The sequence below is a fragment of the Trichomonas vaginalis genome, chromosome V (assembly GCF_026262505.1).
Source record: "Trichomonas vaginalis G3 chromosome V, whole genome shotgun sequence".
NCBI classification, from domain to species: Eukaryota; Parabasalia; order Trichomonadida; family Trichomonadidae; genus Trichomonas; species Trichomonas vaginalis.
Window position 1 is genome coordinate 10,153,007 of NC_067207.1, and position 271,343 is coordinate 10,424,349.

A 271,343-nucleotide genomic window follows, 5' to 3' on the forward strand; every position below is an offset into this window, starting at 1 on the left:
ATAGATCGTTTTCCTAGAAAGGACCTCATATCTCTGGCTAAAAAGAGTGTCAGATCCTAAATAGATTATTGATCTAGTGTACAAATCCAATAAAAAGCCTATTTTTTTGGCTTTTTTGGTGCTCATTTTTTCGAAGATCTACATGAATATGGGGAAACCATCGGATTTTTTTGGTTAACCCACATCTTCATGTAGTCTGGACTATCTTTCCTCGAAGGACCTCTTTACGGGTGTAAAAACTCATAAAGTTCTCAAAAGATTCATTCTCGATCTCCATGCTGAAAGAATTTACAATAAAAAAGAGATCTACGCATCAAACTACAGCCATAAATGAACTGAACCCCTAAAGCTCAGCTCTTAGTTTATCAAAAACGTCGAAATCCTTCTCATTGCAATCAAATTTTCTCAATAACTCATAAGAAAAATCGAATTTTGATTAAGCCGATGTTATAGGTATCACAAATACTACAAACTTGAGCAATATCGAAATTGCCAGCAAAAGTTTGAAATTGCATTGCTCATATTTGTTTTGTAAACTAAAAATCTGCTTATATTATTCATTAATTTTTATATATTATTCATATACTTTAATAAAAACAATACTATTTCACCTTAAAAATGAATTTCATAAGTCAATATTATTTTTTTGAAAATGTATCAATTTTCGATTAAAACAACATGAGAATAAAATTTACGCAAAATTATTTTAAAAAATGGTTTTAAAAATTTACAATTGATGAAGAATAAGATTGCAAGAAGTTTTGAAGTTTAATTTTAAGAAAAAAAATTCGGATATTATTCATGGATCTAAGTAATATATTTGAGTATCGGCACTATGCATAAAACATATATTTATAGTTTTTTGGATTTTTATGATTTTAAATATATTCAAATTTGGCAATCCAATAGATTTTTAAAAAATAGGTAAATAAAAATAGATTACATATGCAGCAGATTTAGAACATGAAACAAATCTTATAGTGACCCAAAAAAAATTCATGATCTAAAAAAGAAAAAAAATTGGCTAAATGGGAATCAAATCTTGACATAATAAATCATTATGTCGGATGTTTCCACTACACTACACCGGCAGTTCGAAAAATAACCTTGGTGGTTCTATTTAATAGCTACCCCCAACGATAGGCGGTGTCCCCAGCTTTAGAGAGGTGGTAAAAGTAAGGAAAATCTGGGTAAATGAAGAAGTAATTTAAAACGATTTTATTTATGATCAAATTTTATATATTTTTTTGGATCAAATCCATTTTAATAGAATTTATATACTATTCATCTATTAGTAAACACTACCGTATATTATTTTTAAGCTATCTTATTTTTGAAATTTTATTCAAATCTTTGGTCGCAAGAAGAATTGCATGATAAATAAAAACATTTAATCAAAGTCAATTTTATTTTCATATTCAAATGGACTGAGTGTTAACATTTAACATTTTTTGCTAATTGTCGTCAAAAATTAGGCGTAAAGCAAAAATTAATATTTCATATGGTTTTATGATAGATAAGCATTATATTCCCACTCATTATATTAAATTTTGAGGTTTATCCTTCGCTTTTAAGATCATTGAATTTGATTTTTATATAAAATAGTTATATATTAGAAAATAATATGAGTTTATGTGATATTATTTTTCAGAAGATTTTGTGTTCTTCTTCAAAATTTTATTTTTTTATTAAAACGAATCTTTACAAAATATACATTTACTTTTATTAATATTTAAAAACGTGCTCTATCAAAAGTTCCAAAAATTCAATATTTTAGCTTTTCTGAGTTGTCACCTTTGATGAATTTCTGTTTACAACATTAAATCTTTAAATATTAACGGCAAATGTATTTTAAGAATATAAAATATAATTATCAAAAAATTATTTTTTCTCAAAAATCTCACTTATCAAAAACATCATTATCAAAATCGACTTATTCATCCTTTTTAATAGAATAAAAAGATAGAAATTTTAATCGATTTTTAAGTTATTGAATTGTCTGAATTTTCAAAAATGATCTTTGTTTTCTTCCTTATTTGGAAACTCAAAGCAGAGGATTTACCAAAAGATTGCAAATCAGATAGTGCATCAGGACTAGGAAAATTTGTTTATAAAGCTTACCAAGGCATTGCTCCATCAGCTAACAAAGTTTTCAAATTGAACCAAATGATTACTAGGAAAGAACCAATTTACGAATTTGATCCAGACAAACATATGGAATACCTAGCATCTTTAACTGGATTCATAGCCGTTATTTTAATAATTTTGGTAATTGTTATTCTTTTCTTTCTTATCTCTCAATGCGGTGCTTGCTGCTGCTTCAAACCAACTAAAGGTAAGAAATTTACTTGGTCAGGAGCTATTGTTCATTTAGTATTTATTGCAGTGATGGTTGTTTCCCTTGTTTTGTTCTATTTTGCAAGTGGAAGCATTGTAAGTGGTGTTAACAATGCTGCAGTTTTAAACAAAAATATTCATAGTTTTGTCGAGGGAGCATTTGATGCGGTTCTTTCCACTGTTGGAGCTGCTATTAATCTCATTAATGATCTTGTAAAAAAAGCAGAAGAAACATTCAGGAAATTCATACATACTGTTAATTCAACTTTGAACGATGTCCAATCAAATGTAACTCAAGCCGTAACTAAGTCTGAGGAAGCAAAGAACTATTCCGAAGGTGAATTAAAGACAGCTGCTGACGAAGTTAACAATGAGTTCAAATCATGTTGTAACGGTTGTGATAAAAAATTAATTAATAATGATAGCATTGTTTCAAAATTGTCAGATATTTATTCAAAAATGAAGGAATTCCAAAACAACATCCAAAAAATTAATGAAACTCAAGAGAAAATACAGAAATCCATTGATGAAATTAATAACAGTGTTAAAGGTAAGATCGAGGATTTCAGTGGTAAAATTAATGAATCAATAAACAAGGTTGATTATAAACAAATTTACAAATACACTGACGAAGGAGACGCTTATATTCAAAAAGCCAAGAAATTAATTGGTCCCGTAGTGATCATAGCTGTTGTAATAATATCCATTATCATTGCTGTTTATGCTATTATTTTCTTCTTCAATAAGGGATGCTGCAGATGTCTTGCATGCAGTTTTCCAGCATTTGGTTTTCTATTTGCACTTTTGTTGGGATTGCCATGCCTTGTTTTTGCAATTCTTGTTCCGACATTCTATTCTGCATGTCCAAAGGCTGAAACATTAATTACAAAATATGCATCAAGTGTAATTCCTAGTGATACAGACATAAATTCAGTTCTTTATTGCAATGGAACAGATAAATCACTTTACAGATTGTTGAAATTTGGAGAAAAGTTTAAGATCAATGAAAAACTCGATGAATTCAAAAAGAAATTGGAAGGAACATTAACTGCTGTCAATGCAACTGAAACATTAAAGGCATTGAATGATGTCGTTAACATTAATCAGAGTTCATTAAACCTCGAAGGCCTCACAGAAGCAATTGGAAAGAAAGATGAATTAAAGAAGATGACTGAGAAATGTTCAAACAAAACAACGGAAATAAATGGAAAGATTGATGAATATTTCAATAAACTAAACAGTAGTTTGAAGCACAAGTTGGATGAAATGACCAAGTATGTATTGAATTCCATTAATAGGTCAAGTCAAATTAGTCCTCAAATGGCGAATGCAACAAACACAACTCAAAATCTTTTGAATGAGTTCTTTGTTGAATTTAATGTTGTAGTTGTTGATGGATTATCTGAAAAATTACAATGTGATAAAGTCTGCTCTATATACGTTCCAGTTAGAAATGCCCTCTGCGTTAATTTAGTTAATGGTGGCTCATTCTGGCTCATATCATGTCTTATTATGGTTATAGGATGCATTGCAGTCATGTTTACAGTATGCTGCCGCAGGAAGACAATGAGAAACCTTGATGCATCCAGTGATTCAAGTTCATTCTTTGTTTATTCTGAAGATTCTTATAAATATTCCGATTAAATCATCATTCGTTCCTAAATATATATAAAAAAATAATTTACCTATTTAAGCTATTTATTAAAATTTAATTTTTATTGAAAGATATTTTGTTTTTTTATTATGCAAAAGTAATACATTATGTCTCAGCGTTAAGTTCTACATCGTTAAGTCTCCTTCTCTTTTCCTTCAACTTATCAATTATGCATTTAATACCTAAGAATACCATAACGACACAGCATAATGTAAGACCGACAATGATAATTATGAAATGAACTGGCATGCCTCTATATACAGAAGCAGATAAATTGCAGCACCAATTGGCCAATCGAGTTTAAGGCCAGCCCACCTTGTAGAGTTAACTCTGCGTAATGTCTTGATTTCGCCATTTGTACTGCGCTGTAAGAAACTGACTGTCAAGCACTGTTGGAAGTAAACTTTTGAAGTGTAGCCGTAGGTTGGGTTCAAAGCCTTAGCCTGCTCGTAAGTTTTGTTTCCATATGCGTATGAATCGGCGAGATATTGGTCGATTGAGACTTCGGTAGAGTAATTCATGTATTCAAGGTTATAAGACATCATACCATAGACAACAGCGTATGAAAGACCTCCTGGGTATGGGACACATACATCCTCGTTGTCATCGTTTTTGTCCATAAACAAACACGGGTCGGAATCGCATTTATTATCTGATGATTTTTGATGGACTGTAGAAATTAATTCGATGCATTTATCAAAGTTCGGTTTGTCTGTGAATTCTGTGTTCAAACCAAAGCCTTTTCCGATATCAGGAGTACCAATAAGATGGCACGGGCTTTCTGTTTTATTTTGATCCTTTAAATGCTGAAGAATTGATTTTTCGACATCAACATCTCCATAGTTTTCCATGAGTTCCTAAAAACTTTGTATTTCTTCTTATTTACTGAGATTGACTCGACATACTTCTTTGCATCAGAGGATGGTTTAGATACACCAAAGGCAATCTGTGCGTGTGTGCCTCCAATTTCGGCTACGCCCATGATATTATTTGAATCAAAGCCACCAAGAAAATGATTAGCTGCAATCCATGCGAACTCAGCTTCTTCCTTGCCAGTAACAATTTGGAAGTAGTTGTCTTTCACAAGATAACGATACTTTTGATTTACGTATTGGAATGCGTCATTCATTACGGTTTTTCTAGCCTTTTCGCTCTCAATATAATTTAACCCACCAGAGGCAAACAAATAAAGCGGAGTTGTTGATCTCATCGTCTTTTCGATGTAATTATGGGATCCTTTATCGAGCAAAACATCGAAGTATTCGACGAGTTTAGATTCATTATTTAATGTGTCGGATAATGGTATTGAAGACTTAATAGAAACTGGTTTCCCGTCTGAATCGCGAATTTGATCGTAGGATGACAGATTGTAGATGTCATCGTATGTATAAATATACAATCTACTTCCTGTACTTCCCGCATCAATGATTATAATGTTTTTTGCAAGAGCTAATGAAGAGAGAAAAAGTAACATTTTTTATAGAATAAAGTTTGATTCAAAATTTTTATTTTTTCAATGGAAGAAAATTATATTCTGTAATCAGTATAGCAATTAATATTCAATAATAATTAATTTTTTAATTGATTTTTTTTGTTGTATTTTCTCGTAAATTTATCATAAGAAATCAGAGTGCTTCAATAATGAAATAATATAAAATCATTCGATATTGAATGATCATCAACTGGCCGATCATTTTTGTCTCAAATGATTTGTTCGTTTCAATTTTTGCGATCGATTTATAAATGGTTATTCCCAATAAGGGTTTCGTTTTGCGAAAAAAACGTACAATACGCAATTTCGCTAAAAAAACATTTAGCTAGCAATTTCGACCTTTGACTCCACTCAAGACGTCACTTTTTTAATTTTGCGGTATCATATTTTTGGAAAATCTTTATGAATATTATATAAAAAGTCTCTTTAATATCTATATTTCATATTTTTATCGATTTTTAAAGTTTTTGCGAAAAGTATTCAATTATTTTTGCTATTTGGTCGGGTAAATGTCGGATTTGCGACATTTTCTGATATGATATTCAGATTCGACGTTGATAATAATGCTTATAGAACCCTCTTGCTATTGTGTCAAAATTGCTAAACCGATAGCAAAAATATCTCGCAATATCAAAATTGAGATATTGAGTGAATTATGCATTATAGAGATTAAAAATCTGATTTGTGAAAACATCTCATCAGTTTCTAGCTAATTCAAAAATCTTTACTATCTTATTCGATTAAAATGAAAAGGGAATAGTTTCATTATGCTTTAAATGACAGCCTTATAATATAATCATAGTTTTCGCTCAATATGCAGCATTTTTTTTTCGAAATCTATGGTCAATATCCTAAATACTGATTGCTTTGCATTCATATCTCTTACATTTTCTATACCCACATCACTATTCATTGCTATTCCTATCTTTTTCATTTTTGTTTGTTTCTCATAATTTCTCAAAAAAACATGATAACTTGATATTTTAAATATCATACTTTATAACGTAAATAAAACTTGACCTATTAAGAAAAAGCAGTAATGAAAAGAAAATCTGAAATTCATAAAAATTACAAGTTTCTGATGACAATTAGCTTAATTAAACCAGGTACAAGATTATATAATTGTATTTTCTATCCAATTATCCATATAATATCTTATCCAGAAAAAAAAACTTGATCAATACCAAATGATTTTTTAACTAGTAAATAAAGTATTTTCTTTACACACACATTGTATATCATAGTTTTTTTTTTGGTTTCGCAAAACATCCAAAAACAAATATGCTATAAAAGTGACAATTTTAGCAAAACGAAACCCTTATTCCCAAAAATCAATTTCCTATAATGCAATCGAATATGCCGTAGTTTCAACCTAAAAACATTACTCAATTTTTTCACAGCTCTTCTTCAGCAGAATTAGGCGCTGACTATTTATATTTAGAATAACTATAATTAATAACATAGTTTCCTAGACCTAAATGTATTCAAAATCAGATATAAAAATAGACAGCCTTCATATTCAAAATATTTATCAAATGATGTATCATCCTATTATCAAGATCGAGTTTCCTTCTTGATTCAATGAACTTACTACAATTAATTGTGAAAATTTCCACAAAAATGATATTAAACCATAACCAAGGTAATATTACATTGAAATTGAAAGAAATTTAACTCGAGAAACTAATGTTGGGTGGTAAGTCATTCTTTATCGTATAAAGATTTTCAATGAATACTAATTTATTGAAATGCTCTATTATATTAATGATTTCCTCAGGTTTCAAAGGGACAAAAAAGATTTGACTTATCATAGGCTCGAGTTACAGCTGAATTCACTTCAGATAATGAACTTCAAAATATTATAAAAAGTGACATTTTAGATGGAAAACGGAGAAATAGCAGAGATTGAAAACAACGAGAAAAAAGTAGCTGAATTGGAAGCAAGAATAACATATGTCGAAGCTTTAATTAGAAAGTATCATTCATTTAAAGCTCTTGATTATGTTTTACTATTTTCTCCTTTGATGGTTGCCACTCTTATATGCTTTAAGAATAAATAAATCCTTGTTTGTTTATTATACCAAATTTACTTGCCTTATTTAGCTAACGTTTTTCAAATTATTTTCGATAATCGGCAAACTTCATCATTTCCGAAACATTTGTAATGCACATTCAAAGCGATCATCTTTTTATAGTGTTCCTCTTATTTCTTTGGATACTAAACTGTTTATTTATATTTTTGAACCCCATTATTTGTCACTTTTTTATTTTAAAATGAAATCGTTTTCATTTCAATCAGCATTAGCTAGCAATAAATAATTACTGAAATGTAATTTTTTTGTGAGATAGAATTTTGTAAGAGGTAAAAAATTATGAGTGATCCTGAAATTCCGATATCTAATCAACAAGTGACATATGATGCTATACTACCTAAGGTCTATACCCATATGTCAGAGTATTTGTATCCTTATTTCACACCTTATTCTCATTATACGTATAAATTAGGTAATATTAATAATTACTCAATAGGTAGCATACTCGGATCAGGCAAGTTCTCAACAGTTTTTAAAGGTACAGACGGAAAGCATGTTTATGCAATGAAAGTTTATAAAGATGTACGTCCAAATTATATTCGTCGAGAGATTTTTATGCATAAAGCACTACGAAAATGCGAGCACATTGTTCAATTACATGATGTTGTACGCGATCCTGTATCAAAGTCGACTACATTACTTTTGGAATACCATAAATCTGGAAATTGGAAAAATTTCTTTCCCAAAATGAAAATTAGCGATATAAAAAACTTTATGTACAAATTACTACTTGCGCTAGATGAGTGCCACTCGCACGGTATAATGCACAGAGATGTGAAACAACAGAACATTCTTTACAATCCAAAAACAGGAGACTTACATCTTGGCGATCTCGGATTAGCTGAAGTATACTTCCCATACCACCAATATGAAGTAGGTATTGGTACAATAAGGTTTATGGCCCCAGAAATACTAATGTCGTACAGATTTTATAATTATGCAATTGATATTTGGTCTGCTGGAGTTATCCTCGCAGAAATGATACACGAAGAACCGTTATTCAAGGGTGATTATCAATTAGATATATTACGCTCGATTAGTCGAGTTTTCACAGCATCTCCTTTATTAGAATTCGCAGATAAGATTGGCTTCGAAGTTTCAACGAATTTATTGAATGCTCTTTCATCAATATCTATTGGGCAGTTCGATGCCATTCTAAGCCGTGTTCGCGACGAATATAAAGATGATGATCTCTTTGATCTTCTTAGATTGATGCTAGTGATAGATCCAACATACAGAATTACAGCACGAGATGCTCTTAATCATAAGTTTTTTGATGATGTTAGGAAAAACAAATCTAATTCTAAATAAAATGTTTGAATATTATTGTTTGATTGATAATTTACTCATTTTTCTTTCAGTTATACCTAATCCAATCAGAGGCTCATTAAGAATCCCAATTTTTGAAAAAACTGTTATTTTCTAATTTCAAGATCCAGCAATTTTTAATATAAAACATCAAATAGTTAAGGTGAATGCCAGGTAAATCTTACCAGTTTTATATCAAATTTTTGGATGTCAACGAGACCATCTGATTTCGGGCGAGTTAACCTCTCTGAATCAGAAACGGCATCGTTCAATCATTCTTTAGAGCATTTGATTACTAGTGTGAAAACATTAGATACATCAACTAAACGAAATGCGGGGAATGGCAGATTACCAGAAGTAGTAAACAGATTAATTGATAAAGATTCTAAATTTTACAAACGCAGAAGAACTATATCTTCTGGTGTTGCTTCTCCTGTAAAAAGAAAAATTCCACAAGTTAGAGAAGTTAAAAAATCAATCTCAGTCCTCGATAACGAACCAGGAGCTGCACATTATTCGCCCAAATTCTCATCAATTCTACCAAAATCTCCATCAGTTTCGATGAAAGATAAAAATAGTACTTCTAAGTTGGATAGATCAAATGTTGATGAGTGTTCCATGAGTGAAATGATTGTAGCATGGTCAGATCATCTTCGAAACGTCGATTTTACAAAAGCAGAAAAATCATCAAATTCGTTAGATTACGCTCCATTACCTCCGAGCACAGTTGAAGGCGCAAACACATACAAGTTTTCACAAGATTCACGTTTTGCGAATCGTGATTCATACATTGTTGGAGAAGAAACTCCAGGACCTTCTGCTTACGCAATCAAGCATCCAAAGCATAACAATGCAACATCATTCCATTTACAAGTCTCAAGAATTGACGACAGCGACAAATTGGAGAAGCCAATTCGTGATACTCGCTCTGCATTAGATGCAATCAGGAAACGCGAGCCACAACAGATTTCTTTTGACAAGCAGGCATCAAGAGAAAAGAGAGTCAAAGAAGAAGATCCACTTTGGCAGGAAATCGAAAACGAACAAAGAGAAATTCTCAAGAATTTGTTGAAACAAAAGAAAACTCGCGAAATTCCAAAGAAGAAAAAGACAGGTGACTTTGCAAAACAAACACGCGATAACCGCAGCCCATTTGCACACCTCATGAGGAAAGAAACAGACGTTGTTTATGATGTTGACACAGGCTACAAATACTTGCAAAGACCATCAACAAGTTTCGACATTTCTCAACGAGCTTATAAATACAATCGCGAAATTCTCAACAAGACAGAAGCTCCTGATATCATTTACTGCAACTCAAATGATCAATGGAAGAAGACACAGCCTCGTGACCAAGTTTCTGACTTCAACAAATTGCATTACAGAAAAGATCCTTATTATTACATGCCAAAGCCCTGTGGCGAGGAAGATAAGAGATCTAAGGAAGAGATCATGATGGATGAAGAGGAAGCTAGGACAAGAGAAGCTTCTACTACAAGAAGATCAATTCCAAAGGAGAAACCCGAGAGATTAAAGAGAATTATTGATACTCCTCTCTCTTTACAAAGGAACAAAAGCGCTTTCGAACACAGATACGAAGAAGCCTTCAAATAATTGTTATTTATTATTTGTTATTTTAATTTTTGTTTGATAAATTTTATGTTATTAGTTTTTTATGAGCAATATTTAAGTTATTACCAGTGATTCATAAAGTATGAGAGCAGTGGTAAAATGTTTGTAGCTGGATTTTTATATTAACTGACTTTGTTTTCGATCCAATTTACAAATTCAATTTTTAATTCTCAATCTCAAAGCGAAAAGATTTCAAACAAACCAAAAATATTCATTATAACAAATATTGCAATTTTTATTATCAAACAATTAAAAATTAAGTTATAATATTAAATAAAATTGACAAATCATATTCTAAAGTAGGTCGCTAGTATATATATTAATGACATTAAGAGTAACCGTTGAGATTACGGTGGTGGAGGTGGATTTTGTTCTTGATTTGGAGCGCAGTCGATTAATTCCGTAACAATTGCTCTGCAAACAGGACAATGTATTGTCATCGTTGCAAATCTCTCAGCACATTCGCTGCACATGCAGCAATGTCTGCATGGAAAAGCAATAACTGTAGATTCTGCACTGCAACAAATAAGGCACATGCCATCGTTGAATCCACCATCGGATCCTTCATCTTCTTCACGGAAAACTTTGTTAATTGTGGAAATTTTTCCATTAATAACGATTTTATCATCTGCAACAATTGGACTTGATGGTGTTTTAGCGTTGAGTTTAATAATTCTGCATGAAACTTCTTCTCCATCTTCGAAATCAAATTTGATAGTCCATTGTTCGTCTGTTGGTCTGTTGAATGTAAGAGTTTGATTTAGAGCATTTGCGAATTCAAGTGCTTCAGATGATTCGTTGGCACTTAATGTCATTGTGCCTGCAGCTTTCGTTGAAAAAGAAATTGTTACTGTAGTATCGGTTAAATTTGCGACAATTGGCTTGTTTAATGCACCAGGAACCTTGATGTGAGGAGCTGTAACTTTTCTAATTGGAACACGGGTCATTGCATTATCAAAATTCAGATTATCTGCAATGGCCGCGTTGATTGCATTTGCCGCTTCGACACGCCTGATCGGCCCATAGTATTCGTACCATAAAGGCTGCTGAAGAGGTAAACAAGACGCACAACCCATTACTCTTTTCTTTCGAAAATTGAAAATTGTAATGGTTTGAATGATTTACAAAATCCAAAATTTTGAGTTCGGATATCGAGTTTCAATAGGAATTATACGAACGACACGATATGACATGCCCAAATATAGCAGGTTCCTATTATATATCATCTATAATTGAAGAAGGTCATGACCAAGGAGACAATTGACTATTCTCACTAACATGTGACCGATCAGGATCATCTCTATCAAGTTGAAAATCCTTTATTAATGCATTGAGGTGATTACTACCACTATGATTTTTCAAAATCTTCAAGATCTTCATGAGAGTGCAAAACATGAACAGTAAATCAAAATCCATAATATCACATATGAATGCATTGAAAATATGAAGTATCAATTTTATATGTGCAAATAATTTGAAAAAATATTTAAACTTTTAGTTGAGAAAGGAAAATTATTTCATTATACAAAGAATAGAATCATTGCCCTTTGAATCAGAGTACTTAGGTGGCATCATTTTGAGAATGTTTGGTACAATGATCTTTCTCTTTCTAATTGGGGAAGCTTTGGATTTCTGCTGAAGAACTGCAGGTGATGATTTGCAAACTTCATTGCTGAATAACTTCGGCATTGGAATTTCTTTGTTGTTCATGAAGTTATCCATTTCATTTAGAATATCTTTGGCTTTTGCTCTTTTGCATGGGTCAATTTCTAATGACATGGAAACGACTCTTCTAATTATTGCCGGCCATGTCTTCGGAATTGAAATCTTGGTTCTTCTGATTTGATCAAGTGCACCGAACTCTGAGTCAACCCAAGGGAAGAAACCATTATAAAGAACATATAGGCACATTCCAGCTGCCCAAACATCAGCTGCAAATGGATCATAGAAAACATGCTTTTCAAATAATTCGGGGGCCATGTATTCATATGTGCCACAGAATGTAGTTTTGAGTATTTTGCCTGATCGTTCTTGGAGAGGTTCATTATTTGGATTTTCATTATTGATATATTCTTTGGAAAGTCCCAAATCAATAAGTTTTGGTTTACCTTCAGCTGTAATCACAATATTTTCCAGCTTGATGTCCCTGTGAGCGATGTTTCTTGCATGAAGGTATGCAATTGCGTCAAAGATATCTCGCATAATGCTGAGAGTAGTATTGAGATCGATTACACCCTTCTCATTGAGATACTTAACAAGATCTCCATTTTCACCATATTCAATAACTAATGTAACTTCATCCTGATCATAAATTACATCTAGGAGTTTGATAATACTTGGATGATCAATTTTCTGCATAATTCTGATCTCTCCTTCTAAGTTACTGATAGCCTTTGGATTTCTGTGGGTTCTCTGAACTATTTTCATTATGTAAGTTTTAAATGAGGAGTCATTGACCTTAGTAGCAAGAAACACTTGGCTGTTCGCTGTAGTTGCTACATGTGAATATGGAATGTAGTCCTTGTACATTGTTCCATTCAGCATTTTGGATTATGACGAATTCTGAAGTTTTGAATTTTGCTTTCAAATTTGATGTGTTTTTTAAAGAATAGCGGAAAAATGACGTTAAGATTCTAATGATCACAAAAAGGCTTCTGGGACTTAATATCATGGTATTTTTAAAGAGCATAATTTCATAAATTTTACATTCTTCACAGTCACATTCGAATTAAGTTGACCTTTATGTAATTGTCATTAAACAATTGAAACTGTCTAAAGACGTTACTAACGGAATTAGATTTTTCTAAATTTATATTATTATCAAATTGACAGCTCAGTAATTAATTTTTCATATATATTATATATGAGCATTTAGATTTCACATACTTCAGTCAATTATTTATTGATCAATTTTCGAATTCTGCGTTAGGGAATAAATCGATGAGTATTGTTTGAGGAGAGTAATTTCTCAGAAAAAACAAACTCTATGAGAGCATATTGCATATGAATTATTGCCGGTATGTGAAAATTGATTTAGAACTAACCACATTCAAGTACAAGTTATTGTGGATAATATACTGCAAACAAAATTATAATTTCTAATATGATAGTTATAACTAATATGATTCCATTCAATTTTCAGTAAAAAAAAATGGATGAGCAATCAGAAACCGATGCACCATCAATTAAAATTGTCCTGCTCGGAGATTCTGGAGTCGGAAAAACCACATGCTTAACAAGATGGATGACAGGAAAATTTTATCAAAATCTCAAACAAACTGTTGGAACAAATCATCAAAGAAAAATTGTTGAACTAAGAGAAGGAAAAGTTGATTTATTCATATGGGATACTGCCGGACAAGAGCAATTTAGATCTCTTATGCCAATGTACGCAAGAAATTCATGCGCTGTTATTGTTGTTGCAGCAATTGATGATCCAGCTTCGTTTACCCATATAAAAGACTGGATCAATACAGCTTTAGCATCAATCGAGTCAGAAACACCGTTCATTTTGGCGGTTAATAAAATTGATAAATGCGATGAAAATCCATACCAAACTGATGAGATAGAACGCGAGTTTAGTTCACAATTCAAAGCCATTTTTTACATTTCTGCTTCAACAGGCGAAAATGTTGATTCAATGTTTTTACAAGCAGCCAACGTTGGCTATGACTTCTTTAAGACGAAGCAGGAAGGAGATGATGGTGGTGTCAAAACCATCGAAAGTACTCCAAACGAAGAAAAGAAGAAATGCTGTTAAGGTTCTATTGTTTTATGTTATATTAAACCGCTGTTTTAATCCAACACATTCTGTATTATATGAATCTTTTATAAATAAACTTATGTTTGATAAATGAAAGTGAAGTTCCTTTTGTCACTTTTCAATATTTATATTTTTTTTTGATGGAAGAACATAAACCTCGCAATGTTCTGATATGTGGTAAGCCAAAGAGTGGCAAAACAACACGTGCTTTTCAGATTGCAAGTGAAATTTTACTTAATAATCCAAATTCATTTTGCCTTGTTTTAACAAATTGTGCCAAATTTATAAGGAAAACACCAAATATACCAAATAAAAGCGAACTAGCCGATAGATTTCTTTTCAAATGTATTTCAAATAAATCAGAATTAGTTCATGCAGCGAGTGAGCGACATTTATTCACAGATAAACAACTATCATGCATAATAGTAGATGATATGTATAATTTCATCATAGATCAAATCAATCCTACTTCTACAATTTCAGCAATCGCTTTACTTTGGAATTCAGCACTTATTTATGAGAACTGTTCACTTATTATTACGACAATAATGAAGAATAATGATTATATCAAAAGTTTCAGGATTATTATGGATGAATACGAATCAATGCAGGATGGAAAGCCAGAAATCCATAAATTCCACAAGAGTCTTAAAAAGATGAATGCTGATTTCTTTGAAGGAACTTAATTCAAAGATGATACTTCAATTAAAAGGACTTGTGGCTTAACACAAAGTCAAATCATAGTAATGTTGTTAGTGATTTTGCAAACTATATTTAAAACCTTGTTTTTTTTTGTTTGAATAAATTTTTAATTTTAATCAAATAGATAATATATGATATATACAGAGAACACAGATAATTATCAATTGGAAAAAAAAAGAACTTCATCAACAATATATACATCGACCAAATTTGTGCTGAACATATGAAGCATAGATATTGTGTGTGTGGGTACATCGAATGACTTCCATTTGATTTCAAGATATATTATGATCTTCTAAAGAATATGTATTTTACTTGACAATGTAGATATTTTATCATCTTATGAAAATTAAACGAAAAAGATCGCTCAAGATGAGCAAAATTCTATGTTAAGAAAAAAGAATTCCCCTTTTAATTGGAATATGATACATGGTTTCCAATTCTTTTAAAAATTCATGATTATGGATACAATAAGAATTTTGATAGAAACGAATATATATTTACACTAATATGAATACAAACAAAAAGATATTCGGATTTAAGAAAATTTTTCGACAAATTTTGCATGAAATGCATGTTATCATGTCTAAGCTATTGATTTTGGCATAAAGGGCAACAAATTTCAAATAATATGGGCCGGGGATTCCTTTTTCTACTCCGTATGCTCCAATGCTATAATGCCAATTTTGATGATTAATACAACCATTAATATATGATCTGAGCGTACCATTGTTTAAAGCTAATCCACCCCAACTATTGCCTGTAAGGTGAACGCTAATATTCTCGTATCCAAATACATAATGATCATCTGGACTACTAATATCCATTAGTATCATAACAATAATTGCCAAACAAGAAACAACTAAAGTAATTAATATGTTAATTATAACTGCAACAATTGATCTTTTGATGCCGATCCATCTGCGATAGAACAAAGCCTTGAACTGCGCACCTCTTCGCTGAGATTTATTTATTTCTTGCTCATTATCGTCAGCATTTTGCAAAATATCACTTACTTTGGTCTTAGTATGACGAGGTTTCGATTGTTGGGACTCTGAGTCATCATCAATCACAAACGGTAGACTTTCACCCATTAAAACTTTTGAATGTTTTACGACCAAAAATTTTAAAAGATATTCATAATGTACTGATTATAAATTTTAAATAAAAATTGTTGATCATAGTCACTTTGAATGGAATTGAAAAATTTTATAATCGGCAAAATTGAATAGACTTAGCCAGAAATTGAAATGGAACCGCATGAAGATAAGAAAACTCTAGTTACTGGTGGTGCATGGGACAGTAGACATCCCACGTTTTCCACAGAGGTACGATCGCTCTTTAGAAGGTCTTTTTTAAGCAAAATTAGGGATAAAGGTGTTATTGCTTCCGAAATCATTGCAACTGTTATCATTTGCATTCTTGCTGTATTCTGGAACTTCGCCGATAACCCTCATGATCCAATTACAACGACAGATTTTTAAAATTCTTCAGAATTATTCGGAAACATTGTTTTGTTGTACAACCAAATGGTCACTATGAGTAAAGGTGGCAATTACGTTGCTGGTCCCTCGAATTCTTCGATCTTAAGATCGTTAATTGGAAATACTTGGGGATATATGAAACTTCCAGTCCTAAACTACCGAAAATACGAAGAAACTAAAGACATCAATGCAAGTACAGAACGATTAGTTAACGTATCTGAAACATTTACATGGCTTGATTCATATGACGACTTTAGCAAGGACTTTGACTCAAAAGAAGCCTTTTCTGTTGGTATATAGTGGGATAATCACGATGACAAGACATTTTATTCAAATTTAACTTCTCATATTTTTGAATCACAAACAAATTTTTATACCTATCACATAAATGTTGACTTTATGGCTGTTTTAGCATTTAACTCAACTGGCCAAGCAATCAAAGGCCTGAATTACGTATTAAACCAAAACATTTCAAATTATATTGATTCAATGTCAGGTTTAGATGACCAAACTAAGGCAGCAATGAAACAATACATACAATTCAAGCCTAATGGTGATCCATCGAAAGGATTTAACCCACCAAACATCAGGACAACCAAAATGCAACGACCAAAAGTCACAAATCAGATGCCAATTGACATGGTTGTATCATTATTTGCATCTATTCCTATTGTCATTGCTTCTTTACCTGATTTATCATTGATTTTAAATGATAAAGAGTCACACATGATGACATTTATTTATATGATGGGTGCTTCAGAAACATCATATTGGATTGTTAATATTGTTTCAACATTTTTGATGTGTTTTATTCCATATTTAGTCATTGATTTATTATTTGCATTTTGGCTTTGTATGGCAGGCACAGATTTTACTTTGTTGTTTGTTTTGTCATTGATATTTATCTTGGCTTACACACAATTCCAGAATTTCTTTAGTACATTCTTTAACAAAGCTGCTGGAGCAAGAATATTAACTATTATATTTTTGATTTTGTGCATGTTCTTTTCGTATTTGAATTCAGTTTATACATTAACAAGTCCAACAGCTGTTAAACACATTTTCTCATTGATTCCTTTCGTGTCATGGCAATTGTCTATAGCTGTTATGTATGAAGAAGTGAGATTAAATAGACCTGCAATACAATGGAAAGATGTCAGTTCAGAAAAATACAAATATCCTATTTATTATTCATTTATGTGGTTATCAATTGATTTTGTATTATGGGGTTTGTTGTTTTTGTTCTTTAATGCTGTTTTGGATCGTGGATTTGGTAATCAACCAATTAAACTCAAAAATCTGTTTAGAAAGAATCGAAAAGTTTCTTCTGAAAAAACTGAATTGCAAGATTTAGAAAAAGATCAAATAATTTTAGCAGAAAATGTAGTTAAAAGATATCCTAAGAGTGATGTTAATGCTATTGATGATATTTCATTTTCTGTATCTAAAGGAGAAATCATTGTTATGATTGGTCCAAATCGTGCAGGAAAATCATCAATTTTAAATGTTTTAAGTGGCTCAATTCCTTTAACACAAGGAAAAGTTCATTTAGAAGGTAATGATAATACAAAAGTTAATAAGAATTTGGGTATTGTTTTTCAAGATAATGTTATTTATAGACATTTATCTATTAGAGAACATTTAGAAATATTTGGTCGTAGAAGAGGTTTGGATAAACAAACATTACAAGACAGTATTGATTTCTTTTGTGATAATTTGCAATTAAAAGAAATGTTGCCAAACAGAGCAGGGGATTTAAGTGGTGGCCAGAAGAGGAAACTATGTATTGCAATGTCTTTGTTAGGAAATCCACCAATTATAATGATGGATGAACCTACAGCAGGTGTTGATGTTCAAGCAAGACAATTAATTTGGAAATCTATTTCTAATTTAAAGAATTCTACTTGCATTATAACAACACATGCTTTAGAAGAAGCTGAAGCTGTTTCATCAAGAATTTTTGTTGTTTCAAGAGGAAAAGTGCCTTTCATTGGTACTTCTACTGAATTAAGAAACAAATTCAAATGTGGTTATAATATAAGCTTTGTTTGTGATCCAGAAAAAATGCCAAATATATTTGAAGAAATCAAGAAATTCGCTCCTGAAGCTGTTTTGAATGAAGAAAGAGAAGATACAGTCATGGTGCCTGTTACTAGCGATATTTCGGATTTATTAACTTATTTGGATGATAATGAAGAGAAATTGGGTATTGAAAGATATACTTTTACTGTGGAACAATTAGAAGATACATTATTAAGAATTATTGAAACAAATTAATAATTTTTATTTGTTTAGTTAAGCTTTTAATTAAAAATATTCTTTTATTTATATCTTGAAACCTTTAATTAAGGATCCTGTATGAAGAAAAATCTTCTCCATCTCAAATTGTAAACTTCAAATTGGCTAAATGTCAGCCATATTCCTAAATTTACCTCAAACTGATGTAGAGAAAGCACTTAACATTTAACTAAGAATTGACAAATTATTATAAGAATAGTTATAAATATCAACTGCTCCATTGAATTAATATCTGGATCAAAGAATCCTTGGTAATTATTGAAAGTGAATCATTATGGTAAAGATAGATAACTCAAATATGATTTATTTCCAGAATCCCAAGATGAATTTTCATACCTTGAATTATGCTGTGACCATGTTATATCAAAAAGTAATGAATGCACTCTTAATTGATGCATGATTCATTGTTTTTTGTATTTGTGGTGAATTAATTGATACATGAATCAGAATCAAAGCATCATTGAAGTAAGTATATTGTACATAATAGAGTTTTTAGTTGAATATTGACTCTACTGAAGAAAAAAACACAAAATTCCAAAACATTTTCTCTTCAAATCATCATTTTTTCATGACATCATGTAACAAAATAATTTACATTAGATTATATGATAAAACTTTATTCAAAATAAATAATAAAACCAAAATCAAGATATTCAATATCTAAAATAAGGACAGAAATGCAAAAATTATAAACAAACAATTACAAAACAACAAAAACAATCTTACACCATACCTGTAATCTTAAGTGAAGGTTTGTATTGAGGAACTTTGATTCCGAGTTCAGCAGGAACACTGTCCTGGAGCTTCTTTAAGCTCTGGTTGAACTGCGTAGTAGTCATTTCTAAATTCTTCTTTTCCATTTCGATATCCATTTCAATTTCTTCTTTTTCGCGCTGTTTTCTATCTGCAGCTTGTTTCATCTGCACTGTCTTGTAGTATTCTCTTTCTCTTTTCGCTTGTTCTTCGTTGAATTTTTCTTCGTCGAAATCATCGATTCTTGCTGGGAAAGGTCTCTTTGTTTTGAGTTTATTCTTAGCAGCGTTCTCTTTTGCGAGGTTCTGCCACTCTTTCTTTCTCTCTTCTGCTTGTTTGACCTTCCTTTGTTCCATTTCTTGACGTTCTTTTTCTCCATTTAGAGCTGCTTGGCTTTCTGCCTTCTCCTGGAAGTCATCTATCTTCTGCTTCTGCTGAGCAAGTGCTTTGGCTTGCATTTCAACGACAATAGCGCGTCTACGAGTTTTTTCTAATCTGACTTCTTCTTCGCGCTTTGCTCTGGCTTCTTCAATCTCTGCCATGCTTGCTGCTTGGCGCTGTATTTCCTTTTCTTCCTCTTTCTGGCGTTGATGACGTGTTGCTTTCATTTCTTGAAGCATTTGATTTCTTTTCAGGAATTCTTCGCGGAATGTTTGACGTACAGCTTTATCTTTCTCTTCCTTGAGAAGATCTTTGAGGCGTTCGCTCTCATTGGCCTTCTTCATGTTCTCAACTTCTTGTAATTCTTCTTGGCGAAGCTTCTCTTGCTCTGCTTTATGAGCACGGATCTGCTCCTCGTAGTTCTCACGAAGCTTTGCTTTGTCACCGAGATGACGTTCTTCTTCCTTTTGAACAGCTTCTCTTGCGATCTTTAATTGATAAGCTTCTTGTTCCTTTTCTTGTTCACGCTTCTCACGGTTGTATTCCTTGAGAAGTGTGTTGTACTCTATCTGCTTTTTAAGACCTGAGATTGTTGTCTCATAAATAAGACGCCTGCGATGGTCTTTTACCTTTGGAACTGGCTTATCAATAAAGGGCTGTGGTGGCTCTAATGGTTTTTGAGTAAGAATAGCTGTTGTGTTGATTGTCGTATTAAGTGGGAAATCTACTGAAACATAGCGATCTCTTGTTGACTGTTTTGGTGGATGAGGAGGAAATTCATATCCTTCATCAGGAAATAGATCTTCGTTGCCAAGGATATCAACCATTGTATATCCAGATGAATAAGAATTGCGTGTTCTAGTCTTACTCATATCTATTTTGTAAATTTTGCTCGTTTTTTTCCTCCCTTCTAAAAATGTAACAAAATAATTTTCGATTTTAATAACAAATTATGTAATGATACTCGTTAAAAATAACAATTCTTTTGTTTTTTATAAGAAAATAATGCAGTTTTAAATTTAACAATATATTTTTTTGCTATTTTTGACAAACTATCATATTATAATATCACAATTTCTTCATAAAAGATTGTTACATTACACTGTTAAATTTCAAAAAAAGCAAATCAGGCAATGGATCTGAATTTCGAATATATTGCTGCTCATATCGGTGATTATATTAAAAACGAAAACTTTTTCGATACATTCGAAATAGAAGATATCAAAGCAATCATGAAATATTCACATTTGACGGCTGATGAGTACGTTTCTCTTCTCAAGCAGTCCCATCCAACTATTAACGCAAGTAAATTATATACATGTACACGAAATGTCAATGTTACTATCCAAAACTTCGAAGAAGTTGTTTCGATTCTTAAATCTGTCAAAAAGTACATGAAATTCAATATATTTGGTGGAATCGTTGATTTTATTAAACAAAAAGACAAAGAATTTCGTGATTTTACAGAAGAAATCAAAAAACTTCAAGCAGAAATAAAAACTTTACAAAATCAACCACAAAAATTCTGCCAAAGAAACTACAGTTACTCGAATTAATGAAAATGACAACAATCCGCAAGATATTTTAACCAGACTTAAAAGATCCAGTGATTTTGATAGTGTTTACAAATACCTCGATGATCTTTCTTCAAAAGGAAATCACCAAATTATGTCAAAAGCTTGTGAAGAAGGACTTTGGAAAAAGACAACAGATGATGAAAGAAATGTTCTTCATTTTGCAAGTGAAAAAGGAAATCTTAGACTTATCAAATCTCTCATCGAAAGCAACTGCGATAAAGAATCAAAGGCTAATTATGGATATACACCACTCATTTTTGCATCAGAAAAAGGTCATCTTTAAGTTATTAAATATCTTATTTCTGCTGGAGCTGATAAAGAAGCAAAGGATAAATATGGATGGACTCCACTCATTTATGCTTCACATCATGATAATCTAGATATTATTAAGTATCTTATCTCTGTTGGTGCTAATAAAGAAGCAAAAGATAATGATGGATGGACTCCACTTATTCATGCAACAAAACGGAATAATCTAGATGTTATTAAATATCTTATCTCTATTGGTGCTAATAAAGAAGCAAAAGATGATGATGGATGGACTCCACTTATTCGTGCAACATATCATGATAATCTAGATATTATTAAGTATCTTATCTCTATAGGTGCTAATAAAGAAGCAAAAGATAATGATGGATGGACTCCACTTATTCATGCATCAGTTTGTGGTCATCTTGAAGTTGTTAAATATCTTATCTCTATTGGAGCTAATAAACAAGCAACGACTAATGATGGAAGCACTGCACGCTCACTTGCAAGTGTTAACGTAATAAAATATCTAAAATTTGTTAAAGCAAAGTAATCTAATCAAAAGTTCTTTCCCTCTTCATCTAATTCAAGAAAATAAAGAGATTTCTAATTTATTCCAATTAGAAAAAGCCCGAATATAATTGACCTTGTGTTATATTTGGTATATTCTATGTTAAATTGGATATAGCAAAGGGATAATTCACAATTTACGCGTAGAAGTTCCTAATTCATAGCTTACAAATTTATATTTTCATCAAAAAATATGTTGAAATGAAATTTGATTGATATATTTTAATAACATATTTAATAATGATATCATTTACTAATCTAAATTTCGATTTTAATAAATTTCCGATTTTTTTGTAAAGTTACGACTTTTCAAAAAAAGAGAATTCGGTCATGGATCTGAATTTCGAATATATTGCTGCTCATATCGGTGATTATATTAAAAACGAAAACTTTTTCGATACATTCGAAATAGAAGATATCAAAGCAATCATGAAATATTCACATTTGACGGCTGATGAGTACGTTTCTCTTCTCAAGCAGTCCCATCCAACTATTAACGCAAGTAAATTATATACATGTACACGAAATGTCAATGTTACTATCCAAAACTTCGAAGAAGTTGTTTCGATTCTTAAATCTGTCAAAAAGTACATGAAATTCAATATATTTGGTGGAATCGTTGATTTTATTAAACAAAAAGACAAAGAATTTCGTGATTTTACAGAAGAAATCAAAAAACTTCAAGCAGAAATAAAAACTTTACAAAATCAACCACAAAATTCTTCCAATGAAAATTACAACTTCCCAAGAGAATTTTTGACCAAAATCTCTGAACTTAAAAGATCCGGTGATTTTGATAGTGTTTACAAATACCTCGATGATCTTTCTTCAAAAGGAAATCACCAAATTATGTCAAAAGCTTGTGAAGAAGGACTTTGGAAAAAGACAACAGATGATGAAAGAAATGTTCTTCATTTTGCAAGTGAAAAAGGAAATCTTAGACTTATCAAATCTCTCATCGAAAGCAACTGCGATAAAGAAACAAGGAGTTTTAGTGGGGATACTCCACTCATGTATGCATCAGCTAATGGTCATCTTGAAGCTGTTAAATATCTTATCTCAGTTAAGGCAGATAAAGAAGCAAAGTCTGATTATGGATTTACTCCACTCATTTATGCCTCAAGAAACGGTCATCTTGAAGTTGTGAAATATCTTATCTCGTCAGGAGTTAATAAAGAAGCAAAGACTATTGCTGATGAAACTTCACTCTTTGAAGCATCAAGACATGGTCATCTTGAAATTGTTAAATTTTTCATTTCCATTAAAGCTAATAAAGAAGCAAAGGATAAAAATGGAAATACTCCACTCATTATAGCATCAAGGTTTAATAAACTTGATGTTGTTAAATATCTCATCGCTGTTGATGTTAATAAAGATGCAAAGAATAATAACGGAAATACTGCACTCTTAGAATCATATGGTAAGGTAAGAGATTTTCTGGCAAACCCAAATTTTAGCTAAAAGTGACAGGGGAAAAAAACGTTTAGTATTAAAAAAAAAGACCGATGAGAGCTTCGTTCGAAATATAGAGGGAACTGAGAATGCGCAACCATTCTCAGGGAATATTGGATGCTATTCCCGTTCCCTCTGTATGGAAAATTGAGGTTTTCAAAGGGAGTTAAAATAATATCAAATTTATACTAATTTACTTCAAAATACAAAAGTATTTGACAGCTAAAATTAGTTACTTTAGCAAGCCTATCAATACCCTTTTACGATTATTGTTACTTTTTCGAAATAAAAGTAAAAACAAATTTATACTAATTTACTTCAAAATACAAAAGTATTTGACAGCTAAAATTAGTTACTTTAGCAAGCCTATCAATACCCTTTTACGATTATTGTTACTTTTTCGAAATAAAAGTAAAAACAAATTTATACTAATTTACTTCAAAATACAAAAGTATTTGACAGCTAAAATTAGTTACTTTAGCAAGCCTATCAATACCCTTTTACGATTATTGCTACTTTTTCGAAATAAAATAAATTTATTATCAAAAACCTTTTTTTTCTTAGTAAAAATAAACGAAATTTTTTACCTTATGAACTTTTGATGGAAATATGCAAATTTAAAATAATAAAGAAAGCCGCGAGCGAAGCGATCGGCTTAGTTCGAAGATTTTGATTCAAATCTTTGCTGATCTGTAATTCGCGGAAGCCGCGAGCGAATCGAGCGGCTTAGGTCTAAGATTTTGATTCAAATCTTTGCTTATATTCCTTAAATTCTTTATGAAACTCGCAACAGTTCCATAAAAAATTTTAAATTCTAAACTGTCGAAATTACCGATCGGTCATCACACCCTTCACGGGTGTGTCACTTTTTACAAGTGTGTCACTTTTAGCTAAAATTACCCCTACTCGAGATTTTCTAAACTCCGTTTGGGAAAAGTAATCTAATCAAATAATTATATTTTATTAAGAACATATCATAAGAATATTGCTTTTTCTTCATTTAATTCAAGAAAATAAAGAGCCATATATATAATTTTAGCGTAGTTTTTTTATAAATGTGATCTCTCAAACAATCTGATGAGATATAATACGTGCATTATATTTTTTTTCTCTTCACATTTGTAAGGTCGCCAAAAAAAGAAACGATATGACAAGCATATCATGTGATTTATTGATCTGCAGTGTGAAGATATATATTTGATCAAATATAATTTGGGACCTCAGGTGGCTTCGCTTGCCCTTCGGGCAAGCACGCCACCTTCGGCCAAATTAAATAATTTTTTGAAAAATTGAATTATTCACTATTTGGTTGGCGCTTTGCGCCAACCAAATAATGAAGAATACTAATATATGTTTACTTAAAATATGATTAAAATTTCTGAACGAAAACTATCAAAAATAAGTCATAAAAAATATAAAAATAAGAATCTAATTTATTGCAGAATAAATATCCGCAAAGTCTTTGTAACATCCTTAATATATATACTGTCTTAATTCTATCGGCGCTTCGCGCTGATAGAATTAAATGACAAGGCTGTCATGCACCAGTGTGTTATAACAGATCGATTTTATTTGAAATTTCATAAATTTTATTTGAAATTTCATAAATTATAATAAATTTGATATTCAGAGACGGCGCTACGCGCCTTTTAGCATTCTGGGCACGTAAGTGCCCAGAATGCAAGATTGAGAAATTTGAAACTTCGTTTCAAATTTCTGCCATGCTATTATGCAAAAAGAAAGTCAGTACAAAAAAATTTTTGAAATTGAGAATAAAAATAATATCGTGATTTTTTGTGATATATGGATTTTTTAGAAGATTTTAGATATTGAAGTCTCAATTTATAAAAATTTTTTAAATTGAGAGGAATTTTAATGATATTATTTTATTTGATATTTGGATTTTTTAGATGATTTTAGAGATGTCAGTCTCAATTTAAAAAATTTACAAAAAATGATCGTAAAATAATTGTTTTTGTTCAAATCCTTTTCATTTCGGGAAATTGAAGTTAAATATCAAAGAGATGGTCTATGCATATGTTAAATCAAATCATTAAAAAGTGTTTTGATGACTTTTTCTAACCGCAAATTGTCACTTTTTGATGTTTTAAAATTATTATATATCCTATATGCATATAAGATACAAATTAATATTAAAACTCCAAAATTGATTTTTGAGAGAATCAAATTTATCACATCTCATCGTTGTTCCGAATTAATATTTTATTTGTAATGTACATATTATCACAATTACATTCATCATATTAAAATTCAAAAATAATTTTTGAGTTTCAGATCTCCCTAATTTCCCATATAAATATATGTTTATTTTATTAAAAATAGAATGTCCAATTATTGATAAAAATCGATCCGCTTTTCTACCGGTCAAGCTGTATATATATAGAACCCATCCATGTAAACCTCGATGTCACTTTTGCGGCCGAGCGGAGCGAGGCCGCAAAAGTGACATCGAGGTTTACATGATGGAAAAGCAGACTTTTTTTTTCGTACACCCTCTCAATTTTTTTCCAGTTTTCGTACTCATATGGTATTATTAGTTTATAATAATGATAGAGCTTCCGCTATACAGCAGCATTAAAATATAGCTGTATTGTGATTATCTCCTTGAATTTGAGAGGATTCTAAGTTTAATGTCAAGATAATCTCAATTGAATTTAGCATGGAAGCAACATATTTACTATCGTATGATTGTTCATGATAGATCTATGCTTGTTTTACATTAATTTACGAAATCTTATCAAAATAGCGTATCACAGGAAGTTGAATAATTATATCTTTTAAAAAATTGTGTTTTATTATGGTTACAATTGGTATTCTTTATTATTATGACTGGGATCTCTATGTTGGCTCAGAAATATGAAATATGATCAAAATTGAAGGATGAAAATAATAATATGAGTGTGAATAAGTTGATAAATGTTTTTGTTGCATATTATATCTATATGTCCCTGCAATTACGTACTCAAATCGGGAGAATCTCTCACTTTTGTTCCGCAATGTGACATTGGGAACAAAGTTTCCGATCTGAGTACATATTTGCAGGGTCTTGCAATGGCACTCTGCAAGTACGTACTCAAATCGGGAGAATCTCTCACTTTTGTTCCGCAATGTGACATTCGATATTCGATTCTCGAAATGAGTTTACAATTGCAATATACTGTCATATTATATTGCAATTATAAACCTCTTTCGATGAAAGCTTATTTTTTCATATCTCTATTTTGCTTTAGAAATTTGATTCTCGAAAGGAGGTTAAGAGTACAATGTTATACCATATAATATTGCAATCGTAAACTCCTTTCTAAAGTTTCTTCTTTATAATATATTTTTATTTTCTCATTCTTCTTTTAACTAGTAAATTTTATTCACAATTTAATCTAAATCATAAATATTCATGTTTTGTCAATATGTTTTTTAACTCAAATCGTTTTTTCTTATCAAATTTTATATTTTTATTCATTTTCACTTTTTTAATTTTTTTTGGAAATTTTTATTCAATTTCAATATAATTTAATTCTATTTCAAATGTATTATAATTTTATTCATCTTTATATTTTTAATTTTTGAATTCATACGATAATTATTCATTCAATTTTTTAAATGAATGTTTTGATGGGACGAGCTTACTGATAATAGACTCATCCCATCAAAACATTCCCTTGAAAACTCTGGCCTTCATCGAGGCCAGAGCTCACAATTGACCTCCTCAGAGCCAAGTTCCTCGACGGTCGTCCTCATTATGTTCGATCCGAGAGGAACTTGGCTCTGAATGAAATTCACAAGCTCTGGCCTCAGGAAATGCCAGAGCTTCGCAAACAATCCTCGGGGCCGGTTTCCTCAAAGACCGCCATGATTCGGGGCGGCCGGAGAGGAATCCAGTCCCGAGAAAGTGCCCATACGAAGCTCTGGCCTTATCAGTGGTCAGAGCCTGCAAATACAATCCTCCGGGCCGAATTTGAGGGAGATCGTCAACATTATTGACGATCTCTTCTCATCTCGGCCCTGAAAGAAAGAAATACACAGGTTCTGGCCTCAGAAAAGGCCAGAGCTTCGCTTACAGTCCCTAGGGCCGTCTTTCCCAAATGCCGCTCTGATCCCGGGCGACAGGCGAGGAATCTGGCCCTGGGTTACTTACCAAACGAATCTCTGGCCCCAGTAAAGGTCAGAGCCTGCAAATACAATCCTCAGGGCCGAGTTTTGACACAAATGTCCATTTGATGGACGTTCTTGTCAAAACTCGACCCTGAAAGACCTACACACATAGGCTCTGGCCTCAGCAGAGACCAGGGCCTCACTTACAGTCCTCAGGGCCGGATTTCCCAAATGCCGTCCTGATCTAGGGCGACAGGAGAGGAATCCGACCCTGATAAACAGCAAACCCGAATTTCTGGCCTCAACATGTGTCAGAGCCTGTAATGCTAATCCTCAGGGCCGAGTTTGGGGAGATCACCCACATCATTGACAATATCCTCTTATCTCGGCCCTGAAAGACATACAGATACAGGCTCTGACTCTTGTTGAAGTCAGGGCATCTCTATAAAGGGCAGTTTTTCTATGTTCTTTCATTTTCTGAAAGATCATGGTGAAAAAGCTCTCGAATTCATTATTACTTCAAAATAGCGCATGCTTGAGATTATAATTTTGCAGCAAATTTATTGATTGCATTCAAATATTTGATCTCATTATTTCAAACATGCAAATATAGGGTTTACCTGTTGCAAATAAAATATTTGCTTAAAGGAACCCTATTTATAATGAATAAACACTCTTTTTTATATAATAAAATATTTATTTCATCATCTATGATAATTGAGTAAATTTATAACAATAATTGTACTTACAATAACAATTACATATCATTATCATATATGCTTATCTTCAAAACTCTATTTTAAAAAAGATGCCTAATTGCATATGTAATAAAAATCAAGTTTTATAAATTAACACAGTGAAATTGTACTTTGCACAAAACATTATGCTTGTACTAGTAAAATCTTCTAAACAATTGTAAATAATCAAATATGATATTTGATGTGATATATGTCTAGACCAGAGATTGAAATATGAACACGAGAAAGACAAGTTCTGATCATAGGCAAACATTGGACATCACATACTATGCCCTGTAAAAAAGTACGAAAACTGGAAAAAAAATTGAGAGGAGTACGAAAAAAAATTCTGCTTTTCGTATCGACTCCCAAAAAAAAGTACGGAAATTAAAAAACGCAGTTTGAGCAATTTCTGAGAGTCTGTTCGTCAGAAGGTATACATTTGTATACTTTCTAACACTATTTTTTTGGTCCTTTCAAAGTTTTTGGCAATGTCAAAAAGTATAGATCGGGGCTCTCAATTTTCCTCTCAAACGGCGTTTTTTTTTAAAAAAAACGCACAATTTTTCATCGACCTTTATATGAATGCCAGAAATATAAAGTTATATATATAAAATCACTTTTATTTAAAATATATATATAAGAACTAAACATATTAAAAAAATAAACAGAAATAAAATTATTCAAAATCAGAAGAATCATCCAAATCCTGCCATTCACCATCATTGTCATTTCTTCGCTTCACATTTGTTGAGAACACTTTCAAAGAGATTTGTTCTGGCTTTGGTTTGGAATTCAATGCGTCATGTTTCTTCAAAATCGACATAGCCATTCTCATTTTATCTTCATCAATATCATCAACAGTTATATTATCATTTATCATTGTTACCAATCTCGCGAATGCTGCTGTAACTTTTAATCCGTATGTTTTAGAAGGACCCCATTTGCAGACAGTATCAAATATCGCATTAACAATTGCTGTGCAATCAAATGTATTATCATAGAAAATGTTATTGATACAAAAAGTAATGAAATCAATGACATTTGATGCTGAATTCGGACCCAATTTTTCCAATTTAGCAACTGCTGATGATAAAACACCTCTTGATAAAACATCCAAAGCAATAGGATCACTTCTTGCTAACAAGAAAGCAGCTAAATCAATACCTCCATCCAATATAGCTCTTTTACAAAGTCTTGCAACAGAAGAAGCTGCTGCACAGCCTGGGAATTTTGTCAATCCTCTTCTGCAAACAATCAATCCGAATTTAGTGTCTTGTGCAAGTAAGAACTCCGCAATTACGTCATTAAACATGTCTTCGTCATCTAAAAGATCCATCAAGATCGTGGCAGCGCAGATTGCTTCATTACACTTAAACTCATTCGCATTCAATGACTGAACAATGTATGAAGAAATTTGTTCAGCGTATTTCAATACTTCATGAGATTTCAGCATCAAAACACTTGACAAAGCCAATGCGCCGCATTTCTCTCTTATGACAGCATTCAATAAACCTAATGCATTATCATAAGCACCATTACATTTGCATGCAGCAATTACAAAACTAGATGTCAATGGTTTCAATAAAATAGTATTTCTACAAACAGCATCACAAACAACATGTATTAAATGGATCAACATCTCTTTCGAAATATCTTGTTTGTAGTTCTCAAGTAAAGCTGTTGAAGCAGAAACACCTGCTGAAACACGCCATGTTTCACTTGCTGTTGTTGCTTCTAATGAAAGAAAAGCAGCAAGTGTCTCTGTATCTATTAATTGAGGTGAATAAGACCTCAACCAAACACAACTCAACAAAAATCTTGAATAAAAATGTGAAAATTGTGCTCTGAATGATGATAATTGTTCCCATGGACAATTCTTGTTTGTTCTGATTCTTACGCATTCTATTAACCATTCTTTGAAGTTTCCACCAATTAATTCAAAGAATTTACCGAATTCTTTTACAAGATTCGGTCTTGTAGAACAAATTTCAACAACTTTTGATGCGATGTCCAAATATCCAAATGATTTCTTTCCAACTTTTTCAAGTCCAGAAACAACAGAATGCATAATTTCTGATCTGGAATTATTTGATTCTGATGAGAAGAGGAACTGCAAGAATGTAGTGATGAAGTTTGCAGCGACATCTAATGAACTAGGAAATGCATGTTTGCATGCAATAGAAAACTGTGATTCATACAATTCTAAAATAGGACAATTATCTGTTGTTCTTTGTGAGAAATTAGTTATTACATCGGATAATGTTTGATAAGCAATTTCGTGGAGTTCTATTTTATGTGTTTCAACTGCACGAATTGTTGATGTCATCATATCATCCAAACACTCTGTTTTTAGTTCTTTTTGTTTAGCCAAAGCAGGTAACAAAGATCTCGTGAAATCTAATGCACATGCTTTAACTTTTGTGTTCGGTTGAACAGTCGCAGAACCAAATTCAGGCATTTTATTACTTGATAACACTGTTTTTGAGAGAGAAAGCCAATCAGACATTCTACTTTCACTTGTTGATCTCGCTAAAGAAACAACGAATTGTGATGCTCTTTGATCTTTCGTTCTTTGCAACAAGATTAAAACACTTGGAATCAAATCAAAGTTTTCATCACTTAAAGGAGAAATGTGTGAAGCATCAGACATCGCTCCACAAACACTTAATTTCAGTTCTGCACTTGAATTCTTTGGAGGAAATTTCAAGGTGAATTTCGATAACAATCTTGGCGAAAAAGCCAAACTCGCTCTGAGAACCAAATGGAAGAACTCAGAAGCGAAAGGAACAGGAGTATTCCTAAAACACTGTATAACTAAAAACAATAATTCAAAAGTAGATTCGCTAGACAAGAAAGGTAATAAAATAGGAACTAATCGTTCAACACATCTTTCAATCAACATCAATGAATGCGGATCTGCTGTTGGCATCGAATACATGCATTTCAAAATGACTTGGCATTGTGCATCTCCTACCATCATCGCTGCAAGTTGCTGACTTAATGTCTCGTAGATCTCACACAAAGCGTGTAATGCGTATGTGTATAAATTTGGATCTTTTATAGCAACTTGCATAGAATACAAAAATAAAGTAATCACGGAATCACTTAATGTAACATGTTTCGAAATCGAAGCAACTAAGAAACATAAACTATATGAATTACGCCTGTCTAAATACTGCGAGACTTCTTTGAAACTGTCAAGAAACTGTTTGACATGTAAAGCTATACATTCTGACAAAATTTGACTTTCTTCGATGGTTATGTGCTTTACAAAGAGTTCTTTCAACATGTGGTTGTGGAAATCCTCTGGCATGTCGTTTGGACATGTTTTGTAAAGCTGGAGAAGGATGGCGTACATTGGATGTTTCACTTTTTCATCAATTAGTTGTTCTAATTTGATCTTTCTGTCTTCAAGTGACAAATTCTTGAATGCTTCGGGTAATGTCTCAATAATGGCTTGTCCGAACACGATTTCGTCGGGAACAAATAAAAGAGAACCGATATTTGGAGCAATTCCCTTTCTTGGAGTGAAATAATCTTTCGGAGTGTACATTGGAGACATAAGATGTAATGCATATGGTCTGGTAATACAGTTGGCATTGACAAGTTTGTAGAAAATGTCAAATGCTGACTGAATCTTGAATTTCGAACATAATTTGAGTAAAAACAATCGACCTGCTGGTGTCATTCTACTCAAATATGGTAAGCAACTACGTGTTATGGCTTCTGCTTGGTGGTGATCGTGTGTAACTAAGTAAAAAAGTGCAGTTTCGCAATATCTTGATCCGACAACGTTGGATTTGTGTTCGTTGTGGAGATCGTTCTTCAGAAGATTGTTGAAATGGTCAATAAACGCACTTCCATCGTTCGAAAACTCAAATTCGGGCATGCATCCGCAAATTATTAATAATGGAGCGGCGATTGCGGCGTTTTTGACTCTCTTCGACTGGAACTCGACATATCTCTTGATATATGGCTCGACTTTCTTAACTGCGGCTTCTCTGTCTTCAATGACAGATAAAATAATTGCGCAAAGCTCAGCCATGTTGTTGTATTGAAGAGCAAGGTTGTCTCCCTTCGATGGAGGTGCAGAAAGGAACTGCGCGCCGGCCTGGAGGTTCTCAAGGGCAATTTCAGGATATTTCTTGGCCAAAAGAACGAAGAAAGAGCAAGCGGAGTTTCTTTCCTCAATATTTGTGGATAAAAGCATCGATACGCCGATACCAGCGGTTTCTCTGGTCGAATCTTCATCAAATGAAGCCGCTTTGAGATAAGTAATGTTTGGAGCGGCGTGAGTAACGAGAGTTCTGAATAGTTCCGATCGTACGTCTTTTCCGAAGAATTCATTGACCTTTGCCATTGATTGTGGATTTACTGACAAAGCAAACTCAAAAAGAGCCTTTGCGTTGTTGTAAACGAATGCAGGTTCGAGTAAATCTAAGAAATATTTGAAGACACTGTCGAAGTTCTCTTTGAAATCTGAGAGAAAATCAAAAGTATCTTTCCACGTCTTTTGCTGTAGCTTTTTATCGTTGATTTTGTCAATGGGAGCAAGAATCCTTTGCGCTGTTGCACCGGCCGATGACGCTGCTATTTCAACAACAAAAGTAGATCGAGCAACAAACATCGCCTGCTGGAGAACTTTACGTATTTTGCGGATATTCACGACCTCGTATGTGACTACAGCTCGAATGAGTTGATTCGCAAGAAGTTGTGACGCTTCATCTATTTCATTGATATATGAGCTGGCAAATTTGAATATTTTGTCGGCATTCTTAGTAACAGATTCAGGGCTGACGTCTATGATGCATTTAAGAGCGTAGCATGCTGCTACATGGAGACTTTGACGCATCCCGAGTAATTTGTCGATAATTGCTGGTAAAGCTGACTTAGAATGGGCACCAACACGCTCAATAACCTTACCTATAGCATATATAACAGATTGAGTTGGTTTTTCATTGAGTCTTTGCAATAAATTGAAAAATTTTGGTAATTTTCTTCTTTCGTATATCTCTGAAAGATGATTTCCAATGTTAATCGCACATCTAGATGATATATCACCTCCATTTGCATTTAACAGTTTTATTAGGTATCTATCATACATATCTACTTGTTTATCTGAGAGAGTAGCCGGAAGATTTTCTTGAAATCGAATGAGAACAGTGTCTATAGTCTTACTCGGCTCGAGAAGTCTCTTGGAGTTAATAATCTCGTTGAGATTCTCGATAACACTCTCCATAGTTCAAAAATTTTTGAGAATTTATGACGATGAAATTTGAATCCCAATTATCGGTTATTTTTTGAGCCTCCGATGGAATCTGATTGATTATTTCATCATAACATTTGTACTACTATAAACATGCATTATTTGAACTTTATGTTGTAAAATTGGTTGATGTGGGTCAAGCCAGCTTCAGATGAGCACTTGACCTTTACTTGGATATGATGGGCAAATTAGGTGTATCAAAATATAATGGTTAAAGGATATATTGTCTTGAAATAGTTGATTAAAAATTTCTATTCAAAATTGATTTTGATAATAATTAAATAGAATTGCAAAAGTATAGATTTCATACCATTATACCATACAAACATAACTATAGCTTTCATATTTCAAACAAATAACTCACAAAAAACAAAATTTCTATTCATATAAAGATAATTTCAGTGTTTATTGATGCAGAACAATAGCCAAGATCTTTTCACATGCAAGTATATTCATACAATGACATACAAAATTATATTTCAACTTTACAATTTAACTTTAAATAGTTTTCCATTATCATCAACGGCTAAGAGAAACACCATCAACGTATATCATATTAGACCAAAATATAGCCTTCCCACTCGTTTTTTCAATCATTAAAAGAAATATACGAACGAATATATTTCATAATAATTAAATATATGATATATTGTTGAGGAAAGACATTTACAATATATTTGTGCAAAGTATGGAATATATAAGAGTAAGTTAATATCAATTACGCTATTTTTGATTTGAATTCTTGCTAAGAATTAATTAAAGCATAAATAAGCGAATTTCTATTACTCATAAACTGCTTTATAGTATATATGCCAATCTTCACCAAGACAAATATTCTTTGAAAAAGAAATCTGATTTATGGGGCTTATCTCTAAATGTGCATTAATTCTATAGAATGCAACAATTATATATTTTAGCTCCATAATACCTATAGTCCAAGATTAATTTTGCCAAATTTAATTTTTATCAACAGTTAACTATATTTTATAGAAAAAAACAAAATATATTCCCAAATGACTCCAAAATTTACAAAAAATAATCGTCAATTATCGTGTTATTTCGCTCAAATTTCAAAAAATGGATTAATATCTAAGTCTCATCACACTTTTCAATGCTCGATTTTTAAAAACTGTTTAAAAATGGAGCTTATATTGAAATAGTGTAGAGACTAAAAATTACCACAGACTATTTCAGAGGATTGAGTTGCCACTCAATCCTCTGAAATAGTCTGTGGTAATTTGCAAAATTTAATAATCTCTTGATAACTGCAATTCATGCCGGAATAATCTATCATCATTACAACTTGCTTCATACGATGGGCTAAAAAATTCAATGGGATATATTTTGAGAGCATTTGAGGACACCTAGTTGAACAATATTTTAATGCTCCTAATCTAAATAACAAAAATTCTTCAAAGATCAAAATTGCCGATCGAAAGCGTAGCAATTCAAATTACATCGTTAAAATTGAATCTAAAAAAGAACCAATACTATAATATAATTTCATAGAAAAAGAATCAGCTGATATCAACTTTTTTTTGAGAGTGACTTTATTTCTATTGAAGCCTTTTAAATGGGAATAAATGAAAGTGCCGAGATATCCCGCCGGCAAGGGGTAGCTGCTGCGGCTGCAAAGAAGCGACAGCGCCCACTTGTCCAGCCGACAGGGGCTTTAGATAAAATCAGAGATACTCACTTGCAATCAAAATGGTCTGTCTATCTTCCAAACTCCGTTACTCCGGACAACCGAAATGAAGTATTCTACAGTTATTTGCCAGACAAAGATATTGCTATCATGGGATACGGTCAACTTGAAAATGGTTCTTACATTAACGATTATTGGGCTCTCAATTTAAGAAACTCCATGTGGCAGCGTCTCACCTTCTCAGGCTACACGGCATCACCTCGCTGTGGTGCTCAATCAGTCGTTGTCGGCCTCAACTTGTTTGTTTTTGGCGGACAATGCGGTCAAACATACTTTTCTGACTTTCACGTCATAGATTTAAACGCTATGAGTTGCGCACAAATCAACAGTAATACAGACGGTCCATGCCCTCGCACCGGGCATGTTATGGCAACATACAAAACCAAAATTATCATTTGGGGCGGTTTCAACGGCCAATTACTCGATGATTTATGGGAGTACGACATCACGAACAACACGTGGTCTCAGCTTCAATCAGATGTCCCAGGAAGAGACCACGCAGCATTTGCAGTTTCAAATGATAAACTTTACATCACATGCGCTTCAAAGATCGATGACATGATCATCTACGACTTCAACACGCGCAAAATAGAATCGTTTACAGTTACAGGATCCCCTCCTTCGTTCGATCTGAAAGGAGCTTTCCTTATTCCTGTTGACAGATACCTCATCTTGATCGGAGGCCTCGTCAACAAGCAGAAGTTCGCTATGGTTCGTGCTTTTGATACCGTCAAACGGTGGTGGTTTGTTTTTTATATCGTCCCAGATGAGGACACAACAACCGTTGCAGACGGTGGCGTCGATTCAGCTGGCATATTCTTAGTGCCGAGAATGTCCGGTGGCATCTGCGTTTATAGAAATACGACAAGAGATATATGCGTTACTCTTGGAAGGCCATTCTATTCACCACCACCGATCTTCTCGTTCCACGTCTGCGAGGGCGTGGCTACAATGAATCAACAGCTTGATTTATTGGATATATTGAAATTTGGATATTAAATGTATACTATTGTTCCCACTTCTTTATTCCCCAATAGTCAGCCATAGCAAACAATTCTCCTTTCAATACATAGTTTTTCGGAAATTTTATACAAAAAAATACCAAAAAACAAAAGAATTCAATAGATATCATCAGAATTGACATTTTTATACATACAATAACTACTTTCATCAACAATTTTTTTCATAATTTGTTTTTTTAATTGATATATAAATTTTTTTTGAAACAATTAATTTTGATGCAGATACACATCATCACAACTCTGGATTTACTGGTAGTTTTTTAAATACAGATTAATTTTATTTATCATTATTTTTTTAAAGAATTAAACTTTTTTTATGTATTATACGTAAATTTCTGCTTTTAATATGATTTAGCGCATTATGGGATCTGAAAAATATATCTTCTTTTGATTAACAGAGATCTATCAGACTCTTCTTCAAAGTGGTAATAATCATTGTAGTTTTGGATACTAATTCCTGTATAAAAGACAAAAAATTGCTGACTGCATCTGCAAGAAAAAGACAGAGAAGGATTCAATGATATATTTTATTAATTTGACTACAGTCACCCGAAGTACATGTCGAAGGCGTGACAAAGTCATCGAAAGCACTACAAACCTGTCGAAAAAACGAAAGAATCACTATATATACCATCCTTTTCTTGTATGAAAATTCCGACACTTCCAAAAAGAATTAGCACCAAATAAGTTTATTATAAGTATCTGCTCACATCATCATCATTATCAAGATTACATGATACTTGTCTATTCGCTTTATCGATTCCATAGACTGTTTTCATTCTAATATTATATAACAATTCAAGTCTTTTTTCTTAAAATCATCTAATATGAATCTTTAGAGGTAGCTCAAATCTGCTTGAATATGCTAAATGAATCAAATATGGTAATTATTGAAGTAATTGATTAAAGGATAACTTTTTTTTCGGCTTTAAGTAGAATGATATATATACTCATATGAACACAAGGCAGAGTAGTGCTGAAAGAAATCATTAATAATAATAGGGGTTCGCCGTTGGCAAGGTCATATTCTAGAAGTACAGACAAAAATATATAAATCATTTGCAGGTCATCTGAAACTTAGCATTCTTCCACATAATCAATCTTGAAATCTCCTCAAACGTTTTCTATTCAAATATTTGAATACTTTTTGTTTCATTCAACGTTAAAGCCGTTGCACAAACTCTATAGTGGCTAATCATCCTTAAAAGTGACATAGAATTTCATAAAAATGATTTCTATGGAAAACGAAATTTCAATGACCATGAAATATCCAATTTTTGTATCAAGTAAAAGCTGAAACTAGAACAAATAAAAGAATCTTTAAAATTTTTATTAGATATTCGAGATAAATTCAAAAATTGCATCGCCTTGAATATTGAGAATATGTATCACTTTATAGAATATTCAGTTAATATAAGGTTGCGCATTCAGGTGTTTCAAATGAATAATTTTATTTAGAAATAATGAAAGAAAGGAAATGGAACTAATAAGTGAGTATATTGGTCAAATTGAATGAATTGTAACATTATTTTGATTTTCAAATTTACTGTAAATATTGTTTATTGAAACATAACATCTAATTGAATTTGAGTATTCTATTTTATGAATTTACATTATAGAAAATACAACAACTGAGGATTAACATTTTAGTTGTTCGGAGTAAGTTCTTGGTATCTTGCCAGATTTTTTTTTTCATTTCAAAAAAATTAATCCAATGAATGCAAATATGTCTTGGGCATTATTTAAAATGGAGTGATGTTATATTTTTTTTTAAAATAATTTTTTCATCTATAATAATTGAAATGATTCAAAATACTGGATGAGATCATGATTATTAGCTCCAGTTAAAATCATATTTCGCGAATTTACCATAAATATAATTCCAGGATTTCATCTCTTTTCTTTTAGTGGAGAATTGAGCAATTCTTCTGTTTTTAATTAATTTTCCAAATAACAAACAGGATTACATAATACACCCATTAAAAAACATGGAGAGAGGGTCAAAGTTGCTATTTGTCACTTTTCCACAAGAATATAATGGGGAAAAAGTTATCATATAGTTGATCTCATTCACTGAGGTGAGAGATGCATGTAGTGTAATTTGATAAACAGTGGGATTGCTGCTCTAAGTCCTAGGTTCGAGACACATTGGCTTCATTTTCTCTTTTTTATTGACGTAAACTATTCAATTTTTGTGTTCTCCATTCAAATTTCAGAATTTTTTTTGCAGATTTCACGCTACATTCGAAGTTACCTTTTGTAACAACCACCACTGCCTACGAAAGACAAAAGTGTGTCACGATTTCACCCGGAAATCCGACGGTTGTTTAAGAGTATGCACTTTTGTCACCTACTCGGAGAATTGAGCAATTCTTCTGTTTTTAATTAATTTTCCAAATAACAAACAGGATTACATAATACACCCATTAAAAAACATGTCAAGAATCAATACTTATTTTCCTCACTCTCAAATTTTAACAAAAATTGACTCGATCGTTCATGTTGAATACCGACATTGATAAAAGTATTTTTAAAATTATTTTTATCATTATATCCATCAGAAAATATCCTTTCAATCAGAATTACCGTACCTTGAATAACCGGCGAACCATTCAATTGGTCATAGACCAATTTGAGATACCCTTTTCAGAGGAATCTAAAATGTTGTTTATATGGTTATTTATATATTATTTAATCATTTTCTTAAATAAAAATCATAAGTTCTCAATTTTTCTTCATAACGATTCTTATAAATTTTAATGTTTTTACTATGAGTGCTAAATATTATTAATTACTAAATGATTTTAAAAAGAAAAAACATGTTTTTACTTTGTACGTTAACATACGTTAATATCACTTCGGCTATGGATAGAGGCCAACAGCGCCTTATTAATGAGAAAAACATTAGCCTCTTATCAATGAGATGGAAGTGTATTCGTGGATTACAATTGTGAATTCAGATACACTTCCATCTCAAAAAATGCAATCAAATTTGTATTGAATTGCATTTTTTGAATACATGCTATTGGCAGTTGGGTTTTTAGTGCATTTATATTACATTGGTACTAAGGCTTTTGGAAAATTTACAAAATAAATTTAATATTTTGTAAATGTTATCGGTTCTTACGCTTTTGGAAGGAGGGATGGTATTTTTGGAGCATTTATATTACATTGGTACTAAGGCTTTTGGAAAATTTACAAAATAAATTTAATATTTTGTAAATGTTATCGGTTCTTACGCTTTTGGAAGGAGGGATGGTATTTTTGGAGCATTTATATTACATTGGTACTAAGGCTTTTGGAAAATTTACAAAATAAATTTAATATTTTGTAAATGTTATCGGTTCTTACGCTTTTGGAAGGAGGGATGGTATTTTTGGAGCATTTATATTACATTGGTACTAAGGCTTTTGGAAAATTTACAAAATAAATTTAATATTTTGTAAATGTTATCGGTTCTTACGCTTCCTCTCTTGATCAAGATGCTTCCTCTCTTCATCAAAGTGCTTCCTCTCTTCAACAAAGTACTTCCTCTCTTGATCAAGGTGCTTCCTCTCTTCATCAAAGTGATTCCTCTCTTCTTCAAAGTACTTCCTCTCTTGATCAAGATGCTTCCTCTCTTGATCAAGATGCTTCCTCTCTTCAACAAGGTGCTTCCTCTCTTCTTCAAAGTACTTCCTCTCTTGATCAAGATGCTTCCTCTCTTCATCAAAGTGCTTCCTCTCTTGCTCAAGATGCAGCTTCCTCTCTTCAACAAAGTACTTCCTCTCTTGATCAAGGTGCTTCCTCTCTTCATCAAAGTGATTCCTCTCTTCTTCAAAGTACTTCCTCTCTTGATCAAGATGCTTCCTCTCTTGATCAAGATGCTTCCTCTCTTCAACAAGGTGCTTCCTCTCTTCTTCAAAGTACTTCCTCTCTTGATCAAGATGCTTCCTCTCTTCATCAAAGTGCTTCCTCTCTTGCTCAAGATGCAGCTTCCTCTCTTCAACAAAGTACTTCCTAGTTAGTATACCTAAGTCGTGTACTGAGGCACTGCGCGCCTCCGTACACCACTTAGCGGTTTTGACACTTTACAAAGTCGTTAACGTATATTTTACAACACAAACGACAACACAAACGACAACACAAACGACAACACTAACTTAACCTTAAATATTTACAAAGCCACCAACCACTTCACCTCACTAATGTTTTCACAAACGACTTCACTAATGTTTTCACAAACGACTTCACTAATGTAAAAATAAACGTTCTCACTTACAAAAGTATTGCAACTCCTCCCATTGCTGTGCTTCACATAACAGCTCATAATCTTCTGACTCACTTTCTTCTTCATATATGTCAAAGTCACTGTCAAAATGAATGTTAGTAAGTTTTGACAAAGCTAATGAAACACGTTTACCGTTTGTATCGTATGCTTGTATAAACTTTCCATTCTTCATTCCTTCATAAACGCTCAAACTAACTTTACCCTTTCTCCCTCGTATCTGATAGAATGTATTTTCACGAGGAACGAAGAACAAATTCTTGAACTCATGACCGTTGTAGTTTGTTATCTCAATAGTTTTCGTCATTTATATAAAAATAAAATAAAAATAAAATAAAAAATAAACTTAAAAATAAATGATATCACCACCCTCACACGTATGAAAACATCCATTTAAATTTAGGTGAAGTGGTGAGATCTCACCTCTTTTTTCACCCTGTTGAATTCATTACTTTATAACTCTCTTCCTTGGTTTCTTTTTAGTTGCTTTCTTCACGTCTGTCTCCAACTTGACTATCTTTCTTCTTCGTCCATAATGATACCAATTACTTCCACCAGTCAATGGGTCAAATGGTCTTTCGTAAGGGTTTCCATACATTCCATAGGGACCATACGGAAGAACTACTGGTGGAGAAGAAACATTTTCTTTAGTTCCATCGAATCTATTTAAATGCATTGTTTCACCTTTCATCTGGTCATTAAAGTCTTTTGCGTGTTTTGCAAACTCATCGTCCTTTCCTAAAGCATTTTCTGACTCAGTCGCAACCAAATTGGATGCTTTATTTATGAGCCCTATTTTATTTAATCTTAACTTCTTTGCAACCCAGCCTCCAATCTTCCTTTATTTGCATCTAATGTCTTCGAAACCCTTCCTCCACTCATTTTATTTACTGCGTCATAAGCTCCAAGTGCTTTTGCTCCAAATGCTAATGCTTTTGTTCCCATTGCGCCTAAAGCTGTCCAAGCTACCATTTACCCCATATTAAAATCATCTCTCTTCAATATTATCTCATAAAAGTTCTCGTTACTGGAGAAAGTCAATGAAACATAAACATTCTCACGGCTTCGCCCTCACCGCTTTGCGGTCTATCTAACTTCTTTCTTATCTCATCTATACGCAATAAAATATCTGAACAATTGCTAACATCTTCTACAACAGTTATTTCATCATGAATGACCTTCAAGAACAAGCTCATTTAATATGCTATTAAAATCATCTCAATAATGAGTCCATCCTTTCCATCTTTAGGTAGCACAACATCTTTCATTGAAGAAGGTTCGACAAGTCTTATGTTAAACTTACTGACAAAGTTTGTTATACTATAATGCTTTGGCGGCGAATACATGTAGTTTGAAAGACATAATATAGATTCTTCAGCAAATTCACTTATACTGGATTTTATAACAATGTTCTCACGAGACCAAATACGCCAATTGACAATCTTGTAAGCAATCCTGCTGAACCTTCTACTGTAAACGTCGATGGTAACATTCCACGAAGGTCATCTATTGACATCGTTGAGTCACTGTATTTAAATATTTTCTTAAAGCAATCGTCATTATCTAACCATGCAATAGCTTTGAAGTTTTCATTCGAATATACATCTGCTTCATTAAATGTAAAACCTGACTTCTTTGCAGAGACGACTTTAAAATCTATTGAGTTTGTTTCAAAATTATATGCTATGGTAACTTCTGAAGGTAATGGATGTCCTTCCGCAGTAGTTGTTCTCTCACTACCGTTTGAAGCTTTGTGTTAAAAACTTTCATGTCATCTCCTGTATCTAAGTTCACATACACAGCAACAGGAAACTATCTTGCTTCTTTGTTTCATCATTATACTCAAAACATTAAAGTTCTTCAATAATATTGTTCTTCCTGCTGGAATACTTCGAACCTGTCTGATTTCAATAGCTTTCTCACCTCCTACATACTCTACCCAGTGTCTTGGATATTCATAAGTATACTGACTTTCTTGAATTTTGGTTGGTTTCATCATAACATGTTCATAGTATATCTTTATACTCTTGTCAGTTAGACTCGGTGCTATGTTCTGAATATTTCTGACTTGCATTTTTAATGGAGATAAAATGAAGCATTTAATACATGACGTAGATGAAGACATGAATGAAACTACAGACAAACTTAACTCTTCTCTCATTCTTCCTTTCAGTAAGGACTATGAGTTCTGTTCAAATGGTGTTTATTTCTATTGTGGAAAGATGGGTTCAGGTAAGACATTTAACCTCATTCGTCATATACTCATAACAGAACGTTTAGGAAATGACTCATATTATGACCAAATCATTATATCAGCAACTTCAGACTCTATGGACTCAACAGCGAAAACATTTATGTCAAAAGTTCAAGCCTCTGTCGTTAAAGTTCCAGACAGTGAACTCATTGAATTTCTTCAACGTTACATTCGACGTAAGAGGAAATATTATGCCATCGTTGAATTTATACAGTCAGGAATGCAAAAGACTTCTGAGGAGATGGAAAGAATTATTGACAAACACCACTTACGTCAGTACTCAGGAGTTTACGATATGAAACGACTGACAAACTACATTCTATCAAAACTTTCAAAATACCCCTTCAAAAAGTATCCTTCAAACACTCTGCTCGTTTGTGACGACTTCGCCGGAAAAGGTTTAGTGTCAAAGCCTGACTCACCATTAGCTAACATCATAACTAAAGTCAGACATTACCACTTAACTGTAGCAATACTTATGCAAACATGGGGTTTTCCTTGCTTTAAACATAAAACGTCTCATAACTGACTTCGTTATCTTTCAAGGTTTCTCACGCTATGATATTGAACTCATTTGGAAACAGTCAGGTATAACATTACCTTTTGAAGAAATTTGGGAAGCATATAAGTCTCTCATCTCTCCTCGTTCATACCTTGAGATTCATATCATGACTAATACCATTAAAGTCAAAAATATTCCATGGGAACGACCAACATTGTTTAAAGTTTAACCTTCAATTGACTGATGGTAAACAAATTCCATGCATCTCTGTCGCCATTTCTGTTAATATTTTTGCTGTCATTCATATCATCCACTTCCCCATCCGTTAGCTTTTGAAGGATATGCGTTAGAATAGCTGTTCTTAAATGAAGGCTTTTCACCTTTGAGAGCATAAACTCTATAACTTTCTGCATACTTTATGTTTGAACCTCCTGAGCCATCATTGACATAAATTTTTATAGGCTTCCACCCTTTGTTCATGTTCCTGCTTCTTCCCTTAGCTCTTTTGTTCAGTAGTTCTACATCTTTATACACAGCACCTGTCTCAGTGAATTCAACAATATTTTCATTCGTTAGCTTTACATTCAAACCCTTGTCGAGTATATTGTTCATTTCATACATATAAAAGGTTTTTATTCTATATGAAATGAGAAGCAAATCCATCTTAGCTGGTGCCGTTAATGTTCCAATTGAACCAACATCAAATGTTGACTCACGAACGACAAACAATATTGTCATAAAGAACTATAGTTCAGAGTGTTTGAAAGAAAAGAACCAGAACTGAAATCCGTGAATTTAAACACAGCTTCAAACGCTAACGCTACATCAGATGTTAAGTTAGAGTATCCACCACTGGACCAAATTCTTTCAAGAGAAGCCAACGACAACCCTTACACAAATGTTCAAACAAATCCTTCAGATAACGTAGACCATTACCTTCTTCAGTTATACCAAACAATTTTACTCAAAGACGATAAGAAGCTTTTGACAAATCTTATAAGCAAGAACCAAATAATTCTAACAAAGGAGGACCTTGAAAATGTTATCTCACGAATAACAGGGAAACAATGTGTCATTGACTATCTCGACCCTGAAATCGAATGCTGTGGTCAAACGCCACCATTCATGAAAATAGGTAACATCCGCATCATTGAAACACCAGGTACTACAGGAGTTGAGTTTAAGTATAAATATTCGAACGAGTATACAAAACTTTCAACAGAATATAAACTTTGCTTGAAATATGTTTTAGTAAATTAAAGCAATTTGTAATATCTATCCAAAACTTCTTCAACAGTATCGAACTCATCTTCATAATGCAAACCTAATCTTATTGACTTGGTGCAGTTTTCACTAACACAATATTTTTCTGTTCTCTTGACTGACATAACTAACTCATTTGTTTCATCAAACAGCAACAACCAAAGTTCATGACCTAATACATAACATTCATACTTTATATTTTTAGCTCTGAGTTCTCTTGTAAGCTGTTGCATTTAATATTTTCTAAAAAGTCAACTTCAACAGTCATTCGCACTGGTGCCTTCAGTTCTACAGGCTCTCCTTGAAAGTCAACAAGTCTGAATTGCATGTCTTTCAAATTATGAGGACTAATGCGAACCCATTTACCTAAATGAGTTGCTATGACAGGAACGTTTGGAATGAACATTGAATTGACTGCATAACAGAAAGACTTATATTCTACTGAACCTTTACTATTAACTCCTGAAATACCTGTGACATTAGCTATTTTTGACTCAATGTACAAACAATTACCATAACATACGTATGGAACAGATTTCATCTCAATCGTTTTGTCAACACTTTTCAAAGGAAATGTCATATGGTATGCTCCCAGAAGAATTACTCTATGACTCATTCTTGGTATCTTAAACTCTTTCTTGCTACTGAACTTCAATGTTCCCTCAGAAGAGAGTTCGACATCTATGTTGTCAATAGTTTCTTCATTTATGAGAGTATCTATGACTCCAGCAATTTTATCTATTCTATACTCTGCTCTGTTAGGAAATGTTATAAAACTTCTTTTGTCATCTATTTCAATCTCTATGAAATCTGTTTCATCTGTTATGACAAAAGTTGCGATAGTATTGAAGTCAACAACTCTGAAAGCAAGCGCTTCATTCTGAAGACCTAAGTTTGTTTGTAGCTTTACTGTCCCGTATTCGTTTGGGTCTGTACTTTGCAAATAGAACAACATTTTATTCTCATTAAAATATGATTGCTGCATATGCGTATGAAACAAATGAAGCAAGAAGAGCACATGAACTAGTAAACGAAAACTCAACTTTAACCATTGAAGGCAATGATTTAGTCATTGACGATGGAAAAACTAAAAAAGTCATTGATTTCGATACTTTTAACACTTATGACCCATTCATTACAACAAGCAAGGTTCCTATCATAAATGATGGAACGGTGCAATATATAAATTCTACAGTAGATGCCTCATTAGTGAAAGTATTAAATGTTCTCATTGAATTGTTAAAGAGCTTTCGATTTGACGACAACATTAAATGCCTAAAGAATTTAGTCATGAATGAGAAACAAATTCTCGGCGTTGCTGGTAGCAGTAATGATGTACACCTTATGACATTAGAATATTATAACGAACATAAAGATGAACTGAAAGGAGAGAAGGGTGACACCGGACCGGACCTCAAGGACCACAAGGAATACAAGGAATACAAGGAATACAAGGAATACAAGGAATACAAGGACCTCAAGGCGAAAACGGTTTGGATGGAAAGGATGGAAAGGATGGAAAAACTGCTAAATCATGGATATGGGACCTTATAAATACTGGTTTAACAGCTGCTTCATATGGAGTTCTTCAATACCAAATCGGAAAGATATGGGCAGTACTTGGTGAAGAAGTTTTAATGACGTTAAAAATGCTTTGAACTTCATTTCAAATGGTTCGGATACTATTAAAACTTTATCTGGTTGGATGCAAGAAACAAGGAGTCAAATAGATACTGTAAGACGTATAGCAAACAATGCACGTACGGGATTGGATACTTTACGACAAGCACAAAATACACTAAAGGAAGCAAATGATATTCTTGGCTCAGTATCAGACATGCATGAAGATTGGCTTAAAGGTATTGACAAATCTTTAAAAAATCACAGTCAGTCTATTGCTGACTACAAGAAAAGTATAGATTTTTTACATAGTGCTATGGACGTACATGATGGAAGCATAAGGAACTTACTTAATGCTAACAATAACTTACCAGGAACTATTAAAGCATTTATAAAGTCCTTTGTAAAACCCGGTGCTCTAACATTTAGGTCTTTGAGAGCAAGAGCATTGAAGTCAAGAGATGCAGAAACTCCAACAGAACCTACAGAAGGAACTGAAACAACAGAAACTCCAGAAGAACCACCAAAACCAACAGCTAATGAAATATTGTTCGAATATTTTCCAAGGTACTCTGTTCTCATTGCATACATTCAAGAAATACTTAAGAAAGCAGACTTGACTTTAGGAGATGATGAAAGTTCTGTATATCTTTCGTTCCAGTTTCAAATAGCAGAACTTTTGAGACAGATATGCTTAATGTATGACAACATCTCTGATTTCACAAGATATGATGACGACCATGACCCCGAACACGGTGAAGAAGAAGTTTTACAAACATCCATTAAGACAGGAAAGGTTTTAACTCAAAGTCTCATTATTGACACCAAAGATGGCGAAGTGGACGTTCTTCAAGAGCTGAAGAAAAATACTTCTTCGGGAGGTGGTGGTAGGCATGAACTTGAAATAAATGAGATGGAAGAGAAATTAGCCGAAAAAGCAGATAAAGAACATAAACACAATATCTCCGATATAAATGAACTTCAAGCTACATTAAATAGTAAAGCGGACAAAAATGAACTTGACGCAATGAACAAAGTTTTGAAATCTCATAAACACAATATCTCCGATATAAATGAACTTCAAGCTACATTAAATAGTAAAGCGGACAAGAACCACGTTCATTATATAAGTTCAGACGAACAGATTATAACGGACTATCATGGATATTTAACACAGGGTGAAAAAGTGAAGACGAAAAATGTTAATGAAAGAAGATATAAATTCATTCGTGCTAAAGGTTATGACATACACTGTACTGTACAGTATGACACAGGTATAGCACCACAAACATTTGGTTATACCGGTGAAATTTATGCTTCATACTTCTTTGTTAACGGTGTATTAGTTGAACCAAGATTTATGTTAAGAGTTAAGGCAAAAATAACTTTTGAAGATGCTATTAAAAGTAAAGCTGACAAAAATGAACTTGACGCAACGAACAAAGTTTTGAAATCTCATAAACACAATATCTCCGATATAAATTCACTTCAAACTTCTTTAGACAGTAAAGCAGACAAAAACCATACACATGAATCCTTCACAACTGTTAGAGCAGACGACATAATATTGAGCTATACCCTTGGTTCAAGTGCACCTTTAGAGAATCCAAGTACAAGCGTAAAAGATACACTAAACTCCTTAAATAACAAATGTATGAACATTGAAGGTCATGCCAGAAACTTTGAAACACATGAACTACCAGCAATGTTAGACAAGAAAGCAGACAAAACTTATGTGGATGCAGAACTAACAAAGAAATTTTCGAAACCAGATACAATGACATTTACAACAGAAATTATAAATGGTGAACCAGCAACTCCATTTGAATTTGTTAGAGGTCTTCAACCAGATACTTTTGAATTTTTCTTGGATAATTCTATTGAACTAACATTACATTATAAAAGTGGAACAAAATGCAACATTTCATCCGGGAGATACATTCCAAATGGTATTTAATGACATAAGTTCTTTAGAATATGTTTATAGAGTTATGAGCATATATGATTTAATATATCCTATAGGAGCTGTTTATACGTCTATGAATCCAATAAATCCAAACACTTTATTTGGTGGTAGATGGTATGAAATAGTTGACAGTTTTCCATTCTACACTAATACGCAGTCAATGAAGATGGGAGGTTCAAAGAAAATAGGTATTGAAAACCTTCCTTCACATATGCATAGGTTCAGTGGAAGAACATCTGTGGAAGGAAACCATTCACATTCAATAACAAAAAGAGGTTATATAAATCTTGCAGCGGGTTCGAATAGACAGGGAATGAACAGATATGATATCTCAGATGACCCCAAAGATGTTAGCACAGGTATTTTCTGTGGAACTGCAGGAAATCATACACATGTTGTAGCTGGTATTACAGACCCAGCAGGTAATGGAAAAGATTATATGCCTCCTTATATAACAATGCACGCTTGGATACGAGTTGGTTAAAATCTTTAACTTTACATAAATGAGCTTGAAAGAAGTATTCGAACAACATCCGTGGAGGTCATTTAAGAAGTTCAATGAAGCTGCAAAGAGTTGGGGATTTACTAACAGAGCTGAAGTGAAAAGGTTCTTTGACAAAAATGTTGTACATCAAACAAAAATAAATCCTTACGACTACTTTTTACCAATTTACTCCAACACTCCTGACGCATACCAATTTGACACTCTCATTCAAAGCAGAAAAGGAGGACATAAACCATTCCTCATCTTCATTAATGTTAACACTCGTAAAGCATATGCATATCCAATGAAAAATAAAGGAACTCGTGAAGTGTTAAGAGTTTTACAAAAGTTTGTAGCAGAACATAACCCAAGTACTTTAACATCAGACCAAGACAGTGCATACCTCAGCAATGAAATCACAGAATTTCTCATTAAGCATAACATAACTCACTACACTACTGAAGACCATAACCATAACATACTCGGCATCATAAACCGCTTCATAAGAACGCTCAGAGATTTAAACCAAGAGCGAGACTTTACCGAAGAAACAATGAAACATTTTCTCGAAGTATATAATTCCTCAACACATTCTACAACAGGACATACACCAAATTCAATGACACAACAACAAGAAGAAAAGTATATACAAAAGAAACGAAACCAAACACAAAATATCAGAAATTCAACACAATTTACCCTCATTCCTGGTACAAAAGTTCGTGTAGTTCTTGACGACAAACCGTTGACAAAGAAACGTTTAAGGTTAAGTAGAAACTATTATATCGTAGACTCTACGCAAGGTAATGGATATCTTATAAAAGCTGCTGACGACTCCATAGCATTTTATCCTCGTCATAAATTAGTCGAAAGTAGTAATGGCAAACTTGCTGAAACCATTGACGAAGCAAAGCGAGGAGTGGTTATTGAAATACTTGACTATAACATAAACGATGACACTTATAAAGTAAGATATGAAGGAGGTGTTGAAGATGTTATACCATCTAAGAACTTGAGAGAGTCAAAGCCAACACATCTGGGACCATTAGAGCGGGAGTATTGGAAAGACAAAAACATGCCAGAAAGAATAAGAAAATTCTTCTAAACTTTTTCATTAGATGTTAAATCAGACATGAATGAGAACAGTCATGATATCATTAATGTACCATTTATTTTTGTCATAAATTTACACCAAAAATATAATTTAGGTGAAGAGGTGAGATCTCACCTGTTTTCTCACCTGTTTTTTCACCCTCATGAATTTTCATGAATTTCCTTAAGATAGAAAAAAAGTTAGTTTTAAAATTATTTTTATTTTTTTTTATTTTGTATGTAAAGACAATAATGTCAGTCGAAGCAAAAACATTCACGAACAAATCTAATGGTGAAACATTCACAAAAGGACTTATAACGGTATTGAAGTCTTACGTAGAGACAGAGGATGGTTACATTAATGCAACAAAGATGGCAAGAGAAGCAGGAAAGTTAAACCATTTAAACAGATTTCTCAATAGTGCTAAAATGCAGGAAATTCTTGAGTTTTGGTTGAAAGAATACGGTCGAGCCAAAAGTGGCTCAACCTCAAAACAAGCATTTTATGAGCTTACTAAGGGTGTTATAAATGAATTCAAAGGTATTTACATACATCCTGACTTCGTTCATTTTGTTGCTGAATGGTGCTCTGTAAAGTATGCATTTTATGTCAAAGATATTATGGACTCCATAGACAAGAAAGTTCATGAGAAATTAGATGAAGAAGAACTCGAAGATACAGTAGAGAATGCAAAACATTTGTTTGAAGAAGAAGTTGGAAAATGTGGAAAAACAATTAGAACATGAACGTGAGATATATTATGGTTATAGAGATCTCATACGAACTAGACCAATGGGAACAAGAAGATTTAAAGAGAGAATTTAGAGAATATGAACTCGCTAAGATAGCATTTGAAGCTGCAGAAAAGAAGTTAAAAGTTTGGGGTCGTTTTGTAAAAAAATATTGTGAGTAAATGAACCATTTATTTTTATTGAATTCACCAAAAAATATAATTTAGGTGAAGAGGTGAGATCTCACCTGTTTTTTCACCCTCGTGAATTTTCATGAATTTCCTTAAGATAGAAAAAATAAAGTTAGTTTTATTTTTATTTATTTTTTTTATTTTGTATAAAAGATATGATTTCAACAATCGGCACAACAACAATTCAAACAACTACAGCACCAAACTCGCTAGTCATGAATCCTACGTCAATGTTAGTAGAGATGAAAAGCTTTATTCCTCCTTCATATACTTTTGAAACAGAAATCCAGAAGATAAAGCAAGAACTTTTAACAAGTAATTTAGACTGTAGTGCGAAAGATGAAACAAATGAACAGTATCTTTATGAAATGGAGGACCTCATCGACCATTTGCCTAAACTACCTGAAATCCAACAACAAAAACTCACTATTCCTGAATTCGACGAAATTGAAGTCAAAGCAACTGACTCAGTAGAAATTAAGAAATTCATACGTAAAGTAAATTATGAATTCCTTGGTTTTCATTGCAACCATAAAGTTATGGACAAAGATTGCGACATGGTTTATAAAAATATTTCTGACCTTTACAAATCCGAAGAATTTAAGACCTACGATAACTTTGTTTCATTAGTTGCTGAATGTGTTTGGGAAATAAGAGATAAAGATAGAAGAGGCAAAGTATGAAATGAACAACTAAGACCCGCTATGTTTGAGATGAAGAGAGCAATTGACGCCTTAGTTGTTCTAGCAGGTCAAATTTCAATGTATAACGCAAAAATGAACCCGCAATGTTCTAAATGTAAGGCAGCAATGAGGAAATATAACTACTCCGTCAAAGAGATAGAAAGAATGCGAAACGACTATGCAGACTTAAAGAAAGAAGCAGAAAAGCCAGCAGAAGATAAAATGGACATGTTGACATTTCTTAATAAAAATTATCCAACAGCAGAAGATTTCCTTCTGTCTGACGTCAAGAAGAAATATAAAGAGACTTTCGGCATTGTTAAAACATTCGATGTACTAAAAGAAGAAATAGAAGCTACAAAACTGTTTAGGATTTCAAATATACATCGTACAATTCATGTAAAACGCTTGTGAAAAAAGAGGTGAGAAAAGAGGTGAAAAAAGAGGTGAGATCTCACCACTTCACCTAAAATATATTTTTACTGAAAAATGACCAAATTTCATGAATTTCCTTAAGATAGAAAAAATAAAGTTAGTTTTATTTTTATTTATTTTTTTATTTTGTATGTAAAGACAGTAATGTCAACATCAGAGAACACAACAACTGCTATCGTTCATGAAGCCATAAATGAAGAATACGAATACATACAGTTTAACAAACAACTCCGTCTCATTCGTTCAGTCAAAGATGATATGTACCAAATGCAAAGTATTTTGACAGCATGTTATGCTCCAGATACTAAGCTTCCTAAAGACTGGTTTAGGAACCAAAGCACTATTGAACTATTAAATGAAGCACAGCGAGACATACTTTTTTCTGAAAACAGTGAAGAACAGCGAGTAGGTAAAAAACCCCAGTCGCCAAAACTCTATGAAAATCGTGAAAAATTGCCAAACGGTTTGAGAGGATATTATGTACATAGACTTCTTGTAAATAATGTGGCACAATGGGCTTCAGCTCGTTATGCTTGGTATGTTTGTAAACTTCTTGACGAAATTCACAGACAAGAACGTGAAGAGCTGGAAAAGAAACTTCAAGCAAAAGATGAAGTCATTGAATCCAAAGACAAAAGCATTCAGAAAAGAATACCACGTTCGGTACCAAAAGGAAAGGAAAAGAGTTATAAGTATATGATTTATACTGAAGAGTTGGAGAAAGAAGAAGATAGAGATATGGTTATGTTGCATTTAGTCAGAAGAAACAACAAAAGCTTTTACGACCTTGCTAAGATATATAAATCTGACAGAAACTGGTTCTATCGTGAAAACTTACCGATTTCAATGACACCGAATGAGCAAATAAAGGAAATTGTCAAAAATACTCTTCCTCAAACACACTATGATATGAAAGGTTGTACAATACTTACCTTCAAAGAAGACTTACCGCTACTGAAGGAAAAGATAACAGAATATTTCGACAACTTCAAAGAGGAAGAATAAAAAAATCTAAGCTAATTTTATTTTTTTATAAAATTTTATCTCATATGAAAGAACATGAATTTAGAATATTCGGAACTCATGACAGAAGAAGAGAACGAACAACATGTAAAAGATTATGCAAAATTTCTGAAGACATACAAAGCATTTAAACAATATCTAAATGCTTCTAAAGATTATGCAAAATTTCTGAAGGTATATAAAGCTTATGAAAAAGCGTATGAAAAGTTTATACATTGGGGAATTGTTGTAAAATATCGATATGAAGACTAACCAAAAATATATTTTTGCTTAAATAGCTTCAGGGTCTATTTCTTCAACCATTTCACTTCCTTCGTCAATGTCAATAGAAGCTTCTTCAACCTTTGGTAAGAACTTTTGTATGACATCTTTGTTCGTTATTGTCTTCAGAGATGAAGGATAATATTTCACATTTGTTTCACCCTTCTTATATTCTTTCTGTTCGGAAAGATTTAAAGCAATACTGAAGAAGTCAACGTTAGAGTTCTTTATAACAGTATAGTGTGTATCTTTGACATTCACGAAGAAACTCTTTTGTTTCAAAACTACTGCTAACTCTTGTGAAGTATAACGTTTGCGGTCAATGACAATAGCTAATGGTCTGACATACTGACCAAACTTAGATTCTTTCACAAACTTCTTGTTAAAGATAACATTAACATTTGAAGCATTATTGAACTCATTCTTGATGGCAGTAGCGAGAGCATTGTATGAAAAGAACTTGCAATCTTGCATGTGTTTCATTAAAATAAAAATATTAAATTATTTTGAAAAATAACTTAAAAAAAATCTAATCTATTTTTTTCAAAAAATATTTTTTTTATTTCCTACTAAAGATGTATCGGAAGTTGTCTAAGTTAGAACACTCGGAAATAAAACAACTTCTTACAGAAGCTAACATAGAAGTAGCAAAACATTACGCAACAAACAAAAAGGCACTCGCTGACTTCATTAAAGACTATAATGGTGCAATAAGTTATGATAGAATTCATGAGTTCATAAAGTCGCAACGCGGCGAGGACGAAGTTCATGCAAGAGTATTTCCTTTAAATGACATTGCTATTGACTTATATCATAGACGTTCAGTACCTCATGAAGTAAGAAGAGAAATGTTTGACATAACAAATGCAAACATTGGTGAAACAAGAAGAAGAGACGACACACTGAAACAACAGAGAAGAGAGATGTTTAAGAGCGCTATAGAACAAGTTCGCAAAGCTAACGATGTCATTCGTTCCATTGACGACAAACCAAAAGAAGGTGAGAGATGGTTAAAGAAAGATGAAGAGAATAGGAAGAGAAATGTGAAGTCAGGCAATAGACTCATTGACTTTAACATCGAAGCTTTAGATGAACCAAACAGAGACTACTTACACAAACATTTCGGTAAGGTTTTCATGAGACTCTTAGAGAAAATTAAAATAAACTCCCAACAAAGATGGATGGTATGTTATAAACTTGGTGGAAAGTATGAATGTTCTACGTTAAACCTCAATAATATTGGAACATTACTACATCAGCTCTTGAAGGAGAACTTTATATCAGAGATAGAAGCAAATGCTGCAGGTATTGTTGAAATCACTATGACTTTCTTCTTGACAAACATAAAGAATCTTACTGAAATAAAGATGTATGATTTAACAGAATATGAAGGCTTAACGATGCTCAGATGTAAAGAAAGGAAAGCCACAGAAGCGACCATATAGAGATGAAAGCACACTGACAAATGACCAGAAAGCCATTTTGGAAGCTCTTAAGCAAACAGGAAACCCAGCACTTATAGAAAGCTTTTGGAAAGATAATGGTGAAAAGAAGTTTTTATAAGAAGAGAAGCGGTCAGTTCTGGAAGTATCTTTGCACATTACCTATAAATCTTGAACGCTACCAAATCTTCAATGAACTGAACAAAAGAACTGCAACACTTATGACAGAAGACAATTGTTTCGTTTATGCTTGCATTCAAGCTGGAGTAAATGAAGAAACTATTGACCACATGAGAGAAGTCATTCGTGCTAGAGACTTTCCTCAAAGTAAAGTACAAGAAATTTCTGACGCAACAGGTATAGCATTTAATGTTGTCATTGGTTATTTCAATGACTCAAGACATAATGAAATAAAGAGATATATACCAAAAGAATGTGAAACTGTTCGAACTATTGACTTACTTCTTGTTGAAGACCACTACATGCTAAACGAAAGATTACCAATGACAACATATTTCATTCGCAACTATATAGAAATTCTCAAAGCTTGTGGTGGAATGAACATTGAGAAACAAATGAAGATTTATACAAAGAGAGAAGATAAATATGTAGTTCGTTATGATAGAACAACACCGCTATGGGATGTTATGAAAACATTGTGGGAGTGCAAATATTTCGAACCTATTTCTTATGGAGAACTTTTCACATATACTACTGACTTATATAAACAGAACCTTGCACCATTTAAAGATTTGACATATGCTCCAAAGTATTGTGTACAACTGAAGAAGAAAGCCGAGTCAAAAGAAGTAAATAAAAATAAGTGCAAGTTCATTCCTGAGCACGTTTTCTTTGCTGACTTTGAGTGTAGTACGGATGGCTTTCATAAAGCTTTTAACATCTGTTATGACAGTGAAGATGGTTCAGTGAGTGAAAGCATTTGGGGTCAGAACTGTGCAACAGAATTTTTGGAACGACTTCCTGACAAGAGTTTAATATATTTCCATAACCTCAGTTATGATATAAACTTCATCTTAAGACACATGACAGAAGTGAAAGGAACTCCCATCATTAAAGGTTCACGAACAATGCAAATAACTGGTTTATATAAAGGAAGGGCAATTATTATAAAAGACTCTTACAGTGTTATAAATAAGAAGCTTAAACTATTTCCTGCTATGTTTAACTTACAAACAGGACCGAAAGAAGTATTTCCATATAACTACTACAGCAGTACTTTATTAGCAAATGACAACAGAACTGGTGTCATTTCTGAAGCGTGTAAGTTTATCCGGGATGCAGATACATTTATGAAAAACATAGATTCCATCAAAGGTTGCAGAATAGATGAAAACCACTTCGACTTAGAAAAATATAGCACATTTTATTGCAAACAAGATGTAAGAATTTTAAGAGAAGGTTTTGTTAAGTTCCGCAATGACATATTGAAAGAATTTGATTTAAACGTTTATGACTACGTTAGTATTTGTTCAATTGCTAACAAATTATTTGAGAACAGAGTGTACTTCCCGAATGGAAATTTATATGACCTCTCAAATAAACCAAGAGAATTTATTTCGAGATGCATTCAAGGTGGAAGATGTATGTTGTCAGATAACATGAAACAAAAGAGCGAAAAGAAACTCATTGCTGATTTCGACGCTGTTTCATTATATCCATCAGCTATCGCGAGACTTTATACTTTAGAAGGAATTCCAAAAGTATTGAAGGATGAGATGTTAAGCACAGAGTATCTCATGAGACATTTATTCGATGACGACCAAAAGGAACCCATTGGTGAAAAGTTTGTGTCTGGCTTCTTTGTTCTCATTAAGATAACAGAGATTGGAATACATAGACACTTTCCTTTAATAGTTTGTGACCCTGAACTAAATCCAGAACTTAACGTTCCCAGAAGTTCAAACACTTGCTGTCTCATGTATGTTGACCATATAACATTACAAGACCTCATAAAATATCAAGGTGTCAAATGTGAAGTGTTGCAAGGATACTATTACGATGGAAACAGAGATATTAGAATAAGAGATGAAGTAAAGAAGTTGTTTGAGTTAAGGTTAAAGTATAAGAAAGAAGGAAATCCTTTGCAAGAAAATATAAAGCTCATTCTGAACAGCATTTATGGCAAAACTATTCTATCTCCTATTGAGTCAAAAATAACCATAGTAAATGACAAAGATGCTATAAGATATGCCATCAGAAACTACAACCATATAGTGAAGTTCGAAGGTTTGGATGGTTCAGATAAAACTATTTTCAAGCTAACGAAAAGCATTTGCAGACACTTTAACTTCTGTCCACTTGGTGTTAACATTCTGTCTATGTCGAAGAGAATAATGTGTGAAGTATTCTGTACTGCAGAAGATATGGGTTTGTATATAGCCTATAGCGATACGGACAGTATGCATCTCTACAATGAAGATATCCCTCGTTTAGCTGAAGAGTTTGAGAAACGTTATGGAAGAGTTCTCATTGGTAAAAACCTTGGTCAATTTCATAGCGACTTTGCAGAAATAACACCTGGAAAACAAAGTTTAGCATACAAGTCAATATTTTGTGGAAAGAAGACCTACATAGACTTACTCACGAATGATTTAAATGAAGTTGCATTTCACTGCAGAATGAAAGGCGTGAAGCAAGATGTTATTGCTTTAACCGCTAATGAAATGTTTCCTGACTCTGTTCAGTGTTTCTATGATGAAGATAAAGGTTTAATGGTTCCGCAAGGAACATATGACAAAGACTCTGAGTTCAGTTTAATGAAACTTTACAAAGCACTTCATGATGGTCAAGAGATTGGATTTGACTTATGTAAGTCTTCTAGTCCTTGCTTTGCTGAAAAGTTTAACTTCTCAATAACGACTAAAACAAGCTTTATTCGTAAGTTGAAGTTCTGAGGTCATTTATTTTTGTCAGCAATGAGGTCATGAATGAGGTCATGAATGAGGTCATGAATAAGGTCATGAATGAGGTCATGAATGAGGTCATTTATTTTTGTCAGCAATGAGGTCATGAATGAGGTCATTCGTGATAAAAATAAAACTAGCGTAGATTTTACAATACTGCGATGGTAGAGTTTAAGAGTTGTGCTTCAATGTAGAGACAGTCCTTATGGTCTGGAGGTAGCAAAACAGGTGCTTTATGGTCATGAGTGGAGAACATGTCTATCCAAAACTCACGATTGAAGCCAGTTAATTTATAGTATTTAGGGTTAGGAAGTGGTGAAGTTCTTGTATGACCAATGAACTCATTTTCAACGCCTTTGGCTATATTAGAGAAAAGAATAGCTTGCTTTCTATCCCAAATGCCAGGTGTTACAATCTTTGAAAATTCATTTTTCCTCGGAAGCATTGCATCATAATTGAAAACATTCTTGAAATCATCACTTGGTTCAGAGATTTGAAATCTTATACGTAATGGATTTTCTTTCTCTTTAGCGACTTCATTGAATGGTGAGAATACAACAAACTGACAGTCATGTGTTCCATCTTCATTTTCATTAAATTCATAATGAAAGTCTATAAGTTGTGGCTGACTACCTTCTTCTTTCAGTTGTGCAAGAAACTCACGTAAAGGCTGTAAAGTTTGTACTTCAATGTTAAACTTTTTCTCGAACATCTCATTAAATGAAATCATACATTGCAACAATGTTGTATCGTCTTTAAAGTATTTGTATATGTGAATGTTTTGGGCGCTTAAAGACTGTTCGTCATTTTCTATCTCGACTTGAAGTATAAAGTCAACTTTCCTAAATGCACGTGTTATATACATATTTGTTATGCCAATATATTTTTCTTCATTTATGTTCACAATCCAGTCTGTTGGAAACTTAAACGTTACTCTGTTCCCCTTTATTTTGACGTCAGGGTTTTCACTACTGAACGCAACAGATAAAGGTATTTGTCTATACATTTAATTCGGATAAAAATAAACCATTTACTCTTTCTTTGCTTCAGCTTCTTTAGCTTTTGCTTCAGCTTCTTCTCTAGCTTTCTTCGCCAGTAGTCTTGGGTTCTTTTGTCTTCCAGCAGCTAATGCAGCAAGTTGTTTTTCACTAAGTTTTCTCTTTGGTCTCTCTGGCTTTTGTTCTTGTTTTTGTTCCTTCAGTTCGGATAAAATTTGCTCACGAATTTCTTTCTTCAATGCTTCAACATCTATGACCCCTTGGGTCTTGTCCGTAGGGCTTGTCTGAGTCATTTGACTGCAGATAAAAAACAAAATTAAAACTTTAACCGATGTAAAATGAGCTTGTCAAAATCAGAGCGAGAGTCTATTATATTAAATGACGCAAGAGGAATACAACATCCTTTCTATTACGTAAGTCAGAGTAAAGATGGTAAAATATACGTAAGAAAAAGAAAGGTTCCATTAGCGAATGCAGAAAGCGACAACATTAAGGTGTATGGCAAGGGTGAAGTCCACGAAGCCCATATAAAACCTTCTGTTCAAACTGAAAAGTCAATAGAACCAGAAGAAAAGAAGCCAGATGTACTTTCAATAACGAACCAAGAGCTTATTGCAAAGTTCGTGAATTTCATTGAAAAACAACCGAGTCAAAGAACCCTGACCCACCAGTGAAAGAAGTTGAGACAAAAGAGAATGTTACAGTTCATTGAAAATGTCAAGAAACAACTTCCACCACGAATGCCAAGAAGAAGAGTGAGAATAATGAAGTAAATAGATATTTTTATCCGAAGTAAATACATGCAGAACGAACAGTTAAACGAATTTACTCCAGCAGAGCATATTCATCAGATTCGCTCATATTTCGATATCATAGACAATGCAGTTCAAATTGGTGACACTAATAGAAAATATTCTGACGCAAAGATTCCATCACAAACCTGGAACTGCTAAAGATAACACATGGGTAACATTCAATCTCTCACCTCCTGGTGAAAATATGTTGGACCTTTACAATACATTCATTACGTATAAAATGGAAGGTCAATTTATTGTAGATAAAGAAATTGGTTCAGGTTCCAATAAAAAAACCCACCAGGATTTGGATTGGTTTCGATGACGCTTTCTATGCAGTTGCTGGATATCAAATCCTTGCAAATGGTCGTATCGTATATTCTCAAGACAACGCAAGAGAAGAAGCATATATAACTTCAAACTCACAAACTACCGAACAAATAAAGAAAGTAGATGTTTTCTCAAAGACTCGACATGAAGATGTATGGAGTCATTCGGGAACATACAGAACAGGACAAATTGTTAGTGGTCCAATTACAGCAGGAAAATCATTTGATTTTAAGCTTCGTTTAAGAATTCCTGTTAGAAGATTCCTTCCATTAGAAGCTATTCGATTTATTCCAGCTTTTGCAGGAAACATTCAGCTTAAAGTAAAGTTCAGTAGCGACGCCTTACAATGCACATCTATATCTGTAAATGATATCATTGCTTTCAATCCAACTCTTAAAGTTGCATTTGCTTCAGATTCAAATCCACCGACAAATAAATTTGTTCCATGGAATGAACCATTCACTATGATAACGAAGGCAGTAGAAGCTAGTGGAACAGTTACTATTACAACTGTAAACCAGCAACTATTTCGAACAAAGATGGATTTTAATGAATGTTTCATTCATCCAAAAGTCATTCTCTTTAGACCCTAACATTTATACAGAACTTGTAGAACATTATACAAACGAGGCTTTATGTTTTCCTGTTAAAGTTATGGATTGGATTCCTATGGACGGTTCATTCTCAAAGAATACAGATAGTTCAAGTGCAACATTTACAGCAGCTTATACGCCTATTAATGTTAAAAGTATTTGGGCACTATTTAGAAAGAAAGACAACTATTATGTTAATTTTGAGAACCCTAAGTTTAAATATCTTCAGCTTTCCATGGGAGCTTATGGAAATATGCCTGCAGAACCTGAAAAATCATATGGACCTGTATTTTATGAAATGGTTGCGAACGCTTGCAATACAAACAATGATATGATAGGATTTAATGAAGATGTTATGAGGTCATTGGTGGATGATGGTAGTGTGGAACATAATGGGATAGCTATGACAACACACATTTCTTATGTGGTTTTCCAACAGAAAGTGGACTTTTGCTTCCACAAGGTCAAACATCTACTGCTCCAATAACATACAAATTGTCTGTTAAAGGACCTATTGAACTAGCAACTGAAAACGTACCAAAGCCACTTATTGGATTTATGAGGGATTGTTGCTTTGCCATTCAGGTGCGTGCTAATGGAATCCCAATAATAAGACTTGACGACTATAACTTAGCAACTGACGACAGTGAGGAATAAAGGATGAACGTTTATTTTTAAAGCTTATAAATGAGTTCTTCATCAAGCTCTCGTGAACCTTCACCATCTATGAAACAAACTTTACCAAACGATTATGGAGCACCTATTGAATATTTCTTACGAGCTGCACAATGGAAAGAGCAGTCTCACCAAGGTTAGGTGTTCCACCAGCTCCTGTCAAAAATAGCATTTGGTCAAGTCCTTATATAAAATATGGTCTCCCACTAGGTTTGCTAGCTACAGCAGTAGCAGTTATGATGTTGAAAAGAAATAAAGCAAATGTTGTAAATAATACTGAAGTAGCTGAAGTTAAACAAACTCCAACACCTTCACAAGCAAAACCTTCAATGACTCCTGAACCTATGGAAGTACAAACTCCTGTTCAAAAGTCAACTCCTAAACCGACTCCAACATTTAAACCAGAACCTACTCCTCAAATAAATCGTAAAACTCCTGCGTTTCCTTACTGAAAAAATAACGTTATTTTTATTTAATATTAAAATTTTTATTTGATTGAAATGACGACTAAAGTCACTGAAGCAATGAAACAAAAGTTTTTGGTAGAATACATTAAATCAGGAACTATTCCAGAAGGTTTTTACATTCATACTATGAAGGATGGTAGAGTTCAGTTTAGAAAGATAAAGCAACCATTAGATAAAGAAGGAATTTTGAGAAAGATTAAACTTCATGAGGACAACATTGCTGAACTTAAGAAGAAGTTAGAAGAGTTGGAGAAAGGAAGAGAGTTATAAAGCAATGAATTCAACAGGGTGAAAAAAGAGGTGAGATCTCACCACTTCACCTAAATTTAAATGGATGTTTTCATACGTGTGAGGGTGGTGATATCATTTATTTTTAAGTTTATTTTTTAAAATTATTTTTTATTTTATTTTATATAAATGACGAAAACTATTGAGATAACAAACTACAACGGTCATGAGTTCAAGAATTTGTTCTTCGTTCCTCGTGAAAATACATTCTATCAGATACGAGGGAGAAAGGGTAAAGTTAGTTTGAGCGTTTATGAAGGAATGAAGAATGGAAAGTTTATACAAGCATACGATACAAACGGTAAACGTGTTTCATTAGCTTTGTCAAAACTTACTAACATTCATTTTGACAGTGACTTTGACATATATGAAGAAGAAAGTGAGTCAGAAGATTATGAGCTGTTATGTGAAGCACAGCAATGGGAGGAGTTGCAATACTTTTGTAAGTGAGAACGTTTATTTTTACATTAGTGAAGTCGTTTGTGAAAACATTAGTGAAGTCGTTTGTGAAAACATTAGTGAGGTGAAGTGGTTGGTGGCTTTGTAAATATTTAAGGTTAAGTTAGTGTTGTCGTTTGTGTTGTCGTTTGTGTTGTCGTTTGTGTTGTAAAATATACGTTAACGACTTTGTAAAGTGTCAAAACCGCTAAGTGGTGTACGGAGGCGCGCAGTGCCTCAGTACACGACTTAGGTATACTAACTTTCCTCTCTTGATCAAGATGCTTCCTCTCTTGATCAAGGTGCTTCCTCTCTTCAACAAAGTGCTTCCTCTCTTCTTCAAAGTACTTCCTCTCTTGATCAAGATGCTTCCTCTCTTCATCAAAGTGCTTCCTCTCTTGCTCAAGATGCAGCTTCCTCTCTTCAACAAAGTACTTCCTCTCTTGATCAAGGTGCTTCCTCTCTTCAACAAAGTACTTCCTCTCTTCTTCAAAGTACTTCCTCTCTTGATCAAGATGCTTCCTCTCTTCATCAAGATGCTTCCTCTCTTGATCAAGGTGCTTCCTCTCTTGATCAAGATGCTTCCTCTCTTGATCAAGATGCTTCCTCTCTTCATCAAGATGCTTCCTCTCTTCATCAAAGTACTTCCTCTCTTGATCAAGGTGCTTCCTCTCTTCAACAAAGTACTTCCTCTCTTGATCAAGATGCTTCCTCTCTTCATCAAAGTGCTTCCTCTCTTCAACAAAGTGCTTCCTCTCTTCATCAAAGTGATTCCTCTCTTGATCAAGATGCTTCCTCTCTTCATCAAGATGCTTCCTCTCTTCATCAAGATGCTTCCTCTCTTCAACAAAGTGCTTCCTCTCTTCAACAAAGTACTTCCTCTCTTCATCAAGATGCTTCCTCTCTTGATCAAGATGCTTCCTCTCTTCATCAAAGTGCTTCCTCTCTTGCTCAAGATGCAGCTTCCTCTCTTCAACAAAGTACTTCCTCTCTTGATCAAGGTGCTTCCTCTCTTGATCAAAGTGCTTCCTCTCTTCAACAAAGTGCTTCCTCTCTTCTTCAAAGTACTTCCTCTCTTGATCAAGATGCTTCCTCTCTTCATCAAAGTGCTTCCTCTCTTGCTCAAGATGCAGTTTCCTCTCTTCAACAAAGTACTTCCTCTCTTGATCAAGGTGCTTCCTCTCTTGATCAAAGTGCTTCCTCTCTTCAACAAAGTGCTTCCTCTCTTCTTCAAAGTACTTCCTCTCTTGATCAAGATGCTTCCTCTCTTCATCAAAGTGCTTCCTCTCTTGCCCAGGATGCAGCTTCCTCTCTTCAACAAAGTGCTTCCTCTCTTCATCAAGATGCTTCCTCTCTTGATCAAGGTGCTTCCTCTCTTGATCAAGATGCTTCCTCTCTTCATCAAAGTACTTCCTCTCTTGATCAAGATGCTTCCTCTCTTCATCAAAGTGCTTCCTCTCTTGCTCAAGATGCAGCTTCCTCTCTTCAACAAAGTGCTTCCTCTCTTGCTCAAGATGCAGCTTCCTCTCTTCAACAAAGTACTTCCTCTCTTTATCAAGATGCTTCCTCTCTTCTTCAAAGTACTTCCTCTCTTGATCAAGATGCTTCCTCTCTTCATCAAAGTGCTTCCTCTCTTGCTCAAGATGCAGCTTCCTCTCTTCAACAAAGTACTTCCTCTCTTGATCAAGATGCTTCCTCTCTTCATCAAGATGCTTCCTCTCTTCTTCAAAGTACTTCCTCTCTTGATCAAGATGCTTCCTCTCTTGATCAAGATGCTTCCTCTCTTGATCAAGATGCTTCCTCTCTTCATCAAGATGCTTCCTCTCTTCAACAAAGTGCTTCCTCTCTTCTTCAAAGTACTTCCTCTCTTGATCAAGATGCAGCTTCCTCTCTTCAACAAAGTGCTTACTCTCTTGCTCAGGATGCAGCTTCCTCTCTTCAACAAAGTACTTCCTCTCTTGATCAAGGTGCTTCCTCTCTTCATCAAAGTGATTCCTCTCTTCGACAAAGTACTTCCTCTCTTGATCAAAATGCTTCCTCTCTTCATCAAGATGCTTCCTCTCTTGATCAAGGTGCTTCCTCTCTTGATCAAGATGCAGCTTCCTCTCTTCAACAAAGTACTTCCTCTCTTGATCAAGATGCTTCCTCTCTTCAACAAAGTGCTTCCTCTCTTCAACAAAGTGCTTCCTCTCTTCATCAAAGTGATTCCTCTCTTCATCAAGATGCTTCCTCTCTTGATCAAGATGCTTCCTCTCTTCATCAAGATGCTTCCTCTCTTCAATAAAGTGCTTCCTCTCTTCAACAAAGTACTTCCTCTCTTCATCAAGATGCTTCCTCTCTTGATCAAGATGCTTCCTCTCTTCATCAAAGTACTTCCTCTCTTGATCAAGATGCTTCCTCTCTTCATCAAAGTGCTTCCTCTCTTGCTCAAGATGCAGCTTCCTCTCTTCAACAAAGTACTTCCTCTCTTGATCAAGGTGCTTCCTCTCTTGATCAAGGTGCTTCCTCTCTTCAACAAAGTGCTTCCTCTCTTCTTCAAAGTACTTCCTCTCTTGATCAAGATGCTTCCTCTCTTCATCAAAGTGCTTCCTCTCTTGCTCAAGATGCAGCTTCCTCTCTTCAACAAAGTACTTCCTCTCTTGATCAAGGTGCTTCCTCTCTTGATCAAAGTGCTTCCTCTCTTCAACAAAGTGCTTCCTCTCTTCTTCAAAGTACTTCCTCTCTTGATCAAGATGCTTCCTCTCTTCATCAAAGTGCTTCCTCTCTTGCTCAAGATGCAGCTTCCTCTCTTCAACAAAGTACTTCCTCTCTTGATCAAGGTGCTTCCTCTCTTCAACAAAGTACTTCCTCTCTTGATCAAGATGCTTCCTCTCTTCATCAAAGTGCTTCCTCTCTTCATCAAAGTGATTCATCTCTTCTTCAAAGTACTTCCTCTCTTGATCAAGATGCTTCCTCTCTTCATCAAGATGCTTCCTCTCTTCAACAAAGTGCTTCCTCTCTTCTTCAAAGTACTTCCTCTCTTGATCAAGATGCAGCTTCCTCTCTTCAACAAAGTGCTTCCTCTCTTCAACAAAGTGCTTCCTCTCTTCAACAAAGTGCTTCCTCTCTTCATCAAAGTGATTCCTCTCTTCATCAAGATGCTTCCTCTCTTGATCAAGATGCTTCCTCTCTTCATCAAGATGCTTCCTCTCTTCATAAAGTGCTTCCTCTCTTCAACAAGACTTCCTCTCTTCATCAAGATGCTTCCTCTCTTGATCAAGATGCTTCCTCTCTTCATCAAAGTACTTCCTCTCTTGATCAAGATGCTTCCTCTCTTCATCAAAGTGCTTCCTCTCTTCTCAAGATGCTTCCTCTCTTCAACAAAGTACTTCCTCTCTTGATCAAGTGCTTCCTCTCTTGATCAAGGTGCTTCCTCTCTTCAACAAAGTGCTTCCTCTCTTCTTCAAAGTACTTCCTCTCTTGATCAAGATGCTTCCTCTCTTCATCAAAGTGCTTCCTCTCTTGCTCAAGATGCAGCTTCCTCTCTTCAACAAAGTACTTCCTCTCTTGATCAAGGTGCTTCCTCTCTTGATCAAAGTGCTTCCTCTCTTCAACAAGGTGCTTCCTCTCTTCTTCAAAGTACTTCCTCTCTTGATCAAGATGCTTCCTCTCTTCATCAAAGTGCTTCCTCTCTTGCTCAAGATGCAGCTTCCTCTCTTCAACAAAGTACTTCCTCTCTTGATCAAGGTGCTTCCTCTCTTCAACAAAGTACTTCCTCTCTTGATCAAGATGCTTCCTCTCTTCATCAAAGTGCTTCCTCTCTTCATCAAAGTGATTCATCTCTTCTTCAAAGTACTTCCTCTCTTGATCAAGATGCTTCCTCTCTTCATCAAGATGCTTCCTCTCTTCAACAAAGTGCTTCCTCTCTTCTTCAAAGTACTTCCTCTCTTGATCAAGATGCAGCTTCCTCTCTTCAACAAAGTGCTTACTCTCTTGCTCAGGATGCAGCTTCCTCTCTTCAACAAAGTACTTCCTCTCTTGATCAAGGTGCTTCCTCTCTTCATCAAGATGCTTCCTCTCTTCTTCAAAGTACTTCCTCTCTTGATCAAGATGCTTCCTCTCTTCATCAAGATGCTTCCTCTCTTCAACAAAGTGCTCCCTCTCTTCTTCAAAGTACTTCCTCTCTTGATCAAGATGCTTCCTCTCTTCATCAAAGTGCTTCCTCTCTTGCTCAAGATGCAGCTTCCTCTCTTCAACAAAGTACTTCCTCTCTTGATCAAGGTGCTTCCTCTCTTCATCAAAGTACTTCCTCTCTTGATCAAGATGCAGCTTCCTCTCTTCATCAAAGTGCTTCCTCTCTTGCTCAAGATGCAGCTTCCTCTCTTCAACAAAGTACTTCCTCTCTTGATCAAGATGCTTCCTCTCTTCATCAAAGTGCTTCCTCTCTTGATCAAGATGCTTCCTCTCTTCAACAAAGTGCTTCCTCTCTTGCTCAAGATGCAGCTTCCTCTCTTCAACAAAGTGCTTCCTCTCTTGCTCAAGATGCAGCTTCCTCTCTTCAACAAAGTACTTCCTCTCTTTATCAAGATGCTTCCTCTCTTCAACAAAGTACTTCCTCTCTTGATCAAGATGCAGCTTCCTCTCTTCAACAAAGTGCTTACTCTCTTGCTCAGGATGCAGCTTCCTCTCTTCAACAAAGTACTTCCTCTCTTGATCAAGGTGCTTCCTCTCTTCATCAAAGTGATTCCTCTCTTCTTCAAAGTACTTCCTCTCTTGATCAAGGTGCTTCCTCTCTTCAACAAGATGCTTCCTCTCTTGATCAAGATGCTTCCTCTCTTCATCAAGATGCTTCCTCTCTTCAACAAAGTGCTTCCTCTCTTCATCAAAGTGATTCATCTCTTCTTCAAAGTACTTCCTCTCTTGATCAAGATGCTTCCTCTCTTCTTCAAAGTACTTCCTCTCTTGATCAAGGTGCTTCCTCTCTTCATCAAAGTGCTTCCTCTCTTGCTCAAGATGCAGCTTCCTCTCTTCTTCAAAGTACTTCCTCTCTTGATCAAGGTGCTTCCTCTCTTCAAGAAAGTGCTCCCTCTCTTCTTCAAAGTACTTCCTCTCTTGATCAAGATGCTTCCTCTCTTCATCAAAGTGCTTCCTCTCTTCAACAAAGTACTTCCTCTCTTGATCAAGGTGCTTCCTCTCTTCTTCAAAGTACTTCCTCTCTTGATCAAGATGCTTCCTCTCTTCATCAAAGTGCTTCCTCTCTTCTCAAGATGCTTCCTCTCTTCTTCAAAGTACTTCCTCTCTTGATCAAGTGCTTCCTCTCTTCAACAAAGTGCTTCCTCTCTTCTTCAAAGTACTTCCTCTCTTGATCAAGATGCTTCCTCTCTTCATCAAAGTGCTTCCTCTCTTCTCAAGATGGCTTCCTCTCTTCAACAAAGTACTTCCTCTCTTGATCAAGTGCTTCCTCTCTTCATCAAAGTACTTCCTCTCTTGATCAAGATGCTTCCTCTCTTCTTCAAAGTGCTTCCTCTCTTGCTCAAGATGCTTCCTCTCTTCATCAAAGTGCTTCCTCTCTTCTCAAGATGCTTCCTCTCTTCTTCAAAGTACTTCCTCTCTTGATCAAGATGCTTCCTCTCTTCATCAAAGTACTTCCTCTCTTGATCAAGATGCTTCCTCTCTTCATCAAAGTGCTTCCTCTCTTCATCAAGATGCAGCTTCCTCTCTTCAACAAAGTACTTCCTCTCTTGATCAAGGTGCTTCCTCTCTTCATCAAAGTGCTTCCTCTCTTGCTCAAGATGCAGCTTCCTCTCTTCATCAAAGTGCTTCCTCTCTTGATCAAGATGCTTCCTCTCTTCAACAAAGTACTTCCTCTCTTGATCAAGATGCTTCCTCTCTTCATCAAAGTGCTTCCTCTCTTCAAGATGCTTCCTCTCTTCAACAAAGTACTTCCTCTCTTGATCAAGATGCTTCCTCTCTTCATCAAAGTGCTTCCTCTCTTGCTCAAGATGCAGCTTCCTCTCTTCAACAAAGTACTTCCTCTCTTGATCAAGGTGCTTCCTCTCTTCTTCAAAGTACTTCCTCTCTTGATCAAGATGCTTCCTCTCTTCATCAAAGTGCTTCCTCTCTTGCTCAAGATGCTTCCTCTCTTCATCAAAGTGCTTCCTCTCTTGCTCAAGATGCAGCTTCCTCTCTTCTTCAAAGTACTTCCTCTCTTGATCAAGATGCTTCCTCTCTTCAACAAAGTACTTCCTCTCTTGATCAAGGTGCTTCCTCTCTTCATCAAAGTACTTCCTCTCTTGATCAAGATGCAGCTTCCTCTCTTCTTCAAAGTGCTTCCTCTCTTGCTCAAGATGCAGCTTCCTCTCTTCTTCAAAGTACTTCCTCTCTTCAACAAAGTACTTCCTCTCTTGATCAAGGTGCTTCCTCTCTTCAACAAAGTACTTCCTCTCTTGATCAAGGTACTTCCTCTCTTCAACAAAGTACTTCCTCTCTTGATCAAGGTGCTTCCTCTCTTCAACAAAGTACTTCCTGTCTTGATCAAGGTACTTCCTCTCTTCAACAAAGTACTTCCTCTCTTGATCAAGATGCTTCATCTCTTCATCAAGATGCTTCCTCTCTTCAACAAAGTGCTTCCTCTCTTCTTCAAAGTACTTCCTCTCTTGATCAAGATGCTTCCTCTCTTCATCAAAGTGCTCCCTCTCTTGATCAAGATGCTTCCTCTCTTCATCAAAGTGCTTCCTCTCTTGCTCAAGATGCAGCTTCCTCTCTTCAACAAAGTGCTTCCTCTCTTCTTCAAAGTGATTCCTCTCTTCTTCAAAGTACTTCCTCTCTTGATCAAGATGCTTCCTCTCTTCATCAAGATGCTTCCTCTCTTCATCAAGATGCTTCCTCTCTTCAACAAGGTGCTTCCTCTCTTCTTCAAAGTACTTCCTCTCTTGATCAAGATGCTTCCTCTCTTCATCAAAGTGCTTCCTCTCTTGCTCAAGATGCAGCTTCCTCTCTTCAACAAAGTACTTCCTCTCTTGATCAAGGTGCTTCCGCTCTTCATCAAAGTACTTCCTCTCTTGATCAAGATGCTTCCTCTCTTCAACAAAGTGCTTCCTCTCTTGCTCAAGATGCAGCTTCCTCTCTTCTTCAAAGTACTTCCTCTCTTGATCAAGATGCTTCCTCTCTTCAACAAAGTACTTCCTCTCTTGATCAAGATGCTTCCTCTCTTCATCAAAGTGCTTCCTCTCTTGCTCAAATGCAGCTTCCTCTCTTCAACAAAGTACTTCCTCTCTTGATCAAGGTGCTTCCTCTCTTCAACAAAGTACTTCCTCTCTTGATCAAGATGCTTCCTCTCTTCATCAAAGTGCTTCCTCTCTTGCTCAAGATGCAGCTTCCTCTCTTCAACAAAGTGCTTCCTCTCTTGATCAAGGTGCTTCCTCTCTTCAACAAAGTACTTCCTCTCTTGATCAAGATGCTTCCTCACTCCATTATGCAGCTGCTTCTTTTCTTCATCAATTCCTCTTCACCCTGGAGCTCCTCAGCTTTATATCATTTTAATTGGATTTTTTGAAATCCACCTGCAGTAGGATAAAGGAGATGTAACTCACGACTAAGAACCTGGCCATATGCTCCATTCCAGGCCAAAACAGATTGCATAGCCACAAACAGATTGAAATACCAATCCTGTTGCTGCATGGGGCGTCCATATTCCATTTGGAAGACTTGCATCATCACATTTAGATCTGTAAGGACTTTGTCGTTGACAAAATTGGGCCTTGCAGGAGGAACTCCATTTGCTACAATGTATCTGGAAGCAAGAGGTCATATCCAATGGATAGATTCCTGTTGCTTTAAAAGCATTTTCGATGTTTGTAGCTGTGCAAGACACACTACATGCATCAAGGAAGCTGCGAACCATGATATAGCGCAGTTCTCTGGCGTTCCATACATAATTGATCACCATATGCCCTTGCTGATCGTACCGGATAGTCGCCATATCAAACAACTTCTTGAATTGGGCCTTCAAGGGAGAAAAAATCCCAACATCAAGAGGTTGTAAGATATGAGATGTATTCTTATATACGAAAAAAAGAGATCTGACATTGTGTCAGATCTCAGTAAAAGTGACATTTACATGTCAAAAAAATAGAATGAGTTTAAGTAATTAAAATTGAGGGTGAGAGTAGTATTGTATGAAATAATATCTCTCACCCTCCAATTCATCCTATGGCGCCGAAAATTTTTTGGTGAAATGCGACCACATTTCACCAAAATTTCTCGGCGCCATATATAGAACTAGAGCCTGTGAGGTACTGATACTATCCATGTACCTCGTAGGCTCTAGTTCCAAGCCAAAATGGCTAAAAATTGCCCGCAATGTGAACAATTGCGGGCAATTTTTAGCCATTTTGGCTGGGAATTGGAGGGTGAGAGTAGTATTGTATGAAATAATATCTCTCACCCTCCAATTCATCCAAAGGCTAATATTTTCTACATTTCCATAACATTCATTTCAACGGAAACTCATTCAAAATTCTATATATTTAATTTTTCAATCTTATTCAATTTCATATTCAAAATTAATTTGAATTACATTCAAAACATTTATACCTTATTAATAACATAATATCATTTGTTATCAATATACCAATTCGGCTGTTCTAATTTTGGATTCCCATTCATAAATTGATCAATCTATATTGAAACTTATTCAAATTATTTTCTTATTGATAACATTTTATTTTTATTTGTCTTCAACTATTCATTTATTTTATCATTATTTTTCGATTTTTTTTAGTTTCAATTTTTTTATTATCTTTATTGTTTTTTATTTTTCTAATTTTTTAAAATTTCTGCTTAGAATCTTAATCTCATTTTATTTTTCAATAAAAATTCATGTTTACCAATATTCAATCACTTTTCTCGTTCCCCAAATTTTTATTTTATCTTAATCGTTACTAATTTCTAACACATTCTTTTATAAAAATTATTCTGATCGTAATTTTAATTTCGCCATTGTAGTTATTCACTAATTTTTAGTTCATTGTTGTTTTCTCATTGTCCAATTTTATTTTCTTCACTTTAAAGATTTTTTTTAAAAATTTACAATTTGAATGCAACTTTTGTGAAAAATATTTTTCAATAATATCTTTCAAAATTATTTATATTTTCTATATTTTATTCAATTGTTCACAATTTATTATTTATTCAAATTCATTCTCTTGGATATTTATACCCAAATAGACTTTCACTGGCTAGAGCAATCTCTAACCAGGTTACACCAACATCAAAAGCTATCGTTGCTATTGACTAATGTTCCACTCAGCGATGGTACATCACGTAATTGCATTAACAAGTTAACTTACTACAAAAGCCTTCTGTGCTTTCGTCTTATTATTATCGAAGAGTTTTACAAGCACTCGTCCAGAGAATTTACAAGTTTATACATATTCCATAATGGAAAATTCTACAATTGCATTGAAGTCTTACCAACAAAAGATGAGATCATGTTGAATCGATACTTGGAAGAACAAGAAATTACACAGAGTAATGGTTCTACTCCTCTTAATAGCGCACAACAACAGCTCAGACCCAGCAATGGTACATCTCCTCTTAGTAGTGCACAACAACAGCTCAGACCCAGCAATGGTACATCTTCTCTTAGTAGTGCACAACAACAGCTCAGACCCAGCAATGGTACATCTTCTCTTAGTAGTGCACAACAACAGCTCAGACCCAGCAATGGTACATCTCCTCTTAGTAGTGCACAACAACAGCTCAGACCCAGCAATGGTACATCTCCTCTTAGTAGTGCACAACAACAGCTCAGACCCAGCAATGGTACATCTCCTCTTAGTAGTGCACAACAACAGCTCAGACCCAGCAATGGTACATCTTCTCTTAGTAGTGCACAACAACAGCTCAGACCCAGCAATGGTAATCTTCTCTTAGTAGTGCACAACAACAGCTCAGACCCAGCAATGGTACATCTTCTCTTAGTAGTGCACAACAACAGCTCAGACCCAGCAATGGTACATCTTCTCTTAGTAGTGCACAACAACAGCTCAGACCCAGCAATGGTACATCTTCTCTTAGTAGTGCACAACAACAGCTCAGACCCAGCAATGGTACATCTCCTCTTAGTAGTGCACAACAACAGCTCAGACCCAGCAATGGTACATCTTCTCTTAGTAGTGCACAACAACAGCTCAGACCCAGCAATGGTACATCTCCTCTTAGTAGTGCACAACAACAGCTCAGACCCAGCAATGGTACATCTTCTCTTAGTAGTGCACAACAACAGCTCAGACCCAGCAATGGTACATCTCCTCTTAGTAGTGCACAACAACAGCTCAGACCCAGCAATGGTACATCTCCTCTTAGTAGTGCACAACAACAGCTCAGACCCAGCAATGGTACATCTTCTCTTAGTAGTGCACAACAACAGCTCAGACCCAGCAATGGTACATCTTCTCTTAGTAGTGCACAACAACAGCTCAGACCCAGCAATGGTACATCTTCTCTTAGTAGTGCACAACAACAGCTCAGACCCAGCAATGGTACATCTTCTCTTAGTAGTGCACAACAACAGCTCAGACCCAGCAATGGTACATCTTCTCTTAGTAGTGCACAACAACAGCTCAGACCCAGCAATGGTACATCTCCTCTTAGTAGTGCACAACAACAGCTCAGACCCAGCAATGGTTATACTCCTCTTAGTAGTGCACAACAGTTAAATCCTCAAGCCACTCCTTCAAACCAATCATCTGGTACATACAATCAAATTGCTCCTAATCCCATCAGTTCCGATCAATCAAGTCAACGTGCCAATCCTCCTAATCCTCAATCTCGTCCGCACGACCAGTTTGTTGATATTCCACTTTCCCGTGGTAGACCCAAACAACCAGTTCCTGATGATCTCATGCAGGCCATTCTCAATTTATTCGAACAACATGGGCGACATGGTATCATCCCCACTTACCTTAGGCTTAATAAAGATATAGCATTCGCCCATGAGCATGAACAAGATTTTGTTCGAATGAAAGATGGCCTGCTTCCAGTTATGAGCTCAACACAGGACTGGTTTCAGAATGTGCGACGTGACAAGCCTCTCAATCTTATCTCTAAAGAAATCCCCGCTGACATTAATCAAGATGATAACCCTACTCCATATGCTATAAATTTACAAAATATCAAATATCTTCCTCTCCCTCTACCTCAGGCTCCATCAAGGCATATGGTCGAAAAGGCTTTTATCATTCTTGGATTAACACGTCCACGGGGACCCAAGAGACCTAAAGGGAGGACAAGATACGAGGCTTTACTTCCAAATCAAATCTGGCACGTTGACATTCACTTTCTCAATAAACGCAGAAGTGAATTATTGTATGGAGTAATAGATGATTGTACCAGAATGGTTTTGGAGTGGCAGCATCTCTCCTCCAAACATGCAAATCAGACCGTTAAGGTAATTGAGCGGGCCATAAAACGTTTTGGTCCCCCTCATACCATATGGTCTGATAATGGAGGAGAGAATAGAGGTGAATTCCTACAAGCGATGAGATGCAAAGGAATTCGAAATGTCTATATTGTGCCACATTGCCCTTACCAAAACGGTAAGATTGAGCGATTGTGGCCCAATATAGAAAACCGCAATCTAACATGGAGTAAAATTCAGAGTTGGGTCAATTCCTATAACTCCAAGCCCCATGCCGCACTACCGACACGTCTTCTCAATGGAAGGAAAATCAATTATAGTCCAAATGAATTATGGATGAAGGGGCCCATTTGGAGACCAGGAATGCCTGCCAAATGGGTCGTTGATGGAGTTACCCAAGACTTTCTCCCAGGATCAGTACAGGCTAGAGAAATACCAGAACTCCAAGATGAGGAAGAAGAAATCGATAATAAAGATGGTAAAAAAGAGAAGGAGGGACAAAGTGAAGAATATGAAGGTGGATATGAAGAAGAATATGAAATAAATTATGAAGAAGATAATGATGAATAAAATATCACTTTTTATATTTTTGACACGTAAAGTTGTCACTTTTCTGTCAAACTGTTTTTATCGTTTTCGTATATAACAACAGAAGTATCGCTAAAATCTCAATATAAGAAGCTAATGAGACATGGTGCAAACTTATCCATTGTTCTCTTCCTCCAAGTGGATAACAAAAAGAATAAAGATACACAAAAAGAAAATAAAGTAGTTGCTGCCACTCAAGATAATTGCAATTCGATGTATGATTCGCCTCTTCCATGTGATGATCTTGAATTTATTAATTTCGAGTTTATCGATGATTTTGGAGTATTTTTATGAAAATGTTATGAAATATATTCCATTTATATGTATAACAATAAAACTTATTGATGGTATTTTGAGATAACATTTTTTTAATGTATTTTCACAAATAAGTCTATATCTTTCGAAATTATGAATGTGTTTCATTAGGTGACGAATATTTCTCACATATGAAACATTTTTATTTGACAATCATCAAAATAAAATTATCTAACATACGATTATTTTTGATTCAAATGCTGTTCGGCTTAGAATCAAAAATAATCATTTGTAAGAAATTTACACTTTTCCGACGTTTTGTCAGGGGCGCGAAGCGACTCAAAAATATCGGAAAAGTGTAATTCTCAGGCATATGATTATTTTTACTTTTAATGCCGAACGGCATTTGAATCAAAAATAATCGTATGTCTGAGAATTTCACTTTTATTGTTTAATTTCTTTAATATTTTAAAAAATTAAAACTGATAATATTTTTACAATAGGAATGAGATATCATTTATCATTTGAACCGTATATAATAAATATTTGTTTAAACAACTCAATCTGTTGGTTATCACAACTTACAACATGATAGAACATACAATTGTGAATGTGTTTTCATGGTGAGCTTGTTCACATCATACAAAATAGTTTAGAAAAGTTTTTCAATAATATTAAATGAAATGGCAGGACATAGCATTATTTTTGGTAAACACTGAGAACAATACTATTAGATTTTGAATGTCATTGAGATTTGTTAAAGTTCAATATTCCCTCAATATTTTTTTTTTAAATATTTGTTTTGAATATTAGTAAATTCGGATTATATGATTTAAGAAAATTTCAAATTAATGAATATAACACCAAATATATCAATTTTACTTGAATTTATAAAGAAAACAGTAAAAGAGGCTAAATGTGGTACAAAAGATTACCAAGATGCGCACTTATATTGATACTCTTTTTATACTAATCAATATTAAAGGATTTGAAAAGAGATAGAGTTTTATTATTTTAATAAGAGTAGGTGCCAAAAGTGCTTACTCTTAAACAACCGTCGGATTTCCGGGTGAAATCGTGACACACTTTCGTCTTTCGTAGGCAGTGGTGGTTGTTACAAAAGGTAACTTCGAATGTAGCGTGAAATCTGCAAAAAAAATTCTGAAATTTGAATGGAGAACACAAAAATTGAATAGTTTACGTCAATAAAAAAGAGAAAAATGAAGCCAATGTGTCTCGAACCTAGGACTTAGAGCAGCAATCCCACTGTTTATCAAATTACACTACATGCATCTCTCACCTCAGTGAATGAGATCAACTATATGATAACTTGTTCCCCATTATATTCTTGTGGAAAAGTGACAAATAGCAACTTTGACCCTCTCTCATTTTAATAATATTCGTTTTAGACAATAGCATATTAAACGAACAATTGGCTGGATATTTAAAAATTAAGGTCAAATTGTTGGAATTATTGAAATTATTAATATTTTGTTTCAATTCCTTTTCCTCGAAAGGAAATCACAGGAAATAATTAATGCTTATTATCTCATTTCAATAATGAATGAAAAGAGCTAAATAGCCGACTATTTAATTTGAAAGAAATTTTCCTCTCAAATTTTTTTGAAAGAATCAAATCGAAACATCATGGCCAAATTCAAGGAACTAATGATTATTACGCGAACTGTAAAAAACAGTTATGATGGTTTGATCTATCAATTTTTGTTTTAAATATAAATTCAATTTGTGATAGTATATACATTATATTTAAATAAAAATTCTGAAAATTTCTATTTTTTGAATTAACCATTAATGTCAAAAACAGTATTTTCTCCAAGAAATTTTCACACAATAATAGCTACTTTAAATAGATATATATTTCAGATAACTCGAAATATTGAGAAAAACGTATGATTGAAAAATTGATTATCAAAACAATCAAAAGCATTAAAAAAATATTAATTAAATATCAAATAAATCATTTTAATAATATTATTATAGAATATGAGTTCAAACTTTTTGTGAAATTTCATTTTTTTTTGCGATATTTTTATACGCATGCGTATTACCAACACTGTTACTACATTCTTTTCAAAAATTTTCAATGTCATTCAAATTATGTGTTAGGCTAAATTACAAAATATATATTTTTGAACTAGTTCCAATAAACATCATTTATTTTTGCAAAATTATTCAACGAGGAACAACCATTCAATTCTTTAATTTTTCAATCATCTTATCAATGCCATCTTCGAGTTCAGCTTCAGAATTGAAAACAGCTCTGAATGCACTTTCATCCGAGATGGATTTTCAAGGTGGCGGCTGGCATATGCAGAATATAACAATCATTCGCAATTCTGCAGAAAAATTTAAATTCGCTGACATGCGTGCCTTCATTGGTGAAATTGTTGGGTTCATGAGGAGACCAGATGCTTCATGTACAAATAAATTCAAGTTAGCTCAGCTTCTTAACCTATTAAAATCCTTCCAAGTCAGAGGGTTCGAAGAAGTAGTATTAGAGTTCAGAAATCAAATTTTAAATTCATATATTTTCCTTGGAGATCAACAACTCGGGGAAGCTGCTTTAGGAATGATTAATAACTTGTGGAATATGCCAAATGTAATACGCCCTGTTGTAAAAACAGCAAGCAAATTACCAAGAATTAAGATAAATACACCATCTGCTAATGTTATTAGAAAAATTTTCATGGCTTCTATACCTTACTTAGCTGATCCTATACGGCATGCTTCTCCACCTCCATATGTTGAATGAACCCTGCAATTACTTTGCATTTTACTATTTTTGTTTGAATAAATTTGTTTGTTTCTTTATTATTAATACTCGAATTTTTATTAATATCTTCAAATCAAGCTCAAACATAGTAGAAACAAACATACATTTGTTGTAGATGTTATTCATCACGGTATCTCATATTAGTTAACGGAATATAATTATTTTGATATTTTCAAGCGGCTTAAATTAATAAAAGACTCTTTAAACCACAGAGTAGTGCTTATGTAATAGTTGGTTGTACCCTAGCAAGAATTAAACTTCCACTAAATATAGAAGTTCCCTGAAAGATCAGGAAACAAACAAAATGTTTGTTAGCCCTGAAGTAAGAATCGGGGTAAAAATGAGAATGTAGGATCTGTACTAGTAAATGTAAGCCCAAAGGCCGAGTTTGAAAGATCATTATCGAATTTTTTCTTGACAAATGTTGAGCATTTAGTGATAAATCGGTTCCAAATATCGATGTGATATAGAATTGATCTTCAATAAAACCGTAGTATTCAAATCCGATATAATAAATTTTAGAGCGTCACTTTTCAACCCATTATGAAAGAATTCAATTTTCTGCTTTTTCACAAGCTCCTTCCCAAGCCGGAGCAGATCACCGATGAAGACTGTGATGTTTTTTGGAAGGAGTTTAACACTTTTTTCATTGAACTTTTAGAAAAAGAGCAGTATCAAACATTGATTAAATTATTTTCATTGTCAAAATCACCTATAAAGCTTTTTTGCAAGAAAATCGATCCATCTATTCATAAAGAAATTGTTTTACGATTATACAAGATTATTACTACGATTCCAGTTTTATCCTACGGCTTAGTTTACGAAGCAGCCGAATTTATGGCAACCTTTCTCTTTTACAAGCCCGTTAAAGATATTACAGTTGAGTGGAAACCCTTGTATAAGATGTATCGATACATTACAATTAAATCGCCTTCAAGTTTTGTCGTTGAATCCGATGACTTGACCTCGAATCTTTTTAAGATCATGGGCTCCCTTAATTCTTGCTATCCCGTAGGAACAATGGACCAATTATTCACTAAATTTTTGCCAAAAATTGCACCACACGCTGTAGATTCGACAGTATACTTAACCATGATAAGCAAAATGCTCCCACAAAACGATAACTCTTTCCAGAAATGGCTACCAAACATTCGAGATTTGTTGATAGACTACGGGAGCTTAATACAACTTATACCCCTCGTTAGCATATTCAATACTTTTATTAGTAAGAACACTGAATACGACTTCAATGATTTCTTAACGCCGATAGTCGTCAATTTATGCAGTATATTACTTACTCAACAAGGTCCAGGCCACTTGAGCTACGAGTTTTCGACTGTCCAGTTCAACCTTGAAGACGTCGAAGGATCGATACCCCGACTTCTCGCTAGATCGCTTGTTTATTTGATGGTGTCGCCACCAACGAGAGAACAAGCAATCGAGAAAATGAAATTGATTATGGAGTCTGCGCAAACAATATCAAAGGATAGCAGCAGCTCAGATGATAAATTTACGAAATTTATTTTCCAAACTTTATCATGTATAAATTCTATACAGCGAAAGAGTAAGGATGACGCTACTCAGCTATCTCTTAAATTTACTGACGAGCAATTGCATACAATATTAATGCCAATTGTAGATACTTTAATTTGCCTCCTCAAATCTCTCAATATTACTCGCGCTTCTGCAACCATTAAATCTATTCGATTAATTATGAACATGGATACATCATTTACGCCAAGATTTTACGAGTTTGCCGACCTTTGCATTTCTTACCCAGATGCGCAAGCAATTGGCTACATCGGATGGAACATTATGTCAGCAATAATGGCAGATATTACACAATACGATTTCTTGCTTGCAAATATGGGCAGAATTTTCGAAATTGCAATTTCAAATTTCTACAGATCAGATACTCAACGACCTTTAACACACGCGATATATACAATTACCTCCCTCATTCCATTCAACCACGTAAATGGCAATCCTGCCGTTGATTACGTCGATTTTACAGGTTTAACTGAGCGTTTTATTATGGCATACCTCGATATTATATCGCGATTACCGGCTTTCAAGGGTAAGCAGGCTCCGATCGACGCCTCATTTTGCGAATTAATTCGAACAATTTTCGATAGTATTTTCCAAGACGGGGAACCAACGATTTTTACGGTTTTAAAGCCAATAATATTTGATGCAATTCAAGATACATCGTATTCTCACGTACTCAAATTAATTACTTCTTTAGTTGCGAAATATTTCGAAAATGTACCCATAGAAATCTACAACGAAGGCATCGAATTATTCAAGAATTGCTTAAGGACACGCCACGATGTCGCTTCTATTTGCTACATTTTACATTTATTTGGTATCGTAAGTACAAGAGGCTCAAAATGCGCCGACGACGTCAGAAAGATAACTGCCGTAATACTACCACTCACACAGCACCAAAATAAGAAGGTAAAGAAGTGCGCTTACAAAGCTTTGGCATTTGCTATTACTCCATGGGCTTGTACGCCAATTACAACGACGATAAACGCTAAGCAAGGCGAATTCCGACCAATTAGCGAGTTTACGGTCCATGCAAAAGAAAAATTTGATGTCAATGATGTGGCATTAGAGTGTTTTAACCCATTATTCGACTATCTACTGACAGAAACAGATGCTAACAAGGTCACTTCCGCCATCAGACCAGCTCTTTATGCGTTACAGGCGTTATGTGATTTCATTTTCGACATAAGCGAAGGAGATTTGAGCATGTTACCAATCGCAACAAGGATCTCATATTTTAACGGTAAGGAATACACCAAGAAATCGATTCCTTTCAAAGATAAATTTATGAAGGTTATAATTCGTTTGATGAGAGACTTCCCAGACAATCCATTACTCATGAGGAAGCTTATCCCCACAACTTCCAACATTTTTATCCCCATGATTGCCTTGACTTTCAACGTTCCTGATTCAATGGACCAATTATCTGCCCAGTTCTGGCCATGCGAAAGAGAGAACAACCTTGCGGTCAAGTCCATCATAACCCCGATAGTTAAATGGCTCCATCACCGTAGGATGACCTCACATTTACTTCCAGCAACAGATTTGATCAAACAATTCTTCTCAGCTTTACTTCCTTTGGCAACATCAAGATACAAACCAATCAGAGCTGTTGTCAGAGAGGTTCTTGCCTGCGTAGGAGACTTCTATTCATCAGTTTATTCAGAAGAAGTTTTCAAAATCGTTGAAAAATCGTCAGAAATCCCAACAGATGAGTTCATTGATTTCATGACTATTCCTATTATCTTCTCCATCATCTCCAGCAACTCACAAATCCTTTGCCATGCGATTTACAGAGTTCTTTCCCAATTTGATATCAAAGATCAAGAATCGATCATTTCTTTCCGCCAGTTCTTGACAACAAACTGCGTAAGAGCTCCCAACTACGACAAATGTGATGTATCTGCATTCAACGAACTTCTTGATAAAATCCAAAATTTGTTATTAACAGTTCACGTGCAGAACAAGATCTTCCATCACATTATCTTGCTTGCTCTCATCATAATATTGAGGAATAACATTCAAATACCTCAATTCTTCCAAGATTATATCTTAGATTGTGCTTCTTCACCTGATTCTGACACTGCATCCAATGCATATCTATGTATAATCATCATGTTCAAAGGAATACCACTTGAACAAGTCAAAAAACCAAACAATTTCACACCAAAACTTGAAAGTTTCCCAGATATCATTGGAAGTTGTCAATTGGCGTTTAACGATAATTGTAAACTCAGTGATATTGTTGAGAACGTTTTACCTGATCCCATAGATCAAGTTGGTGATGAATGTATGATGCAGATGCCATCAATTGACGAGATCGTTATGATGTTAAGAGAACAAGGAGTTCCTGAAGAACAAATTCCCGATGCAGTTGACCAAGTAATGGAACAAATGCAGCAGATGATTATCAGTCAGCAGCAACAGCAGCATCAGTCAATGCAGATGCAAATTGACATGCAAATGCAGATGCAAGGAATAGATCCTGATAAAATGACTGATGAACAAGTTTTGGCTGTTTTAAATGGAGAACAAAGTGTTCACGACATAGCAGATAATGGTTGCGAAATGGAGATTGATGAAGGAGAACTCGGAGAACAAACAATGATTTATAATGATGGATCAATGTCATCAGCAGAAAATGATAAAAACGCAATGCTCGTGATGTCAAATGATTCAGACATCGGAGTTGATGGCGTTGTAATGCAACAGAGTCCTACAACAGTCATTGACAAAATCTATGAAGCAATAGAAAACATGGAGTTGTATTGGGATGAACCAAATATTCCTTCTTATTTCTATTCGCAATCCGCTGGATGGAATTTTTATCCAAAGAACGAAATGATCAAAAAATTCCCTCAAAACACTCCAGACGTTGCTCCTGAAGCTATTCTAAGGATAATTAATTCATTCTGCGCTGTTGATTCCGAGAAACACGTCGTGATACAGAGCTTCCCAATACTGATGAGTTATTTGGCAATGACGTTCACTGAAGAAATTGTTGATTTAATTGCTGATCATGTCAAAAAATTATTATCATATAATTTGTCTGTTTTCGCGATTCCGACATTCGCTTATTTACTACAAGGTGTTAGTTTAGCTGCTCCTAAATTAGATTTCCAGATCTACAAGAGATTTGTCCACAAAGTCGCTCTCCCAATTATTTGTGCTTGTTCTTTGAATTTGCAATTTGCTGAACAAAGTGATGGAATTTTCTTGGTCATGTTCAGTGAGCAAATCATGGATTACGCTTCTCCTTTGATCAATTTGTTGTTTGAGTATTCAACAATATCTCCTAATGATTCAACAATCATTACAAGATCGTTCTTCAACCATTTGAACACCATCTTTTGTTCAAGACCAACTTCATTTTTCGTTAATTTCGATTTGATTGTTGACAAATTCTTACATCCTTTCTTCAGTGGATTGAACAGCTTCAACAGATCAATTAACTCAGAATTTGCTTGTCTTTTTGTTATGCTTGTTGAATCTACATGCATCAGACAATCATCTGCATTATATTCTCCAATTCTTGAAGAGAAAAGGAACAAGTTAATCAATGAATTCGATGACGCATTTAGTAAAATAAATACATCGAATAAAAACGCTCAAGGAGTTATCATTGTTTTCTTGAGTTATGTCTCCATGTCATCTGTTATGGCTGTAGAAGTCCTTGCTCCTATCATTCTCAAGCACCAGAGAATCATATTGATGGCGAGTAACCAAACAGATGAAGAAACAGAAGATGCGATCTTTTCAACAATTTTGAATTTTACAATGCATCAATATTTCTTGTACAGACCTGATTTACTTGTTGATTACATAGATTTGATTATAGGAAACATGAATAGATTGAGTCTGCCTCTCCAAATGAAAATGATCTTCCATATTTTAACGATTATTACTATGGATGCATTTGCTTTTAATTCCAAACAATATGATCATTTCTATGATATAATGTTAAAGTTCATTTCTGAATGTACAAATGAGAACTTGAAGGGAGAAGCATTGGCTGTTTTGGGAAGAATCATGTTAGCAACGAAGAAGAAGACACAGCTCAATGAGTTAACAGCTGCTGCAGTTCTAAATGCTGCTTTGATATTCGATGAATGCGACCAAATAATCATCGACGCATTCGAAGTTGTCAAAGATAAGTTGGAAGGAAAAAGTGCTAATAAAACACTTTTGAAGGACTCCGTGTCGCTGTTCTGGAAACAGCACTCGTTCTCCGTTACTCCTAAGGTTGAGGCAATGCTTGAACCTTATAGAACATTGGTCCCTCCTTCTTACATCACATAATTTTAATTTATTTATTTTATTATTTTGTTTATTTCTTAAATATTCACGTTTATTTTTGTAAACAATGGTGTATTTTGTTTATAACATACAGAAAAGTTCATTCTTACACCAGTAAAAATTCAATTTTGAAAAAAATTGAATTCATTATTTACGTACAAAATATCAATCGCGTTATTGGGTTCTTTTTATTTATATCATAAAATTAGAGCTCCAAAAATTGCCCAAAATTGAGAAGAAATAAATGGTCGAACAGAGTCCTTCTTAATTTTTATCATTCATTCTTTGAGCTAAACCCTTACTTTTGTAAGAAAAAACAATGAAATATATTTTATCTGCATTCGTAAGGTGCGATCAAATTCACTGAGAGACGCACCTTCAAAAATTGATTCAAATAAAAGTGACACGAATTCAATTTGATTATGAGCAAAAAAAAGGACTCCTCTCAAGAGTCCGTTAAAATAAATAACGATCCAGAATCAGATTCAGAAGAAGAATCGGAAAATGTCGAACATTCACGCGAGATTGATGGCTCTTCGACTGTAAAAATGGTACCTATTGCAAGAATTGTCGCACGAGGAAAAAAGAAACCATCCGAATCCAGAAACAAGTCAAAGAACATGCCACGTAGATCCAAATGCTGCAGAATTTAGAAGCTTTTTGACCTTATATTTGTTGGTTACATATGGAATGTAGCCCAAATTTCATTGTTATTGTATGAATTGTTTATAAATGTTGTTATAGATTATTGTTATCAGGACAGTGTCTTTACCAAAATTACGTTACTAATTTTTTTTTTTCATGCACGTTTTTATTTTTTTTTCTCTCGCTCTTATTTGAAAAAATATTTTTATTATAAATTATGAAGTTCGATCTACAGAATACTATTATTCAAGGATCGAACAATCCTGAGAAGCGTGTTGTATTTGTTAGATGGTCACCAGACGGTGAACGTCTTGCAATTGGCACCGCTGATCACATAGTTCAATTTTTAACGATATCTTCCAACGAAATCTCTAAAATTCCGATCAAAGCACGTGAAGAAGATGCGAAGAAGGACTTTACTGTAACCGGTTTTGACTGGGCCCCAGATAGTTCACATTTTGCTGTAGGTCAATCTGATCAGACGATTGCTGTCTACGATATTGGCCCAGCTAATGCAGTTGACTATCGTAAGAAAGTTACAATGAGAGTTGCCACAAAAGGTGCGCCTCTCTGCGTTTGCTGGCCAAATTCTTCATCCGGAGAATTCGCTTATGGCTTAGCAGATGGCTCAGTATTCCTCGCATTGACAAAACTAAAGAGAGTCGAAGAACTTTACCGCCACAACGCCTCTCCAATGAGCATGGCTTCGAATTTAAGACAAAATGCAATTGTTGTTGGACATCTTGATGGCTGCGTTTTCATGGTAAATCTCGATAACAAGAGCCGTGTAGTTGCTTTACAGTCTTCTGTTCCTCCGTTAGCCCTTGCTTGGGGTACACAAGTACTTGCAGCAGGCGCTGACCTTCAGATTGCGTTTTCGGATGCAAATGGAGGCAGTAAGAGCGTCGTAGACTTCTCAAATCAACCAGATCTTCGTTCATTTACAGCTGCTACGTTCGATCCATCAGGAACAACAGCAATGGTCGCTGCTCGTAACTCATTAATGACATTTAACTACTCTACAAGTGGCCAGAAGTGGAATCAGACAAATAATATTCAATTTGACGGAATTTATCAAGTTCCTGATATTTCTTGGAGTCCTGACGGCTCAAGGATCGCTGTTGCCTCTGTAACAGGCTCGGTATTCATTATTTCAGCTTCAATGGGATCTTTCCGCTACAAAAAATTGTTTGAATGCATAAATGTTTCTGGATCTCAAATTAAAATCATAGATTTACACACAAAGAAAGAAGTCAACTTAAGATCAGAATACAGAATCCTTACAACTAATTTCCAACAAGATCGTTACGTTATTGTCAGAACTACTCAATCTTTCCTTGTTGGCGACACAAAGAGTGGCAAGACATCTGAAATGCCTGCACCTCTTTGCGATGGACAGCCTCAAATCAACGAAAGATTCGTTTTCATCGATGATATCGCAGTTTTAGTCTGGAATACAGGCGAACTTACAGTTGTTGAGCTCGGAAAGACAAATTCACTCGCTTCTATCCCTACTCAGTATGCCAGTTCTTATTTACTCTCTTTGAGGTTCAATGCGAAGATTGGCCGCGGAAATTCGAAGATCCTTGCATACCTCGTCGATTCTAAGACCACAAGGATCATCGATGTTGAAACACAAGCCCCAATTGGAACAGTTCAGATTCAATCTAAAATTGACTGGTTGGAACTCAACGTTTCAGGCACAATGTTGCTCTTTAGAGATGCCAAGCGCTCCCTTTATCTCTACAACCTCGTAACAAAGGAATTGAACGGTTTAATTAATCTTTGTTCTTATGCTCAATGGGTTCCAGAAGCCAACGTTATTGTTGCACAGAGCAAGAAATCTCTTTACGTTTACTACTCTCCAACATCACCAGATGAGGTCAAAGTCATTGATATCGAAGGTGATGTAATGGATATTGCCCGTAGTGGGACAAAAACAACAGTAACAATCCAGAATGCTGGTTCTACCTCACAATTACCACTCGATGGCGCTTTCATTGCATTTTCTGCCGCAATGGAATCTAAAAATCTCCGCCAATCCGCACAGATCCTCATGCAAATGGAAGATTCATGCACCGCGAGATCATTATGGGACGAGTTGGCCACTGCTGCTATGGATGGCCATGATTATACAGTTGCAGAAATCGCATTTTCCAAACTTGGCGACTTATCCAAGGCCAGATTCATCCACAAGATCAACAAACTCATGGAAAAGGAAGGTCCTTCTTCATGCCAAGTCCAAGCTCACATTGCAATGTTACAATCCAACTACAAACAAGCCGAATACTGCCTTATCGAGCACGACCGGATCGAAGATGCCTTTAACATGTACAAATCCATGCAGATGTGGAACGAATTGCTCGATCTTGCAGAATTAAGATGTCCATCTCGAGCTCCAGCCTTAAGAGATGAATATTTCAAGCATCTCATGAGCACAGGACAATATCAGACCACTGCCAGAATGAAAGCAGCCAAAGGACAAGTTAATGAAGCTGTTGATCTCTGTTTGCAAGGCAACAAACCACAATTGGCCGCCGAAATCCTTCTCCAACACGAAGACAAGGCCAATCCACAATTATTATCCCATGTTGCCGAAGCACTTTCCGGAAAAAGAGACGATATCGCCGGCCAAATCTACGAAAAGCTCGGAAACACGAAACAAGCATTGGAAAGTTACAGGAAAGGCCATGCTTATTTCAACGCCCTCGAGCTTGCCAAATCGGCTGAACCAGAGTTAGTTGTTCCAATACAACACGAATGGGCGGATTATTTAGTCCAAACTGGTCAAAACGAAGCAGCAATTGTTCATTACGCCGATGCAGGAGATTACGGACAGGCATTGAACTGCGCAATCAGAGCACAACAATGGAACCAAGCTGCAGACATTTTGAAGTCAGTTTCATCATCCCCTGAACACAAGAACGACTTGAGACTTATGTTCTTGAGAGTTGCCCGTCATTTCGCATCTCAAAACGATGTGAACACTGCGGAAGACTTGTTTCTTTCTGTCGATGCCCACAAAGATCTGATAGAAATGTATTTGATGAATGGAAAAGTCAAAGACGCACAGAGACACGCGAAGAGATTCATGAAATCAGACGAAGCTGACAAACTCTTCATTGCAACAGCGAAGAAACTCGACAAGAAGCCACAAACAATGAAGACAGCCGAAGAAATCTATTTGGCAATCAACCAGCCACAACTTGCAATCGAAATGTACACAGCTGCTGGAGATAATGACTCAGTATTAAGATTGTCACAGAAATACGGAGGAAACAAACAGCAATTGGAAGATTTGGCAGCGAAAGCAGAAAGAGAAGGAGACCTTGCAAGTGCGGAATCATTCTACATCAGAGCTGATAAACCAGAAAAAGCACTGTTCATGTACCAACAAGAGAAGAAATGGCAAGACGCGATGAGAGTGGCCAAAAACTATGGAAAACCAGGACAGAACCAAGAACTACAAATCGCTATACATTGGGCAAGAGATATCGGTGGAGCTGCTGGTGTTCAGAAGCTTGTTTCTCTTGGAAAAGTCGAAGAAGCTTTGTTATTCTGTTGTGAAAACACAATGATTGATTTTGGACAAACAATCATGGATAACTGCAAGACAATTTCCAAACAAGTTTTGAACGAAGCGCACTTAAAGATTGGTTTATATCTCGAGTCTAAGAACAAATTCTCTGAAGCAGAACAGCACTACATCATGGCAGATGCTCCACAAGAAGCATATGAAATGTACACACATAATAAGATGAATAATGATGCAACAAGAATTGCACAGAAATACGGTGTTGGATCTACAACAAACACAGAGAATTTCACATCGAAGAAAGACAGTTCTTCACTTACAGGATTAAAGAAAGGTCTTGCATTGGAGAACCAAAGAGATTTCGATGGTGCAATCGATGTTTACTTGAATATCTCAGTCCAAGATTGTGGAAGCGAAGGAAGATACGACCAAGTTTTAGATCGCGCAGTGAAATTAGCAGCATCATTCTCACAACAGCGATTGAAAGAAGTTGTTACACAGGTTGCACGACTTTTACTTTCACTTGGTCGATCAGCATCATTAGGCAAGATCCTTGAAGGAATCGAAGCATACACAGATGCTGTTGAGATCTACAAAGACGCGGAGATGTGGGAAGATGCTAAACGCATCTCTGGATATCTTGATCCACCAGAACAAGAACAGTTCAAGCGTGATTACCAGCAGTGGCTTGCATCTAAAGGGAACGAGAGCAAACTTATTGAAACAGGAAATGTCGACCAAGCTTTAGAGATGATTGCATCTCGCGGTGACTGGGATAAATGTCTACAAGAAGCACAGAACCAAGGTCCACAATATCTTGAAAAGTACACTATGAAATACGCTCAAGTTTTAGTTGATAACCAAGATTTCGACAAAGCTATTTCAATTTTAGCTAAATACTCACCAAGTACAAACACATCATCTATTCCTGCATACATCAGTCTTTGCCAGGCAACTGTTTATGGTGTTCATAACTACGACAACCTTCCAAAGACATTCTTTGATTTGAGAACTATGATGTTTAAGATTGTTCGTAGCTCATCTAATGCAGACAATAAGTTGATCAACATGACACGTGCCGTTCATTTACTTTGCATGCGTAACACATTGATGCAGTTAGGAATGAGTGATTTAGCATCCAAAGCAAGTGTCTCTATATTGAGATATTCCGATATTGTTCCTGCCGATTATTTGTTCTATAAAGCCGGAGAATCTATGGAGAAAGAGAATAATCTCGATGCCGCATTAGTTTTCTATAACAGATTCATCGATATTGCCGATGCTTTGTCATCTGGCCAAAACAACATTGACCAGACAGCATTCACACAAACAGACATTCCTAAGAATTTGTGCTTGAGGAAAGAATTGTCCGTTTCACAGGATATCGCAGACCGAATCAGCCAATGGGCATTGGACCAGACAGTCAATGGTAAGGTTGACGGCAAAGTTCCAATGGATACATGCCCTAAGTGTCACAGACAGATGTATGCTGCTGGTTTAGTTTGCAACAGCTGCAGATCATCATTTGATTTCTGCCACATCACCGGATATCCAGTCATCAACTCCGCACAGTGCACTGCATGTGGTGCCACAGTCAACAGATCAGATTGGGATAGATACATCTCGAAGACTGGAAGATGTCCATGCTGCAACTCTCCACAAACAGCCGGTAACTAAACATATTCTATATATATTTTAAATAATATTATTATTTTTCTATAAAGTTGCACTTCCATTATTGACAAAGCGAAATAATGAAAGATTAATTGCCATTCGTCAGATTTATTTTCAGAATTCCAGAAATAATTTTAATTGAAATACTTTCTGATGAATATTCGAACAAAAAACGACCATAAAAGGAGAATTTCACTTAATAAAACTACTGAAATACATTAAGTTAAACTTATTTTATCTCGAAAAGTATAGTATTTGGTTCTTTTAGGGCATTATTATTTTTCTCACCATAAGGTATTCAACAAAAACATACTGTGGTGTTCCATTTTTCTTATTGAGATATTATGACTAGCACCGATAGATTGAGGAAAAAAAAGTTGGATTTTTTTTATGGTGCAAATTTCGAAATTTTGCAAAGAGTTAGAGCGTGCACATGTTATTACTAAATGTGGTACATTCTGTAACAGTATTAATGATCGAATAATCAATACAAAGAAGTCATCAGCGATTTGTTTTTCAGAATTAATCAAAGAAAAGTATTTTATTGATAAATCAATCACATCATTGAATACATATTTATATATAATATGTCAAGATTCAATTGATATCCTTTCAAACTTTATTGAAACAGGTAAACTTGAATTTGAAGCAGATGAGCCTCATTATCATGATATAGTCGAAATCGGCAAACATTTTGGAAATCAACTACTCATACAAATATATGCTAAACATGTTAAATCAGACAAATCTCTCACAAATGAAAACGTTTTTAAGAAGTACGAAATTTCTGCTTACGAAAACGATTCTACGACAATAAATGAATGCATTGAGTACATATCATCACATTTCTACAGTCTGAAAGATGATGATATCATTACAAATTTTGTCAAAAATGGATTTGAATTTTGTGAAAAAATTTTGAATTCAAAAGAATTGAAAATCGAAAATGAAGACAAACTAAGTTTGTTACTTTTAGATACTTGCAGAAGAGACAGTACATTATTTGATTTATTTGGATATGTTAATTTACAATTTTGTTCTTCAGAAGTTTATGACGAGATTTATAATTTTTCAGTTGAAAACTCTTATGAATCAAGTCTTTTAACTATTTATAATGAAACATTGAAACATTATCATTCAAAATCAATAAATAAATTTGAAATTTCAAATCAAACTATTACATCTTTCGAAAAACATTTGATTCAAAATCAATTTCAAATCTCAAATCATAGTTTTAGTGTTGGTATACCAAAATTTGTAGAAAAAGTTTCAAAAGAAATTCAAATGCCAATAACTGCTTCACTATTTGTAGTGGAAATTTATCCGATATAAATTCATATTTAGATGATGCTCATTTCGTTACAGATGATAAACCTAATTCATGGGTAAAAGCTGATCTAAATAGATATAAATTAAAGCCAAAATCATATATTCTACGATCAAAATGCATTGAAAATTCTAATTTATTGAGAAGTTGGAAGCTAGAAGGTACCAAAGAAGATGGAACATCTATTGTATTAGATAATCAATACTATGAATTTCAAAAAAGAGAAATCAAGGAATTTCCACTTCAAACTAATGATTATTTTGTGGCTTTCAAAATAACACAAACAGGAAAGAGTTCAAAGAATTATGACTATTTCAATATTACTGTTTTTGACTTCAAAGGAGAATTAATAAAAATTTAACCATTTTTTTTCATGCAATAATTAAAAAGCAAATCCTATACTATTTAAAAACAACTATGACATAGTATTTTAAATCTAATTCCATTTTCAAATTCGGTAATTGTTTATGGATAAGAAAACAAAAAAGTTAATATTAGAAAAACGATCAAAATCATTAAACTCTGACTTACTAGCAAACATATTATCCATCGTTCTAACCTTCTAATAAAAAATCAGACAATGTATTAGACTGAGATATTCAATACTTGAGTAACATTATATTTCATTTGATTTTCATGAATTAATCAAACAATTTTTGTTTAAATTATTTAAAACTAATACAAATAAAAAAAGGATATATAATAATAGCATAATACATCTTTAGATTTCTTTAATAACAGTTACTTCAATCAGAATCGACAACATAAACTGTTTTCTATTATGAAAATTTGAGCATTCAAATTGTTACTGGTATAATTCTGATAATTACATAGCAATAAATAAATTCAATAAAATATTTTAAGTATCAAGATTAACAAATGATAAATTACATTGCTTAAGTGCTTGTGCTATAAGCATCCATGGGCGTATCCTCTCAATTATATTGAAGTGCACCATGTGAAAGTAGTATTTCAATAATTTTTGTGTCATTTATTTCAATAGCTTTAGAAAGTGCTGTTTCGCCGTTTTTATCTTTTATATTTAAATTTGCCCCATGTGAAATAAGAAATTCGACCGATTCTCTTCTATGGGATGATACTTTTTCAAAAAGAAGAGTTCTTCCCTCATTATCCATTGTATTAATATCCGCACCACTTGAAAGAAGAATCTCTAATGATTGCTGACCATAGCTTGTATTTGCATAATTAAGAGGAGCTTTTCCTTTATGATCTTTAGCATTAACATCTGCACCATAAGCAATTAATAACTTTAATAATGCAGGATGGGAATCTTTTGCTGCAAAATGTATTGGCATTTTATTTTTAATATCCTTTGAATTGATATCTGCGCCATTTAGAATCAGAAATTCACTGATTTCTGTTTTCTTATAATAACATGCAAGATGCAGTGGGGTTCTTCCATCTTCATCCTTTGCATTGATATCTGCGCCAAGTGATATAAGAAGATCAATGATTTGTTGGGCCTTATTAACTACAGCAAGATGCAGTGAGGTTCTTCCCTCTTCATCTTTTGCATTGATATCTGCGCCACGTGAAATTAGAAATTTTGCACTTTCCGTACAATTATTTATTGAGGCAAGATGAAGTGGTGTTAAAAATGATAAATCTTCAACGCCAATATCAATTATATTTGGATTAGATGAGTCTAAAATGTATTTACAAATATCAATATTATTATAATAAGATGCAAAATGCAGCACACCATGGAATTATAGAGTTTTTGTCTTTATTAAAAATATGAAACATTGCTTTCAAGTTGTATGATTCAATGATTAAATCATCCTGAATATCCTCTAGTTCAAAGAGATCTCTTTCGAAAATATAATCGAGAAATTTGTCATTATGTGATTCAATAATGAATTGTAAACACATTTCATCTATTTCATAATGCTTCATGCATTCATTGATAATATCAATGTTTCCGCCAATAAATGAACAATGAAAGCACCCTTCAGTAATCTCAAAGTCCAAGCATTTGTAAATGAAAAAGAAGATGTTAACGGAACCGAAATATGCGCATGCCTCCATTGGAGAAATATCAGCAAAACCAGGAACAAAGAAAAAGTAATCACGAAGAGAGTTTGTAGATATATATTCTTTGAATTTATCTATTTGATCATTCATAATTATGACATCAAGACTGTTTTCATCCTCAAATAAGTCAAAGGGATCACCGAAATATATAATATTAGAAAATGAATCTAAAAACACTCTCAGGATATTGTTATCTCTAACTTCGTTTATTATTTTTTTCAAGCTAAATTTATTGATTGAATATTCCTCGACCATTGTGTTTAGAAATGTAATATAGAAATCAATAGATTGAACATTATATCTGATTGCAGTAACTAAATTTAAAGCCAAACTTTCAATAGGCATCTTGTACTTGTCAATTAAAACTTTTGTGAATTCCTTATAGTCCGATTCGGATGACTCATGCTGTTTTAGGTGAAATAGTTTATGATAAGTTTCAATGAATTCACTGTATTTCTCTATGAACTTACAATCCATTGAAAAAGATAAAAACCTATTAAAATATAAACGGGCAGTGATCGAAACCTCAAAATAAAATGTCACTACGTTTATGTCTATGATAAGAATATATCATATCCTTATCTATGAACTCAATTTCTTTTAATTGAAATTCAATTATCAACATTTCGATACAAACTTTATTTTAAACAGCTTTTGGATTAATGTAAAGAATTACAGTTTATGAGATTTAAGCTCAAAGACTCAAAAATAAAAAAATTAAATTTTATTAAGATGTGTCTTGCGAATAATACACTACTATTTTCTGCATAACTAAGGATGTCAATTCGGAAAATTATTTTCATTTTAGGAGAATATAATTTTCCTTTTGGAAAATTTAAAAAGTGAGATGCGCAGGATTCGAACTTTTTTAAAAGTTGATTTAAATATATTCTAGTGTGGATTCTAAGGATAATATCATATTTAAAATAAGAATAGACGAGTTTAGGTTGTATAATTTTTTTCGATAAATTTGAGAGCATGTACGTTTAGGGCATCAAAAGTGTCAATTCGCTCAGCGAAAGCTGAGCTAGCTTCGTTCTCGAAAAAATAGGGAAGGAGTGAAAGAGAGTGATACAGATGTTGACACATTCATATCATTTCAACAAATTTTGATCAAATTGAAATTCAATGAAATTCAATTCACTTCATATCCTTCAGTCAGTACATTGACATCCGTCTACATCACAATGATAACTCGTGCATCAATAGTTCTACAACTAACTCAGAAAAAACAAGATTTTTACTTCCAGCTTACAGCTTTTAAAAAGTTTCGATGATAAAAATCACTCTACTCTTGTTTATCGATATGTTGTGATAGTAGGTAAACGTATTCTTATTGATATTAATAAAAATATTTTTACGAAAATCTGAACCAATTACAGAGTTATTCATAAAGTTTATGATAACTGTAATTACTTCATCTTTGTTTAATATTTGAATAAACAATTTAATTTAATTTGCATAATTTTTTTAGTTGAAAGACAGGAAACTTAGTTGAGTTTGTATTTTTTTATCGTTCAATTCATTGTATCAGTGAGTGATCCAGATATTTAAGATATTTACAAAAAATTTATTAATTTGATTAACAAATTTTAATCAAAATAGCAAAAATCTATTTGATAGCTGTAAGCAAACAATAATTTTTATTTCAAGCAAAATCAATTATTTTCATCTAAACGTATAAAATTGTCAATTTTATGAGAATAAATTTAAAATCTCATGAAATATAAAGGAGAGTAATATTTTTCAATTTCTTTTTTCTTTGTCTCAAATATTTTCTGTTGGGAATTTTCTTGTTATCAAAAAATAATTTTAATATTTGTTTATTTCATTACATACAATAAAATTTTAAAAACTCTATTTGTTCACAAGAAAATTTTTTTCCCTTCATATGAAGAAACATTTTGTTCTCCATTTGATGCTGAGTCTAAATCTCGATTTTTGATTTTTCTTCTTTCCAAATTTCTTTTTTCCAAATTAGAAGTTTAATTCAAATTTTCAATAGTTTATATATTTTCTCAAACCGTCTTAGATTTTCTCACTTTTTAGGGATTTTCTCTCAAAATATACAAAAATAGTAATATCAATACATGTGTCTAATATACTTTAAAACCATCGTGATAAAATTCAAAAACGAAGAGTTCTTCTCTCCAAATTTTTTTCAAAATCAAAAAAATGAGATAAAAAAGCACGTTTGGAAAATTCATTTTTAGCATTTTAGGAATTTTCTCACTTTTCTTCCAAATTGACATCCTTAGCATAACTTGTCAATATTTTCAAAATAGTGTATTAGAAAATAGGATAGTAAAAATAAAAATTAAAAACAAATTTAAATAAAATACAAAAATAATAATGAAGTACATTATACCTGTTTCTGGAACATAAGTTCGGATTGTATTGGAGATAATTGAGAAACCAATCGAATTTGAGATCCTGCAATTGACAATGGATTTCCATCAAGTTGAGAGTTCTGTGCCATTAGTGTTTGAAGAGGATTCATCAAATATGTGTTAGTTTTTCCTTTTCCTTTCAAATAAACTTCTCCTCTTGGTTTAATATCAAAATTCAAATTAGAAACCATGTCATAAGTACCTTGTGACATATGTATGCAATTTGGAGGCGAAGTACTTTGAAGACGGGAAGCAACGTTAATGGGATCTCCAATGATATCGAAAACTGGTTTCTCTTTTCCTAAAACACATCCAAGAATTGGTCCGCCACTATTTACACCAATTCTTACACTCAAATTGCAATCAAGTTTGATATTTATTTCATCCAACTCTCTGACGAATTCGTTTGCAAACAAAATCATTTGTTCGGCGTGTTCGTTGCTGTCATCAAACAAACCAGATGCGCACATATAGATATCACCAATAACTTTGATCTTCGTCAGCAAATTGAATTTAGATGAAATAGTATCAATAGTTCCAAAGAAATAACTTAAGTTATACATAATCTCTTGTGGACTCAAATGTGATGAATATTCACTGAATTTAACAATGTCAATGAAACAAATTGTTGACGAATTAACAGTGAATGTGATATCTGTTTCATCTCTGTTGAGTCTGATAACAATATCTCTTGGTAATATCTGGTAAAGCAATTTCTCTGAAGTTGCTTTAGCTTTTTCTGCTTCTTCTTGTTGTTTTGCAAGTTGTGATTGATCATGCAAAATAAAAACAAATGATTTCAATTCATCATTATTGTTTTTAATTCCTAACAATGTTAATTTGCATGGAACTAATTGATTCGTGTCTGTCAACACTGCTACATCTTCAACAAAAACATTTGATGAACTCCTGTTGTTTCTCATGTTATCTACTTGTGTAACAATTTTTTCTTCATCAGCTTGGACTAAAAATGAAGTTGCATTCTGTCCTAATAATTGGTCCAATGAATAGCCAAGAATAGATGTTGCTGATGTATTAACAATATCAATAACACCATAAACATTTGTACACAAAACAACATCATCAAAATTATGGATAATTGAACCGGAAACAGTTTTCTGGATCTCATTTGTATTTGTTGTTTGTTTCATCATAAACTTCTGAATGAATAATTTGTTGTTGATCAAATGGAGAGGATTAATTCTCTTCAAAATAGAAATTGCGCCTTCATATGTCAATTTCATTATATTGTAATAAACAACAATAACAATTGCATATAAAATAACTAAAATGAAACAAGGAATCAACAAATAAGCCAAATCTGCAGACATATCATTATATTCTATATGAGATAATTCTTTGAGTCTATCAGTGACTTTCATTAATTTCTTTGATAAATGATGACTCAATAAATGAACATTTGTTGAATAAGCATCATTTGACAAAGTTGGAGAAATGTATAATTCTTCAACAATTGTTTTAATGTTATCAAGTAATATTTTCAGTTGTGAATTAATCGATCCATGCATGTATATCTCATGCAGTTCTAAATTATCTGAGTTAATCGATTCATCTTGAAAATTCTCTTTATCTAAAATTTCATCGAAACCTGAACAAGGAGAAACATCATCAGTTCCTAATAATAACTTCTCATTAGATGACTTTAAGTTCATTGCCAATACATAGATCATTTCTGCGGCTTGTTCTTTTGTTGAAATACGAGTTAATCCTGGATTATCATGTAAAGTTAATCCGAATGTCAAAGTATTCATAACTTCAGCAGTTAAAGACAATCTTAATGTTGCTAATTGATCCCATCTATTTAGATCAATTACGTGATTAATAGAATTAATAATAATCATACACATTAAAACAGCTAAAACAACAATAATCAAAGAAATAAATAATATAACAAAAATATAACAAACACTTATAAAACTTTGATGATGATTTTCTGTTTGTTTCAAATTTTCATTATCATCTGAATAATAAATCATTTCTTTTGCATCTTGTCTTGTTTTTGTATCCAATGAAAACAAGATTTCTGTTATTTCATTTACTGATTTCTTGATCAATAAATGAAGAGTTAAAATAGGAAGGAAAAAAATCAATGCAATGATTATTGGAATAACTATTCCTATTGTTGAAAACTTATCTTTTACTGCACTTCCTTGATCAATTTGGAAATTGCAGAAGTCAGTGAATACCTCAGGAATGTATGTGTAAAACATCTTCAAGTTAGATAACAATTCACAAAATTGATGATAAGAATACATGTCAGAAATATTTGAATTAATTTTTGTGATGATAAATGATTGATGTGCGAAAAATACAGTAACCATTGTAGTGATTGTTTCATTGACATAATAAACAGGATATCCACCATAACAAGTATACAACATAAACTTGTTTGTTAACAAATGAGATGCGATGTTGAAAACATTCATTCCTTGATTAGCCATTGATGCAATGTCATTAATTAAATTGGTGAATTCATTCATCGCGTTATGTAAATTTGGAAAACTTTGAACTAAATAATCTTTTTCTGATTCAAATATAACATCTTCTGATTCACATTCACGATCTAATGCTTTTATAATTGAACTGTATCTTCCGAAATTATTTCTATCATTGCACATCCTCAAAATGATCTGCATATCATTGATAGCGATGTAAAACCTTGTTTTAGACATCGCATCCAATAAATTCATTGATTCTGTGGCTGCAATCATTTGAGATCTCGCGTAAAAGAAAATAAACAAAACAAGAATAGAAACAATAATAAGAATAACAATTGCAAGAGGAATTATACACTTTAAAGACTTAGGATACTTGTTAACAAGAGCACGATGAAGAGCTATTCTTTGTTTTGCTAAATGGAAAGATTTCTTTCCGATTGATTCTTGTAATGAATCATCGATTTCGGATGAATTTTGGCTGTGTGCAATGTTCGAACTGGAAGAAGAGCCAAAGTTAGCACTAGAAGAATTCCTGCTGCGACTGAGATTCATCCTTTTCCGAATGACACGTCCTTTGAGATCAAGAATGTCGTTTGTGAGGTATTTCGGAAATAATTTTACTAATGAGCGGAAAGAAAAGTCAACAGAGTAACTTCTACCCATTTCAATCATATTCTCTCTGTATTTGATCTTAATTCCTTCGATATAATCCGTTTTACACTCAATTAAAAATCTGCAATACTCTTCACAGAATTTTGAACTGTTCGGATATGTCGTTAGTGCTTCTTTCCAGATGGCATCAGTTCTTTTGGTCTTAATCGACAGATATTCAAAGTAGGAAAATTTAATTTTTCTATTTGAGTCCAAAACTTCCTTAATTTCAGCTTCCAACTGTCTGGAAAGTGATTTCATCTCTGCCAACTTGAAGTTTGAATCAGCAGAAGCAGAAAATTGCCTCAAAGTTTTGACTTTATAAATTTCAAAAATCAAAAATCTCTGATCATAAGGTAAACCCTTCTTTGACGTCAATGCCATAGTCAATCTGTTCAAAAGCCTTGTCTCTTCTGGGAAAAAGTTTACGATTTGTATCAAAAAAGGAAGAAATTCATCGGAAATCTTCGAAGAAAACAGATATTCTATCAATGAAAAGTCATATAGCATCGGACAAGCATGAGTAATGCCAACAGTTAAGTACATTGTCGCATGGCCAACAGATTTTGCAATTTTCAAAGAGTCATAATAATCTTTTCTGTTTTCTCTTACGCTGTCGGTTTCATCACTAAGCTCTTTAATTATCTTTTTCTCGCGAATTGAAAAGAAAATTATTCCGATTATCGGATTTATCAAGAAAAAGACTACTGCAATGATGAATGGAACGTTATGATTGATGTTATTAGCAAAATGTACTATAAACGTGACAATATCCAATAAAACAGCAGTTAATGTTATTGAAAACATCAAAGCATTGGAAATATCAACAATAAACCCGATTTTGAATGTTAGCGATACAAAATAGAGGAAAAATCCGAAGTGTGGCCATATAACAAGCAGATATGCCCAGTCTGCGAAATATTGGAAAATATACGTGAGGATTATGCATATGGAATTAACTACAATGACTTCCCAATTGATTGATGGATCGAAATTCAGAAATGGAACATTCGTTAAGGCAACATTTTTCGAATATAATTTCATAGAGAGTGTATGATATGAAATTTCATAAATTATGTTGAAAACAGCAACAATGGTAGATATTACGAGATAAACATCTGTTTCGTGAAGTGTTATTTTGTTAAAATTTTCCCCAATTGTCATCGAAGAAGATAAAATTCCCAAGGAGCCAAGTAAATCATATCCTTGTATCGGACTTAATAAAAATCGTATAAATCTACGATGAAGTTTGTAATATAACAATTGAAGGACAATCAATGAAATTGAAATCATGCAAAGAGCAAAGAAAATCATTTCTTTAATAAAAGCTTCTTTTGTATCATATGGTTTCTTTATAAATAATAGAATTATATCTGCCCATTTCTGTATTTTGTCGACATTTGCGTTATTGTGTGTTGTCCAAAACGAAGACATTGGCCACAATGATAAATATATCGTCTGTAATCCCCCAAAACCTGCAGCAATATAGTATAGAATAGAAGGAATCGAATTGCTTTGAAATGCGTTGTAAAAAAGAGGGAAAAGAACATCGAAATGGCTGTATTTACCTTGAATAAGAAGATTTTTTGTTTCCAAATCCCTTTCCAATGATGTGCTCGGATGAATAGATGAAGAGGGATTCAGCATTGTTAATTCACAATTAATTTAACAGTAATTTTTGTTGAAAATTGAATTGTTCATATTTGATACAGAATATAATGAATAGCAATATTATTATATAATTAGATTGAGGAGCTCTGAATTCAAATAACAGACTTTTTATTTATTTGGCTAATATTGCTCTGGAAGCATAATACTAAAGATAGAATAGTTAGGGTTAAACGTTTGTAATTCAAAGAAACCGAAAAACATTTTACTATCAAATTTTTGATTGTAGAACAATTAATATTGATATTAGTAGATGACTTGAATTTGATAATAATTGTTAAATTTCATTTTGAATGGAAAAATTAAAGATCCGTTAATTATATTTAGTAGATCTATATATTGATTTACAACTTTTTACATTTTATCAGAAAATGAAAATTTGAATTTGTTTGAATTAATCCGAAATCAGAAAAAATAATTTAAGATTATGCATGAATATCACCATAATACATTCTAATTTCCTTAAGGGTGCACCCGTTTGTACGTTTATTTGAGAGGAGGAGGATTACCCTCTCAATTTTGAGGGATTCGATAAGTTAATTTTCTCGATGAATATGCAATAAAATTTGATTTTTACCTTATCAATATACTTCATATAATATACACATGTTCATGTAAAAACTTTTTTCCAAAATCCTCAGGAATTAAGGGATTTTTGAATTTTAAGAATTTTTTTCGAATTTTTTCGAAAAAAAAATATTTTCAGAACAGCCTTAACGGCTAAGATTTAGGAACAATGTTAAGTATCAAAAAGAAAGGAGGTCTGATATAGACAACATATATCGTTGAAGGTTGAAAAAATCTCTAATATTTGAGCCCAAAATTTCAAATTTTAATTTTTTGAAAAAAGAGGCCACCCGTATGTACGTTTATTTGAGAGGAGGAGGATTATATTTTTGAAAGAGTGAAACATTATGAATATGTTAATTATATAATAATATGTATTATTATAAAAAAGAAAAAATAAAGCACGTTAAAATTTTTCTTTCTTGATTTTTTACAAAATCTACTTAGAATTATGCAAAATATGACTAAATAATTATAAATTTCAAGTTAAATTTTAATTTTGATAAATAATTTAAATTTCAAAATATCAAGTTCAGTTCGACTATGTATGTAGTAATTCCTCAATAAAGTGCCAAAACCCTATTAAAATATATGAACATTTTCAACATTTTAATGTTTTTATTTAAAAATTTGTTGGAATATGAGCTTCAAACAATTATTATGTAAATAAAAATAATTAAATATATGTATTTATTCGTATTACAACCGTAGTAAGTCGATTCTTCCTTTCTTCTACTGAGTTTTGAATTTGATTTCGAATTGTAAAGAGATTCAAAGGGAAAATACTAGCGGATAAAAACTACCTCAATGAAAGGGTCATAATGGACTCAAGTTGTATTTTTTGATATTTTTTGCTTTTCGAGCCTAAATAGGTAGCCAAGATAATGCCTAAAAAATAAGGTTCTAAATTCTGAAGTTTACATGATCCTCTCGTGTGCACCCTTAACGAATTGAAAACATATACAACATTGAAATATTAGGCTTCGTTTTAAGACTGTAGAGTATAGATCTTCCAAAATACACCATTGTGGTATTCTAATTCTTGACTCGGAATCAAAATCTTGTGTTATTGCGATTGAATCTTCATGGTATCGAATTGCAAAAAATTATTGTGCATGAAAATTCGGTTCACTTCACTTCTGACAAAAGTGACAAGTTTACATGGCAAAAATAGTTTACATGGCAAAAATATATAGGGTATTTTTTTTTAAAAGTAGTTATCTTTATATATAAAAATAAAACTTTTGATATATTTGAGTAAATGATTAAAAAAAAAGGTAGTGGGGCCTCCAGGCGCGTTGCGCCCTCTAGCCCTGAAGATGTTTAGTATAATGAAGTTTTTTTTCTCTTGGGATGGCCTTCCAGGCACTTCGTGCCCTCTAGCCCATAAAAAGTTTAGTATAAATGAAGTTTTTATTCGGAAAGCCTTCTTCTGGGTCGAAAACATTATATAATGTGTCGCTTTTCACAAATTATATATGTTTTCATGTTTTGTTACTTTTCTGTCACTTTTCAGGAAAAAACATTTTTATTATTATATATAAATGAATTTTACAAAACCTCCGTTACCGTTCTTTGGAAATAAGAGTAAATGTAAAGATATTATATTGAGAGAACTTAAGAAACTACCGAATGGTCTAACATTTGTAGATTTGTTCGGTGGAAGTTTCTATATATCCCATTTGTGCCATACAATATTCCCAGACTCAAAGATTATATGCAATGACTTCGACAACTATATGGACCGTCTCAAACATATTCCAGACACAAACAATATATTGAAAGAGTTAAAAGAAAAGATACCTATAGGTAAGATGGAACGTATACCATTAGATAAGAAAAATATTGTGAGAGAGGTTTTGAAAAAAGCAGAATATATAGACTGGGATAGTATATCTGCTAGACTATTATATAGTGGTTCTATAAGAGTTCATGACATTGAAACACTTATGTCAAAAGTTTTATATCTTAACTATACAAATGTTTTCAAAGAGGACATAGAAAAATATATTGAGGGTATAGAGTTTGTGAGATGTTATTGGACAGAGTTGTATGAAAAATATAAAGACAAGGAAAATGTTTTCTTTATAGTGGACCCGCCGTTCTATAACACATGGGATTTTCAATACCAAGTAGACTGGACTTTGAGAGGCTCTTTAGAAACTTTAGACGTTTTACATAACCATCCATGCTTTTACTTTACATCCGATAAAAGTGGTTTGGAAACCGTTATGAGATGGTTAGAGGACATACATGACTATGAGTTTATATATGACAAGATAGAATATGAGAGAGGTCCTATAAACCGGAGAAAGTGTCATAACAAAGAAATTTTATTAGTAAGTAAATGTGGTTTGAAATAGGACTACTTGTTTTAGGTTTTTTCCATTGTGTCATTTATTTATTTGACGTGGCAGAAAAGTACAGAGAATATGAAGATGAACCAATGCCTGCAAATGTTCAGTATATGTACTCGTAAGAGATATTTTTATCTAATATTAAATGGACGCACAGAACTTAGCGAATGCACAGCAACCTGGACAACCAAACACAGAGAATATTCCAAATGAAGTTAGAATACAAACTGCAATGGCAAACTATGGTCAAGTGCCAACAGATGTACAAATGCAAACTGCCATGTCAAATGACGCTGCGTTAGGTTTGCCACCATGGTATGCAAATATGAGATGGAAAGAGTTTTATATAAACCCTGAAGTGGGATATAAACAACTTTATGCAGATGACGCGAACACAGGAGTTGACCCAGAATATGTTTTCTACCAGAGGAGAAACAGAATGTATGAGCTGCAGTTAAAGAATGCTATGGAACTCAACAGGAAACGTAAGAGACTAGGCGGACATTAGATTTTTACATATAGTAAAATAGGTTTCTTCAGTAAGATAGGAAACTTCTTTCGAAATGTTGGAAGAGGTATATGGAATGGAATAAAAACCGTAGGAAGAGGAATTTGGAACGGAGTCAAAAATATTGGTAAAAGAGTAGGTCAGTTTGTTGGTATTATACCTAAAGACCCTGAACCAGAAGAACAAGCTCCTGTTATACAACAGCCTGAACCTGCACCACAGTCTAGTTGGCAACCAAATCCAACACCTCAACCGTATTAAAAAATTATATTTTTACCGTTCGATAGTAGTTGTATATGAAACTAAGTTCTAAGTAAAACGCATGGTATAATGGAATTATTCTTTTTCTTCCATCTGTAGTAAACCATACTTGAAAGTCTGAAATACTTCCACTTGGTGGTTCGTATAACTTTGTAGGTTTTTCGTAAAAGTCATTTGCCAAGCATAAGAAAGAGTTTTGGGCGCCAGAAAATGAAGCATGAACAATAATAGCATCTTGGTCGAAAACATTTTCATATGTTCCATTAGGGTTTTCGACTTCATAAAAGTCTGGGTGTACTGGATATGCTGCAGGCTGATTTAACATCCTCATAAATCTATACCATGCCAAGTTGTTATATTTTGTAGAAATATAAACGTTTTCTCCAAGGTCTTCTATTCTATTGATTTTAACAGTTGCATTTTTCCTGTCATAAATAATATCGAGATGGTACTCTCCCTCGTCAATGTTATACTGGTTTGCATATTCGATATAGATATCGTTTATTTTTCTTGAAAAGCTTGAAGAGTTGTTTCTAAGTTTACAAGCAAACTAACTTGTAAAAGTTTTCCCTGTTCAAATTTCTCATACATATGTTTTTCTTTGTTATAGTATCGAACTTCAAAACCGACCGTAAATGGGAAACCATGTATGGCTTCTGAAATGAACTTCATTCTACGAAAGCCAATAGCTTTTGTGACAGATGGGTCTCTTAGCCATCTTAATGGGTAGTCAAAACGATAGCCTTCATGCTTTACGGTCTCTGTCTCAAACTTTTGACCGACATTAGTAAAAAGTTCATCTAATGGTTTAGTTGTAGCAACTCTTGAATTTTCTTTTTCTATTGAAAGCATATTTTATCTAGAATAAAAATGTCGAAAGATATTGCTTCCATAAGAGAAATACAACACAACCGACAACTCATTGTGCAAGCTCTAAATAAGAACACAACAAACTTTTCAAACTATTCTAAGATATCTGAGTCATTGAAAGAAGGAAACTTAAAACTGACATTAAACCCAATGACAGATGAGTTTCTATTTCAAGACAAGAAGAACAATACTGTCTGTATAAATCCAACAAAAGGAACTTTAAACGAGAAACCTATAAATGAACTTCTTTTGAAAGCAGATGTTGACAACAAAGCTGACAAAGAATATGTAGACGATGCAATAGCAAAAGAAGAAGAAAGAGCTAACAATGCTTATGCAACAAAAGAACATACTCATCCTGAACTAGCAGACAAAACATATGTTGACAATAAAATGTCAAGTGAAGTGACAAGAGCTGAAAACGAATATTCTAAAAAGACTCATACACATTCTATATCTGAAATAACAGACTTAAACGTTAGCCTTGAAAAGAAAGCGGATGAGGAACTTGTGGCTAGTGCGTTAGAGAAGAAAGCAGATAAGGAATATGTTAACGAAAAAGATAATGAAATTATAGAAAGGGTTGAATGGTATCATGGATGGACATCGAAGATTTTAAAAACTAAAGCCGATACAGGATGGGTTTCAGGATGTTTAGACCTTAAAGCAGATAAAACTTATGTTAACGATGAGTTAGAGAAGAAAGCAAATAAGACTCATACACATACAAGTTTTACAACTTTTACAGCAGACGACATAATATTGAACTTTGACCTTGGTTCAAGTGCACCATTAGAAAATCCGAGTACAAGCGTAAAAGATACACTAAACAATTTAGATAACAGTTGCAGGAACATTGAAAGTCATGCCAGAAACTTTGAAGCACATGAACTACCAGCAATGTTAGATAAGAAGGCTGACAAAACAGAGCTTCAAACATTAAAGACTGAAATACTTCAAACATTATATCCTGCAGGCTCTATTTATACGTCAATGAATTCAACAAATCCAGCAACAGTTTTAGGTTTTGGTGAATGGAAGCAGATTGTAGACAAATTCTTATACTGTGCTAGATATTCAAAGACGGCAGGAGGTTCAAAGAAAATTAAAGAAGCAAACCTTCCACCGCACACTCATACAGGAACTACAAACTTTTCTGGCGACCATAGTCACTCATTAAGAGACCATCCATTATACAACTCAGAATATTATGCTGGCAATGACGTTTTATCTCCAGATTATAACCATTCAGCAAAAAAGACTTTTCGACCAACTGAACCAGGAGGAAATCATACACATACTTTCACAACAAATCCAACAGGCTTGGGTAAAGACTACATGCCACCTTACATGACAGTTTACGCATGGTATAGAATTGCTTAGTCGTCATTTTCAACTTCTTTAGCATATTCGTCAGGAGTTGTCTTATATTTGTTAGGAACTGTTTTTGAAAGTATACCACCTTGAACTTTGACAAGTTTGAAACGAGGTCTGACAATAGTCGTTTTATCTTCTGCTTGCAGTCTGTACATTTTGCCATGTTTGCCTAAAACTTCATAATATTCTCTTGTATACTTTCTTTATTTTTACGAACACGAATGTGAGTACCTGTCGGGTTCCCATTGTTGTCATAGTCAATAGTATTTTCATATGGGTCGCGTTTAGGTATTTCTATTTTTACTTTGTCACCTTTCTGAAGTTTGAAGCCCGGCATTCTTTCTTGTTTGTCTCTTTTGACTAAATTATTAAATATATAGTCTTTCTCTAAGTCAGGGTTGTTTTTCATTTCTTCGGGGGAGTGGTTTCCCAAACCTTTTTGTTTTACGGCTATTGTAAATATTTAAAACTTGTCTCATCTTTGCCATGGAGAAGTGTCTATATTTGTCGTCATATGACATTTCATTTGCTTCACCACCTTGTGGTTGGTTTAAGTCTCTTAACATTTTTATACAACCGTCAATGACACCAAGAGCAGAATGGTTTTGGTCGACAATGAAATATTGGTTTACATTTTTTGAACGCAGATAGTTTTTTACATCATCTGATTTGAAAGAACTTTCACAGTCAGATGTCAGTTTTGTTGGATGGTATTTGTCAACGAATATTGTCAAAGCAGTTTTCACATCTAAAATATTTTTGGACCATAATGGTATGGCTTCACAGTATCTTGTGTTTTGACCAACAAATATTAGCCAGTATGGTGGTCCATCTGTTCTAACTCTCGGAATGTTTTCCAAGATATCCATAAACCAAGCATTTGGTGTTGAACTAAAGATTTTTACCATGAGTGCTTTCTTTGTCGCTTTAGAAACATAGGGGTTCTTGTTTGGATTCGTCATTTTTTAACCCATAAGAAATGGGTTTATTTGGCGCATTAGCAGGAGTTGCATCCAGATTTTTGCCCGCAGTGGGAACAATAGCTAGAGGTGTATTTGGAGTTGGAAGGAAGATTTTGAGTACATTAGGTATACTTAAAGAGAAAGCACAACCTATTATACAAACTGTACAGAAAGGTTGGGATGTAGCACGAGATGCAACAAATCTTATTCCAAATCCTGAAACAAGAGGAAAAGTTCAAGGATGGATGGACAATGTAGGAAGACAAGCAGGAAACTATTATAACAAAGCAAATGACTACTATAACCAAGCAGGACACTATATGGACCAAGGTGAAAGATTCTTTAACAGAGGATATAACCATGCACAACAGTGGGTAAACAATAACCAACCGCAACCACCTCAAACGTGGGGAATGTAAAGTTTTTTACTGAGATGAAATGAACAATACAGCATTGAGACAAATGGGTTCAAGATGGATTTGTCGACTTCCAGCAGTTACACAACGTGTTTGTCAAGTTCTTCCTATACCTCAGGAAGTTTTAGACCGACTTAAAAAACCTAAACAACCAGTTGAAAACAAACCAAACTAAATTTTTTTACTGAGATGAAATGACCGAAGAAGTTGAAACGGTAGATTTGACACCACAAACAAAAAGTTCAGAACCATTGTCAAAACCTGTCAAAGAACTTACAGATGAAGAGAAAAATTCAATAATAGAAAGTGCCAGGTCTGGAAATACAAACCCTAACTACAAAGTCACTTTTCATAAAAATGGAACGGCAAGTATCTCAAAAAAGAAACAGACTCTCACAAATAAAATATTGAAGTCTGAAGGAGCTTTCGAGACAACAGATGGAAAAGTTTACTTCACTGACCAACAGTTCATTATAGAACATCTCATTGACTTAGAGTCGAAATATTCTAAACTTTACAACAAACACAAAAAGTTGAAAGGAAAACAAAAACAAATGGCATATGATATTTATGAAGATGTTGACGACACAACTGTTCCTGCAGGTGAGGTAAAGTCAGAGGAACCGAAAAGTGACGAAAAACCGATAGAAGAAGAAAAACCAAAAACTGAAGATAAACCAAAACCAAAGTTTAGTTTCCAAACTAAACCAAGTCAACCTTCATTAGCTGGTATGGGTTGGCGTCAAAGACTTATGGCAGCAGGCGGTTATGTAAAGTAAAGAAAAAAATATTTTTTTTATTTTTATAAAAATGCCCCATATAGAATGGATAGAAAGTCTGCTAGAATAAAAGCAGAGTTACAAAGATATGGTTGGAGAGTTTCGAAGAATTTTAAATATAGGAAGGGAAGACCCATAAAAGTCTATGACAAATTGTCTGGTCTTCGCTACGAAATGGATTTGGAAACAGCACGTGCAAATTATCCAAACAGACTAGAGAGGTTAGAAGAAGAACGTCTTATGGACATGCCTTTCGATGTTAGTGAACCTCAAGTTGAAGGACACGACGGCTTTGCCAGATTCTACTGGAAACATGACGAACAATTGCATCCTTTGAGAAGGAAAAAAGGAAAAGGTGAAGACACACATGCTCCCATGGAAAGAACAAGATATGCATATGAAAAGTACCGTGAAGTTAGAAGTCAAATTACATCTGGTCGAACCTTTACAGTAAACTTTGACGAAGGAAAGAACAAAGAAGGCTTCATGGGTGTACTTGCTGCCATACAAGACGGAAATAAGAAAGGACACAATCTCAGATTGACCATAACGGATTTGGATGGTCACATTTACTATGCAAATGGCAATGAACAAACAGCTGCAAAACTTCTTGACGCTTTCAAGACTACAAAGAGAGAACAAATGGTTGACTCCGACTCAGACATTTTGAATGCAATTGAAGGAATTGCAAGTGTCAAGTTCGAATGGTACCAACCTAACCCTCAAGCAGTCAGACAACATGCTGGATACTTCCCGTTCATAAATAAGTCTGACATTGACTTGACAAGGTATGGAATTTACAATTCAATTGAAACAATTGTCAATGAACCTTGTATTCTTACATGTCTCAGGAACTCTGGTCTTGTTTCAGAAGAGAAGATGAAGTATCTTGAGTCATGTGTGAAGACAAGGTACATTCTCAGAGGTCAATTGGCAAAAATTGCACCGTTGGCAAATGTCAATATCCGAGTCAACATACCTACAGCTAAAGGTTCTTCACATGACGACTATGTTGTTGAGTTCAATTTACCATGGTTGAAGATTGCAATTGTCCACAACCACTTCATGTTGAACGAAAGTCTTACAAACCCATTGTTCGGAAAAGGCAAGTGCAACATTGTCAGAGCTGTAAACATTCTTTTCGAGAAAGGTTTGTTGGAACCAATTCCAGATGACAAGCTGACAGAAACTTTTGTACCAAAAGACGAAACAAACTTTTCACTGTTAGCAAGACCAAAAGTTGTTCCAGACAAAGTTCTAGTACAAAAGAAGTACACAATTCCACAAGGAGTTGGATTGTTCGGATACCAACCTGAACCAGAAGAACTTCCAATGAGGTTGCAAGAACTTCAAGATGCTATAAACAAACTTCCATTGAGACATCCAATTGACGTCAAATTGTATTGGAGAGCATCTGAGTTAGGTCAGAAGGTTTTATATGAAACAGGTTGCTTCGACGATGTTTATGAGATAACAGGAGAAGTTTCTCAGAAGATAAGAGACTCACTTGAATTTCCACAAACTGGACCAATTGGTTGCGACAAGTTCGACTCAAACGAAAAGATATACTATGTCGACCTTAACGCTGCATACATGAGGTTTGTCCAATATATTCCGACTGGAATTCCAAACGAAGATGGTGAGTTCCCGGGAAGGAACTATACAGTTGGAAAAGTCATACAACAACTGTATGATATTAGGAAAGCTTCAAACCCCAAACTTGCAATGACACTCAAATTGCTTATGAATTCGACATGGGGATATTCCATTAAGAAACCTCAAGAGATGAAGAGTAAACATTATGAGAAGGTCGACAACTTTGTTGAAAGGTTTTCTCCTTTTGTTTTGAAGTACGAATTCACTCAAGGTCAAAGTGGCTTAGTAACCACATTAAAACCTATTGTCGAACATTGGTCTTACCCTCAGTTCGCAAAGGCAGTCCTTGACAACTACAACAAATTCTTCTCCGAAGTCAAATCGAAAGTTGTGGTTTACTATGAGAACATTGACGCACTCATGACGAACGAAGAAGGGTACAACAAACTCATTGAAATGGGAATGGTCAGTGAGAAGATGGGCTGTTTTAAGCTAGATAAGGTATTTTCTGAAGTTCATGTCCTCTCCAAGCGTAAGTATTGGGGCATACTTGAAGACGGCACAGAAATAAAACATTGCATGAAGTAAAAATTTATTTTTTAAAAAGTGACATTTTTTAATTTTATTTGAAATGTACGCTGAGTTTGTTGGAGAAGACCGTTGGGAAACTTGTTTGTTAGATGAGAAATATGAAATGGCATACCATTTTAAAACAATATATTTTTACATATATTAAATGCTTCAGGTTGAAAAACAAAGAACAAAAGTAGCAGATACAAAACCGTTAGACTATATCTTTACAAATGCTGGTAGGACTATTTCAGATGAAGAAATTTCATCCCGAGCATACAGGTTTGACTATCCAATTCGTTGGCTTCAAAGTCCTTCAGATGCAAAGGCAATAGCATTTAGAAGAGTTTTGTTTTCAAATAGAACTAACGCATTTATGTTCGCAGTATATTTTCATGGGCAGTATAAAGGTCCTGATGGTCTAATAGACAAATTTGACGAAATGAGAATCTTTACAGTTCGTTCAGACGAAAGTCTTGAGAAAACTCTAAATGACTTTCAAACTCAAATGAACAAATATTATTGGGAATTTCAAGAAAAATACGACTCTTTACTAAATGGAACATACTATCTGAAACTAGAATATGACAAGATGAACTCCACCGTTTCATTTCAAAAGATTGAAATTAACCCTCCAAGAGATACAGAGTTTTTATTTTGGAAAGTAGACAAACGTTCTTGGGCACAATTTCTTCGGTTACTAAACCAGAACGAACCATTACCACCAGATGGTCCATTTAAATTTATACTTCCACCAGCAGATTTGACAGTTTATAGAAACGTGTTTGACCCTCAAAATGTTATGTGTCATGCAAGTTTCAGTTCAAGCAACAATAGTTTTCTATGTATTGGTAAGGACTTTTATGACTTTGCTTCTAAATTCTACGAACCACCTAGTAACAGTTTCTCTGACTTTCAAGTTTGGTTCACAACAAATGGTGTGCAACATATTATTCCATTGTACTATGACTTTTATCTCGAATTGTCTTTCATATATAACTACGGAAAAGTGCTGAAAAAGTATTGAAAAATAATGTTTATGTTAGCATGTTAGATCTAACACGTTTTCTAACCTCATGAATTTGTCATGACTTCTTCGTAAATGTTTTGTCAAGACTTCTTCGTAAATGTTTTGTCAAGACTTCTTCGTAAATGTTTTGTCATGACTTCTTCGTAAATGTTTTGTCATGACTTCTTCGTAAATGTTTTGTCAAGACTTCTTCGTAAATGTTTTGTCAAGACTTCTTCGTAAATGTTTTGTCATGACTTCTTCATCGTAATGAGCGTAAAGGACCCAAAAATAATGTTTAGGTGAAGTGGTGCGATCTCACCTGTTTTTTCACCTCTTTTTTTCACCTCTTGAATTTTCATGAATTTTCCCGAAATAAAAAATAAAGTTAGTTTTATTTTTTTATTTTGTATGTTAGATATGATTTCAGGGATTTTTTTGACGAAGTGTTACTCTTCACTTCGTCAAAAAATAACAGTTATCTAATGAAAAAGTGTCATTTTTTGTATTTTTTTGTATGTTAGATATGATTTCAGGGATTTTTTTGACGAAGTGTTACTCTTCACTTCGTCAAAAAATAACAGTTATCTAATGAAAAAGTGTCATTTTTTTTCACCCTCTTGAATTTTCATGACTTCTTCGTACATGCTTTGTCAAGACTTCTTCGTAAATGTTTTGTCATGACTTCTTCGTAAATGTTTTGTCAAGACTTCTTCGTACATGCTTTGTCAAACATGAACGTAAATGTTTTGTCAAGACTTCTTCGTAAATGTTTTGTCAAGACTTCTTCATGAATGTTTTGTCAAGACTTCTTCGTACATGCTTTGTCAAGACTTCTTCATGAATGTTTTGTCAAGACTTCTTCGTAAATGTTTTGTCAAGACTTCTTCGTAAATGTTTTGTCAAGACTTCTTCGTAAATGTTTTGTCATGACTTCTTCATGAATGTTTTGTCAAGACTTCTTCGTAAATGTTTTGTCATGACTTCTTCATGAATGTTTTGTCATGACTTCTTCGTAAATGTTTTGTCATGACTTCTTCGTAAATGTTTTGTCAAGACTTCTTCGTAAATGTTTTGTCATGACTTCTTCGTACATGCTTTGTCAAACATGAACGTAAATGTTTTGTCAAGACTTCTTCATCGTAATGAGCGTAAATGTTTTGTCATGACTTCTTCGTAAATGTTTTGTCAAACATGAACGTACATGCTTTGTCATGACTTCTTCGTAAATGTTTTGTCAAACATGAACGTACATGCTTTGTCATGACTTCTTCGTAAATGTTTTGTCAAACATGAACGTAAATGTTTTGTCAAGACTTCTTCGTAATGAGTGTAAAGGACCCAAAAATAAAGTTTATGTTAACATGTTAGATCTAACATGTTTTCTAACATGTTTTCTAACCTCTTGAATTTTCATGAATTTCCTTAAGATAGAAAAAATAAAGTTAGTTTTATTTTGTATTTTTTTGTATGTTAGATATGATTTCAGGGATTTTTTTGACGAAGTGTTACTCTTCACTTCGTCAAAAAATAACAGTTATCTAATGAAAAAGTGTCATGACTTCTTCGTAAATGTTTTGTCATGACTTCTTCGTAAATGTTTTGTCAAGACTTCTTCGTAAATGTTTTGTCAAGACTTCTTCGTAAATGTTTTGTCAAGACTTCTTCGTAAATGTTTTGTCATGACTTCTTCGTAAATGTTTTGTCATGACTTCTTCGTAAATGTTTTGTCAAGACTTCTTCGTAAATGTTTTGTCAAGACTTCTTCGTAAATGTTTTGTCAAGACTTCTTCGTAAATGTTTTGTCATGACTTCTTCGTAAATGTTTTGTCATGACTTCTTCGTAAATGTTTTGTCATGACTTCTTCGTAAATGTTTTGTCAAGACTTCTTCGTAATGAGTGTAAAGGACCCAAAAATAAAGTTTATGTTAGAATGTTAGATCTCACCTGTTTTCTAACATGTTTTCTAACCTCTTGAATTTTCATGAATTTTCCCGAAATAAAAAATAAAGTTAGTTTTATTTTTTTTATTTTTTTTATTTTGTATAAAAAAATAAAAATGTCAACAATCGGCACAACAACAGTTCAAACAACAACAGTTCAAACAACAACAGCACCAAACTCGTTAGTCATGAATCCTACGTCAATGTTAGTAGAGATGAAAAGCTTCATTCCTTCTTCATATACTTTCGAAACAAAAATCCAGAAGATAAAGCAAGAACTTTTAACATGTAATTTAGACTGTAGTGCGAAAGATGAAGAAAATGAACAGTATCTTTATGAAATGCAGGACATTATTGACCATTTGCCTAAACTACCTGAAATTCAGCAGCAAAAACTAACTATTCCTGAATTCGACGAAATTGAAGTCAAAGCAACTGACTCGGTAGAAATAAAGAAGTTCATACGAAAGGTAAATTATGAATTCCTTGGTTTTCATTGCAACCATAAGGTTATGGACAAAGATTGCGACATGGTATATAAGAATGTTTCTGACCTTTACAAATCCGAAGAATTTAAGACCTACGACAACTTTGTTTCGTTAGTTGCTGAATGTGTATGGCAGATAAGAGATAAAGATAGAAGAGGTAAGGTATGGAATGAACAAATAAGACCCGCTATGTTTGAGATGAAGAAAACCATTGACGCTTTAGTTGTTTTAGCAGGTAAGGTTTCAGAATATAACGCAAAAATGAACCCGCAATGTTCTAAATGTAAAGCAGCAATGAGGAGATATAACTACTCCGTCAAAGAGATAGAACGTATGAGAAACGACTATGCAGACTTAAAGAAAGAAGCAGAAAAGCCAGCAGAAGATAAAATGGATATGTTGACATTTCTGAACAAAAACTATCCAACAGCAGAAGATTTCCTTCTATCTGACGTCAAGAAGAAATATAAAGAAACCTTCGGCATTGTTAAAACATTCGATGTACTAAAAGAAGAAATAGAGGCTACAAAACTGTTTAGAGTCATGAACCATCGCAACATATACCATGTAAAACGCTTGTGAAAAAAGAGGTTAGAAAACAGGTGAGAAAACGTGTTAGATCTAACATGCTAACATAAACTTTATTTTTGCTGAATTCCGTATGAAATTTCATGAGTTTTGTGTGTTTTAGACCATGTTAGAAAACGTGTTAGAAAACGTGTTAGATCTAACATGCTAACATAAAATATATTTTTACTGAAAAATGACCAAAAATCTGAGTAAAATGGCATATGCTTGCTTCCCTCGGAAAACTGAGAGAAGAGATTCCGTACGAAAACAGTGAAGAACAGCGAGTAGGTAAGAAACCTTAGTCGCCAAAACTCTATGAAAACAGTGAAGAACAGCGAGACCGACTTCCTTCGGGGTCGCCTAAAACTCATGAAAACAGTGAATTTCCTTAAGATAGAAAAAATAAAGTTAGTTTTATTTTTATTTATTTTTTTATTTTGTATGTAAAGACAGATATGTCAACATCAGAGAACACAACAACTGCTATCGTTCATGAAGCCATAAATGAAGAATACGAGTACATACAGTTTAACAAACAACTCCGTCTCATTCGTTCGGTCAAAGACGATATGTACCAAATGCAAAGTATTTTGACAGCATGTTTTGCTCCAGACACTAAACACGCAGACGACTGGTTCAAAAACCAAATCACACAAGAACTTTTGAGTGAAATTTCTCTAGACCGACTTTTTTCGGTCTTGCATAAAACACATGAAAATCGTAAAAATTTGCCAATAAATTTAAGAGGTTGGTATGTTCATAGACTTTTAGTAAATGCTGTTGCAATGTGGGCTTCGCCTAAACTTTATTTTTATTGAATTCAGCACAAATTTCATGAATTTCCTTAAGATAGAAAAAATAAAGTTAGTTTTTTATAAAATATTTTTTTTATCCGGAATATAAAGACAGATATGTCAACAACCGAGAACACAACAACAGTTATAGTCCATGAAGCTATAAATGAAGAATACGAGTACATACAGTATAACAAACAGTTACGTCTCATTCGTTCGGTCAAAGACGATATGTACCAGATGCAAAGTATTTTGAACGCTCTTCGTTCTACAAAGCAAGCATATCATTGGTTTGAAAACCAACAGACAAAAGAACTTTTAGAAGAATTTCCTCATATGTTTGCTACCCTCGGAAAACCGAGGGTAGAGATTCCGTACGAAAATCGCAAGAATTTGGCTCCTGGTTTGAGAGGATATTATGTTCATAGACTTTTAGTAAATGCCGTAGCAATGTGGGCTTCACCTCGTTATGCTTGTTATATTTTCATGATGTTAGATGAACTATATAAAGCAGAACGTGAAGAGATGGAAAACAAGCTTGAAGCAAAAGATGAAGTCATTGAAGCAAAAGACAAAAACATTCAGAAAAGAATACCACGTTCGGTACCAAAAGGAAAGGAAAAGAACTATAAGTATATGATTTATACTGAAGAGATGGAAAATGAAGAAGATAAAGATATGGTTATGTTGCATTTAGTCAGAAGAAACAACAAAAGCTTTTACGACCTTGCTAAGATTTACAAATCTGACAGAAATTGGTTCTATCGCGAAAACTTACCGATTTCAATGACACCGAATGAAGATGTGAAACAAATAGTTCAAGATACGTTACCTCAAACACACTATGATATGAAAGGTTGTACAATACTTACATTCAAAGAAGATTTGCCATTGTTAAAGGAAAAAATAACAGAGTATTTTGACAACTTCAAACAAGTAGAGTAAATTGCACTCTTTATTTTTACGCTTGACTTCAGATGGCTCAAGTAGCTCAATTAGGTAAATTGCCTCGTCAAATCCTTCTGGCATTCCGAGTCCTTCCATCCGACAGAAAAAGTTTTTCCTTCCGACAGAAAAAGTTTTTCCTTCCGACAGAAAAAGTTTTTCCTTCCGACAGAAAAAATTTTTCCCGACGACAAGAAAAAATTTTCCAGTTGTCCGTCCGTAAACCATTCAAATTTTCGAAAATTGAGAACTTTTTGGTCGAACTTCAGAAAAAGTTTTTCCTTCCGACAGAAAAAGTTTTTCCTTCCTACAGAAAAAGTTTTTCCTTCCAACAGGAAAGGTTTTTCCTTCCAACAGGAAAGGTTTTTCCTTCCGACAGGACACAAACGGATGACTGACGTCCCTCTTCCTGAATGCCTTCCAAAGCCAGAAGAACCGACAGCCCCAGCACCACAACAGACTTACTAAGACTAAACACTTACATTTTTCAAGCTTGACTTTTTACAATTTGAACTTTGTTTGCGTAGATATGAATTCTGAAAGAAGTATGAGGGTCTTGTATGACTTTATACTTCTCCCAGAGTTCATGTCTGTCAAACTTACCTGCCATGGACTCTTTCATAAGTTCCATGAAATCGTCTTCGGACAATCCGGGGAAAAGTACAATGTCAGTAAGTATTCTCTTTACATCCTTACTTAAACTCTTTGCTGTCTGTACACAAATGACAACTGAGATGTTAAAGTGTCTGAGCTTCTTAAGAATTCGACACATATCTTGTTCTCTATTCTTAAGCAAAGGATGAGAAGCAAAGTCATCTAAGATAAGAAGACACCTATGAGGGTAAGTCTTCCAATCGTAAGATTGCAATTTCTTCGAAATGTATTCTATCTCTTTCTGTTTGTTTCTGAAGTGTTTCTTCTCTAATATTCTCTGCATTTCCTCATTTGGGTCTTTAAACTTAGAATTTATATACTCATTTATAGCATTGTACTTCAAAACTCTTCTTTGGTACTTCTTTATCCAATCTAACAACTCAGTATCCTTTATACATACTAACTTAGACTTCTTTATAATATCTTTGAACGAATTGACGGTTTGGTCAAATTGACCAGAAGTACTACAAATGACTACCCTATAGAAGGGTTCTTCTCATTAGTTCTTGTTGTTGTGCAGCCATTTTAAGATAAGTGAAAGTCTTACCCGACCCAGGTGGTGCAATTAGACCTGTTATACATATGAGCAAATAAGACTTGTCATGTATAGGCTTTATCTGAGCATTTTCTAACTTCTCCTTGTTCTTGTTTAAAACATTCTCAAATTTCTGTCAATGTCAGCAAACTTTTTTTCTAAATATTTTAGAAAAATTAAAATTTTTATCTTTTAGAAAATGTCTAGCGATTTCGCTATCTATATTCGAGACAAGCTTTTCGACAGCAAAACATCTGTCGACCATAAAATCTACATAGTGTAAACAAGAAAGGTGAATTTGTTTAAAAGTTCTGTTTCTGGGAATATGACAAGAACCATAAAACATTAAGCAGAGAAGTCTTAAATTTGTCAATGAAGACTTGTTGACAGAGATGACGCCTCTTGGAGAGATGAAGTCCAACAAAACTTCTTAGAATGCAAAGAAGACACATGCGCTGTTCTTGAAGATGAAATAGACAGAATAGAAGAGCTATTAAAGGACAAGAACTTTACAAAAATATGGTTCTGAGAATGTTTGACATAACTCCACCAGAAAAGAAGAAGAGAGAAAAGAAAGTAGAAGAAGAGAAGAAAGAACCTGAACCAGTTCCAGAGAAAAAGAAATTTGACATGTAAAATAAAATTTATTTTTAGAACATTTCTGGGTCAATGTCAATGTTCTCTTCCTCTTTAGGAGCAAACACTGGCTTAGACTCTAAAATCTTTTTACCCAATTTACCTTGAACTTCAACTATCTTAGACTCATAATATTCATAGCGTCTGCTTTCTTTGGTTCATAAGGTATAACAAGTTTGTATGCTTTGCCTTCTTTAAGGTTTGAGAACCTTCTGTCAAAACTTTCTTTGACTGTTAACAAACCTTCTATGTCTAAGTCTTCAAATTTCGCACCATTTTTAGTCACAATAGCAAACTTAACTGGTTCGATGTTCCAAACTTTGCTGAATGAAGACTTTTCAAAATGGTAGAAGTAAACATTCAAATATGTGAATGGGTTTAGTTCTTCTTTAAGTCCTGACATGTACTTGTTTACTGAGATGAATTTTGTCATCTTTTCTATCGGATAAAAAAAAATATTTTTTTTTAAATTTACTCAGAAAAATTTTTCTTTGTATATACACCAATTCTGAACATCTAAAAGACTTTTGACATTTGCCAAGAATGTTCGTTTAGAAGCTGTCATATAACCATATTCTTGACAATATTGTTTATACGAATCGTACAATGACCTTCATCTAATGACACAAAGTCAGTTTCATCTATGAACAGTTCATATACACTCTTGTTTGCTTCTAACAATGTTTGTCTCTCTTCTGTATGTGGAATTTGTCTTGGATTGAACTTAGAAATATCTAATGTCATGAAATATGAGAACACAAGTGGTTGTAAAAGTCAGATGTCAAACATTCTGACAAAGCGTCAAAATATTCAGTATCTTGCATATGAGAATCTGACGTTCTGAACAACTACATATCTTCTGTCGGAACTTTAACTTCATCGGAACAGCATTGTTTGAAACCATAATGAAGTTTGCAACATTTTCACAAACTCTTTGGTTTTATATTTTCTTTCAACAACTCCAACTTTATCTGTTATAAGACTCTTCAAAGCATCTGAGTTTAAAACTTTTGTTGTATCTATACTTTGAAGTTCATTGCAAACTATAAGTTTCATATTCTCTATTGAGGAGTTAAACTTGCCACAGATGTTTTCTAAGTTTGTCATATTCGGGTTCGAATAACCTTCTAACAGTTTGCACAAGATATCTGTAAAGAATGTTCTTACCTGTTCCTTGTTTTCCAATTATAAGAGAGCAGTTTCATTTTAGCACTTGGATGTTGTAAGATGTTTGCAAACCAACATAAGATATACTCATAAACCTTTTCGTTTCCATTGCATATAATTTCTTGACATGGTCTAACCAAGCTTCTATAATATTTTCTTTCCATTCTACTTGTTCGTATTTAATCCAGTGAAGATAGAATAGAGTTTGGAAGAAGGTGTATAGAACTTTATACCTCGAACTGAAAAATCTTCTAACTTTGACAATAAGATATCCCAAGCATCTAACATCTTCATGCCAACTTGTACAACTTTTATTTTCTTAAGTTTCTGTCTACATTCTTGTTCTGAAACTATTGTCGCTTTAGGTTTGTTAACGACTACATCCCATCTTTCATGACATAACATTCTGGGGCAGAGTCGACATAAATGACTAAACGTTTCAAATTCTCGACTGCTTTGTTATAGTCTCGAAATGGACACATATTTCTGAATGCTTGGAAGTCATAAAAATCTGAAACATCTATTCTGTACATTTTTATAAAAATAAAAAAAAATATTTTTTTTTATTCTTGACTTTGTTGTTGCATTTGTTGCATTTGTTGCATTTGTTGTTCTTGAGCTATTTGTTGTTGAAGTTGTTCTTGTAATACAATACTTTCACCAGTTGCATCTTCCAATTCGAAACTTTCTGCCGTCATTGACAAATACATAGGACATAAAAGTTTACAGGAACAAAGTTTGCGTCAAACTAATGTCAACGTTATACTTGCCAAAGTGTTTGAGTTCACTAAGGTTGAAAATTCTGCATTCGAATGAACAATAGGCAAACCAGCAGAGAAAGTATTGTTATACGCATAAGTATCTTTGGTCATAATAGTTTCTGTCGACATTCGAATAACACTTTGAACCTATATTTGAAACAATATATAAGATTGGTGTGCTTAATGTCAATGGAATAGACATTCCTTGTATGACACCTTTTCCTGTTATAGGAAACTGTTGTAGTAAAAACCCAGAAATAAGTTTTGTATTATAGCTCATATCGTTATAGTAAACTCAGTCGGACATCCCAAACATAATGAAACCTGCTCTAGTTGCGCAATGTTACACCCGTACTTAAAGTATTAAATAAGTCACAAAACCTGTTGGTGGTATATCTGAGTAAGTATCTTCAAAGGAGTATTTTTTACCATTCACAACAATAAAGTCTTCTGGTGTCAAAAGAGCAAACAGGCTTTAGTCGTCATTGTGTTTAAAGTTAGTTTACAATACCGTCCTTGAGGACTTTGTAAGTTTGTTGTTATAGAATTATATGATCAGGGTTTTTAGTCGTAATAGTATAAACCATTATATCTTCTGCCATTTATATATATTTAAAAGTTTTCTGAAAGTGGAGAAGAACTTCATCTAAACTTTCACATGGCGTTTCTTGAAGTTCTCTGTCTAAGAAGTTCAAATATTTTGTAAAGACATAGAACTTTCCTTTGTCTACACGAACAAACAAAACAGGGTCTTTCATATCGTTCAAAGTGTGTAAAGTCCTTTACATGAAATAAAGTCTATATTATTTTTCTTCAAACATCTTTCAAGAAGTTTTGACATTTTTACTTAGCAAATAAATTTTAATGAAATGTTGTGGTCGTCAAATATTTTTATGACGTCTGGGAAACTATACTTTAAGTTCAACGTTTCACCTCCTTTCATAACGTATATCTTGTCAATGACATTATATGACCCACAGCAACTAATGTCGGGTTCTATTTCTTTGATGTTTTAATCGTCTGCCTCTGTCAAAAAGTTTCAATAGTTCTTTCAAACTTCATGAGGTGCAATGACATATGAGTTCACTTTTACAGGGTTGTGTTCGACCAAGTTTAACATTATACTTAAAGCTTGACAAATCTTCTCCTGAGTTTGAAGTTTGTCTTTCAGTTGTTGTAGTCGTTTCGAATATCTGCAACAGAACTTAAGTCTCTGCTAACTTCAGGATAGTTGGTGTTCTTTTACAGGAACTATTGTTATACCATCTTCGTTTCGTATGGTTTCCCCATTTCAAACATCTCTGTCTTTGACATTGACAATAACACTTTGACTGTTTGTTTGAGTTGGTGTAATTTAACTTCACATCTGCCACCGCCATTAAACCTTTTGAAACACTTACGCTTCTATTTTTCGGAAATGACATTTTATTAGAATAAAAAGATGGACGTATTCGAGTATCTCTTCGAATTGAAGCAGAACAAAGTTTACACACACAACAATACAAATACATTGACAGAATAGTTCTTTATACAAAAATGGAAAATGTTATAGAATAGCAATATTTGCTGAACCAAAATATTTCCATAAAGCAAAGAAAGTTGGTATAACTGAAATGGTGAAAGTTTCTTGAAGCAGACAAAAATATAACTTCAAAACTTACAGATATTTCTAAAGGAAAGTTTATCTTACAATATTATGTCAAACTGGCGTACTGTCAATATTTGACGGAGAGAAGTCAGTTCAAGAACAACTTACTGACCTGCTGCCAAAATCTGCTCGATGGAAGCTGTCGTTATGCCAATCTGAGGAGCCCCAGCAGGTTTCATCGAACGAATCTTCAAAGAGCATCTTCCGTGAAAAGTGCTATTGGTTTTGTAAACTTCTTTGCTCTCAGTTCATCTGGACCGTCTCTGTCACCAGTATATTGTATTTGTACAGTACCAACAGTTGAAAATACCACCCATAAAGTCTTCTGAGTCAGCAAATGGAATGCCAAGCCAAAAGTTTGAACGGTCTCCATTTGTATATTGAGTTTTTTGACCTCCTGTATGAGTCCATACTTTCACATATGGCATAATAGAACTTTGCATTTCAGGGTTAATGGTTGTTGTGAAGTTGTTGTTAAAGTTCATAGCATCTAATGTCAAGTTGTATGACCTCATATCCTCAACTGTAGAATATTCTTCTCTTGGATAATATTTGCCATCTATGTTTATATGATATTTAATACCGGGGTTGTAGAAACAAGAATAGTCATTTATAGTTCGTCTGAACAGTACAAACATAGTATCTGCATGTTTCATTGCAGTTGTTAAAGCAATATCTGTTCTTGCACCTGGGTCAGCACTTTGGTTTCCAACTTCACCTGCAAAGTCTTTGACAGATATTTGGTGTATAGGGAACATAAGTGGAACTGCAATATATTTGGCAGCTAAAGCATTTGAAATATCTGGTCCAACATATAGACTGCAAGTCTGCTTTCTATTCTCTTGCATTCAAACTGTTCGCATGTGAACTTAACTGGGTCCCAAGCAGTTCCAGCACCATTGAAGTAGTAGTTTACTTCAGTGTTGAGGTTTGAGAAACCAAAGTCTAAGTCAACTTTGTCTTTGCAAAAGTCGGCGAATGACGTTTTATTTGTTCCATTACGTCTGTAAGAGTGAATGGGTCTTGTGTTGGTGCAATGACTAAGTTATTTTTGCTTGGAGTAAGTTCGATAGAAATTTTTCCTGCCCAGTTTGGCAAGTATCTTAAAAACCTGAAGATGAGGAAAGATGACAAAGGAACTCTAAGTTTCAGTTTACTTTAGTGGCAGCAGTTCCATCTGAACCAGAAAGGTTAACATAAACTCCTGAACGTTAGGGTCAAGTCTTCTTATTTTCTCAATATTTGCATACTGGTCTGTTTGTTCTCTAGCTTGTGGTTGTACTGAGTTTCTCAAAGCGAACCATTCATAGTTTGCCCATGTTACTGTTTGAACTAAGTCAGAGTTAGAATATATCTTATATCCCATGAAAACTTCTGGAGCATATTGGTATCCGACATAGAAAATTCCATTGCAACCTTTCTTGTCAGACAACTTGGCAGAAGGTTTTATTCAATGTCTTGTTCCACGTATAAGAATGAGTTGTCAATAGAAATAATATGAAACCTGTCGCAAGCAATATCTACTGTTGTTGAAGAACCTTCTCCAAACTCACCTACGTTTCCATAAGAAACAGCAGTTGTATATTCGTAAGTTCCAGGAACTATTTCTGACCTTCTAATGGCATTGTCGCATTCGTTATACCATTCGGAAACATTTCCGTTCATGGCATCCAAAACTGTTGGCGTTATATTCTGAGCGGCGTACATTTCATATGGGTAAAAATATAGAATAGTTGGATTTATTTGTCATAATAGAACCCACTCGGACCAAGCTTTACTTTCTTCCTGACTGAGTTTTTAACTCTTCTTTTTCCTTCATTGCCACTACTTTCACTAGATGAAGTTACTTCTTCACTACTTTCACTTTGTTCTACTCTTCTCTTCTTCTTTGGTGTCGCTTTTGGTAACTTGCCCTCTGCTTCAAGTTGTTGCATCTTTGCCTCATGTTCACCTAGTATGTTGTAAATTTCCCATGTCCTTTTTGCCTTTGGGCTCTGGTCGCCCATCTCAGGTAACTATATCCTAGAAAGATTTTGTCATAGTTTGTATTTGAGTCTTCGCGTATTGTTTGCATGACTCTTTCCTGAGTTTCCGGTTCAAGCTCTTCAAACAGAGCTTGTCCATATGGAATAAGCTCGTTTCCAAATATATGTTTTTGTAGCCATTCTGGTTTTCTTTCCATGTTACAATAATATCTTTTGTGAATGGGAAAGCTTTTACCCAATGTTTCAGTCTTGCGTCATTTATTTCTGTAGTTGGTTTATTTTGTCAAGGAACATGTTTTTCAATACTAACATTTCAATTTGGTACTGTCATTTGAGTTTTCTTAAATATTCATCCATTCTCGGTTCATTGTCTGCAAAGTAAGTTTTTATGACATTTTGCAAACTTTCGTTTGCAAGGTCATGTACAATAGGTTCTCTTCCTTCTCTCTCCCTAACTTTCTTTCTAAACTCTTCACCAAATATACCATCTCTATGGTTCTGTGTAGTTCTTTGAGATAAATGTTCTAGAACGTCAGGTGTTATATTTCCATCAGCCATGTTCATTTCATACTGGTTCAAAATATCTGCATCTTTCATATCTTTCAATGGCATTAAAGCCGCGCTGAAAATACAGCTATATCTGGTTCACCATTCACTTCCATTGCGTCTACAACTTCTTGGAATTGTGGTTGTAAGTTTATGAACCACCTATCCGGATTAGCTTTAGTGACCCCATCTCATTGTAGTTCCATAGTCTGCAGAAACAAAAGTAGGTTTGTTTCCATATTGGTTAGGTTCTGAATGAACTTTAAACATGTTCATTTCTATATGTTTTGTTGAAATTTAACCTTTTATTTTCACCGAGTTCAGCCAAAGATTGAAACGTTATATGGTCGTAAGTAAAAAGGATTGTTTTGTATTTGCGTACACTTTCTTTCAGTTCTTCCATTCTATGCTGAATATTTTCATCTGATGTTGGAGTCTTTTGTATGTCGGCGAACATTTTTCGATATTCTTCTACTATGTCAGCCGAATTTTTCTTAGACTCTTGGAAAGATTCCATATTCTCCGCATACTCTTGTTTGAGGGTCAAGATTTTTCGGCTGTTCCAAATCTTCATCTAGTTTGTGAAGTTAGTTTTCCAAAGGAGGGCCTTGTTCGTTTCCTTCAGGCTCTTCTAGCTGTTGTTGCTGAACTATTTCTTCCATGTCTGGTTGTATCTGAACTTCTTCCTGTGGAGTTTCTTGTACCTCATCTGCTGGCATTTCATATATTCCGAGACCGTTTTTAAAAAGTTCCCTATCTAAGTCATCCGGACTCATAAACCTTTCTTCTTTCGTTCCGTCTCTATTTTTTACGCGTTTCATGAAGATAGTTGAATTATCATTTATCTCTGACACCAAATATCTCGGAGTAAATTCAGTCATGTCATTTGGATGATATGCTATTAAATCATATCCCTTTAGCGAGCTTGTATTTTCCAGGTTTGAAATTATATCCCATTTGGTGCTGAACCATAAAGCTAAATAGGTTCGGGTCAGTATTTCCTTCCTTGAACTTTCTAATAGCTCTTTATATCTGTCACTAAAGTCAAGAGTATCTGGGTAACCATAATTTTCCTTAAGCATTTTTAAGAATTCTTGGTTTCCTTGTTCTCACTTCTTTTATGTCCTTGCTCTGTTTGTGGTTGTTGCTGTGCAGTGTTTTGAACTGTTGGTTGTGGTGCAGTGTTTTGAACTGTTGGTTGCTGTGCAGTGTTTTGAAACTGTTGGTTGTGTGCAGGTGTTTTGAACTGTTGGTTGTGGTGAAGTGTTTTGAACTGTTGGTTGTTGTGCTGGTTTTGGTGCATGCCTGTGTCTGTGTCCATGTGACGATGTAAATGTTTTAGGTAGTCCTGGTGCAGGTGCTTCTCTTGGAGGGTTTTGGTGGTATATAAGTTCCACTAGCTAGTATATAAGTTCCACCAGCTGGTATATAAGTTCCACCAGCTGGCACATATGTTCCATCTGCAGCATAATGTCCTACTGATTCTTTTTTTTAAGAAAGCATTTACTAGGTCTGTTTTGGTCTGTTGTAACTCTTTTTCTTGACTTTCCACAACAGTTGCTCTAACGGCGTCATAGGCACTTTGAACTGCCTGTCTCGTTGCTGCATCTGTTATTTTCGTCATATTTTTGTGCTACTTCTTTTAACTCTTTGTCGAAACCTTCAGACTTCAGTTTTCTTTCCAGATGAGAAGTCGTTCACTAGTTTCACCTTACTATGAAGAGCTCGAAGGCGTTCTTAAAGTCAGCATTCATTAAAGCTTCATTTGAACTGTCTTCATCCGCTTGTATTTTTGTCCTTATTGACCCTATAAGTTGGGCTGCTTTGGCGTTGGCTTGGGCATCTAACCAGTCATTATTAGCTTTATATATCTGCGCTTTTCATTGCCTTTTGCATGGCTGCGTCGTTATTTTTACTTTCTGTGCTAAGTTTTCATACTGTACGGTTTGGTTTTGCAACTGTAAAAGTTTTTCTGCCTTTACATTTGCTTCAACTTCTTTTTATACTCATCGCTATCCATATATGTCTTCAGGGCTTTTTGTTTTATTTCTTCATCTTTCAGTACTTTATATTGAGTAGTATGGTTTTTCAAATTTATAACATTTGTTCCATTTTTGCTACTTCTGCTGCTTTTTCTGACACTTTTTTTCGCATATTCCTCTGTACTTAGTTCTTTCAGTTGTTCTTCTTTCTTCTTTTTCTCTACGTTTAACTCATTGAGTTTCTTTGTGTGTCTGTCATATTCTAGTTTCTTTTCGTTTTCGCTTATTTGTTTCTGTATGTCTATGTTTGACTTTTTGACATCTGTTATTTGATTTTTGAGTGAACTCAAATTCATTTGACTTTGAGGGTTATAAGCTGTTCCGTCTGCAGCTCCACCATAGCCTGCCATTTTCGCTAAAAGTGCCGCTCTTAAACCTCCACTCTGTGCACCAATAACTCGGTTTAAAAGCATAGGGTTGCTTGACATTTGTTGCAACATAGTGGGGTCATTCATCATTTGTTGTTGCAACTGTTGTTGTGGTGTCAGTTTTTACTATTGGTGTTTCAATGCTCTCTTCCTCTTACGTATATTCTTACGTAGCTTACGTGGCATTTTAAGTGAAGTAAAAAACGGTTTTTGACAGATGTTTATATGACACTTTTTGTTCAGCACAAAAAACTACTCGGTCAAAGTGTTGTCAGTTTTGTAAAATAACCGTCCTATCTCATTCTATAAGGGGGAAAAGGCTTCTCAAAGTATACTTCCTTGGAACGCCTGTAACTTTTCCTGTAGTGACGATAGACCCTTACTTGTCCGGACAAAGCTATACTAAACATCTTCAGGGCTAGAGGGCACGAAGTGCCTGGAGGCCCCACTACCTTTTTTTTTTTTTTTTATTATTAATTTATTTATTTATTTTTTTTAAATCAAATCATATAAATATATATATATATAATAGTGAAATAGAACAAGAGATAATTATTGATGATTAAATTGTAGACGAGAGATAAAAGTTTAGATAAATTAATAAAATTAGTGTGGAATCAGACAAATTTCGGGTTGTTTGGGAAGGAATTGTTGGCTATGATGTACTGATCATGATCAGTACATCATAGCCAACAATTCCTTATACAAAGTTCAAAACTTGGGTGCAATCAGTTCTGATTGCACCCAAGTTTTTGAACTTTCTCGAGGGAATGGAAGGGTAAGAGGTATACATTATGAATATATACCTCTTACCCTTCATTCCCTCTCTGACAGCGGGAAACTTTGTCTGAATGTTAAAACTATTCAGACAAAGTTTCCCGCTGTTTGCGAAGGAATTGTTGGCTATGATGTACTGATTCATGATCAGTACATCATAGCCAACAATTCCTTATACAAAGTTCAAAAACTGGGTGCAATCAGTTCTGATTGCACCCAAGTTTTTGAACTTTCTCGAGGGAATGGAAGGGTAAGAGGTATACATTATGAATATATACCTCTTACCCTTCCATTCCCTCTCTGACAGCGGGAAACTTTGTCTGAATTTAAACTATTCAGACAAAGTTTCCCGCTGTTTGCGAAGGAATTGTTGGCTATGATGTACTGATTCATGATCAGTACATCATAGCCAACAATTCCTTATACAAAGTTCAAAAACTTGGGTGCAATCAGTTCTGATTGCACCCAAGTTTTTGAACTTTCCATTAACAATTGTTCAATCACATTTATACAACCCAAATCTATACCAATCATACTCTTATTCATACATCATATTTTAAAAACTTTTTTGCAATATGATGTTATTGCAACAAATTTTTTTCTTTTCTACTTCCAATTAGCACCTTAAAAAACATTAGACACAATCACTGGCTCATATGCTCCTATTCTGAATCTAACACTATGCAAATTTATACAATTTCTCCACAAATCTTACATTCATTTTAATTTCAACGACCATTATTACCACAAAGAATCTTACCTTCCCCTACAAAATCTAACTATCTATCAATTTAAAAAATGTTACAAAATATTAAATGAATTTTTTTTCTATACGTAATTTAAAGTTCTTAAACTCTCAGCATCAGAATATCCTTACATAGCTTAGCTATATATCGTATTACTTTATGAATAAAAAAAATTATTTAAATTATAATAAAATGTTTATTCGTATTTTTACTTTATTTTTAGTTACGAGGCTGTATTTCGAACTCAGGATTTGGGTTAAGTCCTTTGTCCATTTAGGACCCTGGTCCCAAATTGATTTTGGAGTAAGGGTTTTCCACCGAAAAGATCTTTAAGAGCTGTATGAACCCATACTGTGTTGTATTCTTCTATTGCGTGAGGTAAAAATTCTCTTATTTCGATAAAATCTGGGCGAGCCGAAAAGATTGTTTGCCAAAAACGTTCTATTTTACCATTTAACTGTGGTGTGTAAGGTTCTGTCCGATGGTGTTGAATGCCATTTACTTGAAGAACGTTTTTGAAGTCCTTTCCTGTAAATTCGCATCCATTATCTGTCAAAAGTTCGTATGGAATAATTTTGATAGAGTCGATAGCATTTTGTAAAGCTTTTGAAGTTGATTTCATTGTTTTATCGGGAAGAATTTCGTAATATAATTAGATAATACATCCGATATGTAAAGTGTCAAAAATGAAGTGAACCGAATTTTCATGCATTACAGAATTGCAAAAAATGATAAAAGATCATAAATGTCCTATATGCTGTAAGTTTGAAATTATGTTCATAATAAGCCTATACTGCTATTAAATTAATCAAATTAATTACAAATAAAATATTTTCATTTGTTAAGATGATGTTTGAATATAAACCAAATTGCTATACCAATACCTAAAATAATTTTGGTAAAAATTATATATGGTATTTGATTTGATTTGCAACATTCATCAATTGGATATAACTTTGCAGGATTGGTAAATATATGTAAAAGATGCCAGTACGAAACACCTATCACCTCTATATAATGTATTAAAAAGAAATTCAAAATTCAATTTAATAACGTGTTATTATTTATTAGCGAATAGTGCAAAAATGATTTTTATATGAAAATTGTAAATTCTTCAAATCCCATCCTAATAAACCAGAATTCAACATTACATTTCAAAGTTTTATTTAATCATAATAGCATAATTTAATTTCATCTCTGAAAAATCCTTCAGCAGAATATTGAAAAATTGATTCGAGACATGTTATTGTTACTGATGGACATACTTTAATCAAATCTTCAAGATTTTCAAGTATGTTGTTTTCGACCGAATATCTTATTGCTAAATATCCATCGTTTTTGATAACATGTGAAATTATCATGAGAAGTGGTTCTTTAAGAATTGATGGACAAGAACTAAGATATTGACATAGATTAATATATATTCCTTGTCTGATATGTTTTATTACCTCATCATGTAATGAACTGTTTTGAAAGCAACTTACGAGAAACTGAGCAACTATGCACTTTCGATCATCAAGAACATAATCTTGGCTTAACAGTTCAAACGCAAACTCAATGAACTTATATTCAAATAAAAGTCCAATTAATTCGTCAACATGATTGCATTGTTTGATCAGACATTCGCTAAAAATCTCCATAAACTCCGATGAAAATTCATCAGAATCGCCCATATTATCAAGAAGATCCTTTAAAAAGGAATTTGCAGTTCCAACTTTTTTGTTATGCATAAAATATTCAATTCTTGATGGGTCCTTGAATACAATACCTTTCATGATTCTAATTGAATACATTAACGTTTCATCATTGACATGATCATCATCAAAAATGAATTGCATTATTGGTTCAAGAGCCGGAGTGTCTGGATGTGTGTATACTAGTTCAGCAAGAAACTCTGAGATTAACCCAGGTTCACAAAGATCAAAAAATACATCAAAGGATTGCGGCAAAATTTTCATTTCGTCGTTAACTAGATGAATGGCTCCAGTAAGAATCTTAGCTGCGTTAAAGACATCTTCTAGACTGTCTTTTCCCTCATATAATAAGAAATTCATTATACTTCTGAGGATATCTGAATCACCGAAACAACAAATAACTCCTTCGTATTGTGATATATACGATAAAATCGATATTGCTCGAGATTTAAGAACGATTTTATCAACAGTTAAAAAGTATGCAAAGATTTGTTTATCTTAACCCAGTTTTCAATGCTCGATATTTAAAATGTATTTAAAAATGGAGCTTATATTGAAATGGGCTTAAGATACTAAATTTTAACAGACTATTTCAGAGAATTGAATGGGAGCTCAATTCTCTGAAAAGTCTGCAAAAATTCGTATAATAATTTAATTTTTTAAAGAATGAACTCAGACATTGAAGAAAAGCGTTTCATCATATGTCGGAAAATGAGAACTCATCTCAATTTTTTTTCATCGAGATTTACATGAATGGGTTCTATATACAGCGATAATTAGATTTATAAAATTCCTCTCAATTTACAAAATTTTGAATACCGTAGGTTGAATAGCCCGAGACCAATTTCAAAGGTCGTGTACCAATAAAAAATTTTGAATCAATTTACACAACGTGCCCATTTTACTCACTCAATCTTTGAGAAAATAATTCAATTTTGAGAAGAATGGTCCTCTGCGTTTTGAGTGAGTGACGAAAAAAAATCTCAGAAAAATTGAATGAGTTTTTATGGCCATGAACCAAATTTGTGAAGTTCCCGTTTAAAAAAAATGCAACCAAGAACACGAATTCCCGAGTTTGCAGAATTAGAAAACTATAAAAATCTTGGGCTATTGACCCAGATGCAACTCGATTTACTCTATCGAAGAGTAAATGGCGAGTCTTATCAACAAATACGGAATGTTTACTCAATTTCAAAGACGACAGTAGCACGCGCAATCATGCGCACTGCTACTTGTCGTTCATGGACAAAAGGTCAGTCAGGGGGTGGTATGACCCTTTTGTCACTACCAGATGAAATGCAGTTCAAAAAACTTGTTCAAGAGATGGCAGACGACTTGAACTGTATTACAACATCAATGGCCATTGCTGTCTGTACGGAATTACAAAATAGGAGATTAAAATTTGCGGCGCGGGTACTAATCGCTGCAAGATGCCCGCATCTTCTAGCGAAGCTCGATGATTACTGCCCATCGCCATCCCGTGGCTGGCTTAATCATATCGCCACAAGATTGTCAATTCGGATTGTGAGCTCCCAAACTATTGATATGCTCCGACGCTCTACCTGTGACGCAAACCATATTCGCCAATTTTTCCTCTCCAAGCATAGATACTTTGCCCGCAGGAAGAAGTTTATTGCGAATATGGACGAGACAATGCTCTATTCCAAACGTCGCTATAAAGTTCTTACTGCTGGCCGGAATCGCCCAGTTCGCGCTGAAAAGTCTCAGCTTCCACATCTTACAGGGGTCTGTACCATCTTTGCAGATGGTACAACTATGAAGCCAATGGTGATACTTCCACAAAAGAAGACCCTTGATGCGGAATTGGAAGATCTGGACGCCTTTTTTGTTCGCTCCGAGAGTGGATGGATGAACAAATACCTTTTTATGGTATACTGTATCATGTTCATCTGCAAAGTACAGGAGAAAAGGTCTCAAATGAATGTGTTTGATGCCCAGGTACCTTTTCTCCTAATTGTAGATGGTCATCCATCCAGGCTCTCTTTCTTGGCCGTTCGCCTCTTGAGCGCCTTCAATATCGAGCTTCTTGTTCTCCCAGGCCATACATCTCATATCTTACAACCTCTTGATGTTGGGATTTTTTCTCCCTTGAAGGCCCAATTCAAGAAGTTGTTTGATATGGCGACTATCCGGTACGATCAGCAAGGGCATATGGTGATCAATTATGTATGGAACGCCAGAGAACTGCGCTATATCATGGTTCGCAGCTTCCTTGATGCATGTAGTGTGTCTTGCACAGCTACAAACATCGAAAATGCTTTTAAAGCAACAGGAATCTATCCATTGGATATGAACAAACCTCTTGCTTCCAGATACATTGTAGCAAATGGAGTTCCTCCTGCAAGGCCCAATTTTGTCAACGACAAAGTCCTTACAGATCCAAATGTGATGATGCAAGTCTTCCAAATGGAATATGGACGCCCCATGCAGCAACAGGATTGGTATTTCAATCTGTTTGTAGCTATGCAATCTGTTTTGGCCTGGAATGGAGCATATGGCCAGGTTCTTAGTCGTGAGTTACATCTCCTTTATCCTACTGCAGGTGGATTTCAAAAAATCCAATTAAAATGATATAAAGCTGAGGAGCTCCAGGGTGAAGAGGAATTGATGAAGAAAAGAAGCAGCTGCATAATGGAGTGAGGAAGCATCTTGATGAAGAGAGGAAGCACCTTGATCAAGAGAGGAAGTACTTTGAAGAAGAGAGGAAGCACTTTGTTGAAGAGAGGAAGCACTTTGATTTAGAGAGGAAGCACCTTGATGAAGAGAGGAAGCACTTGATGAAGAGAGGAAGCACTTGATAAGAGAGGAAGCTCTTGATCAAGAGAGGAAGCACTTTGATAGAGAGGAAGCTTGATGAAGAGAGGAAGCCTTGATCAAGAGAGGAAGTACTTTGAAGAAGAGAGGAAGCACTTTGTTGAAGAGAGGAAGCACTTTGATTTAGAGAGGAAGCACCTTGATGAAGAGAGGAAGCACCTTGATCAAGAGAGGAAGCATCTTGATCAAGAGAGGAAGCACTTTGATTTAGAGAGGAAGCACTTTGATTTAGAGAGGAAGCATCTTGATCAAGAGAGGAAGCACTTTGATTTAGAGAGGAAGCACCTTGATGAAGAGAGGAAGCACCTTGATCAAGAGAGGAAGTACTTTGAAGAAGAGAGGAAGCACTTTGTTGAAGAGAGGAAGCACTTTGATTTAGAGAGGAAGCACCTTGATGAAGAGAGGAAGCACCTTGATCAAGAGAGGAAGCATCTTGATCAAGAGAGGAAGCACTTTGATTTAGAGAGGAAGCACCTTGATGAAGAGAGGAAGCACCTTGATCAAGAGAGGAAGTACTTTGAAGAAGAGAGGAAGCACTTTGTTGAAGAGAGGAAGCACTTTGATTTAGAGAGGAAGCACTTTGTTGAAGAGAGGAAGCACTTTGATTTAGAGAGGAAGCACCTTGATGAAGAGAGGAAGCATCTTGATCAAGAGAGGAAGCACCTTGATGAAGCGAGGAAGCACCTTGATCAAGAGAGGAAGCATCTTGATCAAGAGAGGAAGTACTTTGAAGAAGAGAGGAAGCACCTTGATGAAGAGAGGAAGCACCTTGATGAAGAGAGGAAGCACTTTGTTGAAGAGAGGAAGTACTTTGAAGAAGAGAGGAAGCACTTTGATTTAGAGAGGAAGCACCTTGATGAAGAGAGGAAGCACCTTGATGAAGAGAGGAAGCACCTTGATCAAGAGAGGAAGCATCTTGATGAAGAGAGGAAGTACTTTGAAGAAGAGAGGAAGCACCTTGATGAAGAGAGGAAGCACCTTGATGAAGAGAGGAAGCACCTTGATGAAGAGAGGAAGCACCTTGATGAAGAGAGGAAGCACCTTGATGAAGAGAGGAAGCACTTTGATGAAGAGAGGAAGCATCTTGATGAAGAGAGGAAGCACCTTGATCAAGAGAGGAAGCACCTTGATCAAGAGAGGAAGCACCTTGATCAAGAAGAAGGAATACTTTGAAGAAGAGAGGAAGCACCTTGATGAAGAGAGGAAGCACCTTGATGAAGAGAGGAAGCACCTTGATGAAGAGAGAAGCACCTTGATGAAGAGAGGAAGCACCTCTGATGAAGAGAGGAAGCACCTTGATGAAGAGAGGAAGATCTTGATGAAGAGAGGAAGCACCTTGATGAAGAGAGGAAGCACCTTGATGAAGAGAGGAAGCATCTTGATGAAGAGAGTAAGCTGCATGATGGAGTGAGGAAGCTGCATGATGGAGTGAGGAAGCTGCATGATGAAGAGAGGAAGCACCTTGATGAAGAGAGGAAGCACCTTGATCAAGAGAGGAAGCACCTTGATCAAGAGAGGAAGCACCTTGATGAAGAGAGGAAGCACCTTGATGAAGAGAGGAAGCACTTTGATTAGAGAGGAAGCATCTTGATCAAGAGAGGAAGCACTTGATGAGAGGAAGCATCTTGATCAAGAGAGGAAGCACTTTGATTTAGAGAGGAAGCACTTTGATTTAGAGAGGAAGCATCTTGATCAAGAGAGGAAGCACTTGATCAAAGAGGAAGCACTTTGTTGAAGAGAGGAAGCATCTTGATGAAGCGAGGAAGCACCTTGATCAAGAGAGGAAGCACTTTGATTTAGAGAGGAAGCACTTTGATTTAGAGAGGAAGCATCTTGATCAAGAGAGGAAGCACCTTGATCAAGAGAGGAAGCACTTTGTTGAAGAGAGGAAGCATCTTGATGAAGCGAGGAAGCACCTTGATGAAGAGAGGAAGCACTTTGATTTAGAGAGGAAGCACCTTGATCAAGAGAGTAAGCTGCATGATGGAGTGAGGAAGCTGCATGATGAAGAGAGGAAGCACCTTGATGAAGAGAGGAAGCACTTTGATTTAGAGAGGAAGCACCTTGATCAAGAGAGGAAGCACCTTGATGAAGAGAGGAAGCACCTTGATGAAGAGAGGAAGCACCTTGATGAAGAGAGGAAGCACTTTGATTTAGAGAGGAAGCATCTTGATCAAGAGAGGAAGCACTTTGATTTAGAGAGGAAGCATCTTGATCAAGAGAGGAAGCACCTTGATGAAGAGAGGAAGCACCTTGATGAAGAGAGGAAGCACCTTGATCAAGAGAGGAAGCACCTTGATGAAGAGAGGAAGCACTTTGTTGAAGAGAGGAAGCATCTTGATGAAGAGAGGAAGCTGCATGATGAAGAGAGGAAGCACCTTGATCAAGCGAGGAAGCACCTTGATCAAGAGAGGAAGCATCTTGATGAAGAGAGGAAGTACTTTGAAGAAGAGAGGAAGCACCTTGATGAAGAGAGGAAGCACCTTGATGAAGAGAGGAAGCACCTTGATGAAGAGAGGAAGCACTTTGATGAAGAGAGGAAGCACCTTGATGAAGAGAGGAAGCATCTTGATGAAGAGAGGAAGCACCTTGATGAAGAGAGGAAGCATCTTGATCAAGAGAGGAAGCACCTTGATGAAGAGAGGAAGCATCTTGATCAAGAGAGGAAGCACCTTGATGAAGAGAGTAAGCTGCATGATGGAGTGAGGAAGCTGCATGATGAAGAGAGGAAGCACCTTGATGAAGAGAGGAAGCACCTTGATCAAGAGAGGAAGCATCTTGATCAAGAGAGGAAGCATCTTGATCAAGAGAGGAAGCTGCATGATGAAGAGAGGAAGCACCTTGATCAAGCGAGAAGCACTTGTTGAAGAGAGGAAGCATCTGATGAAGCGAGGAAGCACCTTGATGAAGAGAGGAAGCACTTTGATTTAGAGAGGAAGCATCTTGATCAAGAGAGGAAGCTGCATGATGGAGTGAGGAAGCACCTTGATCAAGCGAGGAAGCACCTTGATCAAGAGAGGAAGCACCTTGATGAAGAGAGGAAGCATCTTGATCAAGAGAGGAAGCACCTTGATGAAGAGAGTAAGCTGCATGATGGAGTGAGGAAGCTGCATGATGAAGAGAGGAAGCACCTTGATGAAGAGAGGAAGCACCTTGATCAAGAGAGGAAGCATCTTGATCAAGAGAGGAAGCATCTTGATCAAGAGAGGAAGCTGCATGATGAAGAGAGGAAGCACCTTGATCAAGCGAGGAAGCACTTTGTTGAAGAGAGGAAGCATCTTGATGAAGCGAGGAAGCACCTTGATGAAGAGAGGAAGCACTTGATTTAGAGGAAGCATCTTGATCAAGAGAGGAAGCTGCATGATGGAGTGAGGAAGCACCTTGATCAAGCGAGGAAGCACTTTGTTGAAGAGAGGAAGCATCTTGATGAAGAGAGGAAGCACCTTGATGAAGAGAGGAAGCTGCATGATGGAGTGAGGAAGCACCTTGATCAAGCGAGGAAGCACTTTGTTGAAGAGAGGAAGCATCTTGATGAAGAGAGGAAGCTGCATGATGAAGAGAGGAAGCATCTTGATCAAGCGAGGAAGCACTTTGTTGAAGAGAGGAAGCTGCATGATGGAGTGGGAAGCACCTTGATCAAGCGAGGAAGCACTTTGTTGAAAGAGAGCACCACTTGATGAAGAGAGGAAGCTGCATGATGGAGTGAGGAAGCACCTTGATCAAGCGAGGAAGCACTTTGTTGAAGAGAGGAAGCATCTTGATGAAGAGAGGAAGCTGCATGATGAAGAGAGGAAGCACCTTGATCAAGCGAGGAAGTACTTTGAAGAAGAGAGGAAGCACCTTGATGAAGAGAGGAAGCATCTTGATCAAGAGAGGAAGTACTTTGAAGAAGAGAGGAAGCACCTTGATGAAGAGAGGAAGCACCTTGATGAAGAGAGGAAGCACCTTGATGAAGAGAGGAAGCACCTTGATGAAGAGAGGAAGCATCTTGATCAAGGGAGGAAGCACCTTGATGAAGAGAGGAAGCATCTTGATCAAGAGAGGAAGCACCTTGATCAAGAGAGGAAGCTGCATGATGGAGTGAGGAAGCACCTTGATCAAGCGAGGAAGCACTTTGTTGAAGAGAGGAAGCATCTTGATGAAGAGAGGAAGCTGCATGATGAAGAGAGGAAGCATCTTGATCAAGCGAGGAAGCACTTTGTTGAAGAGAGGAAGCTGCATGATGGAGTGAGGAAGCACCTTGATCAAGCGAGGAAGCACTTTGTTGAAGAGAGGAAGCACCTTGATGAAGAGAGGAAGCTGCATGATGGAGTGGGAAGCACCTTGATCAAGCGAGGAAGCACTTTGTTGAAGAGAGGAAGCATCTGATGAAGAGAGAAGCCATGATGAAGAGAGGAAGCACCTGATCAAGCGAGGAATACTTTGAAGAAGAGAGGAAGCACCTTGATGAAGAGAGGAAGCATCTTGATCAAGAGAGGAAGACTTTGAAGAAGAGAGAAGCACTTGATGAAGAGAGGAAGCACCTTGATGAAGAGAGGAAGCATCTTGATCAAGAGGAGGAAGCACCTTGATGAAGAGAGGAAGCATCTGATGAAGAGAGGAAGCACTTTGATCAAGAGAGAAGCTGCATGATGAAGAGAGGAAGCACTTTGATGAGAGAGGAAGCACTTGATTTAGAGAGGAAGCACTTGATCAAGAGAGGAAGCACCTTGATGAAGAGAGGAAGCTGCATGATGAAGAGAGGAAGCACCTTGATCAAGAGAGGAAGCACTTGTTGAAGAGAGGAAGCATCTTGATGAAGCGAGGAAGCACCTTGATGAAGAGAGGAAGCACTTTGATTTAGAGAGGAAGCACCTTGATCAAGAGAGGAAGCACCTTGATCAAGAGAGGAAGCTGCATGATGAAGAGAGGAAGCACCTTGATCAAGCGAGGAAGCATCTTGATGAAGCGAGGAAGCACCTTGATGAAGAGAGGAAGCACTTTGATTAGAGAGGAAGCATCTTGATCAAGAGAGGAAGCACCTTGATGAAGAGAGGAAGCATCTTGATCAAGAGAGGAAGCACCTTGATGAAGAGAGGAAGCATTGATCAAGAGAGGAAGCACCTTGATGAAGAGAGGAAGCACTTTGTTGAAAGAGGAAGCATCTTGATCAAGAGAGGAAGCACTTGATGAAGAGAGGAAGCACCTTGATCAAGAGAGTAAGCTGCATGATGAAGAGAGGAAGCATCTTGATCAAGAGAGGAAGCACTTTGATTTAGAGAGGAAGCACTTTGATTTAGAGAGGAAGCATCTTGATCAAGAGAGGAAGCACCTTGATGAAGAGAGGAAGCTGCATGATGAAGAGAGGAAGCACCTTGATCAAGCGAGGAAGCACTTTGATTGAAGAGAGAAGCATCTGATGAAGCGAGGAAGCACCTTGATGAAGAGAGGAAGCACTTTGATTTAGAGAGGAAGCATCTTGATCAAGAGAGGAAGCACCTTGATGAAGAGAGGAAGCATCTTGATCAAGAGAGGAAGCACCTTGATGAAGAGAGGAAGCATCTTGATCAAGAGAGGAAGCACCTTGATGAAGAGAGGAAGCACTTTGTTGAAGAGAGGAAGCATCTTGATCAAGAGAGGAAGCACCTTGATGAAGAGAGGAAGCACCTTGATCAAGAGAGTAAGCTGCATGATGAAGAGAGGAAGCACTTGATCAAGAGAGGAAGCACTTGATTTAAGAGAGGAAGCACTTTGATTTAGAGAGGAAGCATCTTGATCAAGAGAGGAAGCACCTTGATGAAGAGAGGAAGCTGCATGAAATGAAGAGAGGAAGCACTTGATCAAGCGAGGAAGCACTTTGTTGAAGAGAGGAAGCATCTTGATGAAGCGAGGAAGCACCTTGATGAAGAGAGGAAGCACTTTGATTTAGAGAGGAAGCATCTTGATCAAGAGAGGAAGCTGCATGATGGAGAGAGGAAGCATCTTGATCAAGAGAGGAAGCATCTTGATGAAGAGAGGAAGCATCTTGATTTAGAGAGGAAGCATCTTGATCAAGAGAGGAAGCACTTTGATTTAGAGAGGAAGCATCTTGATCAAGAGAGGAAGCACCTTGATGAAGAGAGGAAGCATCTTGATGAAGAGAGGAAGCACCTTGATGAAGAGAGGAAGCACTTTGATTTAGAGAGGAAGCATCTTGATCAAGAGAGGAAGCACTTTGATTTAGAGAGGAAGCATCTTGATCAAGAGAGGAAGCATCTTGATTTAGAGAGGAAGCTGCATGATGAAGAGAGGAAGTACTTTGAAGAAGAGAGGAAGCACTTTGTTGAAGAGAGGAAGCATCTTGATGAAGAGAGGAAGCATCTTGATTTAGAGAGGAAGCTGCATGATGAAGAGAGGAAGTACTTTGAAGAAGAGAGGAAGCACCTTGATGAAGAGAGGAAGCACCTTGATGAAGAGAGGAAGCATCTTGATGAAGAGAGGAAGCACTTTGATTTAGAGAGGAAGCATCTTGATCAAGAGAGGAAGCACTTTGATTTAGAGAGGAAGCATCTTGATCAAGAGAGGAAGCACCTTGATGAAGAGAGGAAGCATCTTGATTTAGAGAGGAAGCATCTTGATCAAGAGAGGAAGCTGCATGATGGAGTGAGGAAGCACCTTGATCAAGCGAGGAAGCACTTTGTTGAAGAGAGGAAGCATCTTGATGAAGAGAGGAAGCACTTTGATTTAGAGAGGAAGCACTTTGATTTAGAGAGGAAGCATCTTGATCAAGAGAGGAAGCACTTTGATTTAGAGAGGAAGCATCTTGATCAAGAGAGGAAGCACCTTGATGAAGAGAGTAAGCTGCATGATGGAGTGAGGAAGCTGCATGATGAAGAGAGGAAGCACTTTGTTGAAGAGAGGAAGCATCTTGATGAAGCGAGGAAGCACCTTGATGAAGAGAGGAAGCACTTTGATTTAGAGAGGAAGCATCTTGATCAAGAGAGGAAGCTGCATGATGGAGTGAGCAAGCATCTTGATCAAGAGAGGAAGCACTTTGTTGAAGAGAGGAAGCACCTTGATGAAGAGAGGAAGCACCTTGATGAAGAGAGGAAGCATCTTGATTAAGAGAGGAAGCACCTTGATGAAGAGAGGAAGCTGCATGATGAAGAGAGGAAGCACCTTGATCAAGCGAGGAAGCACTTTGTTGAAGAGAGGAAGCATCTTGATGAAGCGAGGAAGCACCTTGATGAAGAGAGGAAGCACCTTGATCAAGCGAGGAAGCACCTTGATCAAGAGAGGAAGCATCTTGATCAAGAGAGGAAGCACTTTGTTGAAGAGAGGAAGCATCTTGATGAAGAGAGGAAGTACTTTGAAGAAGAGAGGAAGCATCTTGATGAAGAGAGGAAGCATCTTGATTTAGAGAGGAAGCTGCATGATGAAGAGAGGAAGTACTTTGAAGAAGAGAGGAAGCACCTTGATGAAGAGAGGAAGCACCTTGATGAAAAGAGGAAGCATCTTGATTTAGAGAGGAAGCTGCATGATGAAGAGAGGAAGTACTTGAAGAAGAGAGGAAGCACTTGATGAAGAGAGGAAGCACCTTGATGAAGAGAGGAAGCACCTTGATGAAGAGAGGAAGCACCTTGATGAAGAGAGGAAGCACTTTGATGAAGAGAGGAAGCACCTTGATGAAGAGAGGAAGCATCTTGATGAAGAGAGGAAGCACTTGATAGAGAGGAAGCATCTTGATCAAGAGAGGAAGCACTTGTTGAAGAGAGGAAGCATCTTGATCAAGAGAGGAAGCACCTTGATGAAGAGAGGAAGCACCTTGATCAAGAGAGTAAGCTGCATGATGAAGAGAGGAAGCATCTTGATCAAGAGAGGAAGCACTTTGATTTAGAGAGGAAGCACTTTGATTTAGAGAGGAAGCATCTTGATCAAGAGAGGAAGCACTTTGTTGAAGAGAGGAAGCATCTTGATGAAGAGAGGAAGCACCTTGATCAAGCGAGGAAGCACTTTGTTGAAGAGAGGAAGCATCTTGATGAAGCGAGGAAGCACCTTGATCAAGCGAGGAAGCACTTTGTTGAAGAGAGGAAGCATCTTGATGAAGAGAGGAAGCTGCATGATGAAGAGAGGAAGCACCTTGATCAAGCGAGGAAGCACTTTGTTGAAGAGAGGAAGCATCTTGATGAAGAGAGGAAGCATCTTGATTTAGAGAGGAAGCTGCATGATGAAGAGAGGAAGTACTTTGAAGAAGAGAGGAAGCACCTTGATGAAGAGAGGAAGCACCTTGATGAAGAGAGGAAGCTGCATGATGAAGAGAGGAAGCACCTTGATCAAGCGAGGAAGCACTTTGTTGAAGAGAGGAAGCATCTTGATGAAGCGAGGAAGCACCTTGATGAAGAGAGGAAGCACCTTGATCAAGCGAGGAAGCACCTTGATCAAGAGAGGAAGCATCTTGATCAAGAGAGGAAGCACTTTGTTGAAGAGAGGAAGCATCTTGATGAAGAGAGGAAGTACTTTGAAGAAGAGAGGAAGCATCTTGATGAAGAGAGGAAGCATCTTGATTTAGAGAGGAAGCTGCATGATGAAGAGAGGAAGTACTTTGAAGAAGAGAGGAAGCACCTTGATGAAGAGAGGAAGCACCTTGATGAAGAGAGGAAGCACCTTGATGAAGAGAGGAAGCACTTTGATTTAGAGAGGAAGCATCTTGATCAAGAGAGGAAGCACTTTGTTGAAGAGAGGAAGCATCTTGATCAAGAGAGGAAGCATCTTGATCAAGAGAGGAAGCACTTTGATTTAGAGAGGAAGCATCTTGATCAAGAGAGGAAGCACTTTGTTGAAGAGAGGAAGCATCTTGATCAAGAGAGGAAGCACTTTGATTTAGAGAGGAAGCACTTTGATTTAGAGAGGAAGCATCTTGATCAAGAGAGGAAGCACTTTGATTTAGAGAGGAAGCATCTTGATCAAGAGAGGAAGCACCTTGATGAAGAGAGGAAGCCGCATGATGAAGAGAGGAAGCACCTTGATCAAGCGAGGAAGCACTTTGTTGAAGAGAGGAAGCATCTTGATCAAGAGAGGAAGCACCTTGATGAAGAGAGGAAGCTGCATGATGAAGAGAGGAAGCACCTTGATCAAGCGAGGAAGCACTTTGTTGAAGAGAGGAAGCATCTTGATGAAGCGAGGAAGCACCTTGATCAAGCGAGGAAGCACTTTGTTGAAGAGAGGAAGCATCTTGATGAAGCGAGGAAGCACCTTGATGAAGAGAGGAAGCACTTTGATTTAGAGAGGAAGCATCTTGATCAAGAGAGGAAGCATCTTGATGAAGAGAGGAAGCATCTTGATTTAGAGAGGAAGCTGCATGATGAAGAGAGGAAGTACTTTGAAGAAGAGAGGAAGCACCTTGATGAAGAGAGGAAGCACCTTGATGAAGAGAGGAAGCATCTTGATGAAGAGAGGAAGCATCTTGATCAAGAGAGGAAGCACCTTGATGAAGAGAGGAAGCACTTTGATTTAGAGAGGAAGCATCTTGATCAAGAGAGGAAGCACCTTGATGAAGAGAGGAAGCTGTATGATGAAGAGAGGAAGCACCTTGATCAAGCGAGGAAGCACTTTGTTGAAGAGAGGAAGCATCTTGATGAAGCGAGGAAGCACCTTGATGAAGAGAGGAAGCACCTTGATCAAGAGAGTAAGCTGCATGATCAAGAGAGGAAGCATCTTGATCAAGAGAGGAAGCACTTTGATTTAGAGAGGAAGCACTTTGATTTAGAGAGGAAGCATCTTGATCAAGAGAGGAAGCACCTTGATGAAGAGAGGAAGCATCTTGATCAAGAGAGGAAGCACTTTGATTTAGAGAGGAAGCATCTTGATCAAGAGAGGAAGCACTTTGATTTAGAGAGGAAGCATCTTGATCAAGAGAGGAAGCACCTTGATGAAGAGAGGAAGCTGCATGATGAAGAGAGGAAGCACCTTGATCAAGCGAGGAAGCACTTTGTTGAAGAGAGGAAGCATCTTGATGAAGCGAGGAAGCACCTTGATGAAGAGAGGAAGCACTTTGATTTAGAGAGGAAGCATCTTGATCAAGAGAGGAAGCTGCATGATGGAGTGAGGAAGCACCTTGATCAAGCGAGGAAGCACTTTGTTGAAGAGAGGAAGCATCTTGATGAAGAGAGGAAGCACCTTGATGAAGAGAGGAAGCTGCATGATGGAGTGAGGAAGCATCTTGATCAAGCGAGGAAGCACTTTGTTGAAGAGAGGAAGCATCTTGATGAAGAGAGGAAGCTGCATGATGAAGAGAGGAAGCACCTTGCTCAAGCGAGGAAGCACTTTGATCAAGAGAGGAAGCACCTTGATCAAGAGAGGAAGCTGCATGATGAAGAGAGGAAGCACCTTGATCAAGCGAGGAAGCACTTTGATTTAGAGAGGAAGCATCTTGATCAAGAGAGGAAGCTGCATGATGGAGTGAGGAAGCATCTTGATCAAGAGAGGAAGCATCTTGATGAAGCGATGAAGCACTTTGATTTAGAGAGGAAGCATCTTGATGAAGCGAGGAAGCACCTTGATGAAGAGAGGAAGCACCTTGATCAAGAGAGGAAGCATCTTGATCAAGAGAGGAAGTACTTTGAAGAAGAGAGGAAGCACCTTGATGAAGAGAGGAAGCATCTTGATCAAGAGAGGAAGCACCTTGATCAAGAGAGTAAGCTGCATGATCAAGAGAGGAAGCATCTTGATCAAGAGAGGAAGCACTTTGATTTAGAGAGGAAGCACTTTGATTTAGAGAGGAAGCATCTTGATCAAGAGAGGAAGCACTTTGATTTAGAGAGGAAGCACTTTGATTTAGAGAGGAAGCATCTTGATCAAGAGAGGAAGCACTTTGATTTAGAGAGGAAGCATCTTGATCAAGAGAGGAAGCACCTTGATGAAGAGAGGAAGCCGCATGATGAAGAGAGGAAGCACCTTGATCAAGCGAGGAAGGACTTTGTTGAAGAGAGGAAGCATCTTGATGAAGAGAGGAAGCTGCATGATGGAGTGAGGAAGCATCTTGATCAAGAGAGGAAGCACCTTGATGAAGAGAGGAAGCATCTTGATCAAGAGAGGAAGCATCTTGATCAAGAGAGGAAGCACTTTGTTGAAGAGAGGAAGCATCTTGATCAAGAGAGGAAGCACCTTGATGAAGAGAGGAAGCACCTTGATCAAGAGAGTAAGCTGCATGATGAAGAGAGGAAGCATCTTGATCAAGAGAGGAAGCACTTTGATTTAGAGAGGAAGCACTTTGATTTAGAGAGGAAGCATCTTGATCAAGAGAGGAAGCACCTTGATGAAGAGAGGAAGCATCTTGATCAAGAGAGGAAGCACCTTGATCAAGAGAGGAAGCTGCATGATGAAGAGAGGAAGCACCTTGATCAAGCGAGGAAGCACTTTGATTTAGAGAGGAAGCATCTTGATGAAGCGAGGAAGCACCTTGATGAAGAGAGGAAGCACTTTGATTTAGAGAGGAAGCATCTTGATCAAGAGAGGAAGCTGCATGATGGAGTGAGGAAGCATCTTGATCAAGAGAGGAAGCACCTTGATGAAGAGAGGAAGCACTTTGATTTAGAGAGGAAGCTGCATGATGAAGAGAGGAAGTACTTTGAAGAAGAGAGGAAGCACCTTGATGAAGAGAGGAAGCATCTTGATGAAGAGAGGAAGCATCTTGATCAAGAGAGGAAGCATCTTGATCAAGAGAGGAAGCACTTTGATTTAGAGAGGAAGCATCTTGATCAAGAGAGGAAGCACCTTGATGAAGAGAGGAAGCACCTTGATCAAGAGAGTAAGCTGCATGATCAAGAGAGGAAGCATCTTGATCAAGAGAGGAAGCACTTTGATTTAGAGAGGAAGCACTTTGATTTAGAGAGGAAGCATCTTGATCAAGAGAGGAAGCACCTTGATGAAGAGAGGAAGCTGTATGATGAAGAGAGGAAGCACCTTGATCAAGCGAGGAAGCACTTTGTTGAAGAGAGGAAGCATCTTGATGAAGCGAGGAAGCACCTTGATGAAGAGAGGAAGCACTTTGATTTAGAGAGGAAGCATCTTGATCAAGAGAGGAAGCTGCATGATGGAGTGAGGAAGCATCTTGATCAAGAGAGGAAGCACTTTGATTTAGAGAGGAAGCACTTTGATTTAGAGAGGAAGCATCTTGATCAAGAGAGGAAGCATCTTGATGAAGAGAGGAAGCACCTTGATCAAGAGAGGAAGTACTTTGATCAAGAGAGGAAGCATCTTGATGAAGCGAGGAAGCTGCATGATGGAGTGAGGAAGCATCTTGATCAAGAGAGGAAGCACCTTGATCAAGCGAGGAAGCACTTTGATTTAGAGAGGAAGCTGCATGATGAAGAGAGGAAGTACTTTGAAGAAGAGAGGAAGCATCTTGATGAAGAGAGGAAGCACCTTGATGAAGAGAGGAAGCATCTTGATGAAGAGAGGAAGCATCTTGATGAAGCGAGGAAGCACCTTGATCAAGCGAGGAAGCACTTTGTTGAAGAGAGGAAGCATCTTGATGAAGCGAGGAAGCACCTTGATGAAGAGAGGAAGCACTTTGATTTAGAGAGGAAGCATCTTGATCAAGAGAGGAAGCATCTTGATGAAGAGAGGAAGCATCTTGATTTAGAGAGGAAGCTGCATGATCAAGAGAGGAAGTACTTTGAAGAAGAGAGGAAGCACCTTGATGAAGAGAGGAAGCACCTTGATGAAGAGAGGAAGCATCTTGATGAAGAGAGGAAGCATCTTGATCAAGAGAGGAAGCACCTTGATGAAGAGAGGAAGCACTTTGATTTAGAGAGGAAGCATCTTGATCCAGAGAGGAAGCTGCATGATCAAGAGAGGAAGCATCTTGATCAAGAGAGGAAGCACTTTGATTTAGAGAGGAAGCACTTTGATTTAGAGAGGAAGCATCTTGATCAAGAGAGGAAGCACTTTGATTTAGAGAGGAAGCATCTTGATCAAGAGAGGAAGCACCTTGATGAAGAGAGGAAGCTGCATGATGAAGAGAGGAAGCACCTTGATCAAGCGAGGAAGGACTTTGTTGAAGAGAGGAAGCATCTTGATGAAGCGAGGAAGCACCTTGATGAAGAGAGGAAGCACTTTGATTTAGAGAGGAAGCATCTTGATCAAGAGAGGAAGCTGCATGATGGAGTGAGGAAGCATCTTGATCAAGAGAGGAAGCACCTTGATGAAGAGAGGAAGCACTTTGATTTAGAGAGGAAGCATCTTGATCAAGAGAGGAAGCACTTTGATTTAGAGAGGAAGCACTTTGATTTAGAGAGGAAGCATCTTGATCAAGAGAGGAAGCACTTTGATTTAGAGAGGAAGCATCTTGATCAAGAGAGGAAGCACCTTGATGAAGAGAGGAAGCTGCATGATGAAGAGAGGAAGCACCTTGATCAAGCGAGGAAGCACTTTGTTGAAGAGAGGAAGCATCTTGATGAAGCGAGGAAGCACCTTGATGAAGAGAGGAAGCACTTTGATTTAGAGAGGAAGCATCTTGATCAAGAGAGGAAGCTGCATGATGGAGTGAGGAAGCACCTTGATCAAGCGAGGAAGCACTTTGTTGAAGAGAGGAAGCACTTTGATTTAGAGAGGAAGCTGCATGATGAAGAGAGGAAGTACTTTGAAGAAGAGAGGAAGCATCTTGATGAAGAGAGGAAGCACCTTGATGAAGAGAGGAAGCATCTTGATGAAGAGAGGAAGCATCTTGATCAAGAGAGGAAGCACCTTGATGAAGAGAGGAAGCACTTTGATTTAGAGAGGAAGCATCTTGATCAAGAGAGGAAGCTGCATGATCAAGAGAGGAAGCATCTTGATCAAGAGAGGAAGCACTTTGATTTAGAGAGGAAGCACTTTGATTTAGAGAGGAAGCATCTTGATCAAGAGAGGAAGCACTTTGATTTAGAGAGGAAGCATCTTGATCAAGAGAGGAAGCACCTTGATGAAGAGAGGAAGCTGCATGATGAAGAGAGGAAGCACCTTGATCAAGCGAGGAAGGACTTTGTTGAAGAGAGGAAGCATCTTGATGAAGCGAGGAAGCACCTTGATGAAGAGAGGAAGCACTTTGATTTAGAGAGGAAGCATCTTGATCAAGAGAGGAAGCTGCATGATGGAGTGAGGAAGCATCTTGATCAAGAGAGGAAGCACCTTGATGAAGAGAGGAAGCACTTTGATTTAGAGAGGAAGCATCTTGATCAAGAGAGGAAGCACTTTGATTTAGAGAGGAAGCACTTTGATTTAGAGAGGAAGCATCTTGATCAAGAGAGGAAGCACTTTGATTTAGAGAGGAAGCATCTTGATCAAGAGAGGAAGCACCTTGATGAAGAGAGGAAGCTGCATGATGAAGAGAGGAAGCACCTTGATCAAGCGAGGAAGCACTTTGTTGAAGAGAGGAAGCATCTTGATGAAGCGAGGAAGCACCTTGATGAAGAGAGGAAGCACTTTGATTTAGAGAGGAAGCATCTTGATCAAGAGAGGAAGCTGCATGATGGAGTGAGGAAGCATCTTGATCAAGAGAGGAAGCACCTTGATGAAGAGAGGAAGCACTTTGATTTAGAGAGGAAGCTGCATGATGAAGAGAGGAAGTACTTTGAAGAAGAGAGGAAGCATCTTGATGAAAAGATATTATATTGAGAGAACTTAAGAAACTACCGAATGGTCTAACATTTGTAGATTTGTTCGGTGGAAGTTTCTATATATCCCATTTATGTCATACAATATTCCCAGACTCAAAGATTATATGCAATGACTTCGACAACTATATGGACCGTCTCAAACATATTCCAGACACAAACAATATATTGAAAGAGTTAAAAGAAAAGATACCTATAGGTAAGATGGAACGTATACCATTAGATAAGAAAAATATTGTGAGAGAGGTTTTGAAAAAAGCAGAATATATAGACTGGGATAGTATATCTGCTAGACTATTATATAGTGGTGCTATAAGAGTTCATGATATTGAAACACTTATGTCAAAAGTTTTATATCTTAACTATACAAATGTTTTCAAAGAGGACATAGAAAAATATATTGAGGGTATAGAGTTTGTGAGATGTCATTGGACAGATTTGTATGAAAAATATAAAGACAAGGAAAATGTTTTCTTTATAGTGGACCCGCCGTTCTATAACACATGGGATTTTCAATACCAAGTAGACTGGACTTTGAGAGACTCTTTAGAAACTTTAGACGTTATACATAACCATCCATGCTTTTACTTTACATCCGATAAAAGTGGTTTGGAAACCGTTATGAGATGGTTAGAGGACATACATGACTATGAGTTTATATATGACAAGATAGAATATGAGAGAGGTCCTATAAACTGGAGAAAGTGTCACAATAAAGAAATTTTATTAGTAAGTAAATGTGGTTTGAAATAGGACTACTTGTTTTAGGTTTTTTCCATTGTGTCATTTATTTATTTGACGTGGCAGAAAAGTACAGAGAATATGAAGATGAACCAATGCCTGCAAATGTTCAGCATATGTACTCGTAAGAGATATTTTTATCTAATATTAAATGGACGCACAGAACTTAGCGAATGCACAGCAACCTGGACAACCAAACACAGAGAATATTCCAAATGAAGTTAGAATACAAACTGCAATGGCAAACTATGGTCAAGTGCCAACAGATGTACAAATGCAAACTGCCATGTCAAATGACGCTGCGTTAGGTTTGCCACCATGGTATGCAAATATGAGATGGAAAGAGTTTTATACAAACCCTGAAGTGGGATATAAACAACTTTATGCAGATGACGCGAACACAGGAGTTGACCCCGAATATGTTTTCTACCAGAGGAGAAACAGAATGTATGAGCTCCAGTTAAAGAATGCTATGGAACTCAACAGGAAACGTAAGAGACTAGGCGGACATTAGATTTTTACATATAGTAAAATGGGTTTCTTCAGTAGTATTGGAAACTTCTTCAGAAGAGTTGGAAGAGGTATATGGAATGGAATAAAATCTGTCGGAAGAGGAGTATGTAACGGTGTCAAAAATATTGGTAAAAGAGTAGGTCAGTTCGTTGGTATTATACCTAAAGACCCTGAACCAGAAGAGCAAGCTCCTGTTATACAACAGCCTGAACCTGCACCACAGTCTAGTTGGCAACCACAACCGGTATATTAAAAAGTTATATTTTTATCGTTCGATAGTAGTTGTATATGAAACTAAGTTCTAAGTAAAACGCATGGTATAATGGAATTATTCTTTTTCTTCCATCTGTAGTAAACCATACTTGAAAGTCTGAAATACTTCCACTCGGCGGTTCATATAACTTTGTAGGTTTTTCGTAAAAGTCATTCATCAGACATAAGAAAGAGTTTTGCGCACCAGAAAATGAAGCATGAACAATAATAGCATCTGGGTCGAAAATATTTTCATATGTTCCATTAGGGTTTTCGACTTCATAATAGTCCGGGTGTACTGGATATGCTGCAGGCTGATTTAACATACTCATAAATCTATACCATGCCAAGTTGTTATATTTTGTAGAAATATAAACGTTTTCTCCAAGGTCTTCTATTTTATTGATTTTAACAGTTGCATTTTTCCTGTCATAAATAATATCGAGATGGTATTCTCCTTCGTCAATGTTAAACTGGTTTGCATATTCAATATAGATATCGTTTATTTTTTCTTGAAAAGCTTGAAGAGTTGTTTCTAAGTTTATAAGCAAATTAACTTGTAAAAGTTTTCCTTGTTCAAATTTCTCATACATACGTTTTTCTTTGTTATAGTATCGAACTTCAAAACCGACCGTAAATGGGAAACCATGTATGGCTTCTGAAATGAACTTCATTCTACGAAAGCCAATAGCTTTTGTGACGGATGGGTCTCTTAACCATCTTAATGGGTAGTCAAAACGATAGCCTTCATGCTTTACGGTATCTGTCTCAAACTTTTGACCGACATTAGTAAAAAGTTCATCTAATGGTTTAGTTGTAGCAACTCTAGAATTTTCTTTTTCTATTGGAAGCATATTTTATCTATAATAAAAATGTCAAATGAAACAGCGTCTATGAGAGAAATACAACACAACCGACAACTCATTATGCAAGCTCTAAATAAGAACACAACAAACTTTTCAAACTATTCTAAGATATCTGAGTCATTGAAAGGGGGTGACTTAAAACTGACAATAAACCCAATGACAGATGAGTTTCTATTTCAATACAATAAGAACAATACTGTCTGTATAAATCCAACAAAAGGAACTTTAAACGAGAAACCTATAAATGAACTTCTTTTGAAAGCAGATGTTGACAACAAAACTGACAAAGAATATGTAGACGATGCAATAGCAAAAGAAGAAGAAAGAGCTAACAATGCTTATGCAACAAAAGAACATACTCATCCTGAACTAGCAGACAAAACATATGTTGACAATAAAATGTCAAGTGAAGTGACAAGAGCTGAAAACGAATATTCTAAAAAGACTCATATACATTATATTAACCAAATACCAAGTCTTAAGGAAACATTAGAGACAAAAGCAGATAAGACTCATACACATTCTATATCTGATATTACAAACTTACAAGAAACCTTAAACAGGAAAAGTGACGTTGGACATACACATACCATTGCAAATATTACAAACTTACAAGAAACCTTAAACAGGAAAAGTGCCGTTGGACATACACATACCATTGCAAATATTACAAACTTACAAGAAACCTTAAACAGGAAAAGTGCCGTTGGACATACACATACCATTGCAAATATTACAAACTTACAAGAAACCTTAAACAGGAAAAGTGCCGTTGGACATACACATACCATTGCAAATATTACAAACTTACAAGAAACCTTAAACAGGAAAAGTGCCGTTGGACATACACATACCATTGCAAATATTACAAACTTACAAGAAACCTTAAACAGGAAAAGTGCCGTTGGACATACACATACCATTGCAAATATTACAAACTTACAAGAAACCTTAAACAGGAAAAGTGACGTTGGGCATACACATACATCTTCTGAAATAACAGACTTAAACGTTAGCCTTGAAAATAAAGCAGATAAAACATATGTCAATGAAATATACCAAAATTTGATAGGAACAAAAATATTGAAACTATTGTTGGTGACTTTTCTGTCAATGAAGAAAATAAATATTTTAGATGGCAGTTGGTACAGTCCTTAGAAAATGGTACACGGTATAAACTCATTCCGAAAAATAACAATGAAATGTATGTAAGCTATAAAAAGAATGATGGTACACAAGTTAAAGTTCCATTAGACAACAACTGCTACTTAAACTTATATGGAGACGAACAAAAGAAATATTTAAGAGTTTATGAAATGGTGGATATGATATTACCTGACCCAGCTCCGGCACCACATTATTATGACTATGGAGATGACGACAGAACACCACATGTAGATGAACAAAAGCTAACATTATATTTAGATTATTATAGATATAAAAGATATAATGCAATAGAAAAAACGAGAATAGTATATTATTATACAGATGACAGAAATAAATATTATAGTCAAGACTGTACCTACCCTGAAAACATAAGATTATATTATAAAAAATATTCTGACACAAACCAGAAGAAACCTGAAATAGTTGCACTATATTTTAAGTTCAAAAAGAGACAATCCTATAATATCTCATATGTTTGATTTAATGAACCCAGTAGGTTCTATTTATACATCTATGGATGCAAGAGGTCCTCAAGTAATGTTTGGTGTTGGTGCATGGGAACAAATAGTCGACAGGTTTTTGTATTGTGCAAACTCTTCAAAGGAAACAGGTGGAAGTAAAACGATTTCAGGTGAAAATTTACCTGCACACAGTCATTACATAGATTTAAGTACATCTCAAGCAGGTGGCATAAGCATAGATATTGGGATTGGTCGGAATGACAAAAGGTAAAGGATATGATGTTAAAGACGACGTTAAGTTTGCTATAAATTTTTACTGGGATGACACGCAGGGAGAAGGAAACCATACACATTTCGTTTCAGGATATACCAAACAACGGGACAAAGTAAAGAATATGCCACCTTACATGACAGTTTACGCATGGTATAGAATTGCTTAGTCGTCATTTTCAACTTCTTTAGCATATTCGTCAGGAGTTGTCTTATATTTGTTAGGAACTGTCTTTGAAAGTATACCACCTTGAACTTTGACAAGTTTGAAACGAGGTCTGACAATAGTAGTTTTATCTTCTGCTTGCACTTTTGCCATTTGCCTAAAACTTCATAATATTCTCTTGTATACTTTCTTCTATTTTTACGAACACGAATGTGAGTACCTGTCGGTTCCCATTGTTGTCATAGTCAATAGTATTTTCATATGGGTCGCGTTTAGGTATTTCTATTTTTACTTTGTCACCTTTCTGAAGTTTGAAGCCCGGCATTCTTTCTTGTTTGTCTCTTTTGACTAAATTATTAAATATATAGTCTTTCTCTAAGTCAGGGTTGTTTTTCATTTCTTCGGGGGAGTGGTTTCCCAAACCTTTTTGTTTACGGTTATTGTAAATATTTAAAACTTGTCTCATCTTTGCCATGGAGAAGTGTCTATACTTGTCGTCATATGACATTTCATTTGCTTCACCACCTTGTGGTTGGTTTAAGTCTCTTAACATTTTTATACAACCGTCAATGACACCAAGAGCAGAATGGTTTTGGTCGACAATGAAATATTGGTTTACATTTTTTGAACGCAGATAGTTTTTTACATCATCTGATTTGAAAGAACTTTCACAGTCAGATGTCAGTTTTTGTTGGATGGTATTTGTCAACGAATATTGTCAAAGCTGCTAAGATATCTAAAATAGCTTTGGACTGTAATGGTATGGCTTCACAGTATCTTGTGTTTTGACCAACAAATATTAACCAGTATGGTGGTCCATCTTCTCTATACCTCGGAATTTTTCCAAGATATCCATAAACCAAGCATTTGGTGTTGAACTAAAGATTTTTATCATGAGTGCTTTCTTTGTCGCTTTAGAAACATAGGGGTCCTTGTTCGGATTCGTCATTTTTTACCATATAAGAAATGGGTTTATTTGGCGCATTAGCAGGAGTTGCATCTAGATTTTACCCGCAGTGGGAACAATAGCCAGAGGTGCATTTGGAATTGGAAGGAAGATTTTGAGTACATTAGGTATACTGAAAGAGAAAGCACAACCTATTATACAAACTGTACAGAAAGGTTGGGATGTAGCACGAGATGCAACAAATCTTATTCCAAATCCTGAAACAAGAGGAAAAGTTCAAGGATGGATGGACAATGTAGGAAGACAAGCAGGAAACTATTATAACAAAGCAAATGACTACTATAACCAAGCAGGACACTATATGGACCAAGGTGAAAGATTCTTTAACAGAGGATATAACCATGCACAACAGTGGGTAAACAATAACCAACCTCAACCGCCTCAAACGTGGGGAATGTAAAGTTTTTTATTGAGATGAAATGAACAATGCAGCATTGAGACAAATGAGTTCAAGATGGATTTGTCGGCTTCCAGCATTTAAACCGATACCATATAGTCAGGCTCAGCATGTGAAACTGAATGATATTATTAAAGGAACCATCCCACCTCCACAACAACAACCAGTTGAAAACAAACCAAACTAAAATTTTTTACTGAGATGAAATGACCGAAGAAGTTGAAACGGTAGATTTGACACCACAAACAAAAAGTTCAGAACCATTGTCAAAACCTGTCAAAGAACTTACAGATGAAGAGAAAAATTCAATAATAGAAAGTGCCAGGTCTGGAAATACAAACCCTAACTATAAAGTCACTTTTCATAGAAATGGAACGGCTAGTATCTCAAAAAAGAAACAGACTCTCACAAATAAAATATTGAAGTCTGAAGGAGCTTTCGAGACAACAGATGGAAAAGTTTACTTCACTGACCAACAGTTCATTATAGAACATCTCATTGACTTAGAGTCGAAATATTCTAAACTTTACAACAAACACAAAAAGTTGAAAGGAAAACAAAAACAAATGGCATATGATATTTATGAAGATGTTGACGACACAACTGTTCCTGCAAGTGAAGTAAAGTCAGAGGAACCGAAAAGTGACGAAAAACCGATAGAAGAAGAAAAACCAAAAACTGAAGATAAACCAAAACCAAAGTTTAGTTTCCAAACTAAACCAAGTCAATCTTCATTAGCTGGTATGGGTTGGCGTCAAAGACTTATGGCAGCAGGCGGTTATGTAAAGTAAAGAAAAAAATATTTTTTTATTTTTATAAAAATGCCCCCATATAGAATGGATAGAAAGTCTGCTAGAATAAAAGCAGAGTTACAAAGATATGGTTGGAGAGTTTCGAAAATTTTAAATATAGGAAGGGAAGACCCATAAAAGTCTATGACAAATTGTCTGGTCTTCGCTACGAAATGGATTTGGAAACAGCACGTGCCAATTATCCAAACAGACTAGAGAGGTTAGAAGAAGAACGTCTTATGGACATGCCTTTCGATGTTAGTGAACCTCAAGTTGAAGGACACGACGGCTTTGCCAGATTCTACTGGAAACATGACGAACAATTGCATCCTTTGAGAAGGAAAAAAGGAAAAGGTGAAGACGCACATGCTCCCATGGAAAGAACAAGATATGCATATGAAAAGTATCGTGAAGTTAGAAGTCAAATTACATCTGGTCGAACCTTTACAGTAAACTTTGACGAAGGAAAGAACAAAGAAGGCTTCATGGGAGTACTTGCTGCATTCAAGACGGAAATAAGAAAGGACACAATCTCAGATTGACCATAACAGATTTGGATGGTCACATTTACTATGCACATGGCAATGAACAAACAGCCGCAAAACTTCTTGACGCTTTCAAGACTACAAAGAGAGAACAAATGGTTGACTCCGACTCAGACATTTTGAATGCAATTGAAGGAATTGCAAGTGTCAAGTTCGAATGGTACCAACCTAACCCTCAAGCAGTCAGACAACATGCTGGATACTTCCCGTTCATAAATAAGTCTGACATTGACTTGACAAGGTATGGAATTTACAATTCAATTGAAACAATTGTCAATGAACCTTGCATTCTTACATGTCTCAGGAACTCTGGTCTTGTTACAGATGAGAAGATGAAGTATCTTGAGTCATGTGTGAAGACAAGGTACATTCTCAGAGGTCAATTGGCAAAAATTGCACCGTTGGCAAATGTCAATATCCGAGTCAACATACCTACAGCTAAAGGTTCTTCACATGACGACTATGTTGTTGACAAAGACTTACCATGGTTGAAGATTGTAATTGTCCACAACCACTTCATGTTGAACGAAAGTCTTACAAACCCATTCTTTGGTAAAAGTAAGTGCAACATTGTCAGAGCTGTAAACATTCTTTTCGAGAAAGGTTTGTTGGAACCAATTCCAGATGACAAGCTGACAGAAACTTTTGTACCAAAAGACGAAACAAACTTTTCATTGTTAGCAAGACCAAAAGTTGTTCCAGACAAAGTTCTAGTACAAAAGAAGTACACAGTTCCACAAGGGTTGGTATGTTCGGATACCAACCTGAACCAGAAGAACTTCCAATGAGGTTGCAAGAACTTCAAGATGCTATAAACAAACTTCCATTGAGACATCCAATTGACGTCAAATTGTATTGGAGAGCATCTGAGTTAGGTCAGAAGGTTTTATATGAAACAGGTTGCTTCGACGATGTTTATGAGATAACAGGAGAAGTTTCTCAGAAGATAAGAGACTCACTTGAATTTCCACAAACTGGACCAATTGGTTGCGACAAGTTCGACTCAGATGAAAAGATATACTATGTCGACCTTAACGCTGCATACATGAGGTTTGTCCAATATATTCCGACTGGAATTCCAAACGAAGATGGTGAGTTCCCGGGAAGGAACTATACAGTTGGAAAAGTCATACAACAACTGTATGATATTAGGAAAGCTTCAAACCCCAAACTTGCAATGACACTCAAATTGCTTATGAATTCGACATGGGGATATTCCATTAAGAAACCTCAAGAGATGAAGAGTAAACATTATGAGAAGGTCGACAACTTTGTTGAAAGGTTTTCTCCTTTTGTTTTGAAGTACGAATTCACTCAAGGTCAAAGTGGCTTAGTAACCACATTAAAACCTATTGTCGAACATTGGTCTTACCCTCAGTTCGCAAAAGCAGTCCTTGACGAGTACAACAAATTCTTCTCCGAAGTCAAATCCAAAGTCAAGGTTTACTATGAGAACATTGACGCACTCATGACGAACGAAGAAGGATACAACAAACTCATTGAAATGGGTGTCGGTGAAAAGATGGGTCAATTCAAATTGGACAAATTTTCACCGAAGTTCATGTCCTCTCCAAGCGTAAGTACTGGGGTGTTAAAGAAGATGGTGAAATAGTTAAACATTGCATGAAATAAAAAATTTATTTTTAAAAATGACATTTTTTTAATGGCGTACATCCCTGAGCGCTTCGTCCAGTTCAACCAAATGTTGGTCTCGGACCCAGGCAAGAGATATTCCAAGCCCGAACTCGACCGTCTCTTCAAAGAATGGATTGAAGACTACAGAGGAGACGAGTGGTTGACAATTGAATTTGCTCGGGCTTGGAATTGCTACAGAAGGGTCTTAGACGTGGACCCAAGACTCACGTACAGAGGTTGGGATGTGGTCTTCACATTCCAAAATTGGTACGAATACCAAAAATAAAAACTTAAATTTACTTGGGGTTTCCCCCTAAAATATTTTTTTTACTCTTAGAACCACTCGAGGTTCTCCTTACGGTTGTTGAGCTTGTCACCGTCAATGTGTCTGACCTTCGTCTTCTTGTCTGGATTTGGAACCCATTGAATTGCGACAAGCTTGCCCATGGAGATTGAACCGCGATTCCGAAGGTTAAGGTTCAAGTGTCCCAAGTTGTTGAGGACTGGGGTAAGAACCTTGCCTGTCTCCTTGTTGCGGATTTGGTATGGGTAGGGTTGGGAAATTTCGTAACGTCATCGGCAACAAGGGTTGCCCAAACTTCTCTTCTTCGTGTTTCTCTTCTTCCTCTTCTTCCTCGACAATTCCTTCTTCAATTTGGTACTCACGAAGTACGGTGTTGCATGTTCTGTCCTTTCCGAGTACCTTCCAGATGGCGTCTATCTCTTCGAAGAAACGGTAGATGAGTCTGGCAAGGTCTCGGTTCTCTCTCTCGTAATTGCGCAAGGTTTCCGCGAAATCGTTCAGGCATTTCTCATTGGAAGCTTGGTTCATGAGGACATCGGCTTTGAGATTGGTCATCTCTGTCATAAGACTACTTTGGAGAGTCTTAATGGTGTTTGTCAGATGAGCTTTCAATTGGGCAATTTGAATTTGAATTGGGCGCTTGTCTGGCAACCTTGAAAGGACATCTGCCATTGTGTTCGGCTTCGGTGCTTGTTCGGACATCGAAAAAATGAAGTGGTTTGAGAATGACGGTTTTACTTCAAAAAGCTGGTTATGACAGTTAAGTCATACAACAAGTTTAAAATAATATCTTGCTCTTCTTCTGAACGTTTGTTGTCTCTTCCGATAAAAGTTTCGAACATGAGAACCAAAAAACGTTTTTTGAGGAACCGAAAGAGTTCAGGCAAATTTTCATATTCTGGATATGTTGGGAGCAGTTCAAAACATCTGAGCTGACTTTCGGACAAAATTGGGACAATGTCAGAAAATTCATCTTTGGTCGGACTGCTTGAAGGTAAGTCCCTTACATGTAAGTAGCTCTGGTAAAGTCTTCTCATTTCTGCTAACTTTTGGAGTATAGCTTCGTAGTTTAGAAGTTTTAATTTTAATTGTCTTATTCCTCTCTTCTAAACGGTAAGTATCCATGAGGTCAAGAGTAGCTTTGGTAGCTTTAAGTGGAGCTATCTGTTCTTGACTTGTGCAATTTTGGTTGCAATTGTGGTTTGAGCTCCTTCAAGTTCGCCGTCTATGTCGTTCTCAACGCCTTCAACCATGCTTGAAACTCTTCATCGGTCCATTGAGATTGGTGTGGGACGAATTTAACTTGCTTCATTCAAAAAATGAAAAAAATGTTTTTACTCTAAACGTGCCATGTATATGGCTATAAGTGTTTGTTAAGACTTCTTCTTCACATGAGTCTTTGGCAACTTGAGAGTTCTTGTTGGAGTTGGGTCTGGAATTTCAATTCTCTCTCGAGCGCAACAACAGATGTCAGAATAACATTCCCCACTGTCCTTCTTGCCACCATAAACTGTGTATTGACCGAACTTGCATTTACAGGAAGACCGGTCAATACAAGGTTCACAGTTGAAATAGTTGTACTCATACCTGGTGAGTACGAGTGTGAGTAAAAACATTAAAAAGTGAGTTAAAATGAGATGTTTACTGAACTGGCTGAATGTCGCCTTCTGTAGTTATAAAGAATGGTTGACCAGAGAAGTGAAGGAGAGACTGAATTGCCAATTTCATATGGGGTAGGGGGTTCTCCTTGTTTGGTATTTTTATCCAAGGACGTTTGTTTAGGAACTTAACAAGAGCTTCTCTTTTGGCGTCCTTTATGCCATCGTAGGCTGTCCCGTCTGGTATTTGAATTGGAATTCCAGTCGAAGTCTCGAGCTGAAGTGTAGACCTTCCAGAAATAGTGATGAACTTGACCTTGGGCTTCATTACCTTGCGCAAGTAGTCTTTTACGCAGTCGTTAAGTTCAATGAGGTAAATTGCCTCGTCAAGTCTTTCTTGCATTCCAAGTTCTTCCATCCGACAGGAAAATATTTTCCCGACAAAGGGAAAAATTTTTCCTTCCGACAGGAAGAACTCTTCCAGTTGTCCGTCCGTAAACCATTCAAATTTTCGAAAATTGAGAACTTTTTGGTCGAACTTCAGAAAAAGTTTTTCCTTCCGACAGAAAAAGTTTTTCCTTCCGACAGAAAAAGTTCTTCCATCCGACAGGACACAAACGGATGACTGACGTTCCTCTTCCTGAATGCCTTCCAAAGCCAGAAGAACCGAAAGCTGCAGAACCACAACAGTCTCCTCAGCAACCTCAGTTCCAGCAAGTACCTCCGAATTACTACCAATTTCCACCTCAAGGCTACTACCCACCACAAGGCTTCCCGAACTACCCTCCTCAGCCTCTGCCTTACTTCCCCAACCCTTGGTTGTTCCAGCAAGCTCCACCCCAGCAATTCCAATTCCAATCTCAATCGAAGAGAGACCAAGACTTCGAAGAAGGTCTGAACCGCTTACGCAAAGAGTATGCTACAGCTCCAATGGAAGACGACAGGCTTTCAGTCTCTTCCCTCAAATCGACCGATTCGACTCGTACCACAGATTCGGTTCGTGACCGTGAAGACTACCTCAAGCAGTCTGAGAGACTCTTCATCCTACAACCATTTACAGTTGGAGCTCTCAAGAACATGCGCAATTACGAAGGTCAGACACCAGCTGGAGACCGCAAAACAGACGTACTCGCAAGAGCCGTCCAGCTCGTCAAAACAAAGACGGAGATAGTCGACTTCATACTTGCAGCTTGCCCTTACAAGTAAAAAAATAAACAATTACGAATTAAACTTTTTACTCTTTCTTTTCTGAGTTGTTTAGAGCTGGTTTCTCTTGTAGAAACCTTTCGTACTCTTCCATGGTCATGTAATTGCGAATTTGGTACGCAATTCCAGGTTCGTTGTTTTTGAACCTGATGTATGTAACGCTTCCATCCTCCTCAGGGAAGTAAGCTGCTAACATCTGACCAAGTTTTCTCGGTGACTCGGAGCTCATAAAAATGTCACTTTTTAAACGTTAAGTTTTTAGTCTTAATTTACCCTTTGTTTGTCAAGGTAGTATTGGAGTGCAATTTCTCCAAATTCTCTGTGTCGGAGTTCTTCAGCATTTTCCAAGGTGTACCTGGAGAACTCAAAGAAGTTGTCAAGAACATACTGCCATGCTGCTCTTCTGAGTTCGTCGGTATTTTGGAAGTGTTGCACCTTCGAGTCTTCGGACATGAAAAAAATGACACTTTTTCTATTAAACCGTTTTGGCATTTCTCATGAGTGAGTATAGTTCTGCCGAACCATTGGAAGAGAAGAAGTACCTTGCTGGCAAAAGACAAAAATAGTTGCCTTAGTTGTCATTGCAATTGTACTCGTAATTGAATTCATTGTACTTCTCTTCACGTACATAAAACTCAGCAATGGTATTTGCTTTAAGAAGCTACCATCTTACTAAGACTAAACACTTAGATTTTTCAAGCTTGACTTTTTACAATTTGAACTTTGTTTGCGTAGATATGAATTCTGAAAGAAGTATGAGGGTCTTGTATGACTTTGTACTTCTCCCATAGTTCATGTCTGTCAAACTTACCTGCCATGGACTCTTTCATAAGTTCCATGAAATCGTCTTCGGACAATCCGGGGAAAAGTATTATGTCAGTAAGTATTCTTTTAACATCCTTACTTAAACTCTTTGCTGTCTGTACACAAATGACAACTGAGATGTTAAAGTGTCTGAGCTTCTTAAGAATTCGACACATATCTTGTTCTCTGTTCTTTAACAAAGGATGAGAGGCGAAATCATCTAAGATAAGAAGACATCTATGAGGGTAAGTCTTCCAATCGTAAGATTGCAATTTCTTCGAAATGTATTCTATCTCTTTCTGTTTGTTTCTGAAGTGTTTCTTCTCTAATATTCTCTGCATTTCCTCATTAGGGTCTTTAAACTTAGAATTTATATACTCATTTATAGCATTATACTTCAAAACTCTTCTTTGGTACTTCTTTATCCAATCTAACAACTCAGTATCCTTTATACATACTAACTTAGACTTCTTTATAATATCTTTGAACGAATTGACGGTTTGGTCAAATTGACCAGAAGTCGAACAAATAACAACTAACTCATAGAATGGGTTCTTCTCATCTAGTTCTTGTTGTTGTGCAGCCATTTTAAGATAAGTGAAAGTCTTACCAGACCCAGGTGGTGCAATTAGACCTGTTATACCATTCTGAGCAAATAAGAACTTGTCATGTATAGGCTTTATCTGAGCATTTTCTAACTTCCTCTTGTTCTTGTTTAAAACATTCTCAAATTTCTTGTCAATGTCAGCAAACTTTTTTTCTAACATATTTTTAGAAAAATTAAAATTTTTATCTTTTAGAAAATGTCTAGCGATTTCGCTATCTATATTCGAGACAAACTTTTTGACAGCAAAACATCTGTCGACCATAAAATCTTACATAGTGTAAACAAGAAAGGTGAATTTGTTCTAAAGTTCTGTTTCTGGGAATATGACAAGAACCATAAAACATTACAAAGAGCAGTCTTAAAATTTGTCAATGACAGACTTGTTGACAGAGATGACGCCGATTGGAAAGATGAAGTCCAACAAAAGTTCTTAGAATGCAAAGAAGACACATGCGGTGTTCTTGAAGATGAAATAGAAAACAGAATAGATGAGCTATTAAAGGACAAAGAACTTTTACATAAATATGGTTCTGAGAAATTTGACATATCTCCACCAGAGAAGAAGAAGAAAGAAAAGAAAGAGAAAAAAGTAGAAGAGAAGAAAGAACCTGAACCAGTTCCAGAGAAAAAGAAATTTGACATGTAAAAATAAAATTTTATTTTTAGAACATTTCTGGGTCAATGTCAATGTTCTCTTCCTCTTTAGGAGTAAACACTGGCTTAGACTCTAAAATCTTTTTACCCAATTTACCTTGAACTTCTACAACTTTAGACTCATAATATTCATAGTCGTCTGTCTTCTTTGGTTCATAAGGTATAACAAGTTTGTATGCTTTGCCTTCTTTAAGGTTTGAGAACCTTCTGTCAAAACTTTCTTTGACTGTTAACAAACCTTCTATGTCTAAGTCTTCAAATTTCGCACCATTTTTAGTCACAATAGCAAACTTAACTGGTTCGATGTTCCAAACTTTGCTGAATGAAGACTTTTCAAAATGGTAGAAGTAAACATTCAAATATGTGAATGGGTCTAGTTCTTCTTTAAGTCCTGACATGTACTTGTTTACTGAAATATATTTCGTCATCTTTTCTATCGGATAAAAAAATATTTTTTTTAAAATTTACTCAGAAAAATTTTTCTTTGTATATACACCATTCTGTACGTCTAAAAGACTTTTGACATTTGCCAAGAATGTTCGTTTAGAAGCTGCCATATAACCATATTCTTGACAATATTGTTTATATTCATCATATAAAGACTTTTCATCTAAACACTCAAAGTCGCTTTCTTCTATGAACAGTTCATATACACTCTTGTTTGCTTCTAACAATGTTTGTCTCTCTTCGGTATGTGGAATTTGTCTTGGATTGAACTTAGAAATATCTAATGTCATGAAATATGAGAACAAGTGGTTGTAAAAGTCAGATGTCAAAGTTTCTGCTAAGTCGTCAAAATATTCTGTATCTTGCATATGAGAATCTGACGTTCTGACAACTACATATCTTCTGTCAGAACTTTCTAACTTCATCGGAACAGCATTGTTTGAAACCATAATGAAGTTTGCAACATTTTCACAAACTCTTTGGTCTTTATACTTTCTTTCAACAACTCCAACTTTGTCTGTTATAAGACTCTTCAAAGCATCTGAGTTCAAAACTTTTGTTGTATCTATACTTTGAAGTTCATTGCAAACTATAAGTTTCATATTCTCTATTGAGGAGTTAAACTTGCCACAGATGTTTTCTAAGTTTGTCATATTCGGATTCGAATAACCTTCTAACAGTTTGCATAAGATATCTGTAAAGAATGTGTTCTTACCTGTTCCTTGTTTTCCAATTATAATGAGAGCAGTTTCATTTTTAGCACTTGGATGTTGTAAGATGTTTGCAAACCAACATAAGATATACTCATAAACCTTTTCGTTTCCATTGCATATAATTTCTTTGACATGGTCTAACCAAGCTTCTATAATATTTTCTTTCCATTCTACTTGTTCATATTTATATCCAGTGAAGATAGAATAGAAGTTTGGAGAAGGTGTATAAACTTTATACCTCGAACTGAAAAATCTTCTAACTTTGACAATAAGATATCCCAAGCATCTAACATCTTCATGCCAACTTGTACACTTTTATTTTCTTAAGTTTCTGTCTACATTCTTGTTCTGAAACTATTGTTGCTCTTGGTTTGTTAAAGACAACATCCCATTCTTTCATGACATAACATTCTGGGGCAGAGTCAACATAAATGACTAAACGTTTCAAATTCTCGACTGCTTTGTTATAGTCTCTAAATGGACACATATTTCTGAATGCTTGGAAGTCATAAAAATCTGAAACATCTATTCTGTACATTTTTATAAAAATAAAAAAAATATTATTTTTTATTCTTGACTTTGTTGTTCCATTTGTTGCATTTGTTGTTCTTGAGCTATTTGTTGTTGAAGTTGTTCTTGTAATACAATACTTTCACCAGTTGCATCTTCCAATTCGAAACTTTCTGCCGTCATTGACAAATACATAGGACATAAAAGTTTTACAGGAACAAAGTTTGCGTCAACTAATGTCAACGTTATACTTGCCAAAGTGTTTGAGTTCACTAAGGTTGAAAATTCTGCATTCGAATGAACAATAGGCAAACCAGCAGAGAAAGTATTGTTTATACGCATAAGTATCTTTTGGTCATAATAGTTTCTGTCGACATTCGAATAACACTTTGAACCTAAGTTTGAAACAATATATAAGATTGGTGTGCTTAATGTCAATGGAATAGACATTCCTTGTATGACACCTTTTCCTGTTATAGGAAACTGTTGGTAGTAAAAACCAGAAATAAGTTTTGTATTATAGCTCATATCGTTTATAGTAAACTCAGTCGGACATCCAAACATAATGAAACCTGCTCTAGTTGCAGCACATGTTACACCCGTACTTAAAGTATTAAATAAGTCAACAAAACCTGTTGGTGGTATATCTGAGTAAGTATCTTCAAAGGAGTATTTTTTACCATTCACAACAATAAAGTCTTCTGGTGTCAAAAGAGCAAAACAGGCTTTTAGTCGTCATTGTGTTTAAGGTTAGTTTACAATATCGTCCTTGAGGACTTTGTAAGTTTGTTGTTATAGAATTATATGACTCAGGGTTTTTAGTCGTAATAGTATAAACCATTATGTCTTCTGCCATTTACTTAGCAAATAAATTTTAATGAAATGTTGTGGTCGTCAAATATTTTTATAACGTCTGGGAAACTATATTTTAAGTTCAACGTTTCACCTCCTTTCATACGTATATCTTGTCAATGACATTATATGAAACACCACAGCAACCAATGTCGGGTTCTATTTCTTTGATGTTTATATCGTCTGCCTCTGTCAAAAGTTTCAATAGTTCTTTCAAAACTTCATGAGGTGCAATGACATATGAGTTCACTTTTACAGGGTTGTGTTCGACCAAGTTTAACATTATACTTAAAGCTTGACAAATCTTCTCCTGAGTTTGAAGTTTGTCTTTCAGTTGTTGGTAGTCATTTCGAATATCTGCAACAGAACTTAAGTCTCTGTTAACATCAGGATATGTTGGTTCTTTTACAGGAACAATTGTTATACCATCTTCGTCTTCGTATGGTTTCCCCACTTCAACATCTCTGTCTTTGACATTGACAATAACACTTTGACTGTTTGTTTGAGTTGGTGAATTTAACTTCACATCTGCCACTGCCATTAAACCTTTTGAAACACTTACGCTTCTATTTTTCGGAAATGACATTTTACTTAGAATAAAAAGATGGACGTATTCGGATATCTTATTGAATTGAAGCAGAACAAAGTTTATACTCACAAACAATACAAATACATTGACAGAATAGTTCTTTACACAAACAATGGAAAATGTTATAGAATAGCAGTTTTTGCTGACCCTAAATATTTTCATAAAGCAAAGAAAGTTGGTATAACTGAAATGGTGAAAGTTCTTGAAGCAGACAAAAATATAACTTCAAAACTTACAGATATTTCTAAAGGTAAGTTTATCTTACAATATTATGTCAAAACTGGCGTACTGTCAATATTTGACGGAGAGAAGTCAGTTCAAGAACAACTTACTGACCTGCTGCCAAAATCTGCTCGATGGAAGCTGTCGTTATGCCAATCTGAGGAGCCCCAGCAGGTTTCATCGAACGAATCTTCAAAAGAGCATCTTCCGTGAAAAGTGCTATTGGTTTTGTAAACTTCTTTGCTCACCAGTATATTGTATTTGAACTGTACCAACAGTTGAAATACCACCCATAAAGTCTTCTGAGTCAGCAAATGGAATGCCAAGCCAAAAGTTTGAACGGTCTCCATTTGTATATTGAGTTTTTTGACCTCCTGTATGAGTCCATACTTTCACATATGGCATAATAGAACTTTGCATTTCAGGGTTAATAGTTGTTGTGAAGTTGTTGTTAAAGTTCATAGCATCTAATGTCAAGTTGTATGACCTCATATCCTCAACTGTAGAATATTCTTCTCTTGGATAATATTTGCCATCTATGTTTATATGATATTTAATACCAGGGTTGTAGAAACAAGAATAGTCATTTATAGTTCGTCTGAACAGTACAAACATAGTATCTGCATGTTTCATTGCAGTTGTTAAAGCAATATCTGTTCTTGCACCTGCGGCTCCTGGATTTTGGTTTCCAACTTCACCTGCAAAGTCTTTGACAGATATTTGGTGTATAGGGAACATAAGTGGAACTGCAATATATTTGGCAGCTAAAGCATTTGAAATATCTGGGTCCAACATATAGACTGCAAGTCTGCTTTCTATTCTCTTGCATTCAAATTTTTCGCATGTGAACTTAACTGGGTCCCAAGCAGTATTGTTGTCTGCTGTTCCTGAGAAGTAGTAGTTTACTTCAGTGTTGAGGTTTGAGAAACCAAAGTCTAAGTCAACTTTCTCTTTGCACCATTTTCCAAATGGTATGCTGGCAGCTCCACCAGCTGTATCTGTAATAGTGAATGGGTCTTGTGTTGGTGCAATGACTAAGTTATTTTTGCTTGGAGTAAGTTCAATAGAAATTTTTCCTGCCCAGTTTGGCAAGTATCTTAAAAACCTGAAGATGAGGAAAGATGACAAAGGAACTCTAAGTTTCAGTTTTACTTTGGTTACTGCTGCTGCAGTTTGTCCAGAAAGGTTAACATAAACGCCTGGAACGTTAGGGTCAAGTCTTCTTATTTTCTCAATAGTTGCATACTGGTCTGTTTGTTCTCTAGCTTGTGGTTGTACTGAGTTTCTCAAAGCGAACCATTCATAGTTTGCCCATGTTACTGTTTGAACTAAGTCAGAGTTAGAATATATCTTATATCCCATGAAAACTTCTGGAGCATATTGGTATCCGACATAGAAAATTCCATTGCAACCTTTCTTGTCAGACAACTTGGCAGAAGGTTTTATTTCAATGTCTTGTTCCACGTATAAGAATGAGTTGTCAATAGAAATAATATGAAACCTGTCGCAAGCAATATCTACTGTTGTTGAAGAACCTTCTCCAAACTCACCTACGTTTCCATAAGAAACAGCAGTTGTATATTCGTAAGTTCCAGGAACTATTTCTGACCTTCTAATGGCATTGTCGCATTCATTATACCATTCGGAAACATTTCCGTTCATGGCATCCAAAACTGTTGGCGTTATATTCTGAGCGGCGTACATTTCATATGGGTAAAAATATAGAATAGTTGGATTTATATGTCATAATAGAACCCACTCGGACCAAGCTTTACTTTCTTCCTGACTGAGTTTTTAACTGAATCTTTAACTCTTCTTTTTCCTTCATTGCCACTACTTTCACTAGATGAAGTTACTTCTTCACTACTTTCACTTTGTTCTACTCTTCTCTTCTTCTTTGGTGTCGCTTTTGGTAACTTGCCCTCTGCTTCAAGGTGTAGCATCTTTGCCTCATGTTCACCTAGTATATTGTAAATTTCCCATGTCCTTTTTGCCTTTGGGCTCTGGTCGCCCATCTCAGGTAACCTATATCCTAGAAAGATTTTGTCATAGTTTGTATTTGAGTCTTCGCTTATTGTTTGCATGACTCTTTCCTGAGTTTCCGGTTCAAGCTCTTCAAACAGAGCTTGTCCATATGGAATAAGCTCGTTTCCAAATATATGTTTTTGTAGCCATTCTGGTTTTCTTTCCATGTAACCAATAATATCTTTTGTGAATGGGAAAGCTTTTACCCAACGTTTCAGTCTTGCGTCATTTATTTCTGTAGTTGGTTTTATTTTGTCATGGAACATGTTTTTCAATACTAACATTTCATTTGGTACTGTCCATTTGAGTTTTCTTAAATATTCATCCCTTCTCAGTTCATTGTCTGCAAAGTAAGTTTTTATGACATTTTGCAAACTTTCGTTTGCAAGGTCATGTACAATAGGTTCTCTTCCTTCTCTCTCCCTAACTTTCTTTCTAAACTCTTCACCAAATATACCATCTCTATGGTTCTGTGTAGTTCTTTGAGATAAATGTTCTAGAACGTCAGGTGTTATATTTCCCTCAGCCATGTTCATTTCATACTGGTCCAAAATATCTGCATCTTTCATATCTTTCAATGGCATTAAAGCCGCGCTGAAAATACCCGTTATATCTGGTTCACCATTCACTTCCATTGCGTCTACAACTTCTTGGAATTGAGGTTGTAAGTTTATGAACCACCTATCCGGATTAGCTTTATGACCCCATCTCATTGTAGTTCCATAGTCTGCAGAAACAAAAGTAGGTTTGTTTCCATATTGGTTAGGTTCTGAATGAACTTTAAACAATGTTTCATTTCTATATGTTTTGTTGAAATTTAACCTTTTATTTTCACCGAGTTCAGCCAAAGATTGAACGTTATATGGTCGTAAGTAAAAAGGATTATTGTATTTGCGTACATTTTCTTTCAGTACTTCCATTCTATGCTGAATATTTTCATCTGATGTTGGAGTCTTTTGTATGTCGGTGAACATTTTTCGATATTCTTCTACTATGTCAGCCGAATTTTTCTTAGACTCTTGGAAAGATTCCATATTCACCTCATACTCTTGTTGAGGGTCAAGATTTTTCGGCTGTTCCAAATCTTCATCTAGTTCTGTGAAGTTAGTTTCCAAAGGAGGGACTTGTTCGTTTCCTTCAGGCTCTTCTAGCTGTTGTTGCTGAACTATTTCTTCCATGTCTGGTTGTATCTGAACTTCTTCCTGTTGAGTTTCTTGTACCTCATCTGCTGGCATTTCATATATTCCGAGACCGTTTTTAACAAGTTCCCTATCTAAGTCATCCGGACTCATAAACCTTTCTTCTTTCGTTCCGTCTCTATTTTTTACGCGTTTCATGAAGAGAGTTGAATTATCATTTAGCTCTGACATCAAATATCTCGGAGTAAATTCATCCATGTCATTTGGATGATATGCTATTAAATCATATCCTTTTGCGAGCTTGTATTTTCAAGGTTTGAGATTATATCCGATTTGATGCTGAACCATAAAGCTAAATAGGTTCGGGTCAGTATTTCCTTCCTTGAACTTTCTAATAGCTTTTTTATATCTGTCACTAAAGTCAAGAGTATCTGGGTAACCATAATCTTCCTTAAGCATTTTTAAGAATTCTTGGTTTCCTTTTTCTCTACTTCTTTTATGTCTTTGCTCTGTTTGTGGTTGTTGTGCTGGATTTTGAACTGTTGGTTGTTGTGCTGGATTTTGAACTGTTGGTTGTTGTGCTGGATTTTGAACTGTTGGTTGCTGTGCTGGATTTTGAACTGTTGGTTGCTGTGCTGGATTTTGAACTGTTGGTTGCTGTGCTGGATTTTGAACTGTTGGTTGCTGTGCTGGATTTTGAACTGTTGGTTGTTGTGTTGGTTGTTGTTGTGGTGCTGGATTTTGAACTGTTGGTTGTTGTTGTGGTGCATGCCTGTGTCTGTGTCCATGTGACGATGTAAATGTTTTAGGTAGTCCTGGTGCAGGTGCTTCTCTTGGAGGGTTTGGTGGTATATAAGTTCCACCAGCTGGCACATATGTTCCATCTGCAGCATAATGTCCTACCTGACTTTTCGTTTTTAAGAAAGCATTTACTAGGTCTGTTTTGGTCTGTTGTAACTCTTTTTCTTGACTTTCCACAACAGTTGCTCTAACGGCGTCATAGGCACTTTGAACTGCCTGTCTCGTTGCTGCATCTGTTATTTTCGTCATATTTTGTGCTACTTCTCTTAACTCTTTGTCGAAACCTTCAGACTTCAGTTTCTTTCCAGATGAGAAGTCGTTCACTAGTTTCACCTTACTATGAAGAGCTTCGAAGGCATTCTTAAAGTCAGCATTCATTAAAGCTTCATTTGAACTGTCTGCATCCGCTTGTATTTTTGTCCTTATTGACCCTATAAGTTGGGCTGCTTTAGCGTTGGCTTGGGCATCTAACCAGTCATTATTAGCTTTTATAATATCTGCGCTTTTCATTGCCTTTTGCATGGCTGCGTCGTTATTTTTACTTTCTTGTGCTAAGTTTTCATACTGTACGGTTTGGTTTTGCAACTGTAAAAGTTTTTCTGCCTTTACATTTGCTTCAACTTCTTTTTTATACTCATCGCTATCCATATATGTCTTCAGGGCTTTTTGTTTTATCTCTTCATCTTTCAGTACTTTATATTGAGTAGTATGGTTTTTCAAATTTATAACATCTTGTTCCATTTTTGCTACTTCTGCTGCTTTTTCTGACACTTTTTTCGCATATTCCTCTGTACTTAGTTCTTTCAGTTGTTCTTCTTTCTTCTTTTTCTCTACGTTTAACTCATTGAGTTTCTTTGTGTGTCTGTCATATTCTAGTTTCTTTTCGTTTTCACTTATTTGTTTCTGTATGTCTATGTTTGACTTTTTGACATCTGTTATTTGATTTTTGAGTGAACTCAAATTCATTTGACTTTGAGGGTTATAAGCTGTTCCGTCTGCAGCTCCACCATAGCCTGCCATTTTCGCTAAAAGTGCCGCTCTTAAACCTCCACTCTGTGCACCAATAACTCGGTTTAAAAGCATAGGGTTGCTTGACATTTGTTGCAACATAGTGGGGTCATTCATCATTTGTTGTTGCAACTGTTGTTGTGGTGTCAGTTTTACTATTGGATGTTTCAATGCTCCCTTCCTCTTACGTATATTCTTACGTAGCTTACGTGGCATTTTAAGTGAAGTTAAAAAGCGGTTTTTGACAGATGTTTATATGACACTTTTTGTTCAGCACAAAAAACTACTCGGTCAAAGTGTTGCCAGTTTTGTAAAATAACCGTCTTATCTCATTCTATAATGGGGAAAAGGCTTCTCAAAGTATACTTCCTTGGAACGCCTGTAACTTTTCCTGTAGCGAGGATAGACCCTTACTTGTCCGGACAAAGTTATACTATTTTGAGTGCTCTACAAAAAAGTCAACGGCGACGACTCTCAAAAACCGTTGTGTAAAAAGTTTTACCGTTGGACAAAAAAGTATATATAGAAAACAAAAAACGTTTATAGTTCATTCAATATTTGAGATAACCGTTTTCCAACGGTAACTATTAAATAAAATAAAAAAATAGAGGGGGTTACCGTTGACGAAAACGGTTTATCTCAAATATTTAAATATCTGTCTTTTTTGGTCAGTTCATTTTTATCTAATGGAAGCCAACGCTGTTAACCACAATTCAAACATTAACAATTCTCAACCGCTAACCAAAGCCAAAGCCCCACAACCTCCAAGAACCGGCACAGCGGTTAGAATAACCACCAAAAAGTCTAACAGCGAATTAAGAGAAATTCTTCAACAAATTTGCTCTAAATATCTCAAAGACGCCGAAGAAAACACACAATCAGACGCTACATACAATACTCAGTTCTGTGAAGTTCTGAACAAAGCAATTACTAGTTCAATTGAACTTACTAAGACAATTCCAAGTCCAATTGAGCTTAGCGATGTCTTAGTTCAGTATTTTCCAACATTTACTAAGCTTATAATGTTGAGAACTTTATACCAAGTTCGTCAAAATCTTCCTCGTTACATCCAACGGTCATTCGACACGAGAATTGCCGAATTCCAAGTCTTTAGTTACGGATATGACGAAGATGAATACGTTGACGAGTTCGGAGACAACCGTACAAAATGGTTTGAATGTTATACGACAACACAATTTGAATTCGACTTTCTCGAATTCAACGCAGCAACCATTCATATCATTGCTCTTTACCTTTCCGAACAACAACAAGACCTCGCAGATGGAGATGTTGTTACTGTCGTCATGAAAACTCCTGAACAATTCGGAAAAAAGAAGTCTCTAATTGCCAAATTCGTTCCAGGACATCAGCTTTTCCAACGCACAGAAGTCTTCTGTATTCCTGGAACTAAGTTCTTTGTCAGGAGCGAACTCAAAGAAAGATATAATGTGTCATTCAATTACACATTATATAATGTTTTCGACCCAGAAGAAGGCTTCTTCCCAGAAGCAATGGAGGAGGAAGAAGAGGAGGAGGAAATACAAGACTCTATCCAAGAAGAGTCCTCTGAATTCACACCAGAAGACTAACAATTTTCCGAATAAAAACTTCATTTATACTAAACATCTTCGGGGCTAGAGGGCGCAACGCGCCTGGAAGCCCCACTTACCTGACCTAACTCCATACTTTAATAAGAATTATATTGTAATTGAAATAAAATTTTAGTCAAAAATGAATTAATAGTGTCATTGCTTGCAAGAGAAACAGATAATATCTATTTATAACTACCCACTTATTGCGTTGTTTTTATTAGAATTTTTCGTTTCTTCATTTTTGTCTACCTAATTTTTTCCAACGATTTTTTCTGAAATAAATATTTGTATTTATTTCATATTATGCACAAATATTCATAAAAATTTTGAATAAGACAGGTGGTGGAAAAAATCCAACAAAATTTTATTTATGAATAGATACTATCTTGGCATTGATCTAGGTACAACATACTGTTGCATCTATTACTATGATGAGAAAAAACATGTAGCAGAAGCAATTAAAGATCAAGATTCTTCACAAATTGCATCTTATGTTAGCTATAACAAAGATGATGTTGTTTATGGTTCAGTAGCCCAAAACCAAGTTATGAACAATCCAGAAAACACAGTTTACGACTCTAAAAGAATGATTGGCAAGAAATTTAGTAACCCAGATTTCCAAATAGATAGGCAAAACTGGCCCTTCAATACATCACAAGCCGATGATGATTCAATTCGTATTAATGTTAGTGCTCGTGGCAAAAAATTAAATCTTAGACCAGAAGAAGTCTCAGGAAACATCCTTAGATACTTAAAAGCGACGGCCGAAAAGGTAATTGGTGAATGTTCTGATGTTGTTATTACAATTCCTGCTTCTTTTGATGAAATTCAGAGAGAAAAGACAATTTTCGCCGCAAAAGAGATCGCTGGCTTCAAGAATGTTGCTCTTCTTGATGAACCATCAGCTGCTGCTTTAGAATACGCCCAAAACCTTCCTCCAAACTCCGAAGAAAAAGTTTTAATTTTCGATTTCGGAGGCGGCACATTAGATATTTCTATTGTAGAGATAAGCAGGAACAAATGCAAAGTACTCAAAACGAAGGGCAATCCGCACTTCGGAGGCCAAGATATTGACAAAATCCTTGTTGACAAATTCAAAGCTGATTTCGAGAAGAAGAACAGAGTAACTATCGACCCATATACACTACAAGGCCAAAGAGCATTGCTAAGCCTCAAAATGGAGTGCGAGCAACTGAAAAAGAATTTATCCCAAAAATTGAGATGCGAAATCAAACATCCTAAGCTTTTCAATGGATACGATCTCGAGGGAACTCTCTCCAGGAAGCAATTCGAGATCTGCATCGGTAATATTTTAACTGAATCTTTGAATATGGTCATAGAAACGATCAAAGAAGTCAATCTTACTCGTGATAACATTTCACAGATCATATTAGTTGGAGGTTCATCACAAATCCCTGCTGTTGCAGATAATCTTAAGAATTATTTCAAGATTTCGCCAATAAACTCAATACAACCACTGGAAGCTGTTGCAAAAGGTGCCTGTTTGCAATGCTTCAACATCCATAAGGCCCATGGTTTCGATCCAAATTTCTCAGAAACAGGAATCGAAGAAATTGATCCGAATGATTCATCCGCAACGATGTCTTCCGATTCAACTCCTCCTCCTATTCAGCGGAAAAAGACATTTACTTCTCCTGTCTTGGCTGATAATCCAGAACCAGAAGCACCAAAACCGAAACCACAACCACAAAATAAAACAAAGAGTTCTGATTCAGAAGACATTGAAGAAAATCCATCAACACAAAGAAGAACTAGACGTAGAAATTGGAATGAAAGTTCCTCAGATTCAGGCGAAGAACATCCAAAACCAAAACCAAAACCGAAGCCAATATCTGAATCAGATTCAGATGAAGTTGAAAAACCAAAGCCGGCACCACCAAGTATTCAAGGACATCAAATCAAACTTGTTGAAAAAGTCAATTTGTCATTTGGTGTCAGAATTCAAGATGACAAGTTTTCGAAGATCATTGACAGCGGAATGAAAATTCCAGCGAAGAATTCGAGAACATTTACGACAACTGTTGATTACCAGGAATATATTGATGTCGCAATTTTCCAGGGTGAAAGTGAAAATGCTCTTGAAAACAGATTCATCGGAATGATCACAATTAACGATATTCCAAAGAGAAAGAAAGGAGAAGTTGATGCAATTCTTGAGTTATCAATCGATAGAAGTGGAATTTTAACACTCAATGCTTCGATTGATAACAAGAAAGTTCAATACGTTTTCAACAAAGAACTCGGTGCAAATGAACAAGAAATGTCGGAAATCAGATCAAATCTCGAAGTCATTAGAGATCCAATGGAAGAATTCAACAGGCTTTCATCAAGAATCACTGGTTTAAATGAGAAATTAAGGGCGAAATACAGAAAAGAAAGAAACAACCCACAATGTATCAAACTAAGAAAGAGAGTTGAAGAATTACTTGATAATATTCAGTTTGATGAAGCTCCTTCTCAGGATGAAATAAAACAATTGGTCCAACAAATGCAAGAGGCAATTCGCGATATCTACACAGCTTTCCCTAATATCGATGAATAAATATCTTAATGTTTTATTATATGAAATTTTATTTTATATATATATATTAATCTATAATGTCTTACATAACAACATCTCTTCCCTTCTCCATCAAAAATTGTCAAAGTTAAAACTTGTAAACCCTTCAGTTCCCTCAAATTTTGAAATACAGAGGCGATGAATATCAAGTTTTGGCTAAAATATCATATACCTTATCAAGTAGATTTCCCTTGAAATTTGCAAAAAAGTTTCCGAGGCTAACCTCATTTTCCTTTTAATTTTTTCTGCGAAGTATTAACATATGTTTATTGAATCATCTATTATTTCATTATTATTGATTAGATGAACAACTCTAGAATTATCAATTTAATAAAATGGTCGAATAGAATGGCCAAATTAATTTTTCGCCTTGATTAATTCAAAAATGTCACTTTTTTAAAAAGCAAAAAATTGCTTCTAGAAAGATCTCTGATAAATCTAAATAATGGTGTCATATTATGAAGGTTTTTTGGCTACATTGAGATTACAAACAATCCATTTAACTATTTTAGGTTTATCATGCTTTTGAATTAGGTAAGTTATGGAAAATGATTCAAAATGTTTCTTAATTCAATTTAGGATAAAAAAAAACTTATTAAAAATTTGCGATAAAGCAGATAAAACAATTGACCCTGCGTATAAGCATCTCATAATTCCAACTTTAATCGAATAATTCCCATCAATGATATCAATCTAATCTTATTTCAATTGAAATTTTTAAATTTTAAACGGTTACGAATTTTTAGTTTTTAAAAAAAATTCAAAGAATTGACAATTGGATAGCACAAATTTAATTCTCTAGACAAAGTATTATTGTTTATATATTCAAAACATTATCCTTAGTTTAGATATGTTGGTCAAAAATTTTGGTGTTATTTTTTGTGTTTAAGCATAAAGTATGTATTTACTTATGAAAGATAAGCATTTTATTGATTATCATAAAGATACACCATAACAAATTGAAAAAATTTTAAAAAAAGTGTATTTTAGTGGGTATTATTCTGGATAATGCCAATTTTTGCACGACTTAATATTAACCATATCAATAGACGACTCAATGTAAAAATTTAGATATTATTTTTTTCATTATTCAAACTTTGATAAATTTTAGTATAATGAATGATTTTGTTTCGTGTATGATACAGAAATGAAAAGCTTAATTAATATTGTTTTGCATTTTTTCAAGAATGTTAGAGTACATCTACATTAAAAAATCGGATTCGAATTGCGATACTGCATCAAATTGATGCACATCTGATAGGGATCTCAAAAGAGTAGAGTTAATTTTTTTGTGTTTTTTTAAGTTTTGGGCCTTAGTAAAACACCATCTTGAGCAATATTTTTGGGACGACGATAGGCCTTATTTGGCCTTACAGTGGACCCTTAAAGGGAATAACCTATAGTGATGAAAATCGGTTACTTTTCTCAACAAAGAATGAAATTAACATTGACCTCAATGTTAATTGTGAGAGAATATATGGCGTTTCTGATGGAGGTAAATGTCCTTCATTTGCATTACAAGGGAGTCAAAGCACCCTTGAAACATTTACGATTCCATCTGGATCAAAATTAACAACAATTGATGACTGTGCATTCTATAAATGTTCTAAACTTTCATCAATTGATTTTACAAATTGTCCAAAATTAACGTCAATTGGCAAAAATTCGTTTTCAGGATGTACATCTTTATCAAATATTATTTTGCCAATAAATTTAAATTACATTGGAATCAATGCTTTTGCTCTTTCAAATATCAAAACAGTTTCAATTCCAAAAACTGTTACTGAGCTAGCAAATTCTTGTTTTTCCAGTATAACTACATTAGAAAGTGTTGTAATCCCAGAAGATTCTGTATTACAAAGAATTGGAGATCAGTGTTTTTCTGGTTCAAAAGTAACTTCAATTTTTATCCCAAAAACTTTAACTTCTTTCGCAGCAAATGCATTTGAATATTCAATAACTTTGAGAGAAATAACATGTGACCCAATGAACCCAACTTTTACCGCTGTAGATGATGTTTTATATAATATAGATAAGACTTCCATTATCAGATTCCCAGCGAACAAAAGTACTACATTTGCTATTCCAGAGTCAGTAAAAGTCATTGAATATTGCGGTTTCATAAGCTGTTTGATTGAATCGATTCAATTTCCATCAAACTTGATGACCCTTGGTGGATGGTCTTTTTCAAGGACTAATCTAAGATCAGTTACCATTCCAGATTCTGTCACACAAATATCTAGCGGTGTTTTTGCTCATTGCAAATTCCTGAATGAACTTGTTTTTGGCAAAGGAATGATTTTTGTTCCAGGTTATATTGCCTATAAATCTTCTATTCCTTCAGTAACTATTCCGGAAGGATATGTAAATATTGGCGGATATGCTTTCGATGAATGCCCAAATTGAAAGAGTATAGTTTTACCTTCAACGATAAAGGATTTAGGTGGATCAGCATTTCCAACTACTGTTGAAGTAACTTTTACTCCAGGAGCCCAACTTTCCATTGACGATCAAAGTATAATGTATAATAAAGACAAAACAAGGCTAATCATGTGCTTAAAAAAGAGTGATACTTATAATATTCCAGAATCAGTCCAATATATCAAAGAAAATGCATTCAAAGGAAATACTATATTAACTAAAGTTGTTTTTCAATCAAATTCAAACTTGAAAGAAATCGGAAAGTCTGCGTTTGAAGATTGCAGTTTGTTGTCAAATATTAATATCCCAATATCCACTATTAATTTCCTCGATAAAGCATTTTCTAAATGCCGCGCGATCAAAACGGTTTTCTTTGGAAATAAATTAGAAAAGATAGAAGCAAACTGCTTTTATTTATGCACATCTCTTCAATCAATAAGCTTCAATCCTTGCGATAAAAACGCTAGTATAAATGCAAATGCTTTCCAAGGATGCTCCAGCATAACATCATTGACATTAGCTGAAGGAATTTATAGCATTGATATGTATTGTTTCGCAGATTGCACAAAATTAGAATCTGTAAATCTTCCATCTTCATTGGTTTATATTGGAATTTATGCATTTGCCAATACAGCTGTTGAAACGGTCACATTTGCAGCTTCGAGCTCAATGACAAATATAAGTCAATATTCCTTCTCAGGAATGAAGAAACTTCGTGATATCCAAAACATTCCATCCACGATTGTCGAGATTGGCTCAAATGCGTTCGAATTAACAATGATTTCTTCATTTACAGTTCCAATGTCAACAGTCAATCTATCAGACAGTGTCTTTCGTGGATGCTCATCCATGACTGTTTTTACGATTCCATCAGACTGTGCATTACAGAATATTGGCTATTTCATCTTTGATGGTTGTTTATCATTACAACGAATTGAGTGTATCAACAGCGAATATTTTGTGGTTGACAATGGTGGTCTTTTCAATAAAGAGAGGACATCATTGATTTGTTTTCCGCCAGCTTCACCAATCAATTTCTTCAGTTTCTCACAGAATGTTAGGAGTATTGCGCCAAGTGCTTTCTACAGCTGCAAGAATCTCCAAGGTGTTTTGATCCCAGATAACTCTATCTCCAGTATCGGCCACTCCGCGTTTGCACACTGCACATCACTGAAGTACATCAATATTCCTCTTTGTGTCAAGACTATTGAATCTTCTGTTTTCATCGGATGCAGTAATCTTCGCTGCGGCATTATTGTTCAAAATACATCAGTCTCATTCCGACAATCTTTGATTGAATCTAGTTTTCTCAGTCCTACCGTTCTCAAAGATTGCGCATTGATCACATGTAAAAACGATTTTTTCAAATCATTAATTCCTAACTCTTTTCTTTATGTCTTTATTATAATGTAATCTAAAATTTGATATGATTATAATTGTCACTGTAGAATATATAGAACATAGTATGAACAACATACCTATCCATATAATGTTCCTGCTAAATTCATTTTTGCTGGAGATAACAGCTCAACAAAGTTGAGATTTTGCAAAAATTAGCCATTTTCATTTTTTGGAAAAATGCATAGAAAATAGCATAATGAATAATAGTAAACGAAAAATGATATCAGGATGAAACATTCTACTTTAGAAGTTCTATCAAATGTTGCAGACAGAATTAGAAAATAAAGAATTTTTTGAGGAAATCGAAATTGCATTTTGGCCAATTTTCGTGACCCGGCATTTTCATATTGTATGAGAAGTACAATATCATATTATCTTTCATATTGCACCAATAAAATGAATCTCGTTTCTTTCACCATAGTGAAACTCTATTTGCAAAAAAATTAAAAAAATGAACATGATAAAAGAAATAAGAGATTATCTACATAGATTTACTTACTATAATAACAAGGAATAGATAATATAAAAGTTAAGAAAGAACTATATATAAAATACACTTGTTTGGATATCATAGATGCTTCCAATATTAATTTTGTCTCATGTCACTTTGGTCATGCGAGTGAGACCCCATCCTTAAGGTATGAATTTTTTGTTTGAACAATTTGGCCTTTGCTAGAAAAATATAGTGAACCTCCGTTATGTGATCCAGAAGAACATGATTCGAATTTGTTTTGCGTTACATATGTTTTAGCATCGTCATTTGATTGTGAGGAAATTTTCACAGCTGAATCATCAGTTAATCCAAAGAAAAAACAACTTGAAATAAAATAACTTAGCACACCATATCTATCAAATTGGCCATTACCATGATACTCTTCATCAAAGTTTGATCCAGGGAATACTGATTCCCAGGACATTGATTAGTTCGGCCACAAAGTTTATCGTTAACATATATCGAAACAAATTTTGAGTGTTAATATGAGATCAAAGCATTGTTTGCGAACAGAATCTCTATGACACTTCATTTTTATCCTCATATCGGGAAAATCTCTCACTTTTGCTTCACAATCTGACATTCGAAATTTGATTCTCCAAATTAGTTTACAATTGCAATATATTGTCCTATTATATTGCAATTGTAAACTCCTTTCTACAGTTTCTTTACAATAGAATTCCAAAAAAAAAATCAATATTTTTTTTATGGCATTAACAATCTTAACAGTTTTTCAGCGCTCTCAGATACAGAAGTAGATCCGTAGCACTCTATTGCGAGAGCCATTGCGGCATCTCTCAAAGTGTTGTTCTCTTGAACATTTTCGTCAATTACTGATTCAATTACCTTAAAAATGAAGTCAATAACTTCGTTTGTTACTGTCAAAGCTTTTGTCTTTTTCACGACTTCGTTTGTTAAATTTATCAAATCTTTCGCTTTCATCATATTTCTCAGACTTTGTTCTGTCAAACCCGTTGTTAGTTTCTTAATAATCTGAGAAGATCTCGTCCTGACATCGCTTCTTTCATTCGATAACAATTCAACAAAATAAACTAAGTTGAATTTGCCAAATGTCAGAAATTCGGAAATGTCACTTTTCATACTAATATATCTTTCAATTAACTCCAATATTTCTACGGAAAAAGAAACATTGTCTACTAGTATCCTCAAACTATTAAGGAATAAATCAAATTTGACACTTTTTGTGTCAATTTTTGTATTCAAATATGTCAAAACCGTCACAGCTTCTTTATTTCCTATTGTCTTTGTTTTCTCTTCGAACAAACTTTCCAAGATAGAAAGGAATATTTGCGTGGCATGATCTCTGTGGAGAGACTCAATTTCGGAGTAGGAAATTCTGTTTGAAAATGAAATAACTAAGTATTTCCTGGATTCGTTGTTTGATGACTTGAATCCGATGTTTAGACACTCAGAAAGCTTCGCTGTGATCTGCTTGCTCTGTAAATTGGTGCATTTGGAGAAAATGGAGAAAAGTGAAATGAAAATAATGGTCGAACAAACTTTATCGGCGTCACTTTTTGAAATAAGGAGTTCTCCGACTTTTGCACAGATTTTGAACACTGTATCACATTCCAGGTTCGAAATCAGGACTGAAATGTTGTAAAGAGTCTTTTCAAGTTGTTCAAAATTATTGAACTCGATATTAAAGTTCTTTTCGGAGATTTTGCCGACTATTGTGTGCTGGAACAACTTCTGTAGGCATTGGAAGATCTCATTTCTCGATTCTTTGACTTCTTTCGAACTTATATTTTTGATTTGGGAATTTAAGCTCGATAACCAAAGAATTATGCAGGAAATGAAGGTTCCTATGTTATCTTCTACAGAGTAGTACTCAATAACAGTCAAAAGGAACCTAAACAACGAAATTGTTCCGTTTTCTATCAATAATTTGAAGTATTCCTTAAGGAAGAGGTCTCTACGCGCTTCAGACATGATTATCATTGAGACTACATATCTCCTGACTTCGATTTGGTCAGTCAAAAGCACTAATGAGATCGCAGAGATCATATTCGTGGAAGCGAAAGCAGTAATAGCAGTAGTAAGGTGGTATCTGACCTTGTCATTGCTATCGCGTGAATAAGCGTGCTCTATTATGAACTGGAATGTCGACATCGAAGTTTTGAATAAATTCAAGCCATGAATTCCAATTGCTGCTCTCAATATCATAGCATTAGGAAGACTGATGGCTTTGTTAGAGTTCTTGACTATCAGATCTACTAAAGCTTTCGCAAATTCTTCGTTTTGAGTTAAAATACTTCGAGCAAAAAGTGACACTGTTGCAGATTGGAGTGCTTCACTAGACAACTCTAAATCAATCTCATTTAATGGATCTTTAATATTCTGAGCATTTGAATTTTGAGAGTCCTTTGAATTTTGAGTATCCTTTGAATCTTGGTTTTGTAAATCATTCAAATTCTTTGCAGAAATTCCGAAAATTGCCATTACTAAATGGAAAGCAAGTGAACGAGTAACTCTCACATTAGACAAGCAGATAGGTGCGACATTATATAGAATAGTTATCAAATCATTCGGATTCATTGCAATTTTCGCGTTTGCTGCAGCAACTGCGCATTCATAAGCAAATGAGACATAAGGAAGAGGATCTGTATGGTTAAAGTAGTGAATACTCTCAGTTAATGCTGTTACAATTGTCTTCTGATCAGGAGAAATCCTAAATAACAAAGCTGCAACTTGAGAATTTGTTTCTCTTGCTCCGCCGAATGTTTCGACGTGATTAAGATAAGATTTAACAATAATTGGTGCATGCTTTGCCATTCCTTTCTGAGAAGTGATCATAAGGTAGTCACAAAATCTAAGTAGAAGGGCTTTGAAATATTGAGGGGATTTGAAATTTTGGCTCTCAAAATTTACCCTTCCTCACTACTCGAATTCCGAGCCTCTCAATGAGTTTCCTCTCAATTTTGAATGGTTTATAATGACTTTTGAATACCTTTATTGAGAACAAAAAAATAAATATATTAATAATCGTATAATATTGGCATTTTTCATAAAATGAAAACCTAAAAAAGGGGGCCATTCAAAAAATGAATTGTTTTTGGGAGTAGTAGATCTAGTATCTGTATAACAAATCATAAAGATTGGCCATAAAAATTAGGCCTAATCTCTTTTTGGTAAAATTTTGGAAATTGATCTCTCTTCATATTAGTCCGTGGTGAGGTACAGATAACAAGATGATGGAATAAATGTTTTTGACATATTCACTTTTTATCATAATAGCCGAAATTAAGTATATTGATAATTTTTGTTTTGTACCTTATTTTAGGGACATTACTATTTATTCATCTTTGTATCATTTTTCTGGAGCTAGTATTGAAAAACATGCAATGAAATCCATGTTTTCATTTGAAATCTGATAAAGTTAAACGTGCATATAAGTTTATCGCTGATATCACTTAATTGTAAATTAATGTATATGTAATTCAATTAATTAAGAAAAATTTCGGATTGTCCAAATTGAAGGATATAATTTTTTTCTTTAGCCTATTAATCAATGCATTATATTGTATTCATTGTCTAATAAGTAGTTACACTTAATATTAGGATATAACACTCTTGCTGCTTACAGATACAAATTTTGATATGATTATTTTGTTTAAAGCTATTATGCTTATAGTGATCACTTATGTAACATGTTGTATAACGTATCTATATTACTATTATTGTATTTCATGCATCTTTTTTCATAAATAAAATTTTATTGAAAAAATTCCAACTTTTCATTAATCTAAGTTGCCATCTGTGATGTTTCCTATTCTGTTACAACTATTAAAGTTTACATTAAAATTCGTATTCAAAATTTCAAATTTTTCAAATTGATCAATACCATTATTTATAATATATATTTGTTTGTGCTTTTAAATTTCTTAAGCTTTCAAAATTTAAGAGAATTGATAACTTCATACAATATGATTATAATTATATGCTAATTAATAATTCTCAAAATGAAAAACAGTCTTCTCAAAACTAAATTCAATGTCTTTCAATCGAGATTTTGAGGCAACTTTATATACTAAAGATGGAGAGAATAAAGGAATTGAGACAGCTCTGTCAATTAATTCAATGGGACATATTGAATTATTCAAAAGTGGAAAAACGTCGATTAATTTTTCGATTTCCTCAGCGAACAAAGGCATCTTCTTCTCGACAGGGAGCTGCTTGTTGAGGATATTGTAGATAGTATCCTGCTGTTGGGCTGATAATGTTGGTTTTGGCTTTAATATGACAGATAAAGTCAAAATTGTCGCTGATCTTACGGAATATTCGATCTGTTTCGCTTCCTTGCCGATGAATAAGAATTTCTTCTTCTTCTTTTGCATCGCGAGGATGTTTAATTCTTCAATTGCTGCTGCAAAGTTTCTTTCGCTTAAAGCTTTGAAGAAATCAATGAACAATTGCTTATCAATCGACTTCTCCTTCTTCTCGTTCAAGTATTGCGTTGATATTACGAGGTTTACGAGATCCGAAATATCATTCTTTGAAAGATTGGACAAATAAGCGGCAGCAATGACTAATTCGACAGTTTGTTTGGACTTGGATAACAATGATGAGCGAATTTCTGCTAAATACGGGTCAACAACGAAAATATCGTATAAATGTACCCAATTCTTCGGAATTTCAGTGATATTCGGCTTGTAGACCCTCAATAATGCACTGAATTCGCTAAGTCCTGTTGGCCTTCTTATGAAAATTTTGACTAAATGAATAAAATAGTTGACAAACAAGGTTTTGTCAGGAGAAGGTACTTGTACGTTCTTTGAATCAGTCAGTATCTTCTCAAATTCACCCGATATGCACGTCAAAACCTCGATATCAGTGATATTTGGAATTCCAACCAACATATTCTCAGCAACCATGCCTGGATATTGCTTGAATAGGTGTACGAACTGTGATACAGCACAGAATATCGATGGCCTTAAGTTTTCATCGCTTAATAACGTATGATTTGATAAAATTGAGAAAATTGACTTCGCGAGTGGCTCAAAAATTTCGGTTTTGAGCTTTTTGTGAGCAATAATATATGAAATATTGCCAACAATTGCAAATGCGATCTGAGAAGTCTTAACTTCCTTTGGAAAACAGTTATCCTTGAAGGTCTGGTCACTATCCAACAGTCCGAACTCAGTGGATATGATCATGGCCCCTAACAATGTGTCCGCCGACTGATATAAATCCGAAATTATGTCTTTAAGGGCAGGAACTGATTTCCTGTCGGTCACGAACTTGAGAACTTGGCTGCAGTACAAGTTTTCACCGGAATAAATGTGCTGGGAGAGGTCTTTCAGGAACATTCTTAATTGTGCTTCCAAAGGATAGTCTTCGAGAGCTGGATCGGCAGGAAGGTCTGCAAATATTGATGCTATTTCGATTCGCATCGAATCTGTAGTCTTATGAAGAATATCTGTGATAGATGATGAAATTGAAGTGAAAATTTTGACGGAGTTAGCGTGTTCAAGGAAATTGAATAGGGATCTGATCAATTTGAAAGCTAGTCTCTGTATAGGAACATCGCTTATGAGCATCGGTTTTATTAAATCTGAAATTTTATCATCTCCTCCGTAAGTATCGTAAGATTCTTTAGCGGTACCTGTTAGATCTTTGAGTTTATGCTCACTGAAGAATGTTGTTGCAGCATTGATCGATGAAACATATTGAATATCAATAGAATTTAAAATTTTTGGAAAAGCTTTCTCCGAAATGCTTGGATTTACCGAAGAATAAATCGCAAGACAGAAATTGGAGAACGTTCCTATTGGTTCTGTAAGCAATTGAAATGTTTTATCCGCTTCATTTGCATTATATTTTGCAAAAATTTGACGAAGAATCTTGGTAAGCTTCTCATTAAACTTAATATCGGAATTCTGGAATGGATTATCGGCAATCAATCGTAAAATTTTGTTAATTTCTTGTAATCCGAACGGTTTTGCAAAATCTTCTTTTTCCGCAAGCATATCAATAAGAATATTGAAATAAAGTTCATTATTTGCAGTATTATTTGGCAGTTTTTGTGAATCTACAAGAAAAATAATGATATCATTGAACTGATTTGATTTATAAAGAAGGGAAACCAAATCAGCACGCCTTATCTTTGGATTTTGAAATAGTTTTCCTAATATTGAAGCATAGTTTCTAGGTGATGACATGATTTTATTTGAAATAAAAAAATTGTCAAAAAATTCGGATCTCCTAATCCAAAAATTAAAAATTTTCCATCGGAATCGAATGATATTATTTTCTAATTATATTCTTTAAAAATAATCCGAAATGGTTGAAATTTTTTCCGATCGCGAAAAAGCTTGCATAATACTCAAATACCTTTAAATATAAGTATGTGAATCAAATTCAAGTTTTTCAGAACATTTTATATCATATTTGTTAAATTTCCATTGAGGGAGTATAGCCTGAATCAATAAATACATCATATGACTTTACTATAAGTATGTAATTGTCTTTTTTGACATTGATGGAACAATTTGCCAATCAAATGTTCAGATAAATGGGAATTCCCAAGAAAATAGTTAACAACACTGTAGTTACTTGCAACCACAATGTTTTTAATTCGTAATTCTCTATAAGCGATTGAAAGAATTAACAATTCTAGCTTTCAATGATCTTAATCTTGAATTTATGCATGAATTAAGATGTTCGGTTTATTTTTTTCAAAATAAAAAGATATAGTAATTCTTTATTATAACTATTAACAAAAAGAAATTATAAATTCAATTATTTTATTTCATTGAAATGAAGGCTTTTAATATTAATGTTACTTTCTATGTTAAGACAAACCTTGAAGTACTTAGCATTTGATTCTTTAATTTGCCCTGAATATAAACCTTCATTCTTCGAGGATCTAAATGTTACTTCATTGAAATATGGAACTTTTTTACGTAGAGAAACTGATGTTGGATTGGAAGGATATTTACCTGAATAATCGTTAATTAAAATTTTATTATCATATATTTCGAATTTATCCGTATATTGGTATGAATTTGTACGAGTATTAACGCATAATTCAAGTAATTGTTTTTCTTGCACTTCTTGGTAATTTTTATAAAATTCTATAAATTGATTTTTGTTTTGAGCCTTATTTAGATAAATTTCGTGAAACCCTCTGATGTAGTGATCAGAGTAGCTTATATCTGTCAGCGGTTTGCCAATTTCTCTGGAATCTAATATTTGTTTGAACTCCTCATCGAATAAATTCAAAAAGATCCAGAATTTCTTATCTTGAGTGACATCATCGAACAAATATTGAATAGACAAATCAACTCTTCTTGATTCAGGTATTAAAAAATAAAAATTTGAAATAGCTAAAGAATTTTCCTTTGTAATTGAAAATTTAATCATGTCATTTCTTGGTTTAATAATACCATCAGTTACCGTAAATGATTTTTGATCAAAGAAATTGTAAAGATGAAGTGGATGTATGTAAACTTGTGGCACTGTTGAATAAAGATCTGGTTGAGTTTGTCTGGCTTTGTGTTCGTATGCTGTTTTCTGATCCTCTTGTGAAACACTTTGCTTTAACTTGAAGATTGTGTCTGATATTTGATCCCGATAACTCTGATACGTATTTACATATTCATCTGCTAATCTGAGTTGAATATCATATATTCTTATATCATCGTAATGAGCATTTTGATAATTCATTAAGAAATCTGGATCAAAATATTGAAATAAATCATAGTAATCGCTTCCATAACCTAATATAGTGTTTACAAGATTCTCGGCATCATCATCTTTTAATATTGCAGCTTTATCTTTCACAAATTTGCGTAATTCATTTGGATTCATCTTTTTTATTTAAATTGCCATGAATTTTCCAGCAACATTTTTTTGGAATAAAAAATAAATAATATTAATGTAGGACATAAGAAGAATATTTGAATAATTTATTAAATTCAATTGTTTACAAAACAAAATATTTTTCAGAAACAATTAAGCTATACATATTGATATTAAAACAGAAAATCAACTGTTTACTCTTAATCTAAAGCTTAATCATCTTTTTATTCAAATTTTATATCAATATGGATTATAGATTCAATTTCATTATGTTTTATCATTAAAAATGTTCATAAAATATGATGATCATTCAATATGTCAAATCAAAATCTCCAAAATACTTAGTTTTAAAATCACATCAAACGAATGTAAACTTCAGAAATTTTACATCAAGTTAATTAATTAAAATGTTTACAACGCAAGATTTAATCTCTCGCAAGGACAGTATAGGCGATGCTTGGAGAATTGGTATGTCCGAAGATACAAAGAACAAGGATAAGATCATGGGAGCTGATATTACTATGATTGCCAATGAAATTATCAACAATGAAGGAAAAATTCCACTTAGACTTAGTACGATGATCATGAAAGGCACTGTAATCATTTATAACAAGAAAACTGGCTTCGTTTACGGGGATTGCAAGGATATTCTCTCTAGAATTTCGTTAAAATACGATTCTCATCAAGAAGATAAGGAAGAGACTACAAACAACAGCAAATCCCAGAGGGACAAGACCAATAAAAACGTTATTGATGACGAAACCTTACTTTTATGGGAACAAGCCACAACAAATAATATTATTCTTCAAAACATCGAAGAAGAAGCTCCAGAAGACTCCACACCCCATGAAATCAATGTTACTGCCTCCCAGAACCCAACATTACTCGGTCTTTCTGTTCATGAAAGTCATTCAAATGAATCTGCAAATTATGGACTTGAACTCGAGGAAAACATTGACCTTGGAATCAATATATCTGATTCAGATGATGTTGATTCAGTTTTGCCTCAAGAAATTTCTGATCATGAAGAAAATCAGAATTTATCAAAGATGAAAGGAGAATCATCTTTCGATGCAGTTCCAAGAATAAGCATTGCGGAGTTCTGGGATAGTTATGGAGTAAATAACCAAACAAGAAGACCAAGAAACCAAATTTCTCCAAATTTCAACGGTTTGCCAGTAATTGCTGAACCATTATCAGAGATGTTCATTTATATCAAGGAGAATGTGAATATTGTTGACGAAATTCCTGAAAACAACGAAATTCAAAACCAGATTTCTGATTTTGAAGGAATTCCAGACAACGATGATGACATTCCACAGGAAATGAACAATGAACAAGCTGACATAATTCAAAACGAAGAAGATAGTGGAGTGAAAGAAGAAACAGCAGAAATGTTGCTGAAGTTAATCAAAAAATCAAAGAAAGAAAATAATTTCTTTGATGAACTGACAGAAGAGATGTCAGTTGAAGAAAAAGCTTCATGTTTCTATGCAGCTCTTTCTCTCTTCACGAAAGGTGTCATCAAGATGGAACAAGACAGTCCACAAGACAGAATTTCAATTTCCACCCCATAACAATACATCTCCTTACATTATTTTCCTCATTTTATTCTTGAAATAAAAAATAATTAATTAAAAATTTTCGATTTATTAACTCATCTATTTCAATTATATGTGATATTTAATCATATGAATTTATAAATAAAATACGGAATAATTAATATACATAAGAAAATTTGAATGAATTTTTTCAAATTCTCCATTCAAAAGTCATATGATTATTTCATCATGGTAAGTAATTAAATGCAATAAAGAATCATCGTATGGAGAAATGCTTTCACTTTTCATTTTCAAATTTTTTGTTAGAATAAACATCAATTTATAAATTTCCTATACTATTATACTAAATTTAAAAATTAAAAAAATATCAATACTCTTACTCGCAATGTCTAATTGCTCTCAAAATTTTATTTGATGGTTTTTCTCTTTAGATATCTTCAAATCAAGTTATTCCAAGGATGTGCAAGTTTCAATGCATCATTTACACCTTGGCAACTACATAGTTCTTCTGGATTGGAAGATTTATGGAAAAATTATTTTCCAGAAACAAATATGCCCGATCCTTTCATGAATGAAAAGCCCAAAGCAACAACACCAAAATTAAACTCAGATGTATTCATTTATAATTATTTATTCAAAAAGATAGCTCCTAGTGCAATTTCTGTTAATGGCGTAGACTGCAAATGCTTAATACTATCATCAACATTCAAAGAATGCCATGGAACTGGAGGTGGAGGTGGAATACGCTTTTCAAATGGAGATCTTGTCATTTCAAGATCTTTCTCTACTTCAAACTGGGCTAAAGATAAGGAATACGGCCTTTTTGCTTATATAGCTGGGAAAAAAGATAAATCAAATATTAAAATAGATCAAGTTACTACTTTTGCAGATGGAAATACAAGTCACATCCGTTCTCCAAATGGAGGCATTTTTATTAAAGAATCTCTATCTGTACATGTAAAAAATGTTAATCAAAGGCGCGGTTCAATTTTAACGACATTTTTTAACGCGATACGAGCGTAAGTCCATAGAATGTGTTTTGAGGGAAACTATAAAAATCCAAAATAGAGGTAAGTGCGCCATTATTACCTGCGAAGTTACATGGAATAAATCGAAGAGTAAGTACAAGATGATCTTGCATCTTTCCAAGTAAATGAAATTTATTAAAATTAAGATGATAATATTCATTTATAGTATGTGTATGATGTGTTTTCAAAATTTCTTCAAATAAAATGCAATGATAATTTTTGAATAATTTTTTTCTTGTGTATATTTCATTTTTTATTAGTGAAAATATCATTACATCAATAAGGAAAGCACAATCCAAATTCATATTAGTTAAATTAATCTACGACCAAAAGCCCGCCAAATTTGAATTAAACCTCCAATTTAAAATTTTCAAGTCTACGGAACCATCCTTGGATCATAGTAATCATTCATTACAAAATGGAATCTTTTGGTATTGTGCGGGCGATACCATAGATTTCTTTTTATTGATAATGCTATTGAACAAGCTCATTCCGTGGATTTTCATTTAGAACTTTGTTTCATGAGTTTCTGGAACAATATAACATCTGAAACCTTTTGTGCGGGCAAAAGAAGGGATGTTTGTTGATTGAAAAATGCTCATTTAAAAGAAGTTCTGAAAAGAAATTTGAAGATGATTTGTGGGTTGTGTAAGGTGTAGGTGTTGTGATATATGTGGAATGGAATGATCCTTACCTAAGTCATTGACTCATCCTTACCTCAGTCATTGACTCATCCTTACCTGAGTCTTTGACTCATCCTTACCTCAGACAACAACTCATCCTTACCTCAGTCATAGACTCATCCTTACCTCAGTCATAGACTCATCATTACCTCAGACAACAACTCATCCTTACCTCAGTCATAGACTCATCATTACCTCAGTCATTGACTCATCCTTACCTCAGTCATTGACTCATCCTTACCTCAGTCATTGACTCATCATTACCTCAGTCATAGACTCATCATTACCTCAGACAACAACTCATCCTTACCTCAGACAAAAACTCATCCTTACCTCAGTCATAGACTCATCCTTACCTCAGACAAAAACTCATCATTACCTCAGTCATTGACTCATCATTACCTCAGTCATAGACTCATCCTTACCTCAGTCATTGACTCATCATTACCTCAGACAACAACTCATCCTTACCTCAGTCATTGACTCATCCTTACCTCAGTCATAGACTCATCATTACCTCAGTCATTGACTCATCATTACCTCAGTCATTGACTCATCATTACCTCAGACAACAACTCATCCTTACCTCAGACAAAAACTCATCCTTACCTCAGTCATAGACTCATCATTACCTCAGTCATAGACTCATCCTTACCTCAGTCATTGACTCATCCTTACCTCAGACAACAACTCATCCTTACCTCAGTCATAGACTCATCATTACCTCAGTCATAGACTCATCATTACCTCAGACAACAACTCATCCTTACCTCAGACAAAAACTCATCCTTACCTCAGTCATAGACTCATCCTTACCTCAGTCATTGACTCATCCTTACCTCAGTCATAGACTCATCCTAACTCTTGCAATAACATATATTTACTTCAATGTATGTGAAATTTTCTCCCTAACTTATCAAATATCACTCAATTACTCAATTATTCTTTCTTAATTTAACTCCTTACCACAACTTTACATTTAAATTCAAAATAATTTTATTATATTAAATTTTCAAAACCATATTTTAGTTCAATACTATTATAGATATAACTTTGTCAATAATGAATATTTTCGCGATTTGGATAAGTATTCATTGAGTTATCTAAGATTTTATTCGTGGGTATAAATTAATTAATATGTGAAATAATTATATAATAAGAGACGGATATCCAACACTCAGTCTCTCTTTGACATCCAACACTCAGTCTCTCTTTGACATCCAACACTCAGTCTCTCTTTGACATCCAACACTCAGTCTCTCTTTGACATCCAACACTCAGTCTCTCTTTGACATCCAACACTCAGTCTCTCTTTGACATCCAACACTCAGTCTCTCTTTGACATCCAACACTCAGTCTCTCTTTGACATCCAACACTCAGTCTCTCTTTGACATCCAACACTCAGTCATCCAATCAGTCTCTCTTGACATCCAACACTCAGTCTCTCTTTGACATCCAACACTCAGTCTCTCTTTGACATCCAACACTCAGTCTCTCTCTTTGATGAGTCTATGACTAAGGTAAGGATGAGTCAATGACTGAGGTAAGGATGAGTCTATGACTGAGGTAAGGATGAGTTTTTGTCTGAGGTAAGGATGAGTTGTTGTCTGAGGTAATGATGAGTCTATGACTGAGGTAATGATGAGTCAATGACTGAGGTAAGGATGAGTCAATGACTGAGGTAAGGATGAGTCAATGACTGAGGTAAGGATGAGTCTATGACTGAGGTAATGATGAGTCTATGACTGAGGTAAGGATGAGTCAATGACTGAGGTAATGATGAGTTTTTGTCTGAGGTAAGGATGAGTCTATGACTGAGGTAATGATGAGTTTTTGTCTGAGGTAAGGATGAGTCTATGACTGAGGTAAGGATGAGTCAATGACTGAGGTAAGGATGAGTTGTTGTCTGAGGTAATGATGAGTCTATGACTGAGGTAATGATGAGTCAATGACTGAGGTAAGGATGAGTCAATGACTGAGGTAAGGATGAGTCAATGACTGAGGTAATGATGAGTCTATGACTGAGGTAAGGATGAGTCTATGACTGAGGTAAGGATGAGTCTATGACTGAGGTAAGGATGAGTCAATGACTGAGGTAAGGATGAGTTTTTGTCTGAGGTAAGGATGAGTCAATGACTGAGGTAAGGATGAGTCTATGACTGAGGTAATGATGAGTCAATGACTGAGGTAAGGATGAGTCTATGACTGAGGTAAGGATGAGTTTTTGTCTGAGGTAAGGATGAGTTGTTGTCTGAGGTAATGATGAGTCTATGACTGAGGTAATGATGAGTCAATGACTGAGGTAAGGATGAGTCAATGACTGAGGTAAGGATGAGTCAATGACTGAGGTAAGGATGAGTCTATGACTGAGGTAAGATGAGTCTGACTGAGGTAAGGATGAGTCTATGACTGAGGTAAGGATGAGTCAATGACTGAGGTAAGGATGAGTTTTTGTCTGAGGTAAGGATGAGTCTATGACTGAGGTAAGGATGAGTTTTGTCTGAGGTAAGGATGAGTTGTTGTCTGAGGTAAGTGAGTCATGACTGAGGTAAGATGAGTTGACTGAGGTAAGGATGAGTCAATGACTGAGGTAAGGATGAGTCAATGACTGAGGTAAGGATGAGTCAATGACTGCTGTAAGGATGAGTTGTTCTATGAGGTAAGGATGATTTATTTTCTTCACTACCTATTACTGACGGGTCCATGGTAGTATTCATTTTATTTTTATCGTTTTATTTTCCTTCAATTTCAACTCTAAGCATCAACTATCACACAATAGTTCCTCTACCTTACACCCAACCAATCCCATATTGAATCTTAACTTTTCCTCCTGATATTGATAAAATAAATTTCAATTGTTCGTTTCCAGATCTTGTTAAAGAAAAAAAAATTCACTCCTCTTAGATACAAAGAGAACTACTCTATCTAAATTTTTCAAAAAAATACATTTTCTTATTTTACATATTAAAAAGTACCAATTTTTATTTCAAAATTTGAAATTTATGATTTTTTTGGAAAACTTTTCGATTTTCTGACACGGTAGATGCTTTTTATTTTATACACTATGCCTAAAATTAACTTTTCAAACTAAAAAAATCCTAATTAGATAATTTTTCAAATATTTAATCAGTTAAATTGAATATTATTAAACTATGTTATTATTTAAATAATTTCCATCTTTTGTAATGCATCAGCACATTACCTGAAAACTTTTTAATCATTCTAGAACAAACCAACATCGTATAATCCCATCATAGCTAATCATCCATTACAATTCTGCCTATTCAAGAGCTCGTGGTGAATTTCCTAAGTTCATTCCCATTCAAAATAAAGATATTCAACAAATTTCTTCCAAAAGAACTTCGTAAACTAACTAACAAGAATAACATCTTCCATTATTTTCAACATAAATACATTTTCAAAGAATAAAATGTTCTTTAATGATTTTTTATTTGGTGAGAAATCTTGCAACATTATTCTTTCATACTCAACTTCAATACAACAACTAACATATGATAGTTGGAAAAAATCACATAATAGAGCAGGTAAGTATTGTGAAGCTGAACTTTTATTTATCTGGTGTGATATGACCAAGCGAGGGACTCAGACTGCTGTATCTGTGGAGCAACATGACCAAGCGAGGGACTCAGACTGCTGTATCTGTGGAGCAACATGACCAAGCGAGGGACTCAGACTGCTGTATCTGTGGAGCAACATGACCAAGCGAGGGACTCAGACTGCTGTATCTGTGGAGCAACATGACCAAGCGAGGGACTCAGACTGCTGTATCTGTGGAGCAACATGACAAGGTGATTCAGTTTGCATTGATTGATAGTTCAATATCAGACCAATACTTCTCTTCCATGTTGCGGGCATGGCGAGGCATTTTCAAGATTGGTACCGAAATTGGCTACTATCCCTAAATGCAACAATCATAAATGACACTTTTATCAAAAAACGTGTTTAATTCAAATTTGGCGGGCTTTTGGTCGTAGATTAATTTAACTAATATGAATTTGGATTGTGCTTTCCTTATTGATGTAATGATATTTTCACTAATAAAAAATGAAATATACACAAGAAAAAAATTATTCAAAAATTATCATTGCATTTTATTTGAAGAAATTTTGAAAACACATCATACACATACTATAAATGAATATTATCATCTTAATTTTAATAAATTTCATTTACTTGGAAAGATGCAAGATCATCTTGTACTTACTCTTCGATTTATTCCATGTAACTTCGCAGGTAATAATGGCGCACTTACCTCTATTTTGGATTTTTATAGTTTCCCTCAAAACACATTCTATGGACTTACGCTCGTATCGCGTTAAAAAATGTCGTTAAAATTGCCCACACGCCGTTAATCAAACAAATAATCAAGGAAATACAGGAGTTGCTTTATATATTAAAGATTCATCCGATATTCGTATATCATTCTCTAATTTTGCAAGCAATTTTGGATATAGTTCTATACTAGAAATTTATTCGAATGCAATAATGGAATATTGCAATCTTGCTAATAATTTTATTCAAAATCATTTAATAAATGCAGCAATTCGAATTTTCGATAATGAATTTAAGATCTCTTATTGCAATTTGCTCCATAGAATTGATGACAATATGTATTATCAATCTCAACCTAAAGGAAAATTTATTGTTTCAAATTGCTTCGTTCTACAAAGTAATAAGCATGTAAAAAATGGATTTGTAAATACTTTTAATGTTGATTCGCGAGAAGAGAAATATATCAATTTTGCGACTTATTTTATTCAAGAATTTCAAGCATATGCAGAAAACAGAAACAAAGCAACTCCACTGCAAACACCTATAATAACACCTGTAGTAACATCTGTTGGAACTCCTGTGAAGACTAATGCACAAACACCAGCAGGAACATTTTTTGTAACACCCGCAGTTACATTTGGTGTAACACCAGCTATAACACCAGCAGGAACACCTGTCATAACGCCAGCAGGAACCCCTGTAATAACACCTGAAAAAACACCATTACCAACAGAAAAAACGCCAGAACCATCTGATTTACCAGATTATTTATCCATGAACTACAAACATGCATATAGGAAACCTATTTATTAAGTATTCATTTTCATCCTTGTTTATAATGTAAATATTTGTTATAAATTTAACTTAAAAACAAAAACTAATATAAAATATTTATAAAAAAACAACAAAAACAAAATAATAGCATTGATATGATCATGGCTCTGAATAAGATAATCGATTTCTATAGTAAGCGTAAACCTGTGGAGGTAATTTCTTAATAATCGGAGTATTAATGAAAACTAAAAACATTGAAACTAAATTAGCTTCAATAATATAGAATATATCAAAGGCGCAGCCCAATCCTGCGTATTTCAAGTCTATAAACGATCTGACAAAAAACACGGAAATATTAATAATTTCTAGGGTAAAGAACATAATGATTAGGAGAATCAATCCCCATATGCATTCAAATTGCATCTTAATGAACCCATATGTCATTAAAATGAGTATAGAAACGTGATAAATCACAAAAATGGCAACAGTTGAAGAAATCAGTGGAATATTCTTATCCATCATCGGGACAACACAAAGCGATACTCCATCTGTACTTACAAACTGTAAAATAATTAATAATAATTCTAAAGCGATAGCAAAGCCGTAAAGGATCTTATTACTGAAAATATTGAACAGTACGTTTCTCGACTTGCTATTGAAGAAGATAAACATGTATAAAATGAAGATAATATGGAAAATCTGAATCATAATGTCAAAAATTGTCGAAAAAATGGGGATATTGTAGTAGCAAAATACAAGCCATGGGCCATCGATAAGGAATAAGAAGCCCATTAGTACGACAGAATAAAGTTGATCTGCTGATTCTGGTCTTGCTCTCTTTGAAATGGCAAATAGTAGCATTATTGTGGCTAAAACACAAAACATTATGATAAGAATTAAGCAGGTTCTCAAAAGATTTGAATTCATTGAAACCATTTGGAGTTGTACGGATTCTAAGTCTGCGTAGTCAGTAGATACATCAATAAATGCGACACATGATGTGAAATTGATGTTATGAAACTGTTTTATGATAACGTGTCGTTGTTTTTCTTCAACTTGATAATTTAAATCGAAAGAAACATTTGGCGATGATATTATATCTCTATTATCACCCATGAAAAAGAATTGGCCTTTGATATATAACTTCACGGTTCGTTTTACAGCTGATGACACAAAATTTGGTAAAATTTCAAGGTGTAGTAAGTTCGAAAGGGACTGGAAATTCTTGTAAACTTTGCGTATTTCAATTTGCGTTGTATATTTTGAATTTATTGACGAGTATGACTCACTTGTATAAAGAGTATTTTTCGTAACAAAGCAGACGAGGCCCGCAATCACAGAAAAGAGGAGAAACCAGATTATAGATTTATAACCTGAGTCTTTCTTCATTGTAGCCAATATTGTTTCGGGCTTTGGAGGTGTTATCACCTCCGAATTCATCTGTTTGAAATTTTTTTTTCAAAAAGTAGATTTCATTTTAATTTATTTACAAGAGATTTATTAATCGCTAAAGCTCTTCAGAATTTAATTTTGAATGACACCATTCAAATTTATTCAAATATATGTCATTCAATTTGTCAGAAGGAATCAGGAATTTGCCTTCTAAGTAGAATATCTGAAACGAAATTAAATTTTTGAAACAATTTTGAAGGAGCAGTAAAAAGAAATTGAATGTCATAAATTTTTGTTGTTTTATTAATATATTATTTATCAAAAATATTTACAAAATAAGAATTCACGAAATTTTTCTGTGATTTTTTATCGTAATGTAAACAAAATCAATCATCACGAAATTTCGATACAATATATGAATAAAGGGTGCACATGAAGGATAAGTATAATTAAATTTTGTTTGAATCAATAAATGTCGGCTTATTAATCAATAGGCCCATTGTCCTGTTGCCTTTTACATGCAATCATTTATGTTAATATTTCTTGATTTTTGTTCATATTGGCACTACCGTTAAAGTCATAAAATGCAAAATCAATATTGATTGGATTTAATCAGTTCTATCTTCATAGTTCTTGTGAGTAAAGGCATACACACCAGCAGTATCAAACTGCCTATTTAGGATAAATTATCAAAAATAAAGATTTGAAAAAAATAAATAATAATCAAACATATTTAAAGCAAACATTAAGTATATTGATCATATAAAACAAATAATATAGGAGAGAGTAACTATTGAATACGTTCAATAGTCAGATATCGAACTTTATGCAGTTTAGCGAATTTCTTGATAGCCTTGATAATCCTAGGTGTTGATTTGCCAATTACCTTAACTTCCATAACGTTATCTTTGTCAGAAATTGGATAATGCATCCCAGATATTTCTAAATTTGTTTCCTGAGAAAATTTCGCGTAATCAGGTGAAAAAGGTGATTTCAAACAAAGAATCGTAGCTGCATCTTTGATCGAAGGGTACGTAACAATTGAGACCATAACCGCATTAAAAAGTGACACATAAGGATCGATAAATTTCATATTGAAAACTGAGATCAAGAAAGAGGAAGTCACGACTGCTATTGAGCCGAAGAGATCGCATAGGACCATAAGTGTCTCGCTGTCGAATGAGCATTTGGATTTTTGTTCTTTTTCGTTGTTTTTATCATCATCATTTCCTCCAACGAAAAAAACACCCAAAGCAGTGACAACAAGACCGAGAATGGAAAGAACTAATAGCATGGGATCATTGTCATTGCCTGTTATTTCATCTTCTTCGATGAATGCATTGATCGTATCGATGAAAATTCGGAATAAAACTATTGATTGCAAAATTGCTGCAGAAAGATCAGTAACTGGCTTGCAGGAAACGAATCCAAATGAAAATGTCTTTGTATTGTTCATTCTTGTGGCAACGTCTGATACTATTGCACCTACAAATGCAATGTTATTCGCTAATGATGACAAAGCATCAGCCATAAGCGTCAAAGCGTGATGAGTCATGCTGTAATAGAGTGTGTAAAAGTTAAGAACGAATTGTATTATGATATATATGATTGATTTCCAGTTTTCAAAAGTTAATTTTTGAGGTTTACATGGAAACCCTCTTCTTGGAAGCGAAAATATGGCTCCTATCAGGAAGTAGCTGGATTCGATTCTATATTCAAAGCAATTCGCTAGAAATGAGATAAAAATTAATGGATATATTGAAAATATCTTTGTGTAGTACTTATCTGTAGCTAAATTAAAAGTTAGAGCTGAAATAAATGTAATTATTATTAAAATTAAAGTAGATTGATCTGGATTGCATTTGAATAAAAAGAAAGAATCTGCACAAATAAGAAATATTGAATAAACTGATGATCTTAATAGCGTTGATGCTGTGTCAATTAGCAGAAGATCGAGTATAAGTTTATCATAAGTTTTAATTTGAAGAAGTAAGCATGATGATAAGTTTAGTGCAATTGAAAAGTACATTAGAAATGTTTTCTGTATCGTTAAGTCAAGTTTGAAGTATATTGGTATTGAAAATACTATTGCGATGAATAAAGAAACATAAATTGGAACGTAACTGAAGAAATAGAACCATACATATAATACTGTGTATATAATGAATGTGAAATCATGCTCGTTTATGGCTTTAATAAGATTTTTTAACTTTCGCCTTATCATCTCATTATTGACCACAACTTAAAATACCTTGAATATGATTTATATCAAATTAAATTGAAAATATAATACCTGTTAAAGGTAAGATACTCATTTCCATTCAATCTCAATAAAATAAAATTAATTAAGCTAAATAACTAAATTCATAATGATAAACTTATTAATTAGTTCTAATTATATAAAGATAGTCCATACCGTAGATTTCCAAAAATTTTAAGAATTCAAAATTGATTTTATATTGGATTACAAATATATGATTAAATCAAAAATAAACTCTAATTTTCAAGATGTTTTGAATGTTGTCATAAACTCTTTCGTTACAAAGTTAATAATGAAATATATCTTACCAAATATGGATGTTTGATTTAAATTTAGGAATAATTGTTAGTTACTATGATAATTGAATGATGTTGGCTAAACATTTAAGTTTGAAACACAGCACTTAATATTGGATAGTATAACAATCTAAAATGTCTTTAATGAATATCGGAAATCAGAAGCATGAATAGAAAAAATTAATAGAAGTTAACAATAAAATTACAAACAAGTATTTAAATAAACAAAAACAAAAAAAATATAATTTGATTAAATTCTAGAAATGAGTCTGAGATGTTCAACTTGGAGTTGTTCATCATCAGGAATATCAACTTTCTTCAAGCACTTGAGAAGAAGAGTTCTGTTTGGCTGGAGAAGACTCTTAAACTGATCTGGAGAGCTCTGTTTGAAGATGATAATCTTAAAGATGCTGTATGCTGGTGTATAAATCTTATGGGATTTGTGAGACATAAGCTTAAGAGTCAACATTAAGAAGATTTTGTCGGCAACAATGAGATCGAGGAATTCTGAGCATTCAGGGTTCAACATGTACTGAACTAAGAACGGAAGCATTGTTGCGCGAACGATGTAACTGCCTGTGGAAAGAATTGTAATTAATTGAACTGAAAAAACTGCATAATTTCTTGAAACATAGCTAGATGAGATCTTTGGATAAGTGTTGAACAATTCCTGGAATGTCTTAATAGCACAAACGGAAATTTCGAAATTTTCGTTAGTTGATAATTGGAAAAGTTTTGAGTAAAAGTGGTTGCAGAATAGGAAATGTGAGAACTTTTCAAGTTTTATGCACTCTCTAATTAAAATATTTGCGGTCGAGGCAAGTTTTTGGTCGGCTAAATAAGATATCAAAGTATCAAAAGCATTTGTGTGTCTCATTAAGTAAACAGGAAGCTGCTTAGATTTAAGTTCTCTTGATGAACTCTGTAAAAATGTTGAAACTTTGTTAATTTGTGTTTGATCTAAAAATTTCATTAAGAAAATTATATTTTCTATTGTATCATCGGAGTATAATTTCTTAATAATCATCTGGACAAACTCTTCGTTGTTTTGTTTCATGAAATTAAAGAGTTCTGAATACATTTCGATAATTTTGATGAAATTTACAAGTTTTTCTTGATTTAATTCTTGAATGAGAGAGTTAATGATGGAATTAAGCTTGGTTTGGAGTGAAGAATAGCGAATTCTCTTGATCCAGGTTAGTCTATTCATTACTAAATTTTAGATAATGAAAGTTTTTGAAAGGTTCTAAATTTGGAAAAATTGAAGAAAAACGATCAATCAAAGTCTTCTGATATTTTTACTATATAGTAAGGGTTTCGTTTTGCGAAAAAAACGTACAATACGCAATTTCGCTAAAAAAACATTTAGCTAGCAATTTCGACCTTTGACTCCACTCAAGACGTCACTTTTTTAATTTTGCGGTATCATATTTTTGGAAAATCTTTATGAATATTATATAAAAAGTCTCTTTAATATCTATATTTCATATTTTTATCGATTTTTAAAGTTTTTGCGAAAAGTATTCAATTATTTTTGCTATTTGGTCGGGTAAATGTCAGATTTGCGACATTTTCTGATATGATATTCAGATTCTACGTTGATAATAATGCTTATAGAACCCTCTTGCTATTGTGTCAAAATTGCGAAACCGATAGCAAAAATATCTCGCAATATCAAAATTGAGATATTGAGTGAATTATGCATTATAGAGATTAAAAATCTGATTTGTGAAAACATCTCATCAGTTTCTAGCTAATTCAAAAATCTTTACTATCTTATTCGATTAAAATGAAAAGGGAATAGTTTCATTATGCTTTAAATGACAGCCTTATAATATAATCATAGTTTTCGCTCAATATGCAGCATTTTTTTTTCGAAATCTATGGTCAATGTCCTAAATACTGATTGCTTTGCATTCATATCTCTTACATTTTCTATACCCACATCACTATTCATTGCTATTCCTATCTTTTTGATTTTTGTTTGTTTCTCATAATTTCTCAAAAAACACGATAACTTGATATTTGTAAATATCATACTTTATAACGTAAATAAGAACTTGACCTATTAAGAAAAGCAGTAATGAAAAGAAAATCTGAAATTCATAAAAATTACAAGTTTCTGATGACAATTAGCTTAATTAAACCAGGTACAAGATTATATAATTGTATTTTCTATCCAATTATCCATATAATATCTTATCCAGAAAAAATAACTTGATCAATACCAAATGATTTTTTAACTAGTAAATAAAGTATTTTCTTTACACACACATTGTATATCATAGTTTTTTTTTGGTTCGCAAAACATCCAAAAACAAATATGCTATAAAAGTGACAATTTTAGCAAAACGAAACCCTTATATATAGCAAAATATTTAAAGATTTGTCGGTTTTGTATAGGGTAACTTTTTGAATGAATTCAATTTGCGTAGATTTTGAAAAGGACATTTGAATTTTAAGGATATTGAATAAATTCTTCCTTGTATAATAAATACAGCAACATAAAAATTTGGCCAGAATTTTACTTTTTGATTGTTTAATTTTGAATGGAGAATTAAGTACAGCAAGATATTGAAATTGCAATATTATGCTATTACATATGCTTAATTAAAATTATTTAGATGTGAGGTAAAATCGAATTGAAAACGTTATTCAGTTTAAAATTTTTTTGTATAATCATTTATTTTTATATGAATATATTAGCACCATAAAATGTTCCCACAAAAATTTGAAAAGGCTCAAAAACTTATTATTCAAGGTTGAATGTTAATATTAGAAGCTGACACATTCCTGATGATTTTTGTTTTTATAAATCTGTACTGATTTTATATAATTGAATTGATGCATATCGTAATAAGATGATTTGTAAATAGCAATAAAATATTCGTGTACTGCTCAGTAATTTAATCAAAAAGTAAAAATATTGAACATAAAAAGATATTCAAAATTTTCCAGTCATTAATTCCTATTAAATGGATAAATATTGCTTTACATTGGATATTATATACGCACTTTCATCTTTTATAGACAAATTTCCACTCCTATTTCAAAATTTTTTACAATTTTTATCAAATGAAGCATGCATTATGCATATATCAAGATTTTATCACTATTTAAAGGATTTTCATTTCACAAATGTCTGTTTATCAATTATTTCTTATAAAATCTGATCGAGATTCAAAATAAAATCTGCTATTAAATGGAAATTGGATGATATCCATGTATTATGTGAGTCATATGATTATGTACGCGATGTATTTAAAGAATTATATCTAAAATTTAATCAAAATTTTAATAAAATTCTATTTTCCAATTATATTATTACAATGGATATATTTCGAAAAATATAAAGTAAAATAAAACAAAGAAATGATTTACATTTATTGTAATTCGCAAAATCCGATTGGAGTAAGGAATTTCTTTTGAGAATTCAATACTCTGACTTCACAAACAACAAGTCCTCTTCCAGTAAGATATCCGTACATTCCCTCAGGCTTTTTGCGGATTATTTTACTGACAGAACAAAGTGTATTATAAGGAACATCAGAATAAACTCTTCTTCCAATATATGACTCTGGATCACCAACTACATTATCTGATGCCAGTAATATTGCAACATTTCCATTTGGCAATGATTTCCAAGTGAATCTGATATTCCTGCAATTGTCAAATGAAGGTAAAAGTGACGAATTTGTTGGTTCAATATATTTTGAAAATGGTTTTCTGTCAACATCATCAATCTTTTGATTGTTCTTTAGATCGATGATGTTTCCTGACTCCATGAGCCACTTGTATTCATCAGGGATATCAATTGCATCCAGCAAATCATCCAAAATATCTTTAATTTTGTTGATATCAGGAATTTCACACAAATATTCTTCCCTTTCTACATCAATTTCAATTTCTGATTTGTCTTTCTGGAGGAGCTTTCCGTATTCACTCATATTCCTGATGTTTACTACTTCTTTCGGTAATAACCATGTCAATTTCCTTGGAACAGCGAAAACAGCGTAAATACTTGGGAAATTCTTATCAGGAACAATTTTTGACTCGAAACTGTCCATGTATCTGATGATTGCAGACAAAGGAGGTGCATAATGGTACCTGTAATTCCATGTCCTTGACAACGGTGAGTTTGAAAACGTTTTCATTGAAAAAATCATGTTATCAAGGAAATCATGGCACATTTTCTTCAATTCTGATTCATTGATACCGAGTTTCTCAATAAATATTGATTCCTCTTCTGCATTTTCATAATCTGACTTATCAAATTTTTCCAAAATTAATTTGAAAAATAATTTGAGATTATTAAAGTCATAAGTATCACCTTTTGTCACCAAACCGCCGTATCGATCAAGATACCTCTTATAGATGATAATTATTTTGTTAATGTCCAGATCATCTATTTTGTAAATTGTTGGAGAATAAACGTTGCCAAGAAATGCGCAAAGCATCATGAAATCATCGACATACTCCTTAGGTCTGTCGAAATCTTTCATTATGTACTCAGCAATGATAGGAATACTGACTAATTCCGAATTATCAAAACTGAATTGTTCGAAATCCGTCTTTGCTCGAGGAATACGGTTTGTAAGTAAGTCAATTGCTTTGACATGTGATTTAAGACTGAAAAGTATCAAATCGGAGTCAGAAGTAATGATCAAATGACGATAATTTGGATTATAATCGGGCAGATTAACTATGTAGTTTATGCAACGGAAAATCTTTGATTCTGAGTCATCAAGCATGAATGGAGAACCATATAAAACATACTTTGATGCTTGCCAAATTGGATCTGTTTTAAGTTTTTCCTCAACGAAGTCTGAGATTGCTTTTTGATACGGATAATAAACAGATTCAGTTTCTGATTCATTATCTCTCTTGAAACGTCTCTGTCTCTTTGAATTCAGTTTGGCAAAATTTGTTCCAATTCCATCGACAGCAATGCATATCAAATGTGTAGGTTTAATATGGTGAACACAATAATCGATGCAGTTTAGTGCAAACTTTGTTGGCTCCTCGCCAGATTCGTCATCATGAAATAGTTTTGACATAACTACGTATTGAGTAGCGTCAATGTATAAACAATCGTAGTTTGGAAGTTCACATGCTGTCAACATTCTGAATGCTCTTGAATATCTTACTCTGAGCTGGGTTTTGAGTCTTTCAACACTCATTTTTTTGTGAAATGATTTCCGATATAAAATTTTTGACATTCATAAGACGGGGTTTTACATTTATGTTAAATTTTTTGGAATTATAATGTACATTGGCATTGTATGTTGGATAAATAGCAATTTCATCAAAACTGCCTACTTTTTGATTAAATTTTTTCCTCCCTTTCAATGAAATTGAAAGAATTTTGGAGGAATATTCCTCCCTTTCAATGAAATTGAAAGAACTTTGGAGGAATATATATATACATGTTTAACTACGAGCTTTGCAAAAAGTCCATTAGCATATAATATAATGCTTATATTTAGTAAAATTAATATACATTTCAAGGCTAGATTTCGAGAAAAATTGAAATCGTGATTTTTTGAGTGGCAATATTATTTGTAACTATATATAGTATCCAAATAACATATTATTGTGTATTCTGAAGTTTACACTTTTTTTACAAGTTATCAAAAATTTTTCGCAATATCTTGCATAATATATTGTTTGGTACCATTCTTAATTGAATGAAACCTAGCGGTCATTCAATTTATTGTGTTGATGATTCAAAAATTTTGAGACAGAATTTCTGAATTAATTCAATAGACATACAAAGTGTGTGAAATATGTTTCTCAACGATTACAAGTATAGTATGAAAATAAGAGTCTTTATTAATTTATATAAATAAATAAAAAAAATAAGGCGACCCGCTCTTGATTTAAAAACGGAATCATGATTGAAATAAATATCAATATTAAAAGGGGGGAACTTCGTCGACAACAAAGGTATCAACCAAAATTGTTCCCATTATGCTTGACATATGAAGTATAGTAATAGTGTGTATGGACTCATAGAATGACTTTCGTTTGATTTCGAGATATATTATCATCTTCTATAATATCCATACTTTACTTGATAACCCATATGTATTATCGTATTATGAAAATTAAACGAAAAATATGGCTCAAGACGAGCAAAATTCGATGCTAAAAAAGTAAATTGTTTAATGATTAGGGTACTTTCAGGTATTTTTCTGAAGTAACACTTTATTCGTTTTTCTTTCTACATCTGTATATAAAGCATGCACAAATAATTATTTATAATTAAAAATATTATTCGAATTGGGTAATTAAATCGTTAGATCTTAGATTTTATTAATCATTTCTTCTTAAAATGAGACTGTGGTAATGGGAACTGTGTATGAGAGTTGGAGTACTGTTAAATTGCGCGAAATGTTGATAGGTTTCAAAAACAATTTGTAGTATGTTCAAGTATATTAGAATTTAATAATATATGATAACATCGACTGCAAACAATCGATTTTAAGTGATTGATGAAAATCGATATCAATATTTAAAATTTTTGATGTTTTTTTGACTGATAGCAATTGCTTTGGACACCTAGAATGAAGTTCTCCTTGGTGAGTTTCTCCAAATTTTTTCCATTTTAGAAAAGGCCTATGCAATTTTCTAGAAAATGATAACGTTTTTTTCAATTCTCGATTTTTTTGGAAAAATGAGGTTATTTTTTTTGAAAATTTATAATTTAGAGAGAAATGAATCATTTTCATTGTCTTACAAATCGATAAAACCTTTTTATTTTTGTTATTCTATAATATTTCTACTAAAATATATCACTTATACAGCAAAATCATATAACTATTTTTCAAAGATATAGAAAAGAAGTATATATTCCTAAATTATAAATCAGTCATAGTTTACTATCAAAAATAATATATTATTCTATATAGATAACCATCCATTGTTAGTAATTTAAAATTATTTCTGGTTCAAATTAAGGACTATCTTCACATGTTTAGAAAATATTGTAAACATCTAGAAAACAATCAATAATATCATGATTTTATTAACAGATGAGTTCAAGATATATATTGTGAATTGATTTTCGATAATAAATATGAATCAAATGTAAATTAAACTCGCACATTTAGTCTCCTTATCATAATAATGTTATAAGTTAGTGACTATGGCTACAAAACAAGCAACATTAGATCTGTATCTCATAATCAAACCGAAGTTAAGCTAAGATATTTGAGATTTTATCACTTGTTAGTATGCATGATACTATACCAGAATGACTAGTCAATCTGTTGTTTTAATATCGTTTTAAATTTTTTAATGCCAAAATAGTACTCTGGCTATCATTGGTAATACGTAAGGTTGCTACTGTTGTAATATTTCGAAAAAATAAAGGTATCAACTTTAATGCAAGATATGATGAGTTGAACATCGAATAATTGGGTTTTTGTAATATTAATATTCTTTAGTCCCTAGTATATCATTGTTTCATACTAACCACGTGGATCAATTCGGTTTCAATGATCAGATAAAGCAGAAACAATATACTCAGGTGCCACTTTTTTGGTCTAAAAAATGAGTCCCCCCCTTTTCAATATTCAAGCATAGCAGAAGTGTCAATCTTCATGTTTTAGGTGATGAGATTCTTTAAAAAATTTGGGAAAAAAAAATTGAAATTTCGGAATTTCGAAATATTCTTCAATGTACGGTTGGAAAATACTTTAGAATGAAATATATGATTTTTGGTCGGTTATCAAGATATCGAACTTTCTCTTTGACTTTTTTGATAAAAAATAAATCTTCATTGTCATTATCTTCTTTTTTTGTATGATTGACGAATTCAACTATAAAAGTTTTGCATTCTGAGATTGAATTAATGTTGGTAAATTCTACTGAGCTTGATGTTGTTTGATAGCTATCTGTGTATGAATTATTAACAAAAACCGAACCTCCTTTATTGTTAATGACATATTGAACTACATTTCTCACAATGCAGCATCCAAACATAAAAAGTTTTGTATCGTAAAATGCTTGAATTAAATATCCTCCTTCGAAATCTCTGTTTTCAATGTAATTGCATGAAAATACTGATATTTGTTTATTAGATGATGAAGTGTGACAATTTAGAGCAAAAACCCAACTATATGATTGATTATTTGATCTAATTGTAGTGAATTGAATGAAGGAATCTGAGGCTGTATAATGCATGGAATAACCTGCAATATCTTTTTGAACTCTGTTTGATGTGATATTGCATAAATTAATAATTTGCTTACCATAACCATTGTGCATGAGAAGTCGGCATTCATTATCTGATGAACCGCAATCAAAAATAGTAGATTCGTTAATTTCATTTTTATAATTTTCAATATCTGAAACTGTTACAGAAAAAGAAGCAGAGCTGTCTGTGTTTTTCGATTTAATATATGAATTTTGTTTCTGAACACATTGGCCTTTATCGTTATAATATAGAGATCCTCCACTTATCTGTCCGGAACTACAATTTTCAAATTGGGATGTTTCAATCAAGCTTTTTGTAGCATCCTTAGATGTATAAAAGCGAATAGCACCATTGTAATTTAAATTTTTGAAATTAGATGAATATATAAAATAACTTAAGTCGTCACTATCTAGAATGTGGTCATGATAGTCTTGATATTGTCTATCATAAATAGAATCATTAAATATTTCTTGCCAGATGTTTTCGAGATGAAATCTTAACTTTTAAAATTTCAAAATTATTTGTGTTATTTTTCAATAAATGTCACCTTTCATTTTTCATTCTTGACTATTTCGGATTTTTATGCCGTTTATCTTGAAAAAGTTTCAATAACATCAGAAGCCAAACTTTTCGTCATATTTCTTATTTGTATAGTAATTAATTAATAGCACATATTCTATATTGTTTTCTCCAATTGCTCTTGTTAATTCAATGTACTCTAATCAAATGGGTGTTTGTAAAATACTTGTTTTGACAGAAAAACCTCGAATAAGTATATTTTAACCAAGGAAATAATTACCATTTCAAAATTTGTTATATCTTTTGATCAATGATAAATTAATAAGCAGATATAATAAGTCACAGCACGTATTGTAATTTGAAAAGTTATTGATGCAATGAATATAATAATTATCTATAATCAATTTAATTAGATATAATTACGCGTACAGATGTTCAGGAGACGTTTATATAGATGCAGAAAATTTGGCATACGAGATTTTTATGTTAGAATTGAAACATCAAAATTTTATGATATCTGATCAATACTGTACTCCTGAATTGATCAATACATCTGTTGGATTCATTCATGGAGGTTCCGGATGGATACCGAATAGATTTACAGCTCGTTTTTGGGCTGAGAAAAAAAAATATTTTGACGATTTCTTTAGTTTTCATGATAATATCTGGAGATGATGTTACCACAGAAGAGTTTATATCATTGATGAAGCTCAATTTTGAAGATGTCCATTAGAAATCTTTTATTGGTTGGCCATTTTTCTATGAAGATATAGATCAACAAAAAAATTGAATTGGACTGCCTTTGGCAAGTGTCTACTTCCACTAAACAAATTCAAAATACATGTAAAAGTTAAGCAATTTGCTGCTTGGCACTCAGTATTAGATGAAACATATGTATTTCTTCATGGTGATAAGATAATTAGAAATGCTACAAATGATTTAATGATGTAGGCATACGATAACCATTCTATCCTTTGTTATTTATAAACTTGTTTGTATTTTACAAATTTACATTTTCATATGTTATTTGTTCAAAGTTCACTATGTATTTCTGAAACATATTGTTTCGATAACGTCATTAATATTTTAAAACGTTATGGAATGAAATATTCATCGATTACAGAAATTTAATGATGATACAATTTCTCATATCATGTACTTACGAAATACAACAACTATATGATACGACCATAATTTAGAAGTTTTTTGTAAAAATACGAAGAACAAATAGAATTGAAAATAAATTGGATATTTGTTAACTTAAATTTCTTTCTGATATTATCTTTTTAAAATATATATATATAAAATTATCATCGAACGTTGGAACATTAGTTTTCTGCACCATGTGATATAAGAAATTTGACCGTTTCTTTATAATTATACCTTGTTGCAATATGAAGAGCGGTTTCTCCATCTTTATTTTTTTCATTGATATTAAGGGTGCACCCGTATGTACGTTTATTTGAGAGGAGGAGGATTATATTTTTGAAAGGGTGAAACATTATGAATATGTTAATTATATAATAATATGTATTATTATAAAAAAAATAAAGCACGTTAAAATTTTTCTTTCTTGATTTTTTACAAAATCTACTTAGAATTATGCAAAATATGACTAAATAATTATAAATTTCAAGTTAAATTTTAATTTTGATAAATAATTTAAATTTCAAAATATCAAGTTCAGTTCGACTATGTATGTAGTAATTCCTCAATAAAGTGCCAAAACCCTATTAAAATATATGAACATTTTCAACATTTTAATGTTTTTATTTAAAAATTTGTTGGAATATGAGCTTCAAACAATTATTATGTAAATAAAAATAATTAAATATATGTATTTATTCGTATTACAACCGTAGTAAGTCGATTCTTCCTTTCTTCTACTGAGTTTTGAATTTGATTTCGAATTGTAAAGAGATTCAAAGGGAAAATACTAGCGGATAAAAACTACCTCCATGAAAGGGTCATAATGGAGTCAAGTTGTATTTTTTGATATTTTTTGCTTTTCGAGCCTAAATAGGTAGCCAAGATAATGCCTAAAAATAAGGTTCTAAATTCTGAAGTTTACATGATCCTCTCGTGTGCACCCTTAACTTCACAAAACAAATGAAAAATCTAAACTCTCTTACATATGACATTCTTTTTCGTTTCATTTCTTAACAATTTTTGATTAATTGATGTTTTCGTTTTTAGCTTATATTTACTTAACCACAACAGCAATCCTAGGATTTCAGTTAACAAATTTCCTTGGAAGATATAGACTTCCTAATATTTTGTTAATTGGAGCTTCTTTTCCAGTTGGAATGGTATTTTTATCAATAACTACCTTAATTCTTAATCCATTCTTCGGATGCAACAGGAAAAATGGTGTTATACAGCTATTTATCGCGACATTGATTTCAACAAGATTACATTTCCTCTCATCTTTTAAATTTAATAAAAATATTCAAATCAAAAAACTCGTTTCATTTATATTCATTTCAATATTTGCATTTGCTATGATATAATCTTACAAGATCGCCTTCTATCACTCGAAAGAAAACGAATGGATTTCAACTTCGGAAAATGATATGTGGTTGGAGCTGGCTGCCATACAATCTTTCCATAGAGGATATAATAGATTCGCATCACCATTTAAATTATCATCATTATTAAAGCTAGAATTTGGAATTCCAAATCCAATTGTTATTAATTCTACATTACACTCTGAATATTTACCATGTGTTTACGAAGCATTGCTCTTAGATTCAGATTTAGAAGTGAATCAGGTGATATTCGTATTAACTTCCATACTTACTTTCTCGATTATCATAATTGTTTATTCATATACACTAAAAGTGTTCGATAGCCATATAGCAGCTGTCCTATCAACACCTATTGTATTCTTCTTAGGCGGATACGCAATAGTTAACGCGTTAGATAACAATTCTCGTCTTTCTTCATCGATTGAATACAGATTCAATACAGGATTAGGTCAGTATCAGCCATGGGGCCATGAAATGCTCCATTGTCTCTTAACTTCTCGACTTTGTTTACTATGTTTAGCATTATCATCATTAGTTTACTCTTTTCTCGAGTTCAACCTCGACTGTTCGGCCGGAATAATCGCTTGGATTGTTATTTTCCTCCGTCCGCCAAGCGCCGCCGTTTTATTCTTCGCATATCTCTTTTACAAATGGCAGAAAATACATATAAGAGCTTTCTTTGCTGTTGTTGCTGCATTGTTACTCTATATACAGAAGATTCATGTCACTTTTGGAGTAATGTATTCGAATCATTGGCCTTACCAGCCAATAATCGGATATTTATGGAATATATTTGGTATAATACCTATTGGCTGCATACTTGGATATCTATTTACGAAGAAAATCGCTCCAATTTCTGCAATTGCTTCATTAATCACAATTCTCTTCGTAAATCTTCAAGAATCGCACAGATTTAACTTCTTTGCTGTTATAACATCAGTATATCCAGTTCTTGCTGCTTTCTTTGCAGGTGGTTTCATGGATTTAACTTTCATCTCAAAGAAGAAGTCAAAACAAGGGGCCATTGACATGCTCATTGTACTTATTATTGCTTCAAGTTGCTTATCTGGCGTTGTTGGCTACATCCATCGTTTGGATCAAACAATTGAAGTATTTCCTGACAATACGGCCAAAGAAACAGGATTATGGATAGCCAAAAATACAAAATCAAATACGACATTTCTTTCTATCGTTGATCGTGTTTGGACGCCATCTGTTTTTTATGCCGGCCGAAGAGAGCTCACAACAACTGACCAAGCATTCCAGGCTGTACCATTCAAGCCAATAAACTACATTGTAGCATTGAATGAGTGGATGACCGGAAATGTCACTTCTTGGAACATGACTGATGTTATTCTTATCCAAAACACTGCACAGTATGCTGATGTTATCAAGCGTAAAGCAGATGCAGCTATGAAGTTACTTTATAGCAATGATGATTATTTCGTTTATACTAATTAAACGAAATAAGGTTCTAAATTCTGAAGTTTACATGATCCTCTCGTGTGCACCCTTAATACCATGTGATATAAGATGTTCAATTATTTCTTTACAATTATGACGTACTGCATTATGAAGAGCGGTTTCTCCTTGCGTATCTTTTTCATTGATATTAATACCATGTGATATAAGAAATTCGGCTGCTTCTTTACTATTATACCTTGTTGCAATATGAAGAGCGGTTTTTCCATCTAAAAGTTTTTCATTGATATCTACACCTAATGAAAGGAAATATTCGCATAGGTATGGAATATTAAACAGTTTGTTAAAAGATTCGTTTGATCGCAAAAAACTAAAAATGAATCAAGATTATTATACTTTTTGCAAGCAAATGGATCAATACCTATGATGTACTCATTCATTAAGAATGTTACAAAATCAATGTTATGTGAAATAATTGCATATTCCATGCATTCATAATTTGGTTTTTGATGTTTTAAACATTCACTCATTATCTCTTGATTTCTTCCCAAAAATGAAAGTTTGAGACATCTTTTTGTTATTTCTGAGTTAAATTTAGTTCTTAAGAACTTGAAACAATCAACTGCTCCATAGTAACAACATAATTCAAGCAATGAAAATTCATTTTCCCTATGAAATACTAAAAGTCTATTAAAATCTCTAAATAAGCTGAATTCAAGTTTTTGATTTTCATCAAATCCTTCTCTTTCAGTGAATGAAATGAATACTTCTAAGTTATTATTCATAATTGCTCTGTAAATTGTATTTTCTTTAAGAATGTCGAGATTTTCTGATTTAATTTTTTCGAAATCAGCAGATTTGTCTAATTTAATGCCATATTCTTTGTAAAACAAAAAATTTGAAGCAAGATTAACATTGCTGACCTCTTTGACTTGATAATCATCTGATATGAGTTTGGCAAGATATAAATATGACTTTGTATAGCGATTATTATATGGAATGATATCCAAAATATCTTTTATTATAATTTGGGGAAGACGTTTCTTTGAATCAATCAAATACGTTTTGATCATTTTGTAAATCGGGTTTAAATCTTCTTCTTTTTCCGTTTTCAGCTGATACAACGCATCCTATGAATCAATGTTGTATTTGTAGATACTTCGCAGTTTACTGTATTTGTCCGGATTACTGTCTTGATCAGACATTTATTTAAAATTTATGAACGAAAACTATCAAAATTAAATCATAAAAAATATAAATATAGGTTGCTAATTTACTGTAAATTCATAATGCAAAAAGAGTGTGTGTTGCATTTCATATTCGCGACGATAGAACTGACCGAAAAAATATTAGTCATGCGTTACATGTGATTCAATAACTCTTAAAGCAGAAGCGATAGAGTTATTTGTAGAATCGCAATGTTGAAGAATCAAAAGATAATCTGCTGGATTAACAATTCCGCGATTATCATGAATAACATCCGCAAGATAGATTGCAACATCATCAATGTTGCCAACAATGGACCTTCTGACTCTTGATACAATCATCTTCATGATATATTCTTCAACAGTTGAAGACATTTGATTCAAACAAAGGCGAGCTTCATGTTTCTCAGAATCAGATCCATCAAAGAGAAATCCAACAAGCAAGTCAGCGGTGTTCCTGAGAATGGATGATCCTTTGAAGAATGTTAATGAAGCAACTTCATGAGCGAATACTCTTGTATTTTTAGAGCTTATCATTCTTGGAACGATTGAATGAACAACACGAACGAGTTCAGAATTAAAGTTGTTCTTTGTCAAGATTTCATGAGATATATGAAGCTTTTCTTCAAAGTTTGAGTCTCTGATTGATGCGATTGTTTCAATCAATAACTGCCTGTCAGTCATGATGTCAGGAACTGGTATTTCATTCCTGAAAGGAACTTCTATTGTAGTGTTGCACATTGAAGCGATTCTCTTCCAATTCTTTAAAGCAATTGGACTTGTGCTTTCACTTGCATAAACGCCTGCTTTGACGAGTTCTGAAAGATGGCAAGCTGATTTTTCTCTGACATCATCATTCCAATGATTTGCAATGTTATTTTTAAGGAATGTAAAAACATTCTTATAATCAAAGCCGGCCGAAAGACCGGATTTGAAAGTCTTGTTGATAAAGTCAATCGTGTGGATGACTACAAGTGGATGATGGCTCTGTAAATGTGAAATAACTCTATTCCACAAGCTTTCTTCGATTTTTGTCTGATATGTAAACAACTGGTTCAATTCATCGAAGAAGATTGTTGTTCTGTAGCAATCCATTGGAGGAAAATTATCAATAACAGATTTTCTGAAGTAGAACATGTAAATGTTGTTATAATCTGTTATTACCTTTTCCGTTTTGATCAAGTCTTTCTTGAATGTGAGGTAATGTGGAGCTTTGTGGCATACGCAAATACTGTATGCAATACAGTTCATCAATTTTGTTGAAATCCAACTTGAAAACTTAGTTTTTTGTTGGAAAACAAAGGAAAAGAGCATCAACATTTCATTGATTCCGAATGAAGGAATAAGAGATAATCTCTTTCCAAATAAGTTCATGATCTTCTTAAAGTCATTACTGTTTGATGATCTCAAATAGTTGATCATGAATTCTAATGATTTGTCTCTAACTGGATACTTAGATGATTGAAAACAAAGGCAAATTGTGGTGACCAATTCAAAACACTTGTAATGAACAATAAAAATGTTTGAAATTTGGAGAACTCGATCAAAATTTGATATATCGAGATTGGATGAATCATTTATGTATACCATCTCCATAAATGAGATGTATACCTTTTCATTCAAGATATATTCTTTCAATGAATTGCAAATTTTGGAAATTTGCTCATCGATAAATTGCTTATTAGTGAGATTAACAAATAAAGATAAGAATTGATCCAATATCATAAGGTCTGATAAAACTGTGATACTTTGTTCTCTTTCTCCTTTCAATATCTTATCAATAATTTCCGAAATGGTTGAAAGGAGCATCTTACCGGCCATTGGCATCACGCTATTACTGATATTGCATTTGCGATCGGATTTGGCCTCATCTCTATTAACAATATTTGAATTGCAAATATCTGATGATTCTGATTTAATTTCATAATTCATAGTATGGAAATCTAGTAATTCATGATCAACTTCTGTGAGTTCCTCAATAATATTAAGATCATCAGTAATTTCATTAATTGGCAAAATTACTTTTGTAGATGTCTTTTGAATAGTAAATCTTGACTTCTTTGGTTTAATGTCAGTAGTTGTATTCACATTTTGGGTATTTTCCTTCAATTTTGGCCTTAATTTTAGAGTATCCTTTCTGTTTTCATTCTGAATGCCCATTGATTCCTGTTGGGAACTACTATTGCTAGCTTTTGATATAGAAAAGCGGCTCTTTATTGGTCTTTTGGGAGACTTGGCCTGCATTTGGAAATCTGTACGTTAAGTATTGAAAATTCTTGCTCTCTGATTTCGACCGTTTGGAATAAAATATAATCTGATATCCTCGTATTGTTTGAAATTTTAACTAGGACAAGTAATAGTCAAAATTATATAAAAGCTTTTACATGGCTGTCATAAATAATTTAATTTTTTCGTTAACTTTTTCAATTGTTCATTTCGATACATAAACTAACTATCCATCGAATAAATAAGAGAATTCAAAAGCGAATATGCGTAATATTCGATCTTTTGATCGATATTTCGGAAATATTACAATGATCGATGTATATTTTACTGTTCATATTAAAGGAGATGTCAATTTATCATATAAGAAAAATGTTTTTGTAATCATTTTAATTAATTTTTTATTTTACTCTTATTCGATTTTTCAAATTGCTTCAATGGCCTTAATAACCATTTCCTTTGGTCTAACAGCGCACATATCGAGCAACTTTCTTGTCAATCCCATATCATCTGGATGAACTGTTCCGTATTTCTTAGAAAATGCTCTCATTGAGTCGAAGAAACACTTGTAATGGTCATCTGTTGGATTTTGAACCTTTTGTAAGTTGTTAATGTTAAGGAGATAAGCGATGTCTTCGAATTTCTTGATTGTTTTCTGTGTATTTGCGTCTAATTCGTGAAGTTGCTTCATTGCGCTGAGATCTGTTCTCTTTTTGAGGTAATGGCGTAAGACTTCACGTTGTGGAATTGCTTCTGCAACTTTTGGTCTTGGTTTTGAAACAGATTCTTCTGGTTTCTTTGTGTATTCACCGAACCATGCTGAAATGTGGGTATCCTTAAGAGCTGGATATCCTCCACCTCCAATTTGTGGTGTAGAATGTGTAGTTCCCTTAACAAGATTTTGATAAAATTCGTCAATTGTGTAATCGCTCTTGTTAATCAAATCAATTGCTGCAAATGTGAATTCATCGGATAACATGTTGTCAAGCTCTGCATCAGGAATTGCTGCCCAGGAATTTTCATCATGCTTTGCAGCTGTAATTACGACGGCATTTGGAATTGGAAGGTACTTTGGAAGGTTCCCGGACTCATATGCTTCGACCATGAAGAGTAAACGCTTGTACATCTTCTTGTTGTACATTGTCTTGAAAGAATCACCAAGATCATCGAATAAAATGAACTTTGGAGCACCTTCTGGGACACCAAGAGCGCCATCAGCACCATGGTTGTCGTAATAGATGAAAACATCATCTTCTTCTGTTGATTCAAGAACTTTGCCATGTTCTTTATGCTCACCAGAGATGATATTGTAAAGGGCATCTACTGTAACTTTGGCACCGGCATAATCTATCTTTGAAGAGCCATGATAAAAGTTATGATGATCAGTATTATGGAAAAGTTTGCCTCTGTATGGATTTTCTGCGAGATATGGTTCATCATCATATGCAACAGTGATGATGTGCTCTGGTGGGAATGATCTATTGATTAAAAGGTCATAAAGTGTTGCAATATCGGCTTGATGACGGTAATTATACCAATCGCTTGATCCGGCCATAAGAACTGCCCATCTGCCGCATGCTGCTAGAGATGATAATAAGAAAAACATCAAGAATATATGAAAATTAAATCTAAAATCATTTCAATATTTCAAAGCAGAAAAAAAGAATCTTCTCAAATTGAAATTCTCACAAAAATAATATATTTGAAATCATTTAAGTAATTATATTTTATGATTATCTGCGTTGGATTGAATTGAAAGTGTATTCAATTCTGAAGATCACTTTTTTTCTGGCAGAGCATAAAAAATGTTATTTTATTCAATGATTTTATTAGCCACCAGTTTTTGTTCACGAAATATGGCTGACCCAGAGTGTTATTCCTGAATTTAAGGAGGGTTCAAGTTTAATTTTCGGATGATGTTATGCTTCTGAATCATTAGAAGATAATTAAATTGTACAAAATAATTTTAGACCCATTTGATGATAATTAAATTGTAATGTCACAGCGTTTTATCAACTTTTGAAAAAAATTGAAAAATTATAATTAATTCAACCAAGAATTAACGAAATTTCTTCTATAAACTGTGACTAATTAAGCTGAACCCCAAATATTTATTAATTGGTTTAGATGGTTATTTGATGCAATTTGAAGTGGAGTTCTTTCAAAAAAAATTAAAATTTTCAAAAATAAATAAATAAAATTTTTTTAGAAAAAAACAAACAAATTAATCAAATGATGTCTGGATGATAGCCTGAGCTACAGCATCTTCAGTAGATTGAGAAGGACGAGCACCAATCAAACGACGAATTCTTTCATCAGATTGGTGGAATTTCTCAAGTTCATTTGCAGCTTTGTTTACTGTCATTCTTAGAGATCTTTCATCAATAGATGTGTTTGCGTTGTAGTTTGTTCTGAATCTATCAACAACATAAGAAATCATCTTTCTCTGATCTCTCATGAAATCCTCTTTGACTTTGTTGATTTCGCTTGAAATTCTGGAATCAAATTCAGATTTAATTGAAGAAATTTCAGCTTCTTTGATTTTCCTTTCTCTTTCCATTTCTTCTTCATTTGTTTTAATCTGGTGTTCCAAACTCTTCTTGTTCCTCTGCAATTCGATGAACTTATCTTTCATTTCTCTTATCATTTTCTCTTTGCAAGAGATTTCCTTTGAAAGACGAATTACATCTTCTCTATGTTCATCGCATTGTTTCTTCAGTTCTTCATTTCCTTGTTCGTAACTCTTTATTATAGAGTTCTTTTCTTCTTCGAATCTTTTCTCTTTTTCTGCAATTGATTTTTGCAAAACCTTTAATTTCTTTTCGTTTTCTTCTTCTTTTTCTTTTGAAGAATCAACAAAAACAGAATGTAATTTCTTCATATTTTGTAATTCATTGTTTAGTTTCTCATTTGTTTGTGTTAAATCATTGATTTGAGATTCATTTTCTTGTATTTCTTCCTTATATTGTTCTTCTAGTTTTTGTTTTTCATTGTTAATCATCTTTTCATTGTTTTCTTTCATTTCTTGGTTGATTTCTTCTAAATCTTCAACTTTGTCATTTAATAATTGATTTGTTTCTTTCATCTTCTCGATTTCTTTCTTCATCTGCTTGTTCTGGTCTTGTAACTTGTTGTTCTCCGTTTTAAGATCTTCATAATCATCTTTCAAATGATCGAAATTGAGAGATAACTGTTGGTTGTCACTTTTTAGTTGGTCGATCATTTCTTTTGAAGATTTCTTGATGTTTATAAGTTTTTCTTTGATTTTGTTGTGAGCAGCAACTTCATCATCATGGAATGCCATTATTCTTTTTGTTGATTCAACAAAATCTTCTTCATCAACTTTGTAAAAGTGACAAAGAGTTCTGAAAACACTTTTTACAGATTCATTTTGTCTTAAAAGTTCTGTTATTTTGTTTCTTAATTCTCTGACAGTTTCGATTACTTTAGTTTTTGTTGTATTGTTTGTCAGGAATTCATCGAAAGAAATAGGTTCATCGTATAAAGAAATACACAAAGAAACAAAGAAATCTTTTGTTAAATCAAACAGTTTTTCCATTTCTAGTGAACTGTTGTTAACTTGTTCTTTCATTTCCAGGGTATTCCTGTATATGTATTTTTCTATCTGTTTGTAGATGTTCTGTAATTTGCTTTGACTTGATAATTGTTCATTATTCGCAATCTTTTGGATTTGGCGATTTAATGTGTCATCGAAATTACAGTTAGTCCATACAGATGGTGGCATGAAATCTTCATCTTTCTTCTCAACAAATGATGAAATTTTGGCTTCCATTTCTTTTGTATCGTTTTGTAAATCGCGGTTTTTCTCTTCTAATGACAAAATTTGTTTCTCTTGCTCTTTGAGCTTCTCCTGGGAATCACTCAACTCTTGTTTGAGCTTTTCATTACTAAGATGGGCTTCGAATGTTGATTTTTCGAGTTTTTCAACAACTGCTTTTAAAGAATTGTTTTCGTTTTCAATTCTGTGGTAATCTTTGCACTTCTGGCACTTCTTTGGTACTTGGTCTCTCGTTCTGAGTGATGTTCTGACTGTTTCGAGCTCTTTAACTGTTTGTTCGTGGACAATTTGGAGAGATTTAAGATTATTCTTGTCGCCTTCGTGGGAAATGATGAGATCTTCGTTCTTCTTGTTCATCTGATCAACTTTTCTTTGGAGATCTTCACAATTTTTGTTGGATTTATCTAATTTTCCTTGGAGATCTTGAATTCTGATGGTCATTTGCTCAATAACAGCTGTGTCTGCATTATTTGTAGGGTTCTGAGGCTGAGTATTTGGTTGTTGGACAGGAACTTGGACATATTTAATTATTGGCTGTTGTTGAACGGGTTGTTGGGCCATTTGTGGTTGGCTTGGTGTCTGCTTCTCGTTGTTAGCCTTTTGGAGGTCGTTTTTAAGCTGCAAAACCTTTGTTTCGAGTTTATGTAAATTTCTATTATACGTTGAAGTAAGATTTTGCTTTTCTTCAGCTGCCAATGTGATTTTCTCTTTCAGGGCATTGATTTGTTGCGTATTCTGGCGATTAATTGCGTTGATTTCCTGGTCTTTCTTTGATAATTGATTTAATAAGTCTTGTAATCTCTGATTGAAGGCTTTGATGTCAGCTCTGGCTGTCTTATATTTCATGTGTAATTCTTTGTACTTACTTGGACTCTCTTGTTCTGTTTTTGGAGCTTTAATTTTTTGTGTTTTTTGTTCTTGGTCATTTTGCTGGATTGATGGGAAAACTTCTTTCTCAAATATCTCAGTGAGATCATCAATGTTGCTAATTTGCCTTCCAAAGTAACGAGCGGAGTTTGTAACTAATTTTTCGATTTTTCCAACTAAAGTTTTTTGTAGGATCTCATCTTGTTCCTTTCTGTTCTGTAATTTTTGATTTTCTGTGTATAGTTTATCTAACTGGTTCTGAAATGCTTTCTTTGTTTTTGCCATCTCTTTTTGCATTGCATTAACATCTGCTTGCCTTTGCTGTGAATCTTTTTGTGTCTTTTCATCTAATTGTTGTAAGGCTTCGTTCTTAGTACGAATTGCTATTTCTAAGCGATGTAAAGCGTCTTCTTTTTGAGAATTGAGTTCTAATATTTGATTTTTAAGATTATCGTTCTCTTTACGAATTTCTACAGTTTTCTGTGAAAGAGCAACAGCTTGCTCGAACTGTGCACGCAAAACATTTAATTCTTTGACGAGTGAAGCATTATCCTCTTGTAATTGGGAGTTCCTGGCTTCTGCGAGCAAAGTCGAATCGCCGGTAGACTCGTTTGGCTGTAAATAGTTAAAAGATGCGTTCTCAGACTCTGAGGTACAATCGAGCATTGTCACTTTTTAGATTTTATTAAACGGTCTCCGCTGACATTGAGTTTTGGCTTAACTCTTCAGAGAGATATAATATACAAAAGGAAATATGATAAATTATAAAGTTAGATTTAACAAAAAATCAAATTGAATTTCGGACATAAATAATTCATGATAAAATCGAATATTAATGCTGCAAATCATTTATATAACTCTTTATAATGCATAATATAAAAGGATTATTAACAGCACTTGATATAATTTTGAATTTTTAAATTTTCTTTTAATTTATCACAAGTAACATATGAATATAATCTAAACCATATAGAATATATGATCTTGTGTTGCATGCTAAGATCAGTCATAATGTAAACCTCTCAATTTTATTGTCGTGGGAAGTATCTCAATTCCTTCAAAAAAATTGAAAAACTATTTAATTTTAAAAATATAATACTTTTAATTAGTTAATTAATTGGAGATATTTTTAAAAAAATCACTTTTGATAATACTTTTGAGAACTTTAATTAAAAAAATATATTCAAAAATATCCAGGATATCAAGAGGGAATTGTTCCTTATGAGGTATATAGTTATGATGTATACCTCATAAGGAACAATTCCCTCCTTAAAACGAGAAAACTTGTTCGAAATTGTTTATCATTTCGAACAAGTTTTCTCGTTTTTAATAAGAAACTAAAGGCTATGAGGCACTGATTATATATTAGTGCCTCACAGCCTTTAGTTTCTAATAGATAGCTGGGAAACTTTCTCCAAATGATAAGTTATTCAGAGAAAGTTTCCCAGCTATCAAGAGGGAATTGTTCCTTATGAGGTATATAGTTATGATGTATACCTCATAAGGAACAATTCCCTCCTTAAAATCGTAGACATTTTTATACTTATTAATCAACCATTCAAAATCATATTCCTCTGAAAAGTTATTTTATTAAAAATTTAGAATTTTAATAAATATAGAGTTTGAATTTCATACAATACCTATATATTTTCAATAATGGAATTTGAAAACCATTCTCAAAAGTTCTCAGAAAACCTTTTTTTCATTAATTTTAAGAAATCTGAGTATTAAATTAAGTTATAAATTCGTTTGACACTACTTTAATTTTTAAATTCAAAAAATTATATGTGCTTCTTAAAATGACTCAAAAAAATTTTATTATAAAATAATATATAATATTAAAAATCCCACAACATTTTTTTACTTTACATAATCGTACTTCCTCGACGATTAATTTCCACTCAATTTCTATCGTTGACCGAACTTAGCATGCAACACTTGTGTGTACATGAGCAAAAAAATAGAAAATAAAATTAAAAAGTCTATAGGTTTAGGAATTCTATTTAAAGTTTGTAAAGATAATGCATTCTCAAGCTAATTAAGCCTGTATATGTAGTTAGGAGGCGCAGTTGCTTATTCAAAAACGAAATTATGCTGGAATTCTTTTGTTCTTCCCATTCCGGTAAGTTCGTATCCATTCTTCTGGTAGAATTTGTTTCTAATTTCATCGTAGCCGCTCTTTGGAGGTGGTTGAGTGAGATCAATTGCAACAATACCTTTTTCTTTGCAGTATTTTTCGAGAGCCTCAAGGATTGCCTTTCCTGCGCCAGATTTTCTGGCTGATTCATCAACAGAGAGCTCTTGGATGTATAAAACCTCGCCACCTCTGTGTAATTGGTAGTTTAATGATGTAGTGCATGCACAAACTGGCTTACCATTCTCTTCAGCAATGAATACTGGTGATTTTGGATCGTTTATGATTTTCTTCCAAGTTTCATCAATTCCTCTGATCTTTGGCATTGTTTTGAATCCTTCTGCAAGTAATGATAGTTTAATAATCTGTGTCTTAACGAAATCACCATCTGAGAATCTTCCTGGGCGAACAGTAAGATGACGAAGCATCAAGGTTTTGTTTTTAAAATGGTCATACAATAAATTTTGAGGTTAATTTTTGAAAAGGCGTAGCTCAATTTTTGAATTGAAATTTGTTCAGAGTCAAACTTTCAATTCATTATGATACGTTGTCAAAGTTAACCCTCAAATACTATTTCTGAATATGCTATTTAAATTCATTTGACATTTGAACTCCAAAAACAAAATTTTTTTGATCGAACTTCATTGTTTTTTATTTGCTTCTTTAAGAAATTGATGATTTCGTAGAAAGTTTGAGCGTTTTGTCATATGCAAATTACTTTAATGTCAGGTACTAGAATCAAATATTTTGCTTATTGTGGCATTACAAGGAAAGAACTTGGGACTTGTCTTGAATCATCAATGGTATATCAGCGCTTCTATTACACTATTGAACATCATATTTCAAAATATGAAAAACAACATCAATAGAATGTCTACTTCTTACATTGTGTAATTTAACATCCCATGCAGATAGTTGTGATATTTCTTAACTGAATGCATGGTTAAAGCAATAATCCAAAATTACAACATATAATTTATGATGAAATCTTAAAATTTTAGCTCACAGGAGTGATATTTCTTAATTTATGTTGTTTTCTCATGACGCCAAAGTTTACGCGCGTCACAACGCTCAAATTGAATTTTTAAACGTTCACCAAGGAACTTCCTCGCGAAGAATTTGAGCACAAAATATCTTATGCTAGAGAGCCAATTAACAAGTAATTTCTTACGCGATGTAGTGGTATTACGTAAAACTCCTGAAAATTCAATTGTTCAGGTACTAAGTCTTAAGAAAACACATCAAAAAGGTGATCCTAACGCAATTTCATATAAACTATCAATAAATGATGGTACCTGTTCATACAATGCATTTCTACATAGTCATTTTAACAAATATATTGATTCAGGACGACTCAAACAATTTACAATTATAAAAATTACAAAATACACATCAAAAATCTTTGGTTTACATCATTCTTTTATCATATTAGGTTTTGAAATTCTTGATAGTCAAATAGATCATATCATTGGTGATCCAAAACAAATAAGTTCTCAACCAGAAAATCAAAGATTATCAGAATCACAACCATGTGTTCCTGAAGTATTCCATTTACTAACAGACTTATCACCATATATATTAAACTGGTCAATAAAGGCTAGAGTCACAAGAAAATCACCAATTAAAACATTTAGAGCTGTAAATGGTCAAAGAAGATCATTTTCAGTAGTTCTCAAAGATACTACAGGTACAGAGATTGAAGCAGTATTTTATGATGGAGATTTAGAGAGATTTTATGATTTATTAGTCTTGGAAAACGTTTATTGCTTTTCTAACGGAATTGTTGTTCAGAACTCAAACAAATATGGATATACTGCCAATGACTATACAATTAAGTTCGGATCAAGAGCGAAAATCATAGAAGTCCCTGATCTTGGAGATATCGGCTTTCTTTCTTATAATTATATGAAATTGGCAGATATCGTAGTTCACAAGCCAAAAATTGTTGACTTCCTTGGTGTTGTTACTCAAATTTACCCTGTAGAAAAAATTGATTCAAAATATCGTACAAATATCTCAAAAAGAAGCGTAGAACTATGCGATCAGTCGAATTTGTTGATAGATCTGACTTTGTGGGACGATCAAGCTGATAATTTTCCAGAAAATGGAAAATTCGTATTATCTTTGAAAGGAGCAAGAATTAGTACTTACCGTGGGGTATCATTAACAGCCTTATCAACAACTCTTATTGATACTAACCCGAGTGGCGAAATGCCAGATAATTTGCGAAAATGGTTTGAAAATGCGAAATCTTCAGTCATGGATATGGAGAAAGTGTCTAGATCTGGAACCTTCGCCAGTCCTTTGCTCGATCTGAAAGAAGCAAGCCAAGTTTACGATTCCTTCAAAGGAGAAAGTTTTTACCACTCATTTTGTGGTATGGTTATTGATATCTCGGTTATACGTAAACTTTATTACTGTGCTTGTCCGAACCCTCATTGCAGAGGAAAAGGCCTTTATTCTCCAGAACCAGACTTATATCTTTGTGAGAGGTGTCACCAAAGGGTTGAACATCCAAGACATAGATATGCTTTTTCTATGGTAATTGCCGATCACACAGGATCAATAAGAGTCTCTCTTTTAGGAAATGATATTTTAGGCGAGAAAATTATTGGAAGGAAAATTGATGACTGGGTTCAAGAAACGAAAGATTTGACTGATATTCAAATAAGAACTCTATTATGTCCAGTCTTCTTTAATTTTTTCAAATTAAAATTAAGAACTAAATTGGACACATTTAATGCTGAAACTCGTGTTAAAACATCTGTTTTCCAAGGAGATCGACTTAGTTTTGGTGATGCTGCTCTCCAAATTGCCAATATTATCAATTCAAAATTTGTTTAAATTTAAATCTGTCTATTTTTATCTAAATAGTGTTTGCTTCAAATAATCATCTTGATTAGCAGATGAGAGCTTTTCATGTGGCATAAAATTCTTTCTCGAACTTGCTAAGAAATTCCTTGCAATATTGTCTGCCTTAGGCTCTGCAGTTTATTTTATAATCATGAACTTCAATTTCATTTGAAACATAAATTTCTTTTTCTGCTTCTTCAATCTCTTCTTTTTCTACGGCTTTCACTTTTACTATACTTTCTCATGCAGGAGGAATGAAATAATCGGTTCTTTGCATACTTTGCGCAAATAAAATTCTGAAGTTTGTTATCTTTAAGTCAATTAGATGAATTCAAGATTGCAATCTTGGATTTTGATAATGTAATTGATGCATAATAAGAAATAGCTGCTTCTCCAACAAACTTCGGAGCTGATATATTTTCAAGAGATTCGTCAAACAAAAACAGTAGGAATGTGATTACAGGTATAAAAACATTCTAAAAAAATTTATATGTTTATAAAAAAAATGAAAATATATTTAGAAAAAAATTTTTAAAAAATTGCATATAAAAAAAAGATATAAAAAAGCTTATTCATCATCACTCAACAAATGAGGATTGAAAGCACCTTCTTCTTCATCCTCTTCTCTTCTTATCTTACGTAGCATCTGTGGCTGCATATCGAGTTCATCTGGTAAGTACTCAGACTCTTCTTCCTCAGCAGCTTCCCAGTTCCATTCCACGTGTTGTTCTGGCGGGACGAATGTGTAGTTCATCATCTTGAACTGGTCGAACTTTGAGTCGCAGTCTTCTACTCTCATGAATCTCATGAGTTCTTCCTGTGTAAGGACGAAATCTGGAGGAGCTCCTGGTTCGTGGATTCTCTGTTTGAGTTTTCCTTCGACGAATCTCTTGTCGTGTTTGTTCAACATCCTGACTAATCCGATCTTCTTGTCCAAAAGAATTGATGTCATTGCATCGAAACCGAACTTCAAGATGTTATTGAAGAGAATCCTTGTGTGGTAGTTAGACCATGTTGTTGTTTCTGGGAACTGGCCAAGTCTTTCAAGTCTTTGTTTGATGAGTCTCAAACAATTCGATCTTTCGACAATTTCAGTATAATCCTTCTTTGTTATACTTGTCCATGTCGTTGCTCCCTTCGATGACTTGATTTCTTCTGGTGCTCTATCGAACAGAGTGAATGATGGACCAATTGGCCATGGAAGTTTCTTCACAGGCTTGCTGACGATGTTGAGTAAATTAGTTACAAAGATAATGACTTGTTCAGTTGTCTTTGAAACTAATCCTGTCTTCTGATGCATGTCAATTGGATTCTCAAATGAGAACGTGAAGTTCTTCATCATGTTAATAACCTGTTGGTACTCAGGCTGTGTCCAGTAATCAAACTGTTGGGCAGCAAAGATACGACCACCTGCAATGATGTCACTTTTCATCAAATTAATGAAAGCGACCACTCTGTCATCGAATGGGTCGAAATCAGATCTGTCAGCAACGATTGATTCGAAGATCTCTCTGTCGCGGCGGGTGTAGTTAGGAGCGGTCTTTGCGAAATTGAACATTGACTTGTCATTGAAAGTCAACCATGTTTTCGCGATGAGTTTCGATTCGATTGTTGTCAAGTAATCGTATCCTTGGTCGTAAATTGTGTCCTTCAATGGCTTGCAAGCGGAGATTTCGATGGAAAGCTCGTGTTCCTCAGATACAGCGTGGATCCACTTTCCTTTTCTCGAGCACAAGAGCATGTCGAATGAAAAGTCAATGACATCGTGGATGAGTCTCTTGACTAAGAATGGGAAAGTGACCATTTGCATTGGCGGAAGAGCTCTGAAACAGAGAATTAATATTGAATGACAGAATCTCTCGAGTTGGTTTGGAGAATGTCCGGTGAATTTCTCTGCCATTTGGTCCCATTTTCCATATCCGACTTGTCTGAATTCGTCCCAAATCTCGTATGCTCTTGCGCTGTCAATGAAAGCATCGTATGAATGGGAGTGTTTCACACGTCTCGTGATCTGGTCATCGGCAACAACAGGGAACTTGGCAAGGAATGCTTCATCACTTGTTCCATCTGAGTAATTTGGAACTTCACTCATTGGTTTCTCCAATCTCGGCAAACTGGCCAAACTGAAATCGTTGACAACTGTACTGAGTTGTTCCAACAAATTCATGTTTGGATTGATGTTCATTGTAGATTCAATGTATGGAGGAGGTGGTAATGGTGATGTATTCTCTGTTCCGTACTCTTTAGGAGCACCTTCTTCGCCTAAAAGATCAAGCCACAAACCGAGTTTTCTTTGTGCTCTGACAAACATCTCGTGTTCGTATGTTTGATAGGTAATTAGCCTGACAACATCGACTTTCTGGGTCTGGCCAATTCTGTGGACTCTTGCCTGTGCTTGGAGATCGTTCTGTGGGTTCCAGTCTGGATCGAAAATGATGGCTGTGTCTGCAACAGTTAAATTAAGACCTTCTGAACCGGCGCGTGTGGAAATAAGGAAGACAAAGGAGTCTGGGGACTTGGAATATCTGTCAATAGCTTCGGATTTCTCAATATCGGACATTTCTCCGATTAATAATTCGTTATTGTACTGAGATAACATGCAGAACTCGCGAAGGATGTGTAGTAATTGTACTTTCTGTGAGAAAATGAGTACTTTGTGGTTGTCGCGCTTCAATTCTGCAAGAACTTTAGAAAGCCAAACGAATTTTGTAGATAATTGAGTCAAAAGTTCGAGTCTTGAGAGATTGAACTTCTTTGTGTAATATTCTTCGGCACCTTCGATAAGGAATGGATGGCAACAGACTTTCTGGATGGATGCGGATTCATGTGATGTATCTACTGTAGATTCATCGATTTGGATGCCGTTAAGACGCCACATGCCGTGTAACTGGATAAGTCTGATCAACTCTCTTTGGACATTTGAAAGAGAAACGAAAGCAATCTTCTCTTCCTTTGGAGCGATTGTTCTTTCGGCGTTAGCGAGAGTACGACGGAGGAGATGTGGGTGAATACGCTTGCGAAGTGACTCCAATGTATCTTTGTCGAGAGATTCGATATCACCTTGAAGGAATTCTGGATTTTCCTCAAATTGGTCAGGTGAAATGAAATTGAGGAGGGTCCAAAGTTCCTGAAGGGTATTTTGTACTGGTGTTCCTGTAAGAAGAATCCTGTGTTTTACGTTCAATTTCTTCATTGCGTTGTTCTTCTTGCCCTCGGAGTTCTTGATACGGTGGCCTTCATCGACAACAAGGACTTGCCAGTTGATTTGGTCGAGGAATTCTGAGTCTTTGAGGAAGACATCGTAGCTGACAAGTAAAATGTTGAAGGAGAATGTATTTGGAATTGGACTACCGTTATCGTCGAGGAATGGGAACTGGAATTCTCTGATGATCTTACGCTGAGCTGGGCCAGAGCTGTAAGGAATGAAGGACAAATCTGTCCATTTCTCGATTTCCTCGCACCACTGCTTGAATGTGTTGGTACGAACAGCAATTACGAATGGACCGTGCCAGTCTGTGTATCTGTTCAAGTAAGTTAAGAAAGATAAGACTTGAATTGTCTTTCCAAGACCCATTTCATCAGCGAGAATGGAGCCATGGCCATCGCGCCAGCATTTGATGAGCCACTGAAGGCCTTGTAACTGGTACTCGCGTAACTGTTGATTGGCCGAGTCATTGATGATGCTTGATGTTGGTTCTGGGAGGTCGCCTGTTGGGAGAGGAGCGTCAGAAACATCGACGCGATGTCTAGAGTTCTTGAAGTCGTTAAGTGTTTTCTCATCAACGGCATCCCAGTAAAGAAGAGTATTAGTATCGAATGTGAAGCGGTAAAGAAGTTCATTGACATTATCGTTCTTGCGGTATGCTATCGGAACAATGTCTTTGCCTTCAGCAGATGTAATATCTACTGGAGATTGTTTGAAACGTGTAAGATGGTAGTTAGCGTTATCAAGGCACATAAGAAGGGACTCTGGAATCCACTGAGATAAGCAGTCCTTCTGGTCCTGGAAGTGAACAAGGTACTCAATGTCGTCTTTGCCAACTCTGGAGACGTAAATGTGCTCGATCTTTGACTCTTCGACTTGGGCTGGTCCTTCAACGAACTCTTCTTCTTCAAGAGTGTCATCATCATCACTGAAATTCTGAGCGCTATGGTGTTCGCGTCCAGCTGTTCTCCTTGTGCCTGGATCAGATGTAACATAGTCATCATTCATCTCAGAGAAGTTCTCTTCTGGAGACTCTTCGCTTTCATCAGTAAATTGTGCTTCTTCAGAGGATGGTTCATCATCAACGACTTCTTCATCATCATAATCATCGTATCTGTCGAATGGCCTCTTTTTCTGCATCATTGGCTGAGGTGGTGGCATTGGATAAAATGGCGCGGGTTTTTGCTGAGGCATAATTGACTGAATGAAGTTCTGTCTAAAGTTTGGATCTTGAAGATAATATGGTGGGATATTCCTTTGTCTCATGATGTTCTGTACATAGTTCATCATTTGAGGTTGTTGCGGTTGAGGTGGCGGAAATTGCATTGGTGGCTGCTGCATCATAGGCATCTGCATCATTGGATTCATTTGTGGCGGAAAATTATTAAAAGGAAATGGTGGAATAGGCTTTGGCGGATCTCTATCCATTTTTTAAAACTTTTTTTTCAAGTCTATCGTTATCTCAAAAAAATTAATTCAGAGTTATTTCATCTCTATAAATAACTGTAATCATTAATTAGAATGAATCCGAAATTTGTAATCTTATCGATAATAAAATTTGCGCGGGCAAATTTTACATGGTCAAAGAAAAATGATTACATGGAAAATAAAGAAAATTTGATTAAGTTTTTAAGGATATATGCGGATACAATCAAAACTCCAAATCTAGGAAATTGATTGCAAAAGGTCAATTGAAATTCAAATTTTCCACAAATATATATTAGCATTCACAAAGTGGTCTTTTTTGCTGAAATTTTTTTGGGTCAAAAATCGATGAAAAATTTTTTGAGGATGTTTTATTGTCGTCTGGAAAAAGTGACAAAATTATTATTGTCGTCTAAAAAGGTGACAAATTATTATTGTCGTCTGGAAAAGTGACAAAATTATCATTGTCGTCTAAAAAATAGATTTTTCAAGCATGTTTCGGTACCTAAATAAAGGAAGAACATCAATTCCATCTATGTATATAGTATGCAAACACGCATGATATATGGAGTAGCTCTTTATCTGGCTAAAAATCCTATTATTTGAAAATTCGCATTGTCGTCTAAAACCGCCAGACGACAATAATAATACCCCAATTTTTTTTGTGTCGAATATTGTTTTTAGACCATAATCATACTATATTTACTAAATAACCGCTTACCGAAATAAATTGAGTTCCATCTGTCCATAACGTACAGACCGCTATCGTCATTCATGTCAAACGTTTCTGAAGAAATGTTATTGAAGACATGGGAATTAAAATCACTAATTAAAAAAATAAGAAAACCTTTGAGAAATTATTTCTGAATTCGTTAATTTTGATTCATCAACAATGATTATGATATTAAGGTGCTGAATCAAATTCTCTACATGAGTTAAATATGTTTTGATCAAAATCACGAGGTTTTCAGAAAGCAAAATTTGGAAATGAATCCTTCAGAATCACTGTATTAATCAAATGCAGTTACATGTTTAGTAAATCAAGTGTCATGTATTTTTTGTTTCATATCTGAATATTTTTATACAGGCAAACTTGAAATAAAGGTAAGAGATTGCGTATCTTATTTTATTTGTATATATTTCTTATGCAATAGATAGTGGTTTCATCAATACTTTATTTTGACCATATTTATATGAACTCAAGAATATTGGTCATCAAATATGACTACGTTATAACTGATTCGCATAATTTTGTCGAGTTCTCATTATATTGGATGAGTTACAGCACAAGTTACATGAATCATTCAATAACAATCAAAATTTTATATGATAAGATTGAATTCTTGAGGAATAACTCATGCGCTTTATGTATGTTTAGTTCAATAATTGATGATTTGCAACTCTTTACGTTGGGTCGAACAAATAAACGTCAATTTTTTTATTTCAAGCTTCAAAAAAAAATTAACTCGAGGAAAATAAAGGTCCCTGTAAAGGCATCGAGGCCAGCCACCTCGGTGCCAACAGTGACTGGGCAAAGATTGCCAACACGAGCTAATCCAACAACCAATAAAAAAGCCAACTACTCAACAGAAAGCAAAACTACAGTCACCGAAGAAAGGAAGGAACAACTCAAATATGAAGCTAGCATCAAAGTTACAAATCCCCAGTGAAATTAATGGTCCAGACTTATCTGTAGCTGAAAGACCCCTTCCTGATTCATTTTCACCTCAATTTGTTACTATATTCGCTGCAAAAGCCAGCGTGGCCACAACAGAATTAGAGCAACCCGTAGACATTGAATCGCCAATCTTCAAATTCAAGTCGCAGTGCATGTCTGACATATGCAAATACCTTGATAATGATAAAGCAGATGTTCCAGAAGATCTAAGAACCATGATTGTCAATATTATTGCGGCAAATTGCATAAGAAAATTACCTTTTGTACCAAAAGAGCAAATGTACCTCGACGATTTTACTTTCCCTGCATATTCAATGCCATTACATCCAACAATTGGTTATTCTATACTAATTAGATTTTTCCAATTATATCCTGCAGATAATTCATTTACGGTGACGTTTTTGCGTAGATTAATAGATATGACAGCTTCTTTCGATGGAACAGAACGAGAAATGTTGATTTTGTTCTTTACTCACATATTAAAGGCAAAACCTGATGTAGTTCATGGCGTTATAGGTAGAATTGAGGAGCTAATCGTTGATTTCATGTCCACAGGTCTCTGCCCAACAAGAATCTGGGCCTGTATGAAAATTTTAAATCAATACTTCGTCAGCATTGATCCATCAATGTTTTCTGACTTCTTCTTGCAAATTATAGCTCCCTTATGTAATCATGACTTCTTTACTTTCTTTGATTTACAATATTCAGAAATGAGTGTTCTTTTCCCTGAACACGGAGCTTCTGTTGTTGATATAATGCTGAAACACTGGCCAAGACAAAGTATCCCTAAGCAGGTATCGTTTATTTTCAATATTATGATCATTTTACCGAATTTGGAAGAAGAAGAAGTTAATGCGTTGACTCCACCTTTCTTTAAGATTCTTGCTGAATGCATTAACATGCATAGTCCAAGATTGGCCCTGACGGCTATCAATATTTGGACAAATGACGAAGGAGCAGATTTTGTCGCAAGAATGAAGAATTTAATCTTCCCATACTACGCACCAGCCATCTTCCAGGCCATGGAAAAGCACTGGAATGAAGACGTAAGGGCTGCAGCTACTGATACTTCCTCATTTTTGATGACAATTGATGAAGAACTTGCCCTGGCCGCAACTACAGCCGATAATATTAAATCAGAGGCTGATACTATGGAAAATTGGTTGATGATGGCCCAAGCAGCTTCTGAAAAATCTGGAATTGATATTTCAGGTTTTGATGCAAAGGTAAGATCGACTTTCCTTAGATGAGATTTGTTTATTTTAGATTATATATGTATGTATGTAAAAAATCTAATTTCAAATATAATTTTTTTGAAATTTTTCTTGTGATTGAAAACAAATTCACTGATTGAACTTAATGGAGAGATTTATATTTTATTATGTATACAAAATTGGTGAGAAAAAAACAAAAAATAGTGAAAAAATGATATAAATTAACAACTGCATTTTGATTGCTTCTTTTCTTCAAGTAATATTGGTGTGACTTTAGCATTTCTTTCATCAAAAAGAGTTTTTGCGGATTTGGAAATTCTTTCAAATAATCCATGGACAGATTCATGATCTTTAAGAGCAGAAACTTCTAAATATGTCATATTATTTCTGAGTGCATATTCTTGAGCTTCTTCTTCCCTGACTTCGCGATGTTCGGCTAAATCTGTTTTATTTCCGACTAAATATAATATTGGCATACTTACGAGTTCTCTTTGAAGGCTATCTAACCAATAATCTACTGATTCGAAGCTTTTTCTGTCAAGTATTGAATATATGATAACTGCGCAATTAATATTTCTGTAATACATTGGAGCAAGACATCTGTATTTTTCTTGTCCTGCAGTATCCCATATAGTTAATTTGATATCTGTTGATCCATACTGATAACTCAGTGTCAAAACATTTGCTCCTACGGTAGGATTAGCATCTGTTGGGAAAATATTGAGATTTGCAACATTGGCAATACATGTTTTCCCAACTGTTGAATCACCAAGTAAGATTACTTTGTAATTCATGCCAATCTAAAAAAAATTTTAATGACGGTTCAATAATTGAGAAGAGGGAGAAATGAATTTTTTGTAAATTTTGAAAGAGAATATTTCTGACATAAATTTGGAAATGAAAAGACTCCTTTGGTGTTGCTTAGATCATTATCGCGAAAGTTACAGTACTGACTCGTCAATTTCAATAGGAAGGATATTTCATATCTGAGAAACTTCAAACCCTGCTTAGGACTGTCTATGGGACCTGTTGAAGATCAAAAACTGAACAATATATAATGATTGTGGCATTTCAATCATGAATCTATGTTTATTATAACTAATTCAAGGGGATGATTAATTTGTTTATATAAAAGCATTTAGTACAAGAAAAACATGTATATACTGATAAAAAATAAAAATCAAATCATTTCAATATTTAGGAAGATTGACAATATGCAGGCAATAGATAATAGAATATTTTTGACATCTTTCTGTAGCATATTGATGGATGGTTCTTGATTATGAAAAGTTTGTAGCTGATTGAATTGGATAAACTAGAGGTTTGTGGGAAGTAAGAAAAATTAGGTAACGTGCTGCCTTTTATGGTGGAGTTTATTCAAAAAATGCGAAATTTTAGAAAAAAACTAAGCCGTGTAACAACCATTCTCATTGAAAATCGTAGGTGTCTTAAAACAGCTCTCATGGTCCATGTTTGTATGCGCGTTACAAAAAAATAAGCTGAAATACGGAAGATGGTAATATTTAATTCAGATATCGGAGTTTTCCTCTATCGCATACTATTTCGCTGATAAACTACTTCTTAGAAATCAATTCGAAACAAATAATTATATATCATTAAGGGTGCACCCGTATGTACGTTTATTTGAGAGGAGGAGGATTACCCTCTCAATTTTGAGGGATTCGTTAGTTTATTTTCTCGATGAATATGCAATAAAATTTGATTTTTACCTTATCAATATACTTCATATAATATACACATGTTCATGTAAAAACTTTTTTCCAAAATCCTCAGGAATTAAGGGATTTTTGAATTTTAAAAATTTTTTTCGAATTTTTTCGAAAAAAAAATATTTTCAGAACAGCCTTAACGGCTAAGATTTAGGAACAATGTTAAGTATCAAAAAGAAAGGAGGTCTGATATAGACAACATATATCGTTGAAGGTTGAAAAAATCTCTAATATTTGAGCCCAAAATTTCAAATTTTAATTTTTTGAAAAAAGAGGCCACCCGTATGTACGTTTATTTGAGAGGAGGAGGATTATATTTTTGAAAGGGTGAAACATTATGAATATGTTAATTATATAATAATATGTATTATTATAAAAAAGAAAAAATAAAGCACGTTAAAATTTTTCTTTCTTGATTTTTTACAAAATCTACTTAGAATTATGCAAAATATGACTAAATAATTATAAATTTCAAGTTAAATTTTAATTTTGATAAATAATTTAAATTTCAAAATATCAAGTTCAGTTCGACTATGTATGTAGTAATTCCTCAATAAAGTGCCAAAACCCTATTAAAATATATGAACATTTTCAACATTTTAATGTTTTTATTTAAAAATTTGATGGAATATGAGCTTCAAACAATTATTATGTAAATAAAAATAATTAAATATATGTATTTATTCGTATTACAACCGTAGTAAGTCGATTCTTCCTTTCTTCTACTGAGGTTTGAATTTGATTTCGAATTGTAAAGAGATTCAAAGGGAAAATACTAGCGGATAAAAACTACCTCCATGAAAGGGTCATAATGGAGTCAAGTTGTATTTTTTGATATTTTTTGCTTTTCGAGCCTAAATAGGTAGCCAAGATAATGCCTAAAAATAAGGTTCTAAATTCTGAAGTTTACATGATCCTCTCGTGTGCACCCTTAAAAAAATATATATTTTAGAATGATATACAGATATTTCGTTGGGTAATAACTTGTTTATTGCATGATGACATGGAAAATTACTATTTCGAAAATAAAATTTAAAAATCATTTCGAATAATATAAAATATGAAAATAATTGAATGATTCCCTATCAGGAAGATTTTATGGGATGACCATATAATAGGGAAGTGGAATCTACCGGGTTGGATGCGAAATTGGATGACTGCATCTGGTTCCCGTTAGAACTCTGAAAATGCTTGGTCATCAATTGGGAACATATATCAATAATTGAATAAAACACGATGAAGGGCTCTCACAATAAAATGAACAATCATCTACTCAAAATTAAACTTTTAGCCAAAATTGAGACAAAATTTCGGTTATTGAGAATCAAGAGATTATCTCAATTATTTCATTGTTTTTAAATGCAGAAAGTGAATAATGAGAAGAGCACTGGAAAAGTAAAGAAGTTTAAGCATCAGAAGTGGACAGCTGCAGAAGATGCACAGTTATATAAGTTGCTAATAGGTCAATATAGCGTCAATTGGGATAATGTGGCAAAATTAATGTACAATAGGAATGCCAGGCAATGCAAAGATAGATGGAATTACTATTTCTGTCCAACAGTGAATAATGGGGATTGGTCGCATGAAGAAGATGAACTTTTGAATCAAAAAGTTAAAGAGTTAGGAACAAAATGGAAAGAGATCTCCACATTCTTCATTGGTAGAACAAATACTAATTGTAAGAATAGATGGCTTGCTATGCAAAGAGAAAAAATGAAAAGTATTAATTCAGCAGAAAATGCTAATGTAGCGCCACCTGCTGGTCAAATAGATCCTAATAGTAATCAGAATACTCCTGGTATAGGAAATATGCAATTACAGAATACACCATATGATTTTGATGATGCTTTCACTGATCATGACCTCGAATTGTTCGAACTTTAACTTCACCCCCTTGTTATTTCTTAATAGAATGAATATCAATTATTTTACTCTAAAGATCGATTATGTAGTGAAAAATCAGAGTTTTTTAGAAAAACATTTGAAATTTAATTTTCAAACCCATAATACAAATAGATTTTTCAGATCTTTTATATCGAAGGACGTTAATCAAAAAAATTTCAGAGTACCACAAATTTGAATTGCTTTGAATTTTTGTGGTAGTGCATTGAATTCAATCCGACTTTAAAAATTTGTTTGAAGTACTGTATAATTATTATCTTATAAGTTGAAATTGAAAAGGAAAATATTCTCAATTTTTGAAAAAAGGCAGTTTTTCCGATTTCAGGCATAAATCAAAATATGTTCCGTTTAACATATCCATTAAATATGTGTATTCTGATTTCAAAAGAATATTTGGGTTAAATAAAAAATTATCAAAATTTGATGCAATATTGAAGTTTATTCTGATATACCAAAATTGTTTTCCATTTCCGAATACATGCTGTAGAGCTTTTCGAGTGTCACTTATAACTCAATCTTTTCATGGAGTTACAATTGATAAATTTTCAATTGATAACCATAGATATAGGCATACATTCTCTCGATTAGATTTTATTTGATAAACCAGGTTCTCAAAAGTAAAAAAAATGGAAAATTTACTTCTGAAACTTTTGATGGTTAAAAAAGGCCATTATTATGATAGCTTAGTGGAAAACAGTACCCATACCAAATCTATAATAACTTTAAGAGCAATTTCATTAAAATCTGGAATAATCTAGGATGGATCTCTCTTTAAATGACCAGAATTCGAATGGACTTTATCTGTTTTATATTAACTTTGTTTTAGATGCCAGTTATTAGATATATCCATTAAAATTAATATTTTCTGCAAGAAATTAACTCAAAAAAAAGTAAAATCCATTATTTTGGAGGTAAATTATTTTGATTTCGTTGTGCATCTGCTAAACCAGTATAGTATCCAGCCCAATACCAGGCGTGAAGCATATGATTTCGTATCGGATCTGTTTCAACAGGAATCGGAGGAGGAAATGTAATTTGCTGATCTATTGAATGTGATTGCATTGATGGTGGCTCTGATGGAAAAGCGTTCGTCAAAGGAATATATAATTTGTTTGGATAATTTGGTTTTGTTGTATCAGATGTATCTGTATTCTTCTCTTCTCTGTTTGATTTGTTAGTTTTTGAGCTTTGTTGTTTGTCTTGTGATTTTGTTCTTTCTTTCTCTGTTTTGTTTTCTTTCTGCATTGACTTTTCTTTTAGGACAGGACGAGGTTTTTGTCCTTGACTTTGTACTGGCTTATCAATTGGCCTTCTATCTAAAATGTTAAATTTTGGCAGATTATTGGATTGATCCAAAGAATTTTCATTATTAGTTTGTAATGATGGTGGATCTTCAGGTTTCGTGTTATTTGTATTTAATATTTCTGCATTCGGAGGAATATAAAATTTTGCCCCTTCGATTTTTGATGCAACTTGAAAGGAAGCAACTGCCATTTCAAATGCATCAACAATAGCGTTTTCTGTTTTTGGTAGATAAAGTTTCAAATTTGAAGGATCATCAATTGGATCAATCATCAATTAATATGATAGATAATGTTAGTAGTTTATAAAGGAAAGTAAGATAAATCATATAAAAGGATGTCTATTCTTGTTATTTTCAGAAAATTTTTAAAAAATTCAAAATGAAAAAAGGTAAAAAAAGATAAAATTCTTTGAAATGTATTAAACACCGTTTATTATATCTGAAAAGAAATTATTCATTAACAATTTGGATTGATGGATCCAAAGGAGCCTCAACATCTGGGTTTGCAATCTCAGAAGGTTCAACAGGCCAGTTAATGAAGAGGTAGAAAAAGATATAAATGGCTGTTGCAATCAATGTGAAAGATTGAGCGGCCGAATCTGTTCCTAAATATGGATTTAAGACATTGTAAAGCTCGCAACATAATACTGTGATAAAGAATATGAGGCTCATTAAGGAATAAGCTGGTTTTTCGTTTGGTATATCTGTCTTGAACAAGAAAATATGGATTACTATGGATAATAAGTATACACCGGCCACAACGAACTTGAGAATACCAAAGCCAAGGAATAATGGAGTGACTTTTGACATCGGATCCTTATTAACTTGAATAACATTGAAAGATGAGTTAATTGTAAAGAAAATAAATGTTGCGAAGAATGGGAGATAATGGAAAATGATCCAAATCTTCGAATAATCTCTATATCTGAGATTTCTCATGGAAAGAGAAATCAAAGCCACGAATGCAGTGTATGTAAAAGTAAAGAATGAGACGCAGATATCAAATAAGTTGAAGAAAGGTGTCTGTGTGAGATATGCTAAAATAAAGAATGGATCGCATGCGAAAACGAGAAGTAAGGATAATTGGAAGACCATCTTGATAATTATATTTGATTTGTCGTATTTGGCATCTGAAAGAAGAAGGCGAATATAAATGAAAATTGATAAAATGCAAAAAACAAGCCTCAAGAAGAATAACAAAATGGAATATGAAGGCTCTGCAAAATTCCAAATAAATTCTCCTGGAAGATTATAGCCTGGTGGTTGTGTAATTGCTACAGAATAATCAATTGTATCGAAATTGATATAACCTTTAACAAGAAGACGTAATTTATCGGACATATTTACATCCTTATTAAAGGTAATATTGTATTCTCTTGCATTTATTGGAATTGTGTCGATAATTGTATTTCCTATTTTGAAGTTTCCGCTGGTTAATAATTTGACTGGATGTGTGTCGTTTGGTTGGTAAACATCATAATACGTCTGATTAAAACGTAAGTCGAGTGTGATAAAACTGTTAAAATATTTCAAATTCTTGAATTTAAATTGGAATTTGTTTGATGCCGATGAATCTATATTAGAAGTAAACTCTTTGGTCTGGGTAATGAACAATGGTGGACTGAAGATCATAAACATAATTAAAATAATATTGCAAAAAGCAAATAATATAATTGTAATTAACGTTTGTCTTCTAGACATCCACTCAATGCGTCTGCCCATACTTGACTGATCTGGGTCTTCTACAACACCCAGTTCTTTAAGATTATCAGCTTCGCTCATTCTAAAAAGTGACAAATATTTATTTTTACTTAGGAATTGAAGATATTATATATTTAATGAGAAATTTTATGAATACGATCAAATTAAAAATTATTTATTTATTGATTATTTTTCCAAAATATTTCCAAAATCCAAAAAACTAGATTTATTATCTAAAAAATGATTTTCAAAATTCTATTTATAGAATTTTTTTGGAGTTTGAACGAGTATGAAGATAGGATTAGATGATACTTTCCATGTTGTTAAAACAAATTCCATAGATTTAATGCTCATTAACAAATATTATCAGTTGAAATGTCTTGTATAATGCAATTCTCAGGTCAACACAAAGAAGAAACCTAATTGTTCAAGAATATAATAGAATTTACACATCAATTTACATATTTCATATTAATATTGATAGTGATATCTTGTATTAATTGAGTTGGATCATCCTATTATACACTGTTCTGATGGTAAAAGAATGTTAAAATAAGATATATTCAGTTTAAGCAACATAAAAAAATAAAAATAAACAAAAAATTTAATCAGCATTTGGTTTTGAAAAGAGGACTTTGTTTGTCATTGTGTATGGCTTTGTATGTAAAGCGTTAGCAATCTGAAGTTCAGCTTCAACGGCTTTTTCTTGTGGAGAAATTTCTCTTCCTTTATAATTAAGTGGCTCCAAAACATTCATGTCAAGAGTCATAAATGGAATGCAGTAGACTTGGTAGCAATAAATCCACCAGTTGTCTTCATTCCAAGAAACTTGTGCGATTTCCTTTGGCATAAGGTATTGTCTGAAACGGATTGTGACTGCTTGAACAGGGGTATCTGCTACGAAGGCTCCTGATCTGAAACCGACCAAAGCGTCGCCATTTGTAACTTTTCCTTCTGGGAAGATGAGAACTGGTAAAAGAGAAGGATCATTTGCAATGTTAACTAATTGCTGTGATATGTGTGCGTTTTCATTGCTACGATCAACGAAAATAAATTCAAAAACTTCTTTTGTACGTTTGATGATCGTATGTTTGGATAAATTTTCAGCTGCAAGGTATGCAACTGGGAATTGATAAAGAATGGCTAGCGTTTCGATCAATGAAAGGTGGTTAGCAATAATTGTTCTTGAATCTTCATGGAGAACACCCGAGGCATTGATTTTCACAATTCCGAATGAAAGTAGGCCAAGTCTCACGAATGGTTTGATCACTTTTTGAGCCCACTTCTTATATTGCCTATTATTCTGGAAGCGGGACTTAAAATATGGGACAATTCCGCATGCTACATAAAACATACCGAAAGCTATGAATGTTACAACGATCTTAAGTGGACCTAAGAATACAATGAAACATAAAAATCGATAAATTTGTTGGAAGATATTGGGTTTTGCTGGTTTAAACAATTCCATTAACTCTTCCTTGGTGTTATCTATGAGTTGAGTCATATCATGACATTCTGGGTTATCGAAAGGAAGCTCGTAATACAATTTCATATTTTCTGGGCAAAAAAATCTTCTATCGTTAAATTTATCTCAATTACGATAGAAGATTCAAATTTACCGACATGTTGACATGTTATCACGAATAAGCAGGGGTTCATTTAAATAACGGTTTTTAATGATTGTGCAATTGACCACGTAAAGTTTATCGCTTTTGAGGTGCAAACGAAATGAATTGAGAAATAGTTTAGTCGGTTTTTGCATTTTTAAAATGTTAGTCACCTTTCTCCTTCCAAAGTGAAAAAAATTGTTTAAGGGTCCACTGTAAGGCCAAATAAGGTCTATCGTCGCCCCAAAAATATTGCTCGAGATGGTGTTTTACTAAGGCCCAAAACTTAAAAAAACACAAAAAAATTAACTTTACTCTTTTGAGATTCTTATTAGATATGCATCAATTTGATGCAGTATCGCAGTTCAAATCTGATTTTTTAATGTAGATGTACTCTAACATCCTTTAAAAAATGCAAAATGATATTAATTAAGCTTTTCATTTCTGTATCATACACGAAACAAAATCGTTCATTATACTAAAATTTATCAAAGTTTGATTAATGAAAAAATAATATCTAAATTTTTACATTGAGTCGGCTATTGATATGGTTAATATTAAATCTTGTAAAAATTGGCATTATCCAGAATAATACCCACTAAAATACACAATTTTTTTTAAAAAATTTTATCAATTGTTATGGTATATCTTTATGATAATGAATAAAATGCTTATTTTTCATAAGTCAATACATAATTTATGCTTAAACACAAAAAATAACACGAAAATTTTTGGCCAACATATCTAAACTAAGGATAATGGTTTGAATATATAAACAATAATACTTTGTCCAGGGAATTAAATTTGTGCTATCCAATTGTCAATTCTTTGAATTTTTTTTAAATGCAAGATATCCCGGCATTAGCCTCAATAAATATATATATTATGCATCATAATATTAGTTTGTAATGGCATTAAAGCGAAATTCCTAATTTCTTCTCAATTAAATTCCTTGAAAAACATTGGAATTAATGATTGGAAATAGGTCAAAAAAATTCCTAATATAAAACTTATACTTAAGATAAAATTAAAATTCGAAAATATCTATTTTTCAAAACACGCATCCAAAAGCGAAAAAATTCGGAGTAGGTGCCAAAAGTGCTTACTCTTAAACAACCGTCGGATTTCCGGGTGAAATCGTGACACACTTTCGTCTTTCGTAGGCAGTGGTGGTTGTTACAAAAGGTAACTTCGAATGTAGCGTGAAATCTGCAAAAAAAAATTCTGAAATTTGAATGGAGAACACAAAAATTGAATAGTTTACGTCAATAAAAAAGAGAAAAATGAAGCCAATGTGTCTCGAACCTAGGACTTAGAGCAGCAATCCCACTGTTTATCCCATTACACTACATGCATCTCTCACTTCAGTGAATGAGATCAACTATATGATAACTTTTTCCCCATTATATTCTTGTGGAAAAGTGACAAATAGCAACTTTGACCCTCTCTCAAAAAATTCGAAAAAATCATGTTCTTATAAAACTCACTGATTTTGCAATTTTTATTAGATTTGAAGTGATAGAATATATTACCATCTTATTGAAACATATGCTTCATTGTTGTATTCACATAATATTAATCAGAACACTAGGAAAAGTGGATTTTCGAAAAATGACGATAACGATTATTTGCAAATCGCCTCTCAATTTTGAGAGACTTTCAATTTTTACAGTGGACCCTTAAAATATAAAAAGAATTTTTATTCGCATAGGCGACAAACAAGGATTTATAAATAAATAATGGGGCTTTGAATATTGATCTGAATTGAATCAGATAATTAGCCGTAAAAAATCTTCTCATAACGATTTCTCATGCATGAAAGATGGCTATGAGTGGCGTTAATGAGGGCGTTTGATAATTGGAGTTGGACATAAAATTTGGAGATCTTAATTTTTGAGAATTTTGGTGCGATCTTACTGGTACAAGCAAGAGTATGGAAGGAGATTGAACTGAGAAAAAAACTAGAGCATGCAAAAGAATCATGCTACAGCTTAGTTGAATGTCATTTATGCAAATAAAAATATCTTTTTCAAATTTCAAACAAATTTTTGCCACTTTTTGAAAGAAGATAAGGTAACAAACATTTTAAAATGCAAAACCTAGACTTAAACTATGCCGAAATGTGAGCTCACCGTTACGGTTTTTTCTTTTTTTGGGGGCTCGCAAGCTCGCCCCCAAAGAAAAAACCGTAACGGTGACTAACATTTAGGAAAAATAGTTCAAGACATTTTGATTCTCACATGGCTTTCATATGAAACGAATATAGACTCACTTTAGGCATGGTTGAAAGATTATTGGCTCATAACATCCATACATTGAGCAGGAAAAATATTGAATTTTGAAATCTTCATTTTATTCCTCGTCACCATTAGATTATATTTAACATATAAGCTAAAACTTCAACGCACTACAATAATGATTGAATAACGTAATATTTTATATCGATATTTGTGAATGAAACTTATTTGATAAAAGAAAGTTTCGTAATATCATATAAAAGAACAATGTTTAAAACAAATAAATAAAAATTAATCGGAATCGGATAATTCGATGTTCATAAGCTCATTATATTTCTTATCTATGTCAATGCTTGGAATTGACTCTTCTTCATCTTTGTCATCATCTTTCAGTAAGTCTTTAATCTTTTGGTAATCAAAGACATGGTCTTTCTCTAAAACAATATCTTCATTTTCTGAAGATTTGTTTAATTCATCATCAATTTGGGTAATAACTTTATCAATCTCTTCTTTCTGACTTATATTCGATTCATTTTTATGTTCTGAATGGTCAGAATCCGATGCAGCCGCTTCTATAGTTAAATTCAATAAATCATTTTCATCATCACTTGATGCATTGATAGGAAGAATTGTATTTGAATTATTTTCCTTCTTTAATTCACCAGAACTTGATAAAGTTGGCGATTTTTCTTCCTTTTTATCAATTTTTGGAATATTTAATTCAAATTTAAGAAATTCTTCGTCTTCTTCTTCAGGATTGAATAAAATCTTTGGCATTGGCTTTGTTAGTAAGTCAGCAATGGCATTATCTGGTTTTGTTTCTTCATCTGAATCACTTCTTGCAAAATCAAAAGTCTTTTTAGTTCTTACTGGAGGAGGAGTTGTTTTAACAGGAGAACTGAACACAGAAGCTGTTGTTTCTGTTTTTTCTTGTGGTGGATTCGAAATAATTTTTTTTTCTGGGGAAATTGGGACTTCTTTAGTTGGAGATTTGATTTCTAATTTGGTGTTTTCAAGAACTGTGCTTTTCTGAGGAGATTTTTGAGGTTTTGGAGAAGTTTTGATTTCTGTTTCGTTTTTATCTGTTTCTTCTGCATTCCATTTGGAATTTTTAACACAAAACTCTTCGATTTCATCAGAATCAGAGCTTAATTTCTTTAATGATGGAATTTTTGTATTTTCGCTTTGTTTTGGAGCAAAAGTAAATCCATCATCACTTTCTGATTCAGTACTCCATCCAACACCATTATTAGTAATTGTTGTCTGAGCAATTCCTCTTGCTTTGCTTTCTGCAATTAGATTTTGAATTTCTTCTTCAGAAGCTTCATCATCAATAGGAACAGGGACTTTAGATCTAATTGTATATGTCTCTGGTTCACTTTCTTCTTCTGTTTCTTGAGTTTTTGGTTTTGGAGAAAGAGATTTCAAAAGATTTTCCTCAGAATTGGTCAATAAGTTGCTATTCTTGCTCACCATGTCCATTCTTGATGGTTTCATCGGTGAAATTGTCACTTCATTCGATGAATTTGAATTTAATTTAGTTGGAGAAAGTTTTGAAGGAGTTTGGTTCGAAACACTCTTTATTGGCGATGGGTGGATCTCTGTGTTATCTAAATTGATCCGAGTTGTCATCATCAAATCGTCATTATCAATGTTATTTTGGAATTCCGCTCTTTTTTGCTTTAAATAAGCTCCAATTTTGAATTCTTCTTCAAATGATGGCTCAGAATCTGCGTTTTCGTCATCGGCCGAATCATTCAAGTATTTGTGGATATCTTCGCCTTCATCTTCAGATTCTGAACTTTGGATAGGCATAAACTCTATTCTTGGAGCTGGTTGACGGGAAGGAGATGGAATATTTGAAACTTTCTTTGATTCTTGCTTCGGAGAGCTGATAGGAGATGATACATTAGAAGGAATCTTTGTTTCTTGTTTGGTAGATCTTATAGGAGAGGAGAATTTAGGATTAATTTTTGATTCTTGCTTTGGAGAACGAATTGGAGATGATAAACCAGATAGATTTGCTTTAAACTCTTTAGATTTCTTTAATTCGTTTACTTCTTTTTCAATATCAGAGCTATTAAATACAATATTTGTATTTTGTTGTTTGTTTTGCCTCATTTGAGCAATATCTAATTCTATATCTAACTGGCTATCATTTTTGCTTACTTGTGGTACAGGACTTTGCTTCTTTGGAGAAGAGATTCTGTTAACTCTTCTTTCTGTGATTTCTTTATCAACATCATCGCTTTCCTTATCATCAAATTCTGTTTGTATTATCATCCTTGCACCTTGGCGACGTCTAGCAGCTTCAAGAACAGAACGCAAAGCAAGATCTTTTTCTAAATTATCGCCTTCATCAATTTCATCGTCTAAATACATTTGAGATGCTTTTGCTGTCACGGTTACTTGAGATGGTTTCTTTGCAACAAGGTCTTTTACGTTGGAAATTAATTCATCAATTGAATCATCGCTATTTGTAGACAATGGCTTATTAATAGCAGGCTTCTGTTGAATATTTTTCTGAGTTTGCTGTATTTTGATCTCCTTCTTTGGTTTTTCTTCTGGAATATTATCAAAATCTGAATCTGATGATTTATTTAATTGACTTAACTTACTCTTTGTAACTTTTTTACTTTCTTCAATTAACTCATGAGTGTAGGCAACTAAAATATCGTCATCTTCTGATGAATCTGTGTAAATTGGAGTTGCTTGAACTTCTTCTGTAACCAAATTAGTCTTTTTCGATTTCTTTTTGTCTTTTTCGTACAATCCAGGTCTTGATTGTTTCTTGGAACCTTTTTTGTTTTCTATTGAAACTGAATTTTGGGCTGCAGAAAATTTTAGCGTACCTTTTGACCCGGATTGCCCAATAGATCCCTTGTTACTACTTGAATTTCGTGTATCTCTTTTCAAGAGTGAATTTATTATTCGACTTTTCCAAATATTGAAAAATTTACGTATTTTCCTCGAATCACGTTGAGTTTCGAACTTTTTCGCAAGCATAAACAATTGAAACTGGGATTCAATTGTTCCATTATTTGAAGGTAAATTTAGAACTGTTTTTTCTGATTTTCTTGGAGAACTTTGTCTAATAAGAGCAACTATATTTCTTTTTCTACTTGTGAAGATAATCTCATCGTCGTCATATAAGTTATCTTGATTTGATGATGCTTTTTTCGTTGTTTTAGACTTCTTTGTTTTCTTATTTGTTGGTTTTGATGGTACAATTGATGATTTTCTACCTCTATCACCATATATCAACATGCTTTCGTTCTCAAAATCATTTTGTAATTTTCGAAGCTTTGAAATCAATTCATTAGACATTGTGACCGTTTAAAATTTTACATGATTTTTACAATGACTTATCTAGATTGTATGTATCAAGAACACATAGCTCTGAATTTTTTTGGACTAATGAGAACAAGCATATCATTATATTTTCAGCGAAATACTATAGAAAACGCAAATTTCATTCTTTTTTCCCTACATATTCTGGATATATTGAAATAATAATACAATCTCATCGTCATCATATAGGTTATCTTAATTTTTTTCCCCTATTAGATGTTATCCTTCTCATTCTATAACATTTGGTGGTTAGTTAATTGTTTCGAAATTGCAGCATCTTTTCATTTTATACATTGATTATTATTGATTGGAGGAATAAAAATACAAATACACGCTTTTCAATTAATCTCTCAATATTGGGACTCAAATTTCAGAAAATTTATGAAGAAGATTTTTGTATCAGTGCTATAAATAAGATAAAAAGTTTTATATAAAATTGTATTTTATGCCACATTCAAAATTTTGAATATCATCTCAAAAGTGTCCCAAAAACAGTCCATTATGGTGCGAGACATTCTATATGCAAAAACCACAAAAGTGAATAGCAATTTTGGATAAAAATTTATCTAAAAAATTAATGAAAAAACATTCTTTGTCTTTCAGTGTCCACATCCTATATCAACATAAATATTTTTTGAATAGTGATATTAACATCTGGTAGATTCATCAAAAAAACTGGCCCAATTCCTTTTTCTCATCATGAGTGGAAAGATTTCTATGATTCTTTTATTCAATACATTTCATACAAGAGTAAATCAGAAAATCTCGATATTGTTGCAGAACAAAGCTATTATATCTCTCGTTGTCTTTTTATTTCTCATAATACTGTTGGTGCAGTTCGCATCACAGATACAGAAAGCGACAGGCTCAAATTTCTCATTGAAACAAGTATAGTTCATAAATGTGGACACATTAACGATAAGGGTGGGTCGGTATACATCAAATTAAACAAAGGAGAATGTATTCAATACAGAATCTGCAGTTTTGGATCTGATTCATCAGGTTCTGGTGCTTATTGTGAAATTTGGGTTTCAACTTCATCTCCATATATCAATAATGTTCTTGATTCAACAATAACTGCAAGTGGTGATGAAAATAACAAAGGATTCAACAATGTTGATTTGATATATGGTAAAATAAATATTAAATCAATTAATATTTCATATTCAAAGCTTAAGATCAGAAATTTCTATTATTGTAAGTGTAGTTATAGCTCAAACATTTCATATTCAACATTTTCAAACTGTTTGTCCATATCTACAACTAGCTCTGAAGCATCTCATGAAGGAACATCTTATTCACCAAAATATCAAATATTTTTTTGTCATTACTTCAAAAATGAATGCCATATATTAATTGGCACTTATAATAATCTCTATATTAATAATTGAAGTTTTTATAATAACATGATCCATGGATGTTATTTTAAACTTTATAATAGCAAGCAAATGCAAGTAAGAGGGTGTTATTTCGACATTTCGGAACCTGGTATATCTGGATTTGTCATAATTTCAGAAAATGTCGAGTCAACTTATCCAAAAAATCCTCATTTATATACAGGCTTATGTTATGCAGAACTCAAATTAGTATTCCCAAACGAAAAAGTAACAAAAATAAAACTAAAAACAAGTATAGTCTGGAAATATGAGTCTTTATTATTATAAATAAATAAATGAAAAATATGGCGACCCGCTCTTGAACCTTTGCCTTTACGAAATTCAACTTGACAGTCTTGTCTTGTTTGAATTAAGGATTTCTTTCCAATTATATCTGGATGCATAATGAAGAGGGGTACATCCATCTTTGTCTTCAGCATCGACATCTGCACCATTTGAAATAAGAATTTCTGCAGTTTCTTTGCTATTTTTAATGGCTGCATAATGAAGAGGGGTACATCCATATTTGTCTTCAGCATTGATATCTGCACCATTTGAAATAAGAATTTCTGCAGTTTCTTTGCGATTATATCTGGCTGCCAGATGAAGAGGGGTACATCCACCTTTGTCTTTAGCATTGACATCTGCACCATTTGAAATAAGAATTTCTGCAGTTTCTTTCCAATTATTACTGGCTGCCAGATGAAGAGGGGTACATCCATCTTTGTCTTTAGCATCGACATCTGCACCATTTGAAATAAGAATTTCTGCAGTTTCTTTGCGATTATATCTGGCTGCCAGATGAAGAGGGGTACATCCATCTTTGTCTTCAGCATCGACATCTGCACCATTTGAAATAAGAATTTCTGCAGTTTCTTTGCTATTTTCTCTGGCTGCCAGATGAAGAGGGGTACATCCATCTTTGTCTTTAGCATTGACATCTGCACCATTTGAAATAAGAATTTCTGCAGTTTCTTTGCTATTTTCACTGGCTGCCAGATGAAGAGGGGTACATCCATCTTTGTCTTCAGCATCGACATCTGCACCATTTGAAATAAGAATTTCTGCAGTTTCTTTCCAATTATTACTGGCTGCCAGATGAAGAGGGATACATCCATCTTTGTCTTCAGCATCGACATCTGCACCATTTGAAATAAGAATTTCTGCAGTTTCTTTGCGATTATATCTGGCTGCCAGATGAAGAGGGGTAAATACATCTTTGCCTTTAGCATTGACATCTGCACCATTTGAAATAAGAATTTCTGCAGTTTCTTTGCTATTTTCACTGGCTGCCAGATGAAGAGGGGTACATCCATCTTTGTCTTCAGCATCGACATCTGCACCATTTGAAATAAGAATTTCTGCAGTTTCTTTCCAATTATTACTGGCTGCCAGATGAAGAGGGATACATCCATCTTTGTCTTCAGCATCGACATCTGCACCATTTGAAATAAGAATTTCTGCAGTTTCTTTGCGATTATATCTGGCTGCCAGATGAAGAGGGGTAAATACATCTTTGCCTTTAGCATTGACATCTGCACCATTTGAAATAAGAATTTCTGCAGTTTCTTTGCTATTTTCTCTGGCTGCTAGATGAAGAGGGGTACATCCACCTTTGTCTTTAGCATTGACATCTGCACCATTTGAAATAAGAATTTCTGCAGTTTCTTTCCAATTATTACTGGCTGCCAGATGAAGAGGGATACATCCATCTTTGTCTTCAGCATCGACATCTGCACCATTTGAAATAAGAATTTCTGCAGTTTCTTTGCGATTATATCTGGCTGCCAGATGAAGAGGGGTAAATACATCTTTGTCTTCAGCATTGACATCTGCACCATTTGAAATAAGAATTTCTGCAGTTTCTTTGCGATTATATCTGGCTGCCAGATGAAGAGGGGTACATCCATCTTTGTCTTCAGCATTGACATCTGCACCATTTGAAATAAGAATTTCTGCGGTTTCTTTGCTATTTTCTCTGGCTGCTAGATGAAGAGGGGTACATCCACCTTTGTCTTTAGCATTGACATCTGCACCATTTGAAATAAGAATTTCTGCAGTTTCTTTCCAATTATTACTGGCTGCCAGATGAAGAGGGATACATCCATCTTTGTCTTCAGCATCGACATCTGCACCATTTGAAATAAGAATTTCTGCAGTTTCTTTGCGATTATATCTGGCTGCCAGATGAAGAGGGGTAAATACATCTTTGTCTTCAGCATTGACATCTGCACCATTTGAAATAAGAATTTCTGCAGTTTCTTTGCTATTTTCTCTGGCTGCCAGATGAAGAGGGGTAAATACATCTTTGTCTTCAGCATCGACATCTGCACCATTTGAAATAAGAATTTCTGCAGTTTCTTTCCAATTATTACTGGCTGCCAGATGAAGAGGGATACATCCATCTTTGTCTTCAGCATCGACATCTGCACCATTTGAAATAAGAATTTCTGCAGTTTCTTTGCGATTATATCTGGCTGCCAGATGAAGAGGGGTAAATACATCTTTGCCTTTAGCATTGACATCTGCACCATTTGAAATAAGAATTTCTGCAGTTTCTTTGCTATTTTCTCTGGCTGCTAGATGAAGAGGGGTACATCCACCTTTGTCTTTAGCATTGACATCTGCACCATTTGAAATAAGAATTTCTGCAGTTTCTTTCCAATTATTACTGGCTGCCAGATGAAGAGGGATACATCCATCTTTGTCTTCAGCATCGACATCTGCACCATTTGAAATAAGAATTTCTGCAGTTTCTTTGCGATTATATCTGGCTGCCAGATGAAGAGGGGTAAATACATCTTTGTCTTCAGCATTGACATCTGCACCATTTGAAATAAGAATTTCTGCAGTTTCTTTGCGATTATATCTGGCTGCCAGATGAAGAGGGGTAAATACATCTTTGTCTTCAGCATCGACATCTGCACCATTTGAAATAAGAATTTCTGCGGTTTCTTTGCTATTTTCTCTGGCTGCTAGATGAAGAGGGGTACATCCACCTTTGTCTTTAGCATTGACATCTGCACCATTTGAAATAAGAATTTCTGCAGTTTCTTTCCAATTATTACTGGCTGCCAGATGAAGAGGGATACATCCATCTTTGTCTTCAGCATCGACATCTGCACCATTTGAAATAAGAATTTCTGCAGTTTCTTTGCGATTATATCTGGCTGCCAGATGAAGAGGGGTAAATACATCTTTGTCTTCAGCATTGACATCTGCACCATTTGAAATAAGAATTTCTGCAGTTTCTTTGCTATTTTCTCTGGCTGCCAGATGAAGAGGGGTAAATACATCTTTGCCTTTAGCATTGACATCTGCACCATTTGAAATAAGAATTTCTGCAGTTTCTTTCCAATTATTACTGGCTGCCAGATGAAGAGGGGTACATCCATATTTGTCTTTAGCATTGACATCTACACCATTTGAAATAAGAATTTCTGCAGTTTCTTTCCAATTATTAATGGCTGCCAGATGAAGAGGGGTCCATCCATATTTGTCTTCAGCATCGACATCTGCACCATTTGAAATAAGAATTTCTGCAGTTTCTTTCCAATTATTACTGGCTGCCAGATGAAGAGGGATACATCCATCTTTGTCTTCAGCATCGACATCTGCACCATTTGAAATAAGAATTTCTGCAGTTTCTTTGCGATTATATCTGGCTGCCAGATGAAGAGGGGTAAATACATCTTTGTCTTCAGCATTGACATCTGCACCATTTGAAATAAGAATTTCTGCAGTTTCTTTGCTATTTTCTCTGGCTGCCAGATGAAGAGGGGTACATCCATCTTTGTCTTCAGCATCGACATCTGCACCATTTGAAATAAGAATTTCTGCGGTTTCTTTGCTATTTTCTCTGGCTGCTAGATGAAGAGGGGTACATCCACCTTTGTCTTTAGCATTGACATCTGCACCATTTGAAATAAGAATTTCTGCAGTTTCTTTCCAATTATTACTGGCTGCACAATGAAGAGGTGTCCATCCATCTTTGTCTTTATCATTGATATCTGCACCATTTGAAATAAGAATTTCTGCAGTTTCTTTCCAATTATTACTGGCTGCCAGATGAAGAGGGGTACATCCATCTTTGTCTTTAGCATTGACATCTGCACCATTTGAAATAAGAATTTCTGCAGTTTCTTTCCAATTATTAATGGCTGCCAGATGAAGAGGGATACATCCATCTTTGTCTTCAGCATCGACATCTGCACCATTTGAAATAAGAATTTCTGCAGTTTCTTTGCGATTATATCTGGCTGCCAGATGAAGAGGGGTAAATACATCTTTGTCTTCAGCATTGACATCTGCACCATTTGAAATAAGAATTTCTGCAGTTTCTTTGCTATTTTCTCTGGCTGCCAGATGAAGAGGGGTACATCCATCTTTGTCTTCAGCATCGACATCTGCACCATTTGAAATAAGAATTTCTGCGGTTTCTTTGCTATTTTCTCTGGCTGCTAGATGAAGAGGGGTACATCCACCTTTGTCTTTAGCATTGACATCTGCACCATTTGAAATAAGAATTTCTGCAGTTTCTTTCCAATTATTACTGGCTGCACAATGAAGAGGTGTCCATCCATCTTTGTCTTTATCATTGATATCTGCACCATTTGAAATAAGAATTTCTGCAGTTTCTTTCCAATTATTACTGGCTGCCAGATGAAGAGGGGTACATCCATATTTGTCTTTAGCATTGACATCTGCACCATTTGAAATAAGAATTTCTGCAGTTTCTTTCCAATTATTAATGGCTGCCAGATGAAGAGGGGTCCATCCATATTTGTCTTCAGCATTGACATCTGCACCATTTGAAATAAGAATTTCTGCAGTTTCTTTGCGATTATATCTGGCTGCCAGATGAAGAGGGGTAAATACATCTTTGCCTTTAGCATTGACATCTGCACCATTTGAAATAAGAATTTCTGCAGTTTCTTTGCTATTTTCACTGGCTGCCAGATGAAGAGGGGTAAATACATCTTTGTCTTCAGCATCGACATCTGCACCATTTGAAATAAGAATTTCTGCAGTTTCTTTCCAATTATTACTGGCTGCCAGATGAAGAGGGGTACATCCATCTTTGTCTTTAGCATCGACATCTGCACCATTTGAAATAAGAATTTCTGCAGTTTCTTTCCAATTATTACTGGCTGCCAGATGAAGAGGGGTACATCCATCTTTGTCTTCAGCATCGACATCTGCACCATTTGAAATAAGAATTTCTGCAGTTTCTTTGCTATTTTCTCTGGCTGCATAATGAAGAGAGGTACATCCATATTCGTCATTAGAATTGATATCTGCACCATTTGAAATAAAATATTCTAAAAGTGATGAAAGATGGAAATTCGAAGAATAAACAAAACATGTGTTGATATCATTTGTTTGATCTAAGTAAACTAAAAATGATTGAAGATTATTGTATTTATAGCACAATTCTAAATCAATGTTTATATTGTGTTCATTCATCAAAAATGTGACAAAATCGATATTGTGTGATATAATTGCATATTCCATGCATTCATTATCTGGTTTTTGTACTTTCAAGCATTCATTCAGAATGGCTTGATTTCCGCTCAAAAAAGAATATCTAAGACAATTTGGAGTGATTTCTGATTTAAATTTCGTTCTTAAGATCTTAAAACAATCAACAGATCCATAATAACAACATAGTTCAAGTAACGAAATACCTCTTGAATATGGATATAATTCACTTTTTAATTTTTGATTTTTATCAAATCCTTCGCTTTCTGTAAAAATTATCAATGATATTTTGTCATCATACATAATAGATCTGTGAATTGTATTTTGTTCGTGAATATCAGATGAATAATGAGAATCTTCAAAATCGTTAAATTTTTTTCTCCCATTTTCATTCAAGACTATATTGTATTCTTTGTAGAAAAGGTAGTTAAAAACTTCGTTGATTTTGTTGACCTGATTTAGATGGAATTCGTCAACAATTTGTTTGGTAATCGCTAAATATGACTTCATGAAGCAGTTGTTATAAATTGAAAGTTGAGATATTTTATTGATAATCTCACCAAGCGGAATTCGATAAGAGTCAATCAGGTTTTGTTTGATTTTGTTGTAAATTGCGTTTAATTTTTCTTCGTCATTTGTTTTCAGCCGGTACAAAGCATCGGAGACATCATTATATCCTGTAAAAATCTCCATCAATTTGTCATAATGGGCTTGGTGAGTTTCTCCCTTGGACATCAACCAAAAATTTTAGATGTCGTAATTTTCCATAAATTTCTCAAAACTCGATACACATTTTTACAGTCAGATTTTTCGTGAGGCTACCTTTCTCGATACACATTTTTACCGAAAGGTAGGTCCACAAGCATATCATGTGATTGATCTGCAGTGCAAAGAGGTATATTTGATCAAATATAATTTGGGCCTCAGGTGGTTTCGTTTGCCCTTCGGGCAAGCACGCCACCTTCGGCCAAATTAAATTATTTTTTGAAAAATTGAATTATTCACTATTTAGTTGGCGCAAAGCTCCAACAAAATAATGAAGAATACTACTATTTGTTTACTTAAAATATGATTAAAATTTCTGAACGAAAACTATCAAAATTAAGTCATAAAAAATACAAATATAGGATGCTAATTTACTGTAAATTCATAATGTAAAAAGTGTGGGTGTTGTCGTCTATATAAGGTAGGGCAACGATAGAAAATTTTTGGAAAAAAAGTTCGGAGATCTTAAACGTATCATATTCCCTGCATGGTTTGGTATCTTCCGCCATGCGTTGTGCCAAACATATTGACACTTTCCAATAATTAATTTATGGTATGAGTCACAGAGTTAGATTATAAAAAGAAAGTAAATAATTGCAATTAGAAATCATATATGTCGGAAATCAAATGTTGATGAGCAGAAACCTTTTACTCATCATAAAAGAGATAAATCACTAAAGATTTGTATACATTAAAATTTGATATTTGGTGCTCGAAAACTGTCTGATGGGACTCCTCCAAAATGAACCAATCTATCGCTGAGGACCAAATTAGATGATGTGGATGGTGTATTCTCTAATTCTAACTTAGGAAGAATGGGAACAAAACGAATGACGACAACAACATGTCAAACATAGATTAAATATCTATGAATCAATAAAGTATACGTGCATTGAAGGTGATAACGATCACTTGAGGCTTATAACTCTTTGACTAATTATTATTCAATAATTAAATATAATCATTTTTATATTTTTATACTGATAGTAATTAATATACTATCTATCCTGCTTAATAAATGGTATGATCAAATTTGTTTGAAAATTTTAATTATGTATATGAAACTATGTCTTCTATATAAAAATCAAAATTTTCGGACGAACCTAGATTGAACCTTTATGAAAATCATTTTTTGTTAATTGAGTTAATATGAATCTTTTACATATGTATATATAGCATTGATAGCTTATATAATCATGGTTTATTCCATATTAACATATTTTTTCAGTTAAATTTGTTAATAATATCATGTAACAAATTAATTCAAGATTAGAATGTCTACAAAATGCTAACAAATAAGAACAAAATACGATTTCTCGACTTAAATTTTAATATGGAGTAGTTTTTCGTTTAAATCTAATTAAAAATGAATAAAAACTTATCTTGTACTATTTTCATTCAAAGATTTTAATAATGTAAATCATGCATTTTCATAATTCAGTACAGTTCTTTTTAGAATTAAAGTTGATGAGGATGATATTTGTGATTTAAAATAATTTGTTAATGTTCACCTTTTATTCATCACCTTGTGGTATGCCCTAAAGCAATAGCATTATATCAATTCTGCTGAATTGATCAACTCAAAATTCCAAAAAAATTCAAAATTTCAAAAAATGAAATTAAACAATTTAAATTTTCACATGAAAAAATCAATTTCGAAAAAAATTTGGAAAATCAAAGTATTTGATAATTAGTCAAATAATCAATTTACATCGTTTTTACTCATAAAAAACAACTAATTTTTGATTTTGATATCATATTTGATAAATACTCATTCCAGAGTTGACGTAATGTATTAATTATTGTTAGAGATATTGCTTTCGCAGCAAAATTCTTATTTCATGAAAGAAAAAAAAATGATTTTATTCCAACAAAAACAAGTAAACAGATGAATGGAAACGTACTATATTTTCATAAATGTAGTAATCAGCGTGTCAGCTTTTGTTTATCATGTTCGAGTCAAAATGTATTAACTTGTAATAAGAAATATTCGAAGATTATATGAAGTATTGAGCATTCTTTGTAGAAATATTTGTAATTCATTACTAACATATATAATAAAGTTGTTTTTTTTTCCTTATTGCAATAATTTTGTCTGATTTTAATAACTTTTCATGTATACGAGTTGTGTGAATATGCATCATAATATGCGTAAATATACTTATTTGCGACGAATAATGTGGTTGCATAATGGAGGTGCTAAATTTTGATTTTTAATATGGGGCTTTGGTATGTATAATCATGTTCTTATCTCAACGTAGGAGTATTGGTGCAATATGATTAAAATTTACGAGGTTGATCTTAAATTGAATAATTCTGGAGTATAAATCACAATGCAGCTAATTCTATGTTAAAGATAGATACAGATTGTAGTAATCAATTAGGGAGTACAAATTCATTCTTTCATTTCTGTCGTATTGAGCAGAAAGGAAGAGATCATAACCCTAGGAAAAAAAGCCCAAATTTGTCACTTTTCATAGTACGTTAAACTCAATTCGCTCGGCGAATGCCGAGCACACGTACTCATCATTCAACATAATATTCTCATTCTTTGGTTATTATAGTGCCAGACAACACAAGATTTCAAAGAATTACTTGAGTTTTCAATTAATCTTAATCCGATTTTAGATTTATCGAGAACTCCATCATCACAATCACATACTTCAGTGCGGTAACTACAATTATCCATATACAGAAGGAAGTTCTTTTCGAACAACTCATTTGGAGTCTGTTTTGGAAAGAACTTCTTTCTGTCTGACTTAATTTCATAGTTCCTGATCAACCTAAAGACAGAAACCACACACTATCTACTTAGGAAAGGAGTTCTTTCTAAATCTTCCTTAAATTGAGATTTTACGAGAGATAACCCTTCTATTGCACTTAAAAATGAACATTTTGATATCTTTAGTATCACACATGGTCATATATAGTATTTCATCTACATGAATACATTCATCTTTCGAAGTCTCTCATTAAATGGGAGGCTTCGAAAGATGAATCGTTTTATTCATACAACTTTAAATCTCGAACACATTTAGAGAGTGAGTATATCATTTTATTCTTGTTTTGAGTTTATTCTGATTCAAAATTGCAGTGAAAACAGAAGTTCACACATCATATCTGAATGTGAGCTCATCTATACTTATACGATCTCAATACCTCCACTCTAAGCATAAGAGGTGAAGTTATATAAAAATTATCAGATGCGTTGAAGTCTCAAAAGTATTGCCTGAATGCTTGTTTCATATTTGTCCAAGTAGTTTCAATGAATAAATGTATTGTTTTTTATAATTTCGATTTATTTTTAGAAAATATTCAATATAAACCTTTATTGTGTTATTTACATCTCATAAATTCTCTGTCTAAATCATATAAAAGCGCGTTTTACCCCTATGAATCAAGAAATTCATTCAATATTCATGGTATATTTATTAAATTTATACGATTTACTAATAATCAATATTATATCCTCATAAATAGCAATATATTTTAGTAATCTATGATAATCATATACAATATTTGAAATCAAATTTTCATTAGTTTAGGTTCCTTGTTAATAGTAAACCATTATATTTATTACTAATAATAAAATCTATGTGTCGTATTGAAATTCAATAAAATTACTTATTCGGTCCAAAAAAACAAATTAGATAAATTTTTTCTTTTTTTATGTAATTTTTGTTTTTCATTTTTCTCAAGATCCTAAGTTATGTTCTAACTTTTGACATCATATCCTATCATGCTAGGCTATATATTATAGCATATCCAAAAGGCAAGGAAATCTATCAGAGAAGCCTTTTTGACCTATCGTTGCCCTATATATAGTCATCTCAAAATCGCAGTTGAATAGCAATTCAATTTTTTGAGAGAAAAAACGTGCATGAAATGCAATATGATTTAATTATATTGATAATTCAAAATAAAGATTTTGAATATTGAATAAATGTAAACATCTAATTTTGTTAGTCCTGTCTTTCTCATAAATTTATAACAGTATGCATCATGGATTACTTGGTTTTATTAAAAATTTGCAATTTGGGTCACATTTTTAATCATTAATATTTTGAAACTCAAAATCAAGACATTTTAATGATTTTTGATATATAACAGTTAGTTTCTGCATCAATACTGATGAAACAATGCAATTTCAATTTTCTGAACAAAAAATGCTCGTTTATTATTTTCGTGGTATGATGGATAAATGAATTAACAAGCCGAAAAGCAATCCCAAACTAGCAGAAAATGGATGCTTTTCCATTTGCGTTAAAAGATCAAGTAGAATTTCTTAATTCGCCATCAAATTCAAATCATTTCCTGCTGGATGTTTCCATTATTTGTATGGTCACATTGTTTTAGAACAACAAATCTGAATTTCTAGTAACAAAGCTCAAAATTCTTCCAAATCAAAATTTTATTTTGGATTTTTTGCCAAATTACAAAATTTCATTTCGAAAAGAGGATACTACATGGAAGCTAGTATGTATTCCTTAATTTCGACCCAAAATCAATTGGATTTAATTGATAATTCCTATCGTCTTTTTTTCCAAAAAAACTATTTATTATTATTCTTTGTCTTGTATATAGATAGTAAAAATCTTCGTCTTAAAACTTTTCTTAATCTCATAGAAAAAAAAGCCCTCAAATTAAGCGTCCAGAGCCTTGCCCTCTCAATCAAAATTAGAGTAGTGAGGTTTACAAATCCCAATTCAATACACAGAGGTTTACATTTTATATTGAGGGGCCCTCACTACTGAGATTTTGGGAGCACTATATATACTGTCTTAATTCTATCGGCGCGAAGCGCCAATAGAATTGACCGAAAATCAAGATTCATGATCAAGTGGTTAATTTGGGATCTTTGGTACTTCTCTTTTCCTTATTTTTCTAATTAAAATATACCAATTATTGATCTCATTTTTCCAACTTATACTAATTAGAATATACTAATTATGATGGCATTATAATTTCATTGCATTGATTGGAAATTAGTATCATCTTCTCCAAAGTTAACTATACTTTCATGCATGGAAACTTTAAATTTTGTGGTATTTTAAAAAAATAATTATAATTAATAATAAACAAAACATATTTATTCGTATAATTAAGTTCCCTAATGAATATAAGGGTTAGCTGGAGGTGACTGCATGACTTTAGTTTTAATTGAATTAAGATGATCTTCAATTTCTTTAAATTTCGTTGTTTTTTCAGTAAATTTCCCTGTCTTAGGTGTTGCATTATGTGACTGCCTTGGTGTGCGTGGTGTTTGCTGCTTTTGATTTGGAGTTTTGGAATTAGGAGTTTTAGATGAAGATTTAGCTGGTGATTTTGTGGGGGTTTTTGTAATACTCTTGTTTTGTTTCGTTTCTGCTTGTTTAACTTGCTGATTATCAATTTTAGCTTGTTTTTCGACTTGTTCTGTTTCTTTTGGTTCTTCTGTTGGTAATTTGGGTGGCTTAGAAAGGGTATTAACCGCTTTAATAATTCTTAATTCCATTTCATTCATTTTAGCGATAGCCATTCTTCTAAAAGTTGAAATTACATTACTTTGAGCGTCAAATAGCTGGTTTCTCTCGTCATCCGTCATCTTCTTTATTTCCTCCTCCGAAGGAAGTCCATTAGGTAAATAGAAATCTAGAATATCTTGTAAAAGTTCTGACATAAGTATTTTTAAACTGTCACTTTTGGGTGTCATCAAATTGATTGATTTTTGCAATTTTACATACCTAAACTTGATATTCTATATTAGAATAGCACAAGAATTGTAGGAGAGATATTCGATTGCAGATTTATTTTAATTTTTATCTATTTTTTCTTTATTTAAGCTCAAATTACTACACAAGTCGGATAACATTATTACCTACACAAGATAAGAGTGTTTATCATTGTTCTTCATTTTGATTATTGAAAAAATTTTATTCAAGCAATATTTTAACAAAATAGATCCAATTCTTGATAAGAAAGTATGACATACTTCGAATCATTGAATATAATTTATGTCTTCTTCAAAACTGATTGATACATCACGAACATCAGATTATGTTATTCACATAACTTTTTGTTTTTGTTCAGACTTGTTTCAAATGAACCTATTGATATGATATTCTTTTAATGTATCGAAGATTTCCAATATACTGACATTATTAATTCAATGCATTGGAAAAATCGAATCATTAATATTTGTCATCAAATAAAAAAAAAAAAAAAAAAAAAAGGTAGTGGGGCTTCCAGGCACTTCGTGCCCTCTAGCCCCAGTCACTTTTCTGTCACTTTTCAGGAAAAAAACAGTTTTATTGTATATAAAATGAATTTTACAAAACCACCGTTACCCTTCTTTGGAAATAAGAGTAGATGTAAAGATATTCTATTGAGAGAACTTAAGAAACTACCGAATGGTCTAACATTTGTAGATTTGTTCGGTGGAAGTTTCTATATATCTCATTTGTGCCATACCGTATTCCCAAACTCAAAGATTATATGCAATGACTTCGACAACTATATGAACCGTCTCAAACATATACCAGACACAAACAAAATATTGAGTGAGTTGAAAGAAAAGATACCTATAGGTAAGATGGAACGTATACCATTAGATAAGAAAGATATTGTCAGAGAGGTTTTGAAAAAAGTAGAGTATATTGACTGGGATAGTATATCTTCTAGACTATTATATAGTGGTTCTATAAGAGTTCATGACATTGAAACACTTATGTCAAAAGTTTTATATCTTAACTATACAAATGTTTTCAAAAAGAACATAGAAAAATATACTGAGGGTATAGAGTTTGTGAGATGTCATTGGACGGAGTTGTATGAAAAATACAAAGACAAGGAAAATGTTTTCTTTATAGTAGACCCGCCGTTCTATAACACATACGATTTTCAATACCAAGTAGACTGGACTTTGAGAGACTCTTTAGAAACTTTAGACGTTTTACATAACCATCCATGCTTTTACTTTACATCCGATAAAAGTGGTTTGGAAAGTGTCATGAGATGGTTAGAGGACATACATGACTATGATTTTAGATATGATAAGATAGAATATGAGAGAGGTCCTATAAACCGGAAAAAGTGTCATAACAAAGAAATTTTATTGGTAACTAAATGTGGTTTGAAATAGGACTACTTGTTTTAGGTTTTTTCCATTGTGTCATTTACTTATTTGACGTGGCAGAAAGATATAGAGAATATGAAGATGAACCAATGTCTGCAAATGTTCAGCATATGTACTCGTAAGAGATATTTTTATCTAATATTAAATGGACGCACAGAACTTAGCGAATGCACAGCAACCTGGACAACCAAACCCAGAGAATATTCCAAATGAAGTTAGAATACAAACTGCAATGGCAAACTATGGTCAAGTGCCAACAGATGTACAAATGCAAACTGCCATGTCAAATGACGCTGCGTTAGGCTTACCACCATGGTATGCAAATATGAGATGGAAAGAGTTTTATACAAACCCTGAAGTGGGATATAAACAACTCTATGCAGATGACGCGAACACAGGAGTTGACCCAGAATATGTTTTCTACCAGAGGAGAAATAGAATGTATGAGCTCCAGTTAAAAAATGCTATGGAACTCAGAAGGAAACGTAAGAGACTAGGCGGACATTAGATTTTTACATATAGTAAAATGGGTTTCTTCAGTAGTATTGGAAACTTCTTCAGAAGAGTTGGAAGAGGTATATGGAATGGAATAAAAACCGTAGGAAGAGGAATTTGGAACGGTGTCAAAAATATTGGTAAAAGAGTAGGTCAGTTCGTTGGTATTATACCTAAAGACCCTGAACCAGAAGAACAAGCTCCTGTTATACAACAGCCTGAACCTGCACCACAGTCTAGTTGGCAACCAAATCCAACACCTCAACCGTATTAAAAAATTATATTTTTACCGTTCGATAGTAGTTGTATATGAAACTAAGTTCTAAGTAAAACGCATGGTATAATGGAACTATTCTCTTTCTTCCATCTGTTGTAAACCATACTTGAAAGTCTGAAATACTTCCACTCGGTGGTTCATATAGCTTTGTAGGTTTTTCGTAAAAGTCATTTGCCAAGCATAAAAAAGAGTTTTGTGCACCAGAAAATGAAGCATGAACTATAATAGCATCTGAGTCGAAAACATTTTCATATGTTCCATTAGGGTTTTCGACTTCATAAAAGTTCGGGTGTACTGGATATTCTGCAGGCTGATTTAACATCCTCATAAACCTATACCATGCCAAGTTGTTATATTTTGTAGAAATATAAACGTTTTCTCCAAGGTCTTCTATTCTATTGAATTTAACAGTTGCATTTTTCCTGTCATATAAAATATCGAGATGGTACTCTCCTTCGTCAATGTTGTACTGTTTTGCATATTCGAGATAGATATCGTTTATTTTTTCTTGAAAAGCTTGAAGAGTTGTTTCTAAGTTTACAAGCAAACTAACTTGTAAAAGTTTTCCCTGTACAATTTCTCATACGTACGTTTTTCTTTGTTATAGTATCGAACTTCAAAACCGACCGTAAATGGGAAACCATGTATGGCTTCTGAAATGAACTTCATTCTACGAAAGCCAACAGCTTTTGTGACGGATGGGTCTCTTAACCATCTCAATGGGTAGTCAAACCGATAGCCTTCATGCTTTACGGTCTCTGTCTCAAACTTTTGACCGACATTAGTAAAAAGTTCATCTAATGGTTTAGTTGTAGCAACTCTTGAATTTTCTTTTTCTATTGAAAGCATATTTTATCTAGAATAAAAATGTCGAAAGAAACAGCGTCTATGAGAGAAATACAACACAACCGACAACTCATTGTACAAGCTCTAAATAAGAACACAACAAACTTTTCAAACTATTCTAAGATATCTGAGTCATTGAAAGAAGGAAACTTAAAACTGACGATAAACCCAATGACAGATGAGTTTCTGTTTCAAGACAGTAAGAACCATACTGTCTGTATAAATCCAACAAAAGGAACTTTAAACGAGAAACCTATAAAAGAACTTCTTTTGAAAGCAGATGTTGACAACAAAGCTGACAAAGAGTATGTCATTGAAAAAGTTCAAGAAGAACATGACAGAGCAGATGCAACATATGCAACAAAAGCAGATGTTGACAACAAAGCTGACAAAGAGTATGTCATTGAAAAAGTTCAAGAAGAACATGACAGAGCAGATGCAACATATGCAACAAAAGAACATACTCATCCTGAACTAGCAGACAAAACATATGTTGACAATAAAATGTCAAGTGAAGTGACAAGAGCTGAAAACGAATATTCTAAAAAGACTCATACACATACCATTGCAAATATTACAAACTTACAAGAAACCTTAAATAGGAAAAGTGACGTTGGACATACACATACCATTGCAAATATTACAAACTTACAAGAAACCTTAAACAGGAAAAGTGACGTTGGACATACACATACATCTTCTGAAATAACAGACTTAAACGTTAGCCTTGAAAAGAAAGCAGATAAAACATATGTCAATGAAATATACCAAAGTTTAGTTGGAACAAAAAATATTGAAACTATGGTTGGTGACTTTTCTGTCTATGAAGAAAACAAATATTTTAGATGGGAGTTTGTACATTCCTTAAAAAATGGTATACGGTATAAACTCATTCCGAAAAATAACAATGAAATGTATGTAAGCTATATAAAGAATGATGGTACACAAGTTAAAGTTCCATTAGACAACAACTGCTACTTAAACTTATATGGAGACGAACAAAAGAAATATTTAAGAGTTTATGAAATGGCAGATATGACATTGCCTGACCCAGCTCCAGCACCATATTATTATGACTATGGAGATGACGTTAGAAACCACATGTAGATGAACAAAAGCTAACATTATATTTAGATTTTTATAGATATAAAAGATATAATGCAATAGAAAAAACGAGAATAGTATACTATTATGAAGATGACAGAAATAAATATTATAGTCAAGACTTTACCTACCCTGAAAACATAAGATTATATTATAAAAAATATTCTGACACAAACCAGAAGAAACCTGAAATAGTTGCACTATATTTTAAGTTCAAAAGAGACAATCCTATAATATCTCATATGTTTGATTTAATGAACCCAGTAGGTTCTATTTATACATCTATGGAAGCAAGAGGTCCTCAAGTAACGTTTGGTGTTGGTGCATGGACTCAAATAGTCGACAGGTTTTTGTATTGTGCAAACTCTTCAAAGGAAACAGGTGGAAGTAAAACGATTTCAGGTGAAAACCTACCTGCGCACAGTCACTACGTAGATTTAAGTACATCTCAAGCAGGTTGGCATAAGCATAGATATTGGGATTGGTCAGGAATGATAAAAGGTAAAGGATATGATGTTAAAGACAACGTTAAGTTTGCTATAGATTGTTACTGGAGTAACACTGAGGGAGGAGGAAACCATACACATCGCGTTTCAGGGTATACGCAAACAACGGGACAAAGTAAAGACTACATGCCACCTTACATGACAGTTTACGCATGGTATAGAATTGCTTAGTCGTCATTTTCAACTTCTTTAGCATATTCGTCAGGAGTTGTCTTATATTTGTTAGGAACTGTCTTTGAAAGTATACCACCTTGAACTTTGACAAGTTTGAAACGAGGTCTGACAATAGTAGTTTTATCTTCTGCTTGCAGTCTGTACATTTTGCCATGTTTGCCTAAAACTTCATAATATTCTCTTGTATACTTTCTTCTATTTTTACGAACACGAATGTGAGTACCTGTCGGGTACTTGTTGTTGTCATAGTCAATAGTATTTTCATATGGGTCGCGTTTAGGTATTTCTATTTTTACTTTGTCACCTTTCTGAAGTTTGAAGCCTGGCATTCTTTCTTGTTTGTCTCTTTTGACTAAACTATTAAATATATAGTCTTTCTCTAAGTCAGGGTTGTTTTTCATTTCTTCGGGGGAGTGGTTTCCCAAACCTTTTTGTTTACGGCTATTGTAAATATTTAAAACTTGTCTCATCTTTGCCATGGAGAAGTGTCTATATTTGTCGTCATATGACATTTCATCTACCTCACCACCTTGTGGTTGATTTAAGTCTCTTAAGATTTTTATACAACTGTCAATGACACCAAGAGCAGAATGGTTTTGGTCGACAATGAAATATTGGTTTACATTTTTTGAACGCAGATAGTTTTTAATATCGTCTGATTTGAAAGAACTTTCACAGTCAGATGTCAGTTTTGTTGGATGGTATTTGTCAACGAATATTGTCAAAGCAGTTTTCACATCTAAAATATTTTTGGACCATAATGGTATGGCTTCACAGTATCTTGTGTTTTGACCAACAAATATTAGCCAGTATGGTGGTCCATCTGTTCTAACTCTCGGAATGTTTTCCAAGATATCCATAAACCAAGCATTTGGTGTTGAACTAAAGATTTTTACCATGAGTGCTTTCTTTGTTGCTTTAGAAACATACGGGTCCTTGTTTGGATTCGTCATTTTTAACCCATAAGAAATGGGTTTATTTGGCGCATTAGCAGGAGTCGCATCTAGATTTTTGCCAGCAGTGGGAACAATAGCCAGAGGTGTATTTGGAGTTGGAAGGAAGATTTTGAGTACTTTAGGTATACTTAAAGAGAAAGCACAACCTATTATACAAACCGTACAGAAAGGTTGGGATGTAGCACGAGATGCAGCAAATCTTATTCCAAATCCTGAAACAAGAGGAAAAGTTCAAGGATGGATGGACAATGTAGGAAGACAAGCAGGAAACTACTATAACAAAGCAAATGACTACTATAACCAAGCAGGGCACTATATGGACCAAGGTGAAAGATTCTTTAACAGAGGATATAACCATGCACAACAGTGGGTAAACAACAACCAACCGCAACCACCTCAAACGTGGGGAATGTAAAATTTTTTACTGAGATGAAATGAACAATACAGCTTTGAGACAAATGGGCTCAAGATGGATTTGTCGGCTTCCAGCAGTTACACAACCACGTGTTTGTCAAGTTCTTCCTATACCTCAGGAAGTTTTAGACCGACTTAAAAAACCTAAACAACCAGTTGAAAACAAACCAAACTAAAATTTTTTACTGAGATGAAATGAACAACGCAGCTTTAGACAGAATAGGTCATGGAAGACCACCTTTTAAACCACGTGTTTGTCAAGTTTTTCATATACCTCAGGAAGTTTTAGACCGACATAAAAAACCTAAACAACCAGTTGAAAACAAACCAAACTAAAATTTTTTACTGAGATGAAATGACCGAAGAAGTTGAAACGGTAGATTTGACACCACAAACAAAAAGTTCAGAACCATTGTCAAAACCTGTCAAAGAACTTACAGATGAAGATAAAAATTCAATAATAGAAAGTGCCAGGTCTGGAAATACAAACCCTAACTACAAAGTCACTTTTCATAGAAATGGAACGGCTAGTATCTCAAAAAAGAAACAGACTCTCACAAATAAAATATTGAAGTCTGTGGGAGCTTTCGAGACAACAGATGGAAAAGTTTACTTCACTGACCAACAGTTCATTATAGAACATCTCATTGACTTAGAGTCGAAATATTCTAAACTTTACAACAAACACAAAAAGTTGAAAGGAAAACAGAAACAAATGGCATATGATATTTATGAAGATGTTGACGACACAACTAGACCAGCAAGTGAGGTAAAGTCAGATGAACCAAAAAGTGACGAAAAACCAATAGAAGAAGGGAAGCCAAAAACTGAAGATAAACCAAAACCAAAGTTTAGTTTGGAGACTAAACCAAGTCAACCTTCATTAGCTGGTATGGGTTGGCGTCAAAGACTTATGGCAGCTGGTGGTTATGTAAAGTAAAGAAAAAACATTTTTTTTATTTTTATAGAAATGCCCCCATATAGAATGGATAGAAAGTCTGCTAGAATAAAAGCAGAGTTGCAAAGATATGGTTGGAGAGTTTCGAAGAAGTTTAAATATAGGAAGGGAAGACCCATAAAAGTCTATGACAAATTGTCTGGTCTTCGCTACGAAATGGACATGGAAACAGCACGCGCAAATTATCCAAACAGACTAGAGAGGTTAGAGGAAGAGCGTCTTATGAACATGCCTTTCGATGTTAGTGAGCCTCAAGTTGAAGGACACGACGGCTTTGCCAGATTCTACTGGAAACATGACGAACAATTGCATCCTTTGAGACGGAAAAAAGGGAAGGGTGAAGACGCACATGCTCCCATGGAAAGAACAAGATATGCATATGAAAAGTATCGTGAGGTTCGAAGTAAAATTACATCTGGGCGAACCTTTACAGTAAACTTTGACGAAGGAAAGAACAAAGAAGGCTTCATGGGTGTACTTGCTGCCATACAAGACGGAAATAAGAAAGGATACAATCTCAGACTAACCGTAACAGATTTAGATGGTCATATTTACTATGCGCATGGCAATGTCACAACAGCCGCACAACTTCTTGACGCTTTCAAGACTACAAAGAGAGAACAAATGTTTGACTCCGACTCAGATATTTTGAATGCAATTGAAGGGATTGCAAGCGTGAAGTTCGAATGGTACCAACCCAACCCTCAAGCAGTCAGACAACATGCTGGGTATTTCCCGTTCAGAAATAAGTCTGACATTAACCTGACAAGGTATGGAATTTACAATTCAATTGAAACAATTGTCAATGAACCTTGTATTCTTACATGTCTCAGGAACTCTGGTCTTGTTACAGATGAGAAGATGAAGTATCTTGAGTCATGTGTGAAAACAAGGTACATTCTCAGAGGTCAATTGGCAAAAGTTGCACCGTTGGCAAATGTGAATATCCGAGTCAACATTCCGACTGAGAAAGGTTCTTCACATGACGACTATGTTGTTGACAAAGACTTACCATGGTTGAAGATTGTACTTGTCCACAACCACTTCATGTTGAACGAAAGTCTTACAAACCCATTGTTCGGAAAAGGCAAGTGCAACATTGTCAGAGCTGTTAACATTCTTTTCGAGAAAGGTTTGTTGGAACCAATTCCAGATGACAAGCTGACAGAAACTTTTGTACCAAAAGATGAAACAAACTTTTCATTGTTAGCAAGACCAAAAGTTGTTCCAGACAAAGTTCTAGCACAAAAGAAGTACACAGTTCCAAAAGGAGTTGGATTGTTCGGATACCAACCTGAACCAGAAGAACTTCCAATGAGGTTGCAAGAACTTCAAGATGCTATAAACAAACTTCCATTGAGACATCCAATTGACGTCAAATTGTATTGGAGAGCTTCTGAGTTAGGTCAGAAGGTTTTATATGAAACAGATTGCTTCGACGATGTTTATGAGATAACAGGAGATGTTTCTCAGAAGATAAGAGACTCGCTTGAATTTCCAAAAACTGGGCCGATTGGATGCGACAAGTTCGACTCATATGAAAAAATATACTATGTCGACCTTAACGCTGCGTACATGAGGTTCGTCCAATATATTCCAACTGGAATTCCAAACGAAAATGGCGAGTTCCCGGGAAGGAACTATACAGTTGGAAAAGTCATACAACAAATGTATGATATTAGGAAAGCTTCAAACCCCAAACTTGCAATGACACTCAAATTGCTTATGAATTCGACATGGGGATATTCCATTAAGAAACCTCAAAAGATGAAGAGTAAACACTATGAGAAGGTCGACAACTTTGTTGAAAGGTTTTCTCCTTTCGTTTTGAAATACGAGTTTACCGAAGGTCAAGGTGGCTTAGTAACCACATTAAAACCTATTGTCGAACATTGGTCTTATCCTCAGTTCGCAAAAGCAGTCCTTGACAACTACAACAAATTCTTCTCAGAGGTTAAATCCAAAGTTGTGGTATACTATGAGAACATCGATGCGCTCATGACGAACGAAGAAGGCTATAACAAACTCATTGAAATGGGTATGGTCGGTGAAAAGATGGGCCTTTTTAAGCTAGATAAGGTATTTTCCGAAGTTCATGTCTTCTCCAAGCGTAAGTACTGGGCTGTTAAAGAAGATGGTGAAATAGTTAAACATTGCATGAAATAAAACATTGCATGAAATAAAAACGTTGCATGAAGTAAAACATTTTTTAAAACAGTATATTTTTACATATATTAAATGCTTCAGGTTGAAAAACAAAGAACAAAAGTAGCAGATACAAAACCGTTAGACTATATCTTTACAAATGCTGGTAGAAATATTTCAGATGAAGAAATTTCATCCCGAAGATACAGGTTTGACTATCCAATTCGTTGGCTTCAAAGTCCTTCAGATGCAAAGGCAATAGGATTTAGAAGAGTTTTGTTTTCAAATAGAACGAACGCGTTTATGTTCGCAGTATATTTTCATGGTCAGTATAAAGGTTCTGATGGTCTAATAGAAAAATTTGACGAAATGAAAATCTTTACAATTCGTTCAGACGAAAGTCTTGAAAAAACTCTAAATGACTTTCAAACTCAAATGAACAAATACTACTGGGAATTTCAAGAAAAATACCACTCTTTACTAAATGGAACATACTATCTGAAACTAGAATACGATAAGATGAATTCCACCGTTTCATTTCAAAAGATTGAAATTAACCCTCCAAGAGATACAGAGTTTTTATATTGGGGAGTAGACAAACGTTCTTGGGCACAATTTCTTCGGTTACTAAACCAGAACGAACCATTGCCACCAGATGGTCCATTTAAATTTATACTCCCGCCAGCAGATTTGACAGTTTATAGAAACGTGTTCGACCCTCAAAATGTCATGTGTCATGCAAGTTTCAGTTCAAGCAACAACAGTTTTCTTTGTATTGGTAAGGACTTTTATGACTTTGCTTCTAAATTCTACGAACCACCTAGTAACAGTTTCTCTGACTTTCAAGTTTGGTTCACAACAAACGGTGTGCAGCATATTATTCCATTGTACTATGACTTTTATCTCGAATTGTCTTTCATATACAACTACGGAAAAGTGCTGAAAAAGTACTGAAAAATATATTTTAGGTGAAGTGGTTTTTAGGTGTCACCAGGTCCCCAGGTCCCTCGGTCCCCAGGTCATTTTAACTTCTCTGAAAAAATGAGACAACATGACATTTAGACAACAACACAGGAAATAGACTTCATCGTATATGTTTTGTCATGATTTCATCGTCAATGTTTTGTCATGATTTCATCGTCAATGTTTTGTCAAACATGAACGTAAATGTTTTGTCATGACTTCTTCATCGTATTCTTTCACCCGTTGAATTTTGTATAAAAAGCAACCGCCGGAATTCCGGCGGTTGGTATATTCTTCACAAAATGCTTGTTTTGAGGTTAAGCCACAAACGAATGTCCGACGGTTAAGCCACAAACGAATGTCCGACGGTTAAGCCACCCAAAAATATTTTTTTATTTTTATTGTAAGAACAGTATGACAGTCGAAGCAAAAACGTTCACGAACAAATCTAATGGCGAAACATTCACAAAAGGCACTTACAACGGTATTGAAGTCTTACGTAGAGACAAGGATGGTTATATAAATGCAACAAATATGTGTCAGCAGTTTAGGAAAGACTTTAGAAAGTTGTTGGAAAATAAGTCCTGGGAAGAGTATTTTAAGGCATTTTGTGAAGAATATACCAACCGCCGGAATTCCGGCGGTTGCTTTTTATACAAACTTCATGCAGGAATTCCGGATGAAATCAAACAGGTTAGAGGAACGTATGTAGACCCAAGACTCATAAACTATATAGCAATGTGGGCTTCTCCAAAATATTGCATAGCAGTTGGAAAAATTCTGGACTCCATAGACAAGAAAGTTCATGAGAAATTAGATGAAGAAGAACTTGAAGATACAGCAGAGAATGCAAAACCTTTGTTCGAACAAGAAGTTAGAAAAATGCGCGAAAAACAAATAGAACATGAACGTGAGATATGTTCTGGTTATAGAGATTCTCCATACGAACTAGACCAATGGGAACAAGAAGATTTAAAGAGAGAATTTAGAGAATATGAACTCGCTAAGATAGCATTTGAAGCTGCAGAAAAGAGGTTAAAAGTTTGGGGTCGTTTTGTACAAAAATATTGTGAGTAAATGAACCATTTTTTTCTACCATCGTATTCTTTCACCTGTTGAATTTTGTATAAAAAGCAATAGCCGGAATTCCGGCGGTTGGTATATTCTTCATGAAATGCTTGTTTTGAGGTCGAGCCATTTTTGGCTCCACCGTATTTTTCAACCAAAACTCTTGAACTTTGTATAAAAAGCAACCGCCGGAATTCCGGCGGTTGGTATATTCTTCACAAAATGCTTGTTTTGAGGTCGAGCCACTTTTGGCGCCATCGTATTTTTCAACCAAAACTCTTGAATTTTGTTGTTCCCGGACCAAAAAATATATTTTAGGTGAAGAGGTGAGATCTCACCTGTTTTCTCACCTCTTTTCTCACCCGTTGAATTTTCATGAATTTCCTTAAGATAAAAAATATATTTTAGTTTTTTTTTAAAAAAAATATTTTTTTATTTTTATTGTAAGAACATGTTAGCAACAACTTCACCAAACTCGTTAGTCATGAACCCAACATCTATGTTAGTAGAGATGAAAAGCTTCATTCCTTCTTCATATACTTTCGAAACAACAATCCAGAAGATAAAGCAAGAACTTCTCCAAGGAGATTTAGATTGCACTGCAAAAGATGAAACAAATGAAGAATATCTTTATGAAATGCAGGATATTATTGACCATCTACCTAAACTTCCTGAAATACAACAACAAAAGCTTACTATTCCAGAATTCGATGAAATAGAAGTCAAAGCAACTGACTCAGTAGAAACCAAGAAGTTCATACGTAAGGTAAACTATGAGTTTCTTGGATTTCATTGCAACCACAAAGTTATGGACAAAGATTGCGACATGTTATATAAGAACATCTCTGACATATACAAATCTGAAGAATTTAAGACCTACGACAACTTTGTTTCGTTAGTTGCAAAATGTGTATGGCAGATAAGAGATAAAGATAGAAGAGGTAAAGTATGGAACCAACAGATAAAACCAGCAACTTTTGAGTTAAAGAAAACCATTGACGCCTTAGTCATACTTGCAGGTAAGGTTTCAGAATATAACGCAAAAATGAACCCACAATGTTCAAAATGTAAAGCAGCAATGAGGAAATATAACTACTCCGTCAAAGAGATAGAACGTATGCGAAACGACTATGCTGACTTAAAGAAAGAAGCAGAGAAACCAGCAGAAGATAAAATGGACATATTGACATTTCTGAACAAAAACTATCCAACTGCTGACGATTTCCTTCTTTCAGATGTCAAGAAGAAATATAAAGAAACCTTCGGCATTGTTAAAACATTCGATATCCTCAGCGAAGAAATCGAAGCTACGAAATTGTTTAGAATTTCAAATATACATCGTACAATTCATGTAAAACGCTTGTGAAAAAGAGGTGAGAAAAGAGGTGAGAAAACGGGTGAGATCTCACCTCTTCACCTAAAATATATTTTTATTGAATTCTGAGTAAAATGGTATATGGAACACGTACTTTTTCAGTAAGGACATGTGGGGTGAGAAAAGAGGTGAGAAAACGGGTGAGATCTCACCTCTTCACCTAAAATATATTTTTGGGTCATTTACACTCATTGACGAAGAAGTCATGACAAAACATATACGATGAAGTCTTTTTCCTGGACTGTTGTCAAAATGTCATGTTGTCACCATTTTCAAAAAGATGTTAGTTGACCGAGTGACCGAGGGACCTGGTTCCACCTAAAATATATTTTTGCTGAAAAACATGACCAAATTTCATGAATTTCCTCATATGTTTGCTACCCCGGTTTTTTTCGGTCTAGAGATTCCGTACGAAAATCGTGAAAAAAACTCATGAAAATCGTAAAAAATTGCGACCCCGACTTTTACAGGGGTCGCCAAAACTCTATGAAAATCGTAAAAAAACTCTATGAAATCATATCTTTTATACAAGATAGAAAAAATAAAATTAACGTTAGTTTTTTTAAAATATTTTTTTTTATTTTGTATGTAAGAACAGGAAATGACAAGCACTGAGTTTGAAACAGTTAAAAAGATAGACAATGAGACCAAGGTGGTTAGAATTGGTGATTTAAACGTAAGATACTCAAAGAAATACAACAAATATTCTTTGTCAGACATTTTAACACTATCTGAAGGAAAGAAAGCACACGACTGG

The 271,343-nt window shown here is 34.1% G+C and overlaps 119 protein-coding genes and 17 pseudogenes across 136 annotated transcripts in view, besides 19 other annotated features; 73 read left to right on the forward strand and 63 right to left on the reverse strand.

Moving 5' to 3' along the window:
• The first annotated feature begins 1,781 nt into the window (after nt 1-1,781).
• Nucleotides 1,782-1,819: a mobile genetic element.
• Nucleotides 1,782-1,819: a terminal%2Cinverted (terminal inverted repeat of Banshee-A3 transposon ID:TVAGG3_0310570).
• A 194-nt stretch (nt 1,820-2,013) lies between these two features.
• TVAGG3_0310580 (tweety family) lies at nt 2,014-3,984 on the forward strand (the record flags this gene model as incomplete). Its single annotated transcript, XM_001310971.2, has 1 exon — nt 2,014-3,981. One exon carries the CDS (start codon nt 2,014-2,016, stop codon nt 3,979-3,981), a length of 1,968 nt encoding a protein of 655 aa, XP_001310972.1.
• Nucleotides 3,985-4,221: 237 nt separating this feature from the next.
• TVAGG3_0310590 (8-oxo-dGTP phosphohydrolase protein) lies at nt 4,222-4,611 on the reverse strand (the record flags this gene model as incomplete). Its single annotated transcript, XM_001310970.1, has 1 exon — nt 4,222-4,611. The coding sequence occupies one exon, from the start codon at nt 4,609-4,611 to the stop codon at nt 4,222-4,224; it is 390 nt and encodes a 129-aa protein (XP_001310971.1).
• Nucleotides 4,612-4,790: 179 nt separating this feature from the next.
• TVAGG3_0310600 (8-oxo-dGTP phosphohydrolase protein) lies at nt 4,791-5,465 on the reverse strand (the record flags this gene model as incomplete). Its single annotated transcript, XM_001310969.1, has 1 exon — nt 4,791-5,465. The coding sequence occupies one exon, from the start codon at nt 5,463-5,465 to the stop codon at nt 4,791-4,793; it is 675 nt and encodes a 224-aa protein (XP_001310970.1).
• Nucleotides 5,466-7,855: 2,390 nt separating this feature from the next.
• TVAGG3_0310610 (protein serine/threonine kinase protein) lies at nt 7,856-8,887 on the forward strand (the record flags this gene model as incomplete). Its single annotated transcript, XM_001310968.1, has 1 exon — nt 7,856-8,887. One exon carries the CDS (start codon nt 7,856-7,858, stop codon nt 8,885-8,887), a length of 1,032 nt encoding a protein of 343 aa, XP_001310969.1.
• Nucleotides 8,888-9,091: 204 nt separating this feature from the next.
• Nucleotides 9,092-10,498, forward strand: TVAGG3_0310620 (uncharacterized protein; the record flags this gene model as incomplete). Its single annotated transcript, XM_001310967.1, has 1 exon — nt 9,092-10,498. One exon carries the CDS (start codon nt 9,092-9,094, stop codon nt 10,496-10,498), a length of 1,407 nt encoding a protein of 468 aa, XP_001310968.1.
• Nucleotides 10,499-10,810: 312 nt separating this feature from the next.
• Nucleotides 10,811-11,617, reverse strand: TVAGG3_0310630 (zinc finger, C3HC4-type (RING finger)-containing protein; the record flags this gene model as incomplete). The annotated part of the gene is made up of 1 exon (XM_001310966.1): nt 10,864-11,592. The coding sequence occupies one exon, from the start codon at nt 11,590-11,592 to the stop codon at nt 10,864-10,866; it is 729 nt and encodes a 242-aa protein (XP_001310967.1).
• Nucleotides 11,618-11,955: 338 nt separating this feature from the next.
• Nucleotides 11,956-13,305, reverse strand: TVAGG3_0310640 (protein serine/threonine kinase protein; the record flags this gene model as incomplete). The annotated part of the gene is made up of 1 exon (XM_001310965.1): nt 12,029-13,060. The coding sequence occupies one exon, from the start codon at nt 13,058-13,060 to the stop codon at nt 12,029-12,031; it is 1,032 nt and encodes a 343-aa protein (XP_001310966.1).
• Nucleotides 13,306-13,558: 253 nt separating this feature from the next.
• Nucleotides 13,559-15,064, forward strand: TVAGG3_0310650 (P-loop containing nucleoside triphosphate hydrolases family; the record flags this gene model as incomplete). The annotated part of the gene is made up of 1 exon (XM_001310963.1): nt 14,420-14,965. The coding sequence occupies one exon, from the start codon at nt 14,420-14,422 to the stop codon at nt 14,963-14,965; it is 546 nt and encodes a 181-aa protein (XP_001310964.1).
• Nucleotides 15,065-16,231: 1,167 nt separating this feature from the next.
• TVAGG3_0310670 (ATPase activity, coupled to transmembrane movement of substances) lies at nt 16,232-16,465 on the forward strand (the record flags this gene model as incomplete). Its single annotated transcript, XM_001310962.1, has 1 exon — nt 16,232-16,465. One exon carries the CDS (start codon nt 16,232-16,234, stop codon nt 16,463-16,465), a length of 234 nt encoding a protein of 77 aa, XP_001310963.1.
• A 399-nt stretch (nt 16,466-16,864) lies between these two features.
• TVAGG3_0310660 (ATPase activity, coupled to transmembrane movement of substances) lies at nt 16,865-18,297 on the forward strand (the record flags this gene model as incomplete). Its single annotated transcript, XM_001310961.2, has 1 exon — nt 16,865-18,297. A coding segment is annotated over one exon (1,433 nt), but the record flags the coding sequence as incomplete, so codon positions are not given.
• Nucleotides 18,298-18,529: 232 nt separating this feature from the next.
• On the forward strand, nt 18,530-18,742 carry TVAGG3_0310680 (ATPase activity, coupled to transmembrane movement of substances; the record flags this gene model as incomplete). The annotated part of the gene is made up of 1 exon (XM_001310960.1): nt 18,530-18,742. The coding sequence occupies one exon, from the start codon at nt 18,530-18,532 to the stop codon at nt 18,740-18,742; it is 213 nt and encodes a 70-aa protein (XP_001310961.1).
• Nucleotides 18,743-19,359: 617 nt separating this feature from the next.
• TVAGG3_0310690 (uncharacterized protein) lies at nt 19,360-20,799 on the reverse strand (the record flags this gene model as incomplete). The annotated part of the gene is made up of 1 exon (XM_001310959.1): nt 19,486-20,769. The coding sequence occupies one exon, from the start codon at nt 20,767-20,769 to the stop codon at nt 19,486-19,488; it is 1,284 nt and encodes a 427-aa protein (XP_001310960.1).
• A 231-nt stretch (nt 20,800-21,030) lies between these two features.
• TVAGG3_0310700 (spectrin binding) lies at nt 21,031-21,453 on the forward strand (the record flags this gene model as incomplete). The annotated part of the gene is made up of 1 exon (XM_001310958.1): nt 21,031-21,453. The coding sequence occupies one exon, from the start codon at nt 21,031-21,033 to the stop codon at nt 21,451-21,453; it is 423 nt and encodes a 140-aa protein (XP_001310959.1).
• A 112-nt stretch (nt 21,454-21,565) lies between these two features.
• On the forward strand, nt 21,566-21,757 carry TVAGG3_0310710 (protein ubiquitination; the record flags this gene model as incomplete). The annotated part of the gene is made up of 1 exon (XM_001310957.1): nt 21,566-21,757. One exon carries the CDS (start codon nt 21,566-21,568, stop codon nt 21,755-21,757), a length of 192 nt encoding a protein of 63 aa, XP_001310958.1.
• A 1,975-nt stretch (nt 21,758-23,732) lies between these two features.
• Nucleotides 23,733-23,762: a terminal%2Cinverted (terminal inverted repeat of MuDR-3_TvMULE3 transposon ID:TVAGG3_0310720).
• Nucleotides 23,733-24,653: a mobile genetic element.
• Nucleotides 24,624-24,653: a terminal%2Cinverted (terminal inverted repeat of MuDR-3_TvMULE3 transposon ID:TVAGG3_0310720).
• Nucleotides 24,654-29,202: 4,549 nt separating this feature from the next.
• On the reverse strand, nt 29,203-33,951 carry TVAGG3_0310730 (armadillo (ARM) repeat-containing protein family; the record flags this gene model as incomplete). The annotated part of the gene is made up of 1 exon (XM_001310955.1): nt 29,275-33,837. The coding sequence occupies one exon, from the start codon at nt 33,835-33,837 to the stop codon at nt 29,275-29,277; it is 4,563 nt and encodes a 1,520-aa protein (XP_001310956.1).
• A 1,153-nt stretch (nt 33,952-35,104) lies between these two features.
• TVAGG3_0310740 (nitrile biosynthetic process) lies at nt 35,105-36,853 on the forward strand (the record flags this gene model as incomplete). Its single annotated transcript, XM_001310954.1, has 1 exon — nt 35,438-36,568. The coding sequence occupies one exon, from the start codon at nt 35,438-35,440 to the stop codon at nt 36,566-36,568; it is 1,131 nt and encodes a 376-aa protein (XP_001310955.1).
• Nucleotides 36,854-38,917: 2,064 nt separating this feature from the next.
• Nucleotides 38,918-38,947: a mobile genetic element.
• A 1,645-nt stretch (nt 38,948-40,592) lies between these two features.
• Nucleotides 40,593-41,328: a terminal%2Cinverted (terminal inverted repeat of Maverick-1B transposon ID:TVAGG3_0310760).
• Nucleotides 40,593-62,577: a mobile genetic element.
• On the forward strand, nt 42,982-43,837 carry TVAGG3_0310770 (annotated as a pseudogene). Its single transcript has one exon. A coding segment is annotated over exon 1 (856 nt).
• On the reverse strand, nt 45,071-45,832 carry TVAGG3_0310780 (uncharacterized protein; the record flags this gene model as incomplete). Its single annotated transcript, XM_051229810.1, has 1 exon — nt 45,071-45,832. The coding sequence occupies one exon, from the start codon at nt 45,830-45,832 to the stop codon at nt 45,071-45,073; it is 762 nt and encodes a 253-aa protein (XP_051099540.1).
• On the forward strand, nt 46,168-47,046 carry TVAGG3_0310790 (annotated as a pseudogene). Its single transcript has one exon. A coding segment is annotated over exon 1 (879 nt).
• On the forward strand, nt 48,537-48,947 carry TVAGG3_0310800 (ATP binding; the record flags this gene model as incomplete). The annotated part of the gene is made up of 1 exon (XM_051229811.1): nt 48,537-48,947. One exon carries the CDS (start codon nt 48,537-48,539, stop codon nt 48,945-48,947), a length of 411 nt encoding a protein of 136 aa, XP_051099541.1.
• Nucleotides 48,967-49,471, forward strand: TVAGG3_0310810 (integrase core domain containing protein family; the record flags this gene model as incomplete). The annotated part of the gene is made up of 1 exon (XM_051229812.1): nt 48,967-49,471. A coding segment is annotated over one exon (505 nt), but the record flags the coding sequence as incomplete, so codon positions are not given.
• TVAGG3_0310820 (integrase core domain containing protein family) lies at nt 49,501-50,052 on the forward strand (the record flags this gene model as incomplete). Its single annotated transcript, XM_051229813.1, has 1 exon — nt 49,501-50,052. The coding sequence occupies one exon, from the start codon at nt 49,501-49,503 to the stop codon at nt 50,050-50,052; it is 552 nt and encodes a 183-aa protein (XP_051099543.1).
• TVAGG3_0310830 (organellar and viral DNA polymerase type B) lies at nt 51,118-51,645 on the forward strand (the record flags this gene model as incomplete). The annotated part of the gene is made up of 1 exon (XM_051229814.1): nt 51,118-51,645. One exon carries the CDS (start codon nt 51,118-51,120, stop codon nt 51,643-51,645), a length of 528 nt encoding a protein of 175 aa, XP_051099544.1.
• TVAGG3_0310840 (organellar and viral DNA polymerase type B) lies at nt 51,676-52,059 on the forward strand (the record flags this gene model as incomplete). Its single annotated transcript, XM_051229815.1, has 1 exon — nt 51,676-52,059. The coding sequence occupies one exon, from the start codon at nt 51,676-51,678 to the stop codon at nt 52,057-52,059; it is 384 nt and encodes a 127-aa protein (XP_051099545.1).
• On the forward strand, nt 52,225-53,085 carry TVAGG3_0310850 (KilA, N-terminal/APSES-type HTH, DNA-binding family; the record flags this gene model as incomplete). The annotated part of the gene is made up of 1 exon (XM_051229816.1): nt 52,225-53,085. One exon carries the CDS (start codon nt 52,225-52,227, stop codon nt 53,083-53,085), a length of 861 nt encoding a protein of 286 aa, XP_051099546.1.
• TVAGG3_0310860 (uncharacterized protein) lies at nt 53,374-53,847 on the reverse strand (the record flags this gene model as incomplete). The annotated part of the gene is made up of 1 exon (XM_051229817.1): nt 53,374-53,847. One exon carries the CDS (start codon nt 53,845-53,847, stop codon nt 53,374-53,376), a length of 474 nt encoding a protein of 157 aa, XP_051099547.1.
• TVAGG3_0310870 lies at nt 54,765-57,721 on the forward strand (annotated as a pseudogene). Its single transcript has one exon. A coding segment is annotated over exon 1 (2,957 nt).
• On the reverse strand, nt 57,879-58,442 carry TVAGG3_0310880 (uncharacterized protein; the record flags this gene model as incomplete). The annotated part of the gene is made up of 1 exon (XM_001310944.1): nt 57,879-58,442. The coding sequence occupies one exon, from the start codon at nt 58,440-58,442 to the stop codon at nt 57,879-57,881; it is 564 nt and encodes a 187-aa protein (XP_001310945.1).
• Nucleotides 58,761-59,021, reverse strand: TVAGG3_0310890 (uncharacterized protein; the record flags this gene model as incomplete). Its single annotated transcript, XM_051229818.1, has 1 exon — nt 58,761-59,021. The coding sequence occupies one exon, from the start codon at nt 59,019-59,021 to the stop codon at nt 58,761-58,763; it is 261 nt and encodes an 86-aa protein (XP_051099548.1).
• On the forward strand, nt 60,507-61,102 carry TVAGG3_0310900 (annotated as a pseudogene). The gene has a single exon. A coding segment is annotated over exon 1 (596 nt).
• Nucleotides 61,360-61,572, forward strand: TVAGG3_0310910 (kinase C-related family; the record flags this gene model as incomplete). Its single annotated transcript, XM_051229819.1, has 1 exon — nt 61,360-61,572. One exon carries the CDS (start codon nt 61,360-61,362, stop codon nt 61,570-61,572), a length of 213 nt encoding a protein of 70 aa, XP_051099549.1.
• On the forward strand, nt 61,621-61,857 carry TVAGG3_0310920 (uncharacterized protein; the record flags this gene model as incomplete). Its single annotated transcript, XM_051229820.1, has 1 exon — nt 61,621-61,857. One exon carries the CDS (start codon nt 61,621-61,623, stop codon nt 61,855-61,857), a length of 237 nt encoding a protein of 78 aa, XP_051099550.1.
• Nucleotides 61,858-62,577: a terminal%2Cinverted (terminal inverted repeat of Maverick-1B transposon ID:TVAGG3_0310760).
• Nucleotides 62,578-62,594: 17 nt separating this feature from the next.
• On the forward strand, nt 62,595-65,693 carry TVAGG3_0310930 (SLEI family protein family; the record flags this gene model as incomplete). Its single annotated transcript, XM_051229821.1, has 1 exon — nt 62,595-65,693. One exon carries the CDS (start codon nt 62,595-62,597, stop codon nt 65,691-65,693), a length of 3,099 nt encoding a protein of 1,032 aa, XP_051099551.1.
• An 88-nt stretch (nt 65,694-65,781) lies between these two features.
• On the forward strand, nt 65,782-67,596 carry TVAGG3_0310940 (SLEI family protein family; the record flags this gene model as incomplete). The annotated part of the gene is made up of 1 exon (XM_051229822.1): nt 65,782-67,596. The coding sequence occupies one exon, from the start codon at nt 65,782-65,784 to the stop codon at nt 67,594-67,596; it is 1,815 nt and encodes a 604-aa protein (XP_051099552.1).
• Nucleotides 67,597-72,785: 5,189 nt separating this feature from the next.
• TVAGG3_0310950 (uncharacterized protein) lies at nt 72,786-73,013 on the forward strand (the record flags this gene model as incomplete). Its single annotated transcript, XM_051229823.1, has 1 exon — nt 72,786-73,013. The coding sequence occupies one exon, from the start codon at nt 72,786-72,788 to the stop codon at nt 73,011-73,013; it is 228 nt and encodes a 75-aa protein (XP_051099553.1).
• A 302-nt stretch (nt 73,014-73,315) lies between these two features.
• TVAGG3_0310960 (integrase core domain-containing protein) lies at nt 73,316-74,104 on the forward strand (the record flags this gene model as incomplete). Its single annotated transcript, XM_051229824.1, has 1 exon — nt 73,316-74,104. A coding segment is annotated over one exon (789 nt), but the record flags the coding sequence as incomplete, so codon positions are not given.
• A 196-nt stretch (nt 74,105-74,300) lies between these two features.
• Nucleotides 74,301-74,362: a mobile genetic element.
• A 2,436-nt stretch (nt 74,363-76,798) lies between these two features.
• TVAGG3_0310980 (uncharacterized protein) lies at nt 76,799-77,396 on the forward strand (the record flags this gene model as incomplete). The annotated part of the gene is made up of 1 exon (XM_001307385.1): nt 76,800-77,330. The coding sequence occupies one exon, from the start codon at nt 76,800-76,802 to the stop codon at nt 77,328-77,330; it is 531 nt and encodes a 176-aa protein (XP_001307386.1).
• A 498-nt stretch (nt 77,397-77,894) lies between these two features.
• Nucleotides 77,895-83,244, forward strand: TVAGG3_0310990 (armadillo (ARM) repeat-containing protein family; the record flags this gene model as incomplete). The annotated part of the gene is made up of 1 exon (XM_001307384.2): nt 77,895-83,198. The coding sequence occupies one exon, from the start codon at nt 77,895-77,897 to the stop codon at nt 83,196-83,198; it is 5,304 nt and encodes a 1,767-aa protein (XP_001307385.1).
• A 373-nt stretch (nt 83,245-83,617) lies between these two features.
• Nucleotides 83,618-83,972, forward strand: TVAGG3_0311000 (uncharacterized protein; the record flags this gene model as incomplete). The annotated part of the gene is made up of 1 exon (XM_001307383.1): nt 83,618-83,848. One exon carries the CDS (start codon nt 83,618-83,620, stop codon nt 83,846-83,848), a length of 231 nt encoding a protein of 76 aa, XP_001307384.1.
• Nucleotides 83,973-84,057: 85 nt separating this feature from the next.
• Nucleotides 84,058-89,251, forward strand: TVAGG3_0311010 (ift140/172-related cilium protein family; the record flags this gene model as incomplete). The annotated part of the gene is made up of 1 exon (XM_001307382.1): nt 84,058-89,052. One exon carries the CDS (start codon nt 84,058-84,060, stop codon nt 89,050-89,052), a length of 4,995 nt encoding a protein of 1,664 aa, XP_001307383.1.
• A 188-nt stretch (nt 89,252-89,439) lies between these two features.
• TVAGG3_0311020 (spectrin binding) lies at nt 89,440-90,766 on the forward strand (the record flags this gene model as incomplete). Its single annotated transcript, XM_001307381.1, has 1 exon — nt 89,440-90,381. The coding sequence occupies one exon, from the start codon at nt 89,440-89,442 to the stop codon at nt 90,379-90,381; it is 942 nt and encodes a 313-aa protein (XP_001307382.1).
• A 428-nt stretch (nt 90,767-91,194) lies between these two features.
• On the reverse strand, nt 91,195-92,923 carry TVAGG3_0311030 (cyclin-dependent kinase inhibitor 2C-related family; the record flags this gene model as incomplete). Its single annotated transcript, XM_001307380.1, has 1 exon — nt 91,312-91,692. The coding sequence occupies one exon, from the start codon at nt 91,690-91,692 to the stop codon at nt 91,312-91,314; it is 381 nt and encodes a 126-aa protein (XP_001307381.1).
• A 1,870-nt stretch (nt 92,924-94,793) lies between these two features.
• TVAGG3_0311040 (guanylate cyclase protein) lies at nt 94,794-99,365 on the reverse strand (the record flags this gene model as incomplete). Its single annotated transcript, XM_001307379.1, has 1 exon — nt 94,794-99,365. One exon carries the CDS (start codon nt 99,363-99,365, stop codon nt 94,794-94,796), a length of 4,572 nt encoding a protein of 1,523 aa, XP_001307380.1.
• Nucleotides 99,366-100,065: 700 nt separating this feature from the next.
• Nucleotides 100,066-101,108: a mobile genetic element.
• Nucleotides 101,109-101,710: 602 nt separating this feature from the next.
• Nucleotides 101,711-102,529, forward strand: TVAGG3_0311060 (phage tail repeat-like family; the record flags this gene model as incomplete). The annotated part of the gene is made up of 1 exon (XM_051229825.1): nt 101,711-102,529. The coding sequence occupies one exon, from the start codon at nt 101,711-101,713 to the stop codon at nt 102,527-102,529; it is 819 nt and encodes a 272-aa protein (XP_051099555.1).
• A 139-nt stretch (nt 102,530-102,668) lies between these two features.
• TVAGG3_0311070 (uncharacterized protein) lies at nt 102,669-103,031 on the forward strand (the record flags this gene model as incomplete). Its single annotated transcript, XM_051229826.1, has 1 exon — nt 102,669-103,031. One exon carries the CDS (start codon nt 102,669-102,671, stop codon nt 103,029-103,031), a length of 363 nt encoding a protein of 120 aa, XP_051099556.1.
• A 55-nt stretch (nt 103,032-103,086) lies between these two features.
• TVAGG3_0311080 lies at nt 103,087-103,292 on the forward strand (annotated as a pseudogene). The gene has a single exon. A coding segment is annotated over exon 1 (206 nt).
• Nucleotides 103,293-103,296: 4 nt separating this feature from the next.
• TVAGG3_0311090 lies at nt 103,297-104,144 on the reverse strand (annotated as a pseudogene). The gene has a single exon. A coding segment is annotated over exon 1 (848 nt).
• Nucleotides 104,145-104,738: 594 nt separating this feature from the next.
• Nucleotides 104,739-123,796: a mobile genetic element.
• On the forward strand, nt 106,519-106,920 carry TVAGG3_0311110 (uncharacterized protein; the record flags this gene model as incomplete). Its single annotated transcript, XM_051229827.1, has 1 exon — nt 106,519-106,920. The coding sequence occupies one exon, from the start codon at nt 106,519-106,521 to the stop codon at nt 106,918-106,920; it is 402 nt and encodes a 133-aa protein (XP_051099557.1).
• Nucleotides 106,940-107,092, forward strand: TVAGG3_0311120 (uncharacterized protein; the record flags this gene model as incomplete). The annotated part of the gene is made up of 1 exon (XM_051229828.1): nt 106,940-107,092. One exon carries the CDS (start codon nt 106,940-106,942, stop codon nt 107,090-107,092), a length of 153 nt encoding a protein of 50 aa, XP_051099558.1.
• TVAGG3_0311130 (phage tail repeat-like family) lies at nt 107,112-107,696 on the forward strand (the record flags this gene model as incomplete). Its single annotated transcript, XM_051229829.1, has 1 exon — nt 107,112-107,696. One exon carries the CDS (start codon nt 107,112-107,114, stop codon nt 107,694-107,696), a length of 585 nt encoding a protein of 194 aa, XP_051099559.1.
• TVAGG3_0311140 (DNA/RNA polymerases family) lies at nt 107,742-109,880 on the forward strand (the record flags this gene model as incomplete). Its single annotated transcript, XM_051229830.1, has 1 exon — nt 107,742-109,880. The coding sequence occupies one exon, from the start codon at nt 107,742-107,744 to the stop codon at nt 109,878-109,880; it is 2,139 nt and encodes a 712-aa protein (XP_051099560.1).
• On the forward strand, nt 110,029-110,889 carry TVAGG3_0311150 (uncharacterized protein; the record flags this gene model as incomplete). The annotated part of the gene is made up of 1 exon (XM_051229831.1): nt 110,029-110,889. The coding sequence occupies one exon, from the start codon at nt 110,029-110,031 to the stop codon at nt 110,887-110,889; it is 861 nt and encodes a 286-aa protein (XP_051099561.1).
• Nucleotides 112,932-113,885, forward strand: TVAGG3_0311160 (organellar and viral DNA polymerase type B; the record flags this gene model as incomplete). Its single annotated transcript, XM_001307377.1, has 1 exon — nt 112,932-113,885. One exon carries the CDS (start codon nt 112,932-112,934, stop codon nt 113,883-113,885), a length of 954 nt encoding a protein of 317 aa, XP_001307378.1.
• On the forward strand, nt 115,157-115,612 carry TVAGG3_0311170 (uncharacterized protein; the record flags this gene model as incomplete). Its single annotated transcript, XM_051229832.1, has 1 exon — nt 115,157-115,612. One exon carries the CDS (start codon nt 115,157-115,159, stop codon nt 115,610-115,612), a length of 456 nt encoding a protein of 151 aa, XP_051099562.1.
• TVAGG3_0311180 (protein of unknown function, DUF4106 family) lies at nt 116,100-116,549 on the reverse strand (the record flags this gene model as incomplete). The annotated part of the gene is made up of 1 exon (XM_051229833.1): nt 116,100-116,549. The coding sequence occupies one exon, from the start codon at nt 116,547-116,549 to the stop codon at nt 116,100-116,102; it is 450 nt and encodes a 149-aa protein (XP_051099563.1).
• TVAGG3_0311190 lies at nt 117,452-117,870 on the reverse strand (annotated as a pseudogene). Its single transcript has one exon. A coding segment is annotated over exon 1 (419 nt).
• Nucleotides 117,909-118,493, reverse strand: TVAGG3_0311200 (annotated as a pseudogene). Its single transcript has one exon. A coding segment is annotated over exon 1 (585 nt).
• A 2,775-nt stretch (nt 123,797-126,571) lies between the features above and the next one.
• Nucleotides 126,572-127,228: a mobile genetic element.
• A 1,415-nt stretch (nt 127,229-128,643) lies between these two features.
• TVAGG3_0311220 (armadillo (ARM) repeat-containing protein family) lies at nt 128,644-129,531 on the reverse strand (the record flags this gene model as incomplete). The annotated part of the gene is made up of 1 exon (XM_001307375.1): nt 128,644-129,531. One exon carries the CDS (start codon nt 129,529-129,531, stop codon nt 128,644-128,646), a length of 888 nt encoding a protein of 295 aa, XP_001307376.1.
• Nucleotides 129,532-130,218: 687 nt separating this feature from the next.
• On the forward strand, nt 130,219-130,951 carry TVAGG3_0311230 (DDE endonuclease family; the record flags this gene model as incomplete). Its single annotated transcript, XM_051229834.1, has 1 exon — nt 130,219-130,951. A coding segment is annotated over one exon (733 nt), but the record flags the coding sequence as incomplete, so codon positions are not given.
• Nucleotides 130,952-131,109: 158 nt separating this feature from the next.
• On the forward strand, nt 131,110-131,763 carry TVAGG3_0311240 (DDE endonuclease family; the record flags this gene model as incomplete). Its single annotated transcript, XM_051229835.1, has 1 exon — nt 131,110-131,763. One exon carries the CDS (start codon nt 131,110-131,112, stop codon nt 131,761-131,763), a length of 654 nt encoding a protein of 217 aa, XP_051099565.1.
• A 282-nt stretch (nt 131,764-132,045) lies between these two features.
• Nucleotides 132,046-133,179, forward strand: TVAGG3_0311250 (zebrafish ch73-193c12.2-related family; the record flags this gene model as incomplete). The annotated part of the gene is made up of 1 exon (XM_051229836.1): nt 132,046-133,179. The coding sequence occupies one exon, from the start codon at nt 132,046-132,048 to the stop codon at nt 133,177-133,179; it is 1,134 nt and encodes a 377-aa protein (XP_051099566.1).
• A 1,022-nt stretch (nt 133,180-134,201) lies between these two features.
• On the reverse strand, nt 134,202-134,886 carry TVAGG3_0311260 (phosphoryn-related-related family; the record flags this gene model as incomplete). The annotated part of the gene is made up of 1 exon (XM_051229837.1): nt 134,202-134,886. A coding segment is annotated over one exon (685 nt), but the record flags the coding sequence as incomplete, so codon positions are not given.
• Nucleotides 134,887-134,933: 47 nt separating this feature from the next.
• On the reverse strand, nt 134,934-135,620 carry TVAGG3_0311270 (SLEI family protein family; the record flags this gene model as incomplete). Its single annotated transcript, XM_051229838.1, has 1 exon — nt 134,934-135,620. One exon carries the CDS (start codon nt 135,618-135,620, stop codon nt 134,934-134,936), a length of 687 nt encoding a protein of 228 aa, XP_051099568.1.
• Nucleotides 135,621-135,642: 22 nt separating this feature from the next.
• TVAGG3_0311280 (SLEI family protein family) lies at nt 135,643-136,593 on the reverse strand (the record flags this gene model as incomplete). Its single annotated transcript, XM_051229839.1, has 1 exon — nt 135,643-136,593. The coding sequence occupies one exon, from the start codon at nt 136,591-136,593 to the stop codon at nt 135,643-135,645; it is 951 nt and encodes a 316-aa protein (XP_051099569.1).
• Nucleotides 136,594-136,991: 398 nt separating this feature from the next.
• On the reverse strand, nt 136,992-137,233 carry TVAGG3_0311290 (annotated as a pseudogene). The gene has a single exon. A coding segment is annotated over exon 1 (242 nt).
• Nucleotides 137,234-137,448: 215 nt separating this feature from the next.
• On the reverse strand, nt 137,449-137,694 carry TVAGG3_0311300 (SLEI family protein family; the record flags this gene model as incomplete). Its single annotated transcript, XM_051229840.1, has 1 exon — nt 137,449-137,694. A coding segment is annotated over one exon (246 nt), but the record flags the coding sequence as incomplete, so codon positions are not given.
• A 1,077-nt stretch (nt 137,695-138,771) lies between these two features.
• On the reverse strand, nt 138,772-138,891 carry TVAGG3_0311310 (uncharacterized protein; the record flags this gene model as incomplete). Its single annotated transcript, XM_051229841.1, has 1 exon — nt 138,772-138,891. One exon carries the CDS (start codon nt 138,889-138,891, stop codon nt 138,772-138,774), a length of 120 nt encoding a protein of 39 aa, XP_051099571.1.
• Nucleotides 138,892-138,939: 48 nt separating this feature from the next.
• On the reverse strand, nt 138,940-139,374 carry TVAGG3_0311320 (SLEI family protein family; the record flags this gene model as incomplete). The annotated part of the gene is made up of 1 exon (XM_051229842.1): nt 138,940-139,374. One exon carries the CDS (start codon nt 139,372-139,374, stop codon nt 138,940-138,942), a length of 435 nt encoding a protein of 144 aa, XP_051099572.1.
• A 4,935-nt stretch (nt 139,375-144,309) lies between these two features.
• TVAGG3_0311330 (uncharacterized protein) lies at nt 144,310-144,429 on the reverse strand (the record flags this gene model as incomplete). The annotated part of the gene is made up of 1 exon (XM_051229843.1): nt 144,310-144,429. The coding sequence occupies one exon, from the start codon at nt 144,427-144,429 to the stop codon at nt 144,310-144,312; it is 120 nt and encodes a 39-aa protein (XP_051099573.1).
• A 3,078-nt stretch (nt 144,430-147,507) lies between these two features.
• On the forward strand, nt 147,508-147,870 carry TVAGG3_0311340 (uncharacterized protein; the record flags this gene model as incomplete). Its single annotated transcript, XM_051229844.1, has 1 exon — nt 147,508-147,870. The coding sequence occupies one exon, from the start codon at nt 147,508-147,510 to the stop codon at nt 147,868-147,870; it is 363 nt and encodes a 120-aa protein (XP_051099574.1).
• Nucleotides 147,871-147,888: 18 nt separating this feature from the next.
• TVAGG3_0311350 (serine threonine-protein phosphatase family) lies at nt 147,889-148,122 on the forward strand (the record flags this gene model as incomplete). The annotated part of the gene is made up of 1 exon (XM_051229845.1): nt 147,889-148,122. One exon carries the CDS (start codon nt 147,889-147,891, stop codon nt 148,120-148,122), a length of 234 nt encoding a protein of 77 aa, XP_051099575.1.
• A 4-nt stretch (nt 148,123-148,126) lies between these two features.
• Nucleotides 148,127-148,975, reverse strand: TVAGG3_0311360 (uncharacterized protein; the record flags this gene model as incomplete). Its single annotated transcript, XM_051229846.1, has 1 exon — nt 148,127-148,975. The coding sequence occupies one exon, from the start codon at nt 148,973-148,975 to the stop codon at nt 148,127-148,129; it is 849 nt and encodes a 282-aa protein (XP_051099576.1).
• A 453-nt stretch (nt 148,976-149,428) lies between these two features.
• Nucleotides 149,429-166,687: a mobile genetic element.
• On the forward strand, nt 150,190-150,785 carry TVAGG3_0311380 (annotated as a pseudogene). The gene has a single exon. A coding segment is annotated over exon 1 (596 nt).
• TVAGG3_0311390 lies at nt 151,335-151,907 on the reverse strand (annotated as a pseudogene). Its single transcript has one exon. A coding segment is annotated over exon 1 (573 nt).
• Nucleotides 152,438-152,602, forward strand: TVAGG3_0311400 (uncharacterized protein; the record flags this gene model as incomplete). The annotated part of the gene is made up of 1 exon (XM_051229847.1): nt 152,438-152,602. One exon carries the CDS (start codon nt 152,438-152,440, stop codon nt 152,600-152,602), a length of 165 nt encoding a protein of 54 aa, XP_051099577.1.
• On the forward strand, nt 152,622-153,206 carry TVAGG3_0311410 (phage tail repeat-like family; the record flags this gene model as incomplete). Its single annotated transcript, XM_051229848.1, has 1 exon — nt 152,622-153,206. One exon carries the CDS (start codon nt 152,622-152,624, stop codon nt 153,204-153,206), a length of 585 nt encoding a protein of 194 aa, XP_051099578.1.
• TVAGG3_0311420 lies at nt 154,270-155,192 on the forward strand (annotated as a pseudogene). Its single transcript has one exon. A coding segment is annotated over exon 1 (923 nt).
• TVAGG3_0311430 (uncharacterized protein) lies at nt 155,415-155,672 on the forward strand (the record flags this gene model as incomplete). Its single annotated transcript, XM_051229849.1, has 1 exon — nt 155,415-155,672. The coding sequence occupies one exon, from the start codon at nt 155,415-155,417 to the stop codon at nt 155,670-155,672; it is 258 nt and encodes an 85-aa protein (XP_051099579.1).
• TVAGG3_0311440 (uncharacterized protein) lies at nt 156,150-156,392 on the reverse strand (the record flags this gene model as incomplete). Its single annotated transcript, XM_051229850.1, has 1 exon — nt 156,150-156,392. A coding segment is annotated over one exon (243 nt), but the record flags the coding sequence as incomplete, so codon positions are not given.
• TVAGG3_0311450 lies at nt 156,425-157,002 on the reverse strand (annotated as a pseudogene). Its single transcript has one exon. A coding segment is annotated over exon 1 (578 nt).
• On the reverse strand, nt 157,064-157,306 carry TVAGG3_0311460 (uncharacterized protein; the record flags this gene model as incomplete). The annotated part of the gene is made up of 1 exon (XM_051229851.1): nt 157,064-157,306. The coding sequence occupies one exon, from the start codon at nt 157,304-157,306 to the stop codon at nt 157,064-157,066; it is 243 nt and encodes an 80-aa protein (XP_051099581.1).
• TVAGG3_0311470 (uncharacterized protein) lies at nt 157,332-157,706 on the reverse strand (the record flags this gene model as incomplete). The annotated part of the gene is made up of 1 exon (XM_051229852.1): nt 157,332-157,706. One exon carries the CDS (start codon nt 157,704-157,706, stop codon nt 157,332-157,334), a length of 375 nt encoding a protein of 124 aa, XP_051099582.1.
• Nucleotides 157,910-158,494, forward strand: TVAGG3_0311480 (uncharacterized protein; the record flags this gene model as incomplete). The annotated part of the gene is made up of 1 exon (XM_051229853.1): nt 157,910-158,494. One exon carries the CDS (start codon nt 157,910-157,912, stop codon nt 158,492-158,494), a length of 585 nt encoding a protein of 194 aa, XP_051099583.1.
• Nucleotides 158,523-158,723, reverse strand: TVAGG3_0311490 (uncharacterized protein; the record flags this gene model as incomplete). Its single annotated transcript, XM_051229854.1, has 1 exon — nt 158,523-158,723. One exon carries the CDS (start codon nt 158,721-158,723, stop codon nt 158,523-158,525), a length of 201 nt encoding a protein of 66 aa, XP_051099584.1.
• TVAGG3_0311500 (protein of unknown function, DUF4106 family) lies at nt 159,190-159,885 on the reverse strand (the record flags this gene model as incomplete). Its single annotated transcript, XM_051229855.1, has 1 exon — nt 159,190-159,885. One exon carries the CDS (start codon nt 159,883-159,885, stop codon nt 159,190-159,192), a length of 696 nt encoding a protein of 231 aa, XP_051099585.1.
• Nucleotides 160,102-160,551, forward strand: TVAGG3_0311510 (uncharacterized protein; the record flags this gene model as incomplete). Its single annotated transcript, XM_051229856.1, has 1 exon — nt 160,102-160,551. The coding sequence occupies one exon, from the start codon at nt 160,102-160,104 to the stop codon at nt 160,549-160,551; it is 450 nt and encodes a 149-aa protein (XP_051099586.1).
• Nucleotides 160,596-160,957, reverse strand: TVAGG3_0311520 (protein of unknown function, DUF4108 family; the record flags this gene model as incomplete). The annotated part of the gene is made up of 1 exon (XM_051229857.1): nt 160,596-160,957. A coding segment is annotated over one exon (362 nt), but the record flags the coding sequence as incomplete, so codon positions are not given.
• Nucleotides 161,024-161,374, reverse strand: TVAGG3_0311530 (Poxvirus D5 protein-like family; the record flags this gene model as incomplete). The annotated part of the gene is made up of 1 exon (XM_051229858.1): nt 161,024-161,374. The coding sequence occupies one exon, from the start codon at nt 161,372-161,374 to the stop codon at nt 161,024-161,026; it is 351 nt and encodes a 116-aa protein (XP_051099588.1).
• TVAGG3_0311540 lies at nt 161,505-162,257 on the reverse strand (annotated as a pseudogene). Its single transcript has one exon. A coding segment is annotated over exon 1 (753 nt).
• Nucleotides 162,287-162,757, reverse strand: TVAGG3_0311550 (uncharacterized protein; the record flags this gene model as incomplete). Its single annotated transcript, XM_051229859.1, has 1 exon — nt 162,287-162,757. One exon carries the CDS (start codon nt 162,755-162,757, stop codon nt 162,287-162,289), a length of 471 nt encoding a protein of 156 aa, XP_051099589.1.
• TVAGG3_0311560 lies at nt 163,090-163,622 on the reverse strand (annotated as a pseudogene). Its single transcript has one exon. A coding segment is annotated over exon 1 (533 nt).
• Nucleotides 163,686-164,105, forward strand: TVAGG3_0311570 (uncharacterized protein; the record flags this gene model as incomplete). The annotated part of the gene is made up of 1 exon (XM_051229860.1): nt 163,686-164,105. The coding sequence occupies one exon, from the start codon at nt 163,686-163,688 to the stop codon at nt 164,103-164,105; it is 420 nt and encodes a 139-aa protein (XP_051099590.1).
• On the reverse strand, nt 164,112-164,630 carry TVAGG3_0311580 (protein of unknown function, DUF4106 family; the record flags this gene model as incomplete). The annotated part of the gene is made up of 1 exon (XM_051229861.1): nt 164,112-164,630. The coding sequence occupies one exon, from the start codon at nt 164,628-164,630 to the stop codon at nt 164,112-164,114; it is 519 nt and encodes a 172-aa protein (XP_051099591.1).
• On the reverse strand, nt 164,795-165,596 carry TVAGG3_0311590 (uncharacterized protein; the record flags this gene model as incomplete). The annotated part of the gene is made up of 1 exon (XM_051229862.1): nt 164,795-165,596. A coding segment is annotated over one exon (802 nt), but the record flags the coding sequence as incomplete, so codon positions are not given.
• A 678-nt stretch (nt 166,688-167,365) lies between the features above and the next one.
• On the reverse strand, nt 167,366-169,081 carry TVAGG3_0311600 (protein of unknown function, DUF4106 family; the record flags this gene model as incomplete). The annotated part of the gene is made up of 1 exon (XM_001321836.2): nt 167,366-169,081. One exon carries the CDS (start codon nt 169,079-169,081, stop codon nt 167,366-167,368), a length of 1,716 nt encoding a protein of 571 aa, XP_001321871.2.
• Nucleotides 169,082-169,551: 470 nt separating this feature from the next.
• TVAGG3_0311610 (uncharacterized protein) lies at nt 169,552-170,454 on the forward strand (the record flags this gene model as incomplete). Its single annotated transcript, XM_001321837.1, has 1 exon — nt 169,552-170,454. One exon carries the CDS (start codon nt 169,552-169,554, stop codon nt 170,452-170,454), a length of 903 nt encoding a protein of 300 aa, XP_001321872.1.
• Nucleotides 170,455-170,609: 155 nt separating this feature from the next.
• Nucleotides 170,610-173,523, forward strand: TVAGG3_0311620 (unfolded protein binding; the record flags this gene model as incomplete). Its single annotated transcript, XM_001321838.2, has 1 exon — nt 170,828-173,020. The coding sequence occupies one exon, from the start codon at nt 170,828-170,830 to the stop codon at nt 173,018-173,020; it is 2,193 nt and encodes a 730-aa protein (XP_001321873.1).
• A 1,501-nt stretch (nt 173,524-175,024) lies between these two features.
• Nucleotides 175,025-175,444, forward strand: TVAGG3_0311630 (ribonuclease inhibitor domain-containing protein; the record flags this gene model as incomplete). Its single annotated transcript, XM_001321839.1, has 1 exon — nt 175,025-175,444. One exon carries the CDS (start codon nt 175,025-175,027, stop codon nt 175,442-175,444), a length of 420 nt encoding a protein of 139 aa, XP_001321874.1.
• A 114-nt stretch (nt 175,445-175,558) lies between these two features.
• Nucleotides 175,559-176,872, forward strand: TVAGG3_0311640 (regulation of response to stimulus; the record flags this gene model as incomplete). Its single annotated transcript, XM_001321840.1, has 1 exon — nt 175,559-176,872. The coding sequence occupies one exon, from the start codon at nt 175,559-175,561 to the stop codon at nt 176,870-176,872; it is 1,314 nt and encodes a 437-aa protein (XP_001321875.1).
• A 1,144-nt stretch (nt 176,873-178,016) lies between these two features.
• TVAGG3_0311650 (armadillo (ARM) repeat-containing protein family) lies at nt 178,017-180,191 on the reverse strand (the record flags this gene model as incomplete). The annotated part of the gene is made up of 1 exon (XM_001321841.1): nt 178,059-180,149. The coding sequence occupies one exon, from the start codon at nt 180,147-180,149 to the stop codon at nt 178,059-178,061; it is 2,091 nt and encodes a 696-aa protein (XP_001321876.1).
• Nucleotides 180,192-181,138: 947 nt separating this feature from the next.
• TVAGG3_0311660 (uncharacterized protein) lies at nt 181,139-183,638 on the reverse strand (the record flags this gene model as incomplete). The annotated part of the gene is made up of 1 exon (XM_001321842.2): nt 181,523-183,535. A coding segment is annotated over one exon (2,013 nt), but the record flags the coding sequence as incomplete, so codon positions are not given.
• Nucleotides 183,639-183,813: 175 nt separating this feature from the next.
• On the reverse strand, nt 183,814-185,239 carry TVAGG3_0311670 (uncharacterized protein; the record flags this gene model as incomplete). Its single annotated transcript, XM_001321843.2, has 1 exon — nt 184,116-185,186. One exon carries the CDS (start codon nt 185,184-185,186, stop codon nt 184,116-184,118), a length of 1,071 nt encoding a protein of 356 aa, XP_001321878.1.
• Nucleotides 185,240-185,584: 345 nt separating this feature from the next.
• TVAGG3_0311680 (Rad21A-like protein) lies at nt 185,585-186,754 on the forward strand (the record flags this gene model as incomplete). The annotated part of the gene is made up of 1 exon (XM_001321844.1): nt 185,585-186,754. The coding sequence occupies one exon, from the start codon at nt 185,585-185,587 to the stop codon at nt 186,752-186,754; it is 1,170 nt and encodes a 389-aa protein (XP_001321879.1).
• A 399-nt stretch (nt 186,755-187,153) lies between these two features.
• On the forward strand, nt 187,154-187,762 carry TVAGG3_0311690 (uncharacterized protein; the record flags this gene model as incomplete). Its single annotated transcript, XM_001321845.1, has 1 exon — nt 187,154-187,762. One exon carries the CDS (start codon nt 187,154-187,156, stop codon nt 187,760-187,762), a length of 609 nt encoding a protein of 202 aa, XP_001321880.1.
• Nucleotides 187,763-192,957: 5,195 nt separating this feature from the next.
• On the forward strand, nt 192,958-193,557 carry TVAGG3_0311700 (uncharacterized protein; the record flags this gene model as incomplete). The annotated part of the gene is made up of 1 exon (XM_001321846.1): nt 192,958-193,557. The coding sequence occupies one exon, from the start codon at nt 192,958-192,960 to the stop codon at nt 193,555-193,557; it is 600 nt and encodes a 199-aa protein (XP_001321881.1).
• A 104-nt stretch (nt 193,558-193,661) lies between these two features.
• On the reverse strand, nt 193,662-194,948 carry TVAGG3_0311710 (uncharacterized protein; the record flags this gene model as incomplete). The annotated part of the gene is made up of 1 exon (XM_001321847.1): nt 193,678-194,634. One exon carries the CDS (start codon nt 194,632-194,634, stop codon nt 193,678-193,680), a length of 957 nt encoding a protein of 318 aa, XP_001321882.1.
• A 679-nt stretch (nt 194,949-195,627) lies between these two features.
• On the reverse strand, nt 195,628-197,142 carry TVAGG3_0311720 (regulation of sequestering of zinc ion; the record flags this gene model as incomplete). Its single annotated transcript, XM_001321848.1, has 1 exon — nt 195,701-196,939. One exon carries the CDS (start codon nt 196,937-196,939, stop codon nt 195,701-195,703), a length of 1,239 nt encoding a protein of 412 aa, XP_001321883.1.
• A 463-nt stretch (nt 197,143-197,605) lies between these two features.
• Nucleotides 197,606-198,704, reverse strand: TVAGG3_0311730 (positive regulation of peptidyl-threonine phosphorylation; the record flags this gene model as incomplete). Its single annotated transcript, XM_001321849.1, has 1 exon — nt 197,717-198,676. The coding sequence occupies one exon, from the start codon at nt 198,674-198,676 to the stop codon at nt 197,717-197,719; it is 960 nt and encodes a 319-aa protein (XP_001321884.1).
• Nucleotides 198,705-200,826: 2,122 nt separating this feature from the next.
• Nucleotides 200,827-202,646, reverse strand: TVAGG3_0311740 (5'-3' exonuclease protein; the record flags this gene model as incomplete). The annotated part of the gene is made up of 1 exon (XM_001321850.2): nt 200,850-202,646. The coding sequence occupies one exon, from the start codon at nt 202,644-202,646 to the stop codon at nt 200,850-200,852; it is 1,797 nt and encodes a 598-aa protein (XP_001321885.1).
• Nucleotides 202,647-207,623: 4,977 nt separating this feature from the next.
• Nucleotides 207,624-208,276: a mobile genetic element.
• Nucleotides 208,277-208,395: 119 nt separating this feature from the next.
• On the forward strand, nt 208,396-210,174 carry TVAGG3_0311760 (uncharacterized protein; the record flags this gene model as incomplete). Its single annotated transcript, XM_001321852.2, has 1 exon — nt 208,759-210,174. One exon carries the CDS (start codon nt 208,759-208,761, stop codon nt 210,172-210,174), a length of 1,416 nt encoding a protein of 471 aa, XP_001321887.1.
• Nucleotides 210,175-210,431: 257 nt separating this feature from the next.
• Nucleotides 210,432-211,319, reverse strand: TVAGG3_0311770 (protein of unknown function (DUF3447); the record flags this gene model as incomplete). The annotated part of the gene is made up of 1 exon (XM_001321853.2): nt 210,432-211,208. The coding sequence occupies one exon, from the start codon at nt 211,206-211,208 to the stop codon at nt 210,432-210,434; it is 777 nt and encodes a 258-aa protein (XP_001321888.1).
• A 165-nt stretch (nt 211,320-211,484) lies between these two features.
• Nucleotides 211,485-213,584, reverse strand: TVAGG3_0311780 (armadillo (ARM) repeat-containing protein family; the record flags this gene model as incomplete). Its single annotated transcript, XM_001321854.1, has 1 exon — nt 211,485-213,584. One exon carries the CDS (start codon nt 213,582-213,584, stop codon nt 211,485-211,487), a length of 2,100 nt encoding a protein of 699 aa, XP_001321889.1.
• A 362-nt stretch (nt 213,585-213,946) lies between these two features.
• On the reverse strand, nt 213,947-215,649 carry TVAGG3_0311790 (cysteine-type peptidase protein; the record flags this gene model as incomplete). The annotated part of the gene is made up of 1 exon (XM_001321855.1): nt 213,988-215,169. The coding sequence occupies one exon, from the start codon at nt 215,167-215,169 to the stop codon at nt 213,988-213,990; it is 1,182 nt and encodes a 393-aa protein (XP_001321890.1).
• Nucleotides 215,650-215,780: 131 nt separating this feature from the next.
• TVAGG3_0311800 (A-type inclusion protein-related family) lies at nt 215,781-218,895 on the reverse strand (the record flags this gene model as incomplete). Its single annotated transcript, XM_001321856.1, has 1 exon — nt 215,788-218,895. The coding sequence occupies one exon, from the start codon at nt 218,893-218,895 to the stop codon at nt 215,788-215,790; it is 3,108 nt and encodes a 1,035-aa protein (XP_001321891.1).
• Nucleotides 218,896-220,074: 1,179 nt separating this feature from the next.
• TVAGG3_0311810 (histone acetyltransferase HPA2 and related acetyltransferases family) lies at nt 220,075-220,807 on the reverse strand (the record flags this gene model as incomplete). Its single annotated transcript, XM_001321857.2, has 1 exon — nt 220,303-220,791. The coding sequence occupies one exon, from the start codon at nt 220,789-220,791 to the stop codon at nt 220,303-220,305; it is 489 nt and encodes a 162-aa protein (XP_001321892.1).
• A 654-nt stretch (nt 220,808-221,461) lies between these two features.
• TVAGG3_0311820 (DNA recombination) lies at nt 221,462-223,344 on the forward strand (the record flags this gene model as incomplete). Its single annotated transcript, XM_001321858.2, has 1 exon — nt 221,501-223,207. One exon carries the CDS (start codon nt 221,501-221,503, stop codon nt 223,205-223,207), a length of 1,707 nt encoding a protein of 568 aa, XP_001321893.1.
• Nucleotides 223,345-223,656: 312 nt separating this feature from the next.
• Nucleotides 223,657-227,849, reverse strand: TVAGG3_0311830 (helicase protein; the record flags this gene model as incomplete). The annotated part of the gene is made up of 1 exon (XM_001321859.2): nt 223,785-227,849. One exon carries the CDS (start codon nt 227,847-227,849, stop codon nt 223,785-223,787), a length of 4,065 nt encoding a protein of 1,354 aa, XP_001321894.1.
• A 1,632-nt stretch (nt 227,850-229,481) lies between these two features.
• TVAGG3_0311840 (protein phosphatase regulator protein) lies at nt 229,482-230,774 on the forward strand (the record flags this gene model as incomplete). The annotated part of the gene is made up of 1 exon (XM_001321860.2): nt 229,482-230,774. The coding sequence occupies one exon, from the start codon at nt 229,482-229,484 to the stop codon at nt 230,772-230,774; it is 1,293 nt and encodes a 430-aa protein (XP_001321895.2).
• Nucleotides 230,775-230,868: 94 nt separating this feature from the next.
• TVAGG3_0311850 (GTPase protein) lies at nt 230,869-231,564 on the reverse strand (the record flags this gene model as incomplete). Its single annotated transcript, XM_001321861.1, has 1 exon — nt 230,960-231,532. The coding sequence occupies one exon, from the start codon at nt 231,530-231,532 to the stop codon at nt 230,960-230,962; it is 573 nt and encodes a 190-aa protein (XP_001321896.1).
• A 794-nt stretch (nt 231,565-232,358) lies between these two features.
• Nucleotides 232,359-233,399: a mobile genetic element.
• A 428-nt stretch (nt 233,400-233,827) lies between these two features.
• TVAGG3_0311870 (RNA polymerase II transcription regulator recruiting protein) lies at nt 233,828-234,352 on the forward strand (the record flags this gene model as incomplete). The annotated part of the gene is made up of 1 exon (XM_001321862.1): nt 233,828-234,352. One exon carries the CDS (start codon nt 233,828-233,830, stop codon nt 234,350-234,352), a length of 525 nt encoding a protein of 174 aa, XP_001321897.1.
• A 440-nt stretch (nt 234,353-234,792) lies between these two features.
• TVAGG3_0311880 (uncharacterized protein) lies at nt 234,793-236,036 on the reverse strand (the record flags this gene model as incomplete). The annotated part of the gene is made up of 1 exon (XM_001321863.1): nt 235,271-235,945. One exon carries the CDS (start codon nt 235,943-235,945, stop codon nt 235,271-235,273), a length of 675 nt encoding a protein of 224 aa, XP_001321898.1.
• Nucleotides 236,037-236,097: 61 nt separating this feature from the next.
• On the reverse strand, nt 236,098-237,559 carry TVAGG3_0311890 (transmembrane protein 181 family; the record flags this gene model as incomplete). Its single annotated transcript, XM_001321864.1, has 1 exon — nt 236,124-237,455. The coding sequence occupies one exon, from the start codon at nt 237,453-237,455 to the stop codon at nt 236,124-236,126; it is 1,332 nt and encodes a 443-aa protein (XP_001321899.1).
• Nucleotides 237,560-237,940: 381 nt separating this feature from the next.
• On the reverse strand, nt 237,941-238,993 carry TVAGG3_0311900 (1-alkylglycerophosphocholine O-acetyltransferase protein; the record flags this gene model as incomplete). The annotated part of the gene is made up of 1 exon (XM_001321865.2): nt 237,979-238,926. The coding sequence occupies one exon, from the start codon at nt 238,924-238,926 to the stop codon at nt 237,979-237,981; it is 948 nt and encodes a 315-aa protein (XP_001321900.1).
• Nucleotides 238,994-239,188: 195 nt separating this feature from the next.
• Nucleotides 239,189-240,061: a mobile genetic element.
• Nucleotides 240,062-241,360: 1,299 nt separating this feature from the next.
• Nucleotides 241,361-244,534, reverse strand: TVAGG3_0311920 (uncharacterized protein; the record flags this gene model as incomplete). Its single annotated transcript, XM_051229863.1, has 1 exon — nt 241,510-244,224. The coding sequence occupies one exon, from the start codon at nt 244,222-244,224 to the stop codon at nt 241,510-241,512; it is 2,715 nt and encodes a 904-aa protein (XP_051099593.1).
• Nucleotides 244,535-246,287: 1,753 nt separating this feature from the next.
• On the reverse strand, nt 246,288-248,209 carry TVAGG3_0311930 (annotated as a pseudogene). Its single transcript has one exon. A coding segment is annotated over exon 1 (1,922 nt).
• Nucleotides 248,210-250,494: 2,285 nt separating this feature from the next.
• Nucleotides 250,495-252,161, reverse strand: TVAGG3_0311940 (spectrin binding; the record flags this gene model as incomplete). Its single annotated transcript, XM_001321867.2, has 1 exon — nt 250,495-252,161. A coding segment is annotated over one exon (1,667 nt), but the record flags the coding sequence as incomplete, so codon positions are not given.
• Nucleotides 252,162-254,670: 2,509 nt separating this feature from the next.
• Nucleotides 254,671-254,718: a mobile genetic element.
• Nucleotides 254,719-257,259: 2,541 nt separating this feature from the next.
• On the reverse strand, nt 257,260-257,850 carry TVAGG3_0311960 (uncharacterized protein; the record flags this gene model as incomplete). Its single annotated transcript, XM_001321868.1, has 1 exon — nt 257,302-257,850. One exon carries the CDS (start codon nt 257,848-257,850, stop codon nt 257,302-257,304), a length of 549 nt encoding a protein of 182 aa, XP_001321903.1.
• A 1,780-nt stretch (nt 257,851-259,630) lies between these two features.
• TVAGG3_0311970 (uncharacterized protein) lies at nt 259,631-259,813 on the forward strand (the record flags this gene model as incomplete). The annotated part of the gene is made up of 1 exon (XM_051229864.1): nt 259,631-259,813. The coding sequence occupies one exon, from the start codon at nt 259,631-259,633 to the stop codon at nt 259,811-259,813; it is 183 nt and encodes a 60-aa protein (XP_051099594.1).
• Nucleotides 259,814-261,466: 1,653 nt separating this feature from the next.
• Nucleotides 261,467-271,343: part of a mobile genetic element that runs on past the window's edge.
• Nucleotides 262,701-263,186, reverse strand: TVAGG3_0311990 (uncharacterized protein; the record flags this gene model as incomplete). The annotated part of the gene is made up of 1 exon (XM_051229865.1): nt 262,701-263,186. One exon carries the CDS (start codon nt 263,184-263,186, stop codon nt 262,701-262,703), a length of 486 nt encoding a protein of 161 aa, XP_051099595.1.
• TVAGG3_0312000 (uncharacterized protein) lies at nt 263,677-264,078 on the forward strand (the record flags this gene model as incomplete). Its single annotated transcript, XM_051229866.1, has 1 exon — nt 263,677-264,078. The coding sequence occupies one exon, from the start codon at nt 263,677-263,679 to the stop codon at nt 264,076-264,078; it is 402 nt and encodes a 133-aa protein (XP_051099596.1).
• On the forward strand, nt 264,098-264,253 carry TVAGG3_0312010 (uncharacterized protein; the record flags this gene model as incomplete). Its single annotated transcript, XM_051229867.1, has 1 exon — nt 264,098-264,253. The coding sequence occupies one exon, from the start codon at nt 264,098-264,100 to the stop codon at nt 264,251-264,253; it is 156 nt and encodes a 51-aa protein (XP_051099597.1).
• TVAGG3_0312020 (phage tail repeat-like family) lies at nt 264,433-265,017 on the forward strand (the record flags this gene model as incomplete). Its single annotated transcript, XM_051229868.1, has 1 exon — nt 264,433-265,017. The coding sequence occupies one exon, from the start codon at nt 264,433-264,435 to the stop codon at nt 265,015-265,017; it is 585 nt and encodes a 194-aa protein (XP_051099598.1).
• Nucleotides 265,063-267,201, forward strand: TVAGG3_0312030 (DNA/RNA polymerases family; the record flags this gene model as incomplete). Its single annotated transcript, XM_051229869.1, has 1 exon — nt 265,063-267,201. One exon carries the CDS (start codon nt 265,063-265,065, stop codon nt 267,199-267,201), a length of 2,139 nt encoding a protein of 712 aa, XP_051099599.1.
• Nucleotides 267,274-268,134, forward strand: TVAGG3_0312040 (uncharacterized protein; the record flags this gene model as incomplete). Its single annotated transcript, XM_051229870.1, has 1 exon — nt 267,274-268,134. One exon carries the CDS (start codon nt 267,274-267,276, stop codon nt 268,132-268,134), a length of 861 nt encoding a protein of 286 aa, XP_051099600.1.
• TVAGG3_0312050 lies at nt 268,558-270,577 on the forward strand (annotated as a pseudogene). The gene has a single exon. A coding segment is annotated over exon 1 (2,020 nt).
• TVAGG3_0312060 (organellar and viral DNA polymerase type B) overlaps nt 271,188-271,343 on the forward strand; it is a gene marked incomplete at both ends in the record, with an annotated part of 579 nt that continues 423 nt past the window's right edge. Inside the window, one exon of the mRNA XM_051229871.1 lies at nt 271,188-271,343. This exon is cut by the window's right edge and continues 423 nt beyond it. Coding sequence (XP_051099601.1) covers nt 271,188-271,343 — 156 coding nt within the window.